Below are 212,294 nucleotides of genomic sequence, written 5' to 3' on the forward strand. Positions count from 1 at the left end.
AAAATTCCTGCTGTCAGAATCATTATGGGGAAGCAAAGTGGTTCTCATGCCAGTCTGGCTGAAATCCGTGTGGCTGCCAGGAGCTGGAGTTCAGCACCTCGGACCTTTCTAGTCTGTGGCATGAAGGAACAATTACTGCAGAAATATTTTTCTGGTTGCTCTACCTATTAGAAGAAAGTAAATGCTTGCTAGCATTTACTAGCCAAAAAATACTTGTCTACCTGCCAGTGTGGATTCAAAGGGATGAATTATTTCCTTTTTGCAAAAAAGCTGAATGCACAGAAGCCCCATGTAAAAGTGTGCTGGCCTTGGCTGTGTTTGTGTTACCATTAAGCCTGGAACAGACATTTTGCCCTAAACTCTCTACTTGGCTCTGCTGACCAATTATAATGAAACAGTTTCATAAAGGAATGAAAGCAAAAGCTACTGAAGCTGGGCGTATCTCCAGTCTTCTTTTAATGGTAGACCTGTGGCATTTAATCTTTATTTGCTTCCATTCTCTGGTATTGATTTAGACATTAGACTGAAATAACTGAAAAACTACTTAACCTTGCGTGACTGAGCCAAAATGCAGATGGTTGAGGAGTTGTTTAGTCATTTGCTCAACTGGCAGGCAAATGTTCATGTTGCAGCTGTTACCTCTAGCTAAGTTTTCTCAAATGTAGTTTGAACAAATGATGACATTTCTGTTAGACTGCCTAAAACTATATCGGGCTTCAAACGCCTTGGTGGGTATTTCTGACATTAAAAAGTCCATAATTTATCAAAGCAAACTATGAAATACTATTTTTAGTCTTGGTACTGGAGTTGTAATGCATCTTTGGTGGATAAATACTGTCCCGAAATGAAAATGAAATAAAATAATTTACTCTATTTTAAAATATATTTACATAAATTGCCATTTTCCTGCTGTCCCCTTCATAAGCAAATAACAGCTTCAGGGGGTGGTGTAAGACATAATCCAATCTGGCTCTGTCATTTGGATTTGTCATTTCACTGGAGAAAAATAGTAGGAGAGCTAAATGACAATTCCCATCAAACAGCACAAAACAAACATGTTCCTTTAGGCACAGGTGGCTCCCAATAGACATGGTTATGGCAGTTGAAGCTGGAGATGGAACATGTTGCCTGAAGTGACAGCCTTGGCTGTCAGTGCTCTGCACTTCTGCTGTGCAGTCAGTAGTAACTGTGTGTTCCATTCAAAAATTGTGTAAGTTCATTTCAAGAGAACTTAACAGAAAATACTGTCATTGTCAGGTGAAAATCAGATCTATTTTTAATACTATTTTTTAGAGAAGAGAGAAAGATGTTTACAAAAGACTGCAGCAGAGAGGATTGTCTGTCTTAGCTGAGTTCTGTCATGGGTAATTCTGTCCTTGGCTCAATTTAGGACATTTACATTTAATCCTGTGCTGTTCTTTCTCTTTCCCACCCCACACTTTGACTGAAGGTAGGAAGCCCCTGCAGCATCTTAGAGATTGCAAAGCAAGTGGCTTCTAGGGTACCTGTAATGTTCGGGACGAATTCTGCTCCAATTTGTATTCTGAACCATGTTTCTTGCCATTATAGGTTCCTTGTATGGGAGGGCAGTATTTAACACATTTTAGCTTATTCATTAATGTTATTCGTGTGTGTGTGTGTGTGTATGTTTTGGATTTATATACATCTCAGTATATCATATAATAGAAATGCTATTCGCTAAGCCTCAGTGAGGAAGATGACAACTGATAGGATATAATGTGTTCTTTTTGTCTCATATAATGTTGGATTGCTGAGTATTTGCTTCCAGAGCTGGCTTGTATTTTGCTGGAAGAGTCTCTCTATCAAATCATTTTCTGGTTGCACTGAAGAAAGTAATTTAAACCTGAAAGCTGGTGCATAGCCCTTGTGGGAAGAAAAACAGGATTTACCTCCAGTCTGACCAAGAGGAATAGAGCACGCTGCACTGCTGCACTGCAAAACTTTTGCCCAGATTAATCCTTCTTTACGTGTCTTACTGCTCACCTGCTGAGGAAGGAAAAGGGCGAGTGCTGACCCTGCTCCTTGCTGGACTTTTGTAGTAAAGACAGGTAAACACAGGCCATTCAGAGGAAAAAAACAAGTGAGCTTTCACAACTGGGATACTCCTTGCACAGGCATCTGTTGAAAAATATATTCATTGCCGTCAGTGGAGTTTTACACCACATGTCAGCTCAGCTGGTGAGCATGGGGGAGGAGAGCACAGGGCTGTGGGAGAGAGGGAGCTATATAGGAGACCTGTAGTGTTTATGCCCATTGTTGGGGTTCATCTTTTTTTTTTTTTCTTCTTCTTTTTTTTCAGTATGATTTAAAGCAATGAAGAATGAGGATGATGTGATGAGGAAGATGGATATTAAACCAGTTGTTTTTATGTAATTGTTTAATCACCTGATCTAAAATGCTGAATTCTATGTCTGCAAAAGGTACTTTGTGGGCATTACAAATCTCTCTCTGCCTCTTGCAGTCTTTCACAGCAGAAGCAGAGGTTTGAGGGCATGGTCTGATGGTCTATGTGGGCTGAAGAGCCTTCTTCAAGGCAATTTTCCCAGTACAGAGAGGGGCCAGATCCATCTCTTGTGCAAGTAAAGCTGTGCATGATTGCATGGTCTGTACAGGGCTGTTGATGCTGACCTAGTGTAAAACTTAATAGTGTGTAACATCAAATATAACTTACATAATATTCATAGCTTACAGGTTTTGATAGCACTAGATAAAAGAGGATAGCTTTAGGATTCAATGAACAACAGCAAAAGAGCTTTTTTGAGAGTTATTTTAACTTCTTTATTCTTCCTTTGCTTTGTGTTTAAAATAAATGGACTCCAGAACTTTCTGGAAAATTATAAGCAGAAAGAGATCTCTCCACCTTTCTATTTGTCTGACAACATTTTTCTCTGCTGTTTGTAGCAATGTAGTGAATTTGTCAGAGCAGCCTGAAGCACAGCACAGCCGCTTCAAGGTCAGGGACAGAAGCTTGTGCTAAGATGATTTATTTCTGTCCTCTGCAGCTGGTAAAGTTATCCTCCAGTTATTGCAGCTGGAGGAGAGGGAAGAGCAGGAATTTGGTGGTGGTCCAGATCAGAAAGCCCAGCAAGACAAGAATCCCCATAACTTGCAACAGTGGAAATGTGAAATGATAACCAGGTGAGAGATACTCCAGCACATCACCAGATCCTGGTGTAGCACTTACACAGTGGAGCCCAACTCACGGGGGTGCTATCACAGCAGCAATTAACTGCACAGTTCACAGCCCCATCTCAGCTGTATCAGTGGTGAGAGGCTTCGTTTTGACAATCCCTGACTGAAACCCTGGGTGTATATTCTTTTGGAGCTGGAAGGGTCTGGATAGTCAGGGGGTTTTCTTGTAGAATACCCCATTACTCAGTGCTTTTCATTTGCTGGTTTGCTTTCTATGACTTTTCAAACCAGCTGAAGAAAATAATAGGTGTGTCTAGGTTGCTGGTATTTGCATTTGGATTTGCTGCCAAAATTGCATAAGGTATTTAGAAAGTCTCCCAAATGTGGCAATATGCCAGATTTTAAGATAGTTGGAAAGGACTTTAAAGGCACAGACAGTTCTGGTCACACTGGGAGCAGCAGCTCAGAGAAGCAGATTTTGACTTCAGCAAAACTCTTTTAACAATGTGTTTATAGCTTTATCTCTAATGCCAAACGCCGTATTGATTTACATGTGCTGGGCTCAGGAATATGTATGCAGAAGGGGCCTGGGATCAGCCCAGGTTTGTACATAGGAAAGCACATTTTTCTGACTTCAGCCAGTGCTCAGTTTACACTGGAGGGTTGCAATTGTTAGTGCCTGTTATCCAGTTGTCGTCACAGTGCACGTCACTCTTATTCTTAGTAACAGCTAATCTCTTCTGTACTCTGACATCCACACATGGAGAATGAGTTTGGGGTTTTTCCTGATAGGATTTATTTCAAATTAGAGACAAATGCTGACCAGACTTTGGCTGGCTTCACTGTGGATTCCTTGCTGAAAATTGTCAGTTTACAATTCTTGTCTTGGTTTTTCTGACTTCATCTGTGATGGGCAGAAGATTTCAGCATGTCTGGGTGGATTCAAGATGTAATAGGGCCTCCCCTAATTGTTTCATTGTCTCAGCTGAGTGAAGGCACATCAAGGCCCAGAGTTGCTGTTTTGAACAACAACAACAAAAAAATCCTTTGTCCTGTTGTTTTGGGAAATTCATTGTTCTTTTAACGTGCTTCAGGGGTCATGGTGACTTGTTGACGCAAAGGTTTTATGAAGCCCTGTCTTTCATCAATGCTGATGTGAGAAAATTAACTTGGTGGATATCTTTCCTCATGCACGTGTTCATGTAGTCCCAAGCCTCAGTCACCTGCTGCATACAAAACAAATGTCTCCATTTCTTTTGAATTATTTCTTCTAGGCTTTTTTTGTGGCCATGAATCAAGTATACTTTGACACCACTGTTTTATAGTTTTGAAATTCCCAGGATTACAGAAGGCAATGTATATGAGGATTTTGTAATTTTTTTTCACATGACAACCTTTTATCTTAGTCTTTCCATAATATTTTGAAAGATACAAGTTGAAGATTTCATATGATGCTTTCAAAACTCTCTAAGTATATATTAAGAATAAAGCAGAATGTTCCAAAAAACCTGAAATATTGTGTTTAGTGGATATATTTAGTGTTTGGAGGATAAAATGGGAAAAAATTCTATTTTCCTCATAAGCAGGGAAGAGGACAAAAAATGGAGAAAGAATTTGACATTTCTTTGCTGTTTTTCTCTGGAACAAATACATGAACTTTTTTTTCTAAAGCTGAAGGAGAAACATTCATGGAAGCGTGGTAGCTCCCCTGTGCAAAATGTTAACTGCTCCTGTAGTGTGTCACAAGCTTTCATATTATTAAAAGCTATGAACATATGCATATTCTTACACATAAAAACTATATTAATTTGTGAAGCTCAGCAACCTGTCTCATTCCCCTTCTCCATGGTAAGTCTGTTTTATTCCTGCAGAATTTGAAAGGGGCTCAACCCAAGGAGCCGGGGGGTAGTGCCGGTTATTATTTGTAGTTTTGATGTGTTCTGTTTACGATGGGGTTTTGTGTGTGTCCGGCAGAGAAGGTGCTCAGACGCCAGGAGGTGGCAGCCAAGCCCCGCTGCCCTGCCTTGCTCTCCCTTGCTGCCAGGAACCCAGGCAGAGGGACTTTTCTGTGAGCCAAAAGAAATCAAATTACAATCAGAAGATTTGGAATTTTTGACTGGAGAGAGGACGCACCAGAAGCTGGGAAGGAGGAGAGGGTCAAAGCCATTCTGTGTAGTGAAGTTGTATTTCCTTGCTGGGTGATGGTGGGTGCTTGCACTTGGCCTATGCTGTGTGCATCCAATGCTGCTGGTACACATTGATGAGGTTAATTTTTTTCCTTGGTGTAATTATAGCATTACAGTGAATTAAAACGTTAGGTGAATCTGAGGCCTTTGTTTCAATACAGGCAAAATTTTTGTTTGTTGCCATGTCAGAACAGTACTGAACTGAATGTGCTGCCTATTGCCTTGAATGCTGCTGGACAGAAAAAAAAATCTCTAGTTTGAAAAATATATGTTGAATCAAAGTGAGAGACTGTTTGGTGGGAAGAAGGAGAAATAGTCAAGTGGTTGGTTTCAGTGCAAGACATTTCAGAGGGGAGAGTAAAACCCATAGATTTTCAGGAAATGGAAAAATTAACTGGCAAAAGGGAAGAATTTGTAATGTGATTGTTGCAAAAGGTTGTCTGAACTCAGGCCATTCCAGGGATGTGGTAGGATTATATTTCCATGTTGCTGCCACCAATACCAAAACCTGCCATTGTCATGTTTATTTCATAGATTTGACATAATTCTGTAAGACGAAGTTAATTACTTAGGCTGACAAAAGTAGATATTGCTATATGTGATTGTTGGCATTTTGCCCATTTTTCTTACTAGCACTTGGCTTAAAGATAGCACCAAATAATTTCACAGTGCCACCAATATCCATGGTTTCAGTCTCTACTTTCTGGTTTGTGCAACTGAGTCCCTGCCAATGACCTGAGCCTTGAGCCATCCTCTGTGCAGCTGCTACAACTTCCCCCCCAGCTCTCCTCCTGCCTGTATGGACTCCTCCTTTTTTCCTGAGGAGTTACTTTCCAGTTACATCAGAAGGTCAAAGGTGAATGAGAGAATGTGGCCCAATCTCTGTGGAAAACACACTTTTTTCAGTTATGAAAGCCTGTATGGTTTGAAGAGTGGCCATAGTTGCTGACTTCCTCTGGTTTGAGGTATCAAAGACTTCATTGTGTTAAGAAAACTGACTCTTTGCAGCAAGAACTGTTCCAGGCAGCCACCTCTCCAGTTGTGTTCAGAGAGGAATTCAGGTTAGTTTACATAGGGCAGTGATCTAATACTCTATACGCTGGAAGAAGATATGGAAAGTTAAAAGTCTTCTGTTAAGTGAACAACACAATGACCTTGACCTGCTTTATTCTGTCCCGACAGACCATAATGCTCTGTCGTTTTCTCTTAGTGGAAAGAACTGTGTGGTTCTGGAAGGCAAAGGAAGGAAAAAATAATGTAGTTGAGGAAGGACAGGCTTGTCAAAAAGCTCCTTTGCAGCACTGCTCTACAAACATAATGTTAAAACAGCATTAATGAATCTTGACTGTCTCTTCCTAGCTGCTGGAGCAGCTAATGTGGTTGTATGATATGACGCCTGAGCGTGAAGCTCTTTCCAATGCTACCCAAAATGACATCCAGCTGCCCTTGGCAGGGGATGACAGAAGCTGTGGCCTGTGGCATGAGGATGATGGGTCCCCGTAAGTGACTGGTGGCTGTGTGCAAGCTGGGCCATGTGTTTTAGTGGTTGCAGGCATTGTCCAACACCCACCTGTCTCTACAAAATGTACCACAGGGCATACAGTGCAGTTTGTTCCATTTGAAGAGACCATGAGCAGCTCCTCAAGGTCTGGGGGGCAGTAAACTCAGCTGTGTGGGTTCTGTGATCTTCCAGCTGTCTTAGTGTGGTTCAGATGATGTTGTATACCTTTCTCAGGTGTCTCATGATGAGCAGAAAAGGGAACATACTTTACAGCAAATTTTGGTCTTTCTGTTTGTCTCATCTGTAAAATAAGGATTACGTCTGACCCCCTTCTCATAAGGAGAGACCTTTATGAAAGTAATTTCCTTGTTCAGTAGTTTGGGGTTAATACAAATGCCATGTGAATGTGACCTGTTCTTAAGCTGGAAAAGTAAGTTGGCTCAATGCTGTCTTTTGGAATGATCACTGCTGACACAGCACTATCATCTTGCAGAGATGTGGCCAAATCAAGGTCAGGGCAGGTTATAAGGCAAACAAAGTCTGTCTTGGAGAGCTTACAGATCAAGTTTGCTTTCATCACCCTGTCTGCCCTGGTAGTCCCTACTGATAATGCAATTACCTGAAAGGAGGTTGTGTACATCAACCAGAGGTGGGCATCCATCTCTTCTCCCGGGTAACAATTGACAAGAGGAGATGGCATCAAGTTGCACCAGGGCATGTTTAGATTTGATATTGGAAAAATTTCTTCACTGAAAGAGCGGCCAAATATTGGAACAGACTTCCCAGGGAAGTGTTGAAATCACTAACCCTGGAAGTTTTAAAAAAAATGTGTAGTTGTGGTGCTTAGGTGGAGAATACAACTTGGAAGCAGGACTCAGAGTACTGCTGAACTCATTACAGAAGTAGATGTGATAGGGGCCCTGGCAAGTCAAGGCAAGATGGTACAGGCCTGTACAAGTCTGTACTAGCCCACAGTTAAGCAATGTTACTGTTATGGACAATCAATAACCAATTTAATATAAAGTAATTTTACTTTGCCATTTTAAAAATAATAGCAATCTGAAAAAAAGTCAACCTCGATCCCGAGTTATCAAAGTTGCGTGAACGTAGAGTCGGTCACAAACGAACCAGTCTTCCCCCGTTCACGATTGCCTAGATCCAGTGAGCAGGTTTTATACAGTTTTTCTCCCCCGAGGCAGTTTTATTGTTAGTTTGTATCTGCAACACATATTCATGTGTTTTCTTTCTCTGGCCACTTGGTTCTGAATGCTTCTTCCTGGCAGAATGGACGCCTGAATGGAGTTCTCACTGAGAAGTCAGCATTGGGATGCTGATAGCAACATCTCTGGGTCTTCCTCTTCTAGATTGGTATCCTGTGTAAATCACTGGAGGAGGCAGGTGGCTCTTCCTTGATGGATGGGACATCTCCTGCTTGGCCATTCCTTTGGGTTGCTAATCTGGGCTTCCCCCTGCTATTGCCTGGAGTCTCTATGATTGCACGTCAGTCTTGGCAAGCAGGAGAGTTTCCACAGTTTGGTGGGAACCCTCTGCTTGTAATACAGTCTATAGTTTATAACATACAGAACATGAACTTATCTCAAAATACCCATCACAGGCCCCTAATAGCTATGGGCCCGTTTTGGGCCAAGGCCACTCCGATTGTCATCGAGCTTTCCCCCCCTCCCCTCCTCCGGTGACTCCAGACAGAGAAAGAAGAGTGGAGAGAGGAAACCCAGGTGAATCTGAAGTGCAGGGGGGGAAAGATTTCTGCCAGCAGTGATCACAAGGCCACTGCAGGCCTGGGCAGATTTAAACCCTTGCCTGGCAACGTGAAGCTTCCAAAGCCTAACCCTTCCCTGAGAGAGAAAGAAAGAGACAGAGTGGACGTAGAAACGATACTGCATGAAGTCAGTAGAGCAAGAGTGAAAGAACTGATAAGATTATTAGAAGAAAGCTTGAGGATGTGGACATTTTTAATTGGACTTCTCTGGGTAAACTGTAGAGAAATAGACTGTTTCTTGTAATATGTTAATGTTGTTTAAAGGAATGCTAGTTCTAATCAAATTAAGGATTGATATAATTGAAATTTAAGTGAAAATCTCAAAGCCCCCTGCTCCTGGGGTAAAGGGAAGTCTCAGCCTTTGAGACAAAGATGATTTTAGAGAGCAAGTGATTTGAAGTCCTCAGCTCCTGGGGTAAAATGAGGTCTCTATGTCTTTTGAGATAAGGATGATTTTAGAGATAGGAAAAGAACATCCTTGTTTTGTACTACAAGAAGAATTCTTAAACAGTATTCCAAATACACTGAGAGGCCCATGAGTAGCCAGGGGAAAGGCTGCTAATAGATGAGACTGCACAATCTGCAAAAATTCCGGGCGGTTGCAGATTTGTGACATTGGGAGCCACCAGACTGTTGTTTTGTGGGGAGTGTCTCCATAGGACTCTAGAGAGACTTCTAAAGAGATGAAAGATTATGTTTAAATGGTGAAACTGACTGAGAATCACAGGTTGTGTCTCTTTATGTTGTTTTGTAGGAAAGTTATCAGTTTGTAGGAGGAGTGAAGAGGGTTTTGAAGTTTCATTTTATTTTGGTTTTTTCAACTTTTCTTTTCCATTCTTTTAGTATGTGTTAATAAAACTATTTATTTTTAAGCTTAGGCCTGCTTTGCTTTCTCATGATCTTCTCCCACAAGAAGAGAATAAACACTAAGACCACTACACTAAATTCAGCAACCAGAATTTAGCGAACGTGAGACCACTACATTAACTGGTGTTTCTGCTCAGTTATTGAATTAAAAACTGTAACAGCAAGGATCCAGTTCTTCCTCATGTGAAAGTTCTTGCCTCATGGTGGGTGGATTCCTTCTGGCTTTCGGGGTGAATAGGCTAGCTCAGCACCCTGGCGTTTCTAGAGGAGAGGGGAACTGTGCTCCTGCGGTAAAGTCTTAGGATGCACGGAACCTGTAGGAGCGGAGGCACAGTCCTTGAGCCTTTGGAATCCACAAGGACCAGGACAAAGGATTTGAGGAGACCTTCTTCTCTCGGGTAAATCCATGTGTTTATTGTGAATGGGTCCATGAGGGAAGAAAAGGCCCAGAGCACTTCTGTGCACGGGGTTTTATGCCGGGGGTGTAACAGGGATTGATATAAACAATTAACCAGTGGGATACAACTGGGGAGGAGAAGAGGGAGGATAGTATAATTTGGGAAACGAATAGGGTTAATCTGTGGGAGGGATTGTGTTACAGAGTCCAGTGGGGTTTCAAAGGGTACATAACAGACATGGAACTTTCTGGATAAAAGGGATAGGTTTTACAGTAACTGACAGGGAATTTAGGCAGGGTTTAGGTGATGGACAAGGAAGGTGCTGGAACAAAGGGTGTGGAATAACTATAAAGGGAACAAAAGGGAATATACCAAATCTGGGGTAAACCATTAACACATGAAATATAAGGAAAGCAAGAATAAACTATTCCAGCAGAATACAACAATGGTGGTTTCATAGCACGCTTTCAGGGCCTCTCAGTATCCCCTCTGGGACTCCGCAGTGTCTTGGTTTGAAAAGACAGAAATCTGCTAGGAGACGTGGGCCTCTCTAGGAATGGGGATTTCCAATCCCTTCCCTCCGTGTTATTATAATTTGGAAGATTAACAAAAACTTTTCAGTTAGAGCTATGGGGAAAGGAGTAACAGTCCTTTACTAGTAAATATAACAGGACAGACAAACAACAACAGCAATTATAATAATAATAAACAGAACCAAGAACCCCGAGGGGCTTTGTCTCACAAGCCCGGGACTGTCTGATCTCTTGGGACCCCGAGAACACCAAGCCGAAATGGTGGGATGCTCCAGGGCTGATGGCTGGAAACAGTGGGTGTCCCAGCAGGCAGGGGGTGTCCCGGCAGGCAAAGTGAGCAGTGCTGAAGAAGCCGCGACAGCTGGACGGGGCTGACCCAGCTCCAGCAGGGCAGGCGAGGAGCTCCGAATTCCTGGGCACTCCAGCAGATGATAGAATTCCCAGGACCGGACTCCTCCGTTAACAGTGGACTCCACGCAGCCAGCAGTTGCCCGACTGTCCTCCGATGCCGAGAGCAGGAGGAGGGCACCCTCAGCTCCTGGAGCCACTGAGCCTTTCCCTCCCCCAAACTTAAGTGATCTTCCCCCACCCTCGCCATTTCTTTTGCGTGGGTTGAGCACCCTTTAAGCATCAGTATTTAGTCTCTAAGCAACTTATGGGGGGGAAAAATTCTATAGGGAAAGAGAAAAAAAAAAAAAGCAAAACTAAATCTAAACCCCAACACCCTGGCAGTGCTGGGTTAATGTTTGGACTCAATGATCTTAGAGACCTGTTACAACCCAAACAATTCTATGATTCCATTCTCCAATCTAGGCACAGCTGCAGAAAAGTCCTCTCATTCACTAAATACAGTGAGAGATGTGAACCCAGCACACCTCCTGTTTCTTCTAACCACAGTTGGATGCAACCTGTGGCTCGGAAAGCTGGGGGGGGGGGGGGGGGGGGGGGGGGGGGGGCGGGCATGTTTTTGGAGACCTCTTTGTAATAAATACAATAGACCAAATTCAATAAATCAAAATTTAGAATTTTATTTTGAGACAAAATAACAGTCTCCGATAGCCACAATTAAAAGGTCAGCGTCGAACCCCGGGGTTTCGGTGCTGGGTGAACACGGTAACACACTCTGTCAGTCTGTCACCTCCCAAGTTCACATTTTTGGTCTGGGGCTGTCGACTTTTATACACTGGTTCGCGGAGAGAAAATCAGGATCCTAAGGCTCCCTCTTCCGAGGCAACTTCATTAGATATTCATGTTTGGGTTCTGGCGAGTTGAATGGATTTGCGCTGGAGAACAATGTCTTGACTGCTGCGTCCGGGGACGGTGTAGAGATGTTAATGTCGGGCGGGGACGGATAAGATACCAACCTGATGTAATCATTCGGTCTCCGGGTTCCTCATCTCCCTTTTCCGTCCTTTTGTGTTCTCCTCTAACGATTCCCGGCAGAAGTCTCCTCGTGTCCCTTTTCGTGTAATTCTTGGCATAGTTTTCTCGTGTCCCTCCCGTGCAATCTTTAGCAAAAGAATTCCTTTTGCCCCTCTCTGTGCTGTTTCAGTCCCAGTTAACCCATTGTATACTCGATTAGAAATAAAACTTGCAGTTTACAGAGAGTGAATTACATATTATAACATTTAACACAAATTAACTTTAGGACATATATCACATCTTGAACCTCAACAACTCTGCCCAGAGATGTAGTAAGCACAGGAATTCCCCCTCTGACTTCTGCCTTGATTAGCCAGGATGAGTTCAGCTACTTCTGGACAGGAAGCTGCACTGTACCAGCACTGTTACCACTGATGATTTATTCCTGCCCTGTCCTGCAAGGAGTCTGGTAAGAGAAGCCAAAAAAGCATAGGAATATGAAAACTGCCTTCCTCCTGGTCTCCTCCTAACTGTCCTTTGTGTGAGGCTACATCTTATAGTGAGTTTGTATTTTCTCTCTTTCATTGCAGTGATCACTACTATGGAATAAAGGTTAAAAAAGTAAGAAATGCAAGTATGGTTTAAACTCACAGTTGTTTCAGTAGAGGAATCCTGGAAAGGAGAGTTTGGTGCACTAGTCATGCAAAAGACATTAGAGATCATCCTCCTAGCTCTTTTACTGAGAGAAGATCTGGCAGGATTGACAGTATCTATCAAGCCATTATTTTATACTTCTCTCTACTGTTAATTTTAAAACATGCAAACAGAAAAGGAAGGAAGGGCTTTCTTTCCCCTTTCCACCTTTATTGTAAAAAGGCCTTCCTGTCATGGTAATAGATGGGAACCTTATGCTTTAAATACTTTGCAAGGGAAAGCAGATGTGAAGTTTCTGGCTTTCTTTCTCATGTGTCGCTTTGCTAGGACTGATACTAGGCAGAAAAAGAGAGAAAACACACGGAGTGGGAGGACAGGTTAATTCTGAGTGGCTGGAGTTATGAGTGCAAAATAGAGGTGCAATTTTTCTCTCTGCTTTTCAGTCATAGAATGCAAGGTTGGGATGAAGGGGAGTCAACTGGATGAGCTAATTCTCTTCAGGAGAGAATTAGGAGTTTTACAGAAAATTAGTTATCTTTTCCTTTGTCCTTTTTCATAGTAGATTCATAACAAACAACCAAACAAAAACAACAACAACAACAAAAACCCCATGGGAGCTAAAATATTTGGGCATTTTTCCTGTGGCTGTCCTTATCTGGGCTGTCACAGCACTCAAGGGAGCTGCATCATTTAGATGGAACTTTTATAAGTCAAGTGGAATGAATTAAAGAGCAACTTTGGCCCAAGAGTGCTCAACAGAGTGTTCCCTACTGCTTTTCCCAAGGCTCGAGCATACGGTCCAGGATAGCAAAGGGAAGACCCCACTGTGTGCAGCCAGGGAACAAGTTCAGGTTTCTGAGCAACCACATGAGCAGCTGATGGGCAGTTTTCATTTTCCACCTGCCTATACTCACTACCAATGTTTCATGTCTGACATTGAATGCATTTCCTTTCCTCCCAGGCTCAGCGGGGGCGGGTGACCTGGGCTGGCTGTGGTACAATGGGAGCAGTTTGCCTGCAGGTGGGAGTTGAGTGGCTCCCTGTCCTGAAGGGAAGGGAACCATTACCTCTCCTGCCCCCTTCCAGTGCTGTCAGGCAAGCTTTGCCCCTAAGAGGGGTCACAGTCAGAAACATCTGAAAACTCTCAGCATGGGTGAGCAGTTGAGTTCTAAAACATCATATGTGCATCAGAAAACTGAAGAAAAATAAATCTGTGGCTTCTTCTGTAATACTCAAAAGAGCTTTGGGTTCTTGTCTGAAGTGAGAGCTAGTCTTGTAAAATTTGGGCTGTTTGGTGGGAAGTACTGGATAGCTCCAATTTGTGATGCTGATTGTGAAAAGCTGTGGGATCAGACTCGATTTTTCAAAGCAAGTACCTCTTCTTCTGATTTGATTTTCAGGCAGGTCTCTGAATTGAAATCAGACAGCAGCTACACATCTGTATCAAATATATTTAGGTCACTGATACAAAAAATCCTCATATTAAGGAGTGTGTATAAATAACTGATACAAAATCCATGCTGGCTAGTTTAAACAGTTTTGAAATATAGGATTTTGTCCCTATTTTGGAGGCTAGTCAGACCTTTTAATTGCTCAGAATTGGATGAGAACGGTTCTCTGATGCACTGGAAGCAAATTTGTCAAGCAGAGTGGCTTGAGAGCCAAAATAGCAACTTAAACCCTTTTCTAAAGGCTGGTGACAGTATCTGATGCAGGGGTGACAATGTGCCTTTAAAATACAGAGGACAATTATTGTGTCCTTCTGTCCACACCTGTTTGCCAGCCTTCCAACCCAGCCCTTCCCAGGAGACAGGAGAAAGGCAAAGCCCTTAGCAATTGATTTAATTGGCTTCACTTCCCTTTAATTTTTATCCTCCGGTGTACAGAGGATTTTGTTTACATGCTTTTGTATTCAATACAAATTAATAATGTTTAAAAGGGACAGGAATATTGCTCTCATATGTACTAGATCTTGGCCCCCCTCATAAACTCTGATTTCCATGGATATAATTAATATCAGCCAAAGGGCAAGAGCATTTAAACAAAGAGCAAAAGGGAAATTCTGTGTGAAATAAGCTTAAATTTTATTGTTAACAGGATGATTTAAACAAATGTATTAAACTTCATCAGTGAAATAATGGCTGAAATTACTAATAAATAAAATAAAGAACCTCTCTGCTATTGTCTAGCTACTCCAAGGAGGTTTTGTCATCCCATGGCAGCCACCACAGTACAGCAGAAAAAGCTGGTTTTGGCAGCAGGTCCCCTCCAGCACACTGGCTCATAGCTGATCCCAGAGGACCTGAGGGAGCAGAGGGGAGGCAAAGGAGCAGCAGCTTGGCTCCTGGAGCACCTCAGCCATCACAGTCCTGGAGAAAAGAAGGCACTGGGAAAACCTTATTGCAGCCTTGCAGTACGTGAAATGAGCCTTGAAGTAGGATGAGGACAAACTTTTTATCAGGGTCTGTTGCAGTAGAACAAGGAAATAACTGAAGGAGGATCAACTTCAATTAGCTATAAGGTAGAAGATTTTTACAACTAGAGTGTTGGAACACTGCAACAGGTTGCCTAGGGTGATGGTAGATGCCCTGTCCCTGGAAGGATTAAAGGTCAAGCTGTATGGGGCTGACCAAACTGGTGCAGTTGAAGATGTCTCCGCTCATTGCAGGGAGATTGAACTAGATAATTTTTAAACATCCCTTCCAACCCCAAATGTTCTATGAATCTATGATTTGAGCATCCCAGATATTTTGGGAACTCACAGAGAAATCAAAATGCAGTACTTACTTCCTGTAGGGATGCCTAAAGCAGGAAAGGGTCCAAACACAGAGGCAATCATAGGTGACACTGCAGTCTGAGCTCCTGACAAGGATAGATGAATCAGCACAGAATTAGCTGAGTAAGTGAAAGTGAGGGATTGGAAAAACAGAGGGGAGATGAATGAGAAAAGCAGGAGAGAAGAAATCCCTGCCACAGGTCCTCACAGCACCTCCTCTGAAGGGTTCTGTAGGGTCTCACCCACCTGCCCTCAGGTGTGTACTCACAATGAAAAGTGATATGTTGTACAAAAACATGACTTAGTTTCCCTCTTTCCTGTCACTACATTTTGGCCTGGTGCCTTCCTCACCAACAGCTTTTGTGCACAAAGGATGTCTGACACCTGCTGAAACAGAACTGTACTTTTTTTTGAGCACATCCTTCTTGCTGGCTGCGGGGCTGCTGGCACACTGAGGAGGTGAAGCTGCCAATTGCCCAAGAGATCAGAATTTCAGCACAAAGCAGAGTTAATAGGAAGGTGGGTTGGCATGGAGGGAGGAGGAAGCAAAGCCATACGGGCGTGAAATGCTGGAGGCAGTGAATGAGAGTGAGGATGGGTGAAGAGGACTTTTGTTATTAAAGCAAGACTAAAAGAGAGACATTTTTGGACATAAACCTCTGGTGTTTGTGGATTAATTTTCCTAACAATCACTGAACTTCAAAGCCCAGAACAAGCAGCCTGTAACCCATCTGCGCTTCTCTGGGCCATGGGTGGATGTGCTTGTCTGTGTGATTCCAAACTTGAAAATAACGGGTGCCCCTCGGGTCGGCTGGGGGGAGCAGCCAACCAGAGAGAAACACCCACCGTAGCTGAGGGGCATGAGGCTGTCGAGCACAGAGGAGCTGGGGATTGATGACAACTACACAAGTACGAGTGGACAGAAAGTCCACCAGGAGTAAGGTCAGGAAGGGAAAGGAAGGGAAGGCAACTTAAAATTCCAGCACAGTGTTTTTGGGGGCTGATCACAAAGCCACTCTAGGATGCTGGGATGCTAATGGACCAGTGCATAGGAAGAAAATGATGGTGGTGATGATGGTGATTGTTAGGAAAATTAATCCACAAACACCAGAGGTTTATGTCCAAAAAGGAGACAGAGGAGTCCTTTTACTTTATTCGAATAAAGGGAGAGGCCATGGGGCATTTCCCCTGGGGTCTCACAGTTTTTCAGAGGACACAGCCTCCTTCTTATCCTAATTTCCTGGCCGCATTTCCCTCTCTCTTTCCCCATTGGCTGAGGTACTTGAGAGGTACAGGCTTCCCGAAATGCCTAAGACCTCAGATTCCCCTTTTAATGTATAACCCCCCCAATTTTAAATTTTTATGGGTTTTATGGGTTTTCCCCATTGTTGCTTTCATCTTTCAATATTCAATTTCAATTCAAAACCTATGGTTTGTGTGTAAAGTCAAGTATCTTCTTTTCCATTCATTAATCAGTAGAGTCCTTCCCATTGTTTCTCTTATCTCTCAGTGCTAGTTTTATCTACAGCAGACCCAGGGCTTGTTTGTAAAGACAAATCTTGTAATTCCTCTCATGATAATGATGATGGCAACAATAATGCCAGCCTCCAAGCCTCTGTAGGGTCTCTGGGGTGAGAGGCAGGAGCTGGCAGGTGATGGCAGCAGCAGACAGTCTGCAGGACAAGCAGGGGACAGAAATGGCAGCAGGTTTGGCCACAGAATAGCTGCCTACTCACTTTCAAGGCAATGCAGTGTGCCTATTCTACCTGGCCCTTTTCTTCTGGGGGTTTCCTAGCTCAGCCTGGCACTCACCCCTACCTCTTCAGGAGGGGATGTCACTGCTTATTTTATGATGGTGGCATTCGATATCAGTCTCCAGAAAGGGTGCTTTAGTTGCCATCCACTTTTTTTTTTTTTTTTTTTTTTTTTGTGTGTGTGTGTGTGTTTGTTTGTTTGTTTGTGGGGTTGTTTGGTTGGGGGTTTTTGTTGTTGTTTTTTTGTTGTTGTTTGGTTGTGGTTTTTGTTTGTTTGAGGTTTTTTGTTTGGTTGGTTTGGTTTGGTTTTTTTTTTTTTTTCACTTGGGTAAAGAAAGTATGAGTTATGAAAAGAAATGCCCTGAAAAAAGGCAGATGTGGCAGCAGAGGAAGAGCCTATGGCTCTCCCTGCTGTGGGGTTTTCAGTCCCTCATGGACATACCTGTCTGTGAGAAAGCTGACAAGAATCAAAGAGTAACATGACTTAACCTGAACAGCACACATGGGCTCGCCTGTTCTTGCAATTACACACTCAAGAAATTAATTTTGGTAACTGCTCCTGAATACCTTCCTGTGCAAACAAAACCTGGCTGGATTTCTTTTCTCTTCTATCCCTGGGTGTTGAGGGTTAAGCTTTCCTGTGGAATTTTTCACCCCATAAGTTAGGAGACTAAACACTGATGCTTAAAGGGTGCTTGACCAGTACAAAAGAAGTGGATCACTTAGTTTAGGGGGAGGAAAAAGGCTCCTGGGAGCTGAGGGTGGGGTTTGCTCTGCTCGGTTTTCCGGGGAGGACAGTCGGGCGACTGCTGGCTGCGTGGAGTCCACTGTTAACGGAGGGTCCGGTCCTGGGAATTCTATCATCTGCTGGAGCGCCCAGGAATTCGGAGCTCCTCGCCTGCCCTGCTGGAGCTGGGTCAGCCCCGTCCAGCTGTCGCGGCTTCTTCAGCACTGCTCACTTTGCCTGCGGGGACACCCCCTGCCTGCTGGGACACCCCACTGTTTCCAGCCATCAGCCCGGAGTTTTTCCACCATTTCGCTTGGTGTTCTTGGAGTCCCAAGTGATCAGATTGCCCAGGAGTTGTGAGACAAAGCCCCTTGGGGTGCTTAGTTTTCTTTATTATTATTATTATTATTATTATTATTATTATTATTATTATTATTAATGTTATAGTTGTTGTTGTTTGTCTGTCCTGTTATATTTACTAGTAAAGGACTGTTACTCCTTTCCCCATAGCTCTGACTGAAAAGTTTTTGTTAATCTTCCATATTATAATAACACGGAGGGAAGGGATTGGAAATCCCCATTCCTAGAGAGGCCCACCTCTCCTAGCAGATCTCTGTCTTTTCAAACCAAGACACTGGAGAGTCCCAGAGGGGATACTGAGAGGCCCTGAAAGCGTGCTATGAAACCACCACTGTTGTATTCTGTTGGAATGGTTTATCCTTGCTTCCCCTATATTTCATGTGTTAATGGTTTACCCCAGATTTGGTATATTCCCTTTTGTTCCCTTTATAGTTATTCCACACTCTTTGTTCCAGCACCTTCCTTGTCCATCACCTAAACCCTGCCTAAATTCCCTGTCAGTTACTGTAAAACCTGTCCCTTTTATCCAGAAAGTTCTATGTCTGTTATGTACCCTTTGAAACCCCACTGGACTCTGTAACACAATCCCTCCCACAGATTAACCCTATTGGTTTCCCAAATTATACTATCCTCCCTCTTCTCCTCCCCAGTTGTATCCCACTGGTTAATTGTTTATATCAATCCCTGTTACACCCCCGGCATAAAACCCCGTGCACAGAAGTGCTCTGGGCCTTTTCTTCCCTCATGGACCCATTCACAATAAACACATGGATTTACCCGAGAGAAGAAGGTCTCCTCAAATCCTTTCTCCTGGTCCTCGTGGATTCCAAAGGCTCAAGGACTGTGCCTCCGCTCCTACAGGTTCTGTGCATCCTAAGACTTTACCGCAGGAGCACGGTTCCCCTCTCCTGTAGAAATGCTGGGATGCTGAGCTAGCCTATTCACCCCAAAAGCCAGAAGGAATCCACCCACCATGAGGCAAGAACTTTCACATGAGGAAGAACTGGATCCTTGCTGTTACAGTTTTTAATTCAATAACTGAGCAGAAACACCAGTTAATGTAGTGGTTTCACATTCGCTAAATTCTGGTTGCTGAATTTAGTGTAGTGGTCTTAGTGTTTATTCTCTTCTTGTGGGAGAAGATCATGAGAAAGCAAAGCAGGCCTAAGCTTAAAAATAAATAGTTTTATTAACACATAATAAAAGAATGGAAAAGAAACGTTGAAAAAACCAAAATAAAATGAAACTTCAAACCCCTCTTCACTCCTCCTACAAATTGTTAATTTTCCTACAAAACAACATAAAGAGACACAACCTGTGATTCTCAGTCAGTTTCACCATTTAAACATAATCTTTCATCTCTTTAGAAGTCTCTCTAGAGTCCTATGGAGACACTCCCCACAAAACAACAGTCTGGTGGCTCCCAATGTCACAAATCTGCAACCGCCCGGAATTTTTGCAGATTGTGCAGTCTCATCTATTAGCAGCCTTTCCCCTGGCTACTCATGGGCCTCTCAGTGTATTTGGAATACTGTTTAAGAATTCTTCTTGTAGTACAAAACAAGGATGTTCTTTTCCTATCTCTAAAATCATCCTTATCTCAAAAGACATAGAGACCTCATTTTACCCCAGGAGCTGAGGACTTCAAATCATTTTCTCTCTAAAATCATCTTTGTCTCAAAGGCTGAGACTTCCCTTTACCCCAGGAGCAGGGGGCTTTGAGATTTTTCACTTAAATTTCAATTATATCAATCCTTAATTTGATTAGAACTAGCATTCCTTTAAACAACATTAACATATTACAAGAAACAGTCTATTTCTCTACAGTTTACCCAGAGAAGTCCAATTAAAAATGTCCACATCCTCAAGCTTTCTTCTAATAATCTTATCAGTTCTTTCACTCTTGCTCTACTGACTTCATGCAGTATCGTTTCTACGTCCACTCTGTCTCTTTCTTTTCTCTCTCAGGGAAGGGTTAGGCTTTGGAAGCTTCACGTTGCCAGGCAAGGGTTAAATCTGCCCAGGCCTGCAGTGGCCTTGTGATCACTGCTGGCAGAAATCTTTCCCCCCCTGCACTTCAGATTCACCTGGGTTTCCTCTCTCCACTCTTCTTTCTCCGTCTGGAGTCACCGGAGGAGGGGAGGGGGGGAAAGCTCGATGACAATCGGAGTGGCCTTGGCCCAAAACGGGCCCATAGCTATTAGGGGCCTGTGATGGGTATTTTGAGATAAGTTCATGTTCTGTATGTTATAAACTATAGACTGTATTACAAGCAGAGGGTTCCCACCAAACTGTGGAAACTCTCCTGCTTGCCAAGACTGACGTGCAATCATAGAGACTCCAGGCAATAGCAGGGGGAAGCCCAGATTAGCAACCCAAAGGAATGGCCAAGCAGGAGATGTCCCATCCATCAAGGAAGAGCCACCTGCCTCCTCCAGTGATTTACACAGGATACCAATCTAGAAGAGGATCCCAATGCTGACTTCTCAGAACTCCATTCAGGCGTCCAACTCTCCCAGGAAGGAGTATTCAGGACCAAGTGGCCAGAGAAAGAAAACACATGAATATGTGTTGCAAATATGAACTAACAATAAAACTGCCTCGGGGGGGAAAAACTGTATAAAACCTGCTCACTGGATCTAGGCAATCGTGAATGGGGGAAGACTGGTTCGTTTGTGACCGACTCTATGTTCACGCAACTTTGATAACTCGGGATCAAGGTTGTCTCTTTTATTGTGGTTATTTCAGATTGTTATTATTTTTAAAATGGCAAAGTAAAATTACTTTATATTAAATTGGTTATTGATTGTCCATAACAGGGCCCGTAGTTATTAGGGGCCTGGCAGAGATCCCTCCCTGCTCTGGGGGCTCTGGGGCTCTGGGGAAGTTGAAAAAGTAATTGATGTTAAGCTGCAACCTCTCCTCCCCTGCTGGAGCCAATGGAGCCTGGCCAGGCCTCGGGGCCAGCTTCCCCCACAAAGGTGAGGGGCAGCAGCAAGCCCAACTCGATGTTATTTGTTCAGCTGACCAGGAGGAAAAAAAGAAAGGGGGCTAACCTGCACAAAATCAGGGTTTATATGGGTACTTCCCAAAGCTGCATTCAACATTCTCGGTGGTCAAAACAGATGCCAATATCCCAGACTAGCTTTCTGATAGGTCTTTTTCCTTTCTAAAACAATTCTAAGGTCCTGACAGGGAAAAACACACCTCATTCCTCCCTAACTACTGAGGGTTAAGTTTCCTGTAGAATTTTTTCCCCACCCATAAGTGCTAGGAGACTAAATACTGGTAGTTAAAGGGTGCTTGACCCGGACAAAAGGGAGTTGATCACTTAGTTTTGGGGGAGGAAAAAAGCTCCCAGAGAGCTGAGGGTGGGGGGCTTGCTGCTCTCGACTTCCAGGGAGGACGGTCGGGCGACGGGTAGCTGTGTGGAGTCCACGGTTAATGGAGGAGTCTGGTCCTGGGAATTCTATCATCTGTTGGAGCGCCCAGGAATTCAGAGTTTCTCCGCTGCCCTGCTGGATTTTGGGTCAGCCCAGGTCCAGCAGCTGCGGGTCCTCCAGCACTGCCCAGTTTGTCTGCCAGGGCACTCCCCAGCCTGCCGAGGACAATCCACCGCTTCCAGCCATCAGCGCCGGAGCTTCCACCGTTTGCCCTCGGGGTTCTTCGTTCTGTTTTACTATTACTATAATTGCTGTTGTTGTTTGTCTGTCCTGTTATAGTTACTAGTAAAGGACTGTTATTCCTTTCCTCATAGCTCTGACTGAAAAGTTTTTTTTTTTTTTTTTAATCTTCCAAATTAAAATAACACGGAGGGAAGGATTTAAATTCATCATTCCTAGAGAGGCCCGCCTCTCCCTAGCAGACACCTGTCTTCTCAAACCAAGACACTAACTAAAAACCAAACTGGGCCAACTCATGACACTTGCCCATCCCAGCCAGGAACACCAGATACTGCTCTGTCAGGACATGCTTTGGCTCACAGGGATGTAGTGACAGCTTCTCCCACTCCGCCTTGGTGAACTGGTCTAGATTGTGAAGGGAGGTGGAAATTGTATGTGTATGACTCACCACAGAAAACCTATATTTTTATATAATCCTATATTTCTTATAGAGTCCTATATAAGCTCATAATTTTATTAAGAAAATCTTTTTTAAACTGAAGGGAAAGGTCACTGTTCACCGGTCTGAAAAGACTGCTTTTCTAAACCAAGGACGTAAGCCTCCCCTCGGACAGTGTGTGAAGTCCCTGCAAGAGTGTTACTATTTAAGGTTACTTTTGCAACAGAACTTGCAGTTTTGACTTCTTCAAGTGTTCTTTGGGATACAGAAATCAGCTCTTTGTCCTGCAGAGCTGCCAGCACCACAACAGGGGACTCGCCATCTACACATTCTCTGAGCTACAGAGTCAAAATAGTATAATGGAATCATAGAATAATTGATGTTGGAAAAGACTTTTAAGTTATTGAGTCCAATTTTTAACACAGGACTGCCAAGTCCACCACTAAACCATGTCCTTAAGTGCCATATATACACATTTAAATACATTCAGGGATGGTGACTTCACCACTTCCCTGGACTGCCTGTCCAATGGTTAGACAACAATTTTGGTGAAGAAATTTTTATGAGTATCCAATCAATACCTCCCCTGGCACAACTTGAAACACTTCCCACTTGTCCTGTCTTGTTTCACCTGGGAGAAGAGGCTGACTCTCACCTTGCTGCAACCTCCTGTCAGGTAGTTTAGAGAGTGATAAGGTCTCCCCCGAGCTTCCTTTTCTCCAGGCTAAACAAACCCAGCTCCTTCAGCCGGTCCCCATAAGATCTGTGGTCCAGACCCTTCAGCACTGCCGTTCCCTGGACATGCTCCAGCACCTCTGTACTGGTTTCATGTTCACTATATTTTGGTCTTGGTACTTACTCTTTCTGTGGGAGAGAGACTGGGAGAAAAACAAAGCAGGCTCAACCTTAAAATTAACAAATAGTTTATTAACATACACTAAAAGGATAGGAAAAAAAAGAAAGCTGGGAAAAAACTTAGAACAGAATGAAACTTTATTGTAGCGAGGGGCCAAAAACTGAACACAGCATTCAAGGTGTGGCCTCAGCAGTGCCGAGTATGGGGGGATGATCCCCGCTCTGATCCTGCTGGCCACACTGTTTCTGGTACAAAATGTCACAGCCAATGTGTTTATGATGCCTATTTCTGAGCAAAGCTGCCCACTGGGATTTTCAGCCCTCTGTCACTGATAGAGGCCAAGGAGGAAGTGGTTCCACCAGGCACGTAGCTGGCTCAAATGTGATTCAAGGGGTCCACATGGTTTCTCAGTGGCTTTTCTTCATTTGCATCAGGTGAGGGGAAACTCCCAGTGAGTGCAAGAGCACACCCAAGGCTTCTGGGACAGACAACTCTTCCAGCTCATTTACTTACCTTTTTTTTTTTTTTTTTTTTTTTTTCCCCTGTATGTGTCACAGACTGAGCCGAACAGGACGTTGGTTTTGTATTGCGTAAAAGGAAGAGGTCACCCTTGAAAATGTTTCCCTTGAAATCTCTTGCTGTCCTCAAGGGCAAACCATGTGGGTGGGTTCGGAGTGCTGGTGGCTCACAATATCCAACCACAGCAAGCTTGGGTCACTGATAGCTGAGGTTCTCCAAAGTCACCCACATTTGGGTGCAGACAATGTCTTCCTCAAGCTTTCATCTCTTTCCATAAGGATTTGGCTGATGCAGGCCAGCTGGCTTCCACACCAAGCCCAGTTCCATTTATCATGCCATGTGGGACTGCCAGCGGCAGCTGGTTGACATAACAACTGCATTTCCCAGCACCGGAAGCAGTGCTTCCTGTTGCCCATCCTTCACTCCTGTAATCCCAAGTGGAGGGGTTTGTTCTGGTTTTATTTTCCTCTTGTGGAAGGCATAAACACATTTCTTAGTTTCCTGTTTGGAGCAAAGTGGCTGAGTCAGGATCAAAACCAGCCCTAAGTGCCTGCTCAGGGTGAAAATGGGGACTGTGTGACTTGGGGTAACTGCAGAGGGTCACCTCAATTCCCTCTACGCCTAAACTCATCTTCCTATGATCTTCAGACTGGGCTTTGACTAGTCACTGGCCATTCCTGTTCTTGGGCTCCCCGACAGTTTTCCCCTAACCTCTTAAGCCTGAATGCTCTGTGTTGTTCCTGTAGGACACGAAAGAAAGACAAAAGACTCCAAATATTTCAGAAGGCGAGGAATATAAAAGGCTTTATTGTCTAACTCTTACTACCTTTTATAAGGTTTTCCGACACAGGCTTAACATGACTGGTGAATAGGAACGACACCGCTCTTATCCCATTGGTTAAATGGGAGAAACAGCAAAACACCACCTGGAGAAAGACTTTTTGAGAAAGAATAGTTGTTTTGCCAAGATTGTTTTGAGAAGAAGCTTTCCCAATAACTTTTCCCTTGGGAAACAGTTAGCACTGCTAGCAGGCTAAAATCTCTTCAGACTTAAAAATGACGGCCCACACTGTGTAGCTTCAGCCACTGCTGGCAGCAGGCCAGTCCTGTGAGCACCACTTCCAGCCAGCCCTCCAGAGTCCCTTTCTCCCTCTGAGCCCTTGTGCACCCCAATTTTTCTGGTGAAGTCTCCTTGTGTGCCCAACAGCCCCCTGCCTGAGTGCTTTGTGTCACCTGGCCAGCAGCCAGGCAGAGTTAGGGTAGGGGCACTGCAAGGATGGGAATAAATTGGACTCTCACCCTGGCTTAGTCTTCACTGTAGTATTTAATGAGCCAGTGCAGAGAACAGATCTGATGAAAAAGCTTTCCTGATTATTTTTTTTATTTACTTTAAGCTCTGCCTAAATTCATATTTTTCTAAATGCTACCTACTCAGATTGGTTCTCCGTGGAAGCAGACAGCAATGTCTCCATGGGTGGCACCATGGGGGTGGCTTCTCTCAGTGACAGAGACTTCCTGGCAGGAGAGAGAGCCTGGTGAACCATATAACACTGGGTGGAAAGCCAGTTTCTGGGCAAACATTAATATTTTCAAAATCACCACCCAAACTTCCTAGTTGCATGAACAGACTGATGAACAGCAACATCATTAAGCCTTTGCAGCTCTGTTTTCTCCTACCCTCATCCAACAGAAACAGAGCAGCAAATGCAATTGCTCAAATATTGCTAATACGATAAAACAGCAAGGACAGGGGACACAGGACTGGGAGGAAAGGCAAGAATAGCACGAAGGTGTTTTCCTGTCCATGAGAAAGTAAGCTTAGGCCTGAAGTAGTGCTTCTCCTCTTCCCAAATAAGGAGTGACTGGGACCAGCTCTTCCTGGGCTTTGTTTGAAGCAATCATTCCTAGAGAGGTAAGAAATTTCTTCATCTAACGGGACTGAACTTTACCAGAACCACTTGGACTGATTCCCACTCAGACAAGGCTTGTAGAAAAGGGCTGGTTGAGTCACTGCTGTGGGAGAGGTTTGCATCACCAGGTGCTGTCAGAAAGAGTGTTAAATTAAGTGTAAGGGATAAATGTTTTGCCAAAGGCTCAATTAACTGTTCCTTTTCACCATGAAATCTAGCACTCATGCGTTTTGCTATGCCTCTTGCTTTTTAACTGAGCTCTGACTATCAGTTGCTAAACTGATTGTTGACTATCACCAGCTATTTAGCAACAATATCTGCCTGGGGTTCAGCCACATCTGTGGTGGTGGGTTTTTGATAAGTTGTTTCCTCGTTATCCCCACCCAGTGTCTGTTATTTTGGTTTTTACCCCAGGTTTTCCCCTCCCCTGTCCCTTTGTGCCCTTTCCTGACCCTGCCCTGTGTTAACCGGGGGCCAATCACCTGCCCTGCCTCACTCCTCTGCCCTCTGGTTTAAATGTTAAGCGTGCGGGGCCCCACAGTCTCTCTCCTGTACCATCTGGAAGAATAAACACTTTAGAGGGAGCCTTCTTTGACTCATGTTTCATACCTAGACATCGAGGAAACCAGGACCAGGAGAGCAGAAAACTGCTCTCTACCATCACTTGGACTGCTTGCAGTCCAGGAATGGCCCCTCCTGACCAGTGTAGCCGGGGTGAAAGCTAGCCAGAGCCCCCCAGCCCTCTGACATCACACATCCACATGGGAGCACCTCTTTCAGGGCTGTGGTTGAAGTGAGTGATGAACTTCAAAAGGCCAATCTCATTTCACCAAGTGAGTAAGCAGAGCTTGGGCCACAGCAGGCTCTGAAGGGTGGGGTAGCTCTCAGCTACGGCAGCACTAGGAAGCCCAGAAGTCGTGTAAGAGGAAGCTGAACTGCAAGTAGAACAGGGGTCTGTGGCTGTGATGTGCTAGAGAGGTTTAATTACGGCATAGCACTACGGATAACACTCCTGAGAGTTTTTGTATTTGCAAAGTGAATTTACTGGAAAACCCCTGTGCAACGACTGTTTCCATATTTATCTTGAAAACTTGACCTTTCACTGCTGTTTTCTGCCCTGTTGGTCTTCTTTAGTGACACACAGAGCTCCAGGTGGTCTTGATGAACTCATTTCGCCTCCCTCAGATTTCCCTGAAAGTTGCTGCAGCTGGTAATGTCTCTTGTCTCGATCGGAGCCACCGGCTCTGTTTTGCCCGGACTAGCTGGAGACTGTGACAAGACAGGAAAACTCCCCTGGGTCCAAAATACCCGGGGAGTGGTGAAGGAGCTTTTCCCCCTTATCATGAGAGAGACCCTGTCTGTGGTGGAGGAAAGGAGTCAGACTCGGAAGATGGCGAGTCCAAAGTCTTTACTCCATCCTGTTTGGATGTCTGCTTCTGTGGTGCAGCTCTTGCCAAGTCCTGGCCCAGCCTTGTGGTCTGGGCTTATATACAGGGGAGGAGCTAAAGGAGGGGACAAACCAGCGCCCAGTGAGGGATAAGGTGGGAGTGGAACAGGGCTGGAGGGACATTCAAAGAAACCAATGGGAACATAAAGGGAGGAACCTCCTCGGCTCTTGCCCGATCATTTGATGTCCTCACCCGAACTCTCCAGAAGCTGGGGGGAACAGCCGAATGACAAAGACCCGTAGGAGGGGACTAGGAGGAGTGACAGGGAAGAGGGGTAGGGACAAACCTTGGAATAAAACACTTTCCAGGAGAACAGGGGAGTACAGAACAAACCATTACAACACAAAACCCAATATAAAAATAAGTAACATAAAATACAATATGAAAACAACGCGATGCAGCATGGTATCTCACACAACTGCTTCTGCTTTATGACCAGAAACTTTCAAGGAAGCCAGCTTGCTGAGACCTGGATTTCTGACAGAGAAGAAAAAAGTCTGAAGGAGTCTGAAGGTAGGAACCTTTTTTTTTTTTTTTTTTTTTTTTTTTCCTTAATAAATCTTTGAGTAGTGAGAAAAGTAGGGTCGGAAAGGCCCCTGTCTTAATTTTTCCATATGAAGATTGTCTCTGAACACAGGAGCAGACTCAGTTCCAAGCAGGGCAAAAACATGGACAGGTTTTTACATGACTCACACATCCATGCCCAGGGAGGGCTGGTCTTGCCATCTGAGCCCAGGGGCTGCATTTTCCTGAAGGGCTTTTTGTAGCAACTCCCATTTAAGGAGATCTGGCTGTGTTCTTATCCTGCTACATTGGGGTTTTATCCTGGATCTGTTCTCCGTTGAGATTTAACACTCGGCTCTGCAACTCATTGTGCTGGCGCTGTGGAGAGGGTTGTGCTGAAGTGCATCTGAAGGAAGGAACAGCTGGAGATGTAAGGGTGAAGCAACAGCTCCATGACCACAAGCATTGCTAGACAGGAACCTAAATCAGGGGATGGTGGCCTCAGACTCTGTCCAGAGTTAAACTGCACAGGCTGCAGGAATAAAGCCATAGTATTGGGTCTTTTCCCCCTGATGACCCCCAGTGCCATGCCCTTTCTCAACAGAGGGCCTCTGCTGCCAGGGACACCCCCTGTTTGCATCATTGGGTTATGGAGCTCTGCTCACAGCAATCCAAAACACAAATAAGAAGGGACTGAGATGGTCTGCCTTAATAAACACCAGTGTTTTTCATCTTGATATCAATAATAAAGCAGCTCTTGAGCTGGCAAATATAAGAACACTTCCATTATTTTGGATAGTGCAGAATTTTCTCAAGATATGGATATCCAAACAGCAAGAAAAAACGCAGGCACATTTGTTCCTGCTGATTCTGACTTAGGCTTTGTCCAGCTACTCCCATAGTCATATTTTCAGTGGCAAGCACAAATACCACCATTGATTCATTGGTGTTATGGGCACATCACTAGAAGAAATAATGGAGGTGGGTGCTCAGAGATGATGCAGATGTTCTTCTTCCACACCACACATCATCCTACTGGATATCCCTTGTCCTTTCACATTGCTTCATCTGCCATAAAACAAAAACAATAGCTGAGTATTGCAGCTTTCTGAAGGTACATGTATGTGGCTCTTCCAGTGTCTCACCTAGCTGTAAAACTGCTGACCAAGCAAGATGAACAAGGCCACATCTGATTAGGAGAGGCACAGAGAGGAAAATGTTAATGGCTGAGTTTACCTGACCCTTCCTCTTACTGAGTCTGATTTCAAGTTATTGATAGTGTTGACAAGTGGTGTGGGCAGAAAGTTTCTATGTTGGGTGTCCGTGTGTGACCTGTACTGTCTCAAGAAAATTTTGGCTAAAACAAGATAGTCATGTCTCCATACCTAAGAGAAACAAGCTTTATTAGCACAACAAGAAAACCACACTCTCTTTGATTAAGAATTTCTAACACAGCTATGCCCTGACTTCAGACATAAAGTTAGTCTTTCTATTGCCCTCTGCTCCATGCCTGTTGAGGTTAGAAGCCATTAAATAAAAACAAAGAGTGATGCTGTTTCAGTTCCTACATTTCCTTTGGCTCAGGCAGGCTATGTCAACAAAGTATGTGCTATCCTTGGAATAGAGCATTCCTGGGAATTGTTCCTTCCAGTTGTAGGATGCTAGTATGTAACTGGCATTATTTTACTTGTTTAATATATTATTGTAATTATTACATGCTGTTATATTATTAATGATAATAATGTTAGGGAGACATTGTCCCTGGTATGTTCAGGGGCTCCAGTATTTGTGATCAAGTGTGGGAATTGGGTGTTGTAATGGTTTTAATTCAAAAACCAGGCAGAAACACCAATTAATGTAGTGGTTTCACATTCTCCAAATTTTGTGTAGTGGTCTTAGTGCTTATTCTTTTTCTGTGGGAGAGAGATTAGGAGAAGAGCTAAGCAGACTCAAGCTTAAAAATTAACAAATAGTTTTATTAACACACACTAAAAGAATGGAAAAAAGAAAGTTGGGGAAAAAACTAAAACAAAACAGATTTAAACTCCAAAACCACTCTTCCCTCCCCCTACAAACTGTTCACTTTCCTACAAAACAACATAGAGACAAAACCTGTGATTTTCAGTCAGTTTCACCATTTGAAAATAATCTTTTATCAATTCTTTAGAAGAAGAGTCTCTCTTAGAGTCATGGATCCGACTGAGAACCTAGAACAGTTCTCTTGTGGGTTTTTTAACTGTCACAAAAACAGCCGCCCAGGGAAACCTGCCTTTGTGACCCCTCCCAGGAGCAGTTTCTCCAGCTGCTTATGGGTCATGGGTCTTAGACTTTTGCATACTGGGGTGTCAGCTTTTAAAGATTAATAACTCCAAGGGCAAAGAATTCTTCATCTCAAGGAACAGAGATATCTTCTCATTTCTTCACTGGCACAGGGGGCTTCTCATCTTAATCTCTGTTCAAGTATCTTATGGGATTAATATCACTTAGTCCATCACAAACACCTTTGCTCAAATCCACACACAAATCTAAACAATCATCTCCCCAAATGCATATCTTTCCCATGATTTAAAGGGATAATCTACATATAAAGTTCATTTCCATGGCTCAATAAGGATGGAATGACAAACTCCTCAACCCCCTGTGGTGGTTCTTTAGAGAGACCCAGACGACCGTCGATGGCAAAAGGCGCAGAGCCTGCTCTCTGTCCGGGGGGATATCATGGCTTTGTTCTTAGGGGTCCTGCCCCCGCCGGCCGGAGCTCTTTCCCCGTCCCCGTCCGGTCCCAGAGAGAGCAAGCCCCCGGGTGTCCCAGGGCTTTTTCCCAGGGGGCAGGGCCCAGAGGCAGGGACAAGCCACTGCTCAATCAGGGATAAGGTGGGAGTGGAACAGAGTTGGATTACATTGCAGTGTGGGGGACTGGCACGGCCGAGCAGGGACAAACCACGTGATACCATTTCCAAGGGGAACAGGGGAAAACATTATAAACCCAATGAAACACAATATAAACCCAATTAACACACTGTAACATCTCCCTCTTTCTTATTAAATTGAAAAGGAGGAAGGCTCAGTCCTTGGAAGATGTTCAGAGTTTGGACCTTGAGTACCTTTAAAGTTGCAGAAGAAGAAAATGACCTTTAGTGCAAACAAACTGTCCAGAAAAACACTGTTAAGGGATAATTATGAGAGGGATCAGCGCTTCCTCCTTCTCCAGGCAGCACTGGCCACTTGTGGGTTCTCTGTAGGTGGCTTTGCAGTTTTAGGAATGAAAGGTTTCACCCATTCGTCTGGCACCCACTTGGGACCTGAGGGAGTGGACACACAGGCATACCCACGACCCAGGTGACCTGATCATGAGGACTTTTTGTTTCTCTGGTCGCTGGATCCTTTACTATAAAATCTGGTGACTTTTGCTGAAAGGCGTAACTGGTTAAAGCAGGATTAGTTAATTCAACATTTACATTTTCCAGTTTTTTCTCCCCCTTCCTCGGACTTGCCCCATTTATGTCAGCACGCTGGGCAAGCTGGCACTCACCTTTTAGTTTTGAAAACTTCTTTTTGGGCCCCCGAGACCCCCCGCACCCATCGTCCCAAAAGTCCAGTAATTGTCTCTTTAAAGGGCATTGAGATACCCAATGTCCAGCCTGATCGCACAGGAGACACGTTGTTCTTCTCTTGGGCGGCGGTCATGGCACAAGCACAGGAGGCACGGTGTCTCCAGCAGCAGCTCTTTCTGGTGGCTTGAATGCATCTTTGAAACTGTGGCTTTGGTGAGCTGTCATGAAGGGAACCCTCCTGGCACACACCTGGAGCACGTCACCTAAGGTTGGAGCTGGTTCCAAGGGCAGGTTGAGGATGGCTGCCTTTTCATCTGCATTGGTCAGCACCACTTCCTCCAGGACCTGTTCCTGGGCTCCTTCCTTCTTAACCTGTAACTTGATAGCTCGGGTTAATCACTCCACAAATGCTACAAAAGGTTCTGATGGAAGCAGAGGAATTTCCTGAGCCTGCTTGAGGGCTGAGACCCATTCACCATCACCACATAGATGTTCCAATAGAATTGGGAAATTGTTATTATCAACAGCCGTTTCAGGATTTGCCAAAGCTCCGGAAGTAAATCTCTTTGAAGGCCAAAGGGAACTATAGGATTTCCTGCCAAAGTTGCTTTTAAAAGGTTAAAAAAGTACCCACTTTTACATCCAAAATTGATCCCAGCTCTGCATAAATCCTGAATCCCTTGTTGGGGGAAGGGGTCCCAATAACCATGGACAACACCCCCCCTTTTTGACTGTCGGTATGTGACAGGGGTGGCAGAAAAGTCAGGATCACTTCCAGATTCCCGGCTCCCCCCCAACTCCCTCCGGGGTGCGGGAACTGGGACTGTGGGCGGGGTAACCGTGGGAAGCAGGGGCAGGGAGGGGCTGGAGGCTTGAGTCACACGGGGAGGAGCCGGAGGGCGGAGGTTTGAGGGTAGGGGCAGAGTCAGAGGAGAGGGCAGTGCCAGGGGCGGCACCGAAGGGAGGGAGGGATCTGAGGAGAAGAGGGGATTTCAAAAGGGATTGTGGGAAGGAGGGAGAGACAAAGAGAGAGGCTCCTCGTGGCTCGAGAGCACGTGGCTTTGGCCATTTTGGGGAACAAAGGAGTCCCCTCCATCTTGTGACACCCCCCTCCCCCCCCAGAACTGAGACTAGCCTGGGGATCACTAAGACGGGGGTTCTGAGCACCCGAACTGTCTGCAAAATTACAAACTGGGGAAAATCCACAAAGAACTGGCTTTTTTCCTTTTCATTTTGCTTTTGCAATGCAAACTTAATTTTTAAGCTATAAAAATTAAAATTTGCATTTTCTTTATTATTAGAGGAGCCAGATTCAGCTATTTTATTTGCAAAAGCCTCCCAAAAAATTGACATATTTAGTGGTCAAAACAGATGCCAATATTCCAGCTAACCTTCTGATAGATCCCTGTCCTTTCTAAAGCAATTCCCAGGTCCTGACCAGGAAATAAATTTCACATTTCTCCATAACTAGAAACAAAACTGTGCCAACCCATGAGAGGTGTATATTAGTAGAGCAGGTAAACAAAAATCAGAACCTATAGGGAAAAAATCAGTTGTAGATATCTGGGAGAAGAGGTTAATAAACAGGATCTGAAAAGAGAGAAGGATGGAGCTTGGGACGGACAGCATGGCATGAGTAGGTGGCAAAACAAGACAGGAGATTTAATCTGCCTTTGTGTGCTTTACCATCGGAGGGGTCAGTGCAGTTCATTCCCCCACCCTACAGCAGTGAAGCAGTCCAGAGCCTCTCCAGCAGTGCACTGAGCTGTCAGCCCGGGGCTGCTGTGCCGAGCAGAGGCAGCAGAGCAGTCACGGCGTGTCAGCCTCGCCGCCGGGACTGGGCTGGGCTGCGGGCTCTGGCCTGGGGCCAGCCGGAGCCTTTGCCACAAAACAGCGCTCGGGCACTACTGCGAGCACTGATTTCAGCTATCTCGGGGGGATGGCAAAAATCTGGCCCGCAGACTTTGTCTGAAGGAAGATTGCAGACATTTGCTTGTGCTGGTAGTTCCTGGGTCTTGTATGTCCGTCTCGTAAAACACACCGAGGATTTTCCCAGACAAAAAAAGGCACGTCACTTGGCAGAGAGTCACATCTGCAAGTATACGAGAATGAAAACATCCCAGAGGAGTGCTGCCATCGAAACAAAATGCCCATGAGCTCAAAACCATGAAGGGGAATGGTTTTGAGTGAGTGCCACGATGGCAACACATTCCCGCCTCCTTCCTACCAGCAATCATTAGCCATTCCGGGCCAGAAGCCAGCAGAGAGGCGAGTACTGAGCTGGATGCCTGGGCTGAATGCCTTCATCCCAGGACCCAGGGCAGCAGGAAGGAGAAGAGTGGTGGTTCTGCACAGCTTGGGCCTGCAGGGGCCAGGCACAGTGGGGTGATGCAGGGACTTGCTGCCCGGCACTGTGCCCATGTCCTTTTAAACTTGTCATCCTGCTTTCCAGCAGGAGCCCTATGCCTTGTCCACCAAAGCATAAACACAGAACAAGGGAACAAGGAGTGCTCATTCATTGCACATTTGTTTGTTTCAAGAACCAAAGTTTATATTGTTTAAAGCTTCCACATGCCACTTTCACCGTGCCCCCGCAGCCTGGTAACTGGGATGTGACGGAGAGAAATAAGCAGTGTGATCTAACAGCAGAGTTATTTGATCTGGGGTTTGGTATGCACTGAAAATGCCAGCAGGTAATGGACTGTGAACATGATGCAGCAGCACTTTGTCTCCCTGCTGGCACAGGAGTCAGTGCTTCATAAAGCTGAAGAGGATACTCTCCTTTGCAGTGTCTGTCCCACTGATCTAGTGACCAGCCTTGTTTTGCTACTTATCCATCAAAGCACAGCCATCGATAAACAAGTATTTCTAGCCTTCATTTAAAAAAAACCCCTTCATTGAAAGATAGAAAAATCTGTCTGGGGAGATCAGCTTTGTTCTTTGACCATTAGCCTGACTTTAAATTTCCACATTTTCAAACATTTGCTTTAGCTCCTGATACAATTTTCTAACACAGTGCCTAAATTTAAAGACTACGTCTATTTATGTCTGAAGTTTTAACATTTCCTTCACCTGGACTGAACATGCTTTAACCCCAGGGACACTCCAGTGAAGACAGAGCACTGTCAATGTGAAAAGCAGGGATATTGTCCCAGTTTCAGACCCCCTCAGCTGTACCAGACTCTTACCAGATCAGACACCTTTGTTTACTCTGCACTTAAAGCTCACCAGGAAAAGGAGGACACACACCAAAAAAGCCAAACCAAACCAACCAACCAACCAAAAGCACATCAATTCTATAATAAAAATACAAATCACTCTTGTCAAATGTATTTGTCTCCATAATGCGAAGAAGTACTTTTTATAGGCTTTTTATTTTAGACATGGAAAATCATGATGTGTCTGTCCTCTATGTGCAGTGCCCAACAGAAGATTGTGCCATTCACTGTACACGTTATTTATTTTACATGCTAGGTTTCTGCTCAGCTTTAATTTACTGCTTCTGAGGGATTTCATCCTTTCCCTTTTGGGGATTGCTCAAATCAAACAGCGGTTATTGTTTTCTCTTTCCATTTTAGGCAGCCACCATCACCACAGCTTTTTGAGTGGCTTCCACACAAAACCCCACAACAAGAGTGAAGCTTGCAAAGCACTCAATTTCTTATCTGGTACTTTTCCTCTTCCACAATAACTGCGTGGAGGAAAGGATTTGTTTGGTTTCTTAGGCTTTGTACAGTTACTTATTTTAGGTTGCTTTATTTAGTTTATATTTTTGTTCCTTCTACTGAGCCAAAATCTTTCTTTTCTCAAATTTTCTTAGGTCCTCCTGGGTATCACACTAGTACTACCATCACCACTCCTCCTTCCTTGATATTTATATCCTCCAACGCTTTGCGAGTTATTATCACCATTCTCTTCTATATATATTCTTGTCATTTGACCAAATTATACATTGGATTTCTTTAAATGTTTTAAAGCATGGGAAAAATCAAACATCATTTTGAAGTCTTTCTGGACTCTAGGCACTTGTTTAGGTCCCTTTATATCCCCTTTAGATCAAATACTTTTACTTTTTGGCTTGCTGTCTGCCTCTTGGCAAGTGTGTGGTGGGTCCCTGCCTGTCTTGGGCTGCTGACTTGCAGAGAGACCCAGTTTCAGCTCTCAAGACCCACCAAGTATAGAGAGGGATGAACCAGATCAGTCCACAACCCAGGATGAAGTGCATGTTTCAGGTGCAAGAGCAGATGAGGATCAGAGGGTGTGTGTACCCACAGCAGCAAGTGACACCGTATCCAGCATATAGAGGAGAGCAGACTTAGAGCAGTCGTGTAGCTCACTTTACCCTCAGTTGGGCACTTTGCTGGGGCAGAAGTGGCTTGATCTTTCAGAATATTTGCATGTGATAAGTCCAGGTCACTACAGGATACAGCCAGAGTAGGGATAGTGAATGTCACAACCTCTGGCATGATTAGGATAAGCTTGCTGTGGAGCCAAACCAGAGCAATGTGCCCACTGAAGACAAATTATCAAGTCAGCGAGAAGTGACTTGCAACATCTTAGGGAGACAATTGGTAAACAGTGGCTAAACATCCATCTGTGTATGCAGGAGTGAGAACAGGGGAGCTGGAGAACTGGTGACATCCACAGCAGGGGGAGCAAAAATAGGGTCTGTCAACATGTCAGACCCCATTGCCCACAGGCTGACAGATTTCAAAGATTTAAATGTCTGGAATATGGTGGCAGCAGAGTAGGTTGGATTTCTTCTCTACAGCAGAAAGAGTAATAGAGATGCAGACAATGTCTAGGAATAGATGATGCTCAAGATACAAAGCTAGACAATATTGACCTAGGAGATTCTCTGAAGACTGTGTTGTTATGAAAAAAAAAGAAGTATAGTCACAAAACACAGATTTTTTTTTTTTTTTTTTTTTTTTTTTTAATGTTTGGGAGAGAATCAAGTGGTTGAAAAAAAAAAAGTCTGTCACTTGACCTGTACCTTCATCTGTCACATGGTGTTTTTCTGCCAATGAAAGTGGCTTGAAAACAGTCTTTGAAACTCTAGCTCATACCTTTACTAACACACCCCAACAGTAAAAACCATACTGAAAAAATTACCCCTGAAGGCTACTACCCTGTCTGTGACAGAAACCAGCAGAAGATTATTCCCAGAAAAGTTCAAGAGAAAAATAGGATAATTTTCCTATAGAAGAAGTTATTTCTAGTCATGGGCATACTTAGGTTGCTCTATGCCCTGAAGCTAGTAGGATTTTATCCCTCAAACATGAAGAAGAGACTAAAAGTAACAATCTTTGATTATCCTCTTTTTTCTCCTCTCCAATCCTACTTAAGTTGACTCTTTTTCTCAACAATGATCTGCAAAAGTCTCACAAATAACATTATTATGTGGTAAATAATACATTTCCTGTCCACACCCAACTTTATTCCGCAATAAACATGACTCCTGTTACCCGCTTCAAAATGCATCCTTTTTAGGTTCACTGAACTCTCATTCAGTATTGGAGCAATCAGGCACTGTAAAACACCTTTACAGACTACAGTATTTCTGCTTTTCCATTATATTCCCTTTTCTGAATGTCTCCCTGTAAACTAAATAATCACAGGGGGCTTCAGCACAGCAATATCTCCCTCCTTTTTATCATATCTGTCCTTCAATTCCAACCTACACCCTTTCTCCAGTATCCCTTTTTTGAAATGAGATGCCACTGATATTAAAGCTGACTCCTGATATTACATACTGGCATCACCCACATTTCTGGAGAAATCAACTCAGTGAGAATGCTTTATCATCAGCCTCTTTAACCAGACACTTAACTCAGACAAATGGCTCCCGGGAGCAGAAGTAGAGGACTGTTGGTATCCAAGATGCTGAGCAGTCCCAGTGCGAACAAACCACTGCTGGGCACTGCCTTGATTTTCGTGGGCTCCATCAGGAGAGCCCTGGCCAGGAGCCCATCACTCTTGCTACATTTTCAGCAGCTGGAAGAGCTTTTGGTGTCTGACAGGCAACTGCCACACAAGGATATTTTTCTTTGGGAGCAGATTTGTCTGCCCAGTTTCAGCATTGTGCTGCAGCAGGGGCAGAGGAAAGTGGAAAGCAGCTCCACCAGAATTTCATTCCTACTTCCTATATTTGTGCCTCTTTGTTTACCTGGAATGCTCATTCCTGGATTGGCTATTTTGTAGGAGCACAAGGCCTGTCTGAGAGAGGCTGCTGCTGTGTTCCCCAGACAGCATTAAGCACTAGTTCTTTTTTTCTCCCCTTCCATTTGATCCCTCCTTTTTCAAGCATAAGTCAGAATAATTTCTCTCCAGAGATTTCCCTCCACTGTTTTTAATTTAAATGTTTAATCACATTTTAAAATGTTTGTTATCACAATTGTATATCTTGTTACTAAGTCTGGAAGGCTGAACGTTATGTTAACAAGCCTTACCCAGACTAGGGAGAATTTTGGAAATATCAGGCACGTTGTCTGGGTTGAGGTAAACAGATGAAGGTGAACAGACACAGAAGACGAGGATGTTCTCATTTTGGTGGATATCACCATCCTCTGCCATTGTATTGCACAATTTCCCTTTGGTCCATCTTTGAGCACTCCCAAAATCCTGTTCCAGAGGCCATTTAATGCAGCTAAGCCATTGTGAACGTGATTGGTAAGATCAAGATGCCAAAGGAACTCCTTTCCAGTGGATGGTGATTATTTTCCTCTACTATTTTCTGCCTCTACAGTCTGTTTGCTTTGAAGCTTGTGAGATCATGGCAGTGTCCAGTTTTACTGAGCCTCTTGGACAGCACAGTCTCTGTCCAGCACCTCTTCCAGAGAATGGAACCCCACAGTGCAACTCCCCTAGGCTCTGAAAATAGCTCTGAACTTTCCCAGCCTCTGCATGTGTTTCTTGGAACGGCAGCCCTGCTGGATGAGTCAGCTCTTGCAGGGTGACATCACAGCTGAAATCGAACATGGGTTTTACAAAGAGAAATCCAAAGATCCTCTTGTTGCTTCATGGGAAACATTTAAACTAAGTAAAGATGAGAGTGTCACACAGTTCCTCTCCCCATGCTGATTACTCACCACTCTGGGGAACCCCCAGGGTTGTGTTGTGTGAGGACCAAATATTCTCTTTCCAAATCCTCCAGCTGCACCTTCTCTGGCAATGGAAGGTGGAGAACATAACTCCTTCGAGAGCAGACTTTGGAGTCAGAACAGCAGCTGGGAAGTAACACAGCCCTGATGAGGATGTGCCAAACCAGAGTGGGCTCCAGCATCTCCTTCCAGCAAGTCTCTGGAAAAGAAGGCTTCATCCAAAAGATTGGTCTGGCACCAGAAAACCTTTCCCAGCTTTCTCAATTGTTTGGTTGTTACAGCTTCTTGCTGCACCCCATATGCCTCTGTGGAAGGGATAAAATTACTTCTGCCAATGCCATGGTAGGTGCAGAATGACAGGGATATAAAACTGAATGCAGATCTTTTCTCAGTTAGTTTCACAATTGTATCACTGGGATATTACCAACACACAGTCTCCATATTTTGATTCATCATGATTTAGTCTGAACACCAAATGGCAGGATAACAAGATAGACCCCTTAACTGTAATGGTCTTTTGAGAAAATTACGTGTTCTGTGGTTTCGGTTAAAAATAAAAGGCTAGAAAATGGGCACTCTGTCCAAATTGCCTCGGATGTTTCCAGAGCACTTTCAAATCCAGTGTAGTGACATCTATTGCCAGGTAAGTAAAATCAGTGTGGAAATATTTACTCTAGCCCCTAACTGGGACATGAGTGGCTTTGCACTCTTCTAAATACAGATATGAAGATGCCTTTCTTGGCTCTTGAGTTGAGGAAAAAACGTTAAGTTGCTGTCCGGAGGGTAACTATGGTTTCTTACTCCCAAAGACTGGAAATGCTCACTCCTTCCCCTGTAATCGTCTTATCCTTGTTTTGCTGAGAGCTGTGTCTGTCTTCCTCATGCAGCTTTTGGATAAAATTGCTGAAATTTAGCTATCATTTTGCAGGTGGCAGAGACTGTAGACTCCTTCTCTCTGTTATGTGAATTTCCAATTTTCTATTACAAATCATTGCACCGCAGTCATGTAGATCCCAAACTTTTTGCAGTGGGAGGCCAGTCACAAGACCTGGTAGATCAGAATCTTGCCCAAGATCACAGTGCAACATGGAAGGAAAAAGCCTCCAGAAGATGCTTTCTAATGCCCTACCCATTCAATATGCAGATGAATAGACCAGTAGCAAAAGCCGTGATACAATGTGTGGTTAGAAAGTTAATATTTGTAACATTTGAAGAAATATTTCCCGCAAGCTGAAACGGAAGGTCAGTGTCAGATTAGTGCATTTGCGTGTCACCGTCTGTTGCCGTGGCACTGTGGGAATGGACCTGGGAGGCAACGAACCGGTATTAGAAGCCAGTTTAGGGGAATGGGCAGTAAATGGGCCTTAGGGACCCATGACAAACTCTCCTGCTGCACAGGTCTCTGATTTTGGGGAAGTTGCATGCTCTGGCGGTGAAGCACGAGCAGCCGGACGAAGCGAGTTTGGCTCCATCTACGGGAAGCAGGAAATACTACAAAGCCCCGGAAACGAGCTGCTGTCTGTTCCGGCCCTTTCGAGGCAAATGGTGAAATTTCACCTCTTCTCGTAAACCACAATGTAGCTTTATCCCTGCACTTTTGAACCAATGAGTTTGTAAACAGTATTATTTCCTACACTAAATGCCTTTCTATCTATTTGGGTCATAACTTGGATGTCACAGACTCAAGGTAATGATTAATGTATTCTTTGATAGAAGGCGCTAATTATTAACCCTGGACTCTGATACTAATCCATACACTTTTTTACAAGCACTTACACTTCCCCAAACAATTTCTTTATTGTGAATTCTCGTGCTTGATATTTGCCTAAAGGACATACTTTAAAAAAGGATCTCAGTTTCCTTTGCTCTGTTTTTCCCATATGTTACTCTTTATTTGAGCAACTGAGCAGGCAAAATCCTCTTTTTGTGTAAAGGGCACATAGGAAGGTAGATTCCTTGCCCAGCAAAACTTAAAGTAATAGAAATATGTTGGTGTTTACCAAACTGAAACTGCTGACCCATTTCAAAACAGAAAATCCTTAGTAAGACAGGAAAATGAGTGTCGCTAACATTTTGAACAGCCATTGAACTACCTCTCTAAGATGTTTATGTTCTTACCCAACTCCTTCCTCAGGAGACACTTATACTGTAGGGATTATAGGACAGAAATCAACCACTGATGTGCAGGTCATGGAAACAAAGAATGAAACCCTGTGGAGAGCAGGGTTCAGTTCAAAAAGTGAAAGCAACTGGCCTCATTGAAGGCAAGGAATCTTGGCACTTGGCACTAGGCACTTTTTTTTTCAGTTATCTCTTGCTTGTCAGGACTTGAGTAAATAAGGCTGAGAACACACCATCTCCTCCTAGTTTTACAATGTAATCCTGAAGTAACTGCTCCCTTTAAAGCTCTTAAAACGCAGCTCTCAACACAGCAGGACTGTGGGGGTTCCAGCAGATGCTTGCTCAGAGCTGGACTATTCACAGCCCTCTGCTTTCCATTAGGGGCCCAATCCTCAGTGTCCACAGCCTACTCCTCCTCCTCCATACTCAAACGTGTGGCTGAACTCCAGTACTTCTGCATCCTCCTCCTCCTTTCTCTGCCCAACCTTGTCTGGCATACCCTCCTTCTCAACCTCTGCCCTGCAGCCTGTGAGGGATTGTAGGCTCTGGCTGGAGGCCAGGCAGGGAAGCTCAGCTGATCAAGTGATGGACAGTGCTTGGTCTGCTGTAAGGGCTCCTGCAGCCCTGATCCAGGCAATTATGGCTCAGCAGAATCCGTCTCCATGCAATTGCTCACCAGAGGCGCTGAGGCAGAGGCACTGCTGGGGTGGCTTCCCTTGAGCACAGGTCTTGCAGGAGCCTGGCCACAGCAGCTCCTGGTGTGCAGGCTCTGCTGAGCCCAGGGCTGGCAATCATCCCTGTTTGGCTAGCTGCCTCTGGAAGGATCTTCCCCAGAGGCCTGGGACGTCCCTGCACGCTCTTGCTTGTGGGTACACACACGCAGGAACACCTGCTGCTGCGGTCTGTGCACACACCTGGAAAACCTGGGATCTTGCTGAGTGCTGAGCTGCTAAAATACATGTTACCAGTCAGAAGCCAAGATGGCAGAATTCATTACTCCCTAAAAATGAAGCTGGACCAGTTATCTGTGCCAACAAGGTTCTAGATGATTTGTCCATCATCCTAATGCCGAGGCACTGTTAGGCATGTTCTGAGTTGTTGGGTCATTAAGGTTTCTGTAATAGTTTGTGATTTTAAGCAGTCATCTTTAGATGGCTGAAGGCCATCCAACCTTTAATGTTAAGCACCGCATTTGAGCCATTTTAGGAACTTTACCTTTAGAAATACTCTTATGGACATTCTTTACTTTGTTCTTTTTTGATTTACCTGCTTTTCGTTAAAGAGAAAGGAAATCCAAACACACCAGTGAATGCTAAGTCAAAGGTGACTAAAACATCAGGTCAGGAAAATCAAATATTTCCGTGTAAGGTCCCAGGCTTAGTTGTTCATGGTAGGCACCCAGAAGTAACTTGATTTTGTAATTATGCAATTGAGTTCAGAACTGCACATATATAGTCTCACTGTGACTGTATTGAATTCTGTTGTATTCTGTTATACTGCACTGTTTCCTTCTTTGTTCAGTGTAAAGTTTAATCTAACATTAAATCCAATGGAAATAATTTAATAGACTAAATTTGCTGCCTTTACTAATCCTACAGATGTTCTTATGCATTTGTTAATAAAATGTGAATTTAATTAATTAATTATGAGTCTTAAGGAAATTGAAAGTTACTGAAAATAATGAGGCCTTCAAAACTAAAACTAAAACAAAAAAAATATAGCTTGCATGTAATATGTGTTCTTCACTTGTCCCTGTTCCTGGTGAAGACCAAAAAAAAATTATGGATAAGCAGAATGATTTCTTTATGTTTTCCCCTACTGTATCTTTATCAAGGCCTGTAAATACCTTTGAAAACTTAGAAAAACATAGTACTACCTACTGAAAACAATCTGTAACAGGCAGAGTTTGTAAAATGATTTGTAAAATCAGTTCCATCTCTTAAATGTTCATCTGTTTGAAGGAAGATACTGTGAGTAGGACTTTAGCGTGTGAACTGGAAATATGGGCAGAATTGTGAATTTTGCCGTCAGTTTGTGGTATGCCCTTTCACACATCACCTGTCCACCCCTGTTCTGCAAACAGATCTATTAACAAGTCTTCTAAGCAAATGATTTCAAGAATGATCCACACACCATTGTTGCTAAAATTGGCAATGCAGAACAGAAAGAGATCCATGCTTTCTCCTTCACTTGGAGTATTTGTCTCAGAACCCAGAAGAGCTGTTAGAACACATGGGAGAAAGGAAGGTGAATATTTCTGACTTGTCGTTAAACCTGAAACTCCCAGAGTTACCATCCTGCATGGGAATGTTTTGTGGTTTTGACTCTATTCTTCCACTGAACCACCTCTGGAAGGCTAACCCTGTCAAACAGCAGAGAGAGGAATTATGTTACTTCAAAGATTTATGTGTGTAGCCAAAGCTGAGCTAGATCCCTGTGAATGAAAAGCAAAAAGTTGTAAGTGTCAGGATTGGAAAACCAGGGCAAGATAGTGGCTGACTGGCAATAACTGGCTAAGAATTAGGTTCTTCTTAGATACTTGTACCATCAAGTTTCTTATAATGAAGTTCACAGATTAATTGTACATGGCACAAACATTTTTTCCTAACTACTTCACATATATTGTTTTGCAGTTATAGCATATCATCCAGTTCTCTGACTATATGAGAGAATAAGGAAAGGCCCATGATGCCTTGTTTATATCACTTGTTATTGTATACCTCGCTCTTTTCTTTGTTTTGAAAGGTGATCCCAGCTTTTTCAGCTTCACAATGCGAGACAGTCCTTCACAGAACATTGTTACAGTCTGTCATGATTCAAGTCCTTTTGAGATACAGTAAGCAGGGGTGAGAACATCACTGCAGGTAAAGTGCACTGACTATTTATAACAATATTATAACACTCCAATTACGGTCTCGTGTCCTGACCTTTATGGATGCCATCATTGCTCTATTTTCTGTGCAACCTCAACACAATCAGCTGAAGTTTTTATTATGGACATTTCACCTGCTTGCACCATTTATCTTCCTGGCTTTGTACCACGTCAAGAAGCTTCATGCTTCTCCAAGAGAGGGAACAGACCACCCTGGCAGGCATCCTCCAGTTCAGTCACAGGTCAGGCAGTGATAGCAGCACAAACCACATTTTTGGCCGCTCTGGGATTTTGAGACTCAGGTACCCCTGAAACTGCTTTTCACAACAGCGAAGTGTTAAAATGCAAAGTTAGAAATGCATTTCATTTGAAGATTTCTGCTGGCCAATCCCTAATTTCCAGTAATCTTGGTTCACTGAATAATATCTTCTGATTTAAGACTGTGACGGTCTGGCGATAAAGCTGAACAATCACCATGCTGCTGCATTTAGTTTCCAGCACTTAAGATCCAGCCTCTGCTGGGAACCCCCCCCATTCCCATCCCAAGGATTAGGCGTGGGCGGTGCTGGGCGGAAACATGGGCGAAAAGAAGGTAAATATTCCCGGCTTGTCATTAAACCCGAGACTCCCACAACTGCCGGCACACACGGGATGTTCCATGTTTTTCACCGTCCCCCTGGTTTACTAACTCATCCCCGCACCCCGCGGCGCCCACACGGGCGGCGCTGCGCCTTTAAGGGCGAGGCCCCGCCCCTCCCCGCCCAGCAGGCTCCCTGTCCCCGCAGCAGGCACCCCTCCCCCTCCGCCCCGCCCGCGATGACCTCACCTCTGCCTTTCGATTGGCTACGTGCCCCGTCAGTCAGGTGACGCCCGCCCCCTCCCCCGTTAGCTTCCCCAGGTGCTAGCGGTCCATTGGTCACTTTTCGTGCCGCTCACCGGCGCGTCTGCTCTCTGATTGGCGAGGCCGGGGAGGGGCGGGCTCTTCCGCGGTTGCGAGGCGCCGGCCGGTGGTGGCGCGGCCGGGCTGCGGGAGCGGGGGTGGCGCCTTCTCCGCCGGGGACGGGCGCGTTCGGGCGAGATGGAGCCGTGACCAGGTGAGCGCGGAGCTCCGGCTCGGCCGGGACCTGCGAGGCGGCCTCGGGGAGCGCCAGCGGCAGACAGGGAGGGTGGGCGCGGGCCCGCCCTGAGGGGCCTCCCCGCGCTGGGGCTCGGCCGCTCCCCGTGGGCGCGGGGCGGGCTGCGCCCCCTCCGGAACCCCCGCGCTGTGTCCCCGCTGCTCCGGAGCGGTCTGCGCCCCTCCCCGTCCTCCCCCCGGGGGAGGGTGCCGTGCGTTCAGCGGGTCGGTGAGGGGTGGTTTCAGGGGACTCTTTCCGGCGCTCGGGGCCAGGCAGTGCTTACAGGGGTTCGCGAGGATTTGGGCAGCAGCCGCCGCCGTGTCCTGCTACCTCCACCGGGCTCCCTTGAACAGGGTTGATTTTCCCCGCTGGGAAGATGCTTGTCCATGCTGTGGCTGGGTGCTTGTTTGAGGTAACATCCGCGTGTCTCACCCGTTTGTCTTCCTCTCTGTGACTGTAAAATCTTGTATCTAAGAGGGCTGTAATTTCACGTCTTCCCTGGTTACGGATGAAAACTGACAATTCTATATGTGTGTCAGTGGAAATAACCCTCCGGAGACCTTTATGATCTGGATCTGTGTAGCCTTACACTACATCATGCAAACTTTGTGTTCATACGAGTCTGTGTGGTTCCGTTTTATAAAATAAGCCTTGAGAGAGCTGAATAAAGGGTTGCAGGTTTGCTGCTGCTTATAGCAGTCCCTTTCTGGTATCATTTGTCCAGACAGCATCAGTGAAACTGCATTTTAATCTGCCATCCAGAGAAAATAAATTTTGACGACATTAAATATGTTTCTGAGTTTGTAGCTTCTTTTCTGTATCTTGGAACCCAAAATATGCATTTTGTTTCTTGGTAGTATCTGAAGACACCGCTCTGAATATTTGGAAAATATAACGTGAGGCTATTCTGGGCTGAATATGTATATCCCAACGTTTGGTCTTTATTTTAAATTTGTGTTTGACTTCAGGGCTAGTTGTGGCATAGCTGACTTACTGGAAGTGTGTTTTCTACTTTTGTGTTGGTTTTCAGGTAAAAATACAAATGAACTTCCACCACTGATTTTAAAATATATGTGCTGCTTGCACAAAACCCCTCACTAGGTTTCTGTAAAAACACATTTCTGTAAAATCCATATTGTTGAACTGGTAGAAGTGTAAAACCTTCAGATGTTCATAAGTATTTCCAAAAATATTTCAGTCATTACTGAATACGAAATGAAAGGGACACTGATTAGTTCCCATTTGCTGCAGTGATTTAATAAGTGATCTAATAGTTGTGATTAAATAGAGTCTAATAATAGAATTTAAAATAAGTGTGTGATTGGAAGCTGACTGTGAACTCCTTTTCTGTTCTTTAGATTTCTGCTTTATGCTGGAAGGAGCAAAAGACTCAGGGCTAAAAGCAAATGCTTTAAGCTTTCCACAAGAAGGCAAATTGACTCTTCTTAGTTACCAGATACTGGCTTATTGAGCCCTTTCCAGTCCTTCCTCACTTATAATTTAGAAACCAAACGTGATTTCAAGAAAAGAGTGAAATATTGCCAGTTACAACTTCTTGAGCATCACGCTATTCTGTACAAAATTTGACCAGTGCTATGTTCACTGGTTCCAATAGTTGTGGAAGCAGCTTTAATTTCTGTTTAATTAGGGCCATCCACTCTTATCATCATGTGGGAGAAGGCTCCCAAATCTTTAGGCAACAAGCAGATAATGAAATAAAATGCAAAGAAAGGGAGTAGAGAAGACATTTTGATGTAGAACTAAGAGAACGTGGCATTTTTCCAAAAGCAGTCATTATTTTTTCCTCTTGAATATGAAATAATGGGAAACTCTTAGGTTTGAGGAGGAGTGCTTGCTTGCTTATGTGTTTTTCTTAATGCTGACTTCTACTGGCATGTCAAAGCAGCAGCATTTTTCACAGACTTTCATCCTTGAACCTCCAGGTGAAATGCAGATTCAGGCAATAAAAGTACCCTTTAATTATTGATGATATTATTATTAATAACAATATTTTTTTTTCTTCCCTACTGGGTTTAATTCACTACTGAGCCATGATTAAATTCCTGTATGGTATTTGGTGGGGAAAACAGCAGCTATACTAGAGAGAGAAAAATCAGAACAAAAATGGTTTGGATGTTGGAGCAGAAAGCAGATGAATTCTTACGATGTGTCAAAACATTGTCACAAGGTTAATTGTTGCACTCATTTGGAATGTACAGAGTGTCTCCTTATATGCTTTTTACCTCAAAAGCATAATTTGTAGCAACTCCAACACTCTTCTGCCTTTGCTGTCTATACTCAGCTGTCCTTCCTGTGTTGTAGATAATACAGCTGGACTATCTCAATATCTGTTGACTTACTGATAATTCAGTATTTGATTAAGATCCCTTTTGAGGAGCACTGTTGATTTCCTCCATGTAAAAAGTGGTAATAGTTAGCAAATCATGCTGGAGTTATACAAAGCTCTTCCTTTTAAGAGGTTTTGTTTGTTTGGTTGGTTTTTTTTTTATCAGTTGTATCCTGAGGGTCAATGTCTTTTCCTGAGAAACTGTCGGAGAGGAAGCAGAAAAAGCAACTGTTCAGCGTTCTCAAATTGTCAGACATCTACTCTGGGAAAGCCAAATCTAATTATTTCCTGTTAGACATATTGCTGGACTGTGACTGCAAACAGAGGATGTGGTTACACAGACATTTCTTTTAGTGATAGGGCTGTCTTAAACTGCTCTTATTCCCATTTGCCTTTTTTTCCTCTCCCCACCATGTGTTGTCACCTCAGTAGTGATGTGGAGTCTGTAGAGCTGCATGCTAGGCCAGGTTAGAGACTTGATTTTTAATCTGGGCATGTTCTATTCCTTTCCCCCACAGACCCCCCCAAATAAAAAATGGGAGGGGGCTGCAGGAATGCATAGCTAGAGTGGAGGAGCGGATTAGTAAGAGCTACAGCTAAAAGGAGCTATAGTTTAAAACTCTTCCTATGATTCTTCTTTTATGTGTGGGTGTCAGATGAAATGGATGAGTTTGTGTGAATTCAGAAACTCATTTCTTCGTCAAATACTCTGTTCAGTTCTTCAGGGATGCTCTGTGTGCGGTTAATGTGTATGTTTCACCTTCCAACCTTTGAATGCTTTCTGCAATGCAAACACTGTTAAGTGGCTTCTTCGGGGAAATTAATGGCATAGGGATGAGGACAGTTTTCATTACCAGACTTAGATGTACCACACTGGTCAGTTAGAGCCTTCTGATTTTTAGGTTGTCCTTGTGGAGGGCAAACAGTGCATATAGCTTGTACAGGAATCTGCCCTCAGTCTGATACTCTGTTTTCAGATGTGAAGAAACAAAGCTGCTGACAGTATTGTCAGTATTCCTTGGATCCTTTCCTATTTCTTATTCAAGACACTTATTTTCCACACAGATAAATCTTTGAATTTGTCACTTAGTGAAGTAATGTAATTGTTTAAATTAGTTTGGTTTATCTTTCAGAAATTTATGTAATAAATTTAGTTTGTCCAGCATAGCTTTCCCTTTCCCTGCCCCATTTTCGTGTGTGTGTGTGTGGCATAATTATTCTTGTGTGAAGAAATATTTTGGATTTATGCACACAGCCATATTGATAACATCTCTGTAAGAAGGTGAAATTTAACATAGATTCGCAAATCTTTTTAAATCTTGAAAGCTAAAGGCTGAGCTTTGAATTGGAGATTTCTGCACCTTAACCTTGTCCCATCCATCTGCTTTTGCTCTCTTACTACAAACTAGAGTGTCGACTACTTCTGCGTATCCCTCTTAATTGATTTATGCTCCTTATTTCAGTTTGTTTGGGCCCTGCTGATCCAGAAAAGCCGAGTTTTTGTGGAGTACAGCAGAGGAAGCATGGTAGCTGCTGCTGTGTGTGCCAGCACGTTATTTGTTAACAGCTGATCACTGGGGGCTGCCTTTTTGGTGCTGAAAGAAAAACTTTCTCCTGGACATGGTCAGGCGTTGCTGCTGCTGTTGTCTCTGCCTGCCATGGGCTCATATTGAAATGTGTATGTACCACAGTGCAGAGGCCCTGACATAAAGCAGTGCAGAAACTTTCCTATTTTGCCATCTGCTAGTGAGGCAAATGTGCTGACTACCCATTTTCAGAGTATCTTCATGTTAGGGGAACAGGAGACTGAAGTGATATGTCTAGTTCTGTGAAATTAATTTTGGTCTGGGACAGACTACATCACAGATTGTTTCAACCTCAAATTAATGTTTCCTGTAATATATGGCAATGACGACTCGTTATAGACACACATAGGGAGGGGATGTGTGGTTCCTTGAGTCCTACCCTTCCTGTGGTTTAGTGGAGCACGGAGGATGTATCTTCATTGCATGACTGATCCGTGTGGTTGATACCCTGTTTAGGCTTACTCAGATGAGATCATCCTTTACACACACAACCATAGCCATGTTATGATGAACTCATTCACTCTGCAGTTGTTTATATGTGTGATGGTACAGCTCTGAGCAAAGATGAGACAGGATTCACTTTCTATCAATTACAAGGAAGCTTCTTCAGGCAGAGACTTGAAAAAAAAATCAAAAGATTGTACTTGAATGATTAAAAAAACCCAAACTATTTTTGCCTTCCCTTGTGATCTTTATAGCAATATAAGAAATTCCCCAGCAGAATGCGGTTACAGTCCAGATGGTAACTTCATTTCTATTCCGCTGTGTATGATGGACCTGCATCCAGATGAGAGTTTTCTCTGAGTGACTGGTAGGGCCATGTTAATATTAGGCCTAATATAACTGTCTCTAAATTCGCTCTCGTATGTTGTGTTGGACATGATTTACAGGAGCAGATCACTTTTTAAAGCCTCCATCTAAGACACAGTCTGGGTGTTGGAAGGGTGGGATATGAATTCTGCATTGTCATGTTCTGATCAGACTTACGAGTCATGTCAGTCAGTTTGTGCTGTTCAGGCATGCTGGAACTCCAAGTCACCACTGAAGGCAATACGCCATTGTAATCACTGGAATAGCAGCCATTTGGCTTGAACTTGTAAACACTGACATATAAACTTTTCCATTGGATGGAGAAGTTTATCAGCAAGATGAGACTTGTGCATTTCTTAGAGATGACACTATTTTTTCTTCAGAAAATCTAGGAGAGTAGAGTTCTGCCTGCACTGACTGTAGTGAGAAGGAAAAGGAGTGTTGGAGGAATGTTTTGATTTTGCTGTGGGCAAAGAATAGCAAAAGCAGTTTAACTGTGGAATTTTGCCAGAAAATGTTTCAGTTATCAGATTAATCTTTGCTCACTCACTGCAGCATAGAAGGAGCAGTAAAAGAGCTTGTCTTTCATTAGAGTTGTAATGTTCTGCTAAATATTTGTGAAGTTTGACTTGTTAATTTTGAAGGCAGGGTGTGTCTGGGTTTTCTGTTGTTTCATCTTGAAGCTGGATTGAAATTCCATGGAGTGAGTGAATAGGAATAACAATAAGAATATGTTATACCTGCAGCATCTCTTATCTGAATAGCACACACATATTAGAAAAAAAAAAAAAAGATGACCGTTCATGCCTGTTACAAGCCAGTTATCTCCTATTTGGGGTTCAGATGATCAAGCAGTAAGTTGCAGGATGCAATACTTGAACTGTTTGAGGTTGAGCAGGAAGTTTGTTGGCAAATGGGATTGAAAGTTTTAAAGTTGACCTTTTACTGGCCAGAGTATCTAGAACAGAACTTTAGTCCTGAGTAGAGAAAGTAAGAAAAATGCCTGATGTCCAGGAGGATGAGTTCTGAGAGGGAAAACAAGGATCTCTAGGCACCAGAGAAGGCTAATGTAAGTGTTGGAAAGTCAGGAGAGGTAAATAACCTAAGGCCAGGAAAAAAATGCACTGAAGAAAATACAGATATTATTTTGACTGGTTATGGGGTTTCACTTCCATAGAAAATTAGCAGATTCCCTGTACCAGGACAGGCGGATCATGGAAAAACTCACTGCTGGACCTGTCTTGACTCAACTGAGACTCTGGAGAACATGGATATAAAGTGCTGCAAACTAAATGCAACAGCATGGTGATTGTTGATTGTTCAGCTTTATCAGTGCTGTTGCAATCCTAAATTGGAAGATAATATTCAGTGAACCAAGATTACTGGAAATTAGGGATTGGCCAGCAGAAATCTTCAAATGAAATGCATTTCTAACTTTTCCACAGTTCCCTGTTGTGGAAAGTGGTTTCAGGGATACCTGAGTCTCCCTTCACTGTCTCCTCCCCCCCCCCCCCCCCCCCCCCCCCCCCCCCCCCGAAAACCGAACCCACTCAAACCCAAACTGTGCCAAAAACTTGCACTGAAGTCAAGATTTAATATATGCATCAATTTCACTCACTTGTAATCTGTGATTTCAAGAACCAGCATCACAACTAAGTTGTGGTGTTACGTGCTTAACACTGTCAAGAGTGTTGCAGCAAAATTGTTTTGTTAAATTCTCAGGTACCTTGTTCATCTTGTTGGAATAGCAAACTCTTAACAGTGGTTAATTGTTTACTATTTTTGCAGAAGGCTTTCCTTGACTTCTTGAGGCCTTTTTGCCTTGCCTGTTAGAAAATCTAGGATCTGCAATCCTATAAAAAGTACATTGGAAGTATATACGTAATTGTGTAGTCTTGCATCATTATTATGTTTTAATTACAGTGGTATCAGTTTGCTGGGTTGTCAAATTAATTAAGTAGTTGTAAGTAATTTTAAATATTGACTTGATGACAAATACTGTGAGAGGTGGCAGAATGACTCCTTGATTCTGTGATAGAGCTATAATTAATGTGTGCTGGCACATTTTATTCAGAGAAAAATAGGAACTTTCTTTGTAAGAGAAGTTTCTGAGGTAGTTGTGTCCTTACTTCTTTTTTTCTTTTTTTTTCTTTTTTTTCTTTTTTTCTTTTTTTTCTTTTTTTTCTTTTTTTCTTTTTTTTTCTTTTCTTTTGTACCAGTATTGTAAATCCCTTCTCCATCAAATTAGCGGAGTTAAATGGAGGAGAGTGGGCCAAGTAGATATGCAACCTGTAGCTCCTTCTAAATAGTGTAAAGAGAATAAAATTATTTTATTTGTTGGTGATCAGAAAGCTCGCATTTTGTCTTATGCTGACTATCCAAGCATCAAGACTAATCAGTCTGATCTTACTTCCTGTTGTTGAAGTTTTTTTTTTCTCCTTTTCAGTGGAACTTTATTAATGCTCATGTCAAAAGTCCATCTGGCCTGCAGTGTTTGTATTTGGGGAGGTTCCTGTTTAGTTTTTATTTTATCTTATTGACAAAATATCATGACATCTTAACTAGAGTTTTGTGCTTCTGATGTCTAGGGAGCCCTAAAGTTGGAAAAGCTTGGAGGAGGAAATGGAATGGAAACTTTGACGATGTGTATTCTTTTTAAAGGTGGCAAGGGAAGTAAGAGTAAATGAATGGTAACTTCTGACCCTTTTTATTGCCATTTGAAACAACAGTCTTCTAGACCCTCCAAAGTAATTATTTTCTAGTTAGGTACTGCTGTGTATGCCTTTTAGAACTCTAAAAGAAAATGGTGTGTTATTTCAGTGCATTTATGAGTTTTTAAGGTGCATTTTAAGGTTTCTTCTCCCCCTCCTCCAAAATGGGATTCCTGTTGCTGTCTTGACAGATCTCTGTAATGTACTTTTATCTTTTCCCTGTTTTTGTGTGGATGGATAACCTGGTGTGATAAACTAGTTACAACAGTCTCCAAGTTCTACTATCCAATGTTTAAGAATTATTTCAGTACAGGGAGTAGAAAACTGAGTATATGATTTGGTGAATATTCTACCTTAGTACATCTCAAACAATGCATTCCTCAGAACTGACAAAGCAGCAGTCCTAAAATAAAAGTTCTGCTCTGCAAGTAGCATGGGGTGTGTATACCAGTGTGGCACTCTTGATGGTATTCCAATCCAACTTCTGCAGTGTGTACCAAATGAATTAAAGATTCTATTTAAAAAGAATCCCAGATAAAGGACTTTGCTCCTTAATCTTAAAGGAGAAAATGTCTGTGTTTGGTTTTGTTTGGTTGTTTGTTTTAAAACCTCTGAGTATTTGTGTCCTGTTTTCTCTTTTCAGTGACTGGGGAGAGAGCTGCTGGCATGGAAGTGAGCTGGGTTTGTAGGAACTGTGAGTAAGGTATGTGTTGTATTCTTTTTTCTGTCTTTAGTCTGCACCTTTTTGTTCTTAGGTTTTGACTTGAATACTGCTTGTAGTCACTAAAAGTGAGGAATAGTATTGTTTAGAGATAAAATATTTTGAATTTATATTAGAGTCAAGTGTGACAGATGTGCAGTAAGGACTAAAGTAGTGTCAAGAATATAAACAGCACACGTGTGCACTTTTCTATGCTCCTGAGCAATTAATAAGACTTGTTTCAACAAAAGCAGCAGTTGAATTTAGTATCTTTTGAACTGGCAAAGAACATCAGCAATTCTGATTCCCGCATCCCTACACCATGTTCTTTACTTACGTTGTTTAGATTTCCATGTTAGGGAGTACTTGCTACTTCAATAAACTGGTTACCTAAACAAGACAGTAATATTGATCTTAGCTTCTCTGTGAATCACTGAAGAAAATTCTCACCTATTTTCAGTAGTGAGGAAATCCAAGGGCGGAAAGTCAGCTATTGTAAGGGAAAAAGGGAACAGAATATCTAGTAAATCAATTACTGGGCCTTCTACTTAATGAATGTCATGCTGGGTAGCTGCATTAGAAGATGCCAATAAATGCAAAGAAATTTGAATTCCACACCCAGTGTCCGTTGATGGGGAGGAGAGACAAAACCAGTTCAGATTGGTTTAATTTCTGTAGACAGTTTCATACTGTCATGACTAAAGAATGTGACTGGGGTCAGAAAACTTCTTGTAGACTGTTTCAGGCTTTGGTTTCACACTATACTTCACATGATGTAACTGAAAGTTGTCATTTTTCAATGGGTCTTACTCTTCTGTTTATTTTTTTCTTTGTTGGTATAGGGTTTTTGTTTGGTTTTCTGCTTGTTTTTAATAAAATCTGAGGAATCTATAGTTGGAGGGTTCAGATTTCTATCACAATGGGAAAAACAAGCATGTTTCAGAGTGTAGCTTTTCATCAGAGCAGCAAACTGAATTGAATTGCTCTGGCTGCAGAGTCACTGCTTGAAGGAGAGAAGGTGAGAATTTCAAACTGTGGTGTGGTGATACAATATGGACATAAAATCTCAATCACAGTCTGTGATCAGACTGAATTAGGTAAAATATAAAGCTGCTTCCTCAGACACACAAAAGTAAATTGCCAAAAATCCTTAAGGTTCTAAAGTTTTGAAGTTTTGCCTGCTGCTTTGTGCTGCAATGAGTGCTTGTGCCAGGAACTGAACTGACTGAAATTCAACTACTTTATTTTAATTCTTCTTTTTCTGTTAAAAATGTATAAATTTAAAAAATTATTTTCTTTTATTTTAGTCTAGATTTGTTCCCTGAGCTGTCTCTCCTACCTTGCCTAAGTCACTGTTTTATTATGTCCTGTGTCATCCCATTCTAGACCCAAATTTCATTTCCTCTGTCTGAAAGTATATTGTTTCTTCTGAGGCCTTACTGCCATGCTTCTCTCGTCCAGTGACTTTCTCATCCCAGTCTGCTCTAAATCCATATTCAGCAAGAGTTCCCTCATACTTTTTCAGCTGTGAATTCCCAAGTCAAAGCTCACATCTGGCTGCGGATCATCAGCATTCCCTTTTCTAGTTTGCTGTAGCCTCCCTGCTTCCATCGGTTGTTGGCATCCACTGCCACATGCCTTTGCTGCTGGCTGAATCCATTGTTTCCACTACTTGCCCCTATGGGGCGAGGAGGAATGCTTTGCCTTTAACATGAAGGAAATTTTAAAAGATGCATCAGACATTGATTGCAAGGAAGCCAGCTAGTCAGAAGGTGGTGGAAAGCAGACAATCCTGTTGTAAACACAGTGCAGTTCATCATGCATTTCTTTGGCAGCAGTGCAGGCTCAAACAGCTTGCTCCCTTTCTCAGCTCCCTGTGTTTTGCTGGCATAGCTGTTTTTGTGGCCATGGTGAGACACTCTGGGGAACACATCCTCCTGGAAAGAAGTGTTTTTTCTCTAGATTATTTTTCATCTGGTCCAGTACATGTTGTCTCTTTAAGATTTATGCTGGTTTCACAATGAGGAAGGTATGAGAGTGGGAATGTGTAGCAGGCTGCCTAAGTCGGCACTGCTGCTACATATTTGTGTGCTCTTTGACATTACAGTTAAGTTGATATTTCAGTGTGCCACTCTTGCAAAGGCAGGTCAAACCTCTGCACAGCCTTGCACTCCTGCTTCTTCCTTTGCATCAGAGCTGGTGATCTGCAGCCACAGGGCACGATCCGGACAAAAATGTTTCTGATCTTTTGCAGAGGGAATCGTCTGCTGGTTTGGCTGACCTGAGTCACCCTGTGGGTGCACAATCATTAGATCAGACAAAAGGAGAGCAGCAGGACCTAACAGCATGATAAGCAGTAGGCTGAGTTCTTCTTTTAATTATGATGTTGAGCTCTATCATGACCAAGGCCTAAAATACATTAGTGTACCCACTGGCATATGACACCTGAACATGACTTTTTTTTTTCTCTGTTTTGTTCTTTGAACTTCAGCAAAAACTGTTATTTCTTCAGTAGCTATCATCTTTAGCCTCACAAACTAGATCGTTCATTCAACACACTGAGAGGTGTGAGGGAGTTAGGTGTCTATAAAGGACTTCACCAGTTTGAGGCTTAATGTCTTCTGAAATTAGAAGGATGTTGTCCTCATTCATGCTTTGAACTAAAGTAAGCACTTCAGAAATTGGTGCAAAGTTCATTTTTTTTCCCAGCAAGGATTGTTTGTTCTAAGTATCATTGCTAATCTCAAAACTAGCTTTGGTATTATCAGTTCTCTGTGTACCCAAAGTTCCATGAGCTTGAAAGCCACAAAGTTCCTCTAAATACATATTGAAGAATGAAAAATATTTCTTAAAAAATAGCTGGAATCTCAATCTACATTTCTTAGCTTGCTATTTGTGGCTTTTAGAAATTAATGTTTAATGATGATTTTTCAAGACTTCCTAAAAACATTCTATTGCTGCTGGATGGAGTGAAGCAGATGTTAATGTTTTATGGAAATATTTAGGGCTTGAGAAATACCATCATTGATGAGTGGTTGTTAAAATCATGTGCAAGGCTGTGTTTGTCTACAGCACAAATGAGCCATTTGATTGCTTTGCACTAGATGTGCATCTTTTCTCCTTCAAGTCCTGACATTTTTATACAGCTGTTCATGCCTTTTGTCTGATAACATGTCTTGCTGGCCCAAGCAAGAATATTTTGACTCTTGTATTGCTTGACTTGCTGGAGGTGGTAGCAGAGAGAGACAGGGAAGATTCAAAGATATCCTCTGTTACTGCAGTGTTACCGGCACAGTACATATACAGATTCAGGTTCTTTAGCTCAGATAAAGTTGTACTCATCTGTGTTTTACCAGCATCTTCATTCCCATGTGTTGCAAACTTTGCCTTTATAATACAGGCTTTGCAGTGGAGCAGCTTGTGATCATGGGAAAGACAGTTTACATCTCCAAATCACTGGTTCTAATCCAGAGTGAATTTGGTTACTTTTTGATTACTTTTGCCCCTCTGCCTGTCCCTGCTCCCAATAACTGTGGAAATGAAGGAGGCTGATGACAGATTCATTTTGCAGAAGTCAAATGCATGTGGAATGTGTGTGTTAAAATAAAACTCCATAATCTAAGGTGACATCTTTTTAAAAGTGGTCTGTGTAGTTTGGTTTCTTAACTTAAGGTGGTTCCTGAAGAAGTCCTCAAGAGTGTATCTCTTCCAGGATACAGTCTGTGTGATGTTTTGCCTTGCTGCTGACTATTATATATTCTTTATGGACAGTATGATCATGTTAGCTCTCAATTAACTGGAAAGATAATTCTGCCAACAGTTGTGTGCCTAAGTTAAGCTGACAAATGGGAAATGAAATAATTGTTTTAATACAGCTTTGTAGATGATCTTGTTGGTGACTTTGATGTCTAAAGATATCTCTCATTCTGATTATTGTAACTGCTTGAGCTAATGTGGGACCACTGCTTCCACCTGCTGTAAACTTCACTTCTCTTGCGTTATTCTTTTAATTTGTGATGACTTGAGGGATATAGGTGCTTTCAGGCATGTCATGGCATTCTCTTCCAGTCTTCTTGGTCGTTTCAAAGATTTGTCCACTTAAGCAACTTTGCTTCAAGATTGCCTCTTGGCTGGCTGATCTTAGCTGGCATAATAATTCAACAGAAGGCTGCTCTTAAGTTTAAAATGAAAAACTGCCCTGTCTACTCAAAATAGCCCAGGTGCTCACACATGCTGTTGCTGTTAGGTGCTGGGAGTTGCTTAGCAATTCTTAAATCAGTTGGAAATCACTATTGCCCTGGCAACTTAGTCCTGTAATGCAAACAAGGGAAATCTGTTTAGAGAGGTGTCCTTTCTTGATTCGGGAATTGCATGTGGTGTTGTGGTGTTTGTTTTTTTTTTTTTCCCCTCTGCTTTTCTGATTTTTACTCACTTATTTTAAAATTTCTTCTGTTTTAATTTTAAGTTAAAATTCCTCTGTGTTTTACTCTGGTTATTGAGTTTTGATGTAAGGAAAGGTGATAGTCCTTGGTTCATTTAAATACTAAGTCTCAAGATCTTAATTGTGTCATGAGTATGTGAATATTTCCAAAATCATGCAAGGGCAATAGCATGCTCTCAGGAGTTTTAAAGTTATGTGCTATAAAACACATAACCACTGTCACAACAGTTCAAGCATGAACCATTGTCCCTAGGTTACAATGTAAGATGTGCCCAAAGTATGTATTCTATCACCGTCTACATGAGCTGTTGAAACTAGGCTGGGCAGTGTTTCCCTTGCCCCCTCCCTCCAGACTGTCTTCTGTTAATGGCCCATCAATGCCCTGCCGCATGACTCATAGGTAACTCCCTCCAGGAGCGATCTCTGTTTAATGGGCAATCAAGGACCCATTGCAGGACTCATAGAATGATATCAGCCCCTTGTGAGATGCTCTGCCCAGGGGGAGGAGCCAAGCATTCCCACCTGGATATAATCTGGGATTTGGGACAGCACAGGCAGCCTTACCCACTGGATTCCCAGAGGACAAGAGCTACCAGACCTTTCTGTGGGATCACTGCTTCAACAAGACCACTTCATGTGTACTGCTACCACCACCACATGGTATCAGGTTGTATTCTGACTCTGTCAGGGATCTTTTGTACTATTGCTTTTTACTTTACTTTTTACTTCCCTTCCCTTCTTTTTCCTCCTATTAAATCCTTTTTTCTGACTTTGAGTCCCTTGCTGGTTTTGCTTTCAAGCCAGCACAACCATGACACCTGGGAGGAAACACCTGCTGAAGAGAAACAGTAGACATTACTTGTAAATAATAACAAATCTTTATCCATTTCTAACTTCTAAAGTAAAGTAAAGTCTAAAGTAAGTTTGTCTAAAGACAAACAAGACAGAGTCAGTTTTGCACAAGGTACAAGATTAAGAACCACAGCCATAAAGAATTTTCTGTAAAATACTCCTTCTATCAAACCTGCAAGTTAAAAAGACTGAACTGCTCTGAAGCTTGTTTTACATGGTAGCTTTTCAAGTGCATCCTCTTGCCATTGCAACACTATATCACAGGAAACCTGATTAGCTTAGTCATTGGTAAAAACAGTATTCTGCTTTACATTTTCCGTATGACAAACTTAGAGAAATTTCTCTTAAAGCTGCTTATCCAGGATCACTGAAGGATAGCTCAAAGCCTGGGAGGTGAGAGAGAAGCAAAACAGACAGACACAATACAGTATGGAAACCTCTCTGACCAACAGTAAACTAGTGAAGAATAAACTGGGAGGGGGGATTTGGATTATTTTCCTGTCATTTTAGCTCCATTAATTATCCCATCATAAGGGCAGATAAGCACCAATGTTGGCACCGGGAAGCAACAAAGGCATGTGTCCAAGACCGCCCCTTTTGGCAAGAGCCAGCTTAGACCAATTTAGCTATATCATACAACCACATCCTCTGGTTAGACACTAAACTGGCACTGCCAACAAAAGGAGCAGTCCAGCCTGCTCATTCCTTACCTCCTGTCAGCCAGCACGGGCTGAACCAGATCAAGGAACTGATCTGTCTTCAATTTGACATGGTCATACATACACACACAGACACTGCTAGTTTTAATCTGAATCTGTTGCTGATCTGGCTTGCCAGCCAGCCACACAAAAGCGTGGTTATCATGAGGGAGAATAAGGCACAAGGAAATAAAAAAAAAAAAAATCAGATGGCTACTTTTGGTAGCAGTCATCTAGGGGTGTTATTAAATGATTTAATCTATTCAACATTTATGTTGGATATGGACACATGCACTGTAGTGACACAGCTATGTGTGTAGTTGACAATGGACTGGGGAACTGATTTTATTGAAAACACAAGTGCTGGGAGTTAGATTTGTTTCTTTTTTTTACTTGTAGAATTTTTCCCCATTATTTGCTAGGAGACACAGCTGGGTACTTATGGACGCTCAACCAAAACAGAGAGGTGGCCAAAAGTCGGGAGGGGGAAGATCATGCGAGTTTTGGGAGCAGGTAAAGGATGGGGCTGGAGGCAGCCCTCTATGTTCCCTTGCTCTCAGCATCAGAGGGAGGACAGCCAGGCTGTTTGCTTGCTGCAAGAGGAGTTCACTGTCACCACCAAGTCCGATCCTGGGAAATCTACCATCATCTGCTCTTGTGCCCAGGAATCCTGAGCTCTTGCTCCTGCCCAGCTGGAGCTGGGCCCGGCCTGTCCCACTGTCGCGGCTTCTTCAGCGCTGCTCTTTTTGCTCGGGTGTGGCCCTGCATCCCCTGCCCCGCCGGGGCATCCTGCCCCTGCCTGCCAGGGACATCCCTGCCGTTCTGGCTGCCACCGCGGAGCTTCTGATTTATCTCATCCACCAGCCCGGGATTTTCCACCGTTCCAGCTTGGTGCTCTGAGAGTCCTGCAGGGGCAGTGAGATCAAACTGCCCCGGGGTTTGTGAAGCAAAGCCCTCGAGGTTCCTGGTTCTGTTTTTAATGCTGTAGTTGTTGTTGTTGTTTGTTTTGCTTTGTTATACATACTAGTAAAGAACTGTTATTCCTATTCCCATCTTTGCCTGAGAGCCCCCCCGTAATTTTCAAAATTATACTAATTCAGAGGGAAGAGGTTTGAATTCTCCATTCCAAGGGAGGCCCTGCCCTCCCTAGCAGACACCTGTCTTTTTCCAAATCAAGACATCAGGAAAGAATGTCTGTTTTTCAGCTCAATAGATTCCCTAGTCCAAGAAGAGGGCAGTGTAGTGACAGAAGTGAGCAGCTGGACAGTGGAGGACTTAAAAGTTGCTTAAGCTGATGCTGCTGCTGTAGACCATCTGTGGTATCACAGCCACTCTTGTCCCAGAAGTAGCTGGCCAAAAAACAGAAAAATGCCATGATAGAAAGCTTTTGTCTGGTAAGGCAACAGATACAAATCCTTAAGGGTACTTACTCTGAAACCCTTATAGAGGATAAATACTAGATCTTAATACTGTCCATTATCTTCTGAGTGACTCACTTAAAGATCATGGCATGGCAACATTTCTTTATGGGAAAATTTCTTGTCTGGTTGGAAATGACAGGAAAAGAAACATTGTAAAATTTAAATTAGTTTCTACATATTAATGTATGTAACTGTCTGATCATTCTACAATGACAGTTATAGAGTGGTATAACTCTCTGGGAAGTCTAGAAATAGACTTATGCTGGTTTGCAGAAAAGGATTTGTCATCTTTCACAGGACTTCTAAATACTGTAGCATTAATGTTTATAAATCCTCAAAGCATCTTTCAAATCCCTCTCTGCCCTTGTCAGACTTTTAATTGAAAACATCTAAATCAAACTCATCTAATTATAGCTTTTATTGTAGTCTTGAGGACTGGATGCCTTTTTTCTTTTTTAAATTGTGGTGATGTGTTCCATACCAAAACTTGGCACCGATCTGAAAAAGAGTTCTCTTTCCCTTAGGAAGAGGCTGGATGTTTGGATGCACTAATGGTATCAGCTGGTTCTGTCCTTGTGAAGTGCTGGTGATGCTGCTCAGCAAACTGCATCAGCGACCTGATTTAGCTGTAGTGTGAACCAGAAAACTAGCTTTTACACCTGGTTTATTCTCTGTCATTGCAGAGTCTTGTGCTGGCCTGGAGTGGGAGGTGATGTGAAGGAAGGAGAAGGCAGGCTTACCAAATGCACTTTAATTGTTCAGAATGGTTCATCTCAGTTTTGTTTCATTTGAGCTGCAGCCTTACGTGAACTAACAGAATTGTTGTCCAGACTGACTGATTTTTTTCTATTTTTTTGGTATTTTGTTGTGGTGTTCCACTGTACCATGCTGGTTTAACCGTGCCTTGTATGGAATTGATCCAGATGAAAAATTGCATTTCAGCTGAATCAGCTTTCTGATCAGTTCACAGTATGGCTCTACAAGCAGCATTTCCAGCACAATTCAGGACATAGCTGGCAGAGCAAGAATGAGTGTCAAGAAAAGGTTTGCTTATGCTGTGTTCCTTTGATGTGGGACAAACACTGACTGACATGCCAACTACGATTAAGATACCTTCCATCTGTGTCTTTTTCTGCATGACCTAGGAAATGTGCAGGTCCAGGTGCAATTCTAGGTAGTCCAGCTGCTGTGATGAAGTTTCATTGGACAATTTAATGTCCAATGAAAGGACATTAAATTGAAATTATAAATCAGTTTATAATTTCAATACCAATTAACCCCCTTTGGTGTGGTGTTGGTCAAGGTCACATAGCAAAATGGTGTGTGAGCACAGGTCTCTTATCTTGTTGGGCTGTAGCTGGCTCTGCTGGACTGCTTTTACTATGGCTTTGATACTGTGCTTTTCCATAAATGATACAGTTTCAGTAGTCTGGCTAATGTCAATATACTAGGGAAATAACACTGTTGTTAAAGTGGTGTTTGAAATGTGATTTTCCTAGTTCATCATGCAGGTAACAAATTCCTCTTGAAAATAAAATCCACTGTGTTAGAAGTTCTTAAAGACATTTGCTATTTACGTAGTTGAAGCAGATCTTGCATATTTGAGACATGTCAAGTTTTTTGGGGTTTTTTGTTTTTTTTTTTTCCTTTTGAGAAGAGGAAGGAAATCTTTCTTTTCTAGGGTAGACTGAAGACAGGAGGTTGAGAATTCTGCCATTCCATATCTGTGTGGGGTGAGTGTTCGATGTCTGTTGCCTGTTTGTGATTTCATGCCTGGCGGCACTTCTGCTTGCACATGATCTGACCACCATGTGGAAGCAGGTGAAGTGTAATGCCTCCAGTACATCTCCATCCATAAAGCAGATTGGCTTTGGCTCCTCTAAGGTGAGGACAACAGCCCTTACCAGGCAGCCTCCTACCTGGGTAATTACTCTTCCTTTAGCCCCTTTCCACAGGTCTCCCATCTTACAGGGACAGGGCCTGAGGCCAACTGTGTTGGTTGTGTTTTAACTCTTTCCAGCCTTTGCAAAGGTTGTTGTGGTGTACCAAACTCCGTTAAGTCTGTGGTTTAACAGTGTGCGGTTTTAAGTTTTCTCTATCGATTATTAAAAGAAGGGCATGATACCAATTTTTTTTTCTTTTCAGATTACTGTTACAATTTGCTTTCAAATAGATATGATTTCACGTTTGCTTTGGACAGGAAAAATATCAAGGAAGGGGTAGGCACTTTCTAGCCAGATTTTAACTAAAGTAAAAGCAAATACTTCATATAGCAGTAAGGTTTGACTCAGTCTCATTTGTTTTGTTTCAACAAGCACCAGCTTCAGTTGGTGGGTTTTGTTGTTTCCTATTTTTTTTCTCCACCCTTCTTTTCTTTGCTTCTCTTCAGATCATGACATAACGTCCTGGGAATGAATGTGTGACAACATGGATGAAATAACATGTTTTCATTACCAGTGAATTCTTACTGTTGTCTTAAATATACAGTGAAAAATTCTTGAAACAAATATTTGTACCACTTATGTAACTTTGCTCTGGGTATTACAGAGCAAATGGTGCTAATCAACCGAAGCATGCAAGTGGGGAAAGTGACTATTTGAGCTCCTTTGCTAGCTATTGATGCTTTGATGTTGTTGCATTCATCCAGGTTAATGATGAGTGTTAAGTGGGGTATACTTAATTAACTCTGTGTTGTTAAAATCTTTGTTTCAAGTTTCTGCTTTTTGATTGGTTTCTGGAGGATTATCCTGATAGTTTTGACTATGCTTTACCTGCCTCTTTTTGAAGTTAGTGTCTGCGAGTACCTTTTGCTTGCTAAATAACAACAGTGCAGAGTCTTCTGAGTTGAACCAGCAGTATGTTAAGAAGGAGACTTCTGTACTCATAAATCAAAATCAAATATGATTGCCCTTGTATAATGTCCATTATTGTTTAAATGTTGACACAGTAACCATTTCACTGGAGACTTAGAGCTGGTTTGTTTCTGTTTAAATTACTGAACAGAAAAGAATTTTAATTTGGACATAGAAGTGGCTTTTGAATACCTACTTAAAGAATTATGGAAATAAAACATTTAAAAAATACTTACTTTGTTAAAGCCCTTTATATATTGCACATTTTGGTTACTGTAGCTGAGCTTTAAGACAGGAAAGCTTTTCTGTTTATGTGGAATATTCTTTTTCTATTAATTTTCACTGATTGTGAATGGGGAGGACAGAATGGAACAAGAGAATTATTTTTTGATCACAGTTGATTTTTATCTGAAAATCCTCATTTGTTGTAATCAGCTGTCCTTCCAGGTTTATTATGAAGGATTACTTTACATGACTGGATTTCAAATAAACTGTTGTTAAAACACTATTGTTGATATAATGGACAGTAGTCAAGAGATCAGCAAGGTTCCAAATAGGCTCGCTTCACTAGAATGAATCAATCTGTGTCTTCTCAAGACTGAATTCCTAAAATACCAAAAATGGAGAGTGTTCTCATACTTTCTAAGAAAATTATAGTAATCTCTAATTTCATTAGTAGTTTCTGTGGTGATGCTGTTGGAGGTTTATGCAAGTCTTTAAACTGCTGAGTTGAGCAAGTTTCATTGGATTTCAGCTGATGAGGATCACACAAACTCGGCACGTTTCTCTATAGCATGGAACACACTGTGATGAACTGGATATATGGCTAAGACCCTCATGTGAGATTTTTGGTCTAGTTTTTGCTGTTTTGTCTTGCAGGTTGCCATCACGAAAGCCAAAGTGGATTTCTCCAGCGTGGTGTGCCTGCCCCCTTCCGTCATTGCTGGAAATGGGCTGGACGGAGGAGGGGCTGGCGAAAATGATGATGAGCCGGTGCTGGTGTCCCTTTCAGCGGCCCCCAGCCCGCAGAGTGAAGCTGTTGCCAATGAGCTGCAGGAGCTCACCTTGCAGCCCGAGCTGACCCTCAGCCTCCATCATGGCCAGACCCCCAACCTCCTCCCACTCAGCGAAAGGAAGAATGGTGAGTGGTACAGTGTGCTCATGTCTCATGTAGTGTGTCCTCACCAAGTGGTGGTGTCATGGTAAATGTTCTGATAACAGGTCTGGTTTTTTTTTTTTTCTTCTTACTATGGCTTTTTGGTAGGAAAAATGAATGATCTAGAGTTCACAAAATGTATTTACACTGATTGGAAGGATTGATGCTAGTGGCTGTGGAAATTCCACAGAGCTCCAGTGATAAATGCTTTGTATTATTATTTTAGGTGAATACTAGAAACTGCTTCCCTGTACTTTGTGGTGACTGAGTTGTGCAAAACTGAGACAGTCAGTCAAAGGAAGTGTTAGCTCACCTTCAGACTGTAGCCATCTATAGATTTTTCTTTGTCACCTTGGTCTGCAGTTGTCAAGGGTTGAGCAACTTTCTCACTGCAAGTGTCTGAAAGGTTCTTTCAGACTTCCTGGAAGGAGAAGGAAGAACTAGAGTTAAAAATTAAGTGTCCCAGTAGGCCTGATGATCCTAGACTGGGAATGGCCTGTGTATATTTCTCAACTTGCAGGTATCTTATGGGCAACTATATAGTCGGTTACAATATAGTGGCAAAATACAAGGTCACTCCGTGACCAGAATTCCTGGCTTTGAAAGACTGTTACCTGTCTGAAGCTCAGGATCACCAGGCTGCCATGAAAGCCTTTGCATATTCAGCCTTATCGTGTGAGAGAGTGATGAAACCATTTGATAAGTGGTGGCTTCTATTTGGGAATTCCTTTTGGTGATCTCTCTTCACTCCATCTTCTGGAGTATATTTTGGTAACTCTTGGCAATATGATGGTCTTGCTGCAGTCTGAATTCATGCTAGCACTTGCAGGGTACTGTGGATTTGAGCATGGTCAAGTTCTGTGTGCCTTAATGTTGGACATTATGGAATTGCATAACACAGCATATAAGAAATGCTGGGGAGCTTAAGAGTGGCTTTATAGCCAAATCATAATGCTTATGGTAGAGTGATTTAGAATATGTGCACTGGAGAACAGTAATTAAGTAAGTAACTTAAGTACATAAATAAGTACTCAAGTAAGTACTCACTTAACATGGCTGCTCTTTGTATTTGGGAAATGACCATGCCTTTCTCTGAATGGTGTATCAGTATTTTGCAATTTGGAAGAATTGATTAGCTTAAACACAAGCGTTGGGTTTTTATGAGGTTAAAAAGAGTTTCCTCATTCATATACATTATACGACCACTATGTGATCACAGTTATATTTACAAAAAATGAAGAAGATAGAAATGGCAATAACAGAACAAAAAAAAAATTAATCCTTAATTTTTATAGGCTTTTAACATAAAATACAAGAGATGGAGATAAAGGTGGTGATGGTAAATAGAAGAAAATTGGAATGTGAAGTCAACAAGGTAGACTGTGGTCTCAGCGCATCTCAACTAATGGTAGACTTGGACATTTTATGGTTTTGAAAGGAAGGAGAGATTTCAAATGGTATTTAATTGAGATAGCAGTGAAACTGATAGAGCTGGAACATGGGAAAAGCATATGAGCCTTTGTTTCAGCACATGACAGCTGGCCATCTGAAGGTTAGATTTTTCTGGAAGCAGGGTCCTTCTTTTAGCCAATAAGGCATGATCAAGGATCCTGAAGTGGGAAGAAGCAGTTAATTTTTATGCTACTGGGAAAAGGATACTAGTGCTAGGAACAGACAAGAGTACCTTGTAGCAGCATTTTGAATGGTGTGGTTATAGTCAGAGGAAAGAATATTCTGGCACAGGAATGAAAGTCTTTACAGGTTTCAGTTGTTTGGATAAGTTAAAAAATGGTATTTGGGGACTATTTAACAGAAATAGATTGTTTTCCTCTACCTGAGTAATGTTATTTTTATGGACTCAGCTTTGAAGTGGTATCGTTGTGGGCTGCAAATCTGCTTGACTGGAATGGGTAAAATAGAGTTGTACTTTAAAAGTATTTGAAAAGGAGCACCTCTGTCCATATCTTTTGCCAAAGAAAATGAAGATATTCCCGGAAATGACTCATTAGGTGGGTCTCTTCAGAGCTGATTCTTTATCAAGGCTCAACACAATAATGGGAATTTTACTGCTGGAGGGGCAGCTTTTCAGGTGAGGCATAAAGTCCAAAGTTCCTGAGCTAGATTATCTGAATATTTTTTATCTTTGGAGGTACACAAGAGGTACACAATGCTCTTTTCTCCGAGGCTGCAGTATTTTGTTACGTATTGTTTGTGTGTACATTCATTAAAGTATAATCGGAGTGAAAAGTGCCGTTGAAATATAGTTATTTGCAAACTGTTAAAGCATAAAAGAACGCTTGGTTTAGTGGGCTGCTAAGAAATTTAGTGAGCTATTTAAGAAATTGAGCTGATGCATTTTGAATTAATAAATGTCTTCCTTCAAATGGGAACTTCTCAGTTATCTTGGGGTGGAGGTCGCGCAGCTGTTGAAAGCTGTTGAGCTTGTTAAAACTCCTTTCTTAAATATGGTGTATCTTTGTTGTTGTGTCCTCAGTTTCAAACACGTTAAAAAATTTCCAAGATGATATGCCAGTTGAGATGGCAATCTGCTTAAACATTTGAACAATCCAGAGTGGTTGTAGCACATACCTTGTGCAGTGAAACTGCTTCTGTGACAACTTGCCAAATTCAAGGTATGAGGAAGATTCAAGCTGAGTGACAGTGGGAGGGGAGGAGATGGTAAGTAAGAGACTTGCTGGAAGATGCCTATCTGTGTCAAAGGGTCTCCTGTTTGCAGTTCTAGACAGGCACTGCTGACTCACAGCTGAAGTAACTACTAATGCTGAGAGCATCTAACAGATTAACTCTTTCTGTAGCTTTTGCTAAACAGACTTGGCTTAACTGTAGGTATCTGTAGAAAAGTATGACGTGGGTTTGTATGGTATTTGTTGCGACAGACTGTAGTTCTGGAACATAAACTATTAGCTGAGTTAAAATAGAAATTTCTTTGGCTTGTGAAGCTTCATGGAATTATGTATCCCCTGGGAAAACTGGGAATGTGGTTCTGTATATGCATGCTGCCATATACCCTAGGACAGCAGATTCCTTTTTACTTTTTTTTTTCCTTCTCTTAGAACTGAAGAGCAGCCAGACACAGTTTCTGGGGGTTTTCTTGTTGGTTTTGGTTTGTTTCAGATCCTGCCTTCTCTTCATATTCTCCCTTACCACAGCTGCACATTCTCCTGGAAGGGTAGGTACATGTGGACACATGGGTGTCTCTTTGAGACCATGAGCAACTTGACTGAACAGCTGCTGTTAAGTTACACAATTAAAGGACAATAAAGTATATTAATGATATAGAATCCCAATATGAAGCATTTGAACACAGATAGCTAGGAAACAATTTTTTGTCACTTCAGTGGAAGAAACCTTACGTGGTAAGGTGTTAGTAAACTATTTTGACACAATTATTCAGTTCTGTTCAGACATCAAGCTTAATGGGACATTTAAGGTGTAATTATTTAATTTGTGCTTCATAGTGAGTTTTCTGCCCCAAATTTACATTCCTTCTCCTTTTCTACCCATGTTCATCAAAGACGCAACTTTCTTTAACTTTGAGAGATTACCTAAGACTGACTCATTTGTTGCCACACAAGCCAGAAAAAGGCCATTATGGAGTCACCTGAAGCTCTTCAGTATATCTTGATTTTTCTCAGTCACTTGTACTAAGATGCTAAGATACCTTATCCCTGCCCTTTGGGCAGGGTTAGAGCAGGTCCCTGATGAATGCTTTTAGGAGAGGAAAAAAAAAAAAGTGAGAAAACCCCCAGGTGATATAAATATACATATCTTAGGTAGTTTGGTAATTTAAAAAAAAAAAAGTTCTCCTTAACTTTCGTTTGAAATTATGGTAATTGCTCTGCTAGTTTATTGACTCTCTCTTTACCTGTTTTCCCCAGATGAATACATAGTTATCTTTGTCCAGGGGCCATGAAAAACATTGTGTTAGAATCCTTTGACACTCCTGGTTTCTTCTCACTGTGGCTTGTTTAAGATGAGGTAACATTCTTTCCAATGAACTGTTGCATTTCATGATTACTGGTTTGGACAGAACTTGCACCAGCTTGCAGGTGTTTGGGGTTTACTTGATCTGGGATGCTTGCCTTCTACATAGTACCATATGTGTTGGAGGAAGAGAGTCTAGTTGGAATGTGTGGAATTTCAGTATGACAAGTCATATAAAAGAGATGTGCTTTAGGTGTGGGAAGGTACTCCTGTTAGCGCTGTACGAGGCATGGGATAAATAGTTGCTATGTAAGCTGTTGGTGATTATACTCAGAAATTGCAGAGCTGAACTTCTAAAGTGGTTCTAAAGAGCTAATTTAGTGCCTGTGTTCTTATGCCCATTTACTATTAAAATATGTGAGTATTAGGGCACCTTATTTTATTTTAAATAATTGTGTAGGTGATTTGCTCCTATAATTCTTTTATTAGGCTGTACATTCTTATCTTCCTCCTCTGCCATTGCTTTCCCATTTTGAATTGGCATTACACTGAATAGAGTTAGATTCAAATGTAACTTATAATAAGGGATTTGCAAATGCTATTATGGTTTTGTTACTCTGACTTTAAAAACAATAATAATGTTTTCTTAAAATCATGTCATAAACTGTCATTTTAAAAAGTAAATTATGTGACTCATGAACCCATTTGAGAAGCTAGGCATGTTTACTTATAAACAAGGATGGTATTTTTTCCTGAGAAAGGGCTTTAAAGAGATAAGAGTATTCTGAAATTTTCTCAGTTTTTGAGGTCTGGTGTGGTGGTTGTTGTTGGTTTGGGGTTTTTTGTGTGTGTGTGTTTGTTTGTTCTAGCCTTCTGGAATAGTGTGACTCGAAGTTACATTTAAATACCAAGTGGTGGTTACTGCCTCATCCAGAACTCAGATGTGAAGAAGATTAAGTCTGTATTGTAGCAAAAGGACCAAGACCGGAAATACATAGCTTTCTGTGATCTGTCCTTCACACACATTCCAGCGAGGCTTGCTGTTTTCTCTTGTGTGGGAGTAAGGGGAATGGTTGTTAGAACAAAATCAACCAGTCTGTCTTGGATAGATTTGTGTTATGAGACTTTATGTCCCAGGAGACCATAAATTTAGCATGCTGTCTGAAAGTTTCTGATAGAGCTATGAGATCCAGATCATGACAGAAATGACTGGCCTGTTACTGATGGGAGCTATCAAACAACTGAGAAGTGGTAATCTCCTTGAAATATTTTAAACAAACTTTTAAATAGTGATGGGGGAATAGTTGAGCCAGAAAAAATGCCAAAGGCAGCTTTAACATGGTGGCTTTAACAGGTTAGCTCTCAACAAAGTTTTTATTCCTTCTCAAGTTAACAAGACTAACACCCTTCTAAAATCACTGGCTCACAATATCTGTTTTTCCTTTCTATTTTCCCTCTTACTTAGGTTTGCCTTTGAGGTTTCAAGGTTCAGGGCTGCTGGATGAATGTTAGGCATACAATTTGGTAGCTGTTTAAAAAACATTCCCCTTTCATGAACTTAAACTGCTTGCTAAACAAGTCAGGCCCAGATATGGGCAGCTGTTTGTCTGTGTGAGGACTTTTGTTGCTGGTTTTGCTGTTTTGAGAGGTAAGGGCAGTAACAGGGAAAGGAAGCCTGGCTCTTTAAAGGGAGAATGCCATTCAGCAGGACTCTCAATCTGTTCTTTGTAAACAGAAAGCGACTGCTTCATGAAAGAAAGATTGCACTATTTCACAACAGTCAATTGCTATTAGTACTTAGCCAGCTGAATCCTGGCTTTGGGACCTTTGCAGCTTCTGTAATGTGTGGCTCTCTAGAACTCATTTTTATTGAAATACTATCAGCCACTTCTGTAGCTGTAGCTCTGTCTCTGCCATGATCAATACATTGTCACAAAGTATAATGAAGGAATCTCTGTTGGAAGACATCTGATAGTGTAGTCTTCATCTTCCTTGCTGGTCAAATGAGCAACATCCTGCTTAATCCTTTAAATTTCATCTGCTTCTTTGTGGTCACTGACAGTGCACCTATGCATACTTCAGAGAGTTAAGCTTCCAGTTCCTGGAAACTGTAGGAAAGATTTCCTTTCCACTTGGGTCATACTGCTTCCTCTTATATTTCCATGTGTCACAACAAAACCAAGCATACCTTCTGCTAAAAATGGATGTTTCCTTTATTTATGATGCATATAAATATTCAGAGTAGGTGGCAAAGTGAGTTAGTTCTGTCACTAGTGTGTCTGAATTCTCAGGATACAGTGCACCCCTGCAGTTCCTTTTCATAAAGATTGCATAGCAAGAAGGAACATTTTAGGCCTGTGATTTTTGCCTGCTCTGGCTGCAGATGTAAGACCGAAAAGGTGGCATTTGAATATGAGAGAAACCTAAATGAGCAGATTCTTGTCCTTTTACAACACACTACTGATGTACAGAGTGTGAAAACTAGATAAATACTACAATATCATCACTTTAAGGGATTTTCCTGCATTGTTTAAAGCTGTTAAATGAGTTCTTCCTATGTCCTTTAAAGCTCCAGATGTGTTTGTGCATGGCAAATAAGATATGCTGCTAAAATCTGCCATGCTTTTTGCTCAGCAGTCAAACAGCTATCGGAGAGTTCTTGTATCTGAGTGGTAAAGAAGTCCTGAAGTTATTTCACGTTAGAGGGGTCAGAAAATAGGGCTAAAGCAGTTTTGTGCACCTAGCTACTCATTTTTATGCATACTGTTGTGGCAAGAGAGGGATTCTGACTTGCTAAAAAGGGACTTAAAATCTAAAAATTTGTCTATATCTTAGATGTGCACAGCTCAATATATTTTAGGGCTTGGTACAAATATATGCAGTTGCTTATTTAGATGACCTAAAGAGAAACAATGATGAGCCTTGTGGAAAGATGGGGAATAAGGGAAAGATGCTCTGGAGACAGAAGTGCTGGAATTAGTTTGTTAAGACAATTAAATTATCTGCTGGGCAAATTACTTGAGACTCTTTAGAGACCAAGACTGAATTTCCTTTCTGCTGGGAGCTAGAATCATGTAGTGAGGAAAGACTTAATTTTATTTTTATCTTTTACTCAATAAATACTTGACTGAAAGTTTTGTCCACTATCCCAAATAATCTAAAACTGATCATGTGGATGTGGGAAACAAGACTGAGTTTTTTAAACCTCTAGTCTGGTTAGATGGAGGATGTGATCCACAGTGGAGAAAAGTCTGAATGACAAAGGGCAGGGTTTTTTGTTTTTAAGAAACAGACACTACCATGTATTAGAGTAGCTCAGGTTTAGTGATCAGCAACAGGAGTTGATATGGGAAGTAGTTTAATTATTGAGAAAAAGAACTGGCAAAGACTGAATCAAAGTGACTGATGTGTTTGCAGGATGTATGTGACTTTGGCCACGTTGTTTCAAAGCTGAGGATGCCTGCATGTTCGTTAACTCTGAGTCTCCTTGTCCTTGGAATGAAATTGCCTCATTGGCATAGCCCCTTAGGGGGTTGAAAGTCTACCCAAGACGTCATCCTCTTATAAAAGGAGAAGAACTGCCAGTTCTAGTGTCTCTGACCCCTTCCTCCCCCCTCACTTCAATTTACAGAGCATCAAGGGGTAGACCTTATTTCTGCAAAATTCACATCTTGGAGTATTCATTTTTCTCCTAGCAGTAATTTGATCTTGGGCTGTTCCAGCTTGCCTGTAGCAAATAAGCAGAGAACTGCAGATTGAAATATTTGAATTTTCTCACTAGGCGCAGTTTTCATGGTAGAAGGATCAGAATTTCTTGCAAGGTTTGAATAAGATTAAAATTGAGAGGTCCTCTTGGATTTTTTTTTTTCCTTTAACATATCTATGTCTATATAAAGAGAGGTCTTCAAGGGCTTGTAACTATTGAGAAAAGGATTGACATGACACTGCTGGAACCAGAAATGCAGATGACAACACTCCAATTAGGTACCACTCCAAACATATCCTGTGGTTAATTTTTGCTAGTGAATCATGGTTGCTGAACCATATAGGATGTGCCAGAAGGCTGTGTGACTTCAGATAAAGACAAATTAGAGAACTGTGGTGATTTCATGTGCAGGCTGGGTACATGAAAGATGGATACTTTTTTGGATGCTAAATACTGTTTAATTTAGAGCTTCATCAGCAATAAAATTCTCTCTTTTCTTCCCTTCTTGGTCTCCAGTGCTAAATTTACATGGTTTATGAAGATTAGAAAATTCCAGCTGAAGCTAAGACTTGTTCTTCCATTTAGCTTTTGACTGATTTACTGTTAATTATTTTCTGATTAAACATATTATTGATACTTTGGAGAGATTTTAAATCATGTTGTTTGGGAAAAACTCATATTTGAAACTTTCCAATAGTTGTTTTATATCTTGAAAGTCTGTTTCCTTGAGAATGAAAATGGTATTTTGTTTACATAATTCAGTTGTAAGTACTGTGACCTTTTGGTGATACTTTGTGCTTACCTGTTAGATATGTGCAGGGTTGCATTTCTCACATGTAAGCCATGCTAGAATGAGAATTATCTGTTAATGGAAGCATGAGATACTTCTGTAGGGTGTTTTTTATCTGAGGCTCTAGGACATTACATAGTCATGAAAATAAATACATATATAGATATGAATGGCCTTTGCTCTATGGATGGGAACAGAGACTGTAACCATGGTAAGATTTGACCACAAGCTTGTAGCAGCCTATGAGTTTGGGGTTTTGTGTTCTTAATCTCTTGGGCAGCGTCATCTGAAAAGCAGCACATAAGAAATGCCAAAAGTGTGAAGACAAACTTGTTCCTGAAAGTCAAATGTTTTTTCATTTCCTTAAGTAGTGCCTGGGAGAGAGACAAGTAAAACAATAATTTCTTAGTTAATTTTTCCCCCCAAATTGCTCCCAAAATTGCTGGGTTTTCCTGGTTATTTTCAGTTTGGTTTTGGTTTTTGTTTTTTTTTTCCTGCATTGACCGTGTTTATTTCCATAACTTAATTTTTTGTGTTTTTAAAATAACTGTGGAGATTATGTATGTCTATAAAGATCCTGTATGACCTTTATTTTATAGTCTTGACATATTCTTTGTTGTTTAGAGAACCAAGGTATGTTTATTTTCTATCTCCTGTTGTCGATAGAAAAGACAGGCCTACACCTTACGTAGTGTTTGTCTCAATTCAGAAGAGGGTTTTGTACGTAATACATCATTCCTCTAGTTGTAGTCTTGCAGTCTGAATTTTGAAGGTAGGACACTCACAAGGTGTCTCACAGTGAACAGGTTGCATATGGCAGGATAGTATCTAATCTGGCTTTGTTAGAAAGAAGGCTTTTATGTGATGGCCTGAAAAAAGATGTCGACTTTAACATGCTTTGTTTCTATTAAGTTTTTTAATTCCTGCCCCACCTGCCCTGCCAAGAACAGCCATGAAGTTTTCATTTCAGAGTTTTTCAAAATGAATTTGTGTATTATTTTCTTAGGAAACTCACATAATAAAGTAACACTTGTTAAAAGTAAGAAAACAGTCTTCATATGAGTATTGCTTTTTCTCAAAACTTGATTTGGCTGTGTTTCTTGTCCCTTCCAAATTATGGTAACTCCTGAGGCTTTCATTTAAGTCTGAGGGTTAGAGTTTTTCCCACTAAGGAGTACTTGTATGGAGCTTTTCCTTAAGTCAGCTAACCCTAGTCTTAGATTATGCAGTGGCACTCTGTAATGTTGAGGCAATTTCCTGGCAAGCTTAGCTTACCTAATGAGGGATACAGATTTATAGTGCCTCTTCCATCAGTAGACACTCTCTTCTCTCCTGGTTCAACCACTGCCGGAAAAATCAAAAGCAAGAAGCAGGCAAACATTTGCGTAAATGGATTCACAAGATTGGTGGGGAAATGGAGTGTGACAACAGGAAGATGTACATAATAAGTTTTAAGGATCTGTCTTGAATAATGGAAGTGTATTATTACAAGCTTCTGGATAAGGAAAACGGCTACTTAGTGAAGAGGCCAATTTGATCAGTTGTAAAATTCAGAGACTTCAGATGGTGGTGGTGGCTGCTGTTGTTGGGCTTAATGAGGTAGTTGTGTGTTGGGCAAACTATATGAGACTTAAGAGGCTGAAATTGGATCTCCTGTCTGTTGAGACCTAGAATGAGGAAAATTACTTAGCTGAGGAAAGACTTAAGTTCTCAAATCTTCTTGGTCCTGATGTTCGTTTCCAGAAGGCCTACTGGAAAGATGGAAGATGGAAACAGTTGTCCCAGTCAGCTCTTCAAAATCTTCCGAACAACCACTGAATAAAGGAAAATCATGGCCTAACCTGGGTAAATAAATTGTCCTGGTAGAGCTTACACAGTCTGCACTCCATAGACCAAAAGTTCTTCAGGACTGCAGGTCATGAGGCTGTGCTTATTTACTGTGTGGGTATTAATGAGAATCACTCAAGAAACAGAAGTATCTGAAGCCGTTGCTGACCCAGGATATAGTGTCTGTATTCCATGTTGGTGGGCACATGAAAAGTAATTCTGTTGGTACTAAAGATGAGAAAGCATTCTTAATGTTTTGGAGAAAGAACTGAGAGGGGCATTACAACTTTACTCTTCTGGGAGCTCAATAGTTTAAGCAGGGAGGGACTGTTTCTTCAGAACTAAAACTAACTGGAGCAAGAACAATATGAACAGTGAGGTGCACATTGTATTAACCAGAAAAAAATTAAACACGCCTGTCAAACTGAATAAAAGGAGGAGTAAAAAAACCAATGCAAGTGGTTACAGCAGAGGAAGGAAAAAGTGAAAGTGAAAATCAAGCTGAAAAGACATTCCAAAAAAGCAGTAGGTGCAGAAAAAAATGCAAAAATAAGACCAAAACCATAACTGCTCTATTTGACATCTCACTGGACTACTGAATTTATTTAAAGAACTGGTATTACTGATCCAATCATTAAAAAAGCAGACATACACAGTGAGGTGAAATTCTGCATTCAGTGTCAAGTGTGTCGTTTTGGAAACAGCCCTATGCCAGTGTGTTTTCATTCTGCTGACAATGAAGCTGATGTGCAGATCTGTACCAAGCTCTTAGCAGTGAGAACTCCCTCTTTAGTGTTTTTTCTCCAAGAGTCACTTGGTCTTTTTTGCTGCTTTGACTCTCTCAGCATCTGAATAATTTGTTTTCTTTATATTTATTTGCTGATTCCAAAAGTCTGCTGTTGCCTTTCCATTATCTACTTCAAACTGATCTCCCTATGAAGCCTCTTTTTTATGTTTCCCTGAAGCCTTTTTGTTATTCGTGTTATCTAATTATCCCATATAGAGATCTTGCAAATTCTTTTGCTGTTGGTCACTGTTCAGTCAGGATATGGACGAAATAGTTTTTGTTGTTACCTGGCTCTGTAACAGACTGGCCATTGAAGGAATGAATCATGAATATTATTTTTTCTTTTCCTTATTTTTAATGGAGAGGAGTGCTAGAAGCGTACTTTTTTTGGACACAATCTGCAATTTAGTAACACTTAAGTGTTTTTGAACAGCTACATGAAGGACTAATGCAACTGGGGAAAAATCTCAGGAGTCTTGGGTGTGCTGCTGGCCTCTATGTGCAAGTTCTGTATTTAGATAACAAAAACAAACTTTCAAATATAATTTCACTTTCTTTTAAATTTTATTTGGTTTTGTCACAAATTCCTTTTTATGGTTTCTAGCAGGTGGCTGGGCGGAAGTGTGTACGCAGTACACGTACAGAGGTGCAATCAACCAGAAACCCTAAATTTCAGATAGTTTTTTTGCATGGATGGATAAGTGTTATGGCCACTTAGGGTCATGTAGAGTCTAACAGTGCATGGTCAGAATTAATGGATGTTAGCACTTGGCTAAATGGCTAGTTCTGTTAATGAATTCTGTTTCCTTATGGTTTTGCTCTACATAAAACCTTTGTTTACTGTTCTGGTAGCATTGGTTTGTTTCAGTGCACAACAGTTGTTTGCACCGTCTTGGTAAATATTGAACATTAATAATTGTCCCAATTTAATCTTTCCATGAGTACACTGAAAAAAAATCAAGATTATTATCAAGGGTAGGGCAGTCTATTGAATAACATCTTTGGGTTTTGGTATGTTTGTTCTGTTGACCTGGTGAAAAAAAAATTGAAGTCTATTAGATATCAAGGCAGGTATGCAAACTCAGAAGCAGGTGGTTCTAAACTGTCAGAAGTTTGGTTTAGATGAACAAGAGGTTTTTTTCCATGCATATTTAGAGAACAAAAGAAGAGCTGTTTTGAAGTCAGCACTGTAAATGAGCACAGAAATAATTTAGTTCTCTGTAATGGATAAAACTTGACTTCTGTAGAATAATTTGCTTTGCACCCAATTGGTTCTGAAAAAGAAACAATTCTTTCAGCTAAAAATTAGTGTCATTTTGAATCAAATGTAAAATTTCCCTCATTTTCTGGGGAAAAATTGGATTTTTGAGCTACTTTAGCAGATTAGTGATATATTAAATTCAATTTTAGGGAAAAGCAGTGCTGATCCCTTAATTCTTTCTTTCAAAATACAACTCCCAGGCCCTTTTTCTTCCCTCTTTACAGGATTTAAATTAAAGTGCTCTAGGGATGTCAGCTGCTAAGCTGTTTTTGATAGGAAGAAAGGGGACATCTGTGTATTCTTAGAAGGGACATGTCCCCCTCCTCATCTCTTTCAGGAGTGACAAATGTCAGAGCTGCAGTTTGTGGTTGGTGTTCTCATTCCTGTTTTAAATAAATTTAAAATTCAGTATTGGCTTTTAGTACATGAGGAATTACCTTTCATTGATGCAGTAAAATGTCTTCTAATTTCATCTTGTCTTTTTTGAAGTACCAGTTACAAGATTTTTTTTTTCTTGCCGTTGTTTTCATTTTCTAATGAGAAGTTTTTCTATTTGTGAGCTTTTTTGCATTTCATTTGAATAGTAGAACTTTCATTTTTCTTCTCTTCCCACCTCTCTCCAACTTGGAATTTCAAGATTGCAATGAGTTCTTGAATTAACACAATTGGGATTTTGGTTTTGCATGGATGGAGGGTGGAGCTGAGGGAAGAACATTCCTGGCTCTGTAGTTTACATCACTACTTTAAAAATAGAACTTTTGATTTCCGTTTGGAATCAATGGCATTTGGAAATGTAACCTTTTGTATCTAGGTAGCAAGTTCCTGGGGAGTGTAAAGAGCTCCCCGTTACTGGTACAGCTCCCCGAGTGTGTGTATTCTGAGTAGTGATAAAAGGACTCTTCACTGGCTTTTAACCAGAATCCTGCATGTGATTCAAAGACTGAACAAAGTTATGTGAGCTTCATCGTCATCATACTGTGGGAATTCTTTCCGAAGCAGCAAATGGGAGGTTCCTGAAGTCAGCTTTAAATATGGAAATTTTTGTGCTGGAACTACAAACTGCACAAAGTTCTGAGTTGGCTGTTACAAGACATGGAGAGAGGAGTGCACAGCTGTTAGCTGCACATTAGTGAGTTATTACATTCATGGAAGATCTGAACATAACCTTTTCCTACCTTTTATCCCTGTGATTAACTACTGAGTAAGCAAATCACAGTGTGGTTCACAGTGTGGTTGTGTTACCCAAACGAGTTAAAAGATTGTATTGAAACTAAATATATGAAGGATGATTTTTTGTGTCAAGAATGACAGTCTACATTAAAGAGTACTCATTAGAGTACTCATTAGAATAATTTAATTGAGCAGTACTTATTTCTGTTGACAACCCTAAATTTAAACAAGAAACTCCTGGAAATCTCTTTAACCCTGTAGTAAGTATTAGTTGAAGCATGAAATCATCTTTTGAAAATAGTATTTTATGTTTTCTCCATCTCCTTTGAGAATACAGTTTATTCTTTTTATACAGCAAATGTTACCCTATAGATTGAGAAAGTAGGAAAAAACCATTCAGGCAGCTTTTTGCCCTTATCTATTCTGTGAACTAAGATTAACTTGCAGGGGGGGCACAGGCACTTGTCCTAGACCTTAAAGATGTGGTAGACACAAAATGATTATTCACTGACTGCTTTGTCTCATAACTCTTCCTATGGCTCCAGCTTACTTTAAAATATAGCTTCTGAAAATTAACTTTAGGGGTGTGTGTATTTAAACCAGTTTCCAGTGTCTGCAGTAAGAATGTCATCCTCATACTGTAATTTTTTGTACCATTCATCAATTGTTATTAAAAACAAAATGAAAGTTTAAAATGCATGTAAAATTATGTAAGGTTTTATTTGTTGTAACTGTAATCAAAACAGTCTTCCCTTCTGTGAAATTAATGCATTATGTATAATGGGCCCTATTTAGTTGTCATCATACTCTGTGAGGTACCCACTTATTTACATGATGAATATGAATCAGCTTTTCTTTAGAAACATAGTTCAGGTGCATTGGAAAAATTAAATGAAAAAGGTTTGCTTTAATCAGATTCTTATTTGGTGTCTTTAGGCATACCGTATTGGAATTATTATTGATTATGTATATAGGCTCAGACTGATAATTTTTATCTTTGTGACTCAGGCAGATCATAATCATCTTTGTGGCCTGCCACTAATTTAGCTTCTGGATTAATATCTGAACGTGTGCTATGCTGAATGTCTTTAAACTGGTATGATGCTTGCACCACATTCTTTGCCTAAGGGGGTACACTGCAGACACATCTGTTCTGTCTCCTGGTTACCTGCTGGCTCCTTGCTATCCAGTGTTTGCCAGATTTAAGAAATTACTAATTTTTAACGAAGTGCTCAAGTTTCCATGCCTGTGTGATAGCAGAAATTTGCATTAGTGTTTATAATCAGGATTTTTAATTTTTTTTTTTTTTTTAATAATGGGATCTAAGTCCAGGCTATTATTTGATTGTGGGCATTAAAGTACAATTTTTTTAATGTCTAAGCATCAGTGTGAATCAATTGCTAATGTTCTAATGTCTGCCCAGAGCTGTATAGATAAGTGGTAGGGATTATAGGTAACTGTTGATGTTTTGGAAATGTCTCTGATGTTATTGTTTGAGGTTAGTGGAAGCTACTATAAATAAATTTTTGTATTAACCTGTTTGCTGCCTGCTTTTACCAGTCTCAGATGACTCCTGCAGCACAAAAAACCCCCCTCCAAAACCAAACAATAAAACCCACCCCAAAATCTGAAGCAACCTGTAGCTTCCGGTTGCATCTGGATTCTCCTTGCTGCTGAGCTGCTGCACCTCGGTTCAGACTTACAGCACCCTCTGCTGTTCCGACCTTAGGGTTCTTCCAAGGAGAGACTGGCACTTGTTCTAAATTGTCTTTTTAAATGGAGAAACCACTGCTGGTTGTCTTGAGGCTGTCTGGTTTTTCATTTGTGGCAAAGGAAACACGAATCCTGCTTTATGGAGGTGAAACTGGAATCTTTATCTTAATAGAAGAAATATTATCCTCCTTTCCCCTCAATTTCTTTGTCGAGAGAATTTTACTATCAAAATCAATATAGAAAACTGGTTTAATGACATTGGCACAGCTCCCTTTTCTGATTAACCTTAGCGTGGCTTAAGAATGCTGTATAATTTAGCAATAGTTTAGGTAGGTAAGAAGCCATAAAGCCACCAAACTGGAATTACTCTTCAGGGTTGCAGAGCCCCCTCCCCTTCTGCAGCCAGTAATCCGGTCATATAGTCCCCTACATAAATTTATCAAGCACCACTTTAAAAAGTGTTAGATTTCTCACTCATGCTGAAAAGCCATCCTAGAATTTCTCTCTTTGGTTAAAAGTCTTCTAGTTTTCAATATTAAAGGTGTCAGTGGCTTTCAGTGCTAATAACTTCTCATAGTTAAACTGATACAAAACTTAATGCAGGCAAAATATTCTCCCTAGATGTTATGGGTTAACACAGTTTGGTTTTTAGTTAAAAAGGAATATAGAATATTGCCCTGTCAGGACCTTGGAATTGTTTTGGAAAGGACAGGGACTTACCGAAAGCCAATTCTTAGCTACTGGCATATGGTTTAACTACTGGGAAAGCCGAATGCGACTTTTGGTAGTACCTATATAAAGCTGAAACTGTTCCAGGCGCTCTCTTGCTTCCTACCTTTATAAGAGGTAACGGGGCCGGTCTCACTCCGCCGCGTGGCCCCTCGGGGCCTGGCGGCCGACGGGGCCCCGGGGTCCCCCCTACGCTCTCCCCGGCTGCCAGCGAGAGGGCGCGGAGCCTGCTGCTCCTGTCTGCCGAGCCCCTGAGAGCAGCCCTGAGCGCGGCCCGGCCGGCCCCTGCCCGAGCCGGGCTTTTTCTGGGCAGCCGCTGGGACCGGTGACTCCCGGGCCGGGGGAGGAGAGGAGAATATGCCCCTTCCCCGACCCGCGTCGGATTTCCAGCAGCTGTAAGGCACCCTGCTGCTGGGCTGCGGGGGCCGAGCGCTCCCCCCTCCCCCCTCGGGTGACTCCTGGGCAGAGTGGGAGAAAGCGGGGAGGAGGAAAGCCCAGCCTGCTGGAGAGGCTATGCAGATATATCGGAGGCGGCTTTGCAGCTGGAGGAGTGGCCCTGCAGCAGCCAGAACCAAAGACTCTGGCCCAGCCCAGCGAAGCCTGACCCTACCGCCTTTGGTCACCTCCGGGAAGAACTAGCGTGCCCCCTGCAGACCTAGAAGATGTTAACTCTTTCTTTGGTGGATGAGATTTACAAAAGCACTGGCCCTTCCCTGAGTGAGAATAGACAAAGCGATTGAACTGTAAAAAGACACAGCATGAAACAAGTCAGTAGAGAGAGAGAGAGAGAGAGTAAAGGTCCTAAGTGGGAGAAAGGATCGAGGAGTTGCTTTGTTTGGCTGGACGTCTCTTGTGAAATCATGGAGAATGGACTGACTTTCCCTGTAATATATAAATGCTCTTTGGGGGGATGCATGGCTCTAGTTACAACAGAGGAAGAAAAATGGTATGAAGCCCTTTGCCTCTAGGGAAAAGGGAGGTCGCTAGTTCTTGAAATGAAGATGATTTTGGAGATGGAATAGGAGAATCTTTGTTTTATACTAGAAGAGTCATCCTTTAATGGTACCTTACTTAAGCAGACATGGCCCATATGCTGTGTTAGGAAAGCTGCTAATGGGTGAGACTTCACAAAGGCAGGCTCCTGGGTAGCTGTCTTTCTGAGAGCTGAGACCCACAAGAGAACTTTTCTATATTGTCAGTGGGGAATCTCCATGGAGATTCTAAGAAAGACTGCTCTCCCAAGGAATTGATGAGAGATTATTTTTAAATGGTGAAACTGACTGAAAGTTACAGGTTTTGTCTCTTTATGTTGTTTGTGGGAAAGTGAAAGCAGTGGGAGAAGAAAATTGTTTTGGAAGTTTGATTTTTTTTATTCCTATTTTCTTCTTTTGGTGTGTGTTAATAAAACTATCTTTGTAACCTTTAAGTTTCGGCCTGCTTTGCTTCTCCTAATCCAATCTCACAGCAAAGTAAACTTTTGTTAGGAAAATTAATCCATGAACACCAGAGGTTTATGTCCAAAAAGGAGACAGAGGAGTCCTTTTACTTTATTCAAATAAAGGGAGAGGCCATGGGGCATTTCCCCTGGGGTCTCTCAGTTTTTCAGAGGACGCAGCCTCCTTCTTATCTTAATTTCCCGGCCGCATTTCCCTCTCTCCCCATTGGCTGAGGTACTTGAGAGGTACAGACTTTCCGAAATGCTTAAGACCTCAGATTCCCCTTTTAATGTATAACCCCCCCTAATTTTTAATTTTTATGGGATTTATGGGGTTTCCCATTGTTGCTTTCATCTTTCAATATTCTGTTTCATTTACAAACAAACCTATGGTTTGTTTGTAAAGGCAAGTATCTTCTTTTCCATTCATCAATCAGTAGAATCCTTCCCATTGTCTCTCTTATCTCTCAGTGCTAGTTTTATCTACAGCAGACCCAGGGCTTGTTTGTAAAGACAAATCTTGTCATTCCTCTCACTCTGAAGCCGTCACACTAGAAGCTTCATCTACTTATAGTATTCTTAAAGTAGGCAAAAGCTAAAATAGTATCTGCTAATGTGACCTGCTTAATGGGAGTTTTTTTGTATCTTTCTGTAGTGATGCTTATTTTAAACCAGATACTCTACGTAATATTAATGATGCTTGCCAGGCATTATGCACAGCATTGGATGCCCAACAGGATATGAACCTATTTAATTATCCCATGTGAAAAGTAGGTTGAAAAATGTATTTGTAGTTCTTTGTAGTCTTCCATTTTCTTTGCCTTGATTGTTTTTCCTCAAAAAATGAGAATATCCCAGATAAAGAAGTTGCGGCTCCCATTGAAGCACAAGCAGGCTTGATCAGTCTGTAATCATAAGTGACCTTGAGGAGGTTCTTTTTTCCTTTTTTTAAAATTCTGCTGGAGATACCCTGGTTGAAGCTGTTGTTCCTTGTCTGTGTTTTTCAATACTTGAGATCTGGACTTCGTGTTCACTGATGTCAACTCAAATATATGCCTTTTAAAAATATATTGAGTGGTTTTGATTTATTAGTTACTATGTGACACTGGTACCACTGATGAGAAATTGCAACTTCCAAAACATTTGGTTAAGAAAGTACCTTGAGCTTAACTTACTGCAAAACACTCCCAAAGCTTAGAGCCTTCAGTGTTTTCGCTAAAAACTGAAATAAACAGAAAATATTTTTCAGTATAGCTTTGCTGATTTCATGTTATTTCTAAGTAAGTAAGAACAAGATCCAGATTAGTAGACTCCTTTTGGAAAAACTGCTATTGCTAATCTTGTCTTGAAAACCGAGAGATTAATGAGATTCTGGAACATGTAGTTTGTGTAAAGTGGTCTCTCAGGCACGAAAATATGAGCGCATTTAAAAGTCAAAGCATCCTTTAACTTTAAGCTGGAAAGTTACTGGCAACTTTAAATAGACCAGAAGGGATCAGCAATTTTAAACAGACTTGCAGTGCTCTACAGGATTTTGAGTTTGTTTGTTTGCTTTTTAATTTATTATGATTTCTATATAGTGCACAATATACAATCTCCATTCTGGGATTTTTAAAAATTTATTGCTTTTTTCTTATGCTTATTTTTCTTCTTCTCTTTGTGCTGGTCTTTTGCATTATGGTGACAGACAAAGCGGCTGCTTATAAGAGACTGCTCCACTCCTCCCAGTTTTCCTTGGAGAGACATAGTCACTGTTTTATGTGGTTGTTGATTGCCTGGGAAGAATGAGGGTTTTTTGGACCCCATCCTCATCTCTCTCTTGCTAAGGGAGCCTGCGTCATTGAGAAATGTTTAACCTTCTGGCCCTGAAGCAGGACTGGAAACTTTGCTGCAAAATCTAGAAGCTAAAACTGGATCTTGAAAATGTTATTTATGTGAACTACTATTTCCTTTGATTTAATTGGGACAGGAGATTGCAGAGCTTGATTTAGAAATTTGAGTAGCAACTAATTTGGAGAGTTAACAGGGGGGAAAATAATTTCTTTAGTGAAAAATGGTGAGTAACTGGTTTAGGGGAAGAGGAGAGAAGAGCTGGGAGCAGAAAATGGAAAAGTGTGGGAGGACTTAGTGGAGAAAAATGTCCTAAGATCAGAATTCTGGTGTTGTCAAGTACTTGAGTACTTTTTTCTGACTTTTATCAGGAGGCTGGCTGTGCATCATTTTATTTCTATAACAGAAGCTGGTTGTGGAGAGCCAGGGGCCTAAATTGTGGTGGGAACCTTATTTCCAGGGGGTTGATTTAATAGCAGATACTGCTTCTTGTATATGTCTTATTTTCCCAGACTGTCCACTTTTTGCCTTGTGCCTCCTCCACCATCCTGGACCATGAGGGTTCTTCTAACACTTCTACAGAATTTCCAGATATCTGGCTGCCCTGCTGCAACTATGCTCCATTAACCAAGAGGAAGGAAGACATTCAGAAATCCCAAACATTTCTGCAGCATAACCATAATAAATCTGACATATAATGAAACTGTTGTGCTTGTGCTAATTAAGTATCTCGTGTGCTTGTAGTACAAAGAGTAATCCTGATGTGCCCACAGAGTGTCGATTTTAGTTCACATGGTCTGGCTATCTATACACAGCAAATGCCTGTATGTTTATCTTCAAGATATTCCAAACAGAAGTGTGGCAGCTCTGTCTCTTGGGACCTAATATCTTTATGGTAAACTAAAATAAACTAAATTGAAACTAAAATGAAGAAGCCTCTCTCGAGGGCGAAATAACATGAAACCGTTTAAATGATTTGTCCCAGTGATTTGTCATGACCAGTGGAAGGGAGGGGAAGGGGTACTTTCCTTCCCTCCTATTTTACAGCAGCAGCAGCAGAAACTCAGTGCACCTGCTGCTTAGCCCCAGCTAGCTTGGACTTGTGAGGAGTCTAATTCACTTTTGAAAACAAAGTCATTAAAACCCCCTCACTTTTCTGATGGATCAGTGACCCTAATTAACTCACTGAACTTTCTTGTGAAACCTAGAACCCTCAAAAAGAACGAATGAAGAGAACATAATGCTAGATTATTTCATCTGGTTTGGGTAATTCACTTACTCTGTACTGAACAGTGAAGCTGAGGAAGCAGATTAACAGTTTCAACTCTGAAATCGTAAGTAGGGTGAGAAAACTACTGAACTCTAGGTCATGGAGCCTGTAAACGTGGCAGTGGCTGCGTAGTGAGTCCAAGAGACAGAAAAGTTGGCCACCAAAGAATAATATACAGTGCATGATAGACTCAAAATATTAAGAATTAAATTAGAAGTGAGTGATTCTTAGGAGAATATTAAAAATATATGCATTTCCCCAGTATGAGGTTTGTCATGTTAGAATTTGCTTTGATTTTACTCTGAGGTTGCTACATATCTATGAATGGACAAACAAGTCCCTGGGAGAAGGGTAGTTGCACATCTCTCACAGAGTGGTTGAAGTTGGAATGTCATTTTCCCCAGTCCCCCTGCTCAAGCAGGTTCCCCTAGAGCCAGTTGCCTAGGACTGTGTTCAGATGGCTTTGGAATATCTCCATAGATGGAGACTTCACAACCTCTCTGGGCAACCTGTGCCTTTGCTCAGTTGCACTCATAGCAAAAAAAACCTTTCCTGTTGTTTGTTGGGAACTTCCTGTGTTTTGGTTTGTGCCCATTGTCTCTGGTCCTGTCACTGGGCACCATTTGAGAGGAGTATGGCTCTGTGTTCTTTGTGCCATTGCTTCAGGTTTTTAGATGGAGAAGATCTCTAGTATGGCTGTGGCTCTCGTGTACTGGGGACCTCGGAGCTTAAGCCAGCACTCCTGGTGTGGCCACATCAGGGCTGAGCAGAGTAGGATCACCTCCCCTTGATCTGCTGGCAACATTCCTCCTAGTGCAGCCAAAGATGTCTTCTTTAGCCTTCTTTGTCCAAGGGCACATCACTGTCTCATGTTCAACTTGATGTCCAGTGGGATCCCCAGGCCCTTTTCTGCCAAACTGTTTTGCAGCCACTTAGCCCCCAGCATGTGCTGGTGGGTCCAGCCAGTCAGTTTTCAGTTCACCTCACCATCTCCTCATCTGACTCAGACTTCATCAGCTTCTCTGTGAGGGTCTTGCAGGAGGCAGTGTCTAAGCCTCACTGAGTCAGGGCAGATAATATCCACTGCTCTCCTCTCTTACACCAGGTCTGTCTTTCTACACTGTAACTAAAACCTAGACAGATTTGTGGTCATGCCCCAGGAAAAATATTTTCTGATAGAAGAAAATTGTGAGTTCATAGTCATTTCTGGCCTTACTATAGCATAGTTGCTAAAAGTAAGCATATGGCAACGTCTGTACTGTTAGAATTTGTTTTGTTCTAAAGAGTTTGTTCATAAGTGACTTCTGTTAAGCCGGCTGTTAGGTGTGCTGGCAGTGAGCAGCCAAGTCCTGCCAGAGCCTAACAACTGGCAGCCATACAAAAACCGTGTCTTTTCCCTTTACATGTTTGTCTATTCAGTTAGATCCTCCACCTGTTTGCTGTTATGCAGTCCCACCTTAATGGTCCCTTTCTTGTGTCTCGAGTCATAAAATACATTAGGTAGCCAAGGAAGGGAGGATACACGGATTTCTAATTCCAGTTCTGACACACAGACTCTGTGCTATATGTAAATCTCTCTTCTTGTTTTAACCTAGTTTATCCAAAAGTTTTTTAAATATATTTGAATTGATTAGAAACCATAAATGTGAGGTTCTGACTGATAAGTTCTGGTAACTTATACCAAAGCAAAAAAGGAAGATCTTAAAGGGGTGTGAGGCAGCTAATGGGAAATTGTGACTGAAGAGGCTTCTCTGCACATTGTTTCAGATGAACTTACATATTTAGGAGGGGGCAGGCAGAACAGAAAGCTGATGTCTGAATCAGAACATCATGTTCCAAGCACACTTATCTTTACAATTAGAAGCACTTAGACTACGTGCCTTCCAATGCTTTTAGGCCAGCTGGTGATTAAAACTCCTAAAATTTGGCATGTTTTGCAGGGAAGAGGATACACCCTCACATTTACTTGCCATTTTCTTTGCTTTTATGGCTGACATTACCAGAAATCTTGAACATGAGATAAAATTTGTTTTAAAAGTAATCATGCTCCTTGCAAAGGAGGCCTGTATCTTTGGCCCCCCACCATTCACCCCACTTTAGATAAAGAAAAGAAGACCTGTGGTTTGGTTGATGCAAATTAGGATTTACTTAAAATATAGCTTATGGAGAAGAAATGGTAATACTGTCAAAACTGCATCTTCCTAAAGTGATAGGCAAATGAGTTCCATGAAAGAATTAAAGGACTTCTTCCGGCATAGCATTACAATAATATTTTTTTGCTAATCAAAAGCGGAGTAATTTAGCAGCAGCCAGGTAAAAACTATCCCAAATCTAGTCTAAAATTCTCCCCTTCTTGAGATTCATGCTTTATGTTTCCTTTAAGGTCTGAAAGGTCTGCATGTGTGGAGGGGGGGATGAATCCACACAAGACCCTGGAAGTTCTTTCTAGGATCGGTGTGTCCATATCATGAGTTTAACCATATCGTGTTCATGTGCTTTGACATTGTCTCAGGCTCATTTTATGTCATAGTTAATAGAGTAAAACTCAAACACAGTATACGTTTTTATATTGGAAACAAATTCAGTTGTTGAAGCCACCATGAGAGTTTGAGATTGGCATCGATATATCTAGGGAATAGCTGAATTTTAGCACTAAAGGAGGAGTTTGAGCATTTGATGTTGGAAGTGATTTATAGATTTTTGGCAATGCAAGAACTGAATTTAGGTTCTAAAGAGAAATTTATTTTCTATCTCAAATAATCCCGACAGTTGTAGTTTTCTACTGTGAGGTGAGATGAGCATCTGTGACGAGGGAACAGGAGGCTGCTGCTTTTAGTGGCAGCTGACCACTGAATTGGTGTAAAAGTATCATGAAACTTGGTCTTCTACTTTGTCTCAACCAAGCCTCCACTGCCACGTGACTGAGAGACAGGACTTCAAAAGAGGAGGTGCAAAAATAGTGTAAAAACAGGGGGTCTTAAGCCAAAGCTTGAGCAAAAATAGGTTGGAGTTCGAGTTGAAGTCATTGAAGTTGAAGCAAGAAAAGGAATTGAAGTCCAAGCAAAAGCAATTGAAGTCTTTTATTTTCTCTCATTTCAGTCTTACGTACTGTTGCAGCTCCATGCAGGTACAGCTTTAAGCAGTCACATCCCTAAGCAAGTATTTCTCACTAGTTACAGAATTAGTTTGTTGTTCGCATTACTTGGCAGACTTACAACTACAAAGTTTCAAAAACTTTGATGTCTGCGTATGCTGTACTTTCCAAGTTCTTCTCATGCCTGTATCCCACCAAGGCCAGGATATCCCAATCCATATGCTACATTGTGCTTTCTGTTCTAGCTCTCACCTGGTCTCCCATATTTCCCCCTTCCTGTTGCACCAATAAAATTTTCTTTATTGATTTATTGATCATTCTCTGTAAGCATTACAAAATACAAAAGGCACTACAACAAGCATGCACAAAATAACACCCAAAGCATAAAGAGCTACTTTAACTAAGTTCCTGCTCAGAAGCAGTGACTATTTGGCTAGGACCAGTATGTTCCCAATCTAAAGCAAGGAGAATTTGTTCAGATGGAAATTGGGCACTGTATCAACCCCCCCTAGATGTGTGGTTCACCAGTTAGTCTAAAGTGGACGACCTAATCTTGGTGACTCAAACCGTCTCCCCAAGGATATAAGTCTGTTTGTTGTCACGATGTTGCTGATGAGGCTCTTCTCACAAGTAACCTCAGAGAAATCACGAATCCTCAGATGTCGATGTCAGGGCTGTATCCTCAGGTGGTGTCACCAAGTATTCTCTGAAAGGCTTCACATTCCTTGCTGAAATCCGCCTCGGTCCAGCTTCTGTGGAGACAAAAGCATAACCTTGACCCCACTTAACAAGAGTGTAAGTGCCACAATTTTACCCGTCTCCGGATCCTTTACCGACACTGGGGTTTCTGTTTGGGCTGTAACTGCAGACTATTACTGAAATGTCTTAAAACTGGAGGATTAGGATCTATCAAAGAGCAGTTAAAAAAATTAAAAACATGCCTTCTGTAAGCATTCACAGGAGGGCATTCCTCATTCTCCCTCTTTGTTGCAATAAGAGTGAGCCATGAGCTCATTTGATTATGGATTGACCCATGGAGGAATGAGGAATCCCAGTTTTATGTGTTACCCCCAGAGGGCAAAAAAATTTGCAACTCTCTGGGAAGTATATGCTGGGCCATTGCCTGTTTTAATTTCCATGTGAATACCTAAGACTGCAAAAGTGCTTGTAAAATGATCACAGACGTTCTTTGCTGACTCTCCAGTATGACAGGATGTAAATAAAGCACCTGAAAAAGTATCTCTAGAAGAATGAATAAATTTGAAATGGCCAAACTCAGCAAAATTTGTGACATCTGTTTGCCATAATTGAAGGCTCTGAAGCCCTCTAGGGTTAACTCCTCCAGCAGAAGAGAGAAAGGAATGTCTCTGACAGTCTGGGCATGCTGCCACAATACTGGAAGCTTGGCAGCTAGTCAAGTCAAAGGAGCGTGCCAGTGCGGTGGTATTCTGATTAAAAAAATGAATGGCTTAATTTAGCCTGTGCAAAGTGGTCTGGTAAGACCTGCTAAAGTGAGCAGGTCTGCCTGACAATTACCTTCTGCTATAAAACCAGGTAAAATAGTGTGGGATCTAATACGCATCACAAAATACGTGTGTTATCTACTATCTAAAACAGAAACAAGTTTTTGTAGCCAGTAAAAAAGGTTTTTGTTGGGCACATCTCTTAGAACAGCAGCTTCAGCTTTCTCGACAATCCCTGCAGCACAAGCAGAATCTGTGATTAAATTGAAAGGGGTAGAAAATTGCTGAAAGGCCTCTACAACAGCTGCCAATTCAGCGATTTGAGGAGAACCTGTAATAGTAGTAATGTCTGAATCCCATAGATTAAAATTTGTGTCCCACCAGAGCATTACCGATTTGTGAGTGTGACTGGAACCATCTGTAAAAACAGTTAAAGCTTGCAAAGAAATTTCACTTTGCTTAAGTTTCATCTAAAGTTTAAATTTAGCAGCTAGCAACTTGTGCTTTGGGGCATGCAAAGAAAGTTGCCCTGTGAAGTTAGCCAACACCATCTGAAATGTCTCTGATTGTTGTAACAGCCGTCGCAAGAAAACAGTAGTAACAGGCAAACATACTGACTTTAAACTCCACACCAGCAAGTGAAGTCAACCTCTGTCTTGCTTTGATAATAAGTGTTGCAATCATTTAGTGTTGGGTGCTTATAGTTTTGGTCCCCTGGTGTGGCAAAAAAAAAATCCATTTGATAATTACCAGTGGTCTGGTGCTTTAGGGTCCCACTGGTAAATCAAAGCATGAGGCTGGTTCAGAATTATTAGGAAAAAAGGTAGCTCAGGAGCCCATAGGGCTGTTTGTCAGTTTGTAATGGCATCAGCTACTTGTTGCAATGCCTGGTGAGCTGATGTGAGCTGCCTAGGCGACAGGAGATCTGGTTCCTCTTTGAGCAGTTCAAACAAGGGGCTCACATCTGCATTTGAAATTCTCAATAAAGGATGAGCTCAGTTAATTGTCCACAAAAGCTTTTGAGCATCATGCAGTGTACAAATGTTTGTTTGAATCTGCAGAAGCTGAGGGGTAATAGTCTGAATCCTAATGCGCCAGCCAAGATATTTCCAGGGGGGTTGATGCTGAATTTTTTCAGGAGCAACACAAAGTCCTGCTTGAGTTACAGTAGTAACAACAAAGGCTAAGGCTTCCTCCATCACGTCCTGCTTTTCAACCGCTACAAGGATATCATCCATGCAGTGGTACAAAAGAACATCAGCCATTTTTTGGTGAATGGGACTGAGGGCCTTTGCAACAAACTACTGGCAGATAGCAGGGGCGTTTTTCATTCCTTGTGGCAAAGCAACCCAGTGGTATCTTTGCAAGGGTGCTTGCACGTTGGTGCTTGGTGTGGGAAATGGAGATGCTGAGAATTTTGGACTCTCTGTGCTGACAGGCACAGAACTTCAGGGAAGCATAGCATTTGACCTGAGGCCTTAAAACAGGCTTCCAAAAATGAGCGATAGTATGGGGATCATGGGGATGTAGTTTGGATAGTATTGTGTGATTTCACAGGGTGAAAAACTTAGATTTGAGATTTTAATGTGTGGTGATATATGGGAACCAAGATGGTCCGCCCCTCGGTGTAAATCGGGGCAGCCTCGGCCTAAATGGTGCCCATAGCTCTTAGCAGGGGCCCGGCAGAGATCTCTCCCTGCTCCAGGGAAGTTTGGAGAAAGTAGTTGTTGTAAAGCAGCAACCTCTCCTTTCCGCCCCCACAACCTGGGAGCTGATGGAATCCATCTAGGCCTCAGGCAGCTCCCCACAAGAAGGGGGAGAGCAGCAGGCCCAGCTCGATGTTACCTGCCTCTCTCTGGCCAAAGGGAAGAAGGGGTGACCTGTGGGAAATCACGGGGTTTTTATATGGTACTTCCCAAAGTCGTAACCGACATTTTTCTGTGGTCAAAACAGACACCAATATTCCAACTAACCCTCTGATAGATCCCTGTCCTTTCTAAAGCAATTCCTAGGTCCTGACCTGGAAATATATTCTACATTTCTCCATAAGCAGAAACAAAACTGTACTAACCAATGACTCTGCCATTCTAGGGTTTGATTCAGTCTGTCAATAAACTGCATGTACGGCTCTTGTGCCTCTTGAATTACGTTTGTAAAAATTTTCTGAGACATCCTTGCATCAGGGACCTTTAAAAATGCCTTTCTTGCAGCCTCTCTTACCCCCTCAAGAGCCTTCTTTGGATATTCACGACCTTGATAGGAAGGGTCTGTGTACAGTCCCTCCTCCGCAAGGTGATCCTGTGTTAAAGCAGCTGAATCTGGATTTCTGTATCCCACCTAAGTCAAAAGAAGTGCCTGCCTCAAAGTACACTGGGTAGAGGTTAATATCTGCCCCACAAGGGACCTAAAGTCATGGGGTGTCATTAAATATGCAGAAAGCATAGAGCTCAACAAACTCCCAAAACATGAGGACCCAATGCTGTGTTCAATCGCTGTCTGCCTTAATTCTTTTTCCTCCTGAAAAGACAGTACCTCCCAACAAGGATTACACTATTTGCTGCCATGATATGGGACAGGGGCTATGATCTTTTCAGCCATTTCCAAATCTCCTGCAAGTAAACTTCTCTTTTTAAATGGACCCAGTTCTCGTGAGAGTCTGGGGGAAACAGGTCTGGCTCATCATCAGAGTCTATGGGACCAGGATCAAAAGGGTCTTCATCCTCCCCCCCCCCCCGCCACTTCCCAGGGCAGTGGCTGGCAGCAAAACTGTCACAGATCACGGTGCCCGGCATCTTTCTTTCTCCTCCAGTGGGGGAAGAGGAGTGGATGGTTGTACAAAAGAATTTATGGCTTTCGGTGGGTCTCCTGCTCATTCAGGATCATTAGCCACAGCTTGAAGCTGTTCTTTCTTTTCCATAGTCTTGTAAATCACTCTCCAAGAGGGGAGCATCTCAGCTGCCACCCTATTCCTTTTTGTGGCATGGTCTCATAATTTCACCCCTATATCATCCCAAAAGTCTTTTATAAAGATGGTAGACACAGAACCATTTTTTCCCTCAGCTTCTGCCCGCTTCAGCACGAGTTTTAAATCCTGAGAAGGTAAAGACTTGCTATGTTTCTTGAGTAGCTCAAACACTGGCAGAAAAATGTCTCTCTCCTGGGCAGAATTCCCCTGACCCATGTTTCCTTTTCCCCAGCTCACCTCTCGGTCCTCCCAGTTGTCCAGAGGAATTATAATGGGTCCTTCTTCTTCCAGCAGCACTTCCAGTCCTGGGGGGTTGCTGGCTGCCTGCACAGATTAGGCGGTCTTCACCTCCTCACACAGAAGGCTGTGTGACTGAGAGATGGGACTTCAAAAGAGGAGGTGCAAAAGTAGTCTAAGCAGGGAGCCTTAAACCAAAGCTTGAGCAAAAACAGGTCGGAGTTCGAGTTGAAGTCATTGAAGTCCAAGCAAGGAAAGGGATTGAGGTCCAAGCAAAAAGGAGTTGAAGCCATTTATTTTCCTCTCAGTTCAATCTTATATTCTGCTGCAGGTCCCAGCAGCTACAGCTTTAAGCAGTCCTCTGCAACCATAAAGGGAAAATAACCTTTAATAACAATCTAGATTCTGAGATTGCAATTCAACAATAATGGTCACATTAAGCCTCAACGATGTTGTTACTGCCAATTGGAGAAGGAAGTAGCTTTCTGGACAGAAGTCACAATCTTGTCTTGTCACACAAAACAAGAAGTCACAATGTAATGAATGTTTATCTAATAGCAATTCTGCTAGTATATGCTGAGAAGTAAATGAAGGGTTTGCTAATCCTTCCACAAGCAGTGTGTCAACACAGAGTACAGCCTGGCTGTTTCCTCTCTTCTTTAGGTACTTAAAAAAATTGACTCCATTTTCCAGGTGTTTGCAGGTAACCCTCTTGTGCAGTATGTAGGAGGACTTGATAGAGAAGAAACCTTTTGTTGCCAGATGTTTAAAGGATGTGGCAGAGAGAAGTGCAGGATAGTTTTCACTTAACCACAGGAATTAGTGACGTAACTTCTCAAACTCTTAGATATGCCTTAACATGAGGGGAAGGGTGTCTTCCTCCTGTCCTTTCCCAGTTACTCCCTCCTAAAAACAATTCGCTGTTTTAAGACAAATTCACATTGCTTCCTTTCCATTCTGTCTTGCTCACTAACCCCCTTGGTCTGGCAGCCAGAATTTACTCTGTTTTTCTGCGCTTGAGAGCAAAACCTAATGTTTTGGACTTTGGTGTTTTCATTTGTTCATAATGGTTTAAATTAAAGGCTGGAATACCTGTAAGAGGAAATGTTTTGAAATATTTTGAAAAGTCTTGTGCTCAATGTTCTCCACTGGTCACAGTGTATACTCACATGTCAGTGCCGTTCGCTTAAGAGTTGGACTCGATGCTCCTTGTGGGTCCCTTCCAACTCAGTATTCTCTGTGATTCTGTGTATGTGGTTCCTGCAACCTCTGAGTGTTCCTGCCTGTGTGCAGTGGTAGGGATGGGGAAATGCACATCTGCACCTGTGTGAGCACATGTGTCTACCCCTGGAGAAGTTAAAGTTATTTGGGGAGCATGTGGGTGTATTAGCAGATTAACTGTAGGCAGGAAGGCTGATAAGAACAATTTAAACTTGAACCTTGGGTGACTTATCTCTGTTTTGAAATCTCTGACTCTTTTATAACAAGTAAATTATTGCTCTTAGGTAAGAGCGAGGAACTGTTACTTCCTTTGGTCTAAGTAATATTTTAGAGCAAGGTGGCTAATAGCTGAAAGGAGTATATGGAATTGTGTTGTGATTCCAGCTGGAGCAGCTCTCAGTTAAGGCCCTCCACTGGAGATACGCACCGCATTTGAGATGTGGTTCTTGATGTGTGAGCTCTCACTGTAAAGCTCATTGGCTTAGCCAAGGTAATTTGAGCTAATCTTTCTAACTTTACACTGGAACAGAGTGAGAGCATTCATACACCCAGTTCTGGGGGCTCACAACAGGGTGGTAACTTGAAGAAGGGCTAGTAACTTTGAACTATAAAGAGGTATGCAACAGTATCTAACCAGAATTTATCAACCAAAATGGTAAAAATAACAAGATGTGCTTGGATATGTGTTTTTAATTTACTCGCTTGTTTTTGTTGGGTTTATATGCACAATGGCCTGTAGTTGTTTGGGAACTGGTTATAAAACTTTCTCTTAATCTGTCTGCTTTTGTTCTACCCTCTACTGTGAAGTTTTCTGTCATGAACAGAATTCTTCCACTGCTTTGGTCAGAGAAATCCATAATTTCTTCTTCTCTGGGCTAGAAATCTCTACTTGAGCAGCACCTTTTTGTGGTCAAAGGCTGTATATGCAGGTTTTTTAGAGCACAGAATTGACAGAACTACTGTCAGTGGTTTTCTGAAGAAAATCCGACTAAATTAACCAACTTGTCTTTAGAAGTTGCACCATTTTCTTTGGCTGCATAGGTGACACCTTCTGAGCAGATGTTACCCTCATATGTAGTAGTATCAGGAGCATGTGGTGCATAATGCTTTTGTTTGCACATGATCTAGAATATTACAGACCTCTGGACCATTTCCTTCTCTTTATCACACCCAGCTTGCTCAGGGTCCTGGAGGGAGGGAGGAGTGGAGGCACGGTCCTTAAGTGAACCAACATCTTTGCCTCCCTTTCTCTTTCTTTTCTCTCTTTTTCAACCCTTGTAGCAATATTTCCGGAGTCTCTTTGCAATACTGACATCTGAGCTCCCGAGCTGGGGAGGTGGGAGGTGGGAAAATCAAAAGTTTTTGCTTTGTGCGCTGCACTTTGCTCCTCAGGTCTGCAGGGCCTGAGAGAGAGGCAGGGCTGAGTTACTCAGTGTTAGCAGAGGGGGATGGGATTGCTGCTGCTGCCTTTCCCCACCTCACTTACCATATTGCCTTGCTGGTTGTAAACTGCTTATCTATTGAGTTAATCAAATGCAGATCAGAGTTGTGTTCCTTGGGCTGAACTGAGTCTTCTTGATCCAGTGTTTTGCAGATAGGGGTTCAGGATTTCTTGTGTTTTCAGGGAAAGGCAAACTGACATCTTGGCTGAATCCCAAGGAATGGAGAAGGTGGCAGAGTTTATATAGGCTGGGGGTTGATTTGGCTCTAGCTGCTGTGTAAAGTTCACTTTGACAGCTGAAAGATGCAGAGAGAAGCACTTTCAGAATTAGAGACAGTGAGGTAATGAGAAAGTGACATAGGAAAGGAAGTGGAGGGGGGGAGGTGGGGGGAAGGGAGGGCTCAAAACTGGCCTTGACATCATCTGATAGGTTTTCCACCCTGTGCAGCAGCTATTTTTATGCTTTCAACTCACAGTAATTGCCGCTCAATGACAGCCATCTTGCCAAAAGCAGGGGTGGCAGTATATCCCAGAGTGCGTTGGAGGACCGAAGAGCTGCTCAAAAGCTACAACGAAAGTCCAGGTCCCAGGCATGGTTCCTGCTGCTGTGACCTATTTTTACATCTGCATTGTGGTTTAGCTTTGGCTACCTGTCATGTCTAAGAATTTTTTGAGTGCTGAATGGCAGCACTGACTGTCACCAGCTGGTTGAAAAGATAAGAGTAGGTAAATTTCAGGCTCTTCCTCAGAACTGGAGAAGCAAAAATGTACAGTGCTCCCAGCCTCGCTTTTCTCTCTCTTCCTAAAGGTCATAGTTGGTGGGAGGCACTGTTGGTGGATCCTGGGAATATCCACAGTGAACTCACATTACATGGATGTGATCCCTAGCAGAGAAATAAGCAACACAAGTGTCAGTGTGCAGTCTGTATTTATTTTGAAGTATAAAATAAATTGAGTTGTAGGACATCAAAGTTTTACAGTGATGTAGTGCTGCATTCTATTATTTTCCCAGCTTTTGTCTGCTTGCTAGAAATCTCAGACAGATCTTCAGATGTAGTGGGCTCATGTTTCTTTCTTAGGATTCATCTAGTTTAGACCTTGGCTGAGATCTCTCTCATGCTGCCTGAGTGAGCATATTTTGCAGCTGTTTGCAAGTTTTTAGCAGTGCATTGTTTATATTTCATCACTAAATTATGTGCATGCAGATCATTGCAGACATTGTGTCCTGTGAGAACATTATTACTGGGGGGAAGAGGAGAACCTGCACTGAGCTGCAGAGAGGACTGGAGGTGAAAGGAGGAGAAAAATGCACATTTGAAGGTGGTGGTGGAGATTATGAGCACATTTTCTATCAGCTTAATAATTTGAATTTTAAAATGCAGTATTTTAGGGGGGCAAAAGAAACTAATGATGCAGTTTTGTGTTACAGCTGAGCTCATCCAAGGTCTACCCTATGTCAAGATTGGTGTGGGCTCTCTCTCCCTTCCCTTGGCTTTTGAAGATAGAAAGATACAAGAAATTAATTCATTAAAATTTCCAACAGGAGGTCTTCCAATTCCAGGGTAAAAGTTGTGCAAGATACTGAATGTTGGGCGTGCACTAGTGGAGTTGATCCTATTTTTCTGGAGTGGTTAAGCAACTGAAACTATTATTGGAATCCTACTTCTGCTGTGAGACAGGTTTTCCAGTCCACCCTGCTGATTTCCAGAGTAACTGTCAAAGTTACTTGTTCTTACAGTGCATTGATATTTCTGTCCATGTGATTGCTGATCAGACTCTCAGATCTCTTACCAGTATATCAAGATCCAGTAAAACAAATCAAACTGTTGCAAACTTTTTAAAATGTTTATAAACAAGTGAAAATGGTATCAGTTTTGTACAAGACAGTTTGCTCTTGGCCTTTACTCACCTCTTAGAGTCCATGTTTTGCAAGGAGGAACCCTACAAGTGCTTGCTCATGTATTGAAGGTCTCCTCCAATCTAGGCCCTTTGGAGTTTATCTTCTTACAGCATGGGAGGCATTATCCATGTCCTCTTCGGAGTGCTATGACCCAGATTATTTGGATAATTACTCCTTCTTTTAGAACACTAAATAATGCTGTGGAACAAATTTGATACTGTAAGACAAAATTTTAGAATATCTTCCTCAGCAAATAAAAGGTTTACCTAATTACCATTGAGCCAGTCAAGTGTTTTTCTATCCAAGCTGTTTTCTACATAGGAATAAAGAAAGGTGTGTCTGTGTTCATATCTGCAGCTCTGCAGTAATACATTGAAAGCATCAGATCTTCATCAGTTCTTAACGTTTTCTTCATCAGAACTTGGACAACATCTTAGGGCTGTTTTGGCAATACCTCGGTATTGGCAGGTTTGCTGGATGAGCAGCTAGCTCGTGTTTCTCAGGTTTTGTCTGCTCAGAGCTCAGAGGCCCTGGTTGGCAAAATAATAGTAGGTTCTGACCTCTGTAGCTGAATCTTGTCATTTTTACCATCCAGATGCTATATTGCTTGCCAGGAAAATCAGAACTGGGTCTGGGCACTGGGTAATTGTTCTTTAGTTATTACAGTTATGGGACCTCTCTGTTCAGAGTATCAGGCCTGACTCAATGTGCAGTTTTGTGTTGCTGCTGAAAGGGGAGATCTGGACAATGTGGTTCTTTATCTTCCCCTTCATCCTGTCTTTAGAACTCTTGTGATGTGCTGGGTTTGTTTCTCAAGGCAGCTCTCCACAGGGCTGTGACTGCTAATGCTTGTGCAAAACCAGGGTCTTCTATTTATGCAGTAATTTGACCTTTCTGTCTAAAGTTCACTGTGAGATTGAACCGTCACCTTTTACAAATCCTAAAATTAAGATGAAAATTTATGTTGAGTATGTAGTGGTAATTTAGGAATAGTGCAATTACAGAGCTTTATATTATCACCAAAGGTATTTTTTACTCATGGGAGTAAAACTCACTGGAGTTTGGATTCTTTCCTTGGCGAAGGTTGAACATTTCAGAGTAAGAAAAGTACTGTTGAAAGTACTCAGAAATGTCACTGATGCCATCTAGCATTTGGTTGAATGCTGCTTTTCTTAATATTAGTTTCATTATTAGAGACATTTTTTTTTCCTGATTGAAATTCCAGCCTTGCTTTATAAAATGGCTTGAATACCTCTCAAACTGTTTGGAAATCAGAAAATTTTGTCTTGATTGGGATGGGAACAGAATATGAATTGGAAACTGTTCCTGTAGTGTTTAGAATATTCATCTTTTTATTTTTGTAATGTCCGTGGGTTTCAGGACATTTCAGGTGTGTAGGATGATGCTGATTACCGTATTTTTTTTTTTTTTCTGGAAAGGTAACAAGAATACTTTTTTTTAGGTATGTGTAATCATTGGACAACTCTCTTTTTTTGGTTGTTTTTTTTTTCACCCCAGACTTCACTGCACCTCTTACGACTTATGCTTAGCAAAATTAAAACCCAACAAAGCTACCAGCTGTACCAGAAGGTGAGAGTACCTTCTGGTTGTTGCTCAGATGGAGCATGTCTTCCCCAGGCCACTTGCTGGGCAGTGTGTATAACCAAAATTCGTCAGCCATGTGGCATCTGTTCACGATGCACGTGAAATAAGCTCGAGATTAGGTGGCTGCCCCCATGCAAGCACAGATCCTGAAGTTCCAGTGTTTGCAGTAGAGGGTTATTGATTTGTGTGCAGATTATCTTCAGTTAGGTGTTTCTGCTACGCTGGGAGAGAGGATTTAAGGGAAGAGGGGGTGAGAATATGTGCTTGCACAGAAGTAGCTTCCTGTTAACTGTGTGTGGACTCCAGGCAAATGCATATGAAGACTCTGTTTCTCAGATTATCAGTTTAGCTCTCTCCACAGCTAAACCCTTTATTTCTAAGAGTTCAAGCAAGAAAGGAGAAAAAGACGTGGCTTCTGCACTCAGAGCAGGGGTATTCTCCTAGCTGTGTGCACAGCGTGCTTACAGTCGGGAGATGCAGAGAGAGTACTGCTCAATCACATGATATTGCCTGTCTGGCAGGTATCTGCAGTGTGAGTAGAGAAACCAACTGTTTACTATTTTGGGTGAATGAGGTTGGCTGTTACTGCAAGTGGCCCCACAAAGAAGTCCACTCATCTGTTGATAAGCAGTGCTCTGCATACTGGGAGGCTGACTGCTTATAGCTGCTTGCTGAAACAGTGAGTTCCTGTCTGAGTTTTGAGATTGTAGGAAGAAAAATTTTGCCAAGAGCCTTGCTGGTTTTAATCTTTAGATGTTGGCTGTCAGGGTTTGTCTGTGCCTACAGAACCTCTCTGTTCTGATGCAAGCACAGCCTTGGAATCTAGCAGTAAACTGATTTTTTTTCTGCTCTACCGTTTGGTGCAGTGACCGAAACCTGGTAGAGAGGGATTGCAGTTGGGTCTCTTGTGAGGATTAAACACCCCTTCCACTTGCCTGGACGCCTCCCGTGTTACAGAATCCACCTTCAGGTCCAGGGATTTCCTCTAATATGTTGGATAAAGCCAAGACACTGCAGCCTGCCTATGTCGGGATTGTGCCGCTTGCAGAGACTCTGTCAAAGCAAGGGAAGAGCTGTTCAAGCACATATCAGGATTCATACCACAGCTTGCGAGAAGGTTAGCAGACTGCTTTCTTTGTTGTAGGCACTGTATAATTAATTTGTGGGGGGTTTACTTTTTTTTTTTGCTTTTTTTGCTGTTGTGGGTTTTTTTCTATCTTGCATATTGAATCTGCCTGTTTTTTGTTTTCTGGGCAGTAGTCCAGATTTTGGGTTTCCCATTGACTCCTGTGACCTCTTGTCGCTGAGGGCACTCAAGTGTGTCACTCGACAAGCCTGGAGCTCTGTACGTAGTGACTTGCAATCCTGGGACCTTCAGACAATTTCACTTGCGTTTGGAGGTTTTGGTTTCAAATTTAAAATTTCTTCTTCTCTCCTATGTCTGTGGGCCTCTTGTGGGCAATGTTTTAAGGCTGTTTCATTAAAGATGTAAAGGCTTGTTCTGGAGTGGCAGCTCTGCCTTGAACATAGGAGGAAGTTTCTGTATGCTTTTGCTTTGAGAGTGTTCAAGGAGTGTTGTTTATACATCTAAATGTGATTTTGTTTTAGTTAATGGTATTCTGCAAATGACTGCAATTTTTTAATGAGGATTTAACAATTCTGAAAGATTATGTAGACAAAGGTCAGATTTCAGGGAGTGATATTTAGAAGGAAAGAAGAGGATCCGGAGGGATTGAAAGAGATTGAGAATGAAAACAGGCAGTGATCCATTCATAGTGAGCAGCATAATAAATATTGACAAACAGGAACTGGGAAAGGATTACAGGGAAGAATGGCAGATCACAAAAGCCAATGGTTTATGTTTTATTAGAGATACTGGATCTGTCTAGCTACAAGTGGAATTTTAGTAGGAACTTGCAGAAAGGAACAATGATCTGGAGTACAGTGGCCTCAGAATAAGGTGATGACTGATTTTAAGAGTGAGTAATGTCACCTGAAAGGAGGGGAAAACCTTTCTGACATCTTGGATAGCAAAGTAAGATAAAGAGGGAGTAGGCCTTGAGGACAAGAATCTAGATAGAATAAGGCCATGTTTGATGCATAAAAATGGCCTGTGTGTGGAAGAGGATTTTAGCAGTTGCATTTAGAAGATTTTTCTGTGGTATGTAGTCTAGGTCTGCTGGAGCTGCCAAACAAAACTGGTTGGTTTCTGCCCCCAGTTGGCACTCCCCCTACCAAACCCATTTAACATCTATTGTGTGCTAGCTTGTTGTTAACTTTTAAAAATATTACTATTTTTGTTGCATGTTTTCACTGGAATATTCTTTGTTGAAAAAAAAATGGACAGGGAAACAAAAACTGAAGTCACAGTCCTCAAATTCAAGTTATAAATCCATTAGTATAGGCAGTATTCTGAGATTTCTTTATTGGCTTTGGAGACATAGAAAAGAAGCACATCAATCTTCAGAGGAAAAAAGCAACTCAAATTTTAAAAAAGCCAGAACTTGCATCTGTCCTGTATTTGCAAGCATTGGTTTTCACAGAAGGTGAGCACTTTGCATTTGGATGTGCCAGGATACATCTTTCATCCAGTCACTAAATATCACAAGCTGTACAGTGGGATAACATGTACAGCTAGGAAAAAGCAATTCTGTCAAAAAAGTAAGTGCCTCGAGTTGAAGTGAACTAAGGCCATTGAAATCTTGTATAATTCTGGTTATTGGAAAAGCTGTGTTGACTCTGCAAAGTCCAGCTATGCCGTCAGCCTACCCCATGGCTAATTTATGATGCTCTAGTATCACATATGATAAGGAAAGCTGCTTTCCACCAGCTACCAAATGAAGGTTAGAGAAGAGAAATAGATGCTGCCAGCTTCTTTCCTGTCAGATGAAGAAAATAATAACCCTTTAGCTTTGCTGCTGCTCCATTCAAGTCTCCTGCCAGTCTCGGGATGCCTGTTGCATTTGTGCTGTAGTATGCACTGTATTTTATGGAGTCAAATATTATGGGCAGCAGAGAAACAGATGCACCCATGTGTAAACCCTTATGGAAGTCCTGAATTAGCACTGAGCTAAAACTAATGACTGTTGTGCCTTAGTTTTTGGTCCCCCTAAAAAGGGGGCAGCTTAGTTTTGTTGTCACCAAGACAGAAAATTCATGCATTTCTCTTCCTCACTCTTAATAAAACTGGGCAAATATTAACACTGATAGTGCTTATCTATTCTCTTAATGATTCTCATGAGAAGCAGCTATCTGGAATAGACTACATCTTACTTCCTGATTTCTGCAAAACAGATGTCTCCTAAATCTGTTGGTTTTTTTTTTGGGGGGGGGGGGGGTTTGGGGTTTTTTTGGGGGTTTTTTTTGGTTTTTTTTTTTGAATTAGGACTTGACATTGAAGTTTGGGAACTGGTGATCCGTTCTACACAGAAATGGATTTAACGTGCAGAAGTCAAAGAACTTAAGCTTGTATTTTTCAAAGTATGTGTTAGGGCAATTATTTGCAAAATTCCTAGAATTCAGGAATCCATAAACATGTTTTCTGTTCAAGAATGCCTTGGAATGATTTAGTCTTCAAATACTAGAGCCCAGTTTGCAGTTCCTAGATCAGTTAACACCACAGTATGGTAGCCCCTCATGAAAGATATAAAGAGGGAATTGCAGAAAGCTGCTCAAAACCCAGTTAATTCCAATTTTCCCACTTCTGGACATCTTTTAACTTGTTGCTCTTAAACTAATTTTTTTTTTTTTTTTTTTTTTTTGCAAGTCCTCCCTTCAAAAACATTCAGTGTGACTCAGGGCCTGACAGTGAAACTCACCTGTCTTTTTCCAAGATTTGTATCTCAGGACCCAGACACAGGAACAACTTCCTGCATGCCATCTGATCTGCATGAACTGTGTGCACATTCTTGGTCCACAGCAAATGGGAGGTAATTTGAGTTAGCTTAGCCTTTGATTAAACTATTAATATCTGTTCAGTACTTTGAAGAGATCAGGAGTCATGCAAGTGCTTGTTAGCACTTAACTTTCTTCAGGAGGAATCTAGACCTTATAGTCACTACACCTGCAGCACCTGAAGGTCCAGCTGGCCCTGCTCCCACCTCATCCAGGAGGGGTCAGAAAACCTCCAAGAGTAGACTTGGAAGCGCTCAGTCCCAAGGAGATCCGCAGCAAGAGGGCAGCCCCTGTGCCCAAGGCATCTCACAGAAATGCAGGGTGACTTTTTTCTGTAAAGGGTGTCTGGGTCTCCCTGCTTCAGAGTGGGCCTGAAGTTGCTTTGGGAGATACGTGAACAATGCAAATTCATGCATAAGCAGTGTCAGAAGCCAGTCACAAAACACACAGATGCCTTTCTGAATTATGGCCTAATGCATCCCACTGTTTGGAATTATTTATGTAAATAGTGCTCTGACCCATTAAAACACAGAAAATGTGTTGAACATACAGGGAGCTGATCTGCTCTGGCATGTCTTATGGCAGATCCAGAGGCACACCAGACTCCCTGTATATTCTTCCTGCTACCACAGGCTGTGACTATGCTTAAAAGTAAGAGGTGCAGTGAAGGTAAGTTAATGAAATATTTATGTGAATTGGCTGGAAGTTGACTGTCAATTTAAATTTATTTTTACTTAGTAGCCAGTGTGCTTCATTTGACTGTGAGGACTAAAGATGCTTCAGGGTATTTGTTAACTTTGTGACATGAGCGGGAAGCTTGAGGATAGGGTTAACACTGAATGCCCAGGATTTTTGTAAGTCAGTTGTTATCAGTGAAAGAAGAGTCAAAGCATTATCCCTGGAGTTGAAATCACATGTTTTTTCAGTCCTGATACTCTAATGTGTTTTTGGTTTTTCTGGATATGACATGTTTTTCCCTCTTGAAGTTTACTGAACTATTTCTGTCAGTGTAATGATCCCCAGCTGTTGTTTTAGCCCTGGCTATTTTCATGTTGGGAATGGGAAGAGGAGTAGAAGAGGGACAGAGGCTAACTTGTTTACCATACTGTGATCTACTTAATTTGTTAAAAATGGCTATTATAGTGCTTTCTGTAGTGCAAAGTAATACTCAAAGGAAAGAGTTGCAGACGTGGACCTGCAAGAGCAAGGAGATGTAAGGACTCAACACATGCAGGAAACAAAAAAAGAGTAGAAACTGGGTGTGGTGCGATGAGTACAGCTGTCAGTAGCATTTATGCAGACAATGCTTTGAACTAGTAATGATACCAAGTAAAATTTCCAGTAAATACTTTCCTGTCAACTGAATTTTCTTCACAGTTGAACTGAGCTTCATATTCAGTGGCAGTGGTGCTGACGTACTGATAATCCCAGCAACTGGGACACATTAATAAAGCTCGAAAACACTTGTGTGGCTTTCAGATTACTGTTTTTCTCATAACTATCTGTTGTTCTTTTTTTTCAAGAAAACATCTCTATTTATACTTTTAAACAGCAAATGACTGATGCTTAGACTTCCCAGAAGTTGTTGAAAAACAGCTGCTTTTTTTAAAATGGAACTATGATATTCTATGGAGCTATGGATTCTATAGAAAATGGAACTATGATGTTAAATAGAACTATGAAACTCAAACCGCTTTCTTTGCATCCAGAAAAAACTTCTGGAGTCCTTGCCTGAAGATGAGGGTCAGTGACAGGAGTGGGTTTTCCTTCTGCTTTTGGATCTATCTCAGGCTGCTTGTGTAAATCTCATCTTGGTTACTTTTATCATCCACAAGATCTGTCAGTTGTCACCTCTAATTTTTAATCATGCAGTCACACCTGCAATTCATTGATCAACAACTTAGTAAATATCTATACCAAAAATAAGTGCTCGCTTAGATCTTTCATTTCATGCCCCAAATCCCATATCTTCTGTCTTTTCTGAGCATTGAATTACTGATTTTGTCACCTGCTGCATCATTAAAATTCAATCCAAAATGAAGAAGCAGCAAATTTTTTGGCAAGAACTTTTGCAACCTATGGTAGAAAATGGGATATGACTTCTCATGTGGCTTAGGTTTATCAAATTAAAATGTGTAGTGAGCTTGTAGGGCAAATTGATCTGCTTTTTCTTGCAGGAGGCTCTGTAGGATACATACTCCGCCCAAGGGCATTAACACAAGCAGAATTCATAGTTTCTTTCTTTTACTTGGACTAATAAAAGTAGATATGATGTTTTTCCTTGGCACTATGTAATATTTACTAACCTGGTATCTCTCCGAACTAAAAGCAGACCTGCAGTAGTTGAAATACATTGCAATATGGTGATTGCTAAGAAGAACTACAAAATGTTTTTTGCTCATCAGTGTATTCAGGACAGATGAGATGGGTAGAAGAACTGTGCAGGTCATCTTCTGTCAGAGTTTATTGTGCAGATAATATAATCAACATTCTTTTAAGTGAACAAAGGTTTGAACTTTCCAGCCTGCAGTTTTGCCATCTGAAATTACATTGGTCTGGTGCAGCTAACAAGAAATGTGAAAGAAGTTGGTGATAAAGAAGAGGATATATTGCTTTGGGACATAAATTCTTTACAAAATTGGCTGTGAAAATTGATGAAATCCAGGCTTTCTTGACAATCTTATTTTAAAACTAGGTTTCAGAAATAAGCAGATGTAGTGAAAACCTTTTGTAAAAATGTAGCTTTTTGAGAGTTTTCAGTGGAAGTGCCTATGATAGACATTTCTCCATCATACGTACAGGAATAATCTGTCACAATCATGCTTTAAAGACCTCATTCTGTGGTCTCTGTCCCCAAAGGTGGCTCAGAGGCATCTCACTATTCTGAGGGTATTTCCCATAACAACTCTGCTGTACCAGCTGACACATTTAAGATCTTTTTTGTAAGCTTCCTCACTGAAACCTTGTCAGGCACAAACATTGTGCTGCCCAGCTGGGTTGCTGGAGGCAGAGCTGAGTGGTGCTCACTGGATGACAGAAGGGGGAGATCCAGTTTTGGTTTTATCTGTGTGGGGTTTCTGTAGCTTCCTGCTGCTCCATGTCTCTCTAGTAGTAAGTGCATGGAGACTATAGCTGTGTTTTTTGTAGGAATGGAATGTGGCAGTAGATACGATCTTTGGTTACTCAACTCTGCAAATCTCACAGCAGTGCAGGAAACCGGAATAGAAGCCAGAAGCTCCCGTTGCTTAATTTGATCAGTATTGCAACAACATATAACCTATCCCTGCAAATTGTTGTGTGTTCTGTTTCTTATTTTGGTGCATATTCGTTTTAATCGCTTTCACCTTCCTAAGTGTTCATGTCTCTTTCTGTGTTACACTTAGGTGTGGAGGTCCTTCTGCTTGCAGCCCTGACTTCAAATTCTCCCTTTTCAGAGGCAGAAGACGGCATTTTAGAAGAAGATGCTAAACTAATCTTACCTTTGTGTCTCTCTAAGAGACTCTTTACTGCTGCCAATAATATCTGTCACATTGGCTGCAGGCAGTGTAGAGCAAGGATTGTACCTTCAGGACTGACACGTGACAGTGAATCTTAACTACAGCTGCAAATGCTGTCCCCTGCAGCCACCTCCCTGCCTTAGTGCTGAAGGGAGTGACAGAAGGGAAACGTGTCTTCCCTTCACTTGCTTTCATTCAGGATGTGAGTGAAAGCCCACCTCCATTACCAGTTGGAGGGGATCTTGAAGTGTATTTAATCTGCTGCTGCTGGCAGTCCCCTCTGTGCTCTTCAGCAGAGGAGTGAGCCAGCAGTAACATTTTAAACATCTGCAGAATTTGTCTGCCAGTCTGAAGTCAGTGGTCATGTAGGCCATTTTGAACTGCTGGGTTTTTTTGGGTTTTTTTGATTGATCTTTTTTTCAGAATTATATTATTTAAATATTTATAGCTATGATAGCATATTAAGCCTCGTAGCTTAAATTGTTCAGTGCTGTGGATCTCCCCTTGTGGCAAAAACCACAATAGTCAGTCCCTGGAGATGTGTAGTCCAAAGTTTTTTGAAAGAAAGAAATCCATCAAGAAAGGAGGTAAAGGAATGTAGTTAGATGTATCATCAGTGAAAAGATTCTGAGGGACTTTGACGTGCTTTTTAGGTGTAATGCAGATTCTGGGGATCAGCTTCTACATTGGGCTCCTGTGGAGGAAATGATCTTTAATGTAGAATGATATGATGGCCATAGCAGAGTCTTGCAACAAGTAGCAGCAGAATTCTAATAGAATTTGTACTTAAACTGTAAAGAAGATGTCAGACTGTTGCAGTACCAGGATCTTTATTTGGACCTCAGATGCCATGACTGTGGTGTGTGTTCTTTGCAGTCTTTGAGCAAAGCAAAGATGTTTTTAATTACCATGAGTTAAAGAAATAATGGCAAATCCTTGCAGTATCCACCTGAAATTCTTGCTAAGAGAGAATGCTGGGGCTTAGATAGAAGCTGGTAAAAGGAATGCTAACTAGATAGGGAATGTTCTGAGTCTTTGTTTTGCATGTAATATGCACCTTGGACAAAACCACTTTTGTTTCATGTCCCACGAAATAACTGCACAATGAACCAGCTGAAGCTGAGAGATGCTCAAGCTAGCTAATTTAAAATTATAAGGCCCAGTTTTTTGAGTTCCCTGTATAACTAGTTAAGTATTTTTTTCTATAGAACTTGTGGTTTTGTACTTAAATTTGCATACTTCTAAGTAATTTTTTTCTGCTACTTGTGGAAGAACACATTTGCTCTCATTTGCATTTGGTTTCAGCAAACCAAAGGTCTTTAGGTGGTTAAAAATCTTAAACGGTCTTGGAAATACAGAGTTATTCCATGTTTTAGTGGAAAACCCCAAAACATAGCTCATATGTCGAGGTGTCCCAGCTGTTGCGACACGAATTCTATGGTGTCTTGCCCATTAGATGATTCCTGCGAGGGGAACTTTTACCCTCTATCTGTAGAACGTGCCCTTTGGGAGAGGGAAGGCTGAATCACTGGGCCAAAACCAGTCTCTCGGAAATGTTTGAGGAAGTTTACGACCTTGATCTATGAGGCTGTTTGTACACTGGAGCACTCTTTTGTAGCAGAAATTGAACTATGGGAGGCAAGTTATGAAGGAAAAGTATTTGACCATATCTCTTTTGCTTCAAGGGACATGGAAAGATTTGCTCATCAATTTTAGTGTTATAAACATATCTAACCGATCATGTGTTTTATGGATGTGTCTGGGTGCTGTCTCAGTGCTTGATTTTCTTTCTGCTTGTAAGAAACCCACAAAAACGCATCCCTTGAACTCAGAGTTTTAAATAAAATGAAAAATTGTTCAGATTCTGACGTACCTCAAAACATTTGGGTTTTTTATTCTGTATAGTTTTTCAGAAAAAAATATAAACAACTCCCATGTATCATCTTTATGGAAAATGAAATGGTTGGAACTCTTTCTTCTTATAGAGATAACCCTACCTTTCCAAGAAAAAAATGAAAAGAGTTTGAACTTGTGTTTTCCTGGTGTAGTTTGCCTTTTGTACTGTCATCTTAGTAGACAGCTGTAGATCTAATTGCCAGGATATATCTACCCGTTCCTTCATTTTTCTTCGTTTGTCCCCATCTGCCATGTCATATTAAATTATCTGGGAGGATTTCTTTCTAGGGCCTTCTTTGCAAACTGGTTAAGGGCAATGTTAGTTCCTCCTTGTTCATTGTTTCATGGAAAAATACAAATCACTGTAGACTGTGACTCAGGTTTACACAGGGAGGTGAGAAATTCTCTGTTTCTCCCTCCTCAAGATGTCTCTTTCAGCTATAAATAGTAACAATGGGTATATAGATGGCATCAACAAGTAGTGATTACAGTTAATATTTACTGTATTATGATACCAGGATCAATTTTGGGTAGACCTTTCCACCTAGGTATTTTGTTACAGGTCATCTTGTTGGATCATGCGTGGTAGCCAGATTCCATGGACATGGATATGTGCCTAGTTACTCACATGCTTAGTTTTCACCTAGCCAGTACTACTGAGACAGAATGATTTTATAAGGCTCAGTACCCTGCAGAGAAAGCAAACCAACTTTTCCTGCAGACAAGCTTGTTGTGCATTTTCACACGTTGCATATCTTACTAAATATACCATGCTACATGTATTTCAGGTGCATTTCTTAAAGCTGTATTTTAACAGTTTCTGCAGGTGCTGAGATGGACTATAGGTGTACCAAGATTTTATGTTTAAGAGTGGGCTTCTGTGTGTTCAATAGAAACACCTACGTACTAATAGTAACAAACATATATGATTTAAAAATTTTAGTATCAGAGAAGACAAAACTGGCATTGCATTGAAAAGTAGCAGTGAATAAAATGGCATTAACTCCCCCTAAATCTTAAATGTTTAATGGAACTGGCAGGAGTTAAGTCATGAAGAAAGAAGGTAAAGGCAGGTAAATACTGCAAAATGCACAGCAACTACTAGTCTTAATTTTAAATAAACATGAAAAGAACCCTGCAAAATTCAGCATAGCTTTCATGATAATAATCAAGTTTGCATTTATTTGGAGTCATATATATTAGTAGCTCCTGTGGAATAAGCACGTTCAATTGTGTGCAACACAGACCAAATCTCAGAAGTAACGAAGTAAACTTCTAGGGCTGAACTGGTTCTTCCTCTAGGATCTCCACATTTTACCACCAAAACCAGTGCTGACTTGAGCCCTGAAGAACTTCTGGCAGGAGTAACTCTTCAGTCCTGTCTGGATCTTAGATCATATTATGTCTTGGCGGTTGGATGGTGCTACTGATTTTGTTTGTTTTATAGTGCTGTGTCCTAACAAAACTAAGATTGCTGTAAATACTGGTTTTATCTTCTAAATGCAGTTTTTAATTAACATTAATGTGATTTCTACATTTATAAAATTTGATATTAAGCCTCAGAAATGGCCTGCTGCGGTAGCTTGTTGATCTGTGCTCTGTGTGAGCCAACTACCTTGTGGCAATACGAGAATGGAAATAGATCCTTTTAGTTTTGACTTTGTGCTTCTGATTTCATTCTCTTTGGGGACCACTTTCCTCTGTAGGTTAGGACTTCTGATTCTGCTAAATTAGCTGGATCAAAGAATCTATTTGTCTGTCTCCACTAGGAGAACTATTTAATGCCTCATAACATTGACTCATTAAAAGATAATACAGTATTCCATAATTTGAAAATATCCTTTTAAATTTTTCCTGTTTCATATTTCTCTTCCAGTGGCATTTTCCCCACAATGAAGGGCTATTGCTCTGAATTTGGTTTATTTTGTTTGTAGCCAAAACCAGGCTTCTTGAATTTGCTCATATAGACAATCAGCAGGCATGTGTAAGCTGCATGCCATGTCAATGGTTTTACATGATCCAAGAATATTTTGAGCTGTAGAAGCTTTGAAGAGTGTGATTTTATCAAGAAGCAATCCCTTCTTGTTCTGAGAGTGACAGTCAGTTAATTTTCTCTTTTCCTTGTCTTTTTGTGTTCTTAATTGGCCAGTCACTCTTTTTTTTTTTTTTTTTTTTTTTCTCTCTGTACTTTGCAGCTGCTTTTTAAGGCTGCTGGGCATTTGAGAGCCTGAAGGCTTTTAGAAGTGCTGGATGGAAAAAACCAACTCCGGTGTGATACGACTCCCATTGCATCCTTGGATTATTGCTAGCACATCCACTGTGAAATATTTTAGAAGTTGTTGCTTCGGAGGTGAAGAAAATGTTCTGTTTTTTAAGAATCACTTGATAGAGCATTTAGGTCTACATCAGGCAGAATCATACTCCTGTTCTCATCTGTACGAATTTTAATGCTTTCGTAAGCTTCCTAAGAGGTTAAGAAATAAGAGGTCATCATGAAAAGTTTCAAGTCCTCTGTACAGTAACTACCTCTGATGCAGTGTTCCCCAAATTGGCCCAAGACACCTTTCCATCTCAGCACATTGCAGCAGGACGTGCTGATTTCTGCATTTCTGTGAAGAAATCCACTTTCATCACTCTCAGAACCTGCAGTATGGAACTGCTCCTCATCCTAGTATTGTTTCCTATTCATGATCTACTTCACAGACCTCCTCTTTGCGTGTAGGGTGAGTGATCCCAATCGTACTCACAGAGGGAAGACCACAGCATGAATATAAATAAGTGGCTTTTGCCTCTAGTGTGGAAGGTTGTTGTAACAGTTGAAGAGGCCAAACCAAATTTTCTTTCTATTCTTTACCCTCCCAAACTCCATTTTCTCCATAGCATGGTTGCTAAGGAAGAGTGGAGGAAGCTGCCTGCATTTTAATAGCCGCCCTTGTTACTGCAGTAAAGAAAAGTGATAGTGGAATGTGAGAGAGTTTCAAACAGTAAAGAAATAAACTTCTACTTAACTCTCTCCCTTTGCACAGGCTTGCTTCAAGCTGTTCTTTAAAATGCATTGAGATGAGCAGAACCGTATGGCTGCTGCTCCCAACAACAGTGGATGCTTGCAAGTTGTGAGGATCAACAGTGTTTCTGCTGCTTCTCCTTCACCCCACGGAGGGACATGAATTTTTGGCATCCCCTTCCCGGGGTAGCAAACTGTCATATAATCCCCACAGTCTGGGTGTCATTTACAGTTCCACTTAAATGCTTCTCTGTTAACTGCACAGTCTGCTTAAATGCAAAGCCAGCATGTATTCCCCATCAGCAGTGGGGAATAAAATGGATTTAGTGGATTAAAATGCTATTAGGCTCAGAAAATTACCTTTAAAATAAAGGCCCAAAAAGTTTGCTTTTCTTTGTTGGTAACCCTCATTCTAGCACATTCTGTGTGGTGTGGAGTATGTTGTCGATAGCACCAGAAAAATGAAGTGCTAAACCAGAAAAAGTAATCCACCTCATCAATTTAAGATATTGAAAATTAATTTTGACCATTGTATTCTCACTCACTGATCACAAACTATCACAGCTTCTTGTGGACCCTACATGTAATTTGGTACACTAACAGCCCTTGGCTGCTTCTGTACAGAAAGGTGTTAAAATTGGAGTTTTACAGATACTGCCCCTGCTGGTGAATCTATTCTGGCTTCTTGTTGAAGCATGAAAACTCTAATGCAAGTCAGCATTTGTTTTGTAAGCTGGCACAGCTGAAAAATGCTCAGAGACCATTTTTTGGTGTGAGGGAAAGTGTTCTTACCACATCTCCAAGGGACTGAATTCAGTAGGATATAGCTTCCACAGAAAACAACAGCTGGTGTGCTGCATATTCAAAAACTGAATTTGGCATCTGCTTCTGGTCAAATGTGACTATTTAATCAGCAAGTAGGGAGAAGATTCTCTCCTTAGTGCAATTAGGGCTGCTGGCTGAGTGGTAAGTGGAAAGGTGGCTTCATCCTTCAAAGCAGTGGTTACATGGCACTGTGATATTTGAGGTAGAGGCCCTGGTTCTTCACAAACAGTTGTGCCAGTTTTGTTCAGCAAATACCCTATGTCATCAAAGTTGTCTTTTATTGTTGCGTGTTGTAAATAAGTTGCTTGCATATGGTGTTTTACACCTTGGACTGAAAAATTGGAAGTGTGTGTGGGCTGCAAATGGTGGTCTAGAGCCACATCTCCTTAATCCATAGTCTCTGACCCTCACAAAGTAAACCTGCTGAGACCTGCTCAGTGCTAGGCCAGTGAAAATTCTCGTGAAATTCCTTAGGCACTACTGGAGGGTAGAGGTGTTGGACTAAATGGCAAGTTCTGTCTCAGCTCTTGCTTCCTTCTGAGTTAAGAGGATGCTGTAGCTGCTCGATGCTTTCAAAATGGGCTCTCCAGAGGTGCTGAACAATGTGCAAATAAATTAGCATTAAATCGCTTTTTACTGCCTTTGCTTATGCTTGCACTTTCTTCAACTTCAGTTATGATGTTAGGCTAATTTCACTTGTTCTTCAGTAGTTTTGCTTCCTAATCACATGGGTTTTTTATTGGGTTGCAAGGATGAATTCTATCAGACTGCTTTCACTGAATTTACAAAATTGATTAATCATGTCTGTGAACATACAGCCTTTCTTGTTAATATGCAGTTTATGTCTTACACTCTCCCATTTTGCATGGCTATCCCAGCCCAAATTCCAGGGAGTTCTGCCTCCCTCAGTCCCTCTACAGGGTTTCATTGGGCTCTAGCAGCCTTCCTTCCTTCCTGATCTGCACTGCTGCTCATGCTATCCCAGTTGTAATCCACCATATGGCTGTGTTTAATCATTACCTTGGTTAGGTGACCTTAAGTATCGCTTGGGATTCCTTAGCAGGAAAGGTTTTGTAGAAATGTGAGCCCAGACCCCCCTTGGCAGTAAGTCTGTATTCAATATAACATGCACAAAGTGTTCCCACAAGCTGCAGTTCACAGCTGTGTGCTTCTTCTTGCTAGTTTTTAAAAAATGGGAAATGCAGAATATTTTATCAATTTATTGACACAAACCTGTCCTTGTATGTGAGACAGTCTTTGAAAAGAGATTTTAATTTTATTTTTCTCTGTGGAAATGCTGAGGTGCAGAATCTGCAGTCTAGTTTCTGCAGCAGTTGTAGTCGCACTACTAAATGCAGTGAGGTTTAGAAATAGAAGGGCAGGCACGCTGCTGCAGATTTAGGTGATGAGCTGCAAAAAACAACTTAGCTCATCATAGATATTTGTTCTTGCTTCTGCTTACTACTAATGCACCTCTGAGCTACCACAAGAGTTGTAGCTGTCCTGAAAGTACCCGTATGGGTGCAGACTATGTCTATTAATTATATACTGTCAAATCTGAGCTGCCACCAGCTGTCAGAATATGCCTGTGGTCCTGGAATATGCCTGTGGGTTCCTTGTTGAGAAAGTTTTATGCTAAGACGAACACAAAATAATCATAACATGCTGTATTTTACTAATAGGGTAACTCTGTTGGTAGTAGCTGTGTCACAATATTATTTGTCATTTAATACATCTCCCACCACCGTAGTTCTCCTCCACTCCTCTTAAACTGCTGGCAGAGATCCTCTGTCCTTGCTCCCAGATTTCACTGGAATGTTTTACTAATTCTTCAAACAGTCCATCAGTGATATGAAAACATTGTTCAAAATTTAATTGGGAACGTTTCATACTTGTGAAATAAATAAATTATGCCCAGGTTTGAGAGGGAAAATCTGACAAGCATACAAATCCCCCAAAATATTGTATATATTAGAAGGGCGCCAGTTTGGAACTTATTTTCTAGCCAGCAGTTATACACCGCTCTTTATATGACCTGATTTATTCTTAATTTGAAAATTGATTTACAGGTTAAGTACAGGGATAAAGGAAACAGAAGATTGTCCATTAGTGACTGAAAGACTTACACTTAAGTCTGTCTTAGAGTAGCTTTGAATTTCTTTGGTCATTCTAGACCTTTGGCTGAGCTCCATGTACAACAGCCTTGGATTGGTGCTTGGGCCATCTGTAAATCTATATATAGGATTCACACACTTGCACATGTAAACAGGTGATCTCCTAAATATATGAAATGGCATTGGGAACTCCAAGTACTTAGTTAAGCCAGAATGTATTTAGGAGTGAACTGAAATAATCCTTTTTGCCCTCCTCCGTGCCACAAAAATAAGCTGGTTTTGGGGAAAAAAAAGTGCTTTATGGCTGATTATAACTTGTGCTTAGTACGAACGTATATACATTCATAAACTCCAGGAATTACTTAGTTCTTATAAAAAAGATTCCTGAAAATTATTTTTTTCCATTCTCCAGTTTGGTTCCTTTGACAGTTGCTAGTTTCTTGCTATGAAGGCCCAAAGGGTTTAAAAATAAAAGGTGCATATAATGGGTAGATGGTAACTAATAAAGAAATAAGATATATTTAGAAAATTCATAAGGGAGGCTGCAGTCAGGAGGAGAATTTTAAGTCATTTGATGAAGTCTCTAGCAGTCTGACTGAGAATCATTTTTAATAAATCTGTTAACAGCAGGGAGACTTCAGAAGAGTGAAAGACCAATAACATTTTGCATCACAACTGACAAAGGGTGAGTGAGTATCTCATCTGTTGTCAGTTCCAGGAAAAAAAAAAAAATGGAAAATTTGATCAAGAATTTAGGTGGTATAAGAATAGCCGTATAATCACACTGATCAACTTTTCAGTTTGTGAAAACAAGTCTGCTCAAGTGTGGTTCTGTCATGTGGGTAAGTGAAGTTTGGTTGCTAGGGGTTTTCTCTAGGTGCAACAGACTTTTATAACATCTTTAACTTAGTAATGGTGGATTTTGGTTTTAAGAAGTATATTTGAATTCAGTGAAGTACTGGTTAATTGGATTAAGAACTGGTTGTAATCATAGAAAGCAGAAAGGTATTTCTGGTTGAGATCAGCCCAGTGCTGTCTGGAAACACACGCAAGAGGTTGTAATAGCGTGGACAGAACAAATACCAGTGGAGGAATAAATTGTGACATTAAAAAAAATAGTTTAGATAATTTAGGCAAACTGAGACAGTTGAGCAAAATGCACATTAATTCAGGTGACAATACAGTTGTGTACCCAGGAGCAAAAAACGCCAGCCACAGCCGTGTGGGGAAGTTTTTTGCTGAAAATCCCTGGCTGGGAGGGGAAAGGGAAATAGTAGGTGTGGTTAGAAATGTGAGGGAAGGTAGATGGTTGTAGCAAGTCAGTGGCAGAAAGGGCTAACATATGTTAGTGGATGCGTAAATAGACGACATGAGTAATAATAAGATTATCTGCTGGGGAGATGGACCTGATGCTATACATCTGTGCCCTGCTTGTATACATTTTGTAAGATGTGCTAATTTAGCACATGGATATCCCTAAATGACTCAGTAGGGGAAGTAATGCCATACAGTGAGAGATTTAATGGGCCACTTCTAACAGGGCAGAAATCACTTAATGGCAATGTACTGTTGGAAGGATGAAGTCCAACTCCCACCTTCAGTGCTGGCGAATATCTGGGGTTCTGGTTGTTCCACTACAGCTTCTGGCTATGCAGTCATCCTCTTCAACTCACTAATGCAAAACTGGTGCCTGTTTGGACTGGGCTGTGGTCTCTGCTAGTGAGTCCAGCCACCAGTCAGGGGGACATGAGATGTGGTGGGGGAGTGAGAGATTTGACGCTGACTTTCTCAGCAAGGTGTTGTGTCAAGTGCTTGTGTAGATTTGGGTTTTGATAACCTCAAAAAGAATCCAGCAAATAGGAAGCTCTGTCAGCAGCCCAGCTGTGAGCTGTGCTAGCCTCACACTAGCACAGAAGTAGGAGTGCGATCTCATGCTAGGTGGGAGGAAGAGTCTGGAGCTACCACTTCTGTTTGCAGTTTCACAGCCAAATGAAGGGCCTGTTCCTTCCCCTCTGTGTTCCCTCCTCCTCCTTCTGGCTCTTGGCTGATCCCACACAGAATTACCATGGTGCTCTGTACATCCTCCTCCCCTCTCTCACTTCCATGTACTAAAAGAAGTTTCCTGCCCAGGATGCATATATTAAGAAATCGTAGTTTGTCTTAGAAACAGAAGAGAGGTAACTTGTTTGTACACTGTGCACAGAGGTATTTTCACTGGTAAGAGGTACTCCACTCCACTCACACATAAACAGTTTCAGAGAGATGTACATCAAGAGTCAATGGAAGTGGAAGCACAAAAATCCAAGAAGAAAATTAAATATGATTTAAGTGAGTGTGATTAGGTACTGTGGAAACAACCACAGAAAGGAAGAGATGGATCTCTTTTTTTATACATATGAAGACCAGAACCTATATTGGAAGATGTATCTTAGTCAAATGCATACTGCAGATAGGAAGTTGAAAGAAACAGGTAAAATGTCTGTAAGTAGACAAAGTGGCATCTTCTTAAATGTTTTGATCTCTACTTTAGGGAGTGTACAGTGCAAATTTGGATATAATGTATGACATTAATGTACCGGACAAACAAAGTACTTAAGAAAGAAGACATAAGGGTTATAATGAGATTGTATAGTTAGACTGTAGAGCAGTTTTGCTCTGTAGTGGTTCCACTACATTTGTGTCAGCTTTCATTATGTGGACTATACAAAATGTATAAGAGAAATTCAAATTAAAACAGGCAAAATGAGGAGCATTGCCATTCATTTTATAATATTTTATGTTCAGTATACTTAGGAGTTTGGGCTTGATTGCGAATGGGATTCAGTGATACTCAGGTTGTCCTGTTTTGAGGCATGTGTGTTGACTACACATTCAAGTGAATTTTTTTCTTCAGTTTTGAGAGGTTGCTTTCATATGGAAGGTTCCTCACTGTGAGAACAATCTAGAATGTTGCTTTGATTGCATAGTTTAAAGGGAAAGTGCTGTTATAATCTAAATGTTGAAGTTATGACTCTTACAGGGATTTGCACTAGAAAAAAAATCCAGCTAATTGCATTTCACACAGGTCATGAATATGTTCTGTTATGCTAAAATAAATACAAAAAATTCTAGTGATGAGGGGATTCCTTTTGTCGTGGAAGGACACTTCTAGATGTATCTGTGGTATTTCACTTTCACAAGATGTTTCTGAAGGTGAATTTCTGAGCTGAGGAAGGAAATCAGCCTTGTAATTTAGAGTAACGACCGACAATTTTGACACATCATTTAGTACATAGTAATTAGAGTTTTCAGGAGTCATTAGCAGCTGGGGTGTCATTCTGTGTTTATTGGAGGACTGTCAGGTGGTGTTTCTCTTTGTTTGTTTTTTTAATATTAATGGTTTGGAAAGCAGTTGGTGCTCTAGAAAGAACTGAGAAACAGGCCTGGCTTTGTGGATTTTTATCACCCTGCCAAGACCCTGCGCAACTTCCTCTCCCCCTGACTGCAGCAGCCTACAGAAACCTGACTGCTGGGGGCCACTTCTGCAATTGCAGCAGGGCAGGGCAGCAGGGTGGGAGAGAGGTCTTTTTCTTCTGCTGTTCACCAGTGCCTTGGCATCCAAAGAAGAAAACAAGATGCATTTGAAAATGTCTCTTCAGTTGTTTCTTGCACTGATGGGTTTCCTTCTCTCCCTTCTCTCTGTGGTCATGCAGTACTGCAGTTGAAGCTCCAGCAGCGACGCACACGGGAGGAGCTGGTGAGCCAAGGGATCATGCCGCGTAAGTACTTCAGTTCTTTGCCCTGGTGTTTTTATGCATGTTTTTGGTGGAGAATGGTTTCCCATATGATTTGAAAGATCAGGTTCTCTGCTTTTGCGTGGAAAACATCATGTGTAAGAGCCCCACCCTGGCCCACCCAGCCTGGTTCCTCTGAAGTGTTGGTGCCACCTGCAATACTGAGGAGTAGAGCGATGGTTGCGAGTGTAACTGTGCTGCAAAACTAGGCTTGCATTTCATCTCAATGGACAGACTTCTGGAGAACATACTATGTTAGATGTGCCTTATATACTTGGCCCGTTCTGGTAATCACTCTTGTAACAGGCTTCCTGCCCCGGCAGTTTCTGTTCTCACAGTGTGCCAGCTCCCCAGACCTCTGAGACACTTATAACTTTGTGTGTACATATTACATAAACTGACCAGAGCCAGGCATTGTGTACAAGATGTTAACCAACAAGCTTTATGTTTGTAGCTAGAAAACAGCTAAAATGAGCCCTATGGGCATCAGCCATCGCCCTTCTTGCAGGGAAAGGCAAAATCGTGCAGGCAGAGAACGTTTACTTTTCTGGGTAAACAGAGAAGATCTACTCTAAAGCCAAGCTTTCACTGTCAGATGAGCGTTGGAGAGGGTGTTTTTCTGTTTTGCTCCACTCCTTCCTGCAAAAATGCAAAAATGCAAAAAAGGTATCTGACAAATAGTTTTGTAGCTTTGGTACCTCTGAACTAGGTGACTTAGAGGAAAAGATTTGAAGCAAGACCACACAGCAAATGTTTTATTTTTGAGGTCCTCTCAATTTCACTCAACAGCTGTAATAAAATGCAGTATTTTCTTATTTTTAAAAGCTTTCCTTCTGCCCTGCTTCAGAAGCTTTACTTGGAGGTGGAGTAGTAATGAGGATTTTCTCATTTCTTCTGTTTCTGGGGTGCACACTGTAATATGACACAGTGCTGTGACTTAGACTTTGCTGATGGCTGAAGGTTAGGCTGTCATCTCTCTGTCTGAATGAAGAGAACCTGTCAGCAGCACTCTGTCAGCTGAAGTGGCTTGCTGAATGGCAGTAATATTCTTCAAGAGGTTTCTGGAGCCCCTGCTTAAAATTATGGTACCAAAGCAAAAAGAAAAGATTGTCCTGTCTGGATATATCATACCTGTTGTCTATTTTTTAATGTGAGGAGCTTGTATACAAGCTTTTACAGAGTACACTTACTTGCTCTTGCATGAAAGACTAGTGTCCCAGTGAGTGTGCCTTTTTACTAATGCTTCTCAGAAGAAAATGTTCCTGACTTCTTTGTGGTGTCCTGCTTTAAGTGGATATGTATGCAAATACTGCATTAACTTATGTTCAGTATTGGCTTTCTTCAAAGTGTGCCTGGCCAAACTTGTGATTCCTGAGAGGGGTCTGTTTTACAGGCCTTTTGAAAATGAAGCCCTTGCAAGTAATTCAAGTAAGGCATCCAGAATAATTAGTGAGTCTTAAATTTATTTAAAATATAGACTAAATTACTAGCCTTTGCAGATTTGTGCCCTTCATTGCTTCATTTAAATCTCTTACATGTGAATATTGTGATGGACCAAAGAAAAACACTCAGTGAAATACCATTGTGAAAATACTGGCAACACATTAAAAAGTCCTTTCTGCAGTGGAGAAAACCCGCTTTAACACATCTGTTCTAAACATGATTTGAAATTAGTTCCTCCCAAGTAATGGTATAATTTACCCATACCTGCCAACTGGAAATAACCACACATAGGGAAATGTTTAAAAAATAATTTGCCTGGGCTGTTTTTGAAGAGAAGATCAGATGTGAGATAAATTGTGATACTTAAAGCAAAAATCCCATTTTTAACCTGAGAAGTACAAAGGATGACTAGGGACCATGTTCCTCCAGAAGGCATCTCAGTGCCATGACAACTTTACTTCTACTTTCAGGAGTTCCAGAATAGACTTCTTTTTACTGCTGGGAATATGCAAGTATCCTGTATTCTTTCTTCTCTCTGGCCTGTACCTCGTCTGTGAAAACACTGAGGTTCTTAATCTTGTTCTGCTGCCATCTGCTACTGAACATGGCTGTGCTGGACTTGTGTGTCCCTCTTGAGTTAGCCAGGAACCAAGCCCCACACAGTCCTTCATGATGATTCAACCAAAGTATAAAAATTGGAATCCAGAGGATGGTTTGGTGGTGAACTAAAAGAGCTGGACTGCTCTTTCCATGTCAGATGCTGGTTGGCTTATTTTCTTTCCTTTATTTTCCATCTGGAGAGTCTTAACACTCTTGGGAGAACTGTGATGGTTGCAATTCTACCTGCATTACAGCTTGTGTCAGGAATGTGTTTTTGAAGTGAAGCTCCTGATTGCACCTGCCTACCGTGCCTTGCTTTGCACCATAAAATGAAGTTTGAGAGCTGGATTAAATTGGAATGAAAGTAAAATGGAAAATATTCTGCCTAGAGTTACTATGCATTCAGCCCATGGGACCAGACTACAGCTTGTCTGGCACCACACCTCCAATTCACCTTCACATCCAGAGTGTGAATGTCACTTCCTCAGCATCGACTTTGTTTCTGTTTTGGTTTTACTGTGCTTTCCTACATGTTCCTTTAGATTAGCCTGTGATACAGATCAGTTCCTGTATATCTTGAAGCAAACAGCCATGGAAAAATCCCTGAGCCAAGTGTGGGAGAAGTGAAAGGTTTTGTTTTACATTACAAACTGTGGAGGGTGCAAAGTCACATTGGTACCTTTGGTTCTGCTGACTGAATCTAAACCCCACATAAGACTTATTCTGTAAATTGGTGCCCTAAAAGAGTAATTTCGTTGCAGGCTCCCATCATCAACACGAGGATTTTGGACACTGTAAATACGAGGAGTGGGAGATGACACATTTTGTGTTACCTTAAAGTGAGAGTGAAAGTCGTTCTACTCCTGCTGTGCTTGTTCATAACAGAACTGGGAATTGCTTAATTTGTCCCATGTGGAATTTTGTTTATACAGTAGAGCAGAAAGGCAAATGTTTCAACATTTTTTTACCAAGTACACTTAATCTCACTTAACCTTCCCAACCCACCAGCCACCTACAGTGGGGCTTTGCTCCAGTGAAAGATTAGTGTATTGTAGTAAGAAATAAAGCATTTACAGTCAGTGAAAGAGGATTCAAAATAATTGCATTTTATGCCTCATTAATTCTTCTTGCTTTCTGTTACCACTTTGTGTAATCTTTTACTAGTGCGGGATTCATTAGTTCAAGATTAAAATTCTCAATTGCCTTCAGAAAAATGGTGGGAAGCAAGTCTTCACCTGCAGCTGACATGCCTGTGATTTGAGCTAGAATGACTGTATCTGGAAAAAAGGAGAGCGAGCTTTTATATTTATTCAGGTTTTGGCCTATTTTCTAACAGTGCAAGTAGACAAGCCATTTTGCTATTTACTTCTTTTTGTAGCTATGCAGAGATGATTTTCATCTTGTCCTTAGAAAATACAAGTTAAACAAAATCTGCTGTCTGTGCTCAACTCTTTGAACTCAGTGTAGAAGAACAGTGAGATGCTGTCATTTTTTAGGTTCTAATTTAAAGGTTACGCCTATTGTAAGGTTTTTGGGGGAAATATTAAACACCCCATTTTTCACTCTTGAATAGAGTGTTTAAAACATTAGCTAATGAGTAGAAAGTTATGTGGAAAGTATCTTCAACTAAAACAGCAAAAATTTTTAGGGGAAAGACATTTGGCAAATGTAGCAATACTCTGTTATGCAAAATATGTGTCTCTTTTTCTCTTTTGCAAGATTCAAAGCTTCAGATGCCATTTGTTTTATCCATCAGAGTTGTGGTCTTTGGCTTCTGGCTGCAAACACGGAACACAGGCAAGAATGCAAGGTTGTCATGTGGCACAATCCTGCAGGAAGGCTGTTTTGACCATCACATCTATCCAAGCAGGCGAAGCAGAAGTAGATAATTTCTGGGAATGTGCCTTGTGTTTCTCTGTAGTAGTGCTGTGTGAGTCTCTAAAAAATGACAAAGGCATCCTTTCAAAAGGGCATCCATCACCCGCACTGGAAGCTGGAAGTAGGCTGCTGTACAGGCTGAGAATTTCCAGGAGCTTCTTTTTCACTTCAGTGTATCTGATGTTTGCCAGTTTTTGTGCCCACATCCAACTCCTCTTTTTGTCTGTGTTCTGGGGTACAGAACATGTGGTAGTGTGTAGATCCAAAGAGGGTGGAATTTGTGCATTCTAACGGGACTACTTTAACAGGTGCTGAGGTGTTTCCATGCTCTAGGTCTGTGCTGCCAACACTCTGATGCAGTTTTTGCTGGGATGTGCAGCCTGCTGGATGCTCAAGCTTATTTCAGAGTACAAGATTTATGTATTTTATCCTCAGACTCCATGAGGGGAGCATGCCGTGGTTCAATTCCAACATGCCACATGATCAGAAATTACTGTAATACAGCAGGCAGTCTAATGGTTATCATCTGTCTTGTTTTAGAAAGACAGGTGTCTACCAGGGAAAGCTGGAGCTTCCCTTGGAATGGAAAATGTAACCCCCCCCCCTCCAAATTATTATAGTTTTGCAATTAGGGGCCTTCAGGCAAAGATATGGGAACAGGAGTAACAGTTCTTTACTAGTATGTATAACAAAGCAAAACAAACAACAACAACAACTACAGCATTAAAAACAGAACCAGGAACCTCGAGGGCTTTGCTTCACAAACCCCGGGGCAGTTTGATCTCACTGCCCCTGCAGGACTCTCAGAGCACCAAGCTGGAACGGTGGAAAATCCCGGGCTGGTGGATGAGATAAATCAGAAGCTCCGCGGTGGCAGCCAGAACGGCAGGGATGTCCCTGGCAGGCAGGGGCAGGATGTCCCGGCAGGGCAGGGGGTGCAGGGCCACACCCGAGCAAAAAGAGCAGCGCTGAAGAAGCCGCGACAGTGGGACAGGCCTGGCCCAGCTCCAGCTGGGCAGGAGCAAGAGCTCAGGATTCCTGGGCACAAGAGCAGATGATGGTAGATTTCCCAGGATCGGACTTGGTGGTGACAGTGAACTCCTCTTGCAGCAAGCAAACAGCCTGGCTGTCCTCCCTCTGATGCTGAGAGCAAGGGAACATAGAGGGCTGCCTCCAGCCCCATCCTTTACCTGCTCCCAAAACTCGCACGATCTTCCCCCTCCCGACTTTTGGCCACCTCTCTGTTTTGGTTGAGCATCCATAAGTACCCAGCAGTGTCTCCTAGCAAATAATGGGGAAAAATTCTACAAGTAAAAAAGAAACAAATCTAACTCCCAACATCATCTCATTAGGCCTTTCATATCCTTTGCTGCATTTTTTATTAGCCATAAGGTTAGTGGACAAAATGTAATTTTTGTTATAAAACTAAAATGCAGTATTTGCTTTTTTGTGAACCCGTGAGACATTACTTAGAACGAATTCTAAAGTAATTGCTGTTTACTGGAGACAGCTGGTGATTTAAGAGTACAGAACACAGGTTATGCTTTGGCATATTAGTGTTGATCATCATCTAGACAAAGCTGGTAGTAGCTGGTCTTCTGTGTCCAGCACAGGTGCCATCACAAAACCCCAAGGATCTTTGAGATACTGAATTCGGGAAGCAAAGTGCTTGCCACATGAGTTCCTAAGGTTAAATCGTGTCTCTAGACTTCAACATCTCAACCCCAACATTTGGCCATTAATCTACACTTGTGTTTGTGTAGCATAGCTAAAAATGCTATTCCTTCTTTAGCCTTTACATGATAGTCTAATAACTTCTCAGTTCGGAAAAAATGAGCTTTTTAAATACTTGAATATTATGCTATGAAGATTCTAGCTTTATTGCTGCATGACTCAATAATTATGTTCCTATTTTCCTTTCTTATTTATTCTTATTTCTTATTATGAATCTTGTCGATTTAGTGTGTGTGCTAATTTAAGGAGACCTGTCAGTTGAGGATCTATATATTATATATATTTTATAATCATATCATATCAACCTTTGGTTCCTGTTACATACAATAGCTACAGTAGAACATATTAAATGTCAGAAACAAAACAAAAGGAAAAAAAATGTATAAACTGTTTAACTGTTAATTGTGAAGTAGGAGCATTTTTCTGTGTTTGTCAGAGAAAGGAGAGGCAGCAATCTGTTGGAACGTGACAGTACCTACAGGTGCAGTATTTTTCATGGCACGAGCTGTTCTGCCATCATGCTGGTGACTTCAGGGGCCATTCTTCATGCCTCAGATATGTTTTGTCTTCTACATAAGGGCCAGGACAGACGAACTGCTATGCCTGGGTGGAGTTCTACTGGCTTGGAACTGTTGCGGTGTGGCTACACAGCCGACATTTCAAGGTTGTGGTGTGTTCTATTAGAGGTGCAGCTAAACCCATTGCTTTAACACCCTGAAGTTATCTCTTCCTGCTACGTAACCTGTCTCTCACCACTTTACATATCAGATGTTTGTAGTGACATTCCAGTAGTTTTATGGAATTTATTTATAGTAACAAAGCAAAAATAAAAATTTGCACTTTCCTGCCATATTATGTCTGCTGTTCTGCACATTGGCAACGGCTTCTTTTTCATGCTTTTAAGCTGGAACTGTAATTTTGTTTAGGACAGGAGTTAAAAACATATATGTGAACTGTAAATATTGTTACTCCGTACAGAAACTGCAGGCAGACTTCTAATATAATCAGTATCATGCTCTGAGAGTAAGACTGGAACACTAGGCAAGTATTGTAAAAATAATTTTTAAAAAAGTAGAGGACATTTGCAGCTATGCTCTACATTTTTTCTGTTTCTGGTGCGTTGCACAGAAATCTGTAATTGGTTTTATTTTAATTTGATTGTATACCTGTAACTTGTCTCCCAGGAATTATTTGCTGGTTATTTGACTTCTATAATATTTCTTGGAGCACAATTTCAAAGCTTTCAGGCTTTGTTTGTTGGAGGTTGTCTGTACATTTAAGCTGAGAGTCTCGTTATCAGAGGACTAATAACTGCATCTGCTTTGTTTTTATTTTTAGCTATCTGAGTGTGTTTTCCATGTGTTTATATGATCTGTGATTAGTAAGACATGACTGGAATAATAAAATGCATTGTATTAGGATAGAAATGTGCTGTTTGACCTTTCTGAAGCTGTAGAAGGAGGACCATGCCGAAGTATTTGATAGTCTGTGTTTGGTCCTTGATCACTGCCATGACAGAAGATTTAACTCTGCCAGTTGCAAGAGAAACTTAATAGTTCAGGGGGGTAAAGTCTGTTAGGCAATACAGTTTCTCCCTTCATGTTCCCACAGTTGTCTTAGCTTCATTCTTACTTGCTGTCTGGGAATGGTCTCTCCTTTTTGTGACCACATACCTTTCCCACTCTGGGCACTCTGGAAAGTTACCAGAAGAGTTTGCAAAGGCCAGTTATCCATGCAAGAAACAGGCGTGAAGTCTGGTCCATGAATGCATGGATCAAAGGATTCCTGATAGAAGTTCCTTGTCTCCCTTTTCCTATTCATTTTGGAGATGGTATAATCCTGATCGTAATGAAGCTTTGCCTTTTTTATTTTTCATTTCAGGATTCAGGTAATGGTTTTTGAATGCCCGTGGCGATGGATGGAGCAGATTATACATTATTTGTATTTGCTGTAAATGTTTTCTGACACAAAGCTGTAGCCACAGTCATCCACAGATCTGATAACTGTTACCATGGCGATAATTTCCATTTTGCTTCTAAAGAGGATGAACTTTCTGAGAAATTGCACGTATGTTAGATTTTAAATTAACTCATTGTTGCGCCTTGGAAAAATCTTAGTCCTTTCTGCCAATAATTTCATGTTTACTGTGACAAACCTATACTTCAGGCTTTTCATACAGTTAATGAAAATCTTAAACTTCACCTGCATCATTGGTGGGATACTGCTGTACTAAAGTTACTGACAGTCTTGCTGAAAGTGGGCTCTGGAGAGGTGCCTGGGGCAGGCGTTGGAAGCAGCACAGCTGGTGAGTGTCTCCATGGTGAGCTGAGCGGAGGCACAGTACCACAGTTCCCCCAGCCTGTGTGCTTCAGCAGCCAGGACAAGCCATATGCAGGGAGCTGGAAAGTGGCTTTTTTTTTAGGAAAAACAGCTGCATCAGCTGGTACACTGCAGGTTCAAAATGTTGACCCAGGAGAAGGGCTGGCTGTCTGAGGCAGGGGGTCAGGGAGGCAGGACCTCAGCTGTGGCTTCCACAGCAGTCTGAGGCTCACCAAACAATCTGCTAGCAAGGACTTCGTTTGGCCGCCGTTTTCTGTGTGTGTCTCTGTTTGACTGGAATAGCTGGGCAGCAGGGAAGACTCAGTGAAGCCTACAGCACTGTGTCTGTAATGCTGTGCTTTGGCAGTGCTGGCAACAACAGCAGGGTGGGAAGGAGCCTCTCTCCAGCCTTTCTTCTGTTTGGGGCTGGTAACACTCGTAATCCTTCAATCACAATAACATTCCCATTGGAGGGTGTCACTGAAGGGCAAACTGCATTTGTTTGAGTGCCAGAGGTGTGTTTCTTACCTTCATGAGCATATTTGCATTGACTTTTTTAGGTCAGTCTTAATTTTTAATTTTCTGAGTTTATGTATTTTGGGATTTGAATAACCACAATTTACCAGTTGTGGCTTCTTTTCCTATCCTTAACTTGATACTCATATTTTAGCCTTAATCCAAGGTCATTTACCAGTGTTGGGGTATGGTATCAAGAATTCTCAAATATGATCAGGTCTGTGCACTGGATGAGAAACTCACCAGAGCTGAAAATGGAGAAAAGGATGCTGATGGAGATCTCTTTTCTCAGCTGTGTATTCTCCAGCCCCTTTTCATATTTCTGCAGCACACAGTAGCTCTTTGACACTGCCCCACTGGCAAGATGACAACCCCTTCTGTGCATGTGACCCAGTTTTTTAATACCTTTTTCTTCCGTGCTGTGAGAAATGCTTTTTGAAAGTGAAGATGAAGGGAGGAAGAGAGTGCTAACTGCCTTGTTCTGTGGTTCAAGTTCTGTGTCTCTTAGCAAATCCTACGGGTGGGAGCCCCACCCTCAACCAACAGCGGAAGTCATCGAGCCTATTTGCAGCACTTTATCTCATCTTTTTACGAAAGCATAGTAAACAAGAGAGAGAATCCAGAATTCGGTTGAGAGCAGGGGTAAATGGCTGCAGCAGAAGGCCTTCTGCCATTCTGAACTAAATCAGTGTGTCTGAGTTGGGTTTGGACATGGCACAAGCTTCTCTTTGTCATAGCAGAGGAAGGCTTTTCCTTTTCCCTTAGGAATGGGTCTAACTGAAGAGCGAAGTATTTGACTCAGTATTCTGAATTTAGCTGTAGCCTTTCTACAAACATTGTGTGTTGTCTTACCAACTGATTTGCAGTTCAGATATCACCTTGTTGTCTATGATGAGTTAGATACTAACCAAGGCCAGGGAAAGCTCATGTGCTTCCTCTCCTCTGTCAGTCTACAAGTCTGATAGCCTCGAGTAGTGATTTACTGATTACAGAAGGCTTTGCAGCCTCTGCTTCCCACAAGGCACTTGAGCTATGAGGATCTGTGGAGATCCTTTTGCCTCTCTTTCTTCCCTGTGTTTGGTTCCTTGCAAACCTCAGTGTCTTCTGTCAACTGCATTAAAAAATGCAGGGTGTATGGGTATTTTTACCTCCTTTTTGCAGCAGTTGGGTCAGTCTCCTTCCTCTGCTGTGTTTCATTCTTAGAGTGTCTTAGTCTGGTTCTGATTCCACTTATTTCTCACGCTAGGTAACAGGAACTCGGAGGTCTGCATATGAATATCTTTGAAAGCTTTGCATGGCTAAAATCTGCCTTTGTACACTGTGGGGTAAACCCTGAACAGAAATGCTTGCGCTACTTTGCTCAGCTTTTTGTCTCTGCTGTTGTATTAAGGATTTGGGGTTGATTCCTGAGCCTTGATTCGGTGCGTTGTTTATAGCAGCATCAGTTTGGTGCTTTGCAGCAGTGTCTCAAGGCCACGCTGGATGGGGACTTTGAGCAATCTGGTCTAGTGGAAGGTGTCCCTGCAGCCATAGCAGGGGGCTGGAACTACATGATCTTTAAGGATTCTCCAACCCAAACCATTCTGTGGTTCATTCCCACTTTGCCATCTGCAAAATGTGGCTTGGACTGGGGGAACACTGAACTCAGGCATTGTAGTTTTGCACCCTGTTTCAAGGGAATGAATACATTGCTTTGAAGTGAAGATTAGCAGCTTTCATTTCTGGGCTTTGTATGGAAAGGTGTGGGTCAATGTAGATGGTCTTGTGTGCTGCTGCTTGGTTTTGGGGGGGGTCAGATGGAAGAACACAGTTGCAACATATAGCTGCAATATTTTTGAAGCAGGGTGGAGGCACAGTGGAGGAACAGTTGCATCATTAACGTGTAGGGAGGTTTCTCGTGGTAGCTGGTGTGACCACAAAGATGCTAATGCTTCAGGAATTTTGGAGGTGAAGCATCAAAATGCTCCACAACAGGCAGCAGAGAGACTAAAGAAATAAGGATTCGTGTGGTAGGAATTTTGTTAGATCCTTGCTAGACAGCTCGTGTGTCAGGAAAGTCAAGTCCTGCTGTCAGTCATCTAAAGGTGAGGGCTAAAACTCATCCTCCCAACAGCAGATACTACAAACTGCCGCAGTTGTCCAAGTGAGACAAAAGTGTGAACAGCTCAATGGAGGTCACCTGCTGGACTGTGCTGTCCCAAGCCCCATTGGTGATGCTATTGTCCCATCTGTCACTGAGTCTTTTTTAGTGCTTGTTGGCCCATTTTTAACACCACGCTGTTTTCCTGTGGTGAATGGAGCAATTGGAAGATGTGGGGACCATGGTTCAGCAGGATGAGGCTCCTGCTGCAGGCCCTAAGTTCAGCCTCTCATTTCTGACTTTGTCTGGCAAGGCACTTGTGCTCAGCTTTGCTGAAACTTATTTGTGGAGCCGTGCTGTAAACCAGCATACCAATCCGGGTTAAAATAACTCTTTCAAAACAACTATGATCAGAGTCCACAGAGGTTTTTTCAGCTTCATCGAGGGCTGACATGCTTTGTCCCAGACATAGGTACAGGAATGAGGGCAGAAAGTGGAGCTGCAGGTTACTGAGGCTGAAAATGCCATCTACATATCATGTAGAAACAAAACCAAAAGGCAGGCAGGAGGTAACCTAACTGAAATTGGGTGTTGCAGAAGTTACTTCTTCATTGTCAACTATTTCTTTTCTGCATACAGCGGGGAAAAAAAACAACAGCTCATACTGCTGTTGTAATTTGGAAGGTTGGGTGTTTTTTTTTTTCCTCTGGCAGCACTTAGGTCTAATCAGGACTTAATCAAAGGTAGCTGGATAGTTAGATCAAGGGTTCAAGTTATGTTTGAAGATGGGCAAGTGCCATGGAGAGGTGCAGGAGATACTTGATGGCAACAGTTCCCTAGTAGAGCTCCCCACGCAGTACAAGTACAATTGAAGCATCAACGGCAAGGCAGAAACACGTAAGACACAGAAAAGTGAGGAAAGAGAGATCATTACTGGAGCTGGATCACTGAAGCCAGCAGACTTAATATTTGTTGAAATGTTTCCCAGGGAATTCAGGGTGTTAAATGTGTTTTTGCACTTCTTAGGTTTAGTAAGGCGCTTGAAACAGCCTTGCCTGATGTTTTTGGAAGCAAGCTGGGACTACTTTGAAGCTGCCCATGCAATTTCCCAGGGAACAGGATTGGAATAAAGGCTTGGTGTCAGACTCAGAGGTTGAGTTGAGCAGGGTGGTTGGGTGGGATGGGAAGGGAGAAAACCAGTATTTGACATGATTCAGTATTTTCGGTGGTTTGATGTAAACAAAGGAACAGTCTGCATGTTTATTAAGCTCCAGGTTAGTAGGGTTGGGGGGAGGACAGGACTAGGACTCACGATGTTTGGAGAAGCCAACAACTGTGGAATAAAATGAAAGAAAAAGGCAGTATGTCTACATTTTGTAATGCCTATGCAGTGGCTTGATTGGAGGATGAAGACTGGTTGGCTTGGTACCGGCTCTGCAGAAGAGGATTGGAGACCTTTAGTGGATTGTGAGACAAGCACAAGTGAAAGTTGTTTGTTTTATGTACACAAAAAAGGCAAACTGGCTGGGACATGTGGCTGAGAAGTGTTATTGAATAATCATTTAACTCTGTAACAACCATTAAAGGCTGGAATATGTACCCAGTTCTGGACAGTATGCTTCAACAAAAATGCAGCTTAAATAGAAGGAGTCCAAAAGAGATTAAACAAGCAAAGGTATATGTTAACTACAAAGGAAGGTTGAAGCAACTGCCTTTGGTCATTTAATATATCAGAAGATTGTAGGAGAACCAAAGTTTTCAAAAGAGATACATGCAAAGAGGAAGAAAATAAATTGTTCTCTGTAACGTTTGCAGGTAAGGTGGGGAACAAAGAGTATAAATTGTAAGAAGGGAAATGTAAATTAGACACTCAGAAAGATCTTTAAATAGCAAAAACATTTGTGTACTGGGATAATTTCTCTGCAATAATACTACATTTTTTCATTGCAGGTCTCCAAGAACAGGTTAGACAAGCAACGTAAGGAATATTTCAATGTATTTTATGCAGGCTGAGCAGTCAGGAAGCATCAGGTGTTTGGAGTTTCCTCATCCCTAACCCTCTGTGGTTATATCTGGTGCCTCAGGTCCTAAGGGCTGTGGACAGAGTGGGACTGCTGCCCCACATTCACTTGGTTCACACAGGTTCTGCTCCACTGTCTCAGCCACTCATTCACATACACTGCCAGAATGAGCCACCACAATTGATATGGCTGAGAACAGCAGAGCTTCATCAGTATAGATGGTTTTGAGTGGAATAGATCAAGCAGTGCTCTGGTGAGCAAACCGGATGGGTTATGAGGCACAGGAACAGTTCTGCAGACACAGGAACAGTTTTGCAGGCATCAGTGCTAAGTGGCTGGGAAGGGCAGTGGTAGGAGCTGGAAAGGGGGCATATCTGCACTGCAGGTCTCCTTTAGAGCTCACCCAGAGCCTTATTGCTTCGGAGTTCTTCATAGGATTATATTTTTCCTTTTTATGTGCTGTAGTAAAGTTAACAGAGTTGCTCCACAGCTCTGGGCTATGTTGTCGTTTCAAAGCCAAAAATGTGCAAGGATTAGTTAACTTAAAATGGCGTATGATTTTACAATAGACACCCTATTCTGACATAGCAACCTCATCCTATATTGCTGAGGGAAGCAGTGAAGGGTTTGTGTCCTCTTGACATTTTCAGAGGTCGAATATGAAGTCCTCTGTCATGTTGCCAGCACAGAGCTGCGTCCCAGTGCACGTTTCCAAAGGACTAGTCATGAGAGACTGAAAGTGTTCTTTACAAGATTCTTCCTGTAGCAGCTCTGCATTACTTACTATTAAATGCCCAAGTGGTTTTTTGGGTTTTTTCCCTACTCAGGGATTATTTTCTTGCTTTCTTCTTTTTTTCTGTATGCAAGAGTTTTCCTGGACTATCTATGACACCAGCTGAACTTCTGCAGTTGACTTTTCTGACCATTAGCTGTGGTCAGAGAAATGTCACTTAAAGTTCATCTGCTGCCTCATACTGACAGCAGAGGTAGGCAGGAAGGGGAGTGTAAAGAATTCCTGCTGTGTTTGCACATTCTGGTAGAGAGCTTTTGAAGACTCAAGATGAATGCTGCTTTGCTTGTCTCCAGGATAGATGTTTATGCAGATTTAAGTGTTGCTTGCTATCTTTGCCCAAGTGGACCTGAGCTTTTATTTTGCTTTTCTGTGAGATGCACACAATGAAAAGAAAATGCATTCGGGTACAAGCACGTGCATATTCACAAGCAGCTCACTTGACTTGAAAAGAGTGTTGTTTGTTCCTTGCTCTTCATTGAAGTGCCGTGGTCAGACTACGCAGGACACATCAGCTGAGACCTTGTTGGTGTCTCAGCTAGATGGGGAAGTTGTTTTGCATTATTTTTGTAGTTATTGCAAAACAGTATCTCTACCATATCTCTTTGGTCTCTCTCAAAGTGCATTTCACAGCTTGTGTAACTTTCTCTGGTGATTTTTCTCTGTAACCAGATTTATGCAACTGCTCGGAGCAGGAGTTATTTGCCCCATTGTTGTGTAGGGGTCTATATACTCACTCACTGTGGCTTTCAGTTATTGTTAATTTATTCTACAAATTATTTTTCATTCACTTCTGTAGTCCAAATCCCATCTGTGATGCCTGGCATGTTCGGAATTCTTGCCATGTGGACTGAATTCTACTTCTTACCCATTGATGTGAACCAAGAGGTGATGCCTTTCCCTGGTCTTAAAAAATTGAGAGCCAGACACGGTTAAGGGATAAGGGTTTTTTACCTTGGTATTTTAATAAGGATCCTTATGTTGCACCACTTCACCAACGTGGGATGCACCGCTATGCACACACACAATAGATTGTGTATCCAATTTATGGACCTTTTATAAGACAAATTTGTCTATAGACAAATGATCATATCTAACAAGGATGCCCCAATGGGAGGCCTGTATGAATAGGGTGATATTCCTCCATCCAAGGAAGTCCTGCCCTGAATGGGCCAAATCTCTAATTTACAGGAGAAGTTCTAGAGGGGGCCTTGGTTTCCCAAGATAGTGTAGGGTTTTCCGTTGATTTCCCAAGATAGTGTAGGGTTTTCCGTTGATTTCCCAAGATAGTGTAGGGTTTTCCCTACACTAGGATGTTTCATCTCCTGGCCTAACAAAATACTAGGACTATGCTAAGTTATCAGACTTAAGGAATTACAAGTATACATGCTAAGAATACTGAGGTATGTAAAAGGTATATAAAAGAAAAGGCAAAAAATCATCTTGGCATCAAAGGAGCTCTATTTTACAGAATGTGTCTTAACCCTTAACAGAATGAAATGGAGTCTGTACTCCATTTCATTCTGTAGGAAAGGGTGTGGAAGGCTCCACATGCATTAGAAGTAGTTTCTTACCTTGCATTTATGCAGGGGCTTTTATTTTTTAAGTCTTTTGAGACTTCATTATGAACTTATATTTGAGAAATACTTAATCACTGGTCTTAAGTGAAAAATAATATGAGCAGACTATTTTTCACAGGATGCAGCACTTCAGAGTGACTAACTCTATGAGCTTAGTTCTCTGTCTTCAAAAGACTTGCAACATATCTTTAAAGCTGAAGTTCTTTAACTTTTCTGTTTAGCTGGATGGTAATTCAAACAGTTTAAGATAGGAGTATTTCAGAAATACGAAAAGAAATTATTATGCTTCTTTCAGCTACTTCCTAATACAAACCACAGTGTGGGCATTTTTTAAAAAAACAAGCTACTTGCAGCTTCAGGGAGACTGTGAGGAGCTACTGACACCATCATCACCGCCTCTGGTTTTACTGTGGGACATGAGCTTTGTGTGCTCCAGAGGATCCAGGCAGAGTGAGAGATTAGTGTGGTCCTGGACAGCAGAGGATCAGTTTCTTAAAACCTGATCCATTTTGGCTCTGGTTTTAAACAGGGAAAGTCTGAAGGGGCAAGGTCGGTTCTGTGGAGAGCTGAAATTAATTCCTCAAGCTGTGGTTTTCTGTCAATAGACAGATGTACTTTTCTTTCCAAGAATCCCTGTTCTCATGATAATTTATCTTACAGAGAGCAGTGTATATGTCCTATGGACCTGCAGAATTTGCAGCCCGTCCTTGTATGTGTGCAAAACACAGGTGCAGATTCAGGAAACACTTGCAGCTTCCTTTGACATTAAAAGATAGTAAAGGGGATTTACAGTTCATTAGCATTGTCCCCCATCCTTCCAACCATTTGACCTCTTCAGTGTTTCAGAGCCATTCCCATAAGGATCCTGGATATATTACTATCTGTTGAAGCTTGTAAAAGGCTTTTTGAGGGGGCTGTTTTTGAACATGTTCTTGGACCCAACTTTGGGAACAGTGATTAGTTTGACTAGAAGTGTTAGACTCTCCAATGGCCCACAAAAATTTCAGATCAGTTCCTGTGTCCCTGTGCTGTCAGATGGAGTATGGCAATTCCCATTGCTTTGTACCAGCTGGAGATCTGCCTCAGCGTGTTGGAAGATGCAGGAGGCAGTTGCTGCAGTGTGTTTGTTAACTTAGTTGGTCTGAAGGGTTGTGCAGTGAGAGAAGTTCCATCATTCTAATTCATTCTCTAAATGCTTTTCCTCTCCACAGCTCTGAAAAGTCCAGCTGCATTTCATGAACAAAGAAAGAGTTTGGAGCGGGCCAGGGTAAGATGCAACATAATCTTTAGTGTTTTGGGAAAGTCAGGAATTGTGTCTTGTGTTTCAGGCATCCTGTAGCTGTTAATGAGATGCAGAAGGGAATTGTTCATATCCTGGATGTAATACAGCTTTCTGCAGTCAGAGGTGTATTGGATGGGTGTTCTGCAACTTGCATGTGGTGCTGGTTAACCCTCTGAACTAGTTGTGCCTAAAGCCCATTGAATATGGTGCCTGGATTTTCCCTAGAGTCATCCTTCTGGAAGTGACTGATACTCTTCTTCCCACTCTCCATGCACTTGACATTTTTATTTTTATGGTGTTTGTTTTGACCTTAAATGCTATTAAATGCTCTTATCCTGTAGAGCTCAGTTCCACCTTTGAGGAGAGTTTCTCTGTTACCTGCACATGCAGTTTTTACCTAGGAGACTGGAAAAATTGAAAATCAAATAGAGAGGATCCCCCTAAAATCTTGTGACACTGAAATCACAGACTTCTGTCTCTACAGAAAGAGGAAGCCAGGCATCATACTTCATGTGCCACCTTTTCTTACTGGGGAGTTTCTTGATGATTTCTGTTCCTCAGGAGGCCTCTGGGGACATTTTTTTTCTGATTAGCCTACAGTGGAATAAAGCTAGATATGACTAAGTGTTGTTTGAAAAGTGAAAGCAACGTAAGTAAAAAATAACAGCTGTGATTAAGACCTGTGAGAGAGGCCCTTTAAACTGTGGAAGGATTGCAACAGGGACTTGCATTAAGACCAGTGGCTTTTGCTCATTTCTCTTTTTCTCCTAAAACCTTATTAAGTTAATATATTTATGTGGGCAGTCGAGCAACTGTGGTGCAGGTTTCTGACTGACTTTAATATTTATTTTCTCTGAAGGTCCGGTACTTACCTGCTCCTTCCAGATGCCCATTCCTGAGCAGTGTAAAGAGTAACATGTTCAGCCTGTCAGGGTCATGTCTGTACATTGCTCCATAGCACTTTCTCCAAAGACAGAGCTAAAAGCAGCTCTGGAAATGAAATAAGCCTTGTCACAGCATTTAGATTCTGCCCCGCAAGGGGCTGCATGGGATCTTTAGCATAACAAGTAACGTATCTTTAATCAAAGAGTATGCCCACACCACAAGTCAGCCCTGAATGCCGGCAATACATGAAAGTAGCGATGCATACAATGGGAAATGAGGACTTCGGCTCTTGAGGAAGTCCTTCCCAGTTTCTGTGCTGTGGGGCAGCATTGCACAATTGACTGAGGTAATTACAATACAAGGTCATCTTTAGAGTCTGCTCATTCTCGGGGTGCTCTGGGACAGGAGATAGATCCCGTCTCCATTTTGTGCTTATTTAGATCTCAGTAACAGCTAAAGATGGTTGTTTCTTTTCATTGTGCGGTTCAAGATTACCTCACTCCTGTGTCAGATCAGCTGAAAGTGGTTCTTACTTGTCTATTTTTGCTACAGACAGAGGACTACCTGAAACGCAAAATCCGGTCCCGGCCAGAGAGATCAGAACTGGTTAGGATGCACATTCTGGAAGGTATGGCAAGTGCTGAACGTGAAAACATCAACAATAATTTTTTATTGCAACTACCTTTTCAACAGCTTTCTGTTTGGCCTCTGACTTCCAAAGCTTCTTTCCAGTTGGGAGCGGGCAGAAGATCATGCCTGTTGCATGATTCCTTGGGAGGGCTTCAACTCTGCTTGCTCAGAGGTTATTCTCAGAATAATCTGTTGTGTGAATTCAACCTGCAGTTTTGTGTAGCTGAGCAATGAAACAGAATGACCATGGATTGCTCTTTTACTAAGGGAAAACACTGTAACATGTCCAAGAGAGAGTGAGGCAGATTTCATATGATTAGTAATGAACCTCAGCTTCAGAGAGGGAGTGCTATGCTGCTGCTGAGCACCAAGCTTGGGGCACAACCAAGGGGAAAAGATGAACGAGAATTGGGTGACATCAGTTTGAGAAAAGTGAATTTATCACAAGGGCTACTGTAGTTAGCTTTATAACCCAAATACACATAACAATTGTCATATCTTTGTAGTGCAGTTATCTATTGTTATCTATCAACTATTTTTCTGTACAGTTACCTATTGTTATCTACCTTTCTGAATAGAATTAAAATACTGCTGAAGGGTATGGGTTGACCATTGTGGGATTGATGCCATTTTATTTACTTTCCCCCAAACAGAGACCTCAGCTGAACCCTCCTTGCAGGCAAAGCAGCTGAAGCTGAAGAGAGCCAGACTGGCAGATGACCTCAATGAGAAGATAGCACAGAGGCCAGGGCCCATGGAGCTGGTGGAGAAGAACATCTTGCCTGTGGAATTGAGCCTGAAGGAAGCTATTATTGGTAAGGCCAGAGGAGGATCTTTGTGGAGGGCATTTCCCACATGTGGCTACGATTACCTATCATTTCACCTGCATGGCTAAGTGAGTGCTATCCCATGGCTGGTCTCATTTTCCTGGCCCAGAATCACAGGCTTTCAGCCCAAGGATTTGGAGAAGCAGATCTCCTGGCCCAGATAATGCTATAGAGACATTAAATTATAGGGATGTGGACATTCCAGAGAACTATAAAAGCAGTTGTATACCCTAAAGACTTGAAAGACTGTTGAAGATTGTATTCCTTAGATTGTCTCCTTAAAATCCCACTCTCAGTATAACATGTCAACAGCGTTGGTCAGGGACAACCCACTGACTTAGATCAGGAGGGGAGACAGAATATAAACAGGTGTGATGAAACAAAAGACGTCTGTGAACTCAAAAACTTCAGAGGATTCAACCCCTTTAAAAATAAACCGGAACAGATGTAAATCATGCCAGTTCCATTCCAAGGGCTGAAAGGAATGCTGGGGAATAGCCTTCCCACTATCTCAGCAGTGCTCTTTCCTGTCTCCCCAGACTGAGCAGTCTGTGTGTCTGTGGTTATTCATCCCCTCAAACAAGCACAGCTACTGTAAAGACAAATGGCACACAACTGTGAGCAAGATGGAATATTTTCCATAAAAAAAGGAAAAGGTCAGTGTTGTGAGAGTCTGGCTTCACTACTGAACAAGAAGTAGTTGAGGAAGGGTGAACTTATGAACTGAAGCCTAAGAGATGTGGCTTCCTTCTGACTGAGCAAAGTACATCTCTGGATTCCTTTTGATTTTAGGTGGGGTGCAAATGAGAATATTTCCCTGCTTAGCAGGATTAATTTGAGAAAATGTAGTCTAAAAAAGCTTTGGTACATTATAGGTGTACACTCTGGGCATATAGGTGGACAGAAATGCTAATAGCAGCCAGGGCCACCACTTAATCCACAGCCCATGTTGCTTGTAAGACTGGAGGACATTTTGGGATTCTGTTTTCCAAGACAGAGGAATCCAAGGGAGATTCTACCTTCCACCATATGGGATGAATACCAAAGAAGCCATGACTCAGCCTTATACTGTCCAGTCTTCTTCTTTGGTGCCACATGATAATGAAGCAAGTCATGCCACAGAGCTGGGTTTGGGCAGACCTGAGTATCTCTTCTTACATGCACTTTCCTGGCTAGGAAGCAAGGGAAATGGTTCACCCCAGTCCACCTCATTTTATTGTACTGATAGATAGTGAATGTAAACCTGATCCAGTTAGGACTCTGTTCTCTCATTTTTAGCTGGTGCTTTAAGCACAACTCTCTCCATGCCATCATTATCTTTGTGAAACATCTAGTGTCAAGGGAAGTAATTTCAAATTCTTATTTGTATTCGTATTCATATTCTGTATTCTGTATTTATTCTGTATTCTTTACAGACCACGGTTAATGTTTGTGGTTTTAGTTGGACAGGTGAACTACCCAAAGGTTGCAGACAATTCCTCCTTTGATGAGGACAGCAGTGATGCCCTCTCCCCAGAACAGCCAGCCAGCCATGAGTCCCAGGGGTCTGTCCCATCGCCGATGGACTCGCGGATTTGTGAGCCTCTCCCTAACACCACTGGTACATCACTAGCTCAGGTGAGAATGTGGAGGCCTCCTGGGCTCCTCCTGGAGCTTCATGCTGATTTGTGGCAGAAGAGCCTAAAAAGTGAGACTAAGGCTTCCCTAGGACGTATAGTCTGTGAGATTTCACAAGGGGTCTTAGCTCCATGTGGTGTCAATGATGTCCTCCTCTGGTTATTCACAAACCCTCAGGGTGGTGCCCCTTGTGGGGAAATGGGCAGCCATTGCTTGGTGATACAGCCGATGTGCAACTGATCCCAGCAGGAAATGCTGGGAGATACAGGTGTTGGGTTTTGATTCCTCTTCTGCCCCAAGTTGTGCTGCTTCTCAGGGACGACTGAAGCAGTGGGTTAAAGGAGTCAGATTAAAGATTTGAAGGCCGTGCTCTTTCCTTCTAAGTGGACACTTCCTGCACTCTGTTGAACTGTATCCCTCCTCTTGTGTGTATTCATGATGCCTTTTTCTGTCCCTGCAGGGTTCATCCCAGTTGCAGATTAGCACAGACTCCAGTGAAACTCTTTTTGTACCTGAGCAGCCACCTCCACCACTGCCACCTCCACCTCTTCTTCCCTCTAGTCTTACCAATGGAGTGGCTCTTACTGCTGCCAAGCTCCCACCAACACTCATTAAGGTACTATTTTGGCTGATGTCTTCATTGTTGTAGGCTGGAGGAAGATAAGAAGGTTACTTTTAAGCAGGTTTGGAGTTTGGAAGTATTAGATTAACAGATGTAAAGGAAGGAAACATTTCTCACTAATGTCTTCCTCTGACACTAATTGTAACAAACTTAATGGGGTTTTCTCTTCCATGGTATATTCACCTTCTGTAAAAAGGATGCTAATGCAAAACGTTTTGAAACAATCAGTGTTATCTATTATTAGAGTCAACTGGATGAGCAAATGATCTGGTGTGCTATGAAAGGTGACCTTCATTATTGTGCAGCATAAGCTGCTGCCAGTGCAGTGTCTGCAGTGTCTCAGTTAGAGAAGCATGGAAAGACCCTGGGGTGAATAAACTAGAGAGCCCAGTGTGCGTTCTGGTTTACATGGGGTGTTACATTATATCAATGCTTCCATTCTAACTTGGTTCCTCCTTTTCTTCTACATAGCAAAGCCAGCCCAAGTCTGCTAGTGAGAAGTCTCAACGCAGTAAAAAAGCCAAGGAGTTGAAGCCGAAAGTCAAGAAGCTTAAATATCATCAGTATATTCCCCCAGACCAAAAGCAGGACAAGGGAGCTCCTCCCATGGATTCATCTTATGCCAAAATACTGCAACAACAGCAGCTCTTTCTCCAGCTTCAGATCCTCAACCAGCAGCAGCAGCACTACAACTACCAGACTATCCTGCCAGCCCCACCTAAGTACGGGTCTGCAGTGGGAGCTGTCTTAGCAAGCACTTACCAGCGCTCTTAACCAGAGACAGGGTGTTCTGGGTGTGAGGGGTGGCCACTGGGTGTGATGGGTGGGACACACTCAGCCCTGTACGTTCCAGAGGGCCTCAGAAAGAGTTGATGCGAGATGAATCAAAGGCAGCTGAAGTGAGTTGGTTGCCGCAGCAAGGAGCATGGAGATACTCGGGAGCATTGGTGTGCTTTAGAGTCTAGAGCAGCACTAGTGACCCAGAGGTTTCTGAGCATGTACGTTTGTGGACACTGAGGGAGTCTGGTGTCTTTCTGCTGTGGTTTTGATGTCTGTGTTCTTTCTTTTCCTGCAGGCCTCCAGGAGAGCAGCAAAGCGGTGCCAGCGCCCCTGCCGTACGCAATCTCTCTGCCACAGTCAGCGGCACGTCTTCAGTATCTTCTGGTTCCAGCGGGCTAATGAGACAAAACAGTAACGCTGTGGTGGGCAAGCCTGGCCCTCTCCCTGCCAACCTGGATGAGATGAAGGTAAATGTCCTGTGAAGCTCCACAGACCCTTTCGGCCATTGTCAGTACTGAATGATGTTGCTGCCCCAGAGCAGGGCTGAGGTGGACTGGCAGGAGTTAGTGGTAGGAGCTGGGTTTGTACCCTGCAGTCTTTACCTGAGGTGCAAGTTTGTTGGCCTGTGGGAAGATTGGTTTAGTCCTTTGTCTCATAGCTCTGGTGGCTGTTGATAGTTGTTCAGTTAGAAGTTCTCTTAATCTTGCCCTCTTTTTTCCCCCCCATATCAGGTAGCAGAGCTGAAGCAAGAGCTGAAGTTGAGGGCCTTGCCTGTCTCAGGCACAAAGACGGATCTGATTGAGCGTCTCCGAGCTTACCAAGAGCAGAACAGTGCAACCAGCCAAACAGCCCCCACTCCCAAGCCCAGCACAGCAACCGTCCTCCCTAAAGCTGCCGAAGTGGTGGTGGCCTTCCCAACTGCCAGGCTGAGCACAGGGCCAGCCCTGGTCACCACTGGCATTGCACCAGCAGAAGTAGTTGTGGCCACAGTTACTGGTGGCGGCGTGATGAAGTTTGGGAGCACAGGCTCAACTCCTCCTCTTTCTCCAACTCCTTCTGAGCGCTCGCAAATGAGTACAGGGGATGAAAACTCGGGCACTGGAGATACCTTTGGAGAGATGGTGACTTCACCTCTGACGCAGCTCACCTTGCAGACATCCCCAGTGCAGTTCTTGGTGAAGGAAGAAAGCTCCAAGTGCGCCTCCTGCAGCATAAATGCGGCACCCAGGTCAGAGCAGTGTAGTGCTGGTAACAGCAGAGATGCAGAAGTTAGGGACAAAGACAGGATGCTGCAGGAGAAGGACAAGCAGATTGAGGAACTCACCCGCATGCTGAAACAGAAACAGCAGCTGGTGGAGATGCTTAGGCTACAGCTGGAGCAGGAGAAGCGCTCCCAGCAGTCACAGCCAGCCCCAACAGCCACGGGAGAAAGAACAGCCCTCGCCTCCAAACCAGGAGCATTTGGCACCCAGGTCAAGAGTGAAAATGGTTTCCTGAGTTGCCAGTTCGCAAAGCAATCCAGTGGCCAAACAGACCAGTTCAGCCCTGCACCAACCGCTAGCCAAGTGGACACTTTGAATCCAAGCCCAGTGCCAAAGAAAGCCACGATGGTGAAGCAGGAGGTGCCAGCCACGGAAGCAGAGCCACCATGCCAGTCCCACAGCCCGCAGGTTTTCCTTGGCCAGCAAGGGAGCGTCCTGAGCGACCTCATCAAGGGCACCCCTCCCCCCACCCTCATCAGTGACTCCACAGGGACCCACATCGTCCTCACCGTGACCAAGCAGAGCACCGAGAGGCAGGGCCTCTCTCCCCACGGCATGGCAGGGAGCAGCTGCCCACCCTTGCAGGTAGGCAAGGGTCAGATCCCATCGCTGCTGTGGACAGTTGGTTTCCTCTCTCCTCGTCCCACTCCAGTTACCATAGGATGGCTTAACGGGGTGGAAATTCAGTGCAGTAAATACTGGAAGGGCTGAGTTGCTCACTGCAGTGGTTGGTAGATCATGGCTTTGTAAAACAGAGTAGTGTAAGCAGATCTTCGGCAAAAGACTGGAATTTGACAATGATGAGCTGTGTACAGCAATGAACAATTGGCTCTGTGCATCACAGGCTGTTCAGCATTCTTCCAAACACATGGGTCTGCCTTTTGTCAGGCAGGACCTCGGACTTGGACAACAGGGGTTTGCTGCCACAGTTCACTCGTTTTTAAAAGAACAGCTATGCCCGTGGTAGTAAAAGGAGCAGAGTGTATTTCACCTCTTGTCCTTAACTGTAGAGATCGTAGTTGGAGTGATAGATGGGTCATCTTATCTACCAAGAGCTGAAATCAGACCCTGAGAGCAGACTGTTTTTTGGCTGCTCTTTGTTTTAATGTGTGTCAGTATTTCAGTGTTAGCAGAGTCTTTCATCAGAGATAATTTACTACTCCCCTGCTGGCATGAGCTCACCACTTAACAGAATTGTTCCGAGTGTCCCTTCCAGGAAGGAATAAATATGCCCAGGTTTGATGGGATAAGTCAAACCCCAGCACCTTCCATGATATCAAAGATAATTTTCATTCTCTGCTGATACATTTCTTGCATTTTTTGCAGAGTAAGTGACAGTGTCTGCCATCAGTCTGCATTGAGCAGTCTGCATTTGCTGCATAGCAGGTGAGATGGCAGCAGCTGTCTAAACATCAGCATCCAGTGTCAACCTTGAAACCCCCGAGTATCTCACCTGAACTCCATTGCTGCTCCACAAGAGCAGAGCTCCTGTGTCAGATCTGGCAGTCCTGGAGGTGTGTCATGGGTAGCCCAGGGATTTAGCCTGGTACTACCTCCTCTCTTAGGACTCTCAGTCACATCCAATCTGATTGCTCTGCTCAGGAAAAGAGAAGGATTGAATTTCATAGAGAGTAAAGAGTGGGGAAAAAACTAACTTAAAAATGCTGTAAGTAACCTAAGCCCTGTGTTCATGTCATGTTTGGGGAATAATCTGTTATGGATATCCTTTTCTTTCCAGAGCGTACAATCATCACCCGCTAAAACTTCCAGCCAATTGCCGTGTCAGGTACCTGCAGATACCCCTCAGCAGCCCACGCAGCAGCAGCCCAGAGAACCAAACCAATCTAAGGTAGCTCACTGCCTGCTCACTTTTCTCCTTTGGTTTTGTTTGCCTGCTGCCAGGGTTTGTACCCACAGGCAGTGGGTGCAAACATGCTACCTGTCAGTGGGTGTTGTCTGTGGATTGCAAACAAGGGGCCGGAGTGGGCAGCCTTCATTCACAGGGCTGTGCCAGATCCTTGAAGGGGTGCTGCTGAACAGAAGAGGTGGCTGCTGCATAGAGAGAGGGTGGTGTGGGTGGTGTGGCTGCTGCTGAAGGGGCATGTGAGCTCAGAGGGGTAAAAGGGCTGTTACTTTTTAATCTCTGGTACTGCTGAGCGTGTTGTCATTTCCATTCCCCTGCTCTGAGCATGCCAGTTAATCACCGCTTTGTGAAGTGCTATACTGCTTCAGGAAAGAGAACACCTCTGCCTTTAACCCTCTCCAGGTGCTGGCTGTAAAGAGGCTCTGCTGTACAGCTCCTCCCTTTCTAGTCTTCTTAGCTGTCTCTAACTGGTAATTAAGATTAGATACAGATAGTTTATGAAAAGTTTTTAGAGCTTGGAGGATCACTTTTGAGTCAGTTCCTGTAAAGGGTATGAAGACAGAAGTAATTTCTAGTATCTTTAGAGTGAGACATCTACTTTGCAAAGAGTCAGTGCCTTGGTTTGCTTTGAAACCTTGGAGAAAGTACAAAAGGTAAATGAGGGCACCTTTTTCATCGGAGTTTCTTAGCCTTTTTGCTTCAGAGGCATCTGTACTGACTCTTCCAATCCTTTTGCCTTCCTGTGGGGTCAGAAGTCAGGTCTGCAGGTGGTCACAGGGCAGCTGGCATATACCATGTTGTCTTTCTCAGAACCTCCAAACCTGCAGCCTTTCTTCCCTAATGGTTTCCATAAGCGGTTCCTGAAAATTGGTGCTTCTGCCAAAACAAGCCCACCCAGTGTGTCAGAAAAGGTACCCTCCCTCACGTCCCGGTGGCCTTTGCAACAGCCATGGTTTCCAGACCTTCTCAGGAAGAGTGGGCCCCAGCAGAGCTGGTCTGGGGTTGCTCCTCTATCTGTGGGCACAGAACAGATGAGCAGCTTTCCAGGGAAAACAAGATGGGCAAGGGCATCAATATGTACACATGTTGGAAGTGGCAGTCAGCTAGCTGCTGCCCAGGGTTTGCTGCTCCAAGGGAGCAAGTTTCCATGTGGGTCATAGGTAGCTGCTGTAAAGGAAAAGGCCTGATCCTCATTTCAGCTGTTCTTATGGGCAGTTATGTGCTGATTCATCTGGTAAAACTGAGTCATGAGCACCACTTCCTGCAACACTTGGGATTTCCTTTGGAGCTCTGGTGCTCTCCACCCACCATCAGGCTGTTAAACTTGCTGCTAAGTGAGGCTAGCTTGTGACCACAAAGCAGGCACTGCAGAGGGAGGCAGGTAAAAGGCCCTGCATATATTGCACAGAGTAGGCTGAACACACGAGGGAAGTGCCCTTTCTCTCCAAAGTACTGCAGGAATCCACCGCTTGGACGTATGGGGCTTTACCCATCCAGGAGAAGTGAGGAGGTGGTTTGTGGTGTGTCTACTTTAGCACTGGAAAAATCAGCTAAAGATTTCCAGCTGTGAGTTGAGTTGGAGGGGAAATTTGTCTTCTTTCCCTGCATCCAGGGCATAGTGCACGGGCCAGGGAAGGAGGCAGGCTGCTATGGGCAGATCGGTGCAGAGCGCTGTGCAGTGCTCACAGGGAGAGGTGGTGGTCTCTCAAAGCAGCTGTGAGACAAGTGTTGATGTAGACTTTTCCTTTATTTGCATTCATTCCCTCTTCTGCCTTCATTTTAAACAGTCCTCATCGAAGCCTTGCTCTCCTGCTGCCCCTTCCCCCTCCCAGATGGACCTAGAGCAGCAGCAGCACACGCCGCTTTTTGGAACCCCTTCACCTCCCCTTCCGGCTCCCTCAGTGCAAATGAAAGAGCCACCACCAGGCTATGAAGAGGCCGTGAAGCAACAGCCAAAGGCCCAGGTGAGAGCAGTTATTCTGCCTGGTTTCCTTGGAGAGCAGACAAAAAGTTGCCATTGTACATCTACTTAGTTTATTGACGTGGGCCAGTGATAGGGAATGGAGACACAACTGCACCTTCTTTGTTGAACTTCCTCTGGAGGGTTTGGGCTGGACCCCTAATCACAAGTAAAACATCCCAAGCCACTCTACCACTGCTGACCATACTTTCCCAGCCAGTAACAGCTTGGGTTACAGAGGACTCTAGTGCCATGTCATGCTGTGCTCATTCTTGCTAGAAAACAGCCCCCGTCCCTGGGGCAAGGGGGGAGAGCCAGCAGCCAAAGGTGTTGCTGGAGGTGGAAGTTCCCCAGGTAAATAGGAAGCTAATCCTGCACTTGCACTTCCCAGGAGAACGGCTGTTCCAGCCAGCAGATGGATGACCTGTTTGATATCCTCATTGAAAGTGGAGGTAAGGAGACAAAGCCGGCATTTCCCATAGTCCCTGGGTCTGAGTCTGGGGATTGTAGAGCACTGAGGGGAGAGTCTGTTATGGCCCCACTCTTATCTCTGGTGTCCCTTCCAGTGCCTTTAGCACTGGCAGTAGTCATTAAGGCACTGAGGAAGATGTCAGTCAGGCCTTAATATGATTCTGGGATTCCTGATGGCTCTGCTGCATCAGATTCGGGCACATCACTTGTGAGATACTGGACAGAGATGGAAGTTTGTGGAGGTGGGCGGAAAACTCCCCATAGCAAGGCAAACACAGGCACGGGATATTTCCTCATCTCAGCTGGTGGTCAGTGATGGCTGAGTCTGGGGGGTGTCTGTGGCCCTGGAGGGTGCAAGGGCTCCTGGTGTTCAGCCAGACTTTTCCTTACCTGGCCTATTTGTTCCCTGTACAGAGATTTCTGCTGACTTCAAGGATCAGTCGTCCCCAGCTGGGAAAGAACCCCCTGTGGTCCCGGCCTGTTCTCCACCACCCAGCGGCCAGCACTCCTCCGAGCTGGCGGTGCTGGTGTCCTTGGGACAGCCGGTGCCCGTGGGCCGGCTGGAGGACTTCCTGGAGAGCAGCACTGGCCTCCCGCTGCTGACAGCAGGCCACGATGGGCCGGAGCCCCTGTCCCTCATTGATGACCTCCACAGTGAGATGCTGAGCAGCTCGGCCATCCTGGACCACCCGCCTTCACCTATGGACACCTCGGAATTGCACTTTGCTCATGAGCCGTCTGGGGGCGTAGCCCTGGATCTGGCTGAGGCTAACTTGGACAGCATGGACTGGCTGGAGCTGCCAGGGGGTTCTGTCATGAGCCTGGCTCCCCTGAGCACCGTGGCTCCCAGCCTCTTTTCCACAGACTTTCTTGATGGACATGATCTGCAGCTGCACTGGGATTCTTGCTTGTAATTCTGTGAGCAGAGACTGAAGGGAATGGAAGTAGGAGGGCACAGGCATGGAGAGGGAAGAGGCCAGTCAACCAAAAAAAAAAGAAAAAAGGAAGAGCTCCTAGTATTTGTACTCCTCCCCTAACAGTATTCTTCCTGCATGAAGCCAGCAGTGGGCCAGGCCAGGGCAGAGAGAATGGCTGCTGCGGGGGAAACAAGAGGCAGGAGGAGCTGTGAGGCTGGTGGCCTCCTGCCCGCTCCACACAGCCTGGCCCAGCCAGGGTGAGAGCAGAGCCAGCAGCCTCGGTTCCTCCAGGCAGGAGCAAGGGCAGCACATTGTTCCCTCGTGGAATAGAGCATGACTGGGCCTGAGCTGTTTCCAGAAGCAGCACTGCGCCTTCCTGGGATTGGCAGATAAAGGGGGTTGTGCTGCCCCAGCACGGTTGGTCTTAACAGCTGTGGAAGGAGGGTCTACCTCTGGAGCAGGATACAAAGGCAGGAGCGCTGCCCACTGCACCACCTGCCATCTGTCATGGGAGGGTCTGATCTGCCACAGGGCACCTTCTCTAAATGTAGCCAGAAGGAACCAGGCCTCGCCACCAACCAAATCAATGTTTGGTCTCCCAAACATTACTGAGCTTGGCAGAGGCCTGCTGGCCTGCCTGCTTGCTTCACTCACTTTGGGCTGCAAAACAGTTTTCTAAGGTGCTAAAATCAGGTCCTTGCATGTTAAAAGTGCTGTCAGGCACAGCCCATTGCCCCCAGCTCCCACGGCACTCATTACATCCCCAGGTGAGCAGGGCAGTCAACCTGGGCAGGGATATGAAAGTGCCTGTGTGTCCTGGGGAGTGGGCGAGGGGCACAGCTGGCATCAGTAACATATCACTGGGGGCCATGTGCAATCTGTCTCCTGCCTTCGCTGTGTTGGTGCCTCACTGTAGCACACGCCTCAGTGGAAAGCAGCAGCTGGGGACGGATGTTGGACCCTGTAGATGAGGAAGAGGGACTGCAAGAGTGGTGTTGTGTGGCACAGCACAGGTCCTGGCTCAGTGACTGTGAGGGCTTCTTTCTGGGGAGGAGCCTGCAAGTAAGTATTGGGCAGCTGACATCTGCTCTTGCCTCCCTCCAGTCCCACAGAGTAAAAGGCAAAAGGCAATGGCTGCTTACTTTGAGCTGGTGCCCTGTGTCCTTGTAGGGTCCCAGGCTGGTGCCTTGGGGGAACTGCAGACTGAGGAGCGGGTGGACAATCCCCCAGGACCTCAGAGCCATGACGATGCTATTCCTTGGACAAGGCTCTGCGGTGGAACACCATACCTGTGGCTCACTCTTGTGCTGTTACTCCTGTTACTTTAGAATTCCTGTGTCAGTAGTAACACAGCCGTGCTGAGCAGGTGGGACATGGCTTACGTGGGTGTGGCTGCCTCTCCACAAGGCTGTCCCTGCTTTGGCCCTGAGCTGGATCCACGCTGCTTGTGCTGACTGAGGGGGGAGAAGCTGTGACTTCTGAAGTCATGTAGGTCTTGACCTGCTCAGGCACAGAAAGGATCAACTGCCATCCTTCTCAATATCTCCTTGAGGATGCTGTCCCCACCTTTCCCCTATGCTGGGCCCCAGAGCTTCCTGCTGGGGAGGGGTAGCTGTGTGCCACATGCTGCTTTCCTGCAACTTTAGTACCTGGTCCTTGTCCCAGGGAGAAGCTGTGGTGAAGCAGGTGAATGCCAACCCTGCACAATGTGCTCTCTCCCAGCTACTGAACTGGCAGCTGGATGGTATCATGCCTGTTTGCAGCTGAGAGATACTCCTGCTTTCTTGAGCCCTTTGCATGGGGAGCCACTTTCTTAATCATTTACAGGAGGAGCCTGCTGGCAGCTTCCTTTCTGTCCCCTCCTCTCTCCTCTGGCCCTGAGCTATAAGCAAGTTATCTCTTATCTGCCTCTCTCAGTGTCCAGGTTAGGGAGGACACCACACCCCTCACCCTTTCCCCACAGGTTTTCTATTCCTCAAGCTGTAGTCTGACATCGTAAAAATCAGAATAGAAGAGACTGGTGGGCATCCCTTTTACCCTTCTGATCCCTCCCTGAATTCTTTCCTGGTGCAGCGCAGGTGCTCACTGGGAGCAGTGAGTCCTTAGCAATCACCTTACAGAGCTTTCACCAGCCCTGCCAGGGCAGCTGCCTAGCTGTGGGGGCAGGAGGCAAGTAGTTTCTAAGGTGGAGAGTATGGGGGGAGTGGGAAGATCTCCAAAATGCTAAGGGGAAAATGTGAGGCTGCCTGTTTGTCAGACTCAAGCAAAATCAGGTTCTTTTAGCCCATAGTTGCAGTAGCCCTCACAAAAAAACCCAGCTGTGTGATTTCTTTTGTACAAACAATTACAAATCTTCAGCCATTAAATAAAGAAGGAAATTATTAGAAAGTGCAATAAACTCCTAGAAGAAGGTGGGAGCACTCCAGCTGCAGTCCTGGCCTGACCCAGCCCTGCTTCCTTGCCCTGGGCCAGGTACTCCAGTCATTGGCAGAGAGATGCCAATACCCGATACCGGTGTAGCCCTTCCCAGAGGTTGCTGGTGGAAGGCTGAGCTCACAGCTGCTCCTTTTCACCTTCACCCATCCACTGCCAGGTATGAAACTGTAGGAATCTAGCGACCCTGACTTTGCCTAACATACTTGCATTGGCAGAAGAGCTTCAAGGAGCCCAGAGGATACACAACCAAAAGCCTCATGTTGTGAGGAGCCTGGCTGACCTGTGGGAGCCCCTCCACACAAGGGGCTTCTGCCAGGAGAGTAAGCGATAACCCTGTGCCTGTGGGCAGAGGGAAAGATGGTGTCTCAGCCCCAGAAATGTTAGAAAGTCTCTTCCCCAATCAGTGCCCAGAGCGGGCTTGCCCAGTTCTCTGCTTTCTTACTATTATTTCTTTGAATAATAGTTCAATAGTTCTTTGTTGGAAGAGGTATTCTCCCGGACATACATTTTTGCACCCATTGGGAAAAATGAAGTCTGATGTTCTGCCTCTACCTTGAATGTAATCCTGAATCTTTCTGCTGTAACCACTACTTGTTTGTAATGTGTATTTGACTAGCACGCACTCTCCCTTCCACCATGCAGCCAATGACGAGGGGTGATCAGCACCATCAGTCGGATGGTGTTGGGGCATCAGATCCAGAGCGAGTATTCAACTGGAAAAGGATAAAAGTGACAAGTTAATGGGGGAGAGAATGGATCTTTAAATTGAATTATTTTTTCAGTTACAAATATTTGAAAAAAAAATCCATTTTATTAAAAAAATTCAAACCAGACACTTTCTCAAAAACTTCTCTGCTATGCTGGTGGGAGGGCTTGGGGCCATTCTGCCTTTTCCAGCTAAGGGTGGGTGTTCCCTCTGCATCTTTCTCAAACCTGAAAAAAACAGCTTGAGTGATGGTGGCTCACCCTTCTCAGCTGCAGGGAGATTCCCTCAGTGTATGGAAATTACCTACCCTGCAACCAGAGCCAGGTTTTACCAGGGGCAGCTATTAAGAATCTCCCCCAGCCCAGCAGGCTTGTCTGGACTGCAGGTGGTGGTGAGGTGACACTGCCCTTTCCATAGCCCCATTCCAAAGGAATTGCCGTCACTGAAAACACTCTTTCAAATCAGAACATATGCTGCAACTTCCACCCTCACACGAGCTTGGACTTCTAAACACAGTTCTCCCAAGGGCCTGTGCCCTGTTGCTGGCCCACTCTGCAGCACAGCCTACACCTGCTTTTTCCAGAGACACTTCTTGTACAGACAATACTGCTGTCCCCACCACCCAGCCCCACTTTCTGGTAGCCCCTCTGTCTTTCCTAAGGGTCCTCCCCCTCCCATGTCCCTACAACCTGTCGTTTTCAGTATTTCTGGCTTTCCTGGGGCTCTGCTGTGGACCTGTTCTTAGGGCTGGTGGCACAGAGGCGAGGTAGGGCTACCACTGCTGGCAGCACAACTGGCTGTGCCCAGGCTGCTGCCTGACCTTGTGGGCTGCTCCAACTCAAGGAGCTGCCTTAGTGCCAGCACAGAAATGGGATTGCCATTGTCAAATGGCTGAAAGAAAAACTTAAACCGAGTCCTGGCCCTGTCAAAAAGTAAGACAAAGCCCAGCACTCTTCCAAGATGCAGTTTTTATTTAAAAACCCACCAAATAAAGGAAAGTAAGAATCTATGTTATCCCATCAGTAGTTTGTGCTCACAGGCAAGCACTTTCAGTAGAAAGTCACAGACTCCGTATCCAGAGCCACCAGCACAAAGCAGCAATTCTCCACTCCTGACCCGTGTCTCAGTTGCCATTACAGGGCAAGGAGGACAAGTTAGTCTCCTTGAGCCAGGCTCCAACCCAAACCTTGTCCTGAGCTACAATAATGCCAAAATATACACGTTCCTGGAGTAAATTTACAGCTTTTTGGTTAACAGTAAAAATCATCTAGAGACTAAAATGACAGCATAAACCACTCTTGTTTAGGGGAGAGGTGGTTTTTGTCTGCTCCCAGAGGAGACAAGGACCATCCCCTAAAGCTATTACAGTGATAACAGGCTGGTAAATTTGGGCAACTCTTGTCAACACCCCACAGCAGTGCCAGGGAGGTGGGATGAAACTGATGCCAGTTCCCCCTTCTCAGCTCCAGGTCCAAGGAACTTGTCCATGTGTCCCCCAGCAGAGGAGAGCCCTTGGCATAGGGCATAGGGAGGGGATGTGCTCTCCCTGCTCCTGTACAGCAGTGAGTTTTCTCACCAGCCCAATTCCACATGCAGCTGCAGTGCCACCTGTCAATGGCACCAGCTCTCAAGGATCAAAGCCACCTCACAAGGGCCATCTCTTCCCCGCAGCTCCAGCCATGGACACGATCACACCCCCTGCCAGCCCACGGGGCAGTGCACAATGGCTCCAGCCAGGCTGCTCCTCTGGGCACTGGTGGGGAGACAGGGCTCAGAAGATGGTGGTGGCAGAGATGTGGAAATCTGGGAGGGGGCACTTGCTTTTTGTAGCCAGAACATATTTGTCCCTTTGCAGCATCACTGTCAACCATCAGCCCCCTCGGGTCTGCAGCTCAGCCTCTCAGCACTGCTCCATCTGTCCCAGGTGGTCTGGCAGCCCCCAGGCAGGGATTTTGTAACAGATACAAGTGGGTGGGGAAGGGCAGGGGATGAGACATGAGGGAGTGGAGGAGAGGAGTATGTGCCATCAAGAAGGTCCCCAGGATGGGGTGGGGGTCACCCGTCTATGTCCCAGCTGAAGAGATGGTGCTTCACGAGCATGTCCTGCACCCCCTCTTTCAGTGGCTTCTTCTCCTTCTCCTGCAGGATGACACAGAGACCTGGGTCAGTGCACCACACACAGAAAAGGGGAGGTTTTGTCTGCGGGCGGAGACTGAGCATGCCGAGGCCTCTAGCACCCAGACAGCACCTTCCTGCACTTCCCACCTTTGCACAGCTGGCACAGGGAGAGGCCCTTTGGTTTGGAGAGCACCGGGGAAAGGGAGCCTGTCACTTTCCTCTGCCCCAGCTGGGCAGAGCAGGCAGCCCCCCCTGGCAGCACTGCCACATTGCTGCTGCTGCCCAGACAGGGAAAGCAGCCCCATCCACAGCCTCTGGAGCTAGCTCCAGAGGCAGCAGAGGATGGGCTGAAGCACAAAGCTGGGAGAGGGAGGCAGTAAGTGAAGCCCTTGGCTGAGTGAGAGAATGAGAGGTGCCACCTACTCACCTCCCTCTTTATTGGCAGCTCCCAGTCCTGAGAGAGGCTAAAAGCAAATTTGCTGAGGACTCTGCAACAAAACCAGAAGAGAAACGATGTTAAAACAGATCCCCCAGATCACACTTCTAGCCTTTGGCCACAGTTGCTGCCCCAGCCCAGGAACACAAATATACTGTCTCCTCTGTTGGAGTCCAGGGCATCCCTTTGGTCACCTTGGAAGGTCAGAGACCTGGGCAGAGAAGTCTGAGACCTGGACAGGAGGGTCTGGAACCTGGACAGGGGGTCTGAGACCCTGGCACAGAGCCCAGGAATACACCGGCTTTGATTTCAGTCCATGGGAAAGGTTTCCAGCACTGAGAGATGAATTACAGGCCACAAGAGTGTGAAAGGTGGTAGTTTAGCTTATCACAGGGTGAACAATCGTAGTTTTGGGTTCTTTAGTATGGAAGTGGATGGGATCAAGATGGAGGACTTGGGGTGTTGTCTCTTGCGTCTTCTTTCTTCTTCCTTCACTCCATTTTCTGCAGTGATGGTGGCACAAAGTAATTTCAGGAGATTGGGTCAGAGTAGAGATGACCTGTTTAGTATAGGTAGTAGGTATTGGCAAGTAACTATAAATAAAGAACACGTAACAATTAGTATAATTGTTAGTATAAGAGGCAGAGACCTCCCAGTGGCGGGGGAGTCATCAGATGCCCGAGCAGCTGCACAGATCTTAGCTGGGCATAGAAAGCATTGTAAGATAAGATATAATAAACAAAGTGTGCAACCTTGAGAAATCAGAACCTGAAGACTCTGTTTCTTTCTTGCATTTGGCTCAGGGCTTTTCAGAAGGCAAAGGACTTTAAAACCACCTGAATCACGGGAGAAACACCAGAGACTCCCCAGCTTATCCTGGCATGACACTAAGTTTACAAGGATGAAATTCCTTGTTTGATGGTGTTGAAAAGACAGCGACAGTCACTCATTCCCTTTTTCCCCCTCCTCTCTGGGCTTCACATCCTCCCAGGCCCAGGCTGGAAGAAGGAGCTTGAAGATGTGACTCAAGTGCAGCCCCTACAGAGCTTGGTGCAGCAGCACAGGGAGGCACGGGCAGCCCCCGGCTCTGGGGGACTGCAGACACGCCTGGCTGAGGGCTGCACGCAGCTGGCAATGGCAGATTGCAGGTTCCCCTCCAGAAAGCAGACCCCTTCCTGTAGCACCTCAGAGTTCTGCAGCCCCCTCCCTCTCCCTGGAGCAAGAGAAGTGTCCTGCAGCAGAAATGCTCTAGGAGGTTGGCATGGGGAGCTCCCTTGCTGGCTGGGAGAAGTAGGATGGAAGACATGAACCAGTCCCACTCAGTCCTCCGGCTGTGCCCAGATGGCACTGTCCTCATGCTGTGAGAGAGCAGCTGTGGGACACAGCAGCCCAGAGGTGGCAGAAACCCCCTCCCAATTCAGCAGCAGGCTGAGAACATGACACCCTGAAGTGTGCGCACACAGGCCTGCTCTGGCTACAGATGCTTCCAGTGGAGCCCAAGGCAACTGGATGGTGAACACAAGAAGCCAGCTCCCACTGAACGGCAGCAGCAACCAGGCTGGAGCAGTGGTGATGGCAGGGGATTTGCCCTCCAGCTCCCTGGAACTTCACCTGGCATTGCAGAGTGCAGGGAGGGCCAGGAGTATGGATGCCCGGAGCCGCAGGGAGGGATGCCCTGGGCTACAAGTGACTGCCTTGTGAGAGCTTAGGCACTAAAGCTGCTTTCAGCCCCTGACACCGCTCACTCACCTAACCAGGGAGTCAGTGGCTGACCGACTCCTTCCCAACCAATGACTGCCCAACTGTCTCCCTAGCACATTCCCTGCTCCCCGCTTGGACGTGGAGTGGCTGGCAAAGGAGCGGTGGAGGTTGACAGTGCAGACTCCATCAGAGTCTCTGTACAGCAGGACGTTGCTGGCAGGCAAAGGCTGCCTGCTAGTCACAACAGGTCTCCAGGAGCCAAACTCTGCTCTTGGATCAGGCAGGCACAGTGCCTCACAATAAACTGTCCAGAGATTCGTTTCTGCCTCAGCACACAGCAGGAAATCTCTGCGGCTGGGATGTCTGGGCAGCTCACGCTGCAACTCACTGGAGAGGGCCCAAAGCCAGCCATAGCGAGGGCCACCTCCTGCAGAGGAGGAGGAAATCTATTCCAGACACTGGCATGGGCACATGCCATGGGGACACTCACCTCAGCTCACATTTGATCTGCACCCAGCCGGGACTGCGCAGGAATGACCAGGGATGGAACCACTTCTCTACAGTCTGCAGGCTTGAGCACAGCACCTCCAGCCACAAATGCAGCACCTGCTCGCTGCAACAATGGGATAGAGGCCTGTTAGTCAGCTGCAGCCAGGGAAAGAAACCCCATCCCTCTGGGACAGTCTATTTTCAGCCCAAGTTTTGACCCCCACTCAACAGTCCTGTCCCCATTGGGAAGAGGATAACCCAGTAAACTTGTGTGAGCCACTCCATACAATAGGAGCTCCTGCTTCCAGCTAGAAATTAAGCCAGCACAATGCACAAGGAACAAATGTCATCCAGTGGCTGCAGTGAGGGGGGGAGGAAAACAACGCTGTGGCCTAAGATTGAAACTTCTGTTGCCCTTAAGCCCACTCTGTCTCTCCCCAAGCTCTTTGCACCCAAAATGCTGAGGGTACCAGGACTCACTTGAGTCCAACACAGATGAGAGAACGAAGCTTCACATCCATCTGTGCATGTGCAGCATCGTGTGTCATGTTCACAGCCTGAACCGCCTGCAGGGAGGGAAGATGTGGTTACTGCTGGGTAGCCACTTCAGCAACCCAGCCAAATGCTGCCCTCCCTGGAGCTCCCACCCTCACTAGTGCCCCCTGCTAGCACCAGATGGTCTAAGGGAAGGTCTGAGACACTCTTGAGAATCTCCCTCCAACAATCTCCACAGGTCCACAAAGTAGGAGCTGGGCTCTGGCTGGGCTTGGGACAGCACTCACCCGGTAAAGCAGCTCCTCTGGAGTGAGAACTTTGCCATCTTCATCAAGCCTGTAAAGATCACAGCAGAGACCCAGCTACCTCCAGACACCCCGGGCACATGCAGGCCTTTCCTTCTTCATACCCCAACAGCTCTTGTGCTACTGCTGAGCTCAGAGGTAACCCCACAGCCATGAGAGAGCCAGATACAGACCCAGAAACACAGGAGCCAGGAGAGGAAACAAGATCCACTGCCAGCCCCAGGTCAGCACAGACACAGCAGCCTGCTGACACCACACCCACAGGAGGATGGGGCAGACCATGAGCCTTGCCAAGGCGCAGAGCAGCATCAGTTTGATGAGCACGGAGGAGCAGGGTACGTACCTGTAAGTCTTGCAGAGCACGAGGCGAGAATACACAGAGTCAAAGTCCCTTTCCACTTCCCGGCTTGCAGCCTGGAGGAGCAGAGGGACACTCAGCACATCGTCCCTACAGCCCATCACCTCAGCCATCTGGAAACACTGCCCCATGAAAGGAAATGGGACATCTCACCTCTTCAATGAACAGCCAAGGGTGGCAGGCCCCCCCCAGTAGAGATGGCTTCTTCAATCCATGTTCAAATATGGACTTCAAGGCTGGACAGAGCGTTCCTCGCACCAAGTCTGTCACCCCCTCTGTGACAGAGTCATCTCCAGCAATGGAGTACTGAGGAACAGGAAAAGCCAGCTCTCAAGGGGCAGAGCATGGAGGTGGTCCACTCACCTACATCTCTGCACAGATCAGTTCCACTCCCAGGTGCCTGCCAGAACCCCTTCCCCCCCTCCACCTGTCATGCTCCTGCATAAGGCCCCGTGTTCTGTGCTACTGCAGGGGATCTCCTGGGACCTTTGTGTTTAGGTGGTGCCCAGGAGACTATGCAAGTGACCCCACTACTACCCCGACAGCACTCAGCATGTAGGAATGTGATGGTGTGATGCTGACAGAGCTAAGGTATGGAGAGGGACTAGCACTGAGGGTCTCTGGGATTCTGTGAGCTGCTAGAAGTCAAGACAAACAGAACCAAGCAGGAATTTCCAAATCAGGGGGTACACCACTTTGAGGTATCACGCTGACACTGTTAACGCTCGCATAAGTGGGATCTTCTCTCTTTCCACAGTTAGGAGGAGAAGATCTCAGCAGTGCAGGACATTTCTATGCACACAGGTGATCTGCATCTAAGGAGCCAGTGATGCCTTGGGAAGGCTAACCTGGAACAGAGACTGAACAGAGCTGGAGAATAAAGTAGGTATTTATTGAAAAAGGCCTTTAAAGGTACACCCTGGGCAGGACAGGAGCCTGACCAGGGCGGACCACCCAAGGTCGACCGAGAATGGTCACAAAAATGTACTACTGGTCACAAGGTCTTACACTTTTGTAAGTTTTGGTCCATTTGCATAATGGGGTTTAATTGTCCAATTTCAGCTTCAGGTTGTGAAGTCCTATCCTTCTTGTTTTCTATCTTCAGTCCACTGTTGTTTATGCTTTTGGGCCTGAAACTTGTACTCGTTGTCCTAGGTGTTCAGCAGGAAAAGGATTTGTTTTGTCTATCTACTCTGTGAAGAAAACTTACTAGCACTTAATACGAGGCTCAGAACTATACCCCTAGGCAGCACGGAATCTGAAAAACACAGAAGCTAAAGCTTAAGGCATCACCAGTCCTGAAAGGCAAGGAAGTAATATGTCAATAGTGACAACTCTCTGGGGGCTTCTCTAGGGGGTCTTGGGTCAGCCTTTGAGTTCTTCCTCACTCCCCAAATGCTGAGAAGAGAGAGAACTGGGCCTTGTCCACTCCCCCTGAAAACTGCTTAGGTCAACAGCTGCTGCTGTTTGGCTCATACACACTACCCCAATCTTAAGGACACGTAAAGTATCTAATATAGGTAAGTGTCATCCCATCACTGCCAGCTCTAAGGGGAGCTAAGACAGATTGTCCCCTTGGGCACAGCTGCTTGGGGAGAATTTACTGTCATGGTCACAAAGCATGAGCAGGATCCATAGGTACAGCCTCAAAAGAGTAAAAGAACACAGGCAGTTGGGAGCAGACAAAAACACTGCCCTGCTTCTCTCTCTGCTGCTTTCTCAGCTTTCATGTCTAGGGTCCTTGCAACCCCATGCATCCCACACAGTTGCCTTGGCAGCTCTCTGGGGCCCTCATTCTCCACTTGGTCAGCGTGAGGAACTTGAGCAAACAGGCTCAGGAAGATAAGCTGCCTGGTCACATCACAAAGCACTCAATGGCCAGAGAAAGCAAACAGACTGAAGGAGGGAAATCTATGGCTCTTTTCAACTGTGTTTTTTTCAGTTATGACACAAACCTTTCCTTTAATGTGAAGTTTTTTTTTGTAATTGTGGGGTTTTTAAGTACCTCTTTACTCCGCTCATCCAAGATCTCCACAAATTTCGCAGGAAACCAACCTACAAAGAGTGAACAAAGAGATGAGCCTGACAAAGATACTGAGAAATCCTTACACAAAGCCCAGTGGGAGCTGAGAACAAATCAGAGTTCATGGGGCCTAGGCTCAAAGAAGGAAGCAAGCAGCCTCAAAATCACACTAACTAAGGCAGCTGCACAAGAAAGCCAATTGCAGGACACTGCCCACACACAGCAGTGATGACATGCACCCAACCACCCCGTGCCAGGAAGATGGAGCCCAAACTTGCTGTTTGCAAGAAGAAGCCAGGTCACTGCTGCATGATTGCTCTCATACATTTCCTTTACCCCGGCAGATACTCTGAGTACCCGGCCTTTGCTGCCAGAGCAGCTGTTGTAGATGAATTGATGCTCTGCATCCGGCCCCACTCTCCCCAGTGCAACCCATCCTGTTCTCACCTCTCAGTCCATTCAGCTCACCCACCCAACAGTGCTCATCCTTCTGGGAAATGATCTGAAAAAGAGGGAGTGGAAAACACCAGTTGAAGAGGTTGCAGTGGCAGGAGGGGTACAGCTGCCTGGCTGTGTGTCCACAATGAGGAACTGCTTTCTTCTCAACTGCTTTGCCAATGTTCTCTTCTCACATGGCCCAGGGCCTTCGAGGGCACAAAGCTACTGCAAACATCCTCATCTCCCCAATTACAGATGGGATGCTCACAGTTAAATACAAATGGATGCTTTTACAGTCTTACCACAACTCAGTGTGCAGTGTTAAATGGGGCTTGAGTTGGACCAAACCCATCTTTTGCACAGCTGTCCAGCAGCCAGGAAAGGGCCTCTGTGGTGGAAGTGAGAATGATCCACAGGACAACACCCACAGGAACATACTGCCTCATCCCCGGGCAGTCCCTAGGAGTACCAGCTGCTTCTCTTGGGCTCCTAACTGGGCTCTGAGCTTATCTCCCCCTTTCTTTCCCTGCAGGAAAGGTAGTGCAACGTCCCAAACGAAGTGGGTCTGCTTGTCCCCCCGGTGCCTGTCCCCAGGCAGACACACCGTAATGATGTCGTTCTTGCGGAAGCCCAGCTCATCGTCATCGTGGCGCTCAAAATCCAGCAGTGCCTTGGCTCGGCGGCGCCGGTTGCGGGAACAAGCCACATAGTTCTCATGGTCCTGCTGGTGGCTCTCCATGCTGTAGTCTGGGGTCAGATCCTAGCAGGCACACACACGAGAGCACAGAGGAATCAAAGTCCACAGGAGACTCCCAGCTATCTGCCAAAGCTTGCCTGCCCCTGTTCCCAAACCTTCTCCTGCTCCTAGCCAGCAGACAATCTCTCAGCACAGCCCTCTTCCACCACAGCTGGATTAAGCAAGTCTCACCCTCCAGCCATTACAACTGTCATGTTCTGTCTCAAGCCCACACTTCAGGAGCATTTGAACAGCCCTGTCCTGTGCTGAACACTCAAAATCCATGCCTGGATCACACAGCAATGCAGATCCAGCCGTTTCCACTCACAATGACGCAGTTCTTGGGATCCACACACTGGAAGTGCTGTGCCACCTGGAGAATGGCCTCACGCAGGTCAGCCACGAGCTCTGTCTGCTTGATGTTCTTGGCTTTCAGTGCCTCCAGATCATCGTCCCCTGGTGGAGCCCGTGCAGCCAGAGGGAAGGTGAGGGAACGAAAGCAAGAAAATGGTATTTATTTTTTTGTTACCATGAGTTAACAAACCAGTAATGGTTTGTTAACTAATGGCAAAAAAATCATTACTGGTTCTGAAGAAACCAAAAAAGCCTAACATCAGCACCTACCTAAACTAAGGCAGGTACATACTGCCAATATATTCAATAATGTAAATAGCAAACACCAATTTGACTGCATCAAATTTTAAGGAGAAGATACTTCAAACTGCATATGGAACTGGAATACGTAATCTTTGATCTGTCTGGGAAAGTCAGTATACCAAGGTTTGTAGACACTTTAGAGAAGGGTCTGCAATATACAGTCAGCTCAAAGGTGGGACACAAGACTAGGGAACTTGCAATAATACCCTTCAACTGAAATTCTCTTGAAACTGAATCAGGTTTTGGTAGAATTACTTCTGGTATTTGTGTAACTCACAGGCTGAGAGTACATTCTTCCATGAGTCTTGGAAAACATCTGAAAAACCAAGATAGCCTACTTTCCTGTGCCAGTCATGAAGTCAGAGCCACGAGAGAACTCAACCTCCCTAAGAGCCAGACTTATGTTTGGGGTGTACAGAAGTGGTGATAATCCCAACGTAAAAGTTACCAAAGCATCTTTCAGCTATCACTAATCCCCTCAGGAGTTTTGACAACCTATTTCTATCACCTTATGCAGAAAGATACCTGATGGGATGGATTCTTTAGACAGTTAATGCATCTGAATGCCTTAAATACTGGGTACATGAGGTTTGGGAACATTCTGCTTCTTTTTCTAAAAAAATCATTTTTTATTAAATCCAAAGGTTACTTTCATATATTTATTTTTGCTCCCTCTGTAATACACTGAAGAGGTGGTAGCTTGATTAAAAAAAATTAACATTTAAACGAATGTATTTTTCACTGAACTCCAGTGTTTATACCAACACAGCTTTTACTCAGGAGCCAAGTAAATCATTGGCTAGCAAATTAGTACTCTGCTTATCTTCTAGCGGCATTATAGAAAACAATATGAATAAAGTGTGGCCTGAGCTACAGCTGCTGCAACAGCTATATACACATTCCACTTCTGCTAATTGAAAAGTGATTAACAGAATCTTTTAATCATGTGATCCTAATTAAAACGACCCAAGCTTTAGGAACATAAATAAAAGCACAAAATTAGATATAAAATTATTTTTGTAATTGTTTTCTATTTGCTACATTAAATTATTTGAGATACATCAGATACACAGAGATGAAGAGAAAACTGAACTTTGCTTCTGGACCAGAAAAATTGTAAGGCATAATTACTCCCAGTCCTAGCAATAAAAAAATAACAAAATCTCCTCTTCTGTATGCAGGGGTAAGTACAGAGCAGGCAAGAACTCCTTCTATTCAGAGATTCAAAGATTGCAAATAGATAGGTGAGCACATAGATGCTGGGATTCCCAGAAATTTCAGGCTACTAAAACAGAATGTAACTAGAAAAGAAACTAAACCACAACTACACTAGCTCTGTGGACTGCTCTCATTTACACAGATCATTGATTCTTTCTGTCACCTCTCAGTCCCATCTGGCCAAAATACCATGCTCTCCCTCAGATCAACCCTAGCCAAACACAAGCAGGAGATGTGGAAATCAAGTTCCATAGTCTCTCACCTTAGAGTGGATATGGTACAGAGGAAAGCATCTGGCACGCCTCCCAGACTCACTGCTCTCAACATGTACACTTTCAAACTTCAACACCTACATTTCCAAACAGGAAACCAGTGCATGACCAGCCACACCTGAGGAGGCTCTACTTTGAGCCTGCAAAGACTGATGAGCTGCACAGCTCTGCACAGGATATGAGCTTTTCTGCATTCCCTTGGTGCAATGCCCACACAACAGGAAAACACCTCTTGCACGTTTTGCTCTCCACCAAATTATCTTCTGTTATTTCTTTCTCTTCCTGCATTGTAAATCTGGTTCAACTCTTTGAATCTCAACTACAGAAAGCCCTGACCAGCTTGATCTGAATTAAGATCACATGATTAAAAGATTCTGTTGATAGCAAGAGTGCTCCAAGCAGGAAACACTGGAATACAGACAATGAGAGGTCTCTTCTAAACAGTGCTCCTGTGATCCTATGACTCCTGCCCAAGTTACTACCACGTCTGCATTCACTCTAAGGAAGAAGAATTAAGCTCTGGGTAAGTTCTTGTTCCGTCCCAGATAAGGGCTAAGTGCCAGTTCTACAAAGTAACTATCACAGGCAGCAGACTTTACGTCTAGGACTGATTGTCAAGTTCCCAGTAGAGGGTGAATTTATCACATACAAGCTTTCCTTCCTCTCACTTGGGCTGAATTTTTCCACAGGGTTCACTGCTGCAGGATGACAACTTCTCAGTTTTAACCAATATTTTAAATACTAAGAATAATGTTAGGTAAAACACATGATGGTCATTGTACAGAAGCCTCACTAAAATGAGAAAATCCTATCAATTATCTCTCTTCTACCACTGATATATTTTGAAGCTTGAACTTTAAGTTTATCTTCGTGCATGTGCATAACTCATTATTACCTTCATAAAAATACTCAAACTGTCAAGGAAATTATCTGAGACACAAGAAAGATGTGTGTGGCAGCCAAGTTCTGAGCCAAGTTCAGTCTGTACCCACTGTATGATAACAAATTACATACAAAAGCTCTGAGTTTAAGTTGCACCAGCAACTTTCCTGCATTTCTTCAATTCTGCATGCTTGACTTTACAGCATCATGGGTATAGCACCATAATTTTTCTATGTAATGCTCTATGTGCTTGTAGGAAGCCTGTGACAAAATATCAGCTTCCTGGAGAACATCAGAAAAGCTCCTCTCTGGAAAGACCAGTAAAGCCCATTTTTAGATTTATTCAGGCCATTCAACCACAACAGGAATACTGTTCGAGCCCTGTAAGTTCAGGATGTTGTCTTCTTTCCGGAAAACAATTCCTGTGGTGACATGTGGCAATTTCAAGGAGGCTAGCCAATTTCAACTAAGATGATGACTTTGAGGCTTACAGCAGAAAGGGCTCTTATGGAGTTGAAAAATAAGTTACTCTTAAACCCCTGCATAAGCTATTCTGACTGTGCCCTTTCTGGACATATGTTGGCTTGGCTCATAAGTGTAGAAAATTAAGAGTCAAAAGCATTCACAACTCTCAGAATAAGTAAGGAGAAATATAATGACGCTTTAATTTATAATTTTGATGGGTGACACAGTAGATAACTAGATATCCTGCCCTGTCTCAGATCTTCAGAGATGTTCCTGAACTGAGCAGAGTAAGATCAGAGAGTACCACATCCAACCTGTGGACTGCGTAAAGTCTGCCAGCAAATGTGTCTGACCTGTTGGTCAGTGCAAGAAGGACATTACAGGTGGGCTGAGCTGCACTTCCTGTTGGTCACAATTCATGGACTGTCTAACCTAAAATTTACTGAGGTCAGATCAAAAAAGCATGTACTAAACCACACTTCCTCCCTCTCATCCTTCAGTTCTGACTCCCTTCTCTGTCCCAGTGTTTCCCTTCTTTGCCTGCTCCCCTCCTTCCTAAGTTGCTACAGCCACCAACTACACAAGAAAGGTGCAGGATTGTCCTTACCAAAAAGCAGAGAGGTGATGCCGGATTTCCTGCGCTGAGTCCTGCGCCGCACAATCTGCAGGAGATGGAAGAGAGAGAACAAAGTGCACACATTAGGACAGACTTCAGAAATAAAATAAAGCAACCCTCAACACCAGTCAGCTCTAGGCAAGGAGTCCTGGCAGCTACCACTAGAAGGGGCAGGCCAGTGAGCTGGCAGTTTCAGAGAGAAGTTGTTCTAGTCCTAATGCATTGAACCAGCTCTACTGCCCCATCTGCTCCACGTGCAAGAGGTTATTTATATCTTAATTATTACAAAAGCATAATTGAAGTTCAAGATTCAACCACGATCCATGTAAATAATCTTAACTCTAATTCTATTTGTTGTAAGAAGCAGTTCCACGTGTAATTGCATATAAATTTCTAAGTGGATAGCTATTACATTTTAAAATTGCCAAAGTGTCTTGTCTGCAACTGTAGATTTCAGTCCAAGATTAAACACAGGTGCATTTTTAATTCAGCTTCTCAAAAGCAGCTGCTGCTGCTGTTCTCTGACTCTACCTTCCAAGGTTATTTTAGTGCACCGGTTTCTTACTAATTGATTAAATCCAGTTCCTACTCTGTGTGCTCCAAGCAAATTCTGCCAAAAGCATAAGCTGGTTTTTTTCTGTTGTTTCTTTCTGTTTCCATTAATGAAATGCATCACATTTCATCATCACTCTCATGAATGATAATTACAGATAATAATGATAATTAATGCTAATATCCCTTTCACTTGGGGATTTATCGACCAGGACAGATCTGGCAGCATTTCATTGCTGTAGAACTTCCCAATACACTTTCTTCGCTTATTATCCTGGAACCAAAAATCCTCTCAAACAGGAGGACCTCTTGTTCACAAACTGCAGTTGGGTGGGAATACGTACGGAATGGTAAAATGGGAGCAGCATGGGCAGTGGGACTCTGTGCACTCACTTTGGATAGATTGTTGACAGTGGTGCTGGAGTTTAGCAGCTGCCCCTGCTCAGCAATGAGGTAGGCCAGGTGTTTGCGGCGCTGGGTCTCCAGCGCCACGTCCGTCAGCAAGCCAGCCACGCGCATGGCCTCTCGCAGCAACACGTCTGCATCTTCCATCTGGCTTGGGATGTCTGACAGCGTGTTGAAGATCGAGGCAGAGCTCTCGGACTGGATCAGCTCATCCTCCTGCAACAATACAGTCATTTTTGCTTCCTGGAGGGGTGAACATGACAGCTGTGCTCCTGAGGATGGTAGACGCAGTGTTACATTCACTGTACAATCCGGGTAGGTACAACTAGAAAATCCCATTAAAAAAACCTTAAACAGGAAAAGTTCTAGCTACTTTTGAGAGGGGAACAGCATTTTTTACTGCTCTACTGCACTCTCCTCCCAGAATTCTAGACAGCATTTTTTTGAATCACAGCATTCACGATTGAAATGGAATCGAATCAGCACCGAAAACCAAACTCAAACCTGTTCTGCACTAACCACTAGGAGTGGTCACAGCAGGAATCTTGCTAGGGATCAGAGAATAAGCTGCACTCTGGAGCACCTACCACGTCAAACTGTGCTCCAGCTCCCCCTCCCTCTCAGCAAGATCACCCTTGCCCTTCACACAGTAAACTGAATACAAAACTGTTTTTCACACAGAAAAGGAAAAGATCAGGCCAGTCAAATCAAATGCAGTCAGAACAATGCTCATCTCTTAGAGCATTCAAGCAATGCCATGCAAAATTTCCCAGATGATCACAACCTTGGTTTTCTCTTTCCTCCTAGATTGTGCAAAATCAAGAGGTACCTTGGTCTAGGTTTAGCTAAGATGGACCCTCAGGTTGGGATCTAGACTGATTAGAGGGTGGCAGTTGATGAAGTTAAATTATGTGGCAACAGATGAGGTACACACAGCAATCTCTAATTTCTCTGAAGTGCCTTAGAAGTTTTTCACAGCTCCAGTTCCAAAGGCAGCAGGAAGTCATCTTCCCCAACACACTCCCAAACCACATACAGCAAGTGGATACAAAACCTTCTTGCCTCTAAATCTCAGAATTAAACACTGAAGTACTATAAAGGACGGAGAGGAGTTGGGAATTACCTTCATACTTAGCATACCCAAAGTGACTTGGAACAGCACCAGAGAGCCCTCGTAGAAGAAGAGGTCCCAAATACGCAGCAACAGCTTGATGTGGACAACACTAGCAAAAGATGTGAGGAACCAGTGCAAGGTGATCAAGGAGAGCTCTGTGAACATGGAAAATAATCACAAGAGAGGAAGTCAGTCAACCAGTGAAGGTGGACTCTCCTAAGGGCTTTCCTCCACACATTGTCCTCCAGGGTTAGGAGGTTTGCTCCTCTCCCTGATGCTCCCCTTTGTGAAAAAAGAATAATACTCTTAGTCTGCATTTCACCGTGGCAAGAAATTTCTAGGGCACACTTTTACCAATGTCGTGCTCCTGAAGCAGCTTGTCCAGGCGTGGCAAGTACTGCACGATGAGCTGCCGCAGGACACGCTGGTCTGTCTGCACGCCCATGAGGGTGGTGCTGAAGTAGGAGGCAGGAACCAGTTCCTCGATGATAGCACACATCATCCAGAAGGCATCTTCCTCCTCCAAGAAGAGCAGCAGAGAGGCAGCCACCTAGGATTTTGAAGGAAGAAAAACTACATGTTCTAAGAGGATTGGAATTCTTTCCCCACTTTCTCACATGGAGAGATGGATCAGTATCTAGGTGACAGAAATCTTCCTTCTGCAGGAGCTCTACTAAAGCCTCCACTGAAGGAATTTCTCCTCAGTACAATGACTGTCCCCTCCCCAACAGATGGACCAAAGTCTTCCATATCTTTGGATGTGTGGTGCTACTCTGTTCTCCCTTCCTTAGGAAAAGTATTCCAGGTGGAAGGGATTTCTCTTCAGCTCATCTGGAGACCACAGTATCAGGCAGCACTACCTCAAATCATTCGCTCCCATGTAGCAACCGGAGACAAACTGATCCATATCAAAGACACCCTGAAAGCAGGTTACCATGCCAGTGCCCTGACAATATCCAATGTCTGGGTAGAGCCAGGCAAGTCCCCGTAGTATCCGGCGCAGCCGTGGCACCCCGATGCTGTTCATGTTGGAGAAGCAGGCATTGCTGGGCATTGTGCGTAGCAAGTCCTTTTCAATCTGTCAGGCAGCCATAAGCAAGGACAGAGTCATCTTGCAGCATCTGAAAAACTGCCTTCAGCTCTCTGCATTTCCAGCCTCTGTCTCAGAGAACTCTGCCTCCCTACACCCACCCAAAAGCCCTCAGGCATCAAAGGAGGTGTCCTTGTCCAAGTACCTGGGGTCAGTTTTAACAGCCTTCATTGATATGTGGGAAAACACCAGTGCAGACAGTGGCTTGCTGCATCCCTAGAAACACTTGTCTAAACTCAGACCCTAGTTTTACTACTGATAATAGGAAACATACACTATATATCCTAGGAATTACATCTGCTTGGATGTCAAGCATGGCTTCCCAACAAATGTATTCCAGAGAAAACCAACAACCTGGCCAAATCCGTGAAGTCAAAGTCAACCCTTTAATAATGTTGTTGGTGTTTGGAAACTTTGTGTTCAAGGGAACAAAGACTGAAAGGCCCTGAAAGCAGCTGCCACTACCTCAACAGAGGTGCACCTGTCAGCCTTTCACCCTTCCATTCCCTCAGTGAGTATGTTTGCTGAGATGCAACTGCAGCATTTTTCTAGTCTGTAAGTAGCACGGATCAAACCTTTTCCCTGCTGTCCTAGGAAAGAGCAGAGCTAAACAATTGTTATTCCAACAAAACAGAGGAGAAATGTGCCCTACAGGATTAAGTTTTAGCAGGATTTAACCACGGGTCCTCTCAACTGCCCCTGCTGCAGGTGTCAGGTAGACACCCTGTCTTCCTCACACAGCAAATCTTGCCCTTCTTTCCACTCAGCACTAGGAAGCATCTCCTACCTGTTTGGCAGCAATGGTTTCATCATTAGAGCTGTTTTTCACGATATCTCGATATGACATCTCTGAGTTCCTCTTCTTCTGCAAAGCCCCTGAAAGGCGCATCCACAGCTAGGGGGATAGGGTGAACAGAGACAGAAGTCACTCAGACCACCACAGGAAGCCATAATCTCTCAACCAAGAGGTCCCATTCCATGATCTCTTACTCCAGGCAGGAGTGCCTGCGCAGAACAGGCAGCACTCTCACCTGTGGTCTCATACTATGTGGGATGCCGGCCAGCACCAGGGAGCGCAGCTTGTCTGAATGTGGCAGGGTGACCTCAATTTTGTCCCAGGTGAGGTCACCCACATCATGGTTGTGTGTGAATTCCAGATGAGCCTGCCACTTGAGCCTCTGCTGTGGCTCCTCCGTCAGTGGGACTCCCAAAAGCTTGCTGGAGTTTGGTTCAGCACCATCTGCTTCAGCAAAGGGAAGAGAAAGAAATAGAGACAAGTGAGCGAGGGAACAGGAGATGAAATGAACACACAGCAGGGCAGGGAATAGGATGGCCAACTGCAAAAAGCACATTCAAAACATTCATATCCTCCAGTCAGAGCACGGAAAGGCAAAGGTTGGTCTCTAACTGTCTACTCCATGCAGCAAATTTTATGGTCATAAGCTGGGGACCTTGAGAACTAAGAAGCTGTTGGCAGGCTTCTAGTCTCTACTTACTCATGATTTAGAGCACAGTGTGTCTGGAATTAAACAAAATCCTGGCAGCAGTCATCCTGCTGGGTTTTGTAAGGATCTGTAAATCAGGCTGACAAAAGCATAGCAAGCCTCAGAGCTGGGAAGCAGAAGCTATACACTCATGGAAGTAATGAGGTGCAAAATGTTTATTTTTGGAATATTTAATCACCAAAAACACTTTAATAAGGAGACTTCCAAATTCACAATGAGAGAGCACCTTAACCTGAGGCTGGCTTCCTAAAATAGATACTTTAGCACAAGGACAAGTTTGACATAAGGCACTCTGTCCTTCATCATATAATACATCCCAATGATGCACTCCAAATCTTTCTTGTGATTTTATAATGCACAGGTCTATCAAATGTTCTGGATGAAAAAAAAATCACTGTGTTCTGTCTTCATCTTCAGGTCACTGCTTCAAAGAGGATCCTCTGTGACTCAAGGTGCCTCAGGGCACACATGTAAACAACTTCTGCCCTTAAATTATATAGCCTGAGCCCTGGGAATGATCCCCAGAGCACATGAAACAATTCCTACATCTCCTACTCCTTTCTCTTCCTCTTTGCTAAGGCAGCCAGCTGCTGTAGTTAAATTCTCAGCTTCAACAGCACTCCATGCCTCCTTCTATTTGGTTGCCTGCCTCCACAGCTTGCAGAAAAACTAGGATGTAGGTTTTTCCCCTACAATTTGCCCCACACTTTGCTGAGATGCTGAGGTGGGCAAAACATCCCACCACTCAACTTGGCCATGAGTTTTTCAGCAGACAGCACATTTCCCTGTGCCTGCTATGAGCCCTTGCAGTGCTATAGAACACAATGGAGATCCCACTGTGAACTGGGAAAGTTGCCCTTCTCCAGAATGCAGCTGCTAATGGAAATGGTAACTCCTCAGCTTTTCTCCTCTTCCCCGTGGCACAACATAAGGGGATGGAAATGACTGCTGCATTGTCTATGCTCTGGACTTCCATAAGGCCAGCATATCTAACGCACTTGATTACAAATGGTAGGATACAGACAAGACTTAGCACAAAATGGTTGCAAAATCCTGTCACACTTGAAAGCATGGGAAGGGCTGGATACAATGCAAGTGGGAAGGATGGGACTGGTTTTACCTTCCTTGTCAACTCGGAAACCAAATTCATCATAGCGGAACTCCAGCTGCTCGACAGATTCTTCTTTCTGGGAGACGTGAGGAAGGAAAACAGACATTTTCAGCAGTTTATCACTGAATAACCAAACAGAGACACATAGATATTGCCTCATTCCACCACTGCCCACTCTGTGCCCTGTGAGCAACTAGAATCCTTGCCTGTTAATTTTTAAAGTCTCTCACCACAATTCCCAGCTGAGAAGATGTTGCCCGCCATTCCCATTTTGACTTCTCCAGGGAAAAAAAACCTATAAAAAACCCAGATTTTCCCAGCAGGACTTGAGCTCAGCTTCTTATCAAGATCAGAACTGCCCACCTGGAGGGACATGCAGCCCTCCTCATGGACTGAGGAATATACACATACCAGCTAAAGTGGCCTCTACTGTCTGCATCGCTAATACACAGCCAACCTTCCTGTTACCTCTGCACACACACCGCAAATTCAGTTCCACTTCATCTCCCGCCTGTTGCTCTCAAACTTCCTTTGAAACGCAGCAGGCAAAACTGGGATTTGCAACTGTGATGCAAGTTGAAATTATAGGTCAAAGAAACTTAAGGGCCATGACCCAAATCTCAACCTTCCTCATCTGTGCTCATGGTTGGCATTGGGGCATACTGGGGGATACACACTGGAGACTACTTCCATGCTTTCTTTAGGAGTAAAAACCTACTCCTCTCTCCCCTTTCCTGCAAGCCCAACTGCACCTTCTGTGGGGACTCTGATAGGCACTGCACCCAGCCAGCACCCAAGAAGCATTGCCCACATTGCTCCACAGAAAGCTTTAATCTGCTTTCAGCAAACACTGTGGCTAAATTACAAAACTCCATAGCTGCTTCCTTCCTTCCTTCCTCTCTACCCACATGGTGACAAGCTTCAGTCTCGCATTTCCTGCCATGCACAAGCCATCCAGAGTAGCTTGATGATGACAGAGGCTCCCTGAGGGTGTCAACATTTTACAGTGGAGCAATAGTTGCAAAACAGCAGGGAAATAATTCACAGAAGTGTCTTTGTGTTCTGCAAGATCCTCTTTGCAAGAGTCAGGATGCAGCCACAAAACATGTGAAGCCCACAACTAAAGCATAGGAGGAAACGTGCACATCTCCCCCTCCTTTTCCCTGTGGTTTTCAGAGATCACCAGAAAACACCAGGTTCCCTCTACTTTTGCAGAGCCAGAGATCACCCTCAACCCTGCCCCACACTGTACCTGTGTGTATTTTGCCAGGATCTCCTGAGGCCAAATGCTGGGTGTGAGTGCTGAGAAGGGACCCCCAGCAGAGGGAGTGTGATGGCCTAAACAGAAAGAGATCAACACATAGCAGTGAAAACCTGCAAGAACAGCCTTGGAAGATACACACTCCACACAGACTGTTCCAGCATGGGAAGGACTCACTCATCAGTTTGTTGCTACTGCTACTCTAAACACTGAGACAGCTCCCACTTCACCAGGGAAGCCAGTAATTTCAGATGGTTTTGTTCCTTTTTGTTGAGCAAAAGAGGCAAAAGGACCAAATGGAGTTTCCTCTAAGAAAGCAATTTTTAGGGAAGAGAAATAGCTCCATGGCATCATATGATCACTCACCTGCTTGGAAAAACTGTGTGATCAGCAACAAGCCAGGGGTAGCATCACCAAATAAATATTATTTTGCAGAAGTAAATTCCTCCTATGGACCAGCACCAGCAGCACTCCAGAGTTCCCTGAAACTCTGTCACTCAGGCACCAGAATGGAAAATCAGAGACCTCAGAAAGATGTTCAGCTGCTCCCTTATTTTCCCAGCTGGCTGGGATATTGCCAGACCATGTACAGAGAGCTGCAACGACGAGAGTATGCCTATAATCTTGGTCTTTTGTATTCAAGACAAGCACCCTTCCAGTCTCAGCTAGACTCCCAGTGAACAGCTTCCCTTGGAATACAAGTAGAGATCGAGTCTTGCAATTGAAGCAGATAAACATGTCCCAAGTCTTCTATTGTTCTATCAGCAAGACAAAGGTTTACTTGGCCTTGAAGCATAGTCTCCCCCAGAGTTATGTGTGCTGAAATAACCAGCTGGACCAGGAAGGAAGGATTAGAAAAAAGTACAGGGTGGGATAGTTTGCTTCTCTAAGTAGGAGAAGACCTAGTTTTAGCAAAGCTTGTATCTCAGAAGTCCACAACTGAACTCCAGTTATTGTTTAGCATTCTGCCTGCCCTAGAGCTATCATTGTACAGCAAAAATCTCTCACAGTCATTGTGAGCCACTCACTTTGGTGGAAATCTTGGGTGGGAGAACAGAATCAAGCAAATCTTAAGGCAAATGGGGAAGGCAGATCACATTTTAACCTCCTTCTTCCTCTCTGTTCCCTGGCTGATAAAACTTCCACATGGTGAAAGAAGGAAATGAGTTTACCCCGAGTGAAAAGGCTGCTGTGTCACACAAAGTTTCCTCCCTCTCAATCTGACCAGAAAATATGGTCATGTGAAGAATGGCTCTTGGGACCAGAAACCTTTGTTATGAAGTTTCATCTGAAGACAGAGCAGGCAACCAAATGAAAAGATACTGTGGCAACTTCTGTGTGCTCACCTGACATTGCACTAGGCAAGGCTGAGAGGCACAGGCGTCAGCCGGTCCAGAAATGCTATCTGCAGAGGTGAGACGTTACACTCCTGTTATAAAAAGAAAAAAAGGGTGATGAGAGGATTCAATTAGTGGTGGAGGACTGACTGACCCCTCACATGCAACTTCCTCATGTGAAAATTAAACTCCTTAGTATTTCAATTCTGCCCCCACAAGGAATAAATTCCAGAGACTGGAATTTCCTTTTGGTTTCATACCTACTGACCAGCTAGAAAGGGCACACTGTTATTTGCCAAATTTCTTGTGGAAATAACAGCACAGCTGGTTGAAAGAATGTCAAAAAACCCAAGTCAACTTTCAACACCTTTTCCATTGCATATTGTGAGTCCTGTACTTAATGACGTAAACTAAGAAGACAGCCCATACATCATCATTCTCTGAAGACACTGACCATGGAGAAGGAACAGGAGCAGTGAAAAGGGTTTAAGGGGGTATCATTAGATGCAATAAGTCCAAAAGACGTTTTAGGAGTAGCACCCCAAAGCACATGAATACAGTATATAGGGCTGCAGAATACATCTCCCTGAAGCACGTGGATGTGGATGAGACGCTATCAATGAGTCATAAACCAGGGTCCTCTGAACTAAATCAGGCTATAGAGTTCCCCTCCTTGCTTTCCTGACACTAGTTAATAGCAGATTTTTGTGGGGATTTCTATGGGGATTTCCAGGAAAACAAGGGAATAGTTTAGTACTCAGAGAGATTCTGGACTTTATGATCAACGTCAGCTTGTGTGTGGGAGACAAGCAAGAGCCACCTCTACCAAGCAGATAAAGCCAGTGATGGGAGAGATCAGTCATTCATACTTCCTTGGGAATGAACCTAGGAGAAATTAACATTTGGACACCTAAGATGGCTTTTCCAGCTTCCATTTTCAGTAAAGCCACTTATGACTGTAAGCTGCTAAAAGGAGAAACCCCAGGGATTCATCCTACAGGCCCTACCCAAGTTCTTTCACAGTGCTGATTAGTACAAGCTTATATTGCCTTTGCATCTCAGTGAACTTTCCAGTGAGCACTTGCAGCCAGGAGGCAACTTGCTACAGCACTCCAAGATAAGCAGCTGTAAAACACTGCAAAAGCATAAAAAAATATCAGTGTCTGGGAATATAAATGATAAGGTTTCCACCTTACAGATTTAAATAGCTCTCTGCCTGAGAAAGGCCAGCATGGATGAACAGATACTCTGATCTATTATGACACCAATTCTTATGGCAAAAAGAATCACAAACAAACAAAAAAATAAAATCCAGCTTATGTTTCTGAGAAGTAATGTAGTCCACAGGATGGCCAGCTGCATGTCCACTAGTTCTGTAAATGTTTGTCTGTTCTTCCCTACACTCTAGTCCCATTTGTTCCCTTAGCACCGACTCTTAGTAGTTGAAACATAACAACAATTACAAAATGAGCATCTGCATGCTCATATTACAAGGGAACACACAGACCATGCCCCTCAAGGAGGTAAATTGGCTAACATTAGTTACTTCCCTTTCAACATTGCTGTGCATGTATTTTGATGCTTTTGTCACTGCCTTGCGACCATGGCTGCTCTGTTCCCAAGCCTGCAACCTGTGCTTCTCCCCTGCCCTCTCTCAGCCCAGTTAACCCTGTTTCCAATGGCTTTTATTAGGAATGCAGTCAGTACATCTGCCATGTTTCTCATTGCCTGTGCTCCGAACCCATCCTCAGTGCCTCAAGCTTGTGAGCAGAGATTCCCCTCAGCCATTAGAAATCTTCATTGCATGCACAACCACTGCTGACACAACCTGCTGTGGAGGAGCCAGGCCAGGGTGTCAGGCATGTGGCTGAGGAAAAAAAACATAATAAGGGAATTAACCACAGCGCTTGGGAACAGGGCAAAAGAGTGCTGGTGAGTCTCTCCTTGTCCCAAGATAGGTGTAGCAAATGGAACACCCTCCCTTGTCCAGTCCATCACGCCTTGGCCTCTGCCTTGCTGGGAATCACTCCCCTGCTCTCCTATCCCTCACATTAGTGCACTAAACTTGGTGAACAGATTTTTCCTGCCCCTGATTCCCATAGAAACCCTCCTGCAGGCATCCATCTGGGACAGAGCCCAGAGAGAGTGTGAGGCTCACCTTCCTGCCGGTGTGGCTGTGCAGAAGGGCAGGGTGAGCAGCAGGAATCACATCAAGGGAAGGCTCCTCCTGTGGCACATGGAGACACTGCTCCGGGCACTGCTCTCAGAGCCAGGTGTCTCCAAGAGAAGGTGCTGAGGCCACTGAACCAGCCCTTCAGCATCACAGGAACTGGGAAGAAGGTTCCCTGACACAGCCAGGCACCAGCTAGTGCGAGCCAGGAGGAGGAGATGTGGTACGTGGGATTGACATATTAAGGTCTTCCTTTGACCGAGGGATATAAACCTAAAACAACTCTCAAGTTCTCCTGGCCAGGAGATAGCAAGTAATAAAAGGGGCTCCACAAAGCTTATGAAACCACTTGTGTGAAATTGCTGTGTTATTTGCAACGTACACACTTCTGAAATAAAGAAACAGTAAGAAATACAAAGGAAAAAACACATCAGATCCAACAAATATTAATGGCAACTCCCAAACCCTCAGTACTACGAAATTAAAACCAGTTTCACCCACACATTAAGGAGCATCTCCCATGTTTGAAGGCAATTTAAGTTTCTTATATGAAGCAATTTGTCACACAACAGGTAGTCCTCATATTTTGAAAGAAATGTATTTTTTTGCAAAAATGCAAATAGTACCTGTTAATCACAGATATACTTTTTGAATTCAGAATCCAAAACAAATCACCACCATTGATTCCAGCCTGCTAGAAGACAGGTAAGATGTACCTGAAAAAGCAGGCTGCAAGGGAAGCCCACAGTCAGCATCAGGTACAGCCATTTGAAGAACTCCATCTGCAACACCTTTGTTGGAGTTGCAAACACACGTCACGCAGGATTATGTCCAAATAGTTTATTTTCTAGTGCAGGTGTCCTTCAGAAATTGATGTTTGCAAAGGAGTCTGGCAAATTTACTTCCACTTGGGAATACTGTGCCTCCCTTGGACGCACTGTCTCTTCCCCACACCTGTAGTATGAGAGATTTCAATTACCTGGCTCCTGGCAAACACCAGATAGCAATCTCCTGCTGCCTGTGTTTTACCTGCTTGGCCTCTTTAGCCACGTGATCTCCACCTAAGCCTGTGGTGGTACTGCCTGGATGTGCTAAGCACGAAATGATGCCATCTGGAGCCTTCCAGAAGAACCTTTCTTTTGGGACAGAAACTCCTTCCCAGGAGTGCTCTTCCTCCACTGATTTTAGAAAAAAAAAGGAGAAAGGAGAAAGGAGACAAAAGGAGAAAGGAGACAAAAGGAGAAAGGAGAAAGGAGAAAGGAGAAAGGAGAAAGGAAAGGAGAAAGGAGAAAGGAGAAAGGAGAAAGGAGAAAGGAGAAAGGAGAAAGGAGAAAGGAGAAAGGAGAAAGGAGAAAGGAGAAAGGAGAAAGGAGAAAGGAGAAAGGAGAAAGGAGAAAGGAGAAAGGAGAAAGGAGAAAGGAGAAAGGAGAAAGGAGAAAGGAAAACTCCGCCCCCCCCCCCCAAATCCACCAAAAAAAGGCAGCATACCTCTCGCAGGCTGTGCAGAAAACAAACATTTTACCAAGGAATGTTTTTGTATCCTGAAAACTTTACAACCAGTAACTATGCAGGAACCTCCACTGAGTATCATCATCAGGAGTGGAACAAGCATAGCAATTCTTTCTAGAATAATTTTCATTCACTGTTACAAGAACTGCACCTCTGTTCTGACAGTAAAACACCTTTGCTGGCAGTAAGCTAGCATGGGAAAAACTCTGTTTTCCTTTATGTTTAATGAACAGAAAACAACAGTGGATGCAGTAAATCCCACTACCACCTCTGGACTGTCAGCTGGTTTCTATTCTCTTCCTTCATTAAGAAAAAGAGCTTTGGAAGAGAAAGAAGTGATTGAAAGTCACAGTACCCATCAGGAGGCTATGCACCTCCTGATATGTATATGTATTATATGTAGGTATAATTCCAGAAGCCTCTTCCAGCTCTGCTTTTGAAATCCCAAGTAGATTGTGTCCAGTTTAACATCTCCCTCTCTCAGAAATCAGACAAAAGCTCTGCACTGAACCAGGCAGTTCAATTTTGTATTCTCACAACCAGAAAGCTTACGTTTTCCAAATTATAATCCTGATTTGCCCAATGAAATGTCCAAGGGAAACTCTCAGCAGGATGCCCTTGGCCTTCTTTCCCTTCCCTGATCAGTGTCTCACTCAGGTCAGGCAAAGGCATATCCTGGAGCTGCAAATGCCATTAGTCTCAAGTCAATATTTGCTTTGCACACAGAGACAGAAGAGAACTCCAGCTTCACAAACAAATATATAAGTGAGCAAAGCACAGCCACACACCTGACCAAGGGGCAGACAAGATGCAGAGAGTTCCTGTCCCTCACACCCTGACACTCCAGCTTTGTAAAAAATGTGGAATCCCACACAGACACTGGTTAAGGAGTCAATATGGTGTTAGTGAACCTGGCCCATCCCAAACTTTCTGTCCGAGGCTTACAAACCATGACCAGCCTTACACTGCTTTGGGTGTTGAGCAACACGTGCAAATGCAGGCTGGAACTGCTGAGGTGGTCTTCAGACTTCCTCTCTACAATGTGACTGGGAACAAAGAGCTGGGAACTTCAACTGCCCTCAGCCCACTTCCTGTAGCACTGGAAGTGAACCAGAGATGCACCAAAAGCCTAGGGCAGGCCTCAAAGGCAGGTGAAAGACCTGGAGAGCAGCGAGGGAGAGGCTTGCAGAGCCAGGCAGGCAGGCAAGCTGCTGACAGGTTATGCCACTGACAGCAGAGGCACCACCCAGGACTCCAGTGCTGCCCAGTCATCAACTGGGATCACGTACTGACAGCAGGAATGTGGCAGGGCAACAGGGCAAAGCATTTTCTCCCAGCTGCCTCAAGGCACTATTAGGGCAACAGAGACAGCAAAAAGTAAACTGCAACTCTTGTGTCTCCTGCCACAAAGCACCTTGCAGATTCCTGCCCTCATTGGAAATGTAATTCTGCGTAGAAATGTAACTAAAAGGTACTTTCATGCAACAGTTCTGCTCCTTGCACTGCTCGGTGTCCAGCAATGCCTGCTGCAATGACAGAGAGAGCCCCAGTGGAACTGAAGCTGTTGAACCATGGTCAGTTTACACAAAAGGAACAAACAAGTAACTTGCAGTTTTGTTCCCATTGCATCTCCATTTTGAAAATAATGATGTGAAAAAGTGGAATCCTGGTTCCTACCACTTATGCATTGGACAGACAGACCACAGGTGGATCTCCTGACCACAGTTCAATGTGCCTAACTTGTCTCAGAAACACCCCTACATAATACCTACTTACGTAAAATGCAGATATGCTACACATCAACAGATATTTTATTTCCAGAGTAGAACTGCCTTTGATTTACCTGGCTCCAAAGCAAACAGCATGCCAGCTAAGCATGAACTGCACCTCTGTGGAGAACCTCTTGCTAGCCAAGAAGCTTGGGATCAGAGGAAGGGTTTCCCCTTTCCTGGTACTCCCATTATTTGAGTGGTAAGACGATATGTGACAGGATTAGAAAGTGCTCCTTGCAACTCACACAAGAGGATTACAGTCAAGCACGGGAACAACAGTTTTTAGGGTTCTCTATCTGCATCAAATGCAGTTACAAAAAGAGGCCAGGATACAAACTAGCATGGTGTTCATTCTCACTGCACAGCAAAATTCTCCTTGCTTCCAACACAGAGGCAAATAAATCTGTATGTGCCAAAAAAGGCAGGCCTGCAGTCACCCTAAGTCTTCAAGGCTCAGGGTAAAGGCAATTCCATGTTAAACACCACTATGCAAATATACACCAAAGATTTCTGATTAGTGTCTGAACATAACTCCCATGAGGGTCAAGTACTGCACAATAAATGGATATTTTCACCCAAATAAGCACAGTGCAGGACCAGGGCACTTCTGCAGAGCTCTACAGAAATTTGTTTTCCAAAAAAATTTTCAGAAGAGTTGTTTACCTTCTGGTCCATTGCAAGACTGCAAGCCATTTATGAGATGTCCGTGGAAAGCAATCACAACTGTCCAGTTTCATTTGAACACAGAAACTTGAAAGAAAATATTTCTGTTAGAGATACGGGGCTGTACCAATCAAAGAAACATTAAACTGAACTGACAATTATTTGAAGTCAGCCATTACGAAGTCTCTTATATCCTACTCCTGTCCTGAGCGGTGACAAGCAAGTGCCATCCGAGGTTGTCTCCATCACCAGCCCTGCAGGCTCACCCAGGTGGAAGTTTGATTCTCAAGCTGGTCTCATCCTACTGCTCCCAGTGACAATGGACCAACGGCCTGAACAACAGCTCTTCCTTGACAGCACCTCGGAGGATTTGCAGAGGTTTTGCTGTCATGGTTTGCTGTTACCTTGGTGAGGCACAGGAAAGGCTTGTTTCAGGTCACCCTCCTGTAGCTCTGTTTTGTTACTATTTGCAGTGCTTGAAAAAAAGTCAGATTCACTTCACAGGACTCTGAGCAGGTCTCGCTTCATTTGTCTCCAGAAAATGGCTTTTAAGGCAAGTATAACCCACAGCATTCAAAACTTTTTTCCTTCAGGGCTCTGTCTTTACAGGACTCAACTTTCTGAAGAGGTTAGTAACACTCAAAACACCTCTCAGGACTATTTGCAAAGCTCTTATCTAGCATGTCATGTTGGACTACTTAGATCTTGCTCTTGCAGAAATTTATATGCACAGATCACTTAAGAGGAAATAAAAGCAAAATATGCAACGATTGTTAACACTTGTAACGAAACAAGACAAAACCTCTGATATTTCCTGATTCTGGAGATCGGGAAGATTTCTTCTCCGGAGAAAATTGGACTGTCAGGTTATGGACTTTCTCTCTCATCTCTGAATGATCAAATACTTCCCAGCCAGCACCTACTGGGCAGTAACAGCAGTTCTTGTAGTCATACTAATACAAATATACTCTCTTCTCTTCAACTATCTCATAAAACAAGCCTGTTTACATTTCTTCCAGGGTGTTTTCCTTAAGTCAGAAACAAAATTGCTCTGTTACCACCATAACTGCTTGCGCTCCAGTTTAAAAAAATCTGAGACTTCCTCAAAGACAAAACAAATGTGGCAACATCTGACAACATCCTTCTCTTCCCTACCCGATGTCAACAGTAACACAGCTGACAAGCGAGATTTTCCCCAGCATTCCCAGATACTGAGCCTGTGTAAACTTTAAGTATCAATAGCTTTGACCCTGAGATAAAAAGCAGCAGAGGAAGAAGTTTAGGCAAATCTTTGTGTGACTGAGGACACAAACCTGAAGTACCAAAACCTTTCCATCTCCTAAGGGACACCACACTCACAACACAGAATGAAGCTGTTTGTTTACCTCCTCCTATTGGACCGTTGCAAATTCTCTGTATCTTATCCATTTGAATCAGGGTAGGATCTAGAATAACCAGTGATGCAGATCACCAGCAAGGGTCATTGCTGATTTAGCTAGAAGAGCGGTAGGACCAATACACTAAAACAAAAAGCACCTTAACTTTACCACTGCAGATGAAGTTGCAGTGCTCCTTGGGATTTATTATTTTTTTTTAAGTTTTTGTTACTTCTGATGTGTTGGTGAGACGTTTGCAATTAACAGCCAAGAAGAGGCATCATTCCAAAAGTTTCCAAAACAGTTATTGACTGAAACATAGTATCACCAATTTCTTTGTCAAAGTATCCCAAAGACCAAACAAGGGAAACAATTTTGCAACACACAAATCAATTCGCTAAGAATGGGACTAAGACCGGCAGCTCTCACACAGTTTAATCAACAATCTCTACTGTTATTATGTCACCTTAGGTAAAACACATTAATTTTTAAAAGCCAAATATTTTGATTATTGCCCATCATTTAAGATTGTCAAGATTCTTTAGAACACTGAGACTGGCAAAAGATCCCACCTTGTGGGAAAGTGACAGCTCTTAAAAGCATAGCAAAGAAGAAAAACATAAACAACGTTAGCAGAGATGACTAAAACTGGAGAATTATTTCAGTCCTGAGCAAATGTGCAGTACTTTCCTCAATTCAATTTTATCATTCCCCGACCAGTGCAATTCCTCCAGAAATATGCTCTTCAGGGATTTCCTTCATCCTTCTTCAGAAGAAGAGTTACTAAGAATGACATCTCCCTAAGAATATCAAACCCCATTACCAAAATATTATCACGAACAGGAATTAAGATAGGCGGTATTTGTCATTTTAATCTGTTAAATACAGAATGGACATGGTATTAACATGACACAACTAGTCCCCACCCCGACCTCTTTAATTACATGTCATCCCTCTTCTCACCCTCTTCCTTCCCTTTTACTTTGTGAATTCTCCAGCGTAGGAACTCAGCCTTTGTTCCTGCATAGGGACAGTCACACACACATTGTGGGGATCCAGAAATAAGTAATGAAATTGAATTTTGTTCCAGTGGCTGTTTCTTTCCAGGCCACCACTCCAGACTGTGTAGCAGCAGAAAAACTATTATAGAATTGTTATTATCTAGCAAGCAACTGTATCCTGATCAACAGCTCAGCAGAAGCATAGCAGTGCCCCACTCCTGCTAGGCTGACAGTTCCTTCGTGAGTGATTTTAAGATCCAGTCTTGCACTAGTAAAAAACCCACCGATCTTAATTCCAGTAAGACTGCTTCACTCTCCCATCTGTTTTCACTAAAGGATCCTCCATTTCCTGTTCTTCCTTTATTCCCACTTCCCTCCTTAAAAAAAAAAAAAAAAAAATCACAGCAAGCCATGCAGAGTAGGGCTGAGACATCATGAAGTAGGAAGCTATGACATCAAATAAACCCCCACACACCAACACTGAAACTGACTTGTTTAGAATGAAAAGCACCTGCTTAAATTCAGGCATCCCTCAAAAAAATTAGGATGGAAGCAATGCCACACACAGGAATTTTTTTGTCCCGCCCTTACCAGTTCTGTGTAGAGTCATCAAGAGCCGTCCCGGAGCCCACAGCCACCGCCTGCAACGAGATTTAAATCCGCGTTACTGTGGCTCTTTGGTTCTTTGGATTTACATCACCAGGTACGAAGAACAACATCTGTCTCCTGCTCTCCTTCTAACGTTTATGATAGCCGACAATCACAGGGCCTGCGGCAGGTCTATTTGTGCCCACTGCCTAGAGGATACTGCCATATTTCCATTTATGTTTCGTGACTGTTCCTTCCCCCCAGCCAGACACGAGACAGATTCTCTCCTCCAGGGCACCTCCGAAAGGGCGCAGGTGTGGAGAGCAGATGAGTATAGCAGAGCAGGACTCCCGGGAGCCGCAGCCACGGGCAGGAGAAGAGGCAGGGTTAGAGGAAAGGCGCGTCCCGGGAAGCAGAGGGAGCCCAGCCAGGGGAAGCGGGGCGCAGGTAGAACGTGCCCCGGGCAGCCCTGACGAAGAAGCACAGCGTGAGTCACTCCTCGGAGCCGGCCCTGCGTCAGCGAGGCCGGTGCGCGGAGCCCTCCTCGGGCCGGGGTCCCTCCCCGCTCTCCCGCCCCAGTCCGGCAAGCGGAGCCACGGCTGCGCCCCGCTCCGCACACAGCCCCGGCAGCGGCGCCGCCCCGGCGGCCTCGGCCCCCGCTCCGGCCCAGGGGGCAGCAGGGCAGGGGGGTGGCGCAACCGCTCCTGGGGAGCGCCCCCGGCGCGGGGGGAAGTGCAGCGCTGAGAGCCCCGGAGCGCGAAGGGCAGTCCCCGCCCGCCCCGGCACGCAGCTGCCCCGGCACCCACCTGCTGCCGCCACCGCCGTCCCCTCAGCGCGGGCGCCCGGCCCCGACCCAGCGGCCCCACGCGCCGCTGCCGGGGCGCATGCGCCGGATTCGGGCGGCGGCGCGCGGCGCGGCGGGGGCTGTAGGCCGGGAGGCGCGGCCCAGCAGGCGGGGAGGAGGCTCCGGGAATGGTCCTGTTCAGCACGGGCACGGGCTGCAGGGACATGCACCGAATAGCCCAACGTGTGATTTGGCCTCACGAAGCTGTCACGGAATCACAGAATCGATTAGGCTGGAAAAGCCCTCTGAGAGATGGAGCCCACTCTCTGACTGAACACCACCATGTCAACTAGACCATGGCACAGAGTGCCACGTCCAGTCTTTCCTTAAAAACCTCCAGGGATGGTGACTCCACCACCCTGTCTAATCGCCCTTTCTGTGAAATTCCTCTTAATGTCCAACCTGAATCTCCTCTGGTGGAGCTTAAGGCTATGCCTCTTGTCCTGTTGCTGTTTGCCTGGGAGAAGAGGCTGACCCCCACTTGGCTACACCCTACTTCCAGGTAGTTGTAGAGTGACAACTCCTCTAAACAGCCTTCTCTCCAGGCTAAGTAACACCAGATACCTCAGCTGCTCCTAATCAGACTTCTGCTCCAGACTCCTTACCAGCTTTGCTGCCCCTCTCTGGACTTGCTCCAGTACCTCAATGTCCTTTCTGAGGGGTCCAGATTTGGATGCAGGATTCAAGCTGTGGCCACCCCTGTACTGCTGAGTACAGGGGGAGAATCAAGAGCTGAACAGTTGAGAGCTGGTCCTGAAGCACTGCTTGGTGACCTCCTCCCAACAACCAAGCAGAGGGGAGAATTACATCTCTGCTGTTGCTGCTGCCAACTCTGCAGGGAAGTAGAAAGTCAGGACCCAAACCAAGGACTGTAAGTCTCCTAAAGGATTTGTGTATCATGCCAGTTTTCTCGGATGACTTTTCATCTCCCTGACTGTCACTCATTTTAAAATTTCCAGGAAAACAAGTCCAACAGCTCACAGCTGGCAGCCTCTACCTAACAAGGTAGAGATTTAAAATAAAAGATTTATTTCCAATGATGAGAAAAGATACTGTTCCTTCTCTCCATACAGGGTTGGTTGGGTTTTTTTAAGGAGGAAAGAGGACCAAAAAAGGAGGACTTAGGCATCTGTCTGTTTTCTTTCTTGGCTATCAGTTTGAGAATTAGCCTGAAAATTACGAGAGTTCAATTAGAGTTATCCTTTTCAAACAGATGGCTAATTAAATGTTAATAGCACAAGAGAGCAAAATGTTTTAAACACAAACTCACAAATGTTTGCAACATTTTGAATGCCATATTCTAGAGACAAGGTAAAGCCAGAGCAATCTCGATGGAAGGAGATCACAGCCTGAGGCTTCCCACTGCTCTTAACTACTTAATAAAGACAAGCCTTATTAAAACATACAGTATTTTAAAATCCTCTTTCAACAATGATGACCTGAAGGAGAGCAGGTAGCCTCTTTCAGTTACTTCTACTTAAGTCTCTTCAGCAACCACACTTGAAAAATCATCAAATAATCCTTATTGTGTCACTTCTGAGGGTTTGAATAAATAAGAGGCCAGAGAGAACTTTTTTATTGCACTGAAGCAGAAGAAATGCTCTGTGATGAAGTAACACTGGAAGAAGAGGTAAGGGAATTATTAAGTCAAAGGGAGAAGTTTGATTCAGTACTAAATGTCCAGTAAAGCACAGACATTACAAAACAGATCATTCAGATCAGAAATAAAACCAAAGCTCTTGAACTTCTTGGGCATTCAAAGAATTCCAGTATCTTTTTTCTTTCCTTATCAGACAAAACTTGTAGTAGAGAACAACTTTCACATGGCAGAGTCCACCTGCTACTCATTATTAAGCCAAGGATCACAATCACAGCCAAAACATGATGACTGGTTTCTTACCCACACCTGTAAATATGATTTTCAGAAGCTATAGAGCCACAGCTACAGTATTGAGCTAGGAAAGGAGCACTGAAGGAGCACCAGTTTGATGAGCCATGAAGTTCCATGGCCTCTCTCTGTCATTATTTCTAATGTTTTGGCCTGTTTCCTCCCCAAGTCACTGTACTCTGAAAGCCAGGACCACCTTTTATCAACTTTTGAGACACCTGTGAGGAAAGTTTCAGGGCATGGAAAGAAAGGTGAGCATGGGAGTGGGCTCAGTTCCCCTTACCTCAGCTCTTCAACAAATCAGTCCTACAGGAATGTCAGGCAGCACCAGGCATTGCTCTTTTGACACAGCAACTTGGAAGACCACCAGCTAGCCCCTTCCGGGACTGTGCCAAGAGCTGCCACCCCCTGACCACTACTGGTCAGGATAGCGGTAGAGCAGGGCTGCTGCTCTTCCCAGCAGCAGCAAGCTGCTCTGAAAGGAAAGGTGCTTTGGATGAAAACTGTCAAGGATCGAGGCGAGAGAAAAGACAGGGCTCTTCAGTATGATTCCAAGGGTGTTTACTCCTTGGAAAGTCAGGGACTGAAGACACAGGACAGAGCATGACATTGACTTTTAAAGTGGGGGTGGAACTAGGGGAGGGTACAATGCAAAAACCAATCAGGGAAAAACAGGGGAGGAGCTCAAAGAGGGACTTACAAAACAAGAACCAATGACAGAACACAAGGGGATGGCACAGCCTGAACAACCCAATGGGGCTTCGAGTAACTCCGAACTTTCTAAAACCAGGGGAAGGAATAAGCATAGATTGACACCAGGGTAGGTGGGATAATGGGTAGGGGGTTGGTTCGAGGGAAGATTGACATAGGGCTTTCTGGAAAAAGGGTCAGGGTTAGGGGAGTGACTGATAACTAGGAGAGGGAAGAGATAACTTATGGAGAGACCACTCATTTGGGGAAATAGGGACCTACTGACGATTGACAGAGAGACATGAAGATTGATTCAGTGATCAGAATTCGATTTCACTCAGGTTTCCCAAAAGCTTATATATCATTTCAGGAATGTTAATAGTTTTCCACTACAATAATCACGTTAAAAAATCATACAGACAACTCATACATTCACAACATGTTTTCCTTGCAGAGGGTTGATTGAATCTCTTCTCTTTCCGGTCAGCAGGTCTAATCCCATCTCCTGTAATTTTCAAGGCTCTCTTTGTTCCTGCCATGGCATCTTGGTTATCAAACTAGCCATGCTAATTAAGTCTGTTTTACTCTCTGTCTTGTGTATTCCCCACAGGGACCAACCATTCAAAGAACTCCTTAATAGAGAAAACACACCACCACACTCTTTAATAGCTGGCAGTGCTCTGTCAGGGGCCATTGAAGGTACTATGATAAAGTCACCTTGTCACAATTGAGCATTTCTCAGTAACTCAGCACACTATAGATGGACGCTTGTCCAAAGAGCAGACAAAGAATGAAAAGACAGTCTGGAATAAAGGTGGCTGTAAGCCCTGGGGGTTAAATGTACTGTAGAGAACCAAAGTAACATGACACAGTAAATAGACCTGGGTCAATAAGACTTTTATTATCTTCCTGTATCCACACACATTTGCAGACTATACCTAAAGTGCCAGTTCAATTTTCCCACCCATCTCGCTTTGGTATGGAATCAGCGCCGGTCGAACCTCCTCCTTCAGGAACTTTGCCACCTGTTCAAGATGAGCAAAATAAAATTAGGAAAAGGACTTGCTTCCTCCTCCCCATTTGGACCTGCTCATCTCACTGGGGTCTCTCTTTCACGAAGACACCCAACGGTCTGGTACGTCCAGGGTCAAAAGTGTGAAGCCACAGGGAAGAAAGATAAGAAAGCCAAGGAAATCAAACAAGAAAAATGTGTCTTCCTTAGTAGTATGGCTAGAGTTATATAATATGCACACTCTGTAGGAAACAGAGTGTACATATTATATACAAAAGGATGCAGGATTAAACTACACATTGCTTTACAATCCACAGCCTCTTTCCACTACTTTACCTGCTGAGGAGCACGTCCAGTGAAGGAGGAGGGATCCAACAGGCTTTCAAGTTGTTTATGGATAGGCTTGAAATAAGGATCAGCACGGACACGGGCAATGAAGTCATTATCACCCCCTTCCTGTTTCACAACAGCTGCTGCTTGCTGAGAGAGAACACGAATTTTCTCGTGGCAATCCTGTAGGTACAGGGAGAAGATGGAAAAAGAAAGAAGTTGTTCCATTGCTATTGACAGCACATGTTCATCTCACCAACTTGTTTGGGAGGGAAAAATATTGAATTGTATTGCCCTGGACAGTGCAAAAAGAAGACACAGTTTGGACTGCAGTGGTTCATGTGTCACCACATTAAAAAAAGATTTTCTTCAGCCTTTCACATCTGCCCTTTGAGGCTAAAACAGTCTGAATGTCACATACATTCCCTGTTGAACTATAACATAATGACACTGGAATCACTTATACGCCTTCAAATTTCCCAAATACTCTTAGGAGTCATTCTAGGTTTGTTTGGTTTTTTTTAATTGTAAACAATGTAAAACCTCTACAGATTTTGAAAAGAGAAAATAAAAGAATCTCTCCAACTTAACAAGCAGTGAGGCTTTGCAAACCATGGCCTACACAAGGATAGACTGAGGAAAAAGACCCAACCCATTCCTTTGGAATCAATTGGTAAGAATGAGGGAACCCAGCTGTAGTCAAATATCAGATATTGCCATGCTGATCCTAAAATACAGCATTATGGCTCCATTTATAGCTATGCAGGGATCTTCTCCTTAAATGTATTATCCTTTATCTACAATTAGGACAAAAATTATCCTGCTTTCTCTATCCAAATGTCATTTTGCTTCAGCACTGACCTTCTGGATATTTAGGGGAGGGCACTGTTTAGTAGTGGGGAAAAGAAGTGAGTTTTGGTTATGAGGTGAGAAAGCCCAGAAAATGTGCTGTTTCAAAGTTCCCAGCACAGGAAAACAGAACATATGAATGTGAATATGAACATCTTCTGCAAACGTAGTAATTAACGTCATTAAATAGCACCAGAAAGAAGGCAGGTCAACAAGAGACACAAATGAGTAACAGAATGTGATTCACATGATGTGACCCTTAAGGCATTTAGTCAGGAAGCTTACTCACTGATCCACTGACATTAGAGACACGGGAAAAAAAGGATGTTTCCTGACATCCCATATAATGGGTGATTTGCCACAACTGTTTCAGAAAACTGAAACCACATATATTCTGCTCAAAGCTTCTATCAAACCCTTTCGTTATTTTTTCCAGTTTCAATTCTGTCCTTGATGTGGAAATAATTATAGGAGGAAAAATTATTATCAAAAAGGTAAGTGATAATAAGGTGTTTTATTAAGATGGAAATTTGATTATCAATTTTGACCTGAATTGTAAAATTAAATGATAAGGAAATATAATTGTGTCTGGGTTTATTTATTAAGGAAAATATTTAATTACAGTTTGCTTGAACACAGCAAGCTGAATGAAGAACTATAAAATAAGTGGTTAATATACTGTACTGAGTTAGGGGAGAATGATACATGAATGAGTGGTTCAGAATGGTCTTACTTGCGTATTTGACAGTACTAATTGATCCTCTTTTAATTTATAAGGTAGCCAACTGCCAACATGTTCCATTTAAAGAAGCCTAGCCTGTGTTCCAAGTTCCTTCAAACACTTAAAAAACTGAAAACACCTACTAGTATCAAACATAAAAATAGGTCTCCCTCTTCTCCAGCACAGCCAGCAAGATTAGCCCAAACACAGTGTTCCTAACAGAAAATAAGGATCTCCACAAGTGCTGTCCCCTCAGAGAGCAGAGCCTGGCTTTGCAGCACCAGTGCATTCCTAATAACTCTATGGGAGCAGGTGAAGAGCAGCAAAAAGTGAGATAGGACAAGAGCCCAGATACATTTGTATCTCAAGAGACAAACACCCAGCCATAAACAAAGGTATTTTGGACACTTCATTTGTACCTGACGATTGCCCCCAGCCTTCACCATTGCCATGATTATATTCTCTGTGGCCATGAATGGCAGTTCCTGCCGGATCCTTCTCTCAATCACCTTAAACACACAAACAAAACAAAATAAAACAAAAAACCACCAAACCCAAAACAAACAAACAACAACAACAAAAAACCCAACCCAAAACCACCAGGAAAAAGACCCAGCATTATAGAAAGTCTATAGACAACTGAAAACTCTTCAGTGAATTTTTTTTCCCTTTCTCCTTGAATCTCTAGGACTGGACAATGATCACAGAATCACAGAAAAGTTTAGGCTGGAAAACTCAAAACCTTTAAAGGCCATCTAGTTCAACCACCTGCAATGAGTGGTGACATCTTCAATTAGATCAGGTTGCTCAGAGCCCTGTTCAACCTGACATTGAATGTTTCAAGGGATGGGGCATCCACCATCTCTCTGGGCAACCTATTGTAGTGCTTCACCACCCTCTCTGTAATAAAACTTCTTTCCTATATCATCTAAACTGTCCCTTTGTCAGTTTAAAACCGCTACCCCTTGTCCTATTATAACAGGTCCTGATAAAAAGTTTGTCCCCATGATGCAGAGACAATTTGTCATTTTGAACTTAGCTCTGGAAATCCAGATATTGAAACTGATAATACTTAGAAGCCATATCTTGTAAGAGACATTAGTCTGGCAAAGTAGTCAATTTTTTTTTTTTTTTAACCTGTAGTAAGTTACAGCACTGGATGAGATCTGTCTAGACAGTATCTTTTGCTCCTAAGTTCTATAGATACATTCCGTAATTCAGGGAAAAATATCCTTTGTGACAAGTTTTGTATTTACTCTCTTACTGACCTCACTAGAGGCCTTTCATCTGAGTCTTGTAACAGTGAGAATATGGCAAGAATAGAGCAAAACTCAGAAACCATTTAAACTAACAGAAAAAAATGTAATTCTTGGAGGGGGAGCATTTTTGTACACTTTGGCATAGTTGTAGCATTACCAAGGAAGTCCATTATCTCCTGCTTTACCTTTGGATACACCACAAGTCCCTCGGAGACATTCTGCAGCGTACTCAGAATGATGTCAGCTGTGAGGAAAGCCTCAGCCAGACACACGCGCCTACAAAACACACATACCCAGAACGCTGGTCAGCAACAAAGCTATGCTCAGTCCACCTCAGATCCTTCAGCTTCTGTAAATAATGCTCTAAATAGCATTACTGTGGCCTAACACTGGAGCTGTTCCCTTTTTTTTTCCTTTTTGGTCAGTAGAGAGGGAGAGTGAAAAGGGTGAAGGCACACATAGAAAGCTCCAAGATAATTCAGCGATTACACAGCTAGGAAGCAGGGCAGCAATCTACAGGATCTTCCTCTATGAATTCTATGTTGAACTGTCTACTGCTGATCCTACCCTCCAGCAGTAAGACATGCTGCATGCTCATGCTGTGCCTGGCTGTGCTCAGTGGGGAATTTCCAAGGGGGATCCATGCATTTGGTGAGGGCTTCCTCCAAGAAACCAGCTCCTGGTCACGAAGGAGGCTCCTGACAAAAAGCAGAGGAGGGAAACAAGAAGAGTAGTGTGGACTGAGTGGTATCAGGCAAAATGCTCTGCATCACAAGGCAGCAAACATAGCGTCATCCATCTGTGACAGCAGGGCCTGGCCCATGCTAAACTGTGATCTTTTAAAACATCAAGTTCTTGAACCTTGTGACACATCTAAGCCCTCCAATTCTATCACAGTGCCCTAAAACAGCTTTGCTGGATTGTAGATTGATTGAACTTTCTCTGGCTTGTTCTCCTTCCAAAACACTATAGCTTTAACAAGAAATATCCAAGGCACAAATTTTTATAATTGGTCAATTAATTGGACAAATGAGTCTTTGTATTAGATGAGATGAAAATAAAATTTTAAACATTCCACTACATCTCTCAACACTTGGTAGCTATTGGGAAATAAACATACTGTATCAACCAGTATGCAATTTCTTAAATTTACATTGTTTTCTGCTGCTTATGCAACTCTTTTTTTTAATGAAAGTAGGAGATGTGGAGTAAGGTCCCTCTGGGAAAAAAAAAATCTTTTATTTTTTCACAAAATTTTCTGCAGGTATTATGTTTGTGGAAACATTTTAAAAGTAACATTCTCATCAGCAATCTTAATGCTAATCTAGTATAATAAAGCCAAACTGCTGCTCTTCATTGACTCACGGGTGCCATACCTTAGAAGTCTACAGATTTCCAAGATTCTACGAGATCAAACTGTGCAACAGAATATGACACTGAAACTAAAATGTTTCAAAGATAGGTATGAGCTTTATGAAGATTTAGTACTAAATAAAAGATGGAAGTATTGAATTTAATTGCTGTGATTTACTTGATCATAATTGTAGATAACTTCTGCTCGGCTCAAAATAGTCATAACAAAGAATCATAAAACAAAGCAAAATTTACTGAGCAATATCCTAAAGACCTGCACAGAAACTTTTTAAAAAGTAGAGTAACTGTGCTCTTTCTCCAGGATCTGACTACTCCTTGTAAAGAGTATTTTTCAAAATTAAAATAAGTATTTTAGATTATTTGGAGGGTTAAGGTACTGAACTATTCTCTAAAAAGGGAAAAAAATAACAAGGTCAAAAAACTGCATCCAAACCAAGGATAAATTGAGAAATATGAGTACTGTAATACAGTGCTGTTGAAAAAGGAAGACCATGAAAGCAATTTATTACCCTGGCTTCTGTATCCCTCCCTTTCACTGCAGGTTTACTCTGCAGAAGATCCTGATATTAAAAACAACCTAACCGTTTTTATCTGACGGTACAGACGAAACCAGTTTGTAGTCTCTAAATTCTATTGAGACTGCTTTTTGTCAAGGTGGTATCTTGCGGGTTTAGTTTAAAGGCAGTATTTTCTAAACACACCCAGAGGACCTTTCTGCACAGTTGCTGCAGTGCACAACCTAAACAAACCTGTTGGCACTGTCATCCAGCGTTCGCTCAAACCACTGCACGGCGGCCGTTTGGAGGGGATCCATCACCAGCGTCATCAGGTGCCGAGCGAGGCTGCAGCAGCGCTCTGAACGCATTGGGTTCCTCTTGTAAGGCATAGCACTTGAGCCTGTCAAAGGAGGAAAAGGGATGCAAACAGGGCAACAGAAGGAGTGCTGCATCTAGGCAGAAGAGATGAAGGTCCTCCCCCAGGAAAGAAAAATGTGTCAGCAATCAGTTTTGACTAAAGCCTCAAAATACAACAATTTTCTAAGGCCAATATATCATAACAAAAATGACACTGCCATTTTCTCCTTCAGATCAGAAACATCTAAATGTGGCCAAAGAAAAAGTGAGATGTCATTTCTGTAATTCTGCAAAACAAAAGTACTACCACATAAAAGGGACAAATAGTCTTACTTTTCAAGGTAGTATTTAGCACCATCTCTGTAGGCTACCCATGGCAATCTTAGCAGTGCTCGAGTCTCCATCTGCTCAGTAACACTGTCCTTCAAAGTCAGATGCTTACACTGCTGCCTGTTGCTCTAGGGAATGGGTATTAAAATCATGCATAGAATGTAGAATGGTACCAGACAGTACTACGGCTTAATTCACTGATTCAATTCTATGCAACTGTTTAAGGGACCTGAACTTTCTTTCAGCCAAGAGCCAAAACACTACATTTCCTTTTCCCTTTTTAACAGTATCAGAATCACATCACTGGTGTTCTTCTGGCAAGGGTGAAAGAGTCCATCTTAGTTTCATTGCTCCTAATTTGTCTGCTTATAAAGATCAAAATGTTGAGTTGAGCTGAAAACCTACTTTCCAGCCAGCTTCATGAGGACTGGAAAACATTAAGCACTCCTCAGACCCAGGTCTGCCTGTCTAGGCAATGGGACATCACACATGGCAACTCCTGCTCTCCCCCCAAACACAGGAAGCGCACAAATACAAATCTGATTTTAATTGCTTAATATCCAGAGACCTTTAGGCAAGGTGTTTTTTCTTTTTCCTTCCCCCCTCCCCTCCTTTCTTTTTCTTTTAAAAGGATTGAAAATACTAGCAATGTCAATTCCAGTTAATTTAAAGCAAATTCTACCAGCGATATTTCTAAGATTGTTTAAAAGGCCACACCAACATCAATGAAAAGACACGTACGCCAGTCCACGAAAACTCTCTCATCCCTTACCAATCTGGTCTTTCTCAAAAGGCTCTTCTATCTCCTTCAGGTTGGCCAAAAGACGGATGTCAGTGCAAATCTAGAAAGAAAGCATGAGAAATTAATAAAACAGAACTAAACTAACACCCACCAATATATCTTACTGTTAGTGCTCTTGGAGAGTCTCTGCATCTATGTGCAAGAAGTAAACTGGGGACAGTGAAAAATTTGACAGAAAAACTGACACTGCAATCATACTTCCTGGCCTAAAAATGTTTGCCAAGAAAACAAAGAAGACAGCATGTCCACTGGATTAGGTGAGAACAGGACTCCAACAAGGGCAAATGTTTGCAGGGAATGGAAAACAGATCAGAAGAGAACACTGAAAATGCACAACAAAATTGCACAGTGATTTGCAAACACAGATAATGTGTGCTCACTGAAGTGGGAAAAAAAACAAAACAGAAGAAAATACCATAGATCACTTTAGCCCAAGAGGAGGAACATGGAGAGAAGAGAGATAAATCAACTAAAAGAATCCACAAGAGGATAACACCGTTATCCGAAAGGCAATTAACTAGGAGGAAATGGTGCAATTTAAGAACTCATATACCACTAGGGAAGACATTTACTCTAAATGAATCGATTTAGCATAGATTAGACTAATATCTGGTGTGGGAGTTGTAAACCCATCTTAGAATCTGCTCAGTTAACTTGTTTTATTTGTCACTGGTATTAAGATCTTGGCGATTTGAGTACCAGGCATGTACCCAGTGGTGAATTTGCATGATCACAAAGACGACAGCCAAACAAGGAACAAAAGTATTTCTTGAGCAGAGCATTCTGCACCACGAGCACCTTCTCTTCAAGATCTGAAACACTTCTCCCTCTTCCCAACGTATACAAGTAGGGTGCTCACCTTGTGTACAGAAGCCCCCAGACTGGCCAGCACAGCCAGGACTCCAATATCCACCTTGCGACTGTAGGTCTGCCCTGTGACCATGTAAGCCCTAGAAATAGGCACAGAAGCTGAGTGCTCCAGCCAGACATAACAGTACTGCAAGACTTTGAGCAAGGAGTGACATGGCTCTTGAAGTGGAGGGCTGTCATTCTGCCTTGATGAGAACAACTTTGGATTCAGGCTGTCAATTTTTTGGGGCAGCATGCAAATAGGAGAGAGGTAAACAGAGGAAAATGGACAGCTGTGCTTTGACAAGGAGACAAGTGGAAGTGGCCTATTAAGGAGGTAAAGTTTCATGCAGGAAAATGCAACTGGAAATGGAAGGTGGCAAGGGGGAATAAGTGAACAGCAGCACAGATGTCAGTTTGGCAACCACGGGAATCTGGGCCAACACTACCAGATGCTAAGAATGCATGTTACATACCGCTTAAATCCTGCTTTTGCAGTCACTAATCTGTCCAGTTCTTCAACCTTGGGATGAAGTGAAAAAAAAACCAAAAAACACAGAGTTCAAAATACAACTCAGCAAGGTCAGCAAGAGTAAAAATGGTCCTTTGCTTTTCTCAGCTTATTGTTGAAAAATCTTCTACTTTCTGTGAAACATCCCCTTCCAAATGCTGCTCACTTTCACACAGAGCCTTGTCAATGAGCCCCAGAGGGATCAGGATGACTTTGTAAACATAATGCTAGAATCTCAATGTTCCCTGAAAGAAAACAGTATTCCAAAACAGAAAATTGCCAAGACTGTATGTCTGCACCCTGGGCTGTCTGACGTACTTTACTGTGGTCTCCCTCAAAGAGCTGCAAGAAGCTGGCTTGAGTGCCAGTGGTGCCTTTCACACCCCGGAAGCGCAGGTCATCCCGAGCCCGCTCCAGATTCTGCAGATCCATGCACAAGTCTTGAATCCACAAGCAGCAGCGTTTCCCCACAGTGGTCAGCTGAGCAGGTCTGAAAATAATCGAGAACACAATATGACTTGTTGAGGATTTGTACAAGCACCACACTTCACTGCTGAGTCTGCCATTAAGAGTTTCCCATGGATTCATCTCTCTTGACTCATTTGAGCAGAAATTAACAGGATTTGGCTTAGGTAGAAGGATGCACCCATGTCAGCAGTAAATGGTACTGGAGATGTAATAATTCCTTTCAGGAATTAGATGGAATTACTTACCAGAAAACGGCAAGTCTGTGTCCATGTGCCAGGCGTGCGCCCCCTGCCGGCCTGTAGCAGACTGGGGGTGCATCTGTCCCCCACTCCAGTTCTGCTCACCCAGGGCACGAGGGGCACCCTGGCTAACTCACAGCACTGGTGTGAACTTCTCAGCACAGAAACATCTGTATTTACTACATGATTTTAAATGATTCCTCTCAGGAACCTTTCCTTCTTATTTATAAAATGTACTCCTCAGACTCTGGGCAAACACACTTTAAAAATGCTGGCAGTCAGCCAACATTTCTTGTAAGACCTCTACTTTGGAATAAGTAACTGCAAACTTCAGCTACACTTCAGTCCCCCTGCAAATGCTTTGAGACAAAAGCAGAGGTGTTATGCAGAACCTAGAAAGTGAAATATTTCAAATTATCCACATGAATTCCAAAGAAAACCTCTATACTGCTTCAAAAACCCATACACACATGAACAATGCGCTCCTGATTAAGCTCAGACATAAAAAAGAGGCTTGTAAGATCTGGAAGCAGGGACAGGTGATCCAGGAGGAATACAAAGAAACTAGCCCACCTGGATGATTTTAGTCTGGGATGTGAAAGGCAGCAAGACAGGCCTCTACATGTACATAAGCAAGAAAAGGGAAGACTAGGGAAAACACGGATGTGATTTTAAACAGAGCAATGGCCCTGCTGACAAACGACACAGAAAAGGCTGAGACATCAACAATCATTTCACCTTGTATACACTTCTTGAACACTCCTCTGTCCTCTTTCCGAAAGCCCAAATAAAACTAACACAGATACCCCTCCAAACAGCTGTACATGAAGAAGGCTGTAGGACTAGAGCTGATGGAACCGACACCGCATATACAGTAAGACAATAAATCAGAGACCTGACACTTTCACTCTCCTTTGGGAGAAATGTTAAAAGTGCCAGACACCAAGTCTGACACAACCCATGCTTAATTTCCCATTTCCCTGCCTCTGCTGTTCTGTATCATTGGGGTAGAAGACCCAGGCTTATCTCATGATATAGTTTAACGCTTCTGAAAACAGTTTCATGAAGCAGGAGATTAAATTACCCCAAGAACAGAACTATCCAGATCTCATTGTCCTTTGACCCAGTATCTGTAGTAACAAGTAGCCATTAACAAAATTTTCTAGGCTGCAGTGGAAAATAACTTAAAGAAAACGAAAATCTGACTGGAAGACAGGCTTAGTGCAATTCCCAGTCACACTTTTTTGAAGCAGCAGAGAATATGCACATCTGTGTTTGCCTGGAAGTCATCTTTTATGAAGCTGTGTTGAAGCAACTGCTGACAGCTAGTCACAGCAACAGTCCAATTTCCTGAGACAAGCCTGGAGTCAGACACATACGCTTTTTCTGAACAACCAACTGGTCAGAGACGGGAAAAAGGATGGCAAAAGATCAGCAGCAGGTCAATTTAATCAAAGCACAGACTACAAAGAGAAAGCAAAGGCTGATGGCTACTTACTGGTAGTGAGTGAAGCCCAAAGCAGGCATGTCAGCATACTTCTCAGCAAAGTCGGCCAGCCGGCTGATCACCCTTGCAAGCTGGTGGAAGTAGGAAGGATGGAGAAGAGGTGGAATGAGAGGGGAAAACCCCCCAAACAACACAGTAGAAGTTTGCATGCTTAAGCACAACATTATGAGGGAAACCACTGTGCAGGAAGGGGCAGTTGTGCAGGGAGGAACCTTGAGATGTAACTGTGCAGCCCCCTCTAATTGCAGAATGTGGTGTGTTTCAGTTTTTCAGGGCATGCATGCAATTTCTGCTTGCTACAAAACTCAAGCAAGAGCTAACACAAGTCATTGGACTTGAGCTCAAGCCAGTCTAATCTTCATGCCCAACCCAATCCTGCAGTTGGTTCATCCTTAGGTATTTTCTTTATTCCTGGAATTGGCCAGAAATAAAGCTGCTTGGGGTATAATTGGTACATGTACAGCCCAGGGCAAATTGGATGCCTGCTCATTCAGGCCAGATAGACACCACCGCCCCACACTCCTGCTATATTTGACCTCAGAAAGTTGTATAGTTTCTTGAATGTGGACGCACTCCTAGGAATATAGCTAAGGATAAGACTAAGATAATCCTGAAAGCAGTACAGTTGTATTGCTATGTACTACCTGTGGCACAGATAAAGAAGGAGTTGCTTATAATTCCCACTGAGTAAAAAAGCTCTGGGAAAAGACTTGAGAAAGGAATGGAAGAGAACTGTTCACATTTTTGTGAATAACCCAGATAGACAACTCCTAGCTTCCCACGAAGGTTTAGGAAAATCCAAGTTAAACACAGGCTATGCACTAGACACAAGTGCCCCCCAATTCTGAGACACTGCAGAACCACCTTCTCACCTTGGGTAGCAGGAGGTTAAACCCATCACGGAGGACAATCAAATCCTGAAAGAAGCAAAAAAAGGAACTTTGGGCCATGTCTAAATGACCAGACATAACAGTTTCTCTCAGAGAGGACACACGCTTCATTGACTCAAAAGTCTCCTCTTAAAACAAATTATTTGCTTTCCTCCTTGTAACAGAACTTGCACTGAACTTGTTTACAACAAAAATGCTGGATCCACCATTGCTCCTTTTATACTGTCCATGGAAAGTCATAAATGGTGGAAGATCTGTTTCCACCGAGTGCCTATGAATGATTATTTTGATGTTCTTGGGACTGCCTATGGAATGACAGACTAAATCAAAACGTCACAAGTGGAAAATACAGGCACTGTAGAAAGACAGCAGGAAAGTAAGTGGGCTAATGAGGCACCAGTTGTATTTGCTCCTTATGAGACTGACATGCAGCTGGGTGCAAGTGTCACAAGGAAGGTGATATCACCCAAAGGCTAAACAGGTTTGCAAAAGAGTAGAGAAAAAATAACCACACAGCAGCTTCTCGTGCCACAAAAGCAGCTGTGAAGCTGCAATGGCTTGATCAGTGGAACAGCAATATATGCTGAGAAATAAGGCTTCAGTTTGCAGTCTGTTTTAGATGAGGTTTTTCACAAATATTTTACAGTTCTGTAGAATGCTAGTACTTCCTTTTTCACTTAATACACTGATCCATTCTCTTTGCTGCTGAAAAGCTTGTTTTCCCCTGAATTACACAGAGGTTCCAAGTAACAATTGAAAGCTCAAGGACCTTGTTTCCTAAGTCAGTGAACTCTTGTCACAGGGGTGTAACTGATAAATCACACAGTTCACATGTTTCTTCACGTGTTTGCAACTCCCCTCTTATGTCCTTGAATATTTAACATGCAAGCAGAGACTAGGGACTAGTGTCCAGGTCTTGCTTCACATCAGAAGAAAGAAGGCAAGTGGAGCTTGCCTTCCTAGGGTAGCCAGGTTAAAGAACTGAATTAACTTCAACAGTAAAATTAACAAAAATGTCTGAAAAATCCACTTAGTATTTTATAAAGAAAAGTTAATAAAGAGCTATAAAATAAACATCTGGAGCTTTGTTCTTCCCAGCTCTGCAGGCAGGTAACCGGAAATACTGCATTACCGTGTTATCCCCTACGTAGCAGGAAGTTGCTCCAAGGTGAATGATGGCTGCAGCTTTTGGACAGCAGTGAGCAAAGGTGTGCACATGGGCCATCACATCATGACGCAGCTTCTTCTCCTCCTCTGCTGCCATCCTGAAGTCAATGTTGTCCAGATTTGCTTCCATCTCCTGTATCTGCTCATCTGTGATTGAAAGCCCAAGTGACTGCAAGGGGAAAAGAACTTTTATTGCTCTTTCTCTTTAGCAACAAACAGACAGAAGCTGTTTAAATAATTTACTCTCATCTGACATCTCCCAGAAGTGTGACAATTTGGTATAATCGTGCTGTAACAGCAAATGCTTTCATCCTAGGGCCCTCCAGCCTTTTCCAATAGGATAGGACAGTGTTCACTCTTAGATGTTCCTCTTGGGCTTTGTACTTTCCTCAATCATGTAACATTCCTGTGAAAACTACAAAAATTAAAATTCAACGGGAAAATGATATAAAAATAGTATAGTTTAAACTTCTTTAATGAAGTTTACCTTTTGGGTAAAGAAAAATCCAGCTTACATGTCACTAAATAGCTTCTGTCAGGAGAAACTTTCTGGACCACAACTTGACTTACACAACTGTAAACAGAAGTTTAAAACATATGGAAAGGTATATATGTTTTATATGTTTGTACCTTTTCAAAAGTCCTACAGTACCTCATCTCAGACTGATTGTGAAATCAGTTACTTGATCTGGAAGAAGAAGATCAATGCTCCTAGTTCACGTTTAAGACTTTGAAAATTGCTAGAGCTTTTCAGCATGCTGACTTAAAAAGATATCTAGCCACAAGATTATACACTGGCATAATTCACTAAGACGAAAAAAGATGTCTTTTCCTGATACTGAGAAATTAAGTCTCACAATGAACTTGGCATTACTGCCTTTTCCAAATTAAAATACTATTGTCCTGTGCATCAGTAATGAGAAATCACCAACCAGTAGACTTCTAGGATTCAAAGTATTTAAAAACACATGGTTCTGTTCAGAATCAAACTGACTGAAAAAATGGTTTGCAGATATGAAACCTGGAAGTGAAGAAGACAGCAAGTGAAGCAGATGTGTCCTCAAGGTCCTCATCAGATAATCAGTACCCAAACTTCTGCTGTCGCAAGCATATACACGTCCATAAGTGTCCAGCTAAATGAGGAAAAACACCTGGCCCCAGACTGCTGCCTTTGAGGTGCACTGGTATAGACTGCAACTGCCTAAAAGCACAGGCACTCAGCAGGCAATACATTCTTGCGCCAAGATTAAAGCCTCATGCCTTGCTCAGACATTTGTGATCCTTTGGGAAAAGCCGACCACAGTACACAGTCATACAGAGATGAAAGAGATAACCCCCCAAAAGGGATGACTTGTTGAAGAACACGTGCAAGGTACGGTAATGCCAAGACAAATGATACTCTCATCTGTCCACAAACAACATGTGAGGCCTCTTTCCTAAGAGCTTTTGCTGATATTGGCAGTACCTCAGAAAGAAAACAATCAAACATCCTTCAAACCTGTGAACCTAAGAAAACCAAGTGGGAAAACTACACAAGGGAGAACACAAGTTTTTCCCCAAAGCACTACAGATGAGTGAAGTCAGTGATGAGCTCTCTGGACTGTGCTTTTAGAGTGTCTTTCTTCTGAGGTTGTCCCCATATTTTGATGCACCACTCTAACAGCTCTAACAGTTCATCACTTTTCCTAAAGGACAGGGCAGAACAGGCAGAAAACACAGCACAGCTCCTGCAAACAGAATAAGAATGCTGGGTCACTCATCGTATAGAGAATATATTACAGAAAAAAAAAGAGAAACTTAAACTGGACAGAAAAAAAGCTGGTTACTATAGAAAGAGAGAAAACATTTATATTTCACATGTGCAAAACATATTTTAAGTCAGTTTGATGCTGAAGGATACCAAAGCTACTTCCATGAGAAGGGAGAGCTCCAAGAAATTTGTACCTTACTTTCAAATACAATTAAATCAAGAGTTCGAGAAAAAAAAAGTGCTAATGAAAGAATCATAATACAAAAGAATTTATGCAAAAAATTAAAATAAAAAATTAAACCAGTGTTTTGGAATAGGTATAAATTCAGACACCTCAGCTCTTAACCCGAACTTCAAATACTGTCAGTTGGGAAAAGGTATAATCCCGCACTTTGCTAAACTGCTCTTTCAAACTCCTGCTATTGCCTGCTGAAAGGCAAAACACTGTATAGACTCTGCCAAATTCAGTTTCTACTGACAAATTCTTCCATTCTTCTCACGCACTCCAAGTGGACCACTTGAAAATTTCACCTATTAAGTAGAGTGAATATTGAAGCCAGCTGCCTGACCCTGTACTTTACTACAATTTTAGCACTAAGCTGCATGTCTTCTGTCTTGTAACTCCCTGAAACTTTCAGAAAATCTATGATTAGACCTACCTAGATCTGATTTATCAGAAGACAAAAGAAACAGTTCATTTGGTACTGTTTGGTTTTCAATGTATCTGAAAAGATACACTATGTATCTTTAAAAAGAATGACTGAAGAAACAACTACTGGAAGTGAGGACACGTGCTGCAGTAAATTGCCATAGTCCATTTATTACCTGATTATTTGGGTTGGTGTTCTTTTTCATAGAAATACTATGCAACTCCTATAAGGAACCTGCCTGCATGTGTAACTAACTGATCACTGACAGGTAACAGGTGCTAGAAGTAGCTGACTCTTCTTCCTTTAGTCCAGAGCTGACATTAGATTACAAACTGCCCTGGAATGAGGAGCCAGATAAAAATAGTAGTATCTCTCTTCCTACTATGAAAAGAGAGCTCAAGAAGTTGTAGGACCTGTCTCTGCTTTCTGGGGTAGCAAGTGGGAGGCAAAGCAAAGGTCAAGAGATGGGGCAGCCCCAAGTTCAGGGCTTGGGACTGGAAACCTAGAAGCCTCAAACTGGTTCTTTCAAGCAGATTTCTTTCTCCTATTGGGCAACTGAAGTATTCTGTTCTTGAACAGAAGTAAGGGAGATAATTATCTGCTGGAATTGATCTGGCTATGTTTGAATCATCATGCTTTGAACATGCAAAGCTTCTCAAACGTGCATTCATGGTATTGGCACTTTCTATGCTAGATGAGATTAACAGCTTTCTCACTCCAGCATCTGAACTGTGACAAAATCAGGCATGTAACACTTCAGAACGTGACTTCTGTTTAGCACAGCTGTATAATTGCATCTTCAGCTTCTGAAATATCACATTTGGTCCAGTATATTTTTGACAAAGCTGTGGTAGTGATATGATCCTTGCATGGAGAAGGAACACATTAATGACACTGCACTGCTTGTACATTCTCCATCATGATGCTTCTCTGCCCTTGCACTCATAGTAACAGCCAGACTAGGGCTTGGATTGCTTCCTAGCAATCCCAGAGCTTTGAAAGCAGAAACTGAACTCTGTACAAAACGAAATGGCACCTATTGAGTCTGAAAGCTAAAGCCATTCTGTCAGAAAGTGGGGTGGTTTTGTGCCTGTTTTTTCTGTGGGTTTTTTTTTTTTTTTTTTTTTTTTGAACACATTACAGCTTTTTTACTGTCAAAAACCTGGTAAAAGTCACAAAGAATCAAATTTGTGCATCTTAAAAACTATGCCTCAATTAGGATGTAACAATGGCTGTAAAGTATCCCTCATTAGGACCAAAGTCAGAAGGATTAGCTTAAACTATATGTTAAAAAAGTTAACCGCATATTCTCTACAAACACAACAAATTGAAGTCATATGGACATACTCTCAGTTGCTGCTGCCTAATAGTTGAATTAATAATAAACAGTACCCAATTTTTTGTGGTACCATTTTTTTTACAGCACTCAGCCTACCAGAAACATCCCAACTACCTGCAAGGTAAATGTACTGCACACTTTAGCCAAAAGTAAACCTATCTCGTAAAAAAAAAAAAAAAAAAGGCTATCTAATAACAAACGGCTGCTAATACAGGGGGTGGTCCGGTTGGCACGGACTGACAGCCACCGGATTGAATGGACAGCGGACCTCACCCGTCACACCCCCTGGAAAACAAACAGCCGAGCGCTTAGGAAAGACTGATGTTTGCTCACCAAAGCTTGCTTAGCAGAGCTTTTACAAAATCAATTTTACAGTGCAATCAAAAGTGCAAAGGGGAGGGTATGAGGTGAAAAGAAGTGATTTGCTGAGGGGCGACAGGTACGCAGAGGACTGTGTACAGAGGGTCGGGTAACCCTGAACTCGCAGAGCCCCCACCCCTCCCGCCCCTTTCCTCCCCGGAACGCGCCAAAGGGGCGCCTGGAAAGTCGCTCCGGTCGGTTTCCCGAAGGTAGCCCCGGGAAGGTACGGCTGAACCCCGCCGGTTCCCGGACCCTCACCCGCCACAGCCCTTAAGGGAATCGGGACGCGAAGATACCCCGGCACCAGGCTCCCCCCCACCCCGGGCCGCTCTACCCTCAGCGCCCGTCCCGCCGTTACCTTCTCGGCCTGGGCGAGGTAGAGCCAGAGGCGGCGCCAGGTTCCGAACTTTTTCCTCTCGCTGAAGTTGTAGGCCATCTCGGCGCTGGCGTACCGCGACACCAGCGGGGAGCGGTACCGCGCCATCACGTCGCCCTCCTCTCCGGGGCCCGCCATGGCAGAGGTGGCGGCGGCGCGGGGCGATCGCCGCGGGATAAGGGCGGGCAGAGGCCCCGCCCCGCAGCGCTCAGCGCCCCGCCCCGCCCCGAGCCCACGGCCGGCCCGGCGCCCCCCCGCGCCTGGAGGCCAACGCGGCCCGAGGGGCCCCGGCGCGGCCGCGGGACGCAAAACGTGCACAAAACACGACCTTTAAATGCTTAGCAGCCAAACACATTTATTAGTCTTTTTTTTTTTTTTTTTTTTTTTTTTTTCAGGAACCCAAAAATAGTTTGTAGTTATAATGTAAGCAACTGAGTTGCACATAATACAATCATATCTTAAAAAAAAAAACAAAACAAAACAACAAAACAACAAAAAAACCAAAAAAACCCAAACAAACAAAAAACAAACAAAACCCCCCAAAACCAGAAAACAACAACAAAAAACCTGTTTAAAAGCACCCCCCCAAAACCTTCAGAAAACTTACATAAGTATTACACCATCTCTTAGTTTCAATGAAATGACGACGACTTAATTCCTTATTACTCTTAACTTGTCACACTCCAAAAAAACATCACCCTTCTTTTTTTTTTTCCTTTTTTTTTTTTCTTCTAAATCCAGCATGAGAAATACAGTACCTGCTATGGCAAAAATACACATAAAATGCAACATTTCAGCTTATTTGTACATTAGTAGAGTTTAAACATATTTTTGTGGTTTTTTTGTTTGGTTTTTTTTTTTTTTTTTTCTTTTTAAGTGAACCAGTGATCTTAAGTACCACTATACTAAAAGTAAAATAAAGATATAGAAAAGGAGGAAAAGGGGGCAGCCAGCCTTACAAGAGCACCTTCTAAAGTGCTGAGTTTCTGTGTCCATGGAAAACCCCTTAGGAAGTTCAAACACTTCTGAGAATATGGGATGGAAATTAAGATGAAACCTGGATACGCAAGACATTGTGTCATCTCCTCTACTTTCTCCCCATTTATCCTGCAATTTTCTTTACTGCCCATTACAGAAGGAGGGGAGAAACCAGAACTACAGTAAGAGTTTAGTAAAGGAAGCCATTTCAAGTATAAGAAAAAAAAAATAAACACTTACAGGTAACTTGCAAATAGCATCAATATACACACAGTCACTATTTTTATTATTACAATGTCTGCTTCTGGGGGACAGGGTTTCAGGCAAGAGGACTTAAGCTGTACCTTCCTGTTACCTATTTATGTGCAAAGTAGAAAAGCTGCCTTTTCTAATCCAGCCATGTTGGACAGCAATAATTTTCTGTTCAGCCACCTCATCCCTCCATTCCATAATGAGAGAAAAAGGGGGCATTATTTTACCAAGAAGACTAGATGAAATGAATCTGTTTCTCCGTTCCTCTTCCAGACACACCCATCTCCCATTACCTGTTTGCAATAAAGAGAAACTTGCCAAACTCTTGATGCCCACCAGCAGCCAGCTTCCTGAACAGGCAGAAGGCATTCACCTTTGTAAACAAAATCCCTTATGTTTGTGGAACTCAAAGCAGCATTTCACACCTCCAGCTGAGCAGTGGAGATGAAAATAGATCAGAACACTCCCCTGTCACTGCTTTTTCTCCTCCCCTTTCCTCTTCCGCACCCAGGAAGATTACATTTGGTTACTTTTGTTAGAAGGTGGGATTTTTTTTTTTTTTTTTTTGGTTCCTTGAGGAAAATACTTAGCATTTAGTTAAAAGTAAACATTACAGAATTACCATCATCAGGAGTTACACTGCTGTTTGTTCTGCTTCCTAGATGAGGAAGAAAAAGCACAGTGCATCAGATGTTCTGCAGGCTTTAGAGCAGATGCGGCAGAAAATCAAGATACCTCTGCATGTAAATCCCACAGGTGTGCTTGCATCACTTCAGCTGCTTTCTCTGCAGAATCACTGTATACACTCCACCTTGATTACTGGCAGAGATGGAGAGGGTGGCGTAGGGCAACAGTGGAGAGATGTTCGTAAGGCCACAGGGAGCAATGCAGGACAAAGAGGACCAGGGAGCATCAGACAGAGAAGTTTCAGGTACAGAAACCATATTCTTGATATTTCAAATGCCAAATTCCAAGAGGCAGGGGCTCATATGCACATCCCTGAGACGCACACCAAGAAAGAAGAAACAGCGACCAAGTGATTGAGAGGGGAGAAAGTAGGAGAGGTTCCCTGACACTTGTGGGATTTACCCAATGAAGACCTCGTCCCCCATCACCCTCCCAGAGGCATTCTGGGAGAGATATAAGGCATATACACAAGCAGCATCTACTATCATTCTCTCTGTTCCTACGCTCTATTGGCAGGTGATGGCTTCTGTATATTGTGGACAACAGACACTGCATTTGCAGTGTGACTGGTAACACATTGAAATTAACTCAGGGAAGGACACAGGAAGCTACTTTGCCCTTTATCCCTGGAGCAGCAGCATAAAGTGGCTAGGTTCTTCATCTCCCTATCTGGAACCACACACCACCACCTCCAGTTCCTGATGGCAAGAAAAGATCTGTCTACTTGAGAGATAACATTACCAAAACTGTCACATTTAATGGCAGGGAGAAGTACACAAACTTATTCCGATTTGGTGGTCTGGTAAAAGAAGCAGCAAGCTCAAAGTACTTCAGTTTTGAAGCTTATCTAAAAGTACTGGAGACACGTGACCTGTAGCAACACTGGAATAACTATATAAAGAAGATGGAAACAGGCATAAAGACTGAAGAGTATGAGTAAATAAATCTCTATCAATTTCCATCCTTTAGGATCTGGGTGTCTGATGGCTTCAATAATTAAAAATAAAGGGTTATCTCCCTCTACACAAGCAAACAATGTAAAAAGAACTAGCGATCTTGCTGCGAAAACCTTCTTATACTTCTATCATGCTTTTTTCTTTTAAGCACTTGACAAACATTACCAGCTGATCCTCACAAAACCCCTGTGAGGTAGGTAAGTATTATTAACAACCCCGATTTACAGGTGAAAAAACAAAGGCAAAGTAGTTAAATGACTTGCCCAGGGCAAGGGAAGAGTAATGGCCAATGTTAAAATTCAGGAGTTTCAGGCTTCCCCACCTGTGCTCAAAACCACTAGTTCAAATATCTTTTTACAAAGGAGATAGTGGATGGAAATAAAAGCTCATCAAGTTTAGAAGAAAAACTAAGACTTAAAAAGTTACATCAGAAGGGGAAATGTGCCACGAGGTATTTTTGTGAATGAGTTTAAGCTTCTGATTTTTTTTTTTTTTCTTTTTAAAGGCATTCTGACAGAGTGGAACCCTGATAAGATCACATCTGCAAGGCAGGCATAGATGTGACAGTGATCGTAAGTCTATTACTTATTACAGTACTGTGAATGTCAAGAAAAATAAAACTGCTGCATGAAAACACTGAATACAGACAGGATAATCTCTCAGTTTACGATATTACACCTAAGATAATGCCGGTACCATGGTTCACCATGGACAAAGGAAAAAGTCAAGTCAAAAGGTCCCTATTATAATGATGGAGAGAGCAGTGAGGTCTAGATTTTTTCTGAGGAGACTCTTCCTGGAAGCTCAGCAAGCCTCAAGGAATGCATATAATTCACAATGTTTGCACTTTGGAGATGTAAAGAAGTAAATCCTTTTCAATGACCCTTACGATACCACCTTACAATAAAAACAGGATCATTCCTTTTAAATATAGAGGATCTGGTCTACATATCAGTCTACTTCCCCTAAAATTTCATTTACTGTCAACACTAGTTGTTGCTGAGTCACTGGCAGCAACACCAGACAACAGAACACCAGTAGCTGCTGATGTTGAAAAAACATAGTTCTTATAGCTGGGCTTTGATCAGCAATAGAAAGTTAAGTACCATCTCTGCCATCCTGCCCACAGCTGCTCTGTCACCATACGAACAGTACCAGAAACAGCAGCAAAGAAAATGTTAAGGATAAGGAAGTGTGGATATCAAGGACCAGCCATGTTCTAATTCTTCTGGAAAAGCACAAGGACTGCTGAAATGGAAAACGTGTAGTAAATCCAAAAAAAAAACCCAGTGCATGTGGCAGTGGGTTTCCTGAGCTTAACAAGGGCCAGAGCACAGGAGATGGTAGATATTCCCCAGGTAGACCTGGTGTTCCATTCACCCTTTTGGCCCTGGGTTAACACTGTGTGGCTGAATTCATAGCCCTGTGGAAGGCCGAGAGCTGATTTTGTTTTGCAGCCAACACTGGTTATTCAAATCTCTGCCCAGTTATCCATTGGCCAGCTTCTGACAAAAGAAAGCTTCTTACCAATTCCTTCTTAATTCAAAGTCATCATTTCCCCACGTCCCCAGACTATAATGGATATGCCATGGACACAGAAACTCATGAACAGTTTAGCAAAGTATCTTTGTCCCCCCACACCTCCTTTGCAGAATGCATAGTTTACAATTCACTTACAAAATAAAGAAGCAATGCTGACCACATATGGGACCTTTTTTTTTTTTTTTTGAAAAAAGAACAAACAACCTCTTCTTAAGTTCAGTATCAAAATTCACATTTGCATAATAATACATTTCAAGGCCATTAGAGAGGAATGAGAGCGAAGCAAAGAAAACTGCGGAGTCTCTCCTCTCTTTGTCTTCCTGAATAGAGCTGAGGGATCCCACTGGAGTTTCTTTTCAGGGTGGGAATTTCAAAGCGCTACAACAGCTCTTGATCTTGTACACCTCATGTTTTGGGTGGGACGAAGAGGTGAATTATTAGGAAAAAAAAAACAAACGGAAGGAGACACTGCAGATTCCCATGTTTAGCTACAAACAGCTTCGAAGAAACAAATTACTTCAGATTTTTTTCCTTTAAAACACTTCTACCTCACCATTTCAAAAAACTCTTATTGTTTTTCTTCTTGTGTAATACCCTGTTCATTTAAATGGCAACATTAAGTGTGCTGGAAGTTGAAGGGTTGGAAAAAAAAAAAAATTCCTGTTTTGTTTATCAGGACACCGGCAGAGAGGGTAAAAGTGTGCCTGCACCCACTATTTAACAGAAGCTACAAAACATCATCTTCTCTTCATGTATAAATTTGTCTCAAACATCACTATGTTTCAATCCTCCAGTGCTTACAAAAAACCAAAGCCACACACACTCACACTCATGCACACAAACAGAGAAGCCACATAATACATATACAAACTCAACCTGCAGTGGCAGACTAGCCTAAAAACTATTAACAGCTTCTGTGCATCACATGACATCCCTTCGCGCCCCCCCCACCCCAATCTCTACCACATATGAATACGTATTGTGCAGTGTAGAGACCAGCCAATGATGCTGCTTGTGAAAATGGACCAATGGGCTGCAGTCTCAATGTCTGACCTCTTGAAAGACCATTGCCTCCTCCCCAGCCCAAGTGGTCTCCTCAGACAGTCACTATACTCACAAAGGCACATTCATAAATACCACATTTAACTTACTGCTTGTAAAAACATAGGAGGAAACATTAAGCGCTTATACCCCAACCCATTCCTACTGACCCAACAAGAAGTATCACAATAACGCATCACTTGGTGAGACCTTACTCCACCTTTAGAAGGTACATATTAAAGAAGTCTTCCAACACCTCTTTTAATTTTTTTTTGCATAAATTAATGGTTTTGTTTGTTTTTGGCTTACATATTTTGGAATACAGCACACTCACTATAAAGCTCTGTTGTAAGGCTACCCCCTAAAGTAAGGCTGTTCTACCTTGGCTTGCATTTTCACTTCATTTTGCTTCTTCTCCACACGTCCCCAAAACAAAACAAAACAAAACAACCCCCCCCATACAGCGCCTTATATAGAAAGGGTAATCCAGATCTGGCAGGGAGATGGAGGGGAAAGAAAGCACATAATATCATAACCATGTCACTAAAATAGCTACTCTAACAAGCTGTGCAACCTGCTCAACAGTAAATGATGAAGAAAATGATCACTTATGGTTGGTAGTGTTTCATCTGAAACAGGAAGAGCTTCCGCTTTGTCTCAATTAATAAAAACAAACATTAAAAAATGAGGAAGTTAGTTCTGCCAATGTAACAACACACACCGATAGTCAAGAAGAGGCATTTAGCACTCAAGGAAACATTTTTTGCCGAACACAGCCTCCTTGTATTGCGCACTCGTGCAAAATTCTCCAGCCTCTTCCTCTCTGCCCACCACAGTCAAGAATGTTTGCTGCTAAAACACTTAAATACTTAACACTGGCTGGCACAGTGCATTCTTCCCTTTTTTGGTTCTTTTTCTTTTTCCCTGGAGTACTTTGTATTACTTTCCAGAAAGGTTGTCAGAGTCAAGTCAAAAAACTCCTTTTCTCGCTACAAAGTTTACAGGAACCCTAACACTGCTGAATGTCACCAGTCCCAACTATCACACATATAGGGCAAAAGTGGCTCTTTTGCAGAGGGTACTTGATTTGCTAGAAGCTTACTACGACTCTGGGAGACTTCTAGAGAAAAGCTTTCCTGCATAGCTGAATGAAAAGCAATGTGCCGGCAAACTGTGGATGCAAACAGATGTCTGCTGTGTGCTACAGATGAAACTGCATCTATCGTGGCCTGACAAGTTTTAAAAGTAAGCTCCAACCCACCTACAAAAAGATGTGGTGCTTTTTGTAGCACAGACGAAACCTTAAATCACTTTTCATACAAGGATCAGAAGCTATAGTTACTACATCACAAAGTTTAAAGTCATGTAACACCACAAAATAGAGCACTATAATTTTAAATGAGACCCTGACTCAATTTTAACAGCAATGTAGCCAGACCCTTAAAGTCTACTGTAGGCAAAGCTCTGCTTGGTGAGTCACTACAAAATGGACCTGTTTTCTATCATCTACTGCAAGGAAACTTTGGTAAAATTCAGCAACACTGGTATTTACAGTGACGGGACACATGCAAAAAATTGTGAAGGACATGGACTAGCAAGGCTGCTAAAAGTCTCCAGTTTGGCTCCTGTTGTTTAGTCCAACCAACAAGTCTGCAACTAACTGCTGCTTTGTGCTTTAGGTTTGGATGTGAATTCAGGACAATAGGGAGTACCCACTGTCTACACTGGGAAACTTCACATGTTTCTCCCCATTTCTTTTAACATCCTTCTGCCACAGGTGGAAGCCTAGTACTGGAGGTAAAGGGGAAGAAAGAGTTTGGGTTTTAGATATCTGTATTTTGATCACAGTGAGAATGACCGATATGATCTAACAGTATCAGTTCCTAAAACTGCAAAACAGGGGCAAATAAACTACAGAACTGAAATGATATTGTGTGCAAAATAAATTTAGACAAACCAACAGATTCTGTGTACGTTGCTCCAAATTCAGGACCAAAGTTGCACTTCAACAGCATTTGTTTATTTTTTAATTAATTTCAATGTAGTTATCTTGGTATTACTTTCCTACCCACGAAGCATGCATGCATACTTACAATTAAGAAAGCTGCTTCTGTTAAGGGAATCTTTAGGAAAAAAACCCTACCTTCTACTCAGTCAGGACTATGACCCTGAGATGTTAACCAGCCTTCACAAAACCTGCATTTCAATCCACTTGAGAACCTGGATACTAAGGTCACATGATTTACAGTGAAGGTGATAGATATATGCAACACACACTGTAAAAACACAACAGGTCTGCTACCTTAACCCTGGATCCAGCTCATTTCCTTGACCAGGCTTGGTCAAATCTGGGTACCTCAAATATACAAACAGTGCTCCTCTTAAAGTAAATGGAAAACAATATGCATAAACAAAATCAGAAACTTAAGAGTTAAACATAACAAAGAATGAAGGAAAAAACTCAACCTAACCAAAATTTCCCCTCAAAAAACTACAGTACTATTTGGATGCACTATCAAGACATAGTGGAAGATGTGGTACTATTTTAGAAGAAAAACACAGAAAAAGTTTTAAGGAATAAATGCTCAGAAATTTCATGGTAAAAAAAGAAAAAGAGGCCAACTTAATATAAATGTTTAATTGTTATTTCATCTTTGAGGTGGTTTTCGAAAACAACCTGTTTATATTGCAGAGGTAAAAACATACTTGACTTAACATTCTTACTCATTACAAAAGCCACCTAATGTGAAGCACAAAAAAAAAAAATTATAAGAAAAACCTGGACACCCTGTGTTTGTAAAAATAAACCAAACCAACAAAACCCCCACTCTCAAGACTCCTAGGCAAATGTCCAGGAATATACATAAACACACTGGGAAAAGGTGACAAGTATTCAGTAAATGTCAGAAGTCTAAACACAGGTTTCTGAGCTGTACCACACTTGGTTTTGCTTGCTAGACTCTGTTGTCACTGCTAAGACAAAAACCTCAAATGGAGCAAAGAATTATTGAGTAGATTAAAAACTCTCAGCTTGACAGACACTGCAAGGTAGGGTAAGCAAAGTGGCTGGATTTTTATCTGGAAAGAGATGCCCTAAGTCTTTTCCAAGCTGTGCTTTCCCCAGCCTCTTCAACCTACCTTGCCAACATGTTCAAAGATGCTCCCAATGACTCCCTCCTGGGAACAGTTTTGTAAAAGCCCAGAAATACCCTAACATCAATTCCTGCTGACTTTTCACTGTTAGGGGCTCAAATGGTAGCCCAGTTTTTACAACATTAAGCAATGGGTGTCTCTAGCAGTTGAGTCTGGTTAGCACAGTTCTCAGACACCACTTGCAATGGCTGGGAGTGCCATGACTAAACCATACAGATCTGTCAACAGTAGCTGGAAAATAAATAAATGTTACTTTGACAAGGCAGGGAAACTGTCACTGAGGAGACAGTCACTAACACAAGATGCACATTGAGGAAGTGAGGAGCAGACTGTTGTACTACAATAGGTTTGGACCCAGCAGACTGCTGAAATTTCAGACTGCCACCCTTCAGCAGTCAGTCACAATCCACGTCCAAGTGAATGTCAAGTCTGTCGGCTTTTTTAACTAAATGCTACGTTTCCTCTTTCAGGACACTGCTAATTTGATTAAACACAGCTTCTGGCAAAGCACTCAAATTCTCTCATTAAAAAAACCCCAAAAATAAAATCCTAAACTTTCTAAGTAAACCCTCCTTCTACTGGCCCATGACAGGATTTTTAAAGCACATTATTATTACTACCGATGCATTAATTTCAATAGACTCACATGCAGACACAGAACAACATGAAAACACTGGGCAACTGCTATGTAAAAGATAGAATTTGGCATCTGATTTATCAATAATAACAACTACTATAAAGTAACTCATTGCACAACTTGCTCACGTGGCATGCTCTTCTTCCCCTAAGAACGGGCACATCTATTTCCATGAAGTGGCTACACTGCCTCACTTTGCCTCATCTTCCCTCCCCTCCCCTACTACAGGGCATGTGGGTGCATGTAACAAGGCACTAGCGCAGTTTTTGTGGTTTGAGCCGAGCCGTTTCAGGCAGAGTAAGCCCCTGACCTCTAAAGCTGGGAGGCAGAAATTGGCCAACCCAACACCAAACTCTTAAGTTCAAGACTGTAAGCCCTGACAGCCAGCAGCAACTGGGTGAACAGAGGAGTTTAATAGCTATTTTCCTCATATAAAATGAAACGAAGACTGGGAGGTGGGGTGGATGAAGAAAAGCAAGCAGCAAATCTCCAAGTGGGGAAATAAACTGACCAAGTAGCTGAAAATAGGAAAGTTGATTTCCAATGTATATTTGTGTGGAGTTTTTCCATAGTCTTTTTTTTTTTCTTTTTTTTTCTTCTGTATTGAAAAAGGCAGGTTAATAGAATTACTTCATTACTGAGCATTCTGTCAGCACTGGTTTTCCTTAGCACTTCTCAGAAGTGGTTCAAAGAAGCACCACTGTTTATTTCCTGCCAGTCACCCGAACCGAGGATTCGTTCAGTTAAACTCTACTGCATTTTAATAAGGTTTATACTTTCACTGCTTTTAAAAAGGTGCTTGGAAGAATATTTTTGTTAAGTTTCAATCGAGAGGGAATAGTAGGTTTCCATTCACACACTTCTCCATGCAACTGCACACAACTGCATGAGTAACAAAGCACAATAAATGACAACCCTTCTCCCACAAATTAAGATTGCAATGAATTCCTGTTGCTGATACTGAGACGTTTTCTTAATGTATCTTAATTCAGAAAGTCTTTAAAATTCTTGATCCCTCGCTTGACAGTAACATTCGGATATTTTTTCTTTTTTTCTTTTTTTTTTTTTTTTTTTAGCATTTTTAGCATTTTTTATTTTAAAGTAAAAACTTTCAAACATTTTGAAGATTCAGGAACTTGTAAAAGTTTATCAACAAGAAACAGCCATCTCCCTAGAATAAGGTTAAATAAACCATCTTCAAAAACTGGCTTCCTACCCTAGAATTCCTGAGAATGCTTGCAAATTTAAAGCAGGAAAATAAAATGTTAAAATAAAACCAAAAACACTGTTAAATGCTCCCAGAGTTAGTCTTCATCTAAAATATATATATGCACTTTTTGGTCTTTTTTTTTTTTTTTTTTTTTTTTGTACATTTTAATTTTTTCCCTTTAAGCTTACAATGGAAGAACAATTTAGCTTTTCTTTTTAAATATTTCAAATCCCTCATTATGTCTTGTAAACAAGAGGGGCTCTAGCACCCGGCTTTCACCGTAGTATCGCAATGAACTCAACTAGCCCAAAGTGCAGGAAAAGGGACCTTACGGCAGGTTGGGAGAGAGAAGTCAGGGTGGAACACAGCAATGAACCAGCATGTACAGCAAATCACGTGACAGGACAGATACTGGCTTGCTCAGGCCAAAGGTGCTTCACTAGGAAGTACTGCAGGCACAGGATTTTCAAGAACCTGCTCTGCGTGTCCAAGTGTGCTTGGTCTTTGAGCAGCAACAAAGCTGTACAGATGCCTGCACACAAGGGGCACTAGCCAGCTAGCAGGAGCTGAAAGAAAGCATTTTCTTTCTTTGTGCATGGTGGGAGCGATGGAGGAGACATGATAGGAAAGTATTTTCCAAAGGGGCCAGAGTATGCTGCACACTCCAGTTACTAACCAAATACAAACCTACTCATACTTTTCTACCACATAACGCTTTGCATACAAATCTACAGGCATATGCATATGCAGCATTTCCCTCAGTCAGTCTTCCTTGTGACATTGGGTTTACATCGAAAGGGCGAATTAAATAAAACAGCCATGTAATTCCCTAGCCCTTCCCTCCCACCCCGAGCATACAAGTATACACACACACACACGCGCGCGCACCAACCTCTCCGCCATGACTTGCATGTGTTTTTGCTTTTGCCCACCAAACCCATGAGTTAAATGCATTAGACACCATCATATCCTTCAACGAAAACACTGAAGAAACAGACTCCGTTATCTGCCCCCCTTGGCCAAGTGATAAAGCTCCCTCTGAGGGCTGGAATGGACAGGTTTGGTACAGGTTGGCACTTTGTTAGACAGTGTAACAGCTGGACAATGCCGCATGAAGTCCTAGTACTTATGGGAAAAGTACCAGCATCTCTCATCCCTCTTCCCCTGGCCCCACCCCCACAAAAGACTTCCTGCTTCGTGTCAAAGGATGTTCCTTCGAGTCGCTACGACTCTTTTCACAACAACAGGTCTTAAAAGTTTTGTTCCCAGCGCACACACGCACTCACACTGGCTATCGCTGTGGATTATAGATCGCCCCTATCCTGCCCAGACTACTACTACACTGATGCTAAAAAAAACCCCAAACCTTTCCTTAAATACAGAAATTAAAAAGCAACAGTACAGAAAAAAGTAAAAACAAAAAACAAAAAGGTGCAATACTTCTTTAAAAAAAAAAAAAGTCTTTGCTAGTTATTATACCTCCCTAAGCAAAACCACTTACACAGGAAAAAACACAACACAGAGAAACAAAAGGAAACCAACCTTTGAATTACACACTGGTTTAACAACATTCATAAGTAAACGTTTCTGTCAGTGATGGTCTGGCGCTGTAATGACACCAAGGCCTGGCACAGGTAACGCTCACCATGAAGGACGCAGGAAGGAGTTAGCTGCATGTGCTTTCAGGAGATGAGGCAGGCTGGCCAGCACTTTGCTGACAGCATTTAATTTTTTGTCAGTTTTAATAGCAGTAAAACAACTAAAAGGCTAATTTGGTTGGGCTGGATTTTCAAGCTTTTGATGGATTCCTCTAGA

General features: G+C 43.1%; 3 protein-coding genes across 15 annotated transcripts; 1 reads left to right on the top strand and 2 right to left on the bottom strand.

Moving 5' to 3' along the window:
* Positions 1-43,992: 43,992 nt before the first annotated feature.
* Positions 43,993-148,420, top strand: MRTFA (myocardin related transcription factor A). 4 transcript variants are annotated; one of them, XM_040061133.2, is made up of 16 exons: positions 43,993-44,094; positions 52,213-52,272; positions 63,413-63,674; positions 117,001-117,066; positions 133,254-133,309; positions 134,762-134,837; positions 135,493-135,654; positions 137,108-137,283; positions 137,744-137,899; positions 138,377-138,627; positions 138,981-139,152; positions 139,417-140,532; positions 141,686-141,796; positions 143,599-143,775; positions 144,163-144,223; positions 144,657-148,420. In XM_040061133.2, exons 4-16 carry the CDS (start codon positions 117,060-117,062, stop codon positions 145,154-145,156), a joined length of 3,021 nt encoding a protein of 1,006 aa, XP_039917067.1. In that variant the 5' UTR covers positions 43,993-44,094; positions 52,213-52,272; positions 63,413-63,674; positions 117,001-117,059; the 3' UTR covers positions 145,157-148,420. The 4 variants fall into 4 exon arrangements, with proteins under 4 accessions (XP_039917067.1, XP_039917069.1, XP_039917065.1 ...); XM_040061135.2 differs by lacking the exon at positions 43,993-44,094 and adding an exon at positions 44,391-44,527; XM_040061131.1 differs by lacking the exons at positions 43,993-44,094; positions 52,213-52,272; positions 63,413-63,674 and adding exons at positions 98,694-98,757; positions 98,945-99,195.
* Positions 148,421-149,252: 832 nt separating this feature from the next.
* SGSM3 (small G protein signaling modulator 3) lies at positions 149,253-182,368 on the bottom strand. 10 transcript variants are annotated; one of them, XM_040061140.2, is made up of 24 exons: positions 179,771-179,814; positions 178,968-179,017; positions 178,661-178,753; positions 169,895-169,977; positions 168,540-168,625; positions 167,297-167,363; positions 165,703-165,911; positions 165,459-165,566; positions 164,516-164,659; positions 163,936-164,131; positions 163,591-163,736; positions 162,456-162,683; positions 161,502-161,556; positions 157,729-157,856; positions 157,269-157,424; positions 156,674-156,728; positions 156,209-156,258; positions 154,357-154,509; positions 154,189-154,259; positions 153,828-153,876; positions 153,526-153,611; positions 153,047-153,169; positions 150,847-150,907; positions 149,253-150,440 (listed from the first exon to the last, which is right to left on the bottom strand). In XM_040061140.2, exons 4-24 carry the CDS (start codon positions 169,899-169,901, stop codon positions 150,357-150,359), a joined length of 2,262 nt encoding a protein of 753 aa, XP_039917074.1. In that variant the 5' UTR covers positions 169,902-169,977; positions 178,661-178,753; positions 178,968-179,017; positions 179,771-179,814; the 3' UTR covers positions 149,253-150,356. The 10 variants fall into 10 exon arrangements, with proteins under 10 accessions (XP_039917074.1, XP_039917077.1, XP_039917078.1 ...); XM_040061143.1 differs by lacking the exon at positions 178,661-178,753 and adding an exon at positions 172,044-172,112 and having other exon boundaries at positions 179,771-179,809; XM_040061144.2 differs by lacking the exons at positions 178,661-178,753; positions 179,771-179,814 and adding exons at positions 172,044-172,112; positions 179,263-179,526.
* An 899-nt stretch (positions 182,369-183,267) lies between these two features.
* Positions 183,268-200,220, bottom strand: ADSL (adenylosuccinate lyase). The gene is made up of 13 exons (XM_040061147.2): positions 200,006-200,220; positions 195,514-195,717; positions 194,364-194,408; positions 193,483-193,562; positions 191,596-191,767; positions 191,243-191,289; positions 190,777-190,867; positions 189,888-189,957; positions 188,681-188,828; positions 186,743-186,833; positions 185,718-185,807; positions 183,735-183,911; positions 183,268-183,411 (listed from the first exon to the last, which is right to left on the bottom strand). Exons 1-13 carry the CDS (start codon positions 200,159-200,161, stop codon positions 183,325-183,327), a joined length of 1,458 nt encoding a protein of 485 aa, XP_039917081.1. The 5' UTR covers positions 200,162-200,220; the 3' UTR covers positions 183,268-183,324.
* Positions 200,221-212,294: the final 12,074 nt, after the last annotated feature.

The sequence above is a fragment of the Hirundo rustica genome, chromosome 4, assembly GCF_015227805.2.
Source record: "Hirundo rustica isolate bHirRus1 chromosome 4, bHirRus1.pri.v3, whole genome shotgun sequence".
In the NCBI taxonomy this organism is placed as follows: domain Eukaryota; kingdom Metazoa; phylum Chordata; class Aves; order Passeriformes; family Hirundinidae; genus Hirundo; species Hirundo rustica.

Bases quoted from the DNA above. Each gene is read 5' to 3' on its own strand.
- MRTFA (XM_040061131.1), top strand. From the start codon at position 99,069: ATGTTGGATAAAGCCAAGACACTGCAGCCTGCCTATGTCGGGATTGTG. The intron at 133,310-134,761 runs GTAAGATGCAAC...TTTTTGCTACAG, and splicing joins AGAGTTTGGAGCGGGCCAGG to ACAGAGGACTACCTGAAACG. The intron at 140,533-141,685 runs GTAGGCAAGGGT...TTTTCTTTCCAG, and splicing joins GCAGCTGCCCACCCTTGCAG to AGCGTACAATCATCACCCGC.
- SGSM3 (XM_040061139.2), bottom strand. The intron at 164,132-164,515 runs GTAACCTGCTTT...TCAAAATCCTAG, and splicing joins ATTGTCAGGGCACTGGCATG to GTGGCTGCCTCTCTGCTGCT. The intron at 163,737-163,935 runs GTAAAAGTGTGC...CCATGTTCACAG, and splicing joins GCTTCAGGAGCACGACATTG to AGCTCTCCTTGATCACCTTG.
- ADSL (XM_040061147.2), bottom strand. From the start codon at position 200,161: ATGGCGGGCCCCGGAGAGGAGGGCGACGTGATGGCGCGGTACCGCTCC. The intron at 194,409-195,513 runs GTAATGCAGTAT...TGCTTCTTTCAG, and splicing joins GCTACGTAGGGGATAACACG to GATTTGATTGTCCTCCGTGA. The intron at 189,958-190,776 runs GTGAGCACCCTA...CTTTCTTTCTAG, and splicing joins TGGGGGCTTCTGTACACAAG to ATTTGCACTGACATCCGTCT.